This window comes from Neofelis nebulosa, chromosome 1, assembly GCF_028018385.1.
Source record: "Neofelis nebulosa isolate mNeoNeb1 chromosome 1, mNeoNeb1.pri, whole genome shotgun sequence".
NCBI lineage: Eukaryota > Metazoa > Chordata > Mammalia > Carnivora > Felidae > Neofelis > Neofelis nebulosa.
Window position 1 is genome coordinate 67,608,094 of NC_080782.1, and position 288,358 is coordinate 67,896,451.

The 288,358-nt window shown below is 38.7% G+C and overlaps 3 protein-coding genes and 1 long non-coding RNA gene across 14 annotated transcripts; 2 read left to right on the forward strand and 2 right to left on the reverse strand.

Moving 5' to 3' along the window:
* The first annotated feature begins 1,973 nt into the window (after positions 1 to 1,973).
* On the forward strand, positions 1,974 to 39,068 carry REEP5 (receptor accessory protein 5). The gene is made up of 5 exons (XM_058724921.1): positions 1,974 to 2,164; positions 2,890 to 2,983; positions 21,657 to 21,795; positions 33,755 to 33,923; positions 38,878 to 39,068. Exons 1-5 carry the CDS (start codon positions 2,047 to 2,049, stop codon positions 38,925 to 38,927), a joined length of 570 nt encoding a protein of 189 aa, XP_058580904.1. The 5' UTR covers positions 1,974 to 2,046; the 3' UTR covers positions 38,928 to 39,068.
* An 8,750-nt stretch (positions 39,069 to 47,818) lies between these two features.
* SRP19 (signal recognition particle 19) lies at positions 47,819 to 53,994 on the reverse strand. The gene is made up of 5 exons (XM_058725028.1): positions 53,852 to 53,994; positions 53,135 to 53,210; positions 50,402 to 50,473; positions 50,172 to 50,283; positions 47,819 to 48,353 (listed from the first exon to the last, which is right to left on the reverse strand). Exons 1-5 carry the CDS (start codon positions 53,890 to 53,892, stop codon positions 48,220 to 48,222), a joined length of 435 nt encoding a protein of 144 aa, XP_058581011.1. The 5' UTR covers positions 53,893 to 53,994; the 3' UTR covers positions 47,819 to 48,219.
* A 96-nt stretch (positions 53,995 to 54,090) lies between these two features.
* Positions 54,091 to 62,226, forward strand: LOC131509379 (uncharacterized). Its single transcript, XR_009260456.1, has 3 exons — positions 54,091 to 54,390; positions 54,523 to 54,631; positions 62,080 to 62,226. It is a non-coding gene; the product is annotated as an uncharacterized LOC131509379 (long non-coding RNA).
* Positions 62,227 to 65,390: 3,164 nt separating this feature from the next.
* Positions 65,391 to 215,823, reverse strand: APC (APC regulator of WNT signaling pathway). Of its 11 annotated transcripts, none has more exons than XM_058725005.1 (17): positions 215,527 to 215,661; positions 143,582 to 143,734; positions 133,511 to 133,595; positions 132,305 to 132,506; positions 125,646 to 125,754; positions 122,318 to 122,431; positions 106,797 to 106,880; positions 97,796 to 97,900; positions 90,254 to 90,352; positions 86,624 to 86,699; positions 84,552 to 84,647; positions 83,200 to 83,253; positions 79,386 to 79,525; positions 78,756 to 78,833; positions 77,253 to 77,369; positions 74,481 to 74,695; positions 65,391 to 72,990 (listed from the first exon to the last, which is right to left on the reverse strand). In XM_058725005.1, exons 2-17 carry the CDS (start codon positions 143,714 to 143,716, stop codon positions 66,411 to 66,413), a joined length of 8,289 nt encoding a protein of 2,762 aa, XP_058580988.1. In that variant the 5' UTR covers positions 143,717 to 143,734; positions 215,527 to 215,661; the 3' UTR covers positions 65,391 to 66,410. The 11 variants fall into 11 exon arrangements, with proteins under 11 accessions (XP_058580988.1, XP_058580937.1, XP_058580948.1 ...); XM_058724954.1 differs by having other exon boundaries at positions 86,624 to 87,002; XM_058724965.1 differs by lacking the exon at positions 215,527 to 215,661 and adding an exon at positions 160,291 to 160,401 and having other exon boundaries at positions 86,624 to 87,002.
* Between the last annotated feature and the right edge of the window lie 72,535 nt (positions 215,824 to 288,358).

Consider the following 288,358-nt stretch of genomic DNA (forward strand, 5'->3'; position numbering starts at 1 on the left):
AAAATCACCCCTAGTTGAGAACCATGGAGCTAGAAGAAGGGTGAAAGGCCTAAGGAAGGAATGCGTTCAGCCTGTTTGAGGCACAGCAGGGAGGCAGGCAGTAGATGAAATCAGAAGACAGCAGGATGAATTACATCACCTATGACAGATGGAAAGCTCCTGGAGGGTTCAGAGCAAAAAAGAACACACTTGACCCACATTTTAAAAAGATCCAATTGGCAGGGCATCTGGGTGGCTCAGTCGGTTAAGTGACTGACTCTTGGTTTCTGCTCAGGTAATGATCTCACGGTGGGATTGAGTCCTGGATCCAGCTCTGTGCTTGTGGCCTGGAACCTGCTTGGGATTCTCTCTCTCTCTCTCTCTCTCTCTCTCTCTCTCTCTCTCTGCCCCTGTCCCACTCATGCTGTCTCTCTCAAAATAATAAACTTAAAAAAAAATTTTTTTTAAAAGGTCCAATTGGCTGACACATTGAGAATTGACTGCAGGTGGAAAGACAGAAATGGGGGCGCCTGGGTGGCTCAGTCGGTTGAGCGTCCGACTTCAGCCAGGTCACGATCTCGCGGTCCGTGAGTTCGAGCCCCACGTCGGGCTCTGGGCTGATGGCTCAGAGCCTGGAGCCTGCTTCCAATTCTGTGTCTCCCTCTCTCTCTGCCCCTCCCCCGTTCATGCTCTGTCTCTCTCTGTCTCAAAAATAAATAAACGTTAAAAAAAATTAAAAAAAAAAAGAAATGGACAGTTCATTTGGGAGGCTATCACAATAATCCCATTAATTTTTTATTTGGTTTAATTTTGTTCACTGATGTGACTGGATGGTGGCGGGAGCACTGAGAGAATTGAGCTAAGAATTTCGAGGGAAGAAAAGAGGAAATAGAATTAGAGTAAAAGCAAAGGAAAAACCCAGGAGTGGGCAAGATAGCTTTTTTTTTTTTCAGAAATGGAAGGCAGTGCTGTAGCTAAGTCAATCTGAAAGAGCAGAGGGGTTGTGTTGGACAAAGAGGAAACGCTGGGGGGCAGTTTGTGTGCAGAGTCAGTGAGTGCTAGGTACTCAGGAACCGTAGGCTCTCGTCTGTAAGTAACTGGGAGCTTTGAAGCTTAATAAGCAATGATGAAAGCTCTACCCCAGTGTGCAGATCATAGGAGTCAGAATAATTTCAAAAGGAGTTTCCCGAAATAATATGGTGAGACATAACAAGAGCCAAAGTTCAGGTGGAGGAAGAGCAAGAGCTGGACATCCTGAAGGCCCCAAAGTGAGGCCCTGCCCTAAATCTTGGAATTACCTTCTCACGGTATTTTGCTTGTAGGCAACTGCAAACTACTGTCTCCCCTGGGACAGGGGGGTAAGGGAGTGGGGATGGAAACGTTTCCAGGATATCAGACATTAATCAAATTCTAGTCCACCACAAAAAGGTTTAAGTAGTGCAGTCCTTTCTTGGAAAGAGTGTCCCCCAGGGGAGGGTGTTTTAAGTCTCTTCAAGAGTCTTTCCAAAAAGGCTATTGAGAAAAACTATGCTGAGTTCTGGCATTGGGGGGAAAAGCATGTCTCCGACAGGAGTTCTTTCAGGGTGGTTGTACATTTCAATTTTTAGATTTCAAATGCTTTAGTAGGGTTAGCACAGTAGTACAGGCACATCAGACCAGTCCCACTACACTGAGGGTGGGGGCAACAAGGGCACCTGCCTCTCCCTTTCCACCTGCTTTTGCACTCATCGGATTTGCGAAAGGAGCTCACAAGAGTCTCACCCGACTCTACCCTCCGTGGATTAAGGCTGCTAGACGCGGGGTACGGTCGCCCCGCCGGGATCCGCTGCAGCTCGGGCCCCTTGCCACTGCCAGGGAGGCGCAAGTCGGGCCGCTGACCGGGTGTGGCGCTGGTGGCGGAGCGCGGGTGGGGCGGGCGGGGCGGGGCGAGGGGCCGCGCGGGGAGCTGGCCGCGTCAACTAGCGCCGGTCCCGCCCGCCTCCCGCCTCCGCCCCCGCCCCCGCCCCAGTCTTCGCGCTCAGCCCCGGCATTAGGAGCAGCCCGGGCGGCGGTGCGAACGGCCTCGCCATGTCTGCGGCCGCGCGCGAGAGATTCGACCGGTTTCTGAAGGAGAAGAACTGCATGACCGACCTTTTGGCCAAGCTCGAGGCCAAGACCGGCGTGAACAGGAGATACATCGCGCTCGGTGGGTGCGGGGTCGCCGCCGCCTGCTGGGCCCCGGGAGCAGCTGCTGCACCAGCTGCAGGGGAAGCGAGCGGGAAGGGGGTTCGGAGGTCTGTGACAGACGGGGCGAGAGGCATCCTAGGGGCCGTCTGGCCGCCCGGGAAGGCTTGGGGCCAGAGACCCCGCCGGGGCGCCCGGGATGCGGCGGCGAGGGGGGGGGGGGGCGCTGGCCTGTGTCCGCGGCCCGGTGGCGGAGCGCCCGGGGAGCGGGGAGGGCTGGCGCTGACGTGTCTGTCCCCGCGGCCGACTGCCGTGTCCCAGAGGCCTTGCGCAGGCTAGGCTCGGGATGGCAGGGGCCTCCTGCGGGAGGGCGCGCGGGCACGCTCCTAACACTGTCCGTGGAGCTCAGTACAGAGAAGGGTGTCCCCGGGAGGGGAGGGGCCGCGGGCAGGCGAAGGAGTCGGGGCCTCTCTGGATCCTCTGTGGAGCCGGGTTCCCTGGGCTACTGCGCGGTACGGCGGGGGAGCCCTGTGGAGGGAGAGCACGAGGAACGGCTCGAAGGTAGGGGCTGCCTGGTTATCCCCAGACTCACTGCAAAGCCCGCAAAGGCGCGGGCCCCACCTTACGGCGGTTTGTTTTTCTAGATCGCCTATACTCGGCCAAGCCTTGCGGTGTGGGCGGGGGCTGTCCGGCTTAGCGCTTCTTGTCCCACAAGACCCACTTCTCTCCTCATCCTCATGTCTCCAGGTGTCATTGGGCTGGTGGCTTTGTATCTGATGTTCGGTTATGGAGCTTCTCTCCTCTGCAACTTGATAGGATTTGGCTATCCGGCCTACGTCTCGTAAGTGGCTCCCCCTCAACCCTCCTTTCCTCCTCTTCCTCCCCATCCCCCATCCAGGGCTGCCCTAGTTACTAACACATACGCATTTTCCTGGGAGAGCGGTCAGTGCACCAGAAGGTAGTAACTGCTTAAGGTTACACATTTTAGAGCCTTAACTTGATGCCTGATCTCCTGATGACTAGCCGAAATGCTTATTTCATCAGATTATGTTGGCAGGGTGGGTGCCTTCTAATGGATGCACAAATGGAAAGCGTTACAACAAAGTCGTCCTGCCTTAACTGGTGGGGAGATCTTAACTGGGTACAGAAAGCTGATTCCTTCTCCTTAACAATTATTTAAATGGATATTTCTCCTTATATGTATGTGCACAGACAGTAAAACCCCATCAAATGGGACTTCCCTAATTCAGAATTAATGTTAATGCAGAAACTGGGGAGACTTTTGCTTTCATGATTTTGAAAAGACTGGCTACTTCTTACAGGCAAATGGAAAACACCCTAGGATAAAAATAAAAACAACCTTATAAAATGCATTCCTAATATAGATCCTTGGTTGTAGAAATGACTCATTTATATAATTAAGCTTAAAAACGTATCTGAATTTATTACTACTTGAGGTTTTCACCCTACAATGGTTATTTTGAAAATATTCTATCTACAATTTTATTTTTTCATTCATTCAAATAGGAATTCTTCCCCACAAATGAATTGTTTTACTCTACACCACTACCCGAGAAAGCTGGTGGGTTTTGCTTTCGTTGAATTGGTCTCTGCAACTTTTCTCGCCTATAGAGATAAAGGAAAACATTTAGTCTGGGAGGCTAAGACACAGATAAACACATGTATTACATCTTGAGTCTATTACAGGGCAGGCTAGAATTTAATATATGACTAGAAAGAAGGAAACATGTTTTGGAAGTTAGTTCTGATTTGAACAATTAAATTGAAGTGACATAAGTAGTTGCTGTATTAGTTGGGTGCATATCCTTAGTAGCACTCCGTGAAGTCTGGCCATATTAGGATACTACTTGCTTATGAATTTGGAGGTCCTGTTGTCATGTTGAGAAAAGCGTTTACCCTTATCCGGTATTACCTGCTAAAGCACCATTGAGGTTGCATATGTATACCAAAAGATTGTGAAGGGCAGACCAGGAAAACTGGTGTGACTTTCAGATCAGTGAGAAAAAGTATAAGAATAAAAGTTTTCCAAAAATGTAATCTACTGAGAATATGGTGTAGGTGTATATAGAAAGTTTGTAGGCAACACTGATTATAAAAATGGTTTGTGGGCACCTTGGTACCTCAGTCGGTTAAGCTTCTGTCTTGATTTTGGCTCAGGTCATGATCTCATGGCTTTTTGAGATCCAGCCCAGCGTTGGGCTCTATACTGAACTTGCAAAGCCTGCTTAGGATTCCCTCTCTGCCCCTACCCTGCTTATGCACACTGTTTCTCTCTAAATAAATAGATAAACTTTAAAAAAAGCCTTGTACCACATGTCTATGATAACAGACAAAGTAACATAAATGTATGTTCCTTCTGATTGTGTATTCTACTTGCAAGAGTTTTTTCTTTTAAATTTTTTCAATGTTTATTTTGAGAGAGAGAGAAAGAGAGAGGAACAAGTGGGGGAGGGGCAGAGAGAAGGAGAGACAGAATTCCAAGCAGGCTCCACACCATCAGTGCAGAACCTGATGTGGGGCTCGAACTCACAAACCCATGAGATCATGACCTAAGCCGAAATCAAGAGTCAGATAGATGCTCAATGGACTAAGCCGCCCATGTGCCCCAAGAGTTTCTTTAATAAAAAAGAGTTTGAAGCATTTTTCAGGTTTGTAGTTCAGAGGTTATTGATTATATTTTGAATAAATCTTGGGTGGCATTTTAGTAACTGTCTAGCTACTTGAATTATTTTGAACTAGCAAGGAATACAGACTTTTGGAAATACTGAAGGATAAAAAACTTTTCCACATCAGTACCATTTGGTACATAATCCTGTGAGAAACATAACCTTCTCTGTTGATGCGATGAGATCGCTGGTGTGGGCTTTAGTCAAGTAAAAATCTGTTTCTAGGTGGGCTATGTATATTCAGATATGTGCGGTACTCTACATGACTAAAGGTGCAGACAGAATTCAAGTATGTTTCTCCTTGACCTGAAGTGGATTAATTCCAGCAGGAACCTCATTTTCAGTCATATTTTAAAGCAAGTCAATTTCAGGTTTTTTAAAAAAATCATTTGTTTGTAGTCATTTATTCATTTTCTGCATAGTCAGCTGAATAGTATTGGCTCTTTTTACCTCCAAGAAACCAAATGCTCTTGTCTATTGCTCATAATTCTGTGAAATGATAGAGACAGTCATATTTCTGAGTGGGTCAGGTGGGTGGGTTTTATATATTTAGAATTAACTCTATTCACTGAGTATACTTTCCTTTCTATTTGAATATTCTGAGGTAAAGTGACATTTGTAGGACACCTTACTAGGGGTTGGAAAAGTGCTAAAAATCTAATAAAGGGAATTTCATGAAAAATTCAGGAAACAATGAGCATCTCTAGAGTGGTATTTATTCATAGGATGCTTCCTTTTTGTAGACGCAACTCTTTTACCTATAAAATAAAGATAAGATTCTCTGACCATAAGGAAATTAAGTGAATATTGCTCTCTGTGGGTATTTGGACTTTTCTCTAAAACAATGGTTCTCAGCCTTAGATGCCCATTGGAGTTATCTGAGGAGCCTTCAGAAGTGCTGAGGCCTAGTCCCAACCTCCAGAGATTCTGGTGTATTGGTCTGGGATGCAGCCTGGGTTTGGGGGATTCAGGCTCGTTGGTCTTTTACAATTTGTAAAGGATTCTAATGTCAGCCAATGTTGAGAACGTGTGATGTACAGCAGCAGCAATCTGTGCTTGTTACACTTGAAAATGGGGTACAAGGGAGAGAAAAATGGCCTGCTGACCCTGGGCCCCACCTGGCCTCTGCTTTGTCAAGGTGATGTGGAACTGTGTGCATAGTACAAAGCACACAGACCCCCCTGTGAGTAAAATTCAGGCAGTCAATGTTAAACATTAGTCTAATCAAGTTTGTTCATCGCTTAAGCAGTGTAATTGTGTAATTGCCAGAAACCCCTTGAAAATGGTGTTATTGGTGGCACCCAAATCAGTGTTAGTTAAAATGTGGGGCACCTGGGTGGCTCAATCGGTTAAGCTTCCTACTCTTGATTTTGGCTCAGGTCATGCTCTCATAGTTTCGTGAGTTCGAGCCCCATGTTGGGCTCTGTGCTGACCCTGAAGAGCCTGCTTGGGATTCTCTCTCTCCCTCTCTTTCTGCTCCTCCCCAGCTCATGCTCTGTCTCTCTCAAAATAAACTTAAAACAATTATTTTAAAAAATGTGATCTGTGATCCCTTTCCCTTTAATAGTTCTCCTTGCCTCTTATAATTCTCCCTGTGCTCCCCAGCCAGAGTTATTCTAAACAATATGGGTTCATCTATTTAGCAAAAGTCAAATCCAGCCACATGCCAGGCACTGTGGCAACACTTGAGATACACAATGGGCTGAGGTCTACATGCTCTCCATTCTCTTTGAATGAACGGTCTACCTACATGCACTACAATAAATAAAGTAGTGACACAGTGTGGTAAGTAAGCCCTGTGAAGAAAATTGACAGGGAGCTGGGGTAGGGGATTGCGGGATGGACCCCCTTTCCGTATTTATGTGAGATACCATCTGAGTTAAGGCTTGAGGAATGAGAAAGTGCCAGGCCAGCCAAGAGCAGAGCCAGGCCGAGGGAGCAGCGTGTGCCAGGAACGGCGCCTTGGACGCTCTGAGCGGGAAGAAAGGTGAGATCAACCCAGAGAGGTGCAGGTGCCATCAGGCAAGGCTGGTGGCCGGTTAATAAGTGTAGTTTTTATTCCTGGTAGTTTGTAAGGAGTTGGCAGGTTTTCTGATTGCCTTGGATGGGTTTTAAATAGGGGGTGACATGAGGGACGCCTGGGTGGCTCAGTCAGTTAAGCTTCCAACTCTTGATCTCTGCTCAGGTAATGACCTCACAGTTTGTGAGTTTGAGCCCCGCATCAGGCTCTGTGCTAATGGTGCAGAGTCCTCTTGGGATTCTGTCACTCCTCTCTGCTTATCCCCTGCTTATGCTCGCTCTCAAAATAAAGAAAGAAACATAAAACAAAACAATTTAGGGGGTGACATGATATGATTTACATTTTAAGGTCATTTTGGCTACTGTGATCTCTGGAAGGAATTAGCCATCCTACAAAACTCTTGCCAGTCTCCGCCTTTCTCACCTTCAGCTTTTGCTTCCACTATTTCCTCTCTTCTCCCTCCATCGTAGGGAGGCCCACAGATTGTATGTAATGGTCAGCACTGGGCTTAGAGGCTGCAGGGCACAGAAATAAAATTTGGAAAAGCTCATATGGCTTCATTGCTTATCCTGTGACTCACCACCTTGGGAAAGCTGTGGGTGGGACCCTGGCATTACCTGGCTTCAGGTGAGGTTGTGGCATGTTGGAACAGATAGCTGGAGGCCTGGCTCCTGGAGGGGCAGTTAGTGCCTTATGAGGTATCCCCTTCCTACCGGTTACTCTTTAAAAAAAAATTTTTTTTTAACGTTTATTTTTGAGAGAGAGTGGCAAAGCATGAGCAGGGGAGGAGGAGAGAGAGAGAGAGATAAAGAATCCGAAGCAGGCCCCAGGCTCCGAGCTGTTTGTCAGCACAGAGCCCGACGTGGGGCTCAAACCCACGAACTGCGAGACCATGACCTGAGCCGAAGTTGGACACTCAACCGGCTGAGCCATCCAGGCGCCCCCTACTGGTTACTCTTACTTTCTGGTACATCATTTCCGTATGTTTCCAGACTTTTTGACCACACTGTACAGGCACTTTGAAATCTAATTCCAGCCTTCTCATTGTCAAGAGCTATTGACAGAATTGCTGTCATCTCTTTATTCATTCTATTCCTGAGAAGAGAAGGCAGACCACTGCATTGTAGGAACTCTGTTATTAAGGTAGACCCACCCCCATGCCCATTTTTTTGCCAAGATATAATTCACATGCAGCCTTTTTAAAGTGTACAATTCAGTGTTTAGTATACTCATAAAGTTGTGCAATCCTCACTGCTATCTAATTCCAAGACATTTTCATCACCCTCAAAAAGAAACTGGATCCATTAGCATTCACACCCTATTTCTCCTCTGCCCCAGTCTCCAGAAACCACTTACAATTTTCTGTCTCTATGGATCTGCTTGTTCTGGACTTTTCATATAAATGGAATCCTGTAATATATGGCCTTTTGTTCCTGGTGCAGCCTTGCTTTTGTTTGGCGAGAGGGCAGAAGGAGGGATGAAGGGAGGGAGAAGGAGAGTAGTGGGGCAGGGGGAATCTTAAAGAAGCTCCATGCCTAGCACGGAGCCTGATGCAGAGCTTGATCTCATGACCAAGGAATCATGACCTGAGCCAAAGTCAAGAGTTGGATGTAACAGACTGAACCACCCGGGTGCCCCAGTACAGCCCTGCTTTTAGTGGCATTGCACAAATAAGAGTCTTTCTGAAAGATGCCCTATGAGCGTGTGCTATGCTGCACCCTCACATGCAGAGTCTGTTGCCAGAGACCTAAGGTAGCCCTCACCAGGGGTCCTCGAGTGGGTGCTAGTCTTGTCCCTGCTTCTTTGTTCAAATGGAATTATGAGGGAAAGTCTAATGACTTTCTTTCCTCTTTAAAAAAAAATTTTTTTTAACGTTTATTTTTGAGACAGAGGGAGACAGAGCGTGAGTGGGGCAGGGGCAAAGAGAGAGGGAGACACAGAATCTGAAACAGGGTCCAGGCTCTGAGCTGTCAGCACAGAGCCCAATGTGGGGCTCGAACCCACAAACTGTGAGATCATGACCTAAGCCTAAGTCGGATGCTCAACCGACTGAGCAGCCCAGGCGCCCCTAATGACTTTATTTTCTATTTTTGCTTTTGTCCTGCAGAGAAAGGAAAGGAGGAGAGTTTGCTTTCTATCCTACTCAGCAACTTAAAAAAAATTCCACAAAAATGTCTATTAACTTTTATTTTTATTTCATTTTTTCATAAAGATCAGGCTACCACCTTCCTGGGACTATCAGAGTTGGGCCTTAGAGATCAAGCATGTAATCTAATTCCTTTGGTTTTCTTTTCTTTCTTTTTTTTTTTAAACCCCAGCATAAGGCTTTGAACTCATGACTCTGAGATCAAGACCTGAGCTGAGATCAAGAGTCTGATGCCTAATGAGCTGAGCTACCTAGGTGCCCCTAATTCCTTTAGTTTTCAAATGATCCAGGCACAGAGAGGTAGAGTATGTTTCTGAAGTTCACACAGGGGCCAGTCTTGGTCTGGAACCCTCAGCTACTACGCAGGAATGTGAAAGCACCTTGAGGCATATTTTAGTACCAGACTCGAAAAGATTAAATATGTTTAGAGTCCAGCATTTTGATGACTGTATACAGTCTAATGTTTGGCAACACTTTTGAAATCTCATGCCCATTTCAGTGATGTGTGATTCTATCTCCTGTGTCCTCACCAGCACATTAAAAAAAATTTTTTTAATGTTTATTTTTGAGAGCGAGCGCAAGAGCACAGAGCAGGGGAGGGGGAGAGACAGAGAGAGAGTGAGACACAGAATCCGAAGCAGGCTCAGGCTGTGAGCTGTCCACACAGAGCCTGATGTGGGGCTCAAACCCACAAACTGTGAGATCATGACCTGACCTGAAGTCGGATGCTTAACTGACTGAGCCACCCAAGTACTCCATACCAGCCCATTTTAAACTGTGCCACCAATACAAACAATGTTACTGCTTTTAGCTCTTTGCATAGCTGAATACCTGTGTAGCACTTCATTTAATAGATACTTACATCCCTATTTAAGTGCCTTACAAATGTAGCTCATTTAATCCTTATGGCAACCCTCTGATGTAAATACTATGTTCCCATTTTACAGATAAGGAAACAGAGAAAGAAGTAACTTGATCAGGGTCTCACAATTAGTAGATGGTAAAGTGTATTTAAACCCAGGGAGCCTGGGTGGCTCAACCGTAGAGCATAAGACTCTTAATCTTGTGGGTCATGAGTTTAAGCCCCAGATTGGGCATAGAGCTTGCTTACTTACTTACTAACAACAAACCCAGAGCCCATGTTTTTAAGTTTTATGTTACAATGCTTTCCATGTGGCTCTTCAACTGTCTCAGATACATGCCATGCCCTATGCAGAGATGAAAATTGAACTGTTGATGTAAACTTTTTCTTTTCTCAGTTTGACATAGTCAATACACTGTCTTGATGCAGTGTATTTTTCCTCTCTCAAATAGGGGACTGCCCCCCCCCCACCCCCCAACCAAGTCATCTATCTGCACACATAGGCATTTGCAGTGTTTTGGGAACATGAGTTAGAATGTATTAGAAATAACTAACAAGTTATTTCTCTTGTTATGTATCATTGATTTACAACAGCAGTGACATAACTAGTTATTTGCAGAGACTTGCTCTCTTTTACCAGGGCAAGCCCCTATGAGGATGGCACACTGAATTGCATTTCCTGAGAGAATGTGGCCTTGCCTTTAGTTCTGTGTCAGGAGGCAGAGAATCTTTAGGAGGAGATGTTTGGGGGTGACTCCTATGCGGTAAGATCGAAAAGGGGATGGTGTGTAGGGGGGTGATATTTGGGAAAGACACTGTCAGAGTAACCACAAGAGTTGTAATACAGTTAACCAGAAGTAAAGAGGCTACTGCCTCTTCTTAGCTAATGATTCACAGCAGACAAAGTGCGGGAGCATAGTTTACAGAGGACTCAGATCAACTCATTCAAGATTTGCAGTGGCAGCCTCCTGTAACAGAGGTGTTCTCCGAAGGAGCATTGGAGGAAGTTGTCTTGGTATGACTGGCAGTTGAGCACCACTTTCTGTTTCGGAAAACAAAGTCCACTGACGCAAAGTGAGGCTTCCCTAATGGTGCTGGAGGATGTGTACTTGTGGTTCTCTTCTGAGACTCATTAGTAAGGGGGGTGTTTGTTTTCTTGGGTGCTTCCCCCCAAAAAAAAAACTTGTAATTATGGTTTGTTTCTTTTTTACTCTTGGGAACTTGGGGGCAGATACACTTTCTCCTAAGCTGCTTACGTTCCTATTACACTAGCTTTTCTCTCTACAACTGTAAGCTCTGTGCTGGAGTGCTGAAGAGCAGAGTGGCGAATGCCCACACTTTGACTCCTCTGGGTAGTGTGAAGCTCAGGTGGTGTTCTGGCCAACGGTGCACTTGGCTCCATTACTGGCATTGTGTGAATTTTGCCTTCAGCATCCTGAGATGTCAGATGTTTAAGTTTTATCAGCTTTTTATTGGTTGAGTTTTCACTTAGTATTACTGCTAATATTGCTGAGCTATTTTAAGATGGAATTGTGGAGAAACTAAAAATGTAATAAAATATCCTTATAATCGCATGTCACTATTTTTGTAGGCAATTACAGCCAGAATTTTAGATTAGGTTAGGTTAGGATTCCCCCCATCTCCCTTGCCTGTACCATAGAGAAAGGAAGGTCTTAAGGAGCAAATAAGATGAATGATTTAAATTACTTACTCATGATATACTTTCTGGGCTCTTAAGCAGTCGTGAGGAGAGATCTCATTCCTAATGTTCTGTTCTAGAATGCTCCCTGTGAATTTTAATGAAAATGTTTTCCTATTTTTGAGGGCCCTAGAGATGTGGTTTATTTGTCCTCTGCCTTCATCCAACTCATCTTGGAGTTCTCTTTTTCAAGACTGACTCTGAATGAGGAGTCCATTTCCAACTTCATTTCCTCTTATGGTATTTAAAACAACTAGAAATACATATGGGACATTCTAAGGTATTGGTGACTGTTGACAACATTACCAATTAGTTAATTTTGAGGAACAATGAATTAATTTAGAATTGGAAAGCAGTTTCAAAAAGTCACGAAATGGCTTTTTGTAGCAATTGAAATATAAGTGGGGCCTGTAGAAACCTCTTCTGACTTTGGTCTGTGGCTAGCACACTCTTCTGGTTCTTGGGAGTAGAGCTTATCAGTCCCTCTCAGTCACATGACCACTATATTTATCCTGCAGCCTCCGAGAGTTATGCCAGGTGATCTGGTGAAGGGATCACTTACATGTCAGAGGTAACTCGAGGCTGCTATCTGCCTATCTTGATGTGGCCTTCTTTTGTCTAGGAAAGGTCAGTTTAGATCATTCTTGTCCAGGTTGTGAGCGTACTTGAGCCTAAGTTAAACTTGATGATACTATACTTGACATAGACATTACATTTATAGAACCATTCATTTTATTGACAAAGGGTTGTTCCAGTAGGATTTGCATCTGCTGTTTTATTGCTTTAGGCATACATTTTTTTTAACTATCAAATAGTTTAGCACATTAAGCTTTTTTTTTCTTTTTTTTTTTTTTCCTTCAAGCAGGGAAAGAATGATCTTTTATTTTTTAATTTTTTTTCAATATATGAAATTTATTGTCAAATTGGTTTCCATACAACACCCAGTAGCACATTAAGCTTTGAGTAATAAAATGTTAGCTAGTTTAGGTCCTAGAGATCAAGCTGCTGGGGCAAGAGCTACCTTTTACAGATTTGGAAACTAAGGCCACAAACAAGTTACTGGACTTGGGTTATGGGTTTGTTGGGGCAAAGCCAGGGGTAGTCGTAGGGATGCCTGAATTCTCTGGCCTGCACACTTTAACATTCCTCATGTTTTATATTTGACTGTAACTGAATATTTCATTTTGCATTAAAAAACAAAATGGTGGGAAGTTGGTAAATAAGATCATTGTAATTAAACACCAAACTATTTGACGACTGAATGACTACTTTTGTTTATTATTTTATTATTAGTCTCCCTTGGAGATGTTTTATAGACTCATCTAAAATGTATTTGCCTGTGAATTTAGCCTATTTATGTATTTCATTAAGTCGGTCATTTTATATAGGAGAACAAACACCATATTAAAGAGTAAAGGAGTTTGATATATTTTCGTTGTTCTTGTACAGTAACCTTAGAAGATAGTTTCTACATATTTAGGATGCATACCTAGCTACCTATCATATCTTTTTTCTTTCTTTCTTTTTTTTTTTTCGAATAGGGGAGGAGGGCTGGCTTGATATAAATCGTAATAAGCAAATGGAGTTTTTCATGTGTTCTGTTTTCTTCCATTAGTTTCTCTAGCTCTGTACAGGAGCCTCTCTCTTGCTTTGAGAGCACAACTGCTCTACAGTGGAAAACAACTAACTCTGAGTGCCATGGCTTCTTACCTTCTTTTCTTCCATGAAGAAGAAAAATGTTTTTATTAGCATGGAAACAAACTAGTGTTTATGTCTTAAAATACGTAATTTTTCCTTCTAATTTGATGCACTGTATGTGTCAAATAAGATTTGCAGTGGCATTCTCCTCAACCAAGGTAATAAGAAATTAGTAAACCTTTTTGAGCTCTCAGGAGTTCCTAAATCACACTCTCTGATAAATTAACACAGCAGAAGTAGTCTCATGCATAGTGGGTGCTGTGTATGGTCACGTTATATGTTTGCCTTATCAAAAAGGATTATAAACATTATGGTCCGTATTCTTCATACTTAGGCTTCAAATAATCTACCTTGAACTCGGGAATATTTGCTATTAAATAAAATTTACCATGTTAGAGATAAAACAAACCAAGTGGAATCGAGGCAGATTTCTTTCTGTTCTTTACCAACAGCATATCTCAAGGCTGTTTATTTTATTATAGGTTGTTTTATTAACTGTTTTTTTTTTTGATTCACTGTCAGTCTGGTGATATAATTGACTCATTAAAATTAAACTTCCATGGATGGATACAATTGGTTTTAGTAGTAAAGCCAGTGCTTTGAAGAAATATATTATTTAATTTTATGTCATTTGGCTAATCTGAATTGTAGTGGCCAAGTTACATATGAACCATGTACCATTCAGGTGGTGTATACCTGAATTTCTTTGGTGTGAGTGATCAGAAGCATATGTATATAGACCTGATAATTACTAGCTGTATTAACTCTTGGGCAAATCAGATTAACTTTCATAAAGGTCAATTTTCTTGAGTAAAAGGGGTGGATAGTATATGTCAAACACTTGGCACAGAATCTAGCATTCAGTAAGTGCTTAATTAAGGGTGGTTACTTTTACTAATCTACAAAGAGGAAAACTAATCATTGTTGTGATGAACTCTAGGTCATTGAGCTTTTAAATGATTAAGGAAGGACCTCCTTTCATTAATTTTCATTAATTTTTTCCACTTAACTTTTTTGGGTCCTTAAGACATTATTATTCCAAGAGCAAAAAAGTACAATAAGAGTTTGTTCTTCCAGGTTTGTAAATATCTGGTATGGCTGATGGTTTTCTTCTGTTATGGTACAGTGGTGTGCATGTTCCTAAGCACTGGGTGTCATTTTAACAATTTTAAAATCTTAAATCCCATTTTTTACTTTTTGTTTCTGTTAAGATTTCCAGTTTCCCATAACTCTGCCTCCATAACCCTCCTTCATAAGACCCTTCCCCAATCACACATATGCTCCTTAATTAGCAGGGGAACTATTTTTTGACTGTTGGCTTTTGGTCCTTGAGTCTGTTTTGGCCCCAAGGGCTTTAATTACAATGTCAGTTGCATTCTTGGTGCTCAGTATATATACTTGCATCTGAATGAATCTGTCACTGATTTTCTGTGGTGGATTACCATATGAGGCAGGGAATATCTTAGGTTCTCTGAATAATGACTCAGATTTTGAGGGAGAGAATACTGGTAGCCCAAGATTACCTCTGTGCAAACTTTGTTTTCTTTACACATGTTTCTCTTTCTCTCTCTCTCTCTTTTTTTTTTTTTTTTGAGAGAGAGAAAGAGAGAGAGGGCACAAGTGAGCAAGAGGCAGAAAGAGAGAGAATCCCAGGAGGGGCAGAGAGAGAGAGAGAGAGAGAGAAGCAGGGCTCACCCAATGCGGGGCTTGTGCTCACCATGATGTGAGACTCGAACTCATGAACCGTGAGATCATGACCTGAGCTGAAGTCAGATGCTTGACTGAGCCACCCAGGGACCCTCTTTACACATGTTTAATGCTATCCTTTCACTATCCTTCATTCCTGCCCTTGCTTTTAGAAAACAGCAATAAAGGTGTAAACAAACTGATGGGACGTGGAAGGGTGAAGGCAGCCGGTACCAGTCACTGGAGGAGCCCAGTGGTCTGGCCAGTGGGTTCTGTGCATATCAGTACCAATCCAATACCAATGTAAAGAATTTTGGCCCATGAACCTTCACACCATGGGCCTGAAAAATGTTTTCACCAGTGTCTGAGTTTGTTCCCATTGACCTGCCAATGGGATTTGGGCATTTCAGCTCTTTACTCTCTATAGCATTGGGATTTGGAGAGTGAAGTGTAATTAAAATCCATGGGTAATTCTTTAATCTCCTTTTAGCCTTATTAACAATGCTGTTAACCCTCTACCAGCTGTACTTAGCCAGAAGGACTAAGCTTTTTTTACTCTCTTGCCTCCCAATAATAATAATAATAATAATATTAAATTATTACCACATTATAAGTACTATCTATTAAGGTTATATTTAATGAGAGCTTACTTGGTTCAAGTCACTGATTCCAAGTGCTTTGCATGTAATCATTTAATCTTCATAACAGCATGATCAGGTTTATCATTCCTTCTTGACAAATGAGGAAACTAAGGCCCAGAATAACTTGCTCAAGGTCATGTGCCTAGTAAGTGCTGGAACAGGGATACAAGGTGCATGCCAAGGGTGGTGAAGTGATGCAAAGCCAGATGAGCATTGGGAAGGAATGGAGGGAAAAGCCAGGCTATTCCATCATCCAGAGTAATAATTTTTCAAAATGTTGATATATTTTGAGAGACAGAAAGCACATGCACATGCGCGAGCAGAGGAGGAACAGAGAAAGAGAGAGAGAGAATCCCAAGCAGGCTCTGTGTTGTCAGTGGCAGAACCTGACATGGGACTCGAAATCATGACCTGAGCTGAAATCACAAGTCAGATGCTTAACCAACTGAGCCCCAGGCACCCTGTAATTAATAAATTTTTGATAGTTTGCTTTTTTGAAATAGAAAATTAGAATGAGTCCATTCCATGTGTTGGACTACAGGACTCTCTCCTGATCATTGTTAGAGAGCTTGTAAGAAAACCATGAGCTGTTTCCTCAAGAGAGAAATTAAATGAATATGCCTGATGTTCACTTCAGTGTTTAACAAAGCCCTAAAGAGACAGTTAGTCCCATAGGAGGAAGTAGTTCTAGAAAGCCTGGTGTTTATTTTTTTCTCCCACATAGAAATATTTTTCCTTTCTCTTGTTATAAAAATATTGTACAGGCTCATTACAAAGACCTTAAAAAAGTGAAATTCTGCAGTCCCAATGCCCAGGATTAACTTTACACAATTTGAAATGTATGCTTCTGGATACCATTCTTGGTCTATAAACACATAGAAATAGATGTCCATGTCTCTTTTTTTTCAAAACACAAAGTTATCTACTTTTTACATTCAACATTGTAGCTTGGACATCTTTCTTTGTTAATATCCTTTTTAAAGACTTCAGAATATTTCATTGTATGGATATACCAAAATGTATTTACACAGCCCATTGCTGCCCTTAAAAAACCTGTAGACACATACTTCATAATATTTTATTTTCATTGAAATTACTTTAATATCAGTCTTTTCTCTTTGAACTTCATATGTTGGTCTATATAATATAGAACATGAACAGTTTGTCTCTAAGACAGCTTCTAACTCAACATTCTACAATTTCTAATTCTGCTCTGTGAATTTTTAGAACTGCTAACCCCTCCCATGTATAGTATTGACAGCCATCTTCTGGACCTTAGCCCTGTTTCTGCTGCTCACCCAGGCCTTATTTCTTTTTTGCCCCTTGCTTGAGGTAGACCAAGCTCTGCCCCTGGAACATGGTAGGTGGCTGAGGAGAGAGAGAACAAAGAAGCCCGTAGAACCAAGCCCAAGTGACCAGGCTTTGGATCAGTGGTGGGAATATGGCAGTGAGTCTGCAGAGAGCAATCTAAGACCATGGTGTCTGTCTTTTGTGAATGTGTAGTTCTAAACCCAGGTTTAGTGTCTGTGGTATGGCTAACATAGCTCACTTAAGGGCAAGGGCACATTGAGAATAAATAAGACAATGGCCCAGGCCTGTGGGGAGAGTGGTTGGAATTGTTGCCAGCTGTCTTTGGGATAGTTCCAGAACTCCTCTGGGGTTTAGCTAGAGATCGAAAAGCCCCGGGGGAGGTTGATATTCTAGCCAACGTAATAGAGGACTTTTAGACTGGTTCTTAAAATTTTAGCAAAAGAGTTTTGTTTAGGAGATGTTTTTATCTTGAATTCTTTTACAAGTTTGAGAATGCTCAGGTGAGCGTTCTACATTATCTTAGAGTGACTCATCCTAATTGTAGCAAAGATATCATTCAGTTTGCCTTCTCTGTCTAACTCTTCTTCTCTCCTGGCCTCTTGTTTGTTGTGGGAAAGGGGTAACCTACCCTTTGGCTACAAATCCATCATTTGGGTTTTCTTTCCTGGAAAAGATATGCAGAGGTGGTGCTGAGACTGAAACTTTGACCAATAGTTCTGAAACTTGGCTCAGCCTTAGGATCACCTGCACAACTTTCTAAAGCTTAAAGCTCTACATGCCAGAGTCTGAATCACTAGGTCTGAAAAGAACCCAGGCGTGTATGTTTAACTAGTTCTGTAGGTGGTTATGGATCATCATCTAAGTTTGAGAAACAGTGGACTAGGGCACCAACTCAGAACATGTCCTGTTCACTTCTGATAGCCTCCCTTCCCTCCCCACCTCTGCCTGTCCCCCCTCAGGTAAGCAGGTTGGAGGGTGGAAGGGTTCTCTAAGGATCTGGGCCTTGCGACTGACTTCTCTTATTTGTCTTCTGTGACCAATTTACCCTTTTTGGGTCTTAGTTTTCTTCAGCACAAGACTAGATCATTCTGGTCCCTTCCAAAAGAAATATTATGAACTCTTTTTGTATTTATAGTAATGCAGTAAATATTTATTAAATGCCTACTTGGTACCAGACATTTTGCTAAGTGTTATGCAGCCTGGTGGTGAGTTGTTCTAAATAGGGAAACAGACTGGGATAGTGAAATAGGCACGGGCTTTGTTGGAGTTAATCTTGGGTGTAAATCCAACCTCTGCTACTTGTTCAATTTCTTTTTAAAGTAAGCTCTCCACCCAATATGGGGCTTGAACTCATGAACCCGAGATCAAGAGTCGCACACTCTACTGAGTGAGACAGCCAGGTGCCCCCAGTCTCTGCTGCTTGTAGCTAGGAGCCCTGCACATGTTGTTTTTCTTCCTTAAGCCCCAGTATTTCCTGAAAATAACAATCCTTACATCATAGGGCTATTATGAAATTAAAATAACTCTTAGGTAGAACACTATGAGGCACTGATGAAAGTAATTGAAGAGGACATAGATGGAAAGATATAACACACTTATGGAGTGAAAGCATTAATATTGTTAAAATGTCCATACTACTCAAGGCAATCTGCAGATTCCATGTAATCACTATCAAAATAGCAGTAGCACTTTTCACAGAACTAGAACAAATAATCTTAACATTTGTACGGAATCGTAAAAGACCCTGAATGGCAAAAGCAATCTCGAGAAAGAACAAAGCTGCAGGTATCACAATGCCAGACTTCAAGATCGATTACAAAGCCACAGTAAACAGTATGATACTGGCACATAAATAGACACACAGATCAATGAAACAGTATAGAGAGCCCAGAAATTAGCTCATGCTTTCATGGTCAATAATGCTTATATGGTTAATCTACAATAAAGGAGGCAAGAACATGAGGTGGGGAAAAGATATTCTTGTCAGTAAATGATGTTGGGGAGGAAAATTATTAGGTTCCTACCTCTTCCCATTCTTTAGCTGTGCCATTTTGGCTAGAATGGAAGGGTGTAGAGTGCTTAAGATTTTTGAATTCCTGTGTTGCCTGATAAGTTGCTACATCCTCATTCTGATATACTGTGTTGAAATATGATTCAGTAGAAGTACAAGGCTGTGGAGTGTATTGTTGAATAGTCACCTATGTCCATGCACTCGGACAAGGAAGTATATAAGTAAACAGCACTCAGGAAATGCCAGTTTTGAGCTCTTCTCTACTCTTCCCATAACTAGATTGGAGTGCTTCACCATTTTGATTCTAAGGTTCCACACCTATGGACTGTCACTTATGTTCTTTCTTATTGTGACTAGTTTATTTTACTTATTTTGAGAGAGAGAGAGAGAGAGAGAGGGAACACATGTGCCAGCAGGAAGGGGGAGCAGAGTGGGAGAGGGAGAGAGAGAAACCAAGCAGACTCCATGCTGTTAGCCCAGAGTCCAATGTAGGGCTCTATCCCACGAACCGTGAGAGCTTGACCTGAGATGAAATCAAGAATTGGACACTTAACCGACTCAACCACCAAGGTGCCCTTATGGTATTTTAAATTAAAACAGTAATTAAATGCTTCAATTATCTGAGAAATTCTATTAAAAATCTCTTCAGCTTAATAAGACTCTTGTTTTGTCCTGACCTCTTTCATGTGCCTTGGTTTTCTACAAAGTTGTGATCAACCTGTGTGTTGTTTGGAGCTCTTTTCTTCCTGCTTTCGATGTTACTACGTAGTTTTCCAAGTGTATTAACATGGAAGCCTTTGAATGCCTAGTGTTTATAAGTTATGGAAATTAACTATTTAAAAATTTATTCCTTGAAGCACAGAACTTGAACTGTTTGGGGTGGTTTTTCTGTTTTTGAATCTGTGGACCTTGACTAACCTCTTAAAAACAATGACATAGAATGGAATTGAAAATACCAGAATGTTTCCATGAAATGTATATTTCAGTTTATATTTATGTGTGGATACATTTGTTTACTGGATGTTTGTTTACTACATAGTCATGAATTGCTTTGGTTTCCAAAATGAATACCTTAAGTGAAATATAACTCCATATCCCCTCTGCCCAGGAGTGACATCTAAGAAACAAATCTTTATCAAACTAATAACTAATAACTTAAAAGATCCACTTAAATAGAAATGGATAGGAAAATGGCCTTATGTGTAAAGGGGATACCACTGTTAGTTCTTTGGTTAATGTGCTTGCCCACGCTTTTCCTTTGGCCTTTTGTTACATTTGCCAGCTTCTATCTGAGGAAAGCTGGAACACAGACATAGTCCACAAGTTACAAGCCATTATTTTATAATCTCTCATAAATTAATTTTATGATTCTTTTGTGTAAGTTGAAAAACTTTTGCGTTGTCTTGGCTTGCAGAGAGGTATTGATTTTATCTCTTCTTCCTCTTCTCTTCCTCATGTCATTAGCACTCATCTCAGTCAGCTAGAACTTTCCCGTCTTTGGTGGTTTTCTTACAACACCCAGGCATACAAGCAGACCTCAAGCCCACAGCTGCTTCTCATCACTTCAGAGGCTTTCTTAGAGAATGACTCAGCATGATTCAGCAGTCTAACGGTCCCTTTGGGGAACCCATCTTACCAAGTATTTTCAGCAGTTAGCCCATCTCATAAGCTAACAATATTATTCATAGACCTTCGAGTTTCCTGTGTTAGTCCAGCTCAGTTCTGATAAGTGTCCAGACATGTGTTAGGATAGGATTAAAAAATTAAGGAATTCAGCTTTAGAATGAAGAGATTCCCAGGCATGAAAGAAATTTCTGTGATTCAGAAGTAAAAGATTAATTAATTAAATGTTTATTTATTTTGAGAGAGAGAGTGAGAGAGAGTCTTAAGCAGGCTCCACTCATCCAGGTGCCCCAGAAGTAACAGATTATTTTAAACTTATTTCCATTCATTTGCAGAATGAAATTTGTTTAAGCAGTAGCTGGTACTGAGAAAGTCATGTTATTAACTGATGAGGGAAGGAAAGGCTACAGCCAAAAGATCACACAATGATAGAACCAAATGGACACCATGATACTTGTTTTCACCTGTTTGTTATGAAGTTATGTTACAGACTTTGGGCAGTATCTGACCTATGTCCCAGAAGTTCCTTTGTGGAAGTTTCTACTTACCCATAATATAGCTCAGTTATTAAAAGTACATAAAAACTAAGTTACCATGAGAGAATTCTTTTTTTTTTTTAAATGATTTTATTTTTAAATAATCTCTGTACCCAACATGGGACTCAGACTTACAACCTTGAGATCAAGAGTCACATACTCCACCGACCGACTGAGCCAGCCAGGCTCCCTGCCATAAGAGAATTCTTTTTCTTTTCTTTCTCCTTTTTCTTTTTTTCTTTTTCTTTTTTTTTTTTTTTTAAGAATCCTTGATAAAGCTCTGGAGGCAGGCCTGCACTTGGGAGTTCCCAGTCATTGGTGATATCTCCTGGTGCCTGGTTAAGACAGAGTGGAAATCCAGGGGACAGCTAGTGCTGGTTTCTCTGGTGACAAGAAGACTGGTAAGAGGTAGTCACAATGGCTTGTTATTTCCAGATTGCTTCTTACGTTGTATTCTTATCTCCATGACAAGGTGCATACATTTGCCTGAGTTTCCTCCCTGGTATGGGAGGGCAGGCTGTCAAAGTCTGCTGTTCAAAAGTGTTTCATTGAGATCACACTACATGATGTACTTGCTTTTGTATTGCCTTTCAGGATTAAAGCCATAGAGAGTCCCAACAAAGAAGATGATACCCAGTGGCTGACCTATTGGGTAGTGTATGGTGTGTTCAGCATTGCTGAATTCTTCTCTGACCTCTTCCTGTCATGGGTCCCCTTCTACTACATGCTGAAGGTATGTTGGATTTTTGTGAACTTCTGTGTTTCCTTCCATCTATGTATTTGCTTTGTGCCCTACCACTAAAATAAATTCTATCTTAGGACCTATATAACAGGAACAGATGCTTGAGTGTTGGACATCTGTGGCTCTGCCTCAGATTATAAATAGGAAAACAGAATTTGACACACCTCCCTTATTTTGTATACTGTCTTGGAAACAGCCAAAGCAATTGTGTATTCAAGATGTGTTTGGTAATAAAAGATGGAAATACTGTGACCTAGCACAAGCATTGTTGTTAGTTTACCAAGATCCTCCCTTCAGGCAGTGTTACCTAGGTTTGATGCAGAAGCACTGCACACTTTGGCAGGCCATTGATTATTTACAGTGGTGTGTGGGAGTCTTCTTTCTTTCTTTCTTCTTTCTTTCTTTCTTTCTTTCTTTCTTTCTTTCTTTCTTTCTTTCTTTCTCTTTCTTTCTTTCTCTTTTTTTTTTTTTTTTAAGTTTATGTATCGATTTTGAGAGAGAGTGTGAGCAGGGGTGGGGCAGAGAGAGAGGGGGAGACAGAATCCCAAGCAGGCTCTGTTCTGTCAGCAGACAACCCGACTCAGGGCTCGATCTCACTAACTGTGAGATCGTGACCTGAGCTAAGATCAAGAGTCTGACGCTTAACTGACTGAGCCACCCAGGCACCCTAGGAGTCATTAGAAGAAAAAAAAACACCTTATTTCTTATATAGGTTTGGAGAATGAAGATGTGAAGTGGGCTCTCTGAGGAAGTCATTTTGATAACTTTGACAGGTGCAATGGTCAGGGATCAGCCCTGCCACACCTCGTGTTTGGTAGAAATCTAGCCTTGGTCACCACCATGTGAGGACAAGGATTAGGAAGTTGAAACTCATTCCTAATGGGACCTGTATTGATTCTGACTGAGAATGAAAAAGTTAACATCTTTTAATAGATAGAGTGGTTCTTTCTTTCTAGATAGGACAAACTGTCTTCAGTTGGTTCCTTGAGTGTCTTCCGTGGAAGAGACCTGCTTCCCATTAGTTGCATAGAATGTAGATGGTACCTCAGGCTCATGGGGCCAGACTTGCCAAGCTGTAGAGAGTGGGGATTCCAGCCCTTATGAATTCTGAGTTCTCATCTTTCCCTTCATACTCTTAAGTATTCATTTTTTTAAAAGTCACCCGTGAAATGAAGACTCAAATACTTCTGTAAGATTTTTCAAGAAAAACAGCAAACCCTGCTGCCTATACTGCATTCCTTAAAAGCAACCATTATCCCTACATTTATGGCGGATTATTTTGTCATTTACCTCTGTGTTTCTAAATAACATTCTTGTTTAGCCACCTTTTAATTTTTCTATTTGACGGATTAGCTCTTGATTCCTACTGGTAGGATTTGGTTCCCTTTCCTGGCTTGTCCCTGGCATACACATGCAGTCCTCCTGTGTCCCCATCTTCCTCAGGTGTTTGTATCATAATTTTGGTTAGATACACATTCACCACTTACATTATTGTGACTTTGTAAATACGATTTAGTTATACCATGTAGTGTACATATCATGTACATGTAGTGTTCTTGCTGCTTTTTATTTTCCCTGGAACTAATCATCGTTTTCTTATTTACATATTCAGACCTATTTCGAGGGTCCTTGTTAGTTCAATTTGTCTTACTGTTCCTACATTTCTGTTTACTTTCTTTTAAATTTTTTGTCTAAAGAAATTTAGATAAAGGAAATTAGATGCAGGAAGCTCTCATTCTTTGGTCTCCCTCACCCCACCTACCAACATGTTGATGTTGTCTTCATTTTTAATTCTGGGCAGTTATGGATACATTTTTGCTTTATCTCTGGCCTTAGCTGTTTTTACAATCTATAGATGTTTTCTTGTGTAAATAATGTATTTATTCATAGATACATATTTTTCAATCTTCCCTTCCAGTTTTGAAGTTTACTCCATTCTGTTATATATGCCACACAGCGTATTCTTTATTTCAACTATTTTTTGTATCTAATGTTTTTGCTCGTCTCTTTCCTATATTTTCTCATTCTTGTTTCTTATTGCTCTGTTTCTTCTGACATAGTTAGCAATTTAGCTTAAGTCTTGGTTAGTTCTAATATTTCTATTGCTGATAGAATTTGGTAGTTGATCGTGTTGTCTTTCTTTTTGAAATGGTTGTGCTTTTCAAATCTCCTGTTATTTTGGCCTGTAAGCTCCTTTTCCTCTAACACTATCAGCTGTTCTGTTAGGCACTGGGATGGAGGAAGACCACATGCCAGTCCATGCTGGTCCCAGGAAGCTGTGGGTAGGAGCAGATGAGTCCTAGGGTAGGGAGTCCCAGCCAGCAGAGGAACTGTGGTTCATAACCCTTCTCCTACTACATAGCCCCTCAGGCCAAAGGAGCACCCTTTGCTCCCCCAGCAGCATTAGGAGGAGATGCTCAGAAGCTGTTACACACAACTCAAGGGGACAGAGCAGGAGGGGATGGGGAGGAGCTGCCCTGCTACTTAGTTCCACTCATTTTCCTCAGTGCCTCACAAGGACAGGACTTCTATGCCAAGACCTCTGTTCTAGGGGCGCCTGGGTGGCTTAGATGGTTTAGCGTCAGACTTCAGCTCAGGTCATGATCTCACGGTTCTTGAGTTCATTCTTGAGTTCGAGCCCCATATCAGGCTCTGTGTGACAGCTCAGAGTCTGGAGCCTGCTTCGAATTCTGTGTCTCCCTCTCTCTCTGCCCCTCCCCTGCTCCCACTCTCTTTCTTCTCCCTCTAAATGTGGAAAAAAATTTTTTTTTTAAATGGGCAGGAGAGGGGCTCCCTGGGAGAGGGGCTCAGTTGGTTCAGCATCCAATTTCAGCCCTGGTCATTATCTTGCAGTTTAAAAGTTCGATCCCCCCATTGGGCTTGCTGCTGTCAGTGTGCGGCCCACTTCTGATCCTCTGTCCCTCTCTCTCTCTCTGCCCATCTCCACTCTCTCCCTCTCTTAAAAATAAATAAGTATATATACATATTAAAAAATGGGCAGGAGACCTGAATAGACATTTTTCCAAAGAAGACATACACATGGCCAACAGACACATGAAAGCATGTGTCTTTTCAGCATTACTTATCATCAGGGAAATGCAAATCAAAACCACAGTGAGATGTCACCTCACACCAGTCAGAATGGCTAGTGTCAAAAAGGCAAGAAATAACAAGCATTGGCAAGGATATGGAGAAAAGGCAACCCTCATGTCCTGTTGGTGAGAATGTAAATTGGTGCAGCCACTGTGGAAAAGAATATGGAAGTTCATCAAAAAATTAAAATTCTATACCATGTGATCCAGTAATTCTATTACTGGGTATTTACCCAAAGAAAATGAAAACACTAATTGATTTTTTTTTTGCAGCATTATTTACAATAGCCAAGGTATGGAAACAATCTAAGTGTTGTCAATAAATGAACTAAATGAAATAAAGATGTGATGTGTACACACACACACAATGGAATATTATTCAGCCATAAAAAAGAATGAGATCTTGCCATTCACAGCAACATGGATGGACCTAGAGGGTCCATAGCTGTAACTATGCTAAGAATAGTAAGAGAAAGATACCATATGTGATTTGACTTATATGTAGAATTGAAAAAAATGAACAAACAAAAACCAGAAGCAGACTCATAAACATGGAGAACAAACTGGCGTTGCCAGGAAGGAGGAAGGTGAAGGGGCTTGACAGGTACAAACTTCCAGTTCTAAAATAAATAAGTCACACGGATGAAAGATACAGCACAGGGAATATAGTCAATAATATTGTAATAACTCTGAACAGTGACGGATGTAACTCTACTTGTGACGAGCATTGCATAGTGTATATAACTGTCAGATCACTGTGTTGTACACCTGGAATTAATATAATATTGTATGTCAACTATACTTCTATTAAAAAAAAAACTTGGAAAAAACTAGTACACCCATACAGTTAAATGGAATGAAATGATTCACATCTATAGAAATGTTTGCATAATTCATTAATTATAAAAAATTGGTAAACATTACATATAGTGGGACACCATTTATGGTAAAACACAAAAAAAGAACTACATAGTTAAAAAATTTAAATGAAAACATGCTCATTATAATTTCTTCATTTTGAATAACGTTACCACAGAATGCCTTGTAAGATGGCTGAAGAATTTTCAAGCAATTTTTTTTTAAAAAGCCTGTGGTAGCAATTAAGATTTCAAAGGTTGCTGGATTTTCTGTGTGTTTTTGTTATTCAAAGATGTTTAGCATTTATATTTTTATAATCTTATTTGGATGTCACATATTTTAAACTACAAACAACTTTGAAGTCCTTCATAAGATCCATCTAATAGTAGTGACATCACAGTGCAGTCTCTAAAGGAAAGAGACTTGGCTTTGCCTTGGGCCCACCTGCTTGCTGCAGGGAACAGTATCCTGACAGCAGAGCCACTCACAGCAGTAGCTGACCTCACACTTCGAAAACATGAGCAAGCCTGACTCCAGCCCGCTCCTGATCTCTTCTGCTAATGGAGGTCACACAAGGTAAAGAGAGGATCTGAAATACGAGATAATCACCAAATCATTTATAGTTGGTTTTGAAGTACATTACAAAAATTGCTTTGCAGCAAAATTTTCTTCCTTAATAGTAAAAGGAATGTGCATCCATTAGTAGTCTCAGGGCATCCATGAGAATTTACTGCATGTTCCAAATAGATAATATACTTGAGATTATTAAAAATGGATTATGCTGTCAATCAAAATACTTTCTTCTTGCTGTAGTGCATTTTCTGAGTGGCTTCAGAGAACACACTGAGAAGAAGCCTCTGAATTGCAGAGTGGGTAGGAGAATATCCTGTGTTAAGGACTAGCATAGACCATATGCCATGTTACAATCACATGGTGATTGTGTGGAGTATGACGAAGAGATCCAAGTAAGGACATGTTTAATATTTATCTTTTGCAAAAAAATGATCTTTTGCAGAATTAATATTATTGGCATTTCCCCCCATTTTTCTAAAGCAGCCTATGATTGGAGAAAATAAGAGGAACCAATGATTAGGCATCAAAGATTAGTAGAAAAGATAGTATGTAATCTGTCGCACTAGAAATAGTGGACCGTGCCTGCTCAGAGCTTTGCTCTGAGGTCTGCCTTTACCAGGAGGTTTTAAAAATAAATACAAAAGCCTTTTTTCTCCCTCTGATTATAAAAGTAGTGTATTTTCATTTCTTTATTCAGAAGACATTTATTTAGGACTTCTGTGTGCCAGAATCTGTTCTAGGTCAGAAGGATACTTTGGTGAATAAAACAAAGTCCCTGTTGTTGTATTGTTTATATTCATTTGTGTGTGTGTGTCGGGGGGGGGACATGTTTTATATAAGGAGGAAAATAGCATTTGTAATCGCACCACCGGTCACATGTTAGTCTTCCTATTTTTTTAATGTGCAAGTATATTGGTCCAAGTACATAAAGACACACAGAACCATGTATATATTATTGTTTTAACCATATATATATATATATATATGGTTGAGACCACATTTTATACATGATTCTGTATCTAGCTTGTTTCAATTAACATAATACTAGGAGTATTTTCTCATGTTATTCAATATTCTTTGGTAAACTGTCTAATCCATTATCGATAGCAATGTACTAATTCCCCAAATGATAGACATTTAGGACATTTATCTCACTTTATCACATTTTAATGAGTGACACAATGAATAGCTTTGTATCTTCTCTTTACGCTCATTTAGATCACTTTCTAGATTAGTTTTTTAAACAAAACTCTGGCGACTCTTAGTCCTGACTTAGACTGTCACCTGTACTACTGCACCTATGTTGGAAAGCAGAACATTTCTTAACTTCATAAGAGGCAAAGACCACAGGGAAGTCTTCCCCTTCACGTGTTCTTTTTTGAGCTTTTATTTGTGCATGTGGGGCAGTCTGTTTTAGCTTTCGCCTATCACTGTTCTTGTGGCTACATTGCAGAAGTTTCCCTATGGATTTTGTTTCTGATCAAGTGATGGTAGTGTATCAGCAGGTCGCTGATGTGTTGAAATGTGGGTGTTTTGTCTTTTTTGATATTAACTCAGTTCTGACCAGGCTGGTCCCAGAAACTGCATATAAAGTGTATCCCTACCTTGGAAATACCTCTTCTAGAAGAAAATTGGATGGCGACAGCCATTAGAACCACAGACAGAATTATCTGGCCTGCGGTAATCTGTAATTTAAGGATTTATCAAATGAGAGCTCATAGTGCCAGGAATTCAGCCAAAATAGCACAGACTCTGGACTGCAGGTAAGAGTGGGTTTTTGTTTGCTCGTGATTGTGCTGTCAGCGGGCACTGTGAGGATTTGTGTCGTTCAGGGTACTCCTGGGCTCTAGAATAGTTATGTAGGTTAAAGAAAGGGAGTTGTAAAAGCTGGTGACTGAATATAGCCATGAGAGTTGAACAGTAATTAACTTTATTTTTTAATACAAGAAAGCTATTTCATTTGAAAACTGGAAAACGCTAATGACATAGGTAGAGAGCAGTAATTATTTTACTGTCCCAAGATGATAGCTACAGTGCCCTGGAAAGAAAGGAGCAGACCAGAGTGAAGCCTGATCACATTGGAGAGGTATAAAAATATAGACACCTGGCTCTGGTTCTGCCTGGTAGTCTTGCCTTAATTCATTCAGAAAAGATGAATGAGTCAGCTTTTCTGGATTGCTGAGGGGCTGAGGTATTACTTGGGCAGATAATATTCCAGAGATTTACAACAACAGTAAAAACTCTAGGATTTGGTAATACCTCTACCGTCTTGTATACTTTCTTCAAGTACATTAATTTGTGACTTTCCTAAAATCTTACAGAAGAGAAAATGGACTCTCAGAGAGGTTGTTTATGACCTTCCCTAAAGTCATAAAATAAAGTAGATACCAATTCTTTGATTCCTAATCCAGTGAGTTCTTTCCATTTCACCTTGATGCCTATACTTATGCTGAGGGTTTCTAGGTCTGCATCAATAGTAATCCATTCCTGAAAATTAGATACTCTACCTGGAAATACCAGCCAGGAGACTATTTCCTACAATTTTAAATGGTAAAAATTAAGATATATACATCTAAAACTCCATACCAGTTTCCTAAATATTAGTAAAACACCGCAAAATACCTCTATATAAGTAACAAATGTGTTAGGGTGTTAGATGCTAACACCAACACTTCTTGTTTTCCAAATTGTTGACATAGTTAGTAAAAAATTATCACTTAGTATGTAGTAGTACATGGCACCTCTAGGATACTCTGCATACCATTGTTGTTGTTTTAGCTATTTATTTTGAGAGCGCATGTGTGCAAGTAAGGGAGGAGCAGAGAGCGAGGGAGGGAGAGAATCCCAAGTAGGCTCCACACTCAGTGTGGAACTCGATGGGGGCCTCTGCATAGGGAATTCTAATTTACTGTCAAGAATGTAGTTTTTCCTTTTTCTCACACATCATTTTGTTTCCATTGTTGTGTTGTGTTTTGGGTATATATGTATTAACATTACCTATATAAACAACCAGTGGAATACACTGTATGATGTTTGGATGTTACAAACCGGAAGTCTTCCACAAGGAAATGTTAAGTACAGAGATGGTCTATAGGGTCTGCCTGGCTCTAAGCAGAGGAAATGGAAGCTAAAGCCAGGGGAAAATGCAGTTACTTATTTCTGCATTTTGGGTTACTACAAATGGCAAATTATGAAATTTGCAATTAAGAAAATCAAGGTTTCTCTGGCAACATCTTCTTATAATTCATTAGGATAGCCAGCAAGCCCAGCAGGTGCTAGAGCAGAGTCTCTGAGAAAACTAGCAGGAAACATGAAACCACCCACACATACTGAGGTGCTGAGGGTATTTCAAGGAATTGGCTTCATTGAGAGGCCTGGACCTGTAGCAGAAGGTCTTACGATGCCATGTGTGTGTGAGGGCTTGGTGGAGTTTGGGTTGGTTGCACAGATGTGTGTGGTGAGACTAGGAGGTGGCTGGTCTGAATGTTTGCTCTTCCCCTTCCTTTTGCCATGCTTTTCCCCCACTGCTTCTCTCTTAACATTCCATCTTTCTGCTGTTATGTTCAGTAAATGAGCTGTGGAGTCTGTCACACATCAGGGGTAGGAGGCTTGAGGGAGGATTGGCTTAAAATCATAACTTGGAGATTATGACAGGGAATTGCATTTGGTTGAGTGCTTGGATATGGGAAGCAGCCTTTGTAGTCCCTCCAGTTCAGAAATTCTCAACCTTTTGGAAATATATGGAGGAAATTTTGTCACTGATTTTACTTAGTATTTTATGGTGTTGTCTAGTATGGTTTGGCTTGAACATTTACATGTTCAAGTGTTTATTTTTTGAGAGAGAGAGAGAGCACAAGCGGGAGTTGGGGGCAGACAGAGAGGGAAACAGAATCTGAAGCAGGCTCTAGGCTCTGAAGCTGTTAGCACAGAGCCCGATTCGGGGCTTGAACCCACGAACCATGAGATCATGATCTGAGCCAATGTCAGACGCTAACTGACTGGGCCATCCAGGTGCCCTAAAAATATATATTGTTTATGATAAATTACTTTCACTTTATTTTTCCTTTATATTAAAGTTAGAGAACTTCTTGATTTTGTTTTTTTGGTAATTATATGCGTAGGTGTATCATTATTTTAAGTTTTATTTCAGGTACTAAAAGTGTTAGAAACGAATTGTTTAAAAAGGGTATCTATTGGTTCTGAGATTTGATTGTAATTACCCCATTTAAAGCTAATCAGTTAGCCTGTTACTGTTTCATGGCTGTTGGTGGAAGACAGAATTGTTGGAAGAAAGTCCCAGCACTCCTAGATGTTCCAGATATTTTTTATTTTCTCACAAAAATCTATGTGAGGTAGATTTTTTTAAAATTTCAGTTAATATCTTTTTATAGAGTCTATACAGACTTAGGCAATTAAGTTACATACACAAGGTTTGCCTCACTAGCAGATGGCAGAACCAGGACTAGAGCCCAGTTTCTCTTGAGACCATTCTTTAACCTCTATCTACTATAATATATAACTCTTTTTTAAAATGCTTGTATATTTTTGAGAGAAAGAGAGAGAGACAGAGCTCAAGCAGGGAAGAGCAGAGAGAGAGGGGGACACAGAATCAGAAAAGCAGGCTCCAGGCTCCGAGCTGTCAGCACAGAGCCCGACGCGGGGCTCAAACTTATGAACCGCAAGATCATGACCTGAGCCTAAGTCGGACACTCAACCCACTGAGCCACCCAAGGTGCCCCTAACTTTCTTATTTGTTTTTTAATTTATTTTTGAGAGACAGAGTGAGACAGAGCACAAGCAGGGGAAGGGCAGAGAGAGAAGGAGACATAGAATCTGAAGCAGGCTCCAGGCTCTGAGCAAGTGTGTAGCACAGAGCCCAATGCAGGGGTTCGAACCCACAAACCGTGAGATCATGACCTGAGCCGAGGTCGATGACTTAACTGACTGAGCCGCGCAGGTGCCCCAGCCCCTGCCTCTCTTAAAATCAATTTGTTAGGTGGAGAGAGCTGCATATTTTTAGATCAAGATTTTTAATTTGGTATTCCTTGTTCTGTATTCTTACTAGTTTCTAGTTTGTTTGATATCTCAGTTTCTGGTGGAAGTGTTAAAAATCTATGAGTGTGGAATTTCTCCATTTATACAATTATGACTTTAATTTACATAATTCAAAGCTATATTTGGAAGCTATCTATAATCATATAATTATAAAAACAAATGGTATAATTATATAATTACATATATATATACATACAAAGTTATATATAATTTACATTTTCAAAGATATGTAGGTTTTATGTGAATCTACTTGGCAAATTGTTTTCCTTCTTTATCATTGCCTTCAATAATGTTTGTGTATGGTTAATATTACTTTATAAGCTATTTTGAGAGTTGGTATTTGTCTGATACATCTCTTTCAATCTATTTTTTTTTTAAGTTTATTTATTTTGAGAGAGAGCAAGTGGGGGAGGGTCAGAGAAAATGATCCCAAACAAGCTCTGTGCTGTCAGCATGGAGCCCAATACGGTGCTCAATCCCACAAACTGTGAGATCATGACCTGAACCAAAATCAAGAGTCTGGACGCTTAACCAGCTGAGCCACCAAGGCGCCCCTCTTTCAACTCTGTTATTTTCAGTGTTCCTAGTTGGTTTTGCCTTAGGTGTGTTTCTTACAAGAAACATATAGCTTTACTGTATTTTTTTTTAGTCTAGTCTGATAGCCCGTCTTTTGAAAGCTAGCCCCCTGCTCTCCTTTGTCCAACAAATTCTAGTTCATGAAAGTTACTTTTCCAGACTTCTATAGTTCAGATAATCTAGAGAGGGTAATTTGTTGAGAACCTGTGTTTTGCTTTGTATTTTGAGTGTAATACAAATGCAATACACATTTCTCAGAGCCAAAATGGTACTGATGGAGTGAGCTTTGGGGCACAAATATGTGCATTTTAAGCCCAAGGCTTTGTTACTGGTTTAGTCCTTTACCAAAAGCTTTTCATCTCTAGAGCAAACATAAACTTAAAAAAGCATTGTGGCTTCTCAGTTATTTGAATACATTGTTTGGTTTGGAATAATAAGGACTAAGGCCGTGGAGTTTAATGGACAGCAGAAGAGGTGCGAGGTTTTTTCTTTAAGGAGAAGTTGTAAAATGTACAGATTTGGAATCTCAAGAAAGGACTTCATTTTTTATATCACCTGGCTATGTTAGAATCTTTCACCCTAAGAAAATCCAGTAGGCTGGTTATTGAACTTTCTAGGGAAATGAGCAGGTCGCTGTGCATATCCCCTTTTTTGCTCAGTGTCTTAGATGAGAATAAGCGGCTGGGACAACTAAAAGGGCTAAGCTGTTGGCATTTGAATAAACAGTAAGGCTTTTGGGGGGGCATAAATATAAGGTGACAGTTCTTGTTAATAAAGTTTTTAGGGCATAATTCTGGTCTTTTTTATTTCAAAAAAAATTTTTAATGTTTATTTATTATTGAGAGACAGAGAGCATGAGCATGGGAGGGGCAGAGAGAGGGGGAGACACAGAATCCGAAACAGGCTCCAGGCTCTGAGCTGTCAGCACAGAGCCTGACACGGGGCCTGAACTCACGGACTGTGAGATCATGACCTGAGCCGAAGTCGGACACTCAACCGACTGAGCCACCCAGGTGCCCCTGGTCTCTTTTTTATTTCAATGGCAAAGTACAGCCATAAAAGAGTTGGGAAATGATATCTACATTCAAAGTAGAAGATGATGAACAGTTGATTGTAAAGATTCCTCACAGGCAAAAACTGAGATTCTGCTGAGTTTGTCTATAACAGGATGGATACATGTGACAGACCTACTGGGGTAAGCCAACTAAGAACAAGCTTCACGGATTTCTTTAGACAGTTTTGTTTTTTTTTTTAAATCTATTTATTTTGAGAGAGAGAGAGCACAAGTGGGGGGATGGGCAGAGAGACAGAATCCCAAGTAGGCTCCACATATGGTCAGCATGCAGAGCATAATGTGGGGCTCAAACCCAAGAAACCATGAGATTGTGATCTGAGCTAAAAGGAGTCAGTCACTTAACTGAGCCACCTATGTGCCCCTAGACAGTTTTCTTTATACGTGCAGTTAAGTACTATGTTTCTTAAACTGATTTTTAAGAGTTTTGATTAATAGAACTTCTTGCAGCCATAAACTAAAAAGTGATCCAAATTAGGAAGGAAGTTAGGCCGTCAGATTTGGTGTGTTTTACCTTTCTGTTTTCAGTCTCAGCATTACTAGGTCATGATTTGTCAGGTGTTTTTTCCATCCAAGAAAAGGGCACTTGTAGCCTGCAGAAAACACTGGAAATGCTATTGGAGAACATAGCCGAGGCAGCGGCATCCACAGAGCAGGGGTGGCAGTGTGTGTTGTCAGGATGCCCACTGCTGTCCCGTAACCTGCTGACTCTCATTCTGTGCAGTGCGGCTTCCTGTTGTGGTGCATGGCCCCAAGCCCTTCTAACGGGGCGGAACTGCTGTATAAGCGCGTCATCCATCCTTTCTTCCTGAAGCATCAGTCCCAGGTGGACACTATGGTGAATGACTTGAAGGACAAAGCCAAAGAAACTGTAGATACCATCACTAAAGAAGGTAAGGCCCAGGGGCAGCTGGGTTCAGCAGGTGAGAGGACATGGGAAGTACTGGGCCCAAATAACAAGCTGCTTCTCCCCTTTCCTATCAGCTTTCCTCAGCCAAATGCTGAGGCCACCCTGGGATTTCTTTACTAATACTTTGCCTGTCGCCCTTTACTTTTTCCAAGATTCTCCCACCATGCCACATTTAATGCACTGTTTAGTCAGCACATTAGGAAAAATGACTTTCCTGTGGTGGGCAGAGATTTTAGAGAATCATCTGTGTTTATATACCAGTACAATCTCTTTAATTCATTTCAGGTTGAACTGTTTCAAATTGCTTTTGTTAGAGGTCAAGAGAATGCCCTTTCAGGTATCCAGATTCATTCATTCATTCAACAAGTATTTATTTCTTGAGGTGCTTAATATGTGCCAAGCATGTTCATAGCACTGGGGATGAACCAAACAGACCATACTACTTGAACTCATGAAGCTTATACTCTTGTTGAGAGATACACAGTAAAAATTTAAAATTACATGATAGAGTATACAGAGAAAAATAAAGCAGATAGATAGGGAATACCAGGGCTGAAGGGAAAGGTACAATTTTAAATAGAGTGATTTAGGGTATCCTCACCAAGAAGACTATCCTGAATCAGACTTGAAAGAAACCATGGGGAAGAATGCTCTTGATAGAACTGCATGTTTAAACTGGAGGCAGGAGCAGTATGGCTGGAAGGGAATGATCTAGAGGAAGAGAAGAAGGAGATAAGGTCAGAGAGGTTGGAGAGTGGAGGCTGGAAGACCGATCAGGTAAGGCCTTATAGGCTTTTGTAGAGGCTTTGGCTTTAACTCTGTGAGGTGGGGTGTTGTTGGAGAGTTTTGAGCAGAGGAGCAACATATCCACCCTGTGTTTAACAGGCCACTGTATTAAGAATAGACTGAAGGGGGATGGGGAAGAAATCAGGAGACCAGTTGTAAGGTGTTTGCAGTGATCCGGCTGGAGAGGACGATGGTGGCTTGGCTCATAGTAGTAGCAGTAGGGGGTGAGAAGTCATTGGATTCTTGATATGTATATTTTAAGTGTTTATTTATTTATTTCTGAGAGTGTGGGGAAGGGGCAGAGAGAGAGGGAGAGAGAGAATCCCAGGCAGGCTCTGCACTGTCAGCATAGAGCCTGTTGTGGGGCACGACCCCACAAACCATGAAATCACAACCTGAGCCAAAATCAAGAGTCTGTTGCTTAACCGACTGAGTCACCAAGGAGCCCCAGGATTCTTGATATATTTTGAAGGTAGAACCAATAGGATTTGCTTATGGACCAGGCATGGAACATGAGAGAGGAGTCATGCATAAAGCCAAACTTTTCAGCCAGAACACATGGAAGGATAGAATTGTTGTAGAGATGGGGAAGACTAGATAGAGCAGGTTTAGAGGGGAAAATAAGGAATTCAGTTCGGGACATAACTTTGAGGTGTCTATTAGGTACCTACATGGAGTAGTCAGGCAGCTAGTTGGATATATATGTTGAGAATTCAGGAGACAGGTTTGGGCTAGAGATATACATTTGGGGGTCACCAGCAGGATAGTAATCATGGGACTAGGTGAGATTATTGAGTGAATGTAGTTAGAAAGATGAGGTCTGAGGCGGTGGCCCCCAATGTTTAGAGATTGGGGAGATGGGGAGCAACTGACAAAGTGGACTGATAAGGAGCAGTCAGTTGTGGTAGCAAGAAAACCATGTGACTGATGTCCTTGGGGCCAAGTAAAGAAAGTTTCAAAGTGGGGAGTGGTCCATTGTGTCACCTGCAAGTTAGGTAATGAGTGAAAACTGACCATTACACTTGGCAGTGAGGAAGGCACTAGTGATCTTGACAGAACAGTTTATGGAGTGGTCGGACCCAAATGCTGATTGGAATGGATTTGAGAGATGGGAAGCAAGGCTGAGAGAATGTAGGTCTTTTGGGAAATTTCCTGCAAAAAGGAGAAGACTGTGGCCGCACCTGGAAGAAGGAACTAGGGTCCTAAGGATGTGTTTTTTTTTCTTTTTCCTAAAGTAGAAGGAACAAAATATGTCTGAAAATTAGTGGGAATGATCCAGAAGAGAGCAAAAAGTGGGTATGAGTGAGGGAAGAGCTTCTGGAGCTCCATCCCCAGTTAGACCAGAAGAGGTGGGAACCAGAGTAGGAACAGGACTGGCCATGGGGCACAGAGGTTGAGAACACGAGTAGAGATGCTGGCAGGTGAGTGCCTGTGATGGTGGGTGCCTACAGAAGGGACTTTCCCACTGCTTCCCATTTCTCAGTGAAGTAGGAAGGTCAGCGGAGAGGATGGGGAAGATGGTGATAGAAAGAGATGGTATGAAATAGGTACCTAGGACTGGGGTCAGCAGACGTTTTCTGTGAAGGGTCAGATAATAAATGTTATTTTTTGTAGGCCATCAGCTCTTGCTTGGGACTCTCAGCTCTGCCACTCTAGTGTGAAAGCAGCCCAGATGAGTCACACAGTGAGTGTGACCATCGGTTGCTGGCCACTCCAGGACCATGGGAGAGTGGACAGACTGGGGCAGTGCCACATGACTGTCAGGAGTATTACAGGCTCATTTGAAGTTGTGTCACTGAACTTAGTGAGGCCAGTTGACACACACAGCTCCGCAGCTGCAGAGCAGGTGGGGCTCTGTGCCAAGGCCAACTGAGTAAAGAACCATGAAGTGAGAGAGGGACCAGGGAGTGTTTAGTGTCTGATGGTGGAACTTCAACTGGCCAAGGAGGGAAGGGACGGTGGAAAAGGTGGTGGGGGAGGACTCTGAATCAGTAGAACAGAGGGCGTGTGCTGCACAGCTGGGCATGGTGGGGGAGAGTGGGATGCTGGACACTGAGATTATAGAGGGACTTCGGTCACAGGTAGTGATGAGGATCATGGAATGAGTGCCTGGGGTTGGGAGAGAGGTGGGGGTTGGTAGGATGGAGCGTAAAGGTTATTGGAGGGGACAGCTGAGAGGCCAGGATACTGGCAAAATACTGAAATCACCAATAACTAAAATAAGTTTGGAGTTAAAATCTTAAAGAAATGAGGCAGCGTAACCCAAGAGTCTGAGATGACTGGAAAAAGAAAGGCTGGTATCAGATATAATCTGATGCCATGAGATTCTGAACGTGGCAATGGAGAACAAAGACAGCTTACCAAACCCTCCAGACCCACTTGTACTAGGGTCAAGGAAGAAAGAAAAATAGCCACCACCTGAGAAAGCAGTGTTCTCAAGAGACAGCCAGATTTCTGTAAAAGCAAGAAGGTGAAAGAAACATTCGGAGAGATGGATGGGGATAGAGGAGGTTTTGCTGATGAGTGGGTCTTGAGTTCCAGAGGGCACAGAAAGGGTTTTATAAATTGGACAAAAGTAGTGAGGGATGTAGACTTACCATTTTGTTTGGAGAGCTCTGTGGTAATTAGAAAGTGGGAGAGTACTGACCTGACCACTGGGCCAGTAAGATCCCCAAGACAGCTCTCCAGCAGTGTGGATATGTTCTCCCTATTGCCCTTCACACACTTCTCTCTCCACTGGACTTCTCCCCCAGGCATACAGCTCCAGTCTACTTGCATTCCTTTTTCTACAGTTTTAAGTGTTTTCTGACTTGTTGCCTTCATGTCCTCCCACCTGGGGATTGCCAGTTTCCTTTTAAGAAGTTTCCTTCCTGTTCCTTGCCTCAGCCAAAGCAGCAACCTCTGGCGATGTCACTTCTGTCTAGTTCACTCACATTGCTTAGACCCTTGGTTCTCTTAGATGTCAATACTCTAAAATCCAATTTTACTTTGATACATTGCTAAACAGGAGTGTAAGAATGAAAATAAATTAGGAGGGACTTGCATGCTGACCCATTTTAGACTTCAAAACTTCTGGATTCCTCAGGAAGTAAATTTTTACAATGGGCTAGTTAAGAGAGAGGCTGCAATTTCTTGTTAACTGTTCAGCAACTTTAAGTGAAGGGAGAACAGCCTTCGGGCAGCTGGTGAACAGGGAAGGACTGGCAGTGCTTCACCCTGGGCCCCATCAAAAACAGGTGCACTTTGTGGATTCTCCCAGGAGGCCCTGGAGGCTTCCATAACACCCCCATCCCCCATCTCACACTCCACACTAGTTCTTACAGCATATTCCATGTCGCTTGGTAATTAGGAAGAGGAAGGCTTAGTCTCCCACAGATACAAGAATATTTTCTTGATGAATGTAGTATCTTGCCACCAACTCAAACACTTAGAGGGAAATGGTGGCACAATGAAGAGAATATAAAGGTGTATAAATATTCCATCATTTCTGAGGTGTAGGAAGGAGGAATTTCTGTGATTTTTTTTTTTTTTTTTTTTTTTTTTTTGGGACAGAGAGAGACAGAGCATGAACGGGGGAGGGGCAGAGACAGAGGGAGACACAGAATCGGAAACAGGCTCCAGGCTCCGAGCCATCAGCCCAGAGCCTGACGCGGGGCTCGAACTCACGGACCGCGAGATCGTGACCTGGCTGAAGTCGGACGCTTAACCGACTGCGCCACCCAGGCGCCCCTGTGATTTTTTTTGTCACCATGGGATAGATGACCTAGTTGTCATCAGACTGAGACATAGTCAAATTAAACAGGTGAGCACCCAGACACAAACAAGAATTTCTTGCTTGTACAGAGGAGCACTACATGCCCAGGGAATCCCTGCTTCTTGTGACACCTGAAGGAGGACAGACGGCTTAGAGGAGACGGTTACTGTACAGGGTTAGGCTAGACGACCTTAAAGAAATATGCTAGGGTACTCAGGATCTGTGCTCTGAAGAGGTCTCTCTCTGGTCCACTTCCTGGAAACTCTCTCAGCCCTGCCACAAACCTCAGTGTGTTCTCATCTGGATATGAGTCATCCAAGTTGCTATCTAGTCACTACATTAGGCACAGAGCTGGCATTACAAATAGTCTTGACACAGTTTTCTTCCCTCCTAACAGCCAAGAAAGCAGCAGTGAACTTACTTGGTGAAGAAAAGAAGAGCACCTAACTGCTGACTGGATGAGACCTTTCTGCCCTCTCTGTACCTGCCTATTAGCGCTTGATGTTATATTAGGGACTGTGGTATAATCATTTTAATAATGTTGCCTTGGAAACATTTTTGATATATTAAAAAAAGGAATGTGTGTTTTTTTGGTTTCTTTTGCTTACTTTTACTGTCTATGTACATAGGGGGCATTTAAATTTAATGCAATGGGCAGCGTCCAAATTTTTGGAAAATAAATTTTGCCTCTGGGAAGGAAAAGACATGTGTTACCATCCTGTAGGAAATAGAAACTTGAAATTCTATATCCCACAGGCTTTGTACTTCAACAGGCTCTCTCTGCATGCATTTTCTCTGTACTTCTATTTTAGGATACTCTTTAAGGTTGTACTTCATGTAATGTACAATTTTGTATGGAATGTTTTTAATGTATTTGTGCATACATATGTGTAGGGAAATGTTACTGTCTGACTGTGACATGTATAATGCTCACAGGGAGCGCCTGCCAAAAGCTGAAGGTTCCAGTGTGCTGGTGTGATCTGTTAAATAATATCTCAGAAAATTAAAAAAACAAATACTGATATTTCCAGTGAATAGTTAAGTGATAAGTGAAGTTGGGTGGGGGTTGGCCTGGTTGTTTCGCTAACTTTGTAGCAGCTGAATACCAGAATAGATGTGTAAAGCAGTCACTTTGGTGATAGATGGGGAAATGTACACACACACACACACACCAATAATACACAGCTCCCAACTTCCTGTAGAACTAGTAATGTCTTGTGGCCTTTAAAAAAAAAGCTGATTATAAACTTTAGATTTGTCTGTTTTAAGATGCTATAACAGAAACCATTCCTGGTTTCTTCTACAAAGCTGAGTAATATGTTGGTTTAGTCTTGTTTCTTTACTAGTCTTTTTTTTTTGTTTTGTTTTTGAAACTAGCCTAAGGAACCTCTAGACTTTCCCACCTCTTTTTACAGGTATGTTGTTTCTGTCATTAGCAGCTACATGCTAATGATGACACCAGGCTCTTAGAGCAAGGCTGGGAGAATGAAAGGATGATCTAACCTATATAATCCAGTTGACAGTGAAGTCAAACTGCTTTCACCTTCTTTCTCTGGCCTTTAAAGTCAAACAAACAAGAGGCCTCCCTGGTTTAAATTTCAGTCATTTGTGGTCCATTTAAATGCCTTCATCTTTATACTCTGTTTTGATAAATTGCAGATAACCACATAGTTTAAGTACAGAATAAAAATTTAACATTAAGGTTTCTGGTTTGATCTGCCAACTTACAGGAACTTCAAAAACTGAGCATCCTTCTGAATTAGACTACACTGACCAAACAAAACCAAGTATAACAAAACAAGTTTAATTATCCCATCTGTAAAATACTTTTTAAGGCAAAAAGGAGATAATTAGCTCTCCTTTGGATAACGGGTAAGATCATAATGAAATCTCGTGCTGTAAAAAATACCAAAGATATCAAAAATTAGGGACAATATCAGCTAAATGTTATAATATGGATCACGTTATTTATTTTTTTCCTGTAAGACAGTGGTAATCATAAGGCATCTTATTAAACTTACCTTAAAGGAAAAAAAAACTTAGAAAATAAGCAATTAATTATCAGCAGAAAATCAAGCCTTAGATTAAAAAAAAAAAGTTCCTCCAGGAGTACTTAAGTTCCTTTCCCCATAATAAAGTACACTTTTCTTGGTGGCAGAAGGATGAAAATTAGCAACTTCTAGCATACAGAATATATAATCAGGTTGTCAGCATGTAGAATATATAACTTTCAGTATACAAAATACCAGGCAAGAGGGGGAAGCATACAAGTTACTATTGCTCATAACTACTTACAGGCTGATACCAGTTTAAAAACTGCTATAGTAAGAAAATATATTCTGAATGCAATTATTTTGTCCTTACAGCTTTTTCCTGCAGTGCATTCTGTAAGAAATTTAAGTTCCTGTTTTTGGCAAAGTGTACATACTAATGACAGAAGTTAATGAGTTGAGCAGATGTGTCTGTTTAAATTTCCCAGATAACATATCGCCATGGCTAGAGTATTTGAAAAACTAATTGAGCCTGTGTCTGGCTAGAAGACAAGCATTTATGTGTACATGAATTGTGTTTCATGGGTAAAATCAAAGAATCTCCCCAACAGTTCTTCCCTTACTTGAAAGCTTTCAGATCAACAGTTACTGCTACTCTGGGGAAAGTTTTCTATCCATAGCCTGAAGAAAATGAGCATAGCCATTAAATAAGTTATCACCCATCCTGAAGATGTGATATATTAAATGGAAATGGATGTAAATAAACTTCTCTCACTGAACTGTTATGTTTCATTTTATTTTCTGGGGCTTAAGAGAATCTAGGGGGCGCCTGGGTGGCGCAGTCGGTTAGGCGTCCGACTTCAGCCAGGTCACGATCTCACGGTCCGTGAGTTCGAGCCCCGCGTAGGGCTCCGGGCTGATGGCTCAGAGCCTGGAGCCTGCTTCCGATTCTGTGTCTTCCTCTCTCTCTGCCCCTCCCCCGTTCATGCTGTCTCAAAAATAAATAAACGTTAACAAAAAAAAAAAATTAAAAAAAAATGTCTGCTTCTGGAGGGCATGCTTTGGTCAGCTTTGTCTTCCACATCTGCTTTTACATGTCTGTATGTCTAGAATCATGGTGTCTAGAGTAAAAGTTCACATCCTGAGCCATCAGATGATATTGTTATACATAGTACAGTAGGAGAGTAATTATGTTTGAGAATGACCTTCATTAAATCTTTTTCTGGCTCTTTATTACAATATTAGCTTATAAAATCTATAATATACATCTCATAGAGTATTAAGAGCAATAAGAAGTTTCTTTGGTTAAATCAGTTGGTTTTCAAACTTCAGTGTGCATTGGAATTTCTCTGCAGGGGAGGGGATTGTTCTAACAGATTGCTGGTCCCATCCAGAGTTTGTGATTCAGTAGGTCTGGGGTGGATCTGAAAAATTTGCATTTCCAATAAATCCCCAGGTAATGCCGATGGTCCAGAAACCACACTTTGAGATAAAAACGTTGGGTTAGATAAACGCTACCTCTACACTTAGTTTACAGTGGTTTTTAGATCTGGCTGCATATTACAATCACCTGAGCAGCTTTCCAAAAATGCTGGTATCTCCCTTCACTACCAGACATTCTGGTATCTACTGTGATACCCAGGTGCCAGTATGCTTTTAAAACTCTAGGGTGATTCTAACATGTAGCCAGTGTTAAGAATTTGTAGAAACTACTGGGGTCAAGAATCCCAAGGTCTGCAGTTTACCTTCGCTCATATTGGTTCACCAGGTCTGTTTCCTAATGTTGCTATAACACATTGCCACAAATTTAGTGGCTTAAAACAGTATAAATTTAGTAGCTTACAGTTCTGGAGATCAGACATCCAAAAGGGTCTGCATTCCTTCTGGAGACTAGGGGAGAATCCATTTCCTTGCTTCTTTCGGCTAGAAGCTGCTTGCATTCATTGGCTTGGGACCCCTTAGCACTCTAGCTTCTACTTCCCTTTTATAAAGATCCTTCAGATTACAGTGGGCCCACCTGGATAACCACTACTTTCTCCAGCTGAAGATTCCTAATCACACCTGCAAGGCCTTTTGCCATATGAAGTAATATTCACAAGGGGTTTTTTTGGTGGGAGAACAACACATTATTCTGCCTACCACACCTAATCTCTTTGGTATAGACATTTCATTATAGGGTGCCTGCATGGCTCAGCTGGTTGAGCATGTGATTCTTGATTTTGGCTCAGGTCATGATCTCACAGTTCGTGAGCTCAAGCTCTGCATCCTGCTCTGCTCTGGGAGCACGGAGCCTGCTTGGGATTCTCTCCCTGCCTCTCTCTCTGCCCCTCTCCCACTCGGTCTCTCTCTCTCTCTCAAAATAAACATTAAAAATTTTTTCATTATAGGGGCACCTGGGTGGCTCAGTTGGTTAAGCATCCGAATCTTGGGTTTCAGCTCAGGTCATGATCTTGCGGCTTACAGGTCAGCCAGGCTCTGCGCTGACAGTGTAGATCCTGCTTGGGATTCTCTCTCTCTCTCCATCTCTCTCTGACCCTCCCCTGCTTTTACTCTCTCTCAAAATAAATAATAAACATTAAGAAAAAATTTTTTTCATTATAAAGTCACCCGCAATATCAAAATAACCACAAAGAACAATCTTAATGTTGGGAGGGAACTAAAAATTTTAAAAAAGGAATAGTGAAAAAACACCTTATCTTCTTTCAGGTGAAAGAGATTGTCCTCGGGGCGCCTGGGTGGCGCAGTCGGTTAAGCGTCCGACTTCAGCCAGGTCACGATCTCGCGGTCCGTGAGTTCGAGCCCCGCGTCAGGCTCTGGGCTGATGGCTCGGAGCCTGGAGCCTGTTTCCGGTTCTGTGTCTCCCTCTCTCTCTGCCCCTCCCCCGTTCATGCTATGTCTCTCTCTGTCCCAAAAATAAATAAAAAACGTTGAAAAAAAAAAATTATAAAAAAAAAAAAAGAAAGAGATTGTCCTCCAGAGATAGTAAAAGGATTTTTGGAGTGGGGAGGACACAGGCAGAGTCAAGGGACGGAAGTTGTAATAAGAACTGGATTGACTCAATGGTAAGACCCATTTCCCCCACTCCAACTTCTCCCACTGGATCCCCAGGTCTTTATCCTCCTGGGAGCTTGTTGGACTCTAGGGAACAGGTCAGTCTAAGAAAAAACACTTCTGATCTTGGAAATGTCCCCTAAAAGAACATCTCGCCCAGATATCCCTTTAGTAAAATTCAGTCTGCAAACCTTTCTTATGTGCTCAGAACTTCTAATCAGCTTTTTGGTTTGTCACTCAAAAAGCCATCAATCTATAACCAAAAAACCCTGGTCTAAGGAAAGCCACTTAATATGACAGGGATAAAAATAAAAACCACAACCACCACCAATGAAATGAAATCGAAAACAAAAGAATATAAAGCATACCCCCTGAGAACAAAATGCTAGAAAAAGGAAATATTCAGACAACAAGAAAGCTTGAAGAAGCTGAAAATATAAGAAAAATGAACAGTTCAATAGAGGGGTTGGAAGACAGAGCTGAGGAATTCTAGGAAATAGAATATAAAGACAAAGAAATGGAAATAAGAGGAAAAAAAGATGAGAAAATTTGTGAACTAGTCCAGCACATCTAATATCCAAATAAGGAGTTCCACGATCAGAAAGAGTTCCACTGATGAAATTTTCAAGAAAATTCCCAGAACTGAAAGACACAAGTTTCCAGATTGAAAGGCCCATTAGGTAGGTACCCAGCACAATAGACAAAAAAGTCCAAAGCCACACTATTGTGATATTTTAGAATATTGAGATGTTGTGAGTTTCAACAAGAAAAATGTGAGTCACAAAAGATCATTAACTAGAATGACTTGGACTTCCCTTCAGCTAAAACATTAGTCAGAAGACCACGATGCAATGTCCTTGAACTTCTGAAATAAAATGACTTTCGATTCTAATTCTATACTCAGCCAAACTGTGTGAGGGTAGAATGACATGCAACGCCTAAGAACATTTACCTCCCTTGCATTTTTCCCAGAAGATCCTGAAGATGGGCTACAAACAAGGACGTAACCCAAGACAGAATGCACAGGATTCCATAATACAAGATACCCAAAACAGCAAAGCAGTGAAGCAGGTCACTCTGGATGCAGAGTGAAGCTGTGCACTAAGCCTAAAGGGTAACCAGTAGAGATTAGAACCAGGTAAAATGCTCCAGAAAAGACTTCTTTAAAAAGATGAATTAAACGGACATGAACAAACTTTTTTTTTTTTTTAACGTTTATTTATTTTTGAGACAGAGAGAGACAGAGCATGAACAGGGGAGGGGCAGAGAGAGAGGGAGACACAGAATCGGAAACAGGCTCCAGGCTCTGAGCTGTCAGCACAGAGCCCGACGCGGGGCTCGAACTCACGGACCGTGAGATCATGACCTGAGCCGAAGTCGGACGCTCAACCGACCAAGCCACCCAGGCGCCCCTGAACAAATTCTTTAAAAGGATATTTTTTGACAGCTGATACTGTGTGGTTGAGTTAGTGATAAATATTTAAAAAACTAATAAAATAATTAGATCTATGGAAAACACAAATCCAGAAAACAAAAATAACAATAGCATACTTCAGTGTTTCTCACTGTAATGTGCATAAGAATCCCTTGGGGACCTTTTAAATTCTGGGCTGGGGCCAAAGATTTTGCATTTTTCACAATTTCCCAGGAGAGACCAGTGCTGCTGGACCACTGACCACACATTTGAGTAGCAAAGTATTGCATGGTTCAGCTATGAATGGAATACAGGATTGTAATGTGAACTCTGAATACTGATTAAAGTTATGAAATATAGCGGTAGGAGGGAGGGATAGGAAGCATACATTGGGGGATAAAGGAAGGAAAACTAAATCGTTTTCTTCAACAGATAGAAGTTAATGCCTAAAAAACAAACGGGCGCCTGGGTGGCTCAGTCAGTTAAGCATCCGACTTTGGCTCAGGTCATGATCTCATGGCTCATAGGTTCGAGCCCCACATCAGGCTCTGTGCTGACAGCTCAGAGCCTGGAGCCTGTTTCAGATTCTGTCTCCCTCTCCCTCTGCTCCTCCTCTGCTCATGCTCTGTCTCTGTCTCTCTCAAAAAGAAACATTAAAAAAATAAATTGAAAACACACAAAAACTAGCTCGCTCTTTACATTATCTATAATATTGATAACAATAAAGTCCTTAAAAAGTGGCCAAAGGATGTGAACATAACTCACTGAAATAAATACAAATGGCATTTCAACATAAAAATAAATGCTCAGTGTTGCTCATTAGAAAAGACTGTGTTTTTTACTTGATTGGCAAAGAAAAGTTCAATCATGCACTGACTGCAACAATGTGAAAAGTTCAATTATACACTGATTGCCGCATTACAGAAAGAGTCCCGAAACCTTTCTGACAATCCCTATTGCCCCATAACCCAAATAATTTTAGACTCTGGTCATCTTTCTGTGAGAAATCTTTTTTTTTTTTTTTTAAGTTTATTTTGAGAAAGACAGAGACAGTGTAAGCAGGGGAGGGGCAGAGAGGGAGAGAGAGAGCATTGCCAGCTGCAGAACCCGACGTGGGGTTCAAACCCCAAACTGTGAGCTCATGACCTGCGCCGAAACCAAGAGTCAACACTTAAACCGACTGAGCCACCCAGGCCCCCCGTGACAAATCTTTTAAGTTGACTGCCCCAATATCCAGTCTCCACTTTCTTCCTTGGCTGACTCCATTTTCATGACTCAAAAAGTTATACAGTCACTTTCCTAGCCTCCCTTGCAGTTCAAGATGGACATGAGCCACAGTTCTTGACAATGAGACTTAAATGAAAGTTGGCTGGGAGGGATTTTGAAAAATCTTTAGCTTTCCTAAAGCAGGAATAAAAGTGTCTGGCACAGCTAGGTTTTCATTCTGCCTTGAAATCTGATGTTCTATCAGCCCTTTTATAAGCTTGAGACAACAAGCTGTTAGAAACATGCCATGGATAGTGGAATGGGAAGATATGAGGGCATCGCTGAGCAGCTGAACCAACACCTGTAATACCTTTGGATTTTATGTTATTCCAAAAAAAGTAACTCCTGCTTAAGTTTCTCATTGTTTTGTTATATAAACACATTCCTAAGTAATAGATCGTCCCAGAGGGCTACTCTGAATCTTGTTTTGCATAGACTGCCCCCATATTTATTTGTAAATCAAATATATAAACTGCTATGCTATTATGTTCACTATAAAATGTATGAACAACAGAAATTATTAAAGAGAGAAAAAGAGTAAAAATTTGAATACTTCTTCCTACACACCCATGGATCACCTTCCTACAGCCTAGGTGTGTAAGTCCATTTAAAACTCTGAAACTCTGGATTCACTTATTTTGTCACCAAGTGGAATTTTTTATCTCAAGCAATAAAAACTTAATGAAAATGGGATTTACTGGAAGAATATAAAGTATAGTTTACAGAATTCACAGAAGAGCCAAACCAGGCCTCAAGAACAGGACTTAGGATAACTCAAATCTGTAGACCATCAACTATCTTAGCTTCCATCATCAACTATATGTCTGTGTTTCTACTCCAGATTTAAATTCCTGAAAAATAAACCATTGGTCTGGCTTGGGTCATACCCTGTGGTATGTCCTATAATTAATAGCCCTTCCAGAAGCATATGGAGTCAGAGAAGACAGTTCCCCAAATGATGCTCAGACAAAAACAAATGGCTGGATAGTGATTTTCTTAAATCTTATACAAAATTACCACTTTCAGAAATAGTGCTTTGGAATAAAGTCAGGATCACCAATCCAATTTAGTGTTTTGAGAAAAAGTATATCTCAAGGTGTTAAAGCATAGATAATAGCATAACTCCAATTAAAATAACGTTCTTGGGGCACCTGCGTGGCTTAGTCGGGTAAGCGTCTGACTTCAGCTCAGGTCATAGTCTCGTGGTCCATGAGTTCAAGCCCCGCATTGGGCTCTGTGCTGACAGCTCAGAGCCTGGAGCCTGCTTCAGAGTCTGTGTCTCCCTCTCTCTCTATCCCTCCCCCACTCACACTATTTCTGTCTCTCAAAAATGAATAAATGTAAAAAAAAATATTTTTAAATAAATAAATAACATTCTGAAGCCTATAAAACAAGCAAATCTAAAGCTTAAACTCCAGGATTTTCCATGTCAAAAAACTAGTAACTGAACACTCGATGACAAAAATTGATTAAAATGATCTGTAGATTAGCTGTTCATAAACGTCCAAGAGGATTTAGCCATTTTCTTCTAGTTTTAAGCTCACACTAAGACTCATTTTATTCTCTTTAATTACCTCTTCTATTAGCATTAGTTCATAGGCAAAAGCTATTAAAAGTCAGTTTCAAATTTTATTTCACTAACTTAAAAGTTGAAGAAAATGTGTATTTCAAATCTTTAATTAAACTCATTATCTGAAACATGTTTAAACACAGGATACAGAATTTCAAGTAACTGATGGTAGAATCCATTGTCCACTTAAAAATATGCTTCTTTCTTCCACAAAAACTCTGCATTGAAAGGCAAAGAAATTTTCTTTTATACTGTGTAAGAGCTAGATGCAAACTTCTGATGTAAATTTATTTCATTGTCAGCTCTGATGCTGAAGGTGGGAGGCACAAATGTCCATAGTTTGATTAAATGATGCAAACAAAAAGCTTCTGTTTCTCTTAGATATAAATTAGAAGCCTTCGTTCACGTCTCTCACAGTAGTACCACATACTTGATTCTCATCCCCGATCACTTCTTCTTTTTTCCTTTCCCTTTTTTACTTCCCTCTCCTTGCTGAAGACTTTGGTCACCACCTCCTGTTTTTTGTGTCCTTGTTTTTAGTTTAGGTATCATTTCCGCTGCATACAACATTACTGACTTACCTAGGAACCAGAAGTTAGGCTTAGTGTACAACTTAAGGAATAAGACATAAAAGCTCATTAACTTCAAATTAATCATAAAGGTCAAGAAATTGTCACATCAGGAGAATGACAAGGATTAAAAAAAAAAAAAAAAGAGTATGAAGACATGACTTGCTCAAGTGGGAGCCTTTCCTAGAGAAAAGGTTCTAAGAACTACAATGAAATATTTAAGTGAACAAAATAAAAATTTAAAACACAAATTTTGGTTTTGGCTCTAGTAACTGACTTCAAGATCAAAGGAGAATTAATCTAAATACAAAAACTGGGAAACAGAATGAAGACATCGTTATCTTAAGCTACAGAAACACAGACTGCTTAATTTTGTCAATGTCATCAAGCTACAAAAGATGTCATTCATATGCCCAGATGATTTATGCCTACAGGTACACTCTCTGTGCACCAAATAATTCTTCAGGCTCTAGTAGCTACTTTCAATACACTAAGCTCCTCATTTTTTCTCTTTTTACTTTCTAACTATTTTCTTGCTAGAAACAGGGAGAAAAATGTTTTCAATTTTTTACTTATATTTTACTTACTGGTGAAGTCAAAACTTTTTTGTTTTTTTTATCTTTTAAGAGATAGTAAAGGAAGATGTCAAACCGAAGAAGAAATACACTGGAATATACTACCTGTTACTCTGGAGTCACAATCTTCTTTCCAGAAATCTCTATTAACCTGGACAGGTTTTAGCATAGGAAAACCTACCTATGTTAACTAAACCAAAAACAATTTAGTTGTCAGCTTGGGATTATTGTGACAAGAAGGGAATAGCTCCATTTAAAAAATTATAGTTTTTAGGGGCGCCTGGGTGGCGCAGTCGGTTAAGCGTCCGACTTCAGCCAGGTCACGATCTCGCGGTCCGTGAGTTCGAGCCCCGCGTCAGGCTCTGGGCTGATGGCTCGGAGCCTGGAGCCTGTTTCCGATTCTGTGTCTCCCTCTCTCTCTCTGCCCCTCCCCCGTTCATGCTCTGTCTCTCTCTGTCCCAAAAATAAATAAAAAAAACGTTGAAAAAAAAAAAAATTTAAAAACAATTATAGTTTTTAGAAATGAAGAATTCAGAAAAGAATCATGTGTAAAAAAAAAAAAAAAATTCATCTTCCCCAAACTCAGAATATTTTGGGATACTGATATCTAATTGTGTTTGATTACTGTTGTTGTCTAAGAAATAAAATAAGACATAATGCTACAGTCTTCTCTGACCACCATCCCTGTGTCCCCAGGTTAATTACTATTTTAAGACTGGGTTTTCTTACAGCCCACTTAAAATACATTTACATATATAATAATCAATAAGCAATAAGACATATATATCAATAAACAGTAATATTTTGTATTTAAATGTACCTAGGTGGTACCACGCTATGCATTTCTCTTGCTTCTTTCACTTAGTATGGCTTTTTAGATTAGTTTTAGAAATTAAACTAATTTCTAAATTAGTTAGGCCCCAGAGCTTCTAGGATCTGAAATGGCATAAACATCTGACCATTCAATAATTCTACACTATTAACTTGGGAATAATGATGGACTTGCAGAGGTTCATAAAATGTTCACAAAACAAATTTTTTGGAGAAACAAACAGGCTTCATCACATTCTCAGAGGTCCTTAACTTAGGAGAAGTTAGAACCACTGTTTTCCTCTCTTCAGCAGTAGTCCTTTTCTAAACTAATCTGTAGAATGCCAATTATGATTTTTACCTTTCAAAAGGTCAGTTTTAGAACGTGTTTTGCAGAGTACAGGAATAAGCCGTCCCCAAACTTTGTTTATTCAGAAAAGCTTACGTGATGGAAACTGTACGAGACAGAGGCTGCCATCTTCCTGTCTGAGCTGGACCCGGACTCGGCCCCTGTACTGAACATCACGATTCCATTCTCTAGAGTACATTTTATTTTTCTAATGTGAAAAGGCAAAACAAAAACAAAACAAAAAACAAAAAAAAACAGGCTTTAAGAAAGTTATTACATCAATGAGATTGAGTAGGAAAAATAGTGAAGAAAGAAACACCTCTTACCTCAAGGAATACGTTAAGTCCAACTGCTGAGCACACATCTTGAATCTCAGTAGCTGTAGGATTTTCAACAGCCTGAACAGTTAAAACAAAAACACTAAACAGCTTACCGTAAGTGGCTACTGCTGTATTATTGGGTGAATCATTTCAAATACTACGATCACAATACCTATCAAAACCTTAGGTTTCCTTTTCATTAGGTACAGTTTTTTGCATTGTAATTTTAAAAACTCCTGGGAATAACACTGATTCATACTTGTGTGTCCATCCCCTTCCAACAGAACATGAACTTCACAAAGGCAAGTACTGTTTTATCACTATATTCCCAAGTTATCTGGTATGAGGCTTGGAGCATAGTAAGTGCTAAATGAATACTGATTAAACAACTATTATAGGTAACAACCGTTTTAGAAAATGGTTTGGTAGTGTCCACTAAAGCTAAACATATGCATTCTTCATGGATGGGCAATTCCACTTCTAGTATATATCCATGAAAAATGCAAAACATGTTCCCTAAAAGACAAGCTAAAGAATGTTGACAGTAGTAGTATGTGTAATAGTCCCAAACTAGAAGCAACCCAATTATCCATCAACAGTAGAATAGACTGTGGTATATTTATACAATTCAACACTACAGAGCAGTGGTTTTCAGTAAGGTAATTTTTCCCCTCTGATATTTACAATGCTAGGAGACATTTTTAATTGTCACAGGAGTCAGGCAAGGCACTGGTATCTGGTGGGTAGAGGCCAAACATGCTGCTAAAAAACCTAAAGTGCACAGAACAGCCCCCACACAAGAATGATCTGGCTCAAAATGTCAGTGGTGCTGTTGTTGAGAAACCCTGCTACAGGGCAGTGAAAATTAACAAACTATACTAAAAAATGTGAATAAATTTCTTAAGCTTAAAGTTCAGTGAAAAAAGACAGACACAAAAGTACATAGTGTATGTAATGCCATTTAAATGAAATTTAAAGGGACGCCTGGATGGCTTGGTTGGAGGAGCATGCGACTCTTGATCTTGGGGTTGTGAGTTGAAGCCCCACGCTGGGTGCAGAGATTACTTTAAAATAAAATTTAAAGGGGCGCCTGGGTGGGTCAGTCGGTTAAGCTTCCGACTTCAGCTCAGGTCATGACCTCGCAGTCGTGGGTTCAAGCCCCGCGTTGGGCTCTGTGCTGACAGCTCAGAGCCTGAAGCCTGCTTCAGATTCTGTGTCTCCCTCTCTCTCTGCCCCTCCTCTGCTCATGCTCTGTCTCTGTCTCAAAAATAAATAAAAACATTTAAAAAATAATAATAAATAAAATAAAATTTAAAAAATAAAATAAAGTTTAAAAACAAAATTAATATATTGTGCTGGAAGTCAGGACAGTGGTTATCCTTGTGAGTATGAGGAGGGGGCAGTGACTGTGAGGAGACAAAAGAATCTTCCTAGGTGCTGAAAATGCTTTCTTTTTTTAATTTGGGTGCTTGGTTACCCATGTGTGTACTCAGTCTGTGAAAATTAATCAAGATATACACTTAAGACTTATCTATATTTCTGTATGTATCCTATATGTCAATAAAGTTAAAAACCAGTTATTCTCCAAGTTATGTGAGAACTTGCTACCAGAGGCCTCTGTCACATTGGCTTGATGTCAGGCATTATCCTGAATCAGGGCTTTGGTATAGTCTCTTTTACTCTGGGGCAGCAAAGCAGACCTTCCTTTACACATATCTAAACAACAAAATGGGAAATATTAAATAACACAAAAATAATGCATCGCTTCAGGTTATTTCCTTGAATCTGTCATTAGATTACAAAACATAAACAGGGCTTTGGGGCGCCTGGCTCAGTTGATTAAGTGTCCCACACTTAATTTCGGCTCTGGTCATGGTTTCATGAGATCGAGCCCATCCTTGGGCTCTGCACTGACAACATGGAGCCTGCTTGGGATTCTCCCTCTCCCTGCTTCTCCACCCCTACCCCGCTTACTGTCTCAAAAATAAACAAACATGAAAAAGTAAAACCCAAACAAGGGAAAAATCCTATTTTTAAAAGCTGCAACACCCTACTTTTTAAAAGTATTACACTTTACCTCTAAAAAAAAAAAAAAAAAAAGATAATGGACATAAACTATAAAACTCAACACATCTAAATTCTCTACAAGTCTTTTTATTTTTTCTTAAAAAAAATTTTTTTTTAATGTTTATTTATTTTTGAGACAGAGAGACAGAGCATGAATGGGGAGGGTCAGAGAAACAGACACAGAATCTGAAACAGGCTCCAGGCTCTGAGCTGTCAGCTCAGAGCCCGACGTGGGGCTCGAACTCACAGACCGCGAGATCATGACCTGAGCCGAAGTCAGATGCTTAACCGACTGAGCCACCCAGGCGCCCCTCTGCAAGTCTTTTTTAAAAACGCAGTTGCATTCTGGACATATTATACAATAACGCAAGCTTGGTTTCCTTTATTAAGGGCAAGGTTTTCACAATCTTGGTTTAAAAACCAGTAACAACATGCAAACCCTACCCCCACCCATCCTCTTTCAAGCACAGGCTCATGAAGAACCATTTTAAAAATCCCCCCAGCTAGGAATTAGAGCCTTTCTGGTTTCACCACTGTTAAGAAAAGCGCCTCAATTTTTGGCAGCTGTTCACTTCAGGTCCTAAACAATACAGTCCAGTAAAAGAAGCCCTTGCAGCCCTAATAGTACAACCTCTCAGAGACCCTCAAGTACCGAGGTGGCAGCCCATTTACCTTGCTTATGGGGATTCGCCTCCCCTCCGCGATGGTCTTCTTGTTATTTAAATAAGCGGGATAGATACAAATGAATCTGTCACAGAAGGAAGCACAGCTAGTATCAGCAGAGCAGTATTTCCAAAAACTCATTCATTCTTTCATCACCAACAGTACTGCCAGCATACCTGTTAATTTGCTTAGTAGTTTTTCTTTAAATTGCCTCCCTTTTACTTAACTTACCTAAAAAGTAAACTTTCGTTTACTACCTTAGAAAACACCACTTGCCAGAGAAGGTTTAAAACCAAACTAAACCAATGCCTTCACTGTTCAGTTAGCTACAGCTGCCTAGAGAACTTCCCGAGGGTGGGGCCTGCTGTCACACAGAAACTACGGCATCAGAGGTTTTAAAAGACTGGGAAGAACCTGAACGAACCTTCCCGAACGTAACAAGAGAACAGATTTGTCACTTGTGAGTCTGTTACTCAATGTCTGCCCACGTCGCACCCAAGGTCCTTTGTCTCAGGTACAGGCAGACACTGAGCTACCCAGAGTCGGAATTTCGAGGACCTACAAAGAGCCTGGCGCTGCTGGCCTCCCAGAGGAACCGACACCCGGGGAGCGGCCCGGAGCCTGCGGCCGGAGCCCAGCTCCCCGCCGCTAGCCTTTCTCGGGGGTGGGGAGGGTGGCGCAGTACCCGCGGGCTGGCGGCAAGCCCGTCCCTTTCTCAGGACCCACCTGTCCTGGTCGGCCGGGGACCGTGCAGCAGCGCAAGCCATCTTCGCCCAGGCCCACACAGCGCCCGCCCACAACCTCCGGGCAGAAAGCCTGCCGGTATTCGCCTCTGAGATTTCCCAGGCGACTCCGTTTTCCGGCGGAAGTCCAGCCCACCTGCCCGCCTACGCTTCCGCAGATTTTCAGCTATCATTTGTTCCGGCATCTGTCGCTCTGCACCAACGTCTGTAGTTTCTGACGTGGCGTTAGCACCTCTCTTATCGCGAGAGGATCCACGAAAGCTTCGAATTCCTTCTCTTGTCAAAACCCGAAGTTTTAGAACCTTACGCTGTCGCTAAAATGGGGTTAATATTTTACGCTCCTTCACATCCAGTTTCACACTGAGTTTGAATGGTGTTAGCTACCCTCACCGTTAGGGAAGGGCTGTATACCGCGAGTGATCTGTCTACACAGATCCGAGTAGGCGAGGAAATGCCTCTTATGGTTTAATCTTGATCTGCTCCTGGGCCTCACAGCTTGCTTGTTTCCAACTTGGCAAATACGTATGTTTATAGTGGTGAAACAAGATAAATTACTGTTTCAATAAGACGTATAAATGTTAAGAATTTGACTATACACCTTTTTAAACTGAAAAACACCTACTTTACAATTTATTATATTTTTGCATACCTTAGGTTAATTGCAAAGCACTATTTCAGCATTTCCGTTCTTCAACTAAACACACCTTCATTCCTATTCTAGTAGCTGCTGTTTAGTCCACACCAACAAAGGCACTTTTCAAAGGTAAGTATTCTTTATTACAGATCAAACAAACAAACAAACAAAAATCCTCCCCAAAGCTTGAGTCTCATTGAAGTTAGTTAATGGCCATTCAGGCTAATGATGGCTGAGCATAATGCCCATCTGATCCTTCTGGAAGCCCCTGACTTTTCTCCACCCCCTCAATTCCTGCCTCTCAATCTTCCTTGTAGTTTCGTAGTACCGGATTAGTTTGGTGCTGATGTAAATACATCAGTCTTACTTCTTTCTTGAAGTGTACATGATTCCTGTAAAAAGAGCTTCATGCAATGTGACCAACAAAACACAACAAGGATGAAATGAATCCAAGCTTTAAAATATCTATTTTGCCTGTTTTAAGATTTATTTTCATACTTTAGTTGCATCATGAAAACTCAAATACTTTTCAGAAAGTCAATATTTTATATATCATATGGGAAAAATGGGACATGAACAAGGTAGCCTGAGGTTTAATACATACAGTAGCCTACTCACCATAGGGTTTTCTTAGACCTATGTAAATACTTGCAGACAAAAAGGCCCAATATTAAAATTGGTTATATTTCCTGGTTCCTAAACACTAAGGGAGTTAATGATGGAGCTGATATTTTTGAGTGCCATTCTGTGCTAGATCCATAACTTCTATTTAACTCTACACTATAGTTGAAATATCTTACAGGTACACAGAAAAGATGGTGGGAAGGGAGACAGCAATGTTGTTACTGCACTGATGCTTAAAGAAACAATAAGTGAACACAAAGTTTTAAAACATTAATGCTTGTGGAAAAGCAGGTTGGTTTAAAGGAGGATGAAGTTGGGGCGCCTGGGTGGCTTGGTCGGTTGAGTGTTCGACTTCAGCTCAGGTCATGATCTCACAGTCCGTGAGTTCGAGCTCCGCGTCGGGCTCTGTGCTGACAGCTCAGAGCCTGGAGACTGTTTCAGATTCTGTGTCTCCCTCTCTCTGTGACCCTCCCCTGTTCATGCCCTGTCTCTCTCTGTCTCAAAAATAAATAAAAACGTTTTAAAAAAAAAAAAAAAAAAAAAAGAGGATGAAGTTGCATGTGGAAAATTGTGAAAATGACGAAAGGGCTTTAGAGATTGATGGCCCTAGTTTTCAAATCTAATTTTTTAAATAAAGTTTATTTATTTCTAGAGGGAAAGGAAGCGTGAGTGGGAGAGGGGCAGAGGGAGAGGGAGAGAGAGAATCCCAAGCAGACTCTGCACTCCCAGTGAAGAGCCTGACATGGGGCTCAAACCTACGAACCCAGAGATCATGACCTGAGCCAAAGTCCAATGCTTAACCAACTGAACCATCCAGGCGCCTCTCAAATCTAATTCTTATCAAACTGTCTTTCTTTTCCTTATTTAGATGTGCCACTAAATTCAACCTGTCAACCTTGGTTGAGGCTACTGGGGAGGGATGGGATTCACAAAGGTGGAAAGAGAAGACCAAGATGGGCAAGAGAAATTTTCCTAAAATAGTTGGGAAGAATTGAAAGCAGAAGGAAGGGACTGAAGAAGAGATATGATATATATGTGTGCATGGGCAGGAGGGGACTGGTAGATATGTAAGATGATCTGTGAGCTTTGACAGAAATGTGATTAGGGGAAGAATTGGTGGATTACATGATATCTGTGCTACAAATCACTGGATGGCTTCTATTGCATTCAACAAGGACATTTTGAGAACCTACTATGTGCCAGCTACTTTAAGAAGTGTTAGGGATACAGATAAAAATAATAAAATAGCTCTTGCTCAAATTTCTCACAGCTCTAAGGGGTGAGACTGTTATGCATACAGGTATACCAAGGCCATCCCAGCCTGCACTGAGTCAATGAGAAAACTCAGGCCAGCCTGGCTAACTAATGGGTTGGTCTGTCTGTTTCACTTATCTATTACAATGTAACAAAACACTCTAAAAGTTAGTGCTTTAAGAGAACAGTGTATCCAGGGCACCTGGGTGGCTCAGTTGGTTCAGCGTCTAACCTGCTCAGGTCATGATCTTGCAGTTTGTGAGTTCGAGCCCCGAGTCAGACTCTGTGCTGACAGCTCGGAGCCTGGAACCTGCTTCAAATTCTGTGTTTCTTTCTCTCTCTGCCCCTCCCCTGCTCACGCTCTGTCTCTCTCTGTCTCTCAATAATAAATAAATGTTAAAAAAAAATTAAAAGAACAATGTATTTGCTCACAAAACTGTAGTTTGGGTAGAGCTTAGCTGGAACAGCTGATCTCTTTTCCACATGGCATCTGCTGGAGATAGAAAGTCCCAAATGACTTCTTTAGTCCTATATCTCTGCCTCGCTGGTATGGTTGAATCAGCTGAAGGGTTGCTGGTACCTTCCTTTTCCTGTGGTGTAGCATCTCCATATGGCTAGGCTGAAATTTGACAAAACCTCTCTCCTTGACCAAACTTCTTTAGATAGGCTCCTCTGAGCTCTTGTCTTGACTGGCCTTGACCTTGGCCCGTGTTCTTTTTTTTTTTTTTTTTTTTTGCCTGCCCATCCCAGTTTTAGCAAGAATGCTGCTAAGTTAAATGTATCAGTCAGGGTTCTCCCGAGAGACAGAACTGTAAGATATATAGAGATATATGAGATTATTATAGGAATTGGCTCACACCATGGAGGCTGAGATATGCCACAATATGCTATCTGCAAGCTTGGAGAACGAGGAAAGCTGATGGTATAAATCAGCCTGAATCCAAAAGCCTGAGAACCAGGAGAGCTGATGGTGTAAGTCCCAGTTAGAATATCTGAGAAACGAGATCAGATATGGGAGGACAGGAGATGGAAGTCCCAGTTCAAGAAAAGAGAGAGAAAATGTGCCATTCCTCCCCTTTTTTTGTTCTATTTGGACTCTCAACAGATTAGATGATGCCTGCCCATATTGGTGGAGGCAGATATTTTTTACTCATTCCTCTGATTTGAATGCTAATCTCTTCCGGAAACATATTCACAGACACACCCTGCAATGTTTTAACAGCTATGTGGGTATCCCTTAGCCCAGTTAATTTGTCACAGAAAATTAACCATCAAAGTAAGTATGTTGAGCACCCCCCTACACTTGTTATCTGATCACCCTCAATATCTGACCAAATTCCTCATTCCCATCTCTGATAGTCCTTGGCCTGTCTTCAACAAGAATTTACCCTTAGAAATTTTCCATCTACTGAGGCCCTTACTCTGCCCTTTGGTTATAAATCTCCAACTGTCTTTGTTGCATTTGGAGTTGAACTGCTATCTCTCCTCTAGTCCAGTATCCCTATTGCAGTAGCCTTGAAGTCTTCCTTACCATTTTTTTTTTAACGTTTATTTATTTTTGAGAGAGAGAGAGAGACAGAGCATGAACGGGGGAGGGGCAGAGAGAGAGGGAGACACAGAATCGGAAGCAGGCTCCAGGCTCTGAGCCATCAGCCCAGAGCCCGACGTGGGGCTCGAACTCACAGACCGCGAGATCGTGACCTGAGCCGAAGTTGGACGCTTAACCGACTGAGCCACCCAGGCGCCCTCTTCCTTACCATTTTAACAAGTGTCAGAGTAACTTTTTTCTTTAACAACTGCCTCATAGCATGGTAGTTTCAGGGCTTCTTACATAGTGGCTAGCTTCCTGCCGATGGCACAGTAGAAACTACCAGGCCTTTATAATGTCTGGTCTTGTAACTTCTTCCACATTTTATTGGTCAAAGCAGTCACAGGGCCAGCTCAGTAATAGATTCCCACATTGCAAAAAAGCATGTGGGATGGCAGATACTGCGCCATCTTTGAAAATATTATCTACCATAGTGTCAGAAGTTAATTTTTTTTTTTTTTTTTTTTTTTTAATTTTTTTTTTTCAACGTTTTTTATTTATTTTTGGGACAGAGAGAGACAGAGCATGAACGGGGGAGGGGCAGAGAGAGAGGGAGACACAGAATCGGAAACAGGCTCCAGGCTCCGAGCCATCAGCCCAGAGCCTGACGCGGGGCTCGAACTCACGGACCGTGAGATCGTGACCTGGCTGAAGTCGGACGCTTAACCGACTGCGCCACCCAGGCGCCCCAGAAGTTAATTTCTTTAAACAAAAATTTTTTTTAATGTTTATTTATTTTTGAGAGAGAGAAAGAGAGAGAGAGAGACACAGACAGAGTGCGAGCTGGGGAGGCGCAGCGAGAAAGAGGGAGATAGAATCTGAAGCAGGCTCCAGGTTGTGAGCTGTCAGCACAGAGCCCAATGCTGGGGTCAAACAGTGAGATCATGACTGAAGTCAGTTGCTTAACTGACTGAGCCACCCCAGAAATCAATTTCTAAAGAACACAGAATCTGCCCTAGGATAACTAAAAGTTAAGTTCACCAACCTGACCTAACGAAAGAGCTTTCAGTCAGGGGGAAAACACAGAGCACAACGTGGTGTTTATGAGTAAGATTTGCCTACATGCCACATCCAGTCTCTGTTGGATTCATATCTATATCTTGGGATGGGAGGGTAGACTAGAGGCAAAATCTTTTTTATAATAAAACTGTTTCATTAAAAATCCTTTATGGCATTTGAACACAAGCACTCTTATGGGAAAATGTTGATACTGAGTGGTAGATAGGTGCTCTTTTCATTTCTAGAGGAACATAATGCAATGTCTGGGCACGAGGAACTCCTGACAGTACAGTCCGCATGTAGGTGCCACTAAGAGTCTGACTGGTGTCTGATGGAGGGCCATTTTAGTAGATATGGTTGATCTGAAGTTGGTGTTCAAGCCATAGTATGGCTTCATCTCTGCCCCTGCAAAGTGAGAGAAAGGAGATGATGGGAAAGCAGCAATCAGGACCGAGATGACACGAGAACATGTATTGAACTGAAGACTGGAGATCAGTAAGATTCAATATTAAAAGACAGAGTTGTGGGAAAAAGACACGAAACTGGACTTATGCCAGTATAATTTCTTTATTTCAAGGATAACAACAAAACCCTACAATCACTAAGTTAGGAAATAAAAGTTATGTATAATGTAAACAAAACTCAGACTGATATTTGAACTTCTTAGCCACAGTAAACATTAGATTTTTTTTTGTTTTGCTTTTAATAAGTTTATTTATTTTGAGAGAAAGAGTGTGAGCAGGGGAGGGCCAGAGAGAGAGGAGGAGAGAGAATCCCAAGCAGGCTCCACACTGTCAGCACAGAGCCTGACATGGGGCTTGAACTCATGAACTGTGAGATCATGACCTGAGCCGAAATGAAGAGTTGGACTCTTAACTGACTGAGCCACCCAGGCACCCCAAACATAAGTTTTTTGAGGAAAAAGAATTGTGACCCAAATTATCCTTTGTGTGACAGCAAAAGAAAACAACTTTAAACGAGCAAGGATTTAGAAAGTATATCCTTAACTTAGCTTTTCTGGAAAAAAAAGTAACTATTTAAGGACATAGTGCAGTTAAGGCAAATCATATTAACATGAAGAATTGAAGATAGTGAAAGGCATGTAATACAGAGGAAACAGTGGTGAAAACTTACATCTAATTTATACTTAAATTCAAATAAATGTTGATAGTGTGATGGTGAAGCCAGTTGCAATTGTTATGAAAAGATTCTGAAAAATAAAAATCAATGAGTACATTAATACTGGAACAGAGATTTTTCAAAGAACTTAGGGTTCCAACTGAAATAACGTATCTCCGTTTCTAAAATCATTTTAACTGCTGTATCATCAAGGTTTTCATATGACCCTGACTTCTCATTTTGCTGACTCCTCTTTCCTTTTGTCCTCTCCTATCTCTACTCCTCAGCCCCCACCCCACCCCCCGCCATTGCCTGGGTACCCCGAGAATCCCAAGTTCTTGCCTCTCATAAGCAAATCTGTTAAATTTTCTCTAACCCTCCCTCCAGGCTTGGCTTTATAGATCCCAAACCCATGAAGGTCCTCAGCTATAGAAAAGGACCGCTGAGAGCCTTCCTTTAACAAGGCCCACCCTGTCTGGAAGGAAGTTGTGGTTTTAAATAAAAACAGCTCCTTTTGTTTTGTATAGACCACGTCATCTGTCAAACACTGAGTCTCACTTGTTTTCATCATTTTTTTATTTTCTATTTGTAATTTCAGACATTTGATACTAAATCATTTGAAATTTAAAGAAAGTCCTAAGTGATATTAATCTCCTTTTCATTATATTTTCTCCCTTTTATCCAGAACTATACTGTCTGACATAAATTTGCATTAACTACTTTCTTTACATTTGCCTGTGCAAGTGTGGTTGTACTTGTAGTTTTATCCACTCTGGATCATTTTAGTGTGTCTTTTATTAATGGCATATAGTTGGAGGACTTTTTTACTTGACTTCAACCTGAGAATAATTATTATATTTGTTTAATCCATTTATCATTTGGTACTATTCTGTCATTTTATGCTTCTTTGTGGCTAATTCTCCCCTATGTCTCCCATTCTTTGATCTTGTTCAAGTATTCTTAGTTGTTGTCTTTGGCTAGTGGTTTGGGCAGAAATTTTTATTTTTTAACATTGAGGTTACCATTAAACTAAAAAATTGACTTTGTATTTTTCTAAGTTAAAAGTAAAATAGGATCTATTGACACTGCCTACATAAAACTAGAAATTTAGCATGCTTTTATGTCTTCTCTACCTTGTAACTCGTTTCCCAATTTGGGTTAGAATAATCTGGAATTTAATGTTTAAATTATTAAACATTTCATCTTTTCAGTTTTATGTGGACATTAACACTGAGATTTATTATCAGAATTATTATCAGATTAACTACAATTATTAACACATTTATTCAGCTTGAAAAGTTTTACTGCTCAAATTTTGTTTCCTTAACACTTTTCCATTTGTTTTAATTGTTTGGGCAGCAGGAATACTATGGCAAAACATCTCATGGTTTCTAGTTGCCCAATGCTTTCAAAGTGCCCCTCGTGGATTTGGAGAGTTCATGTTTTATGAATCCAGCTTCCTCAATGGAGAAAACAAAACTTGAGCTCCCAGACTCTATACGTATACATGTGACGTAGCCTCTGCCAATCATGTCCACTCCAGCAAGACTTCAGTCCGCAAATGAGCAGCGTGAGGAAGATGTACCACATGTAATCTTGTTCTACAGTGGGTATGGTGTCAGATGGTTCTGGCGTTTAGGGGAAGCAAGTGGATCTTTACTGAAGCAGTTTCACAGATAGTTGGGTATCTTTTCTGCTGTGGGGCTTCTGAGAATGATTTTCTGGCCCTCATACAGATCCCGTGAGCTACCTAGCATTCGTTAAATGAACGTCTTATCTTTTAGAGGTCTTGTTAACAGCTGTAAGGATCCTAAGTGATACAAGTATTTCAGATAAATTAAATGTTAATTCGGCTGGTTTCAAAATTCTTAGGTAATATTCCCATTCCCTTCCAAATACTGCACATATTATTCTATTGTTTTTTTCTTTTTTGGCATTTAGCATTGTAGAGAAATATGTTACTAATCTAATTTTTTCTTTTTCTTTTTTGTAGGCAGCCTATTCCTCTCTCCTCACAAATGTTTTTTAGAAAGTTTTCTCTATCTTTGAAATTAAAAAAAAAACAAAACTAAGGTATGTCTAAATGTGGTTTTCTGTTATTTTCAAGTTAACTCAGCCTAATGCTACAAGATATTTCAGTTCTAGCACTCAATCACCAACCAGAAATTTCCTTTGTGACTCTTATTTCAAATTGATTGGCTCAGTTCCCCGCCCCTTAAGCCAGGCAAGTCTTTGGTCACTAGCTGGTTGATGATGAGTCTCTCCTGGGGCAAGTATCCACCTCTGGTACAAATAGCCATGGTCAGGGTACATGGGCTGCGTACATGATTCAGTGGTCAACAGTTGGGCTAAGTGCTTAGATTCCAAAAGGTGGTGTAGGTACCATTTAGCATCATTGTCAATAGTTACTTTTCACTAATGTTGCTTTATATTCAATGGTCACCTTCACTAGTATACACCATGATGAGTATTTTTAATTAAAAAAAGTAACAATCACATAACTTAAAATAAGTGAATAGTCACAAATGTAGAGAAAGAATAATCCTGAATATCAGAGGAAAGAAAGTGTATTTAGCACCAAGAACAATACAATACATGTAGAACATACAGGTTGAAAGAAGCATCAATGGTCTAACAAAAACCAGAATATAATTTTATAGACCACAGGACAGAGGAGAATGGCAGGAAAATGACGTGGTCTGTACAGGAGTTAAAGTCCATACTTTTTTAACACTACAAAGTAGTATTTTAAAGTCAACATAGTATGAGGGAATTAGACGTTAAAAAATAATTTATATTCTCTATTTCAGATACTTTTGAAAAATTATTTGGTAAATTTTAATAATATGACTACTCAAATATTCTTCAGCTCTTGGCAACTTACCTTTTGCATTTCTGGCACTCTGTTCTTTTCGTATTTTAGATACAAAAACACTACGTGATAACCTGAATTCAGATAACAGTGCAGCTGGCTCCCATCCTCAGCAAAAGCCTCATCCCTTGCATATTTTATGGGAAAACTTTTTTTTACTTACAGTGCTATTTGTTTCTTTTGGGCTTACCCTTCATTTCATTATTTCCCTCTCATTAACGTTCCATTTAGTACTCAGGTAATTTGGAAATTTTATTCTCAAATAGCAATTTGCCACAGTTAATTGGCTGTTAATCACTCCCACAGTATATTAGCAAGTCAGGCACATTATCTTTTCATCTAAAATAATTGTCAACTTCAAAGTTCCCTTTTCATAGTCTGTCCCAATCTTACTGCAAATCCAAACTATGTACTTGCTGAAATTTGCCTTTTCAGTAACTTTGTTCCAAAGGGAACATAAGCCAATTTCTCAGAAATAGTCATTGTGTTTAGAATTAATTCATGTCTGCTAAATTTGTCTATTATTGGGAGTGGAGATGGATGGGCTATATCAGATTTTATAGCTTAGCATTCATGCCTAAAGCAGGAGAAAGTTTATTTGTTGGAATACTTTGTCAGATTAAAAGGTCCGGTTGAGAGGAATAGCTAGAACTGAAGGCAATCACTCAAGGAGCTTCATCGTAACTTAGTCACTCGATCTCAAAGTATGGTTGCCAGACCAGCAGCATCAAGCAACACCTGACCCCTTCTTAGAATCGAAAATTCTTGGGCCCTGTTCAGAATGAACCATTTCGGGGTGTGGCTCTGCTGCGTCTTAATAAGCACTTCTGGTAACTCAGATGCAGTCCAGTTTGAAACCCACCGCCTTGGGAGTTGTTTGCTGCAGTGGGAAGCTAGATGGGGCACTGCCCCCTGCTTCTCTCAACAGGTATCATAACTCTTATTCTCTACACTGTGCTGTTACCATTTTCAACAAGCATATACTGGGACCATCTGGCCTGCTATCAGTTATGGCAGCACACTGCAAACTTCTAGAAGTAGAATTGAAGGTTGCCCCTTTCCTAATTCAGAGCTGTTCAAACTGAAGAGTCTCATATAGCAACTTTTTCCTCCACAGGCAATGTCGATTGACAGGACCATCTGACAGTAGGTGTTGCTTACAGTACTTCCTGAGCTTTCTGGCAGGTGGAAGACATCTTTTTTTTTCGTTCCCAGCGTTGATGGTTTTTTTTTTTTTAATTTTTCTTCCTTGAAAAAGGCAATTTTATTCTAATCGATTTACATCCCATCTCTTTCCATAAAAGTACTCGAAGTGCTCATAAAAACTGGCATGCAGTAGTTCAAAAAAATAGAAAATCAGGACTAAAAGAGCAAGGAAATATGACCTATATGTGCGTATCCCTGTTGGAGAAGGCAGCCTTTGAGAAATACATCAACTATTATTATTATTATTCACAATCGATCGATTCATTTAGATAAAATGACAAAAATTTAAATGTAGATATATTCCAAAGATCAGTAAATTGAAGTGTTTGCAAAGTGGGACAGTGGAAAGAGTATGGGCTTTAGAGGATTTACTGGCATTGATAAACACATGTAAGGGGTACATAATCACATGTGATTTCAGGGGCATCAAGCAGATGTGCTTACTCCTTCTCAACCACTTTTCCCAGTATCCCCACTGTACCTAAATATCTTTTCTCTTCCCCCAAAGCAGAATGCATGAATTTTATCACTAAAAGTAAATTTTCATTTATTCAGTATGTGAGCATTTATCATTTTCACCCTCTGATAATTCAGGACAAATTCTGGGAAAATAAAATATGTTAATATGTGTATTAGTTATCTTACTTCATGAAGGAGGCTCTCCCTGCTCTGTGAAGAAGGGGGCAATGGCACATGTACCCCATAACTCTACCCACCAGAAACAGTATTCCTTAACAGGCAGAGGTTTTTAAATTGTCTTTTGAATCTCATAGTGGTGTTAAACCTTTGAAGTTCCGTGTGATTTGCATTTTCTGAGCATGGCAAAATGCTGATTACAATCAGCTGCTGGAATTTTGCCCCAATATATAGGGTGATAAAAGGTGTTCATTCCAGACCCAGTAGCAACAGAGGGTAGATGAAGGGACAAGACAGTTACACTGCAAGACAGGCATGGAAGAGACTACTTATACCTAAGAATAATCAATACAATTTTCAAGTAAAGAGACTATTAAGAAAAAAGAAATACTCTATGTGGGCCTATTATGTTCAACGTCCAGTCCTGTGCTAGGTAGTGCACATTGCTATTCCATGAATCTGTTTTAAATCAACCCCAGTGGAGTAAGAAAAAATATTAAACACCAGGAGTGCTAAGCTAATCTCATATAAGAATAGTAAGTTTCAGGAATGGTTAAGTGCCAATGCATGGAATGGTTAAATGTCAACAGTTAGCTTCAATTGTTTTTATTACAGTAAGAGGAATTTTACTCTTAATGCATAGAATTTGAAGAAAAAATTTATATAAGCTTTTAAAAGAGGCCTTTTTAACAATTATTAATACAAACATGAAATAAGACCCTTCAAACAAATACCAATTTCAGTAACAGTTTACATACAGCAATAATTTATTCTGAAATGTTCATTTAGTTTCTGTTGAGACACGATTCATGTCTCATTAATAAAAGAGCAGCCATCTCACCTCAAATACCAGAATATACAACAAGTTACAGCATAGCAAAATTCTACCTACTTTCAGATAAAATCTAGTTCAGGTAAAATAATTTCATTCAATGTTTTACAGTTACACAGATTTTTTGATTTTTTTGTTTGTTTTGAGCACAAAATAGTGTAAATTGTTACACTGTAGCTATCTATATGCACATAATTTGACCACAGAACTGTTAATCATTACTTCTGAAATTGAACCATCAGTTTCACTCATGCAGTAAAGCAAAGCAGGCTGGGTAAACTTGTTCATCGGGAACCATATTACTGTGAATTTCACAGCCACATGATTAATTATAATGTTAGATGGATTCACAAGGACTAAAACAGAATGGTTTTTTGCATAAATACCAATTTCTCCCTGATGTAAGTTTAGTCAGTTTATAATCTAGAAATGATTGAGAACAGCAATATATCATATCCTCTATCTGTAGTGTTCATTATTTTAAGACAAGCAATAATTAAAGTATGATGGGATGGGATGCTACTTAAATACATGTAAAACATACTGTACAAATATACTTGGCTTTACCATTTTTTTCCTAACTATCAAGAGTGCCTCCCAAAATATGACCAGTGAAGACAAAGTATACTATCAAATATGGCTTCCAGAACAAAAACTCTCTAACAATCAAACCTATTTACAAAATTTTTCAGTCTTTTAAAGTTTCATCTGAAACAAGATTTCTACATAGCAGTTGTAATTAACACATAATTTTCTTAGTTTCATCATTCCAGCTCTTTTAAACAGATGTCACAAGGTAAGACCCAGAATGGCGCTTAGGACTTTGAGTTCCACTGGATTCTGTGCTGTCAGTTTTTGAATCTCGTTTCTTCGTGTTGTTGTTCACTGGTGTCGGGATCTGAGATGGCCGAGCTGAAGTGCTATCTGCGCTGCTTTTCCTAGGGCTTGGATTGTAGTTAAAAGGAGTCACTCTGGCAGCAACAGTCCCACTAGGTGAACTGTGCTTGCTTGAACTGCTAGAACTGAAAGGGGTACGCTCAGCTATGGAACTTTCATTAGTCTCTGACACAGGGACAGGGTTACTTTGTCCCGGTTTAGCCTCAGTTCCTTTTTGGTCTGGGGCATCTACCTGAATAAAGGAGTTCAGGCGGTTTTCCAAACCCATGGTGCGTATGGGAGCACTGCCATTACCCACGTTTTGTTTTCCCTGATTATCTTTTGAATCTTTAGCGTTTGGATTTCCCTTTTCTGAAACAGTGTCAATCACGGGGGGAGTATTTCCTGTTGGGGATCTTCCGGATCTAGGGTTGTTGATGGGACAGTCCTCAATTCTCACCCAAACATCCTCTGTTTTAGAAACAGCAGGTGCCATTTGATAAATCAGAGTCTTTGATTCAGCACCGTTTGCAGCACCTGAGGAAGTGGTCTGAGAGGTACTATTTGTGGGAGAAATCTCATTTTCTTTTATTTTTCTCCATGTTCCTTTTGTGGATACTTGGTTTTCTTTAGTTTGTTTGGTTCCTGAAATAGAGTTCACATGTTTTTCATCTTCACTTTTTGCTTTTTCACTGGATTCTGATGAAGCAGAAAGAATTGAGGATGAACTTCCAGTTCTTCTCCAAGTGCTTACTCGTGGAAGGGATGATGAATGTTTGCTGTGCTCACGTTTCCAGGTTCCTGACCTATTAATTGGAAGTCTAGAAGGACTTTCAGAATGGGAGCGTGCTATATCATGGCGCTTTGCTGGTCTTCCATCATTATACTCTATGGTGGGACTGAGATTAGGTGGGAGTTTTCGCCATCCACCAGACTGAACAGATGAATGTGTGGACAGAGACATATCAGGAAGGGAAGGACTTAAAACTGGAGTCTGTGCCTGGGACCTAGTGGGAGAATCTGGTCTAGAAGATGGAGAAAGAGATTCAAATGAAGCAGATTCCTCCAATTTTCTCCTTAGGGTTGGGCTTGGAGCTTCTTTGATGAAAGTTGACTGGCGTACTAATACAGGTCTCTCTGACCTATCAGATTCACTTCCACTTGATTTAGTTGAGGACATTCTAGAAAGTTCTACCTTTTTATTGGATCCATTCCCATTATTCATCTGATTTAGTCCTTTGGAGGCAGACTCACTTCTTGGGATACTACTGCCATTCTTGGATAAACCCGTTTGTTTGGTAAGGTTCTGCTGGCTCATCTGTCTGCCTGGAGATGTGTATGACATCTTCCCAGAACCTGAGGACTTAGTTGAAGCAGTACTAGGGGATGAAGTCCTTGGCAACTGGGATAATTTATTAGGAGGGCTTATTCCATTTCGACCAGGAGAAATTGAGTTCCGCCCCGGAGACTGCATAGGTCTACTTAATGGTTGTTGGGCAGGTCTTGAAGGAGTGGAATCTCTAGATCCTGATCTAGAAGACCCTTTATTTGCTCCAGCTGGTTGGGATGTCTGCCTGGTAACAGGGCTTAATTCTGACTTCACAGATGGCTTGGTTCCTCTAGGAGAAGTGGTGGCTGGCTGACCTTCACTAGGGCTTTTGGAGGCTGGAGTCTTAAGGGGTGGGCCTTTTTTAGAAACTGGACTTGTACTTGAAGAGCTATTTCGAACTCCTGGAATATGAATCATTGTCCTGCCCCGAGAGATTGAAGGCATGTTTGTTTGAAGAGGCTGTTTCATTTGATTTGAAATTTCCGAATTAGAACGAACTTTTCCGGTAATTAAACTTCTATAAACTTTTTTTCCTCCTTTGATTCCTTTATTTTCAGATTCTATCTTTTTAGTTTCCAATGTACTCTTCTCCCCAGGTTTTAGAATTCGTGGGCCCTTATTACTTGTAAAGGGTTTTTCCTCTTGATCAGGTGTAAGATGAAATGGTGATCCCAGGGAGATCCCTGATTTCAGTGAAAGGATGGAATCTGAGTCAGATGATGCCTGTCTAGATAAACATGCAGCAGCAGCAGCTTGATGTAAACTACTTACTATGGAATTTGCACCTTCCTGAATAGCTTTCCAATCAAAATTTTCTGAATCTGGGGATAAACCATGTTCTGAATCTGGTCTCTGTATATCTTTCAAATCAAGTGTCAAATCTTCTGCCAACATGCCACTCATATTTCTGGGACTATGCTTTTCATTATCACCCTTCAGTCTTGAAGGCTTTTTCTTTTTTGGCATTGCAGAACTTATACATTCCTGCAACAGGTCATCTTCAGAATCAATACTAAGAGAACTGAGAGAACTATTTCGTGAGAAACAAACAGGGGTATCTTCAACATGAAATGATTTAGGAGCATAACCTGATGCCTGAGGTTTACTGGGTTCTCCCTGTGAGTCAGGGGGCTCTGTCTCTTTGACAGGTTCACCTTCTTTGTTATTGTTGTTTTCTTGATCAATGTCACTAAGAGAACTTAAAGAGGAATTTCGAGAAAAGCACACCGGAGTATTTTCAATAGCAAAATTTTGTAATTTCTCATCAGTTGCTGCTCCCCTGTCTGGAATGTCTTTGGATGACTGCGGAAAAGTGGACTGCTTCTGCAGCATGGGTTTAGACTGACCTCGATTTATTGGATGTTTTGTAACAGCTTGTGTCTTATTAGCTGATTGTTGGCTAGAGGTTAGTTCTGTGTGGCTGGTAACTTTAGCTTCTGATTCTTTATTTTCTTTCCCCTTTCTTAATTCAGCCTTTTCTCTAGAAAGGTCAACATCATCATCATCAAAATCTAGAGAACTCAAAGAATCATTTCGTGAAAAACAGTATGGAGTTCCTTCAATGGGAGTGTAATGATGAGGTGAATCAAAAGTAAAACTTCCTCTGACTCGATCTTCATTATTTGGTAGCTTATCATTGAAGTCCTTGGAATTATTTTTCAAGTTCTGTTTCTTTGAATCTTTGTTGTCTGAGAAAGTTCTTTCAGCATTTAAATTATTTTTTGAGTCTGTATTTTTTCTTACACGTGTCCTATATTCAGTATTTTGTGGTATAGGTTTTACTGGTGAAGTAGGTTTCTTTTTCTTACCATCTAACTGATTTTTGTTAGCTCCAGATGAAGACATAGATGCTTGTTGGACCTGGTCCATTATCTTCTTCACACGGAAAGGCTTGTGACTTTTTCCTTTGGGCATGGCAGAGTTAATGCATTCTGCAAGAATATCACCTTCTTCTGTTTTATTGTCATCCAGTTCAGATATAGTTGCAGATGGGGTTTTTACTCTTTGAGCCTCATCTGTACTTCTGCCTTCTGTAGGAATGGTATCTCGTTTTTCAAATTCACCGGACTGTGCTCCTGCTCTAACCCCTTCTCCAGCAGCTAACTCATTTGGAGGAGATTCTATTGTTAGATCACTTAAAGATGTAGCTGTGGAAAAGTTTATAGGTGTCCCTTCTACACAATACACCCGTGGCATATCATCTCCTGGTGTAAAACTAACATGTTTTTGTGCCTGTAACCTGTTTTGTGATGGAAGAAGTTTATACACAGGGAGTTGACTTGGTTTCCTTGCCACAGGTGGAGGTAATTTTGGAGCAGTCTGGGCTGGTTTTTTGGCTTTACGTGAAGATTTTGTTGGCATGGCAGAAATAATACATTCTTCTAATATTTCAATATCATCATCATCTGAGTCATCTAACAGATCTTTTTCAGAATCAGTAGGTTTTTCTGCTTCTTTTACCTGGCTTTCATTTGCTTCTTCAGGCTGCTCAGATTCGGTTTCATTCCCATTGTCATTTTCCTGAACTGGAGGCATTATTCTTAATTCCACATCTTTCTGTATAAATGGCTCATCGAGGCTCAGAGCACTCAGGCTAGATGAACAAGAAAATCCATCTGGAGTACTTTCTGTGGCAAAATGTAAGAGAGTATCAGCATCTGGAAGCACCTGGACTCTCTGTACTGCAGCATTTACAGCAGCTTGCTTCGGTCCACTCTCTCTCTTTTCCGCAGTAGGGGCTTTGTTTTTAGGTACCTCTCGCTTACTCTGAACTGTCTGAGGAGGAGGAGGAGGAGGGGTTTTACTTCTGCTTGGTGGCATGGTTTGTCCAGGGCTATCTGGAAGGTCACTGGGGCTTATAATGCCACTTACCATTCCACTGCAGGGTTCACTCTGAACGGAGCTGGCAATCGAACGACTCTCAAAACTATCAAGTGAACTGACAGAAGTGCATCTGCTAAACATGAGTGGAGTCTCCTGAACGTAGTGCTCTGGTGGACTTTTAGGTGTCTGAGCACCACTTTTTGATGGAGATTTGGCCCCTGAAGAAAATTCAACAGCTTTATGCCTGGTCGATTCTGCAGATAAACCAGAAGCCTGAAGTCTGCTGGATTTGGTTCTAATGTGCTGTGACACTGTTGGAACTTCACTCACAGACTCTTCTGTTGATCTAGTCCCACTGTTTTCTTTTATTTCTGCTATTTGTAGAGTATTAGCAGAATCTGTTTCCTGTGTTGTCTGATCACATCCTATTTCATCTTCGGCCGATGACAAAGAGGATAGTGAACTGCAACGTGAAAAACATATTGGGGTATCCTCTACACAGTAAGTCTGTATTGTTTCTTGGTTGATAGAGGGAACTTTGCAGGAGGTGGCTTTTGGGGTCTGACCATTTCTGCTTTGTGTGGAACTTGGATGGTGCTGATTCTGCCTCTTGGCATTAGATGAAGGTGTGGATGTATTCTCACTGCTTGAAGAGATGTGTTCAGTTTTAGTGCTTTGTCCAGATGAACTCTTTGAGAATGAAAATGGTGGTTTCTGTGAGGCAGGAATGTCTGTGGCATATTTTAAACTATAATCGATAGGTTGATCCACATGATGTTTCTCTTCATTATACTTTATGCTATAATTTGTTGGTCTCTCTTCTTCTTCATGCTGCTCTTCCTCGGAGTAACGTTCACTATAGTTTGTTGGCTTATCATCTTCATAGTCATCTTCCTGACACAAAGACTGGTTTACATTTTGATTAATTCCATGATTGGAACTTACTCGATTTGTTTCTGAACCATTGGCTGCTCTTGACCTATATGGGGAAACACATTCCTGCTGTCCAAAATGTGGCTGAAACTTGAGATGTTTATCATCAGTGCTCTCAGTATATACGGGATAAGTTGTGCTTTGACTTCTTGATTGTCTTTGCTCACTCTGTTTTATTTCATCTTCTATTATATGTTTGGGTCTTGCCCATCTCTCATTCTGTGAAGGGCTTTGCCTTCCGGAGTTCAACTGCTCATCTGAATATTTAAGACTATAATTTATTGGTGTATCTAGTTCTCCATCATTATCATCCATATGATTTGCGCTATGTATTTTATGGGCTAGGTCAGCTGGATACTGACCATAGCTGCAAAATTTACTTTCATCATCTTCAGAATAGGATTCAATGGAAGGCTTCATCTGACCTCTTTTACCATAACCATCACTACTACTGACACTATTTAAACTATCATTTGAAGATCTCTTATATTCCAATTTGGCATAAGGCATAGGACATGTCCTATTTGAATTTTCTGACTTAGTGAAGTTGTAAGTGTTTGCATGTGTGTGGGCAGTGGAGCTTCTTCTTAGTGCATTCCTCTCATCTGTCCCACAATGTAACTCGCCAGTAGACCCAGAACTTCTATCTTCCTGGGAGGTATGAATGGCTGATACTTCTTCCATGACTTTGGCAATCTGGGCTGCAGTGGTGGAAATCTGCAAACCTCGCTTTGAAGAAGTGCCTGGATTTTCTGTTGCTGGGTGGTAGTTGCCTAGGCTAATTCCTCGTTCTCTCTCCAAACTTCTATCTTTTTCAGAACGAGAACTGTCTAAACTTCCTCTTGATGAAGAGGAGCTGGGCAACACTGTAGTATTTAAATACGGTGAAAGGACAGTCATGTTTCCAGTATTAAAATTGTCTGATCTATTATCATCATGTCGATTGGTGTCAAAAACATAGTCACCATAAAGATTTGGCTTGTGTCGTTGCTTACTACGATGAGATGCCTTGGGACTTAAATTGTCAATATTGTCAAAAGTTTCTGATAAATGCTGAGCATCTAATTCTGCTTCTAGGGCTTTTTGTTTCCTGACATGAAGAGATGGCAAGCTTGAACCAGGAGACATTATATTGGCATCCTTATACTTTGCAGGTCTATTTGCCATGAGATTCCTTAAAGCTGCAGCGCTTCCCATAGCAATCATTTTGTGCTTTGAATGAATGAGGTTCTTGAGCATGCTGACTGCCCCCATGTCCCATAATGCTTCCTGGTCTTTAGGATTTCTTGCTGAGAGATTCCACAAGGTTCCACATGCATTACTGACTATTGTCAAACTGTGAGATTTCAAGTGTTGTAATAAGGTTTGCAGGCAGTTGTTCTCTCTTAGGATTTGCCTGAAATAAAAAGAAGAGATCCCAAAATTAAGGTAAAAATCTGCTTATTATAACAATAAATAAAAGGTTAGAAAACAAATTTAAATCTAAAGATAACTACTAAAACTGATTAATAGGCACAATAAAACTGCACCAAATTATACTACAAATTTCAAGCGTTTCACATCTCCATTTGTTCCTAGTTCGTTTAATGTTTATTGTTTAAAAATACTCATCTGTCAGACTAAAAGAAGTGTTAATTTTAACACATTCTGTATTTCCTATTCTGACCCAATAGCCTTTAAAATTTTTGCCTGAGCAGACACATCTGCCTTGTTCATATGGTCATAGAGTTCCCCAATAAATATATCATGAAATCTTATGCTAAACAGGGACTTTGTGGTAACTTAATCTATGGATGGGTGCCACAATGTCGACTAATAAGACGTAGTGGAAGACGTGGAAGAATCGATCGATGGATCTTTATATAGTCATAAAGCTGTAAGCTTTATGTAAGCTCCTAGGCCGGCAAACTGACATTTTAGAATAACCTCTATGTCCCTGGATTGAGTCTGTGGTACTGCCATCCCCCTTACAAATGTGCTGTCAAACTGTGCACGTAGTTTGTTATTTCTAATGAAAGGTTTTGGAAATCTAAAGGTAACTTTAAAACAAAGGTTGAGAGTCCCAAAGGTTGAGAACTTTGGGACTTGAAAGAGCTATAGCTTGTTTAATGCACGGTAAACTGAAGTTTAATGACAGCATGTTCAACTTTAGAGGGCTTTAAAATTGATTGGCAAGGGTGTGCAGTGAGCCTTAACATGACAGTTCTCTCAGCAGTCCAGCAAACAGCTGAGTGCTTACTGAATTTAAGAGGTCTTCTTTGCATAGCAGAAAGGGCTATAAGGCTTGTTAGTCTGTGCATCAAAAACCTAAAGAGATGTTCACATTCTTTACAAGTACTGTTACTAAAAGCACCTTATGGACTTTCTGAAAATGGGAAGCAATACTGGATAATAAATAAATAAATATGCTGTGAAAGATACCCATATTTTTGTTGACAAAATACAGAGGCTAAGTTCTGAAAATGTGTGCCTTGTATCTCAGATACTTTCTTAGGTTTCACAGCCCTAGTTAGATAAATGGTTGTTGGTTAAATGACATTATGATTATTAAGACACCGTTAGAAAGAATATGAACTACTGTGTTCTCTGGATTATACACATAAGTTTTGTTCTTTATAAACCTTATACTCCTTTATGCCATACTAACATATACAATGAGATTTTGTTCTTTGTAGTATTTGTAACTTTTTATTCCCTACGTATGGGTTATACCTTTTAAGTGTCATTTATTTACTTGTACACATCTTTGTGATACTATAAACTTTTGTTAGAATAAATACAATTTGGCTTAGAACCTGCACAATTAAACAAAACACTACTTACAACTGGGTCTTTTTAAGGGTAAGAATTCTACACTAATTCATTTAAAAGTAATATAAAACTTACCTATGGTCCTCATTTGTAGCTATCAAGCTGGACACGTTCCGTAATATTCCACCTCCACTTTCAATAATGGCTAAAGTATTTGTCTGGCTTCGGTAAGTGAGAGTGCCAACCAGAAATGCAAGCGCACCATCTACAGCACATATATCAGCTTTATTCTCAGTGCAATGTGCTGACAAATTCCATAAGGCACTCAATACGCTTTTGAGGGTTGATTCCTATTAAGAAACAGAACATGCGTCATCTAATTAGAGTTGGAATGTGCCTCTTCCAACTTCTGTGTTTACTTCTATTGAGTAAGTTGTTAATTTTTTTAATTTAATTTTTTTAAAGAGAGAGAGAAAGTGTGAGCAGGGGACAGGGGCAGAGGAGAGAAAGAGAGAATCCCAAGCAGGCTCCACACTCAGTGCAGAGCCTGACGTGGGGCTTGATCCCCTGACCCTGGGATCATGACCTGAGCAGAAATCAAGAGTTGGACACTCAACCGATTGGGCCACCCCAGCACACCTTGAGTAAGTTGTTATTATTATTGCACAACTCCCCTGCTCCTTGCCCCTCATGGGCAAAGTATTAGGAGCTCTTCATTTAGGACAACTTTCATAAAATACCAAATGGAACTTAAGTGATATCCCCATAGAACAAGCAGAACACAATACTAAACTAATGACCTTTATGAACTTTATTCTATGTGTTTAGATGGTACACACATATCTTGCAAGAGCTCATATTAAATTTTTTAACGCTTATTTACTTTTGAGAGAGAGAGAGACAGAGAAACAGAGTGTGAGCAGGTGAGAGGCAGAGAGAAGGGGACACAGAATCTGAAGCAGGCTCCAGGCTCTGAGTTGACAGCACAGAGCCTGATGCAGGGCTCGAACTCATGGACTGTGAGATCATGACCTGAGCTGAAGTCGGATGCTTTACCAACTAAGTCACCCAGGCAACCCTGACAAGAGCTCATATTAGACTATGAGACGGAATTGGTGTGCATTCTGAAAAGATGACATTTCATGATAACAAAACCCAGAAAAAACCCTCTATATACTGACATGGAAAGATGTTTAAGATTTAATATTAAGTAAAAACAGCAAGTTGTGTATAACAAACATTTATATCAATGCTCTAAATTTCCTGGTATCTTACTGTAATCCACTGCCAGCCCCAAGCAACTACTGATCTGTTTCTGTCATTATAGATTACTGCATGTGTCAATAGTTCATTAAAAAACATTTTTTTAAATGTTTATTTTTGAGAGAGAGAGTGAGAGAGCACGAGCAGGGGAGGGACAGAGAGAGAAGGAGACACAGAATCTGAAGCAGGCTCCAGGCTCTGAGCTGTCAGCACAGAGCCCAGCGCGGGGCCCAAGAGGTCATGACCTGAGCCAAAGTCGGATGCTTAACCAAATGAGCCACCCAGGTACCCCAATAGTTCATTTTTTTAATAGCCAAATAGTATTCCATTGTAGACATTCCATAACTTCTTTACCCATTCACCTGTTGATATACTTTAGAGTTCTGTCTAGTTTTTGGCTATCAAAATTGCTGACATCTGTGTTTAAGATTTTGTGTGAACAGAGGTTTCTCTTTGGTAAACACTTAGAACTGGAATGGCTGGGTTGTATGGTTGGTATATGTTTAACTTTAAAACACTGCCAAATGTTTTTCAAAGTGGTATATACCATTTTACATTCCCACCAGCAGTGTATGAGAATTCCAGCTGCTTAACATCCTAGACAACACTTGGTTAATCTTTTACATTTTAACCAATATATGTAATGGTATCTCACTAGTTTTAATTTATATTTTCCTCATGACTAATGACGTTGAGTATCTTTTTAAGTGCTTCTTGGCCATTTGTATATGTTTTTCCCTGTAAGAAATACAAGTGTTCTGCTATTTCAAGAGCGTTTTAATGGTATTTTTTATGCAGACCCTAAGTATATTTGAATATTATTGTTATAACCAGTTTTTTAATTGAATACTTTTCTTATTTCTAATTATATTTCAGTTGATTTTCTTGGGTTTTCCTGGTATAAAATAATTTCACAAAAATACATATATAAATAAATAAACAAAACTCCCAAATTCTTTATCTTCTCAAAAAAGGACATTTTGAAGAAAAATAATGTAGGCTGTGGGTCCAGGGGGAATGGTTGGGTGAAAGGAAGCCTGCTTAGTCCCAGATTTCAAGTTTAAGCTTTTCTTTTTAAATTAGCTGTTTATGAAGTAGATATGCCATCTGGTGATATTTCCTTTTGTAAGCAAACTATTATTTGAGGAATTCCTTGCCCTTGGGTCTTATCACCTCTTGATAGGGTGACTGTCAAAACTGAGGACTCTGGAGAGCACAGAGTAACACTAACACTACGTACACAGTGATTCTCCACTGGGGATGATTCTTTCCCTTTGCCCCTCTGTGGCACATCTGGTAATATCTGGAGACATTTTTGACTGTCATGACTGAGGGGAAGTGTATTGGTATCTAATGGACAAAGGCCAAATATGCTGCAAAACACCATACAAGGCACAGGTCAGTCCCTTAAAACATACAATTATCAGGTCCAAGATGCCAACAGTGTCAAATCCGAAAAACCCTGACTTACCCTAGGACACTTTGTACAATCTTTTCCATCTTAATACTTTAGTAGGAGTTTAGAGCAGTCTAAGAATAAGAACTGATGAGATAAGCGGGTCACGAATTAAGGAATCTCAGGGATGGGAAAAAGTAGCCAAAGATGAAAATCCGAATGAGAATATTAAATGTTTTCAAAGGTACCTTTTTAACTTCCAAAGCACATTCCATTAATGCTTTCACACTTCCAACTTCGCGCAATGTCTTTTTACTATTTACATCTGCTCGCCAAGACAAATTCCTCAAAACACTTGCAATAACCTGCAAATGAAATCAATTTTAGAATAATTTGAATATAAAATAATTTATAGTTTTGTTCTCTTTTAGAGTGAGAGAGCAGGAGTGCCAGTGGGGGAGAGGGGCGGGAAGGGGGAGGGAAGAGAGGGAGAGAGGGAGAGAGAGAGGGAGAGAGGGAGAGGGGGAGAGGGGGAGAGGGGGAGAGGGGGAGAAGGGGAGAGGGAGAGGGAGAGGGGGAGGGAGGGAGAGAGAGGGAGAGAGAGAGGGAGAGAGAGGGAGAGAGAGAGAGAGAGAAAGAGAGAGAGAGAGAGAGAGAGAGAGAGAGAGAGAGAGAGAGAATCTTAAGCAGGCTCCATGCTCAGCTCAGAGCCCAACCTGGGGCTTGATCCATGACCCTCGAATCATGACCTGAGCTGAAATCAAGAGCCGGGATGTTCAACTGACTGAGCCACCCAGGTGCCTCTATAGTTGTTTTGTTTTTAATGCTTTTTTTTTGTTTGTTTTTAAAGTTTTTATTTATTTATTTTTATTTTATTTTATTTTTTTCAATATATGAAGTTTATTGTCAAATTGGTTTCATACAACACCCAGTGCTCATCCCAGAAGGTGCCTTCCTCAATACCCATCACCCACCCTCCCCTCCCTCCCACCCCCCATCAACCCTCAGTTTGTTCTCAGTTTTTTTTTTGTTTTTTTTTTCAACGTTTTTTATTTATTTTTGGGACAGAGAGAGACAGAGCATGAACGGGGGAGGGGCAGAGAGAGAGGGAGACACAGAATCGGAAACAGGCTCCAGGCTCCGAGCCATCAGCCCAGAGCCTGACGCGGGGCTCGAACTCACGGACCGCGAGATCGTGACCTGGCTGAAGTCGGACGCTTAACCGACTGCGCCACCCAGGCGCCCCTGTTCTCAGTTTTTAAGAGTCTCTTATGCTTTGGCTCTCTTCCACTCTAACCTCTTTTTTTTGTTTTTAAAGTTTTTAAAAATATTTATTTTTGAGAGAGAGACAGAATGCAAGTGGGGGAGGGGCAGAGAGAAAGGGAAGACACAGAATCTGAAGTAGGCTCCAGGCTCTGAGCTGTCAGCACAGGGTCCAATGCGGGGCTTGAACCCACAAACTGCAAGATCATGACCTGAGCCGAAGTCGGATGCTTAACCACCTGAGCCACCTAGGCGCTCCTTAATGCTACTGTTAAGAGTAGAAATCTACTAATAAAGAAATTCCTCCTAAATGCTAATATGGTGCCAAAAGGAATTCCTACAATATAATTATTTTCCTTTATTCTGGTATTAATGTAACCATAATTGAAACATAAGACACTAAATATTGAGCCAAAGCTTAAATTAATCTAAATCATGATATTAACCCACAAATACCCCCCAAAAACATTTGTGTTTCTAACTAGTACCTGCTGTAAGTCTTCACTTTCAGATTTTAGTTGGGCCACAAGTGCTCTCATGCAGCCTTTCATAGAGCAGAGTGTAGCCTGTAAAATTAGAAATGGAACAGAGGGTCAGTAACAAGGCAAAATGAAGCTGTGCTTTATTTTTGTCTAATAAACTTCAAATCCAGTTTTAACGGTTTCATTTTAATCATCCTAATATTTTATCCATAAAAGATGTAAAACCAGATTACATAAGTCTTTTGCTATCAGTTCTTCTCTTAGTATACTGGAGAAATAAAATGAATAAATGATAAGAAATAATAAGCAAAGGGTTTTAAAGTAAAGTCTCTTATTTGGACGGAACCAATATATGTGTATACTTGCATACGTCATCGGGATTTTCAGATTTTTGCTCTCATTCCTAGGAACAGTATTTTATTGCAATTATATAAATCCACTACTGTGTTCCATGTTTTGCCTTTGTTTAGGTGTAAGACAACGTAATGAGTAAGAATATGCAGTGGTATGTGAAGTTCAGGTTTTTTATTAGTGAATGTCTAATGAGGAAAGGAAAAAAAAAATTAGTGAAAGGTAGTTTGTATGAAACTAACTCATACCAGAGAGATCTTAAAAAACAGATCTTCTAAAACATACCTTGTTGGCTACATCTCCAAAAGTCAAGTTTGTCAAAGCCATTCCAGCATATCGTCTTAATGTAATACTGTAGTGGTCATTAGTTAGCCCATACATTTCACAGTCCACCTGTAATAATTCTGCAATGGCCTGTAGTCCCCCTAATTTCAAAAGGGCAAGAGGAAAAAGACAATAATCTAAAATAAAACAAGTAATACCAAATTTAAAAACTAATTACTAGGAAAAAATCTCAAAGAATGAGAATATATGGTTTAAGTATGTCTTTAGAACTACAAGCTACAAAAACCGTTATAAAGAACTTTTGTGAAATGCACTCATAAAGTACAAATGATAATTACTCCATTTTCTGCCAGTTTTCTCCACCCTTCAAACCCTTGCATTAGTGAAGTGAGCAATTATACTCTATTTACTACACACACACTGTATCTTCTCATTGATGAAGAAGGCTACTTTCTAACACTAGATCTTCCCGCATGAAGGCAGAAAAAGGTAACTTATTTTTATTATTAGAACTTTACATTCTTCAGTGTTATACACTATGGCCTAATTAATGTTTTTGGTTTGCCAAAGAATTATCCTTAGGAACCCTGAGATTTCTAAATAAAACGGCATGAAGCAAAGCTTTTTTTTTTTTTTTATGAAAAAGAATTATCTGTTCAACTTATTACTAAGTTCTATAAAACTACATATATATTTAAAAAAAATTCATATATATTTATATATTTAAAAAATTTTCTGATTTTTCTTTGATACTCTCAAGTGTCAAATACCAACTACACTAGAATTGAGTATTTTTTTCTCTGTGATTCCCACCACTGGGTATGCTCGACCCACAATGGTCAACACTAGGAAGGCAAGGAGAAAAATGAAGGAAAAGGAAAGGGAAAGACATAAAGGAAGGGGTAGTAACAAAACAGAACAAAATAAAAAAGGTAAAGCAAAATGGTGAGCAGGTGAATAAAAATAAAAATGCATATGGAGGCTATTCAAAATATTATTCATCATCAATGTTAATCATCATGGGACTAGGGATGTTGTTTTGTCACAGAGAAGTGGCTTAGAAAAAAGGAGGAATTCTTGGAAATTCTAAGTCTTAACAGTCAGGTTATTAATCTGAAAGAGGACTTGTACATTTAGTATTTTTGTAAATGATTTAGAAGGGTCAGTACGTAGAGGAATCTGCAAGTGTGTAAAAGTTCTAACTGGGGTCAAGAATTCCAAGCCAGGGGAATTAACTGTAGGAAGGCTGGTGCAAATCTTTATGACTAGCGGTAATGACAGATGAGTTTGAACATAGATAAGTGAAAATTAATTTGGTTAAGGAAAATCCAAACCATATTTAGGAAGGTTTTCCTCCAACCACCCATGATGATGGAAAAATACATAGCCAGTGAACAAAATACAGTCACTATCTTTATGGAGCTTCTAGATTATAGGAAAGGCAGACACTGAACAATTAATTAAGGTAAAATGGACTGTGAAGAAGCACAGGTCAAGGTAATAGGTGGATTTAACCTAGATTGGGAGGACCAAGAAAAAGGCTGAGGAAATAAAGTTTAAGACTTAAAGGATGAATGAGTATCTAAAATGGGTGGGACAGGAATAATACAAAAGCATTTTAGGCAGATGAAACAGTAAGTGCAAGAACCCCTGAACCTTAAATTAGCAACAAGGAGAAGGTCACAAGATGAGGCTATAAAAATGGGTGGAGACATCATGCAAGACTTTATATGTCACACCAAGGATTTCAGACAGGAGAAGGAGTAATTAAATGTGTGCTCTAAATAGACTCCTATGGTTGCAAGGTGCATAATGGATTACAATTGGACGTGTGGAGACAAATAAGACAAAGAACTGCAGAACAGAAGAGACGACAGTGGCTTGAACTGGAGATGAAAAGGAGAGCAGTGATGAGACAGATTTAAGAAGCAGAATGAAAGTACTCAGTTACTAAATGTAGGGGATAAGGAGGAGACAGTCATGGATGTCTCCCGAGGTTGTCTCCTGAGCAACTGGGTTGATTGGCATGCCATTTTCTGGGAAAAAGAACCCTGGAAGAGACAGAGATTTGGGGACAAAGGAGATAACAAATTCAGTTGGGGCAGTTGAGTTAAAAATGTGTGAAAAACCATCTAAATGAAGATGTCAGATGAATGATTTGATAATGTGTCTGAAACTCAGATTAAGACGTAAATCTGAAAAACACTGTAAATGAAGCCATGGACTGGAAGATACTGCCTAGGGAGAGACGAAGAAAACCTACAACAGAACTCTGAGGAATTTCTACCATTTAATACTTGAGTAAAGTATTAAGGAGCTTACTACTAGAAGGAGCCAGTAGAAGAAGTGAGAGTTCTGACTCATGAATGGAAATGGGAGTGACTGATGACTTGAAGACTGTGGCCCTATATACTGATAAGATCACCAAGATGTCGAGCTATTATAGAGCAGGCTATCAATACCAAAACAAAACATACTATGCTTTGTGACTATATGAAATCCTGCCTGCTATATCAGTATCTGTGACACTTTCTTAAGAAAGTGAAATGATCTAATAAAGAAGGTCTCAAGAAGGCACTAAATGAACAAAGAGTTTTTTTGAACGGAAAAATTAAAAAACTCAGGACTGGGTTCTGAAAACAATGATTAAAGAAGGATATTGTCAATATCAGCAACACCATGAAGAAAAAGGAACATTCAATAAATTTTAGGATATCAGATAAAAGAGAGAATCTTTTATGATTTCAGGCAAATGAAAAAAAATTTCTGTAAATTTTAAGGCAATGAATATATATGTGAAAACTATAAATGGATTCACAAAAATATGATGTGAATTTATGACTGATAGAATAAAAAATAGATGCCCTAAGAAAACTTAGGCTTTTTCAAGGTAATGCAAAGATGATAAGCATAATTTTTTTCACATTCTGCTCAGTGTCTGTGTTTTAAAAAAGGGGTCCAGATGGACCAAATATAATCCAATGTGGTACCTCATAACCTTAAAGCTAATAGAGGACCAATGGTTTCAAAAGAAACCATTCAACAGAATCCTTAATTTAGACTTATATTAAAAAAAGGTAATAGAAAGATGATTCTTAGTTTTAAAAGGTGTATTTTTTCCTTTTACTTGGGTTTTCGATATCACCATTAGCATAAAACGTCTCATTCTAAAATAAACATTAGGGACTCAACATAAATATTCTATATATTGGTGTTTCACAAAATTTCCTTATCATAAGAATCACCTGGGTCACTTATTAAATGATTCCTAGGTACCCCCTCTGGAGATACTGCTTTACTAAGCCTGCTACAGGGCCAGGGAATCTATATGGTTTGACAAATACCTCTGGTGATTATTATGATCTAGTTTTGGAAATACTAATACAAATAAGCCATGAGTTCCTTGAAAGTCAGAACCATATCTTCATCATTTTTACCTCCAGGGCCTGGCATGGTTTCTAGGACAGAGTGGGCATTTAATCAATGTATATATCACTGATACTATAGTCTAAAACCTGTGATACTAATTGATGCAAACCTAAATGACCTGGGTAAGTTGTAGAATCTTCTATGTACAAATAACAGTCCCAGCAGACTGGGCTTTGGAATGTCCCTTCATCTATTTGGGACTTCTTTCCTCCTTATCCCTCACTATCAGATACCTTGTGCTTAATTACTCCATCTCCGCACAATCCACAAACCTTGATCTTTCTTTTGCTTCGTACAAATTTAGAGGCTAGGAATGAGAAGAAGGTAACCCCCTGTGGCTCTGTGCCAACAGTCACACCCCCAGAGGCCCCATCCTGCTCCTCACCTGCAAGCCCCTGCCCTAGCTCCTGTGATGAAATGCCCCGGGTAGCCTTCCTACCTGAAGAAGGAAGAGGAACAAATACTGAGTCTAGGTTTTACTTTGAAATTCAGATGATCAATGTGTCAGTCCTAATCTACAGTTCATTGGAACACAGGGACATTTACAGGAAAACCTTTGTAGTAGCTTAAAATTGGATTAGTTTTCTTGTTTATTCATGATTTTTATCCCCTTCCCATAATTACTAGCATTAAAAAAACACTCAAATGTAAAATTTTCACAAATGCTGAGATTGTAGTAAGGAGGGGCAAACTCATAAGACCACACTCAGTTCCATGGGAGGCTGGGGGGTGGGGGAAGGAAAGAGAATCAGATGGGCCAACTGCAAGGGCCTGTGGGAAGAAAAGCACGGCTGGAGGACAGGCCTGAGCTCACAAAGTACACAGCCCCCCAAAGTGATGACTCTGAAGGAGACAACACTCATTTTTGGCCATTTAGGTTCTCTGTGTTTAAGAGTCTCATGACTTTGTGACTTTTAAGATAAATGATGAATGACAATGATGAGGGTGGTAGGAATACAAAGTGGGGGCTGGAGTGTAATGTAAAATAAACAGCATGAAAAGCAAGGGCACAGCTACACTAAGATGGGAACTCAGTGTACGGTTCTTGCTTGTGGCACGACTAGAGATCCAGTTCACATGAGATGGCTCAGCATGATGCAATTATAAATACCACATGTGCAAAATGAACCTAGAAATCAAAGAAAAACCGTTACATGAAAAATGGGGTGCACAAAAATGCAGGTTATAAAAGGTTTAGAGTGTGTGATAACACATACACAAAAGAGTAATCCTTCCAAAACTAGTGGAATATTTCTAACTTAAATTAGACCATAATGCTTTTCTTCATTAACCAGTTTCAGAGATATTATGCTGCTTACCATGAAAATCCAGCAAAGTGCTGATAACCACGAAGATAAATGAGAATTTTAATAATAATTTCTTCTGGTGTCCATGAGAAGTGACTGAGTTCAAGAACAATCACCTAGCTCCACATTTCAAAATTTAAATTACCCTCCTCATCAACTATCACATAGGGTCTACTATGGCAACAGGGGCAAGGAGTAGCCCAGTTAGTAGTTCTGCTAACTGCTGTCTAAGATTTTGAAAAGTCAAGTTAGTTTAAACAAGGTAGCAGTGCCTATCATTAAAAACCTTTTTTTTTCCCTCCGGAAACCAGAGTATAATCATTTCCTACAAGGAGGAAGCAGGTGGTAATAGAAACATGTGGCATTATACTCCAACGATGATGAAAAATGTTGGTTTCTTCTACGGCATTAAGAAACATTTTTGTCTTACCAAGTTCATTCATTGCATGTCTATGTTCTTCATCAAATGAAAGTTTCATTAGAACACACACAGCAGGACAGATCTGATGTTCAACAGGAGCTGGCACTGAAAAATAAAATTGATACAAAACATAATGCTTTGTTTTCTCAAAAGCAATAATGTTTATAATACTTAATAAAAAAAAACAAGGCTAATATCCCTAATGCATAGTAGTTTAGTAGATCAACAAATATTTGCTGAATAGATGAATAAATACGACAAACATGGAAAAGAAAATATGAGTAAAGGGTTTTTCTTGGTTCCAGAAAAATATTTACCACTTACCTGCCTTTAACCAAATCTGTTAGTATAAATCCCTTGCAGGTTTATGCTATAACTCAAATAATAATTTAAAATTATGTTGAATATATAAAAGAATAAAAACACTTTGGTATAAAGTTGTTTTGTTATAATTTCTATTTAAACTATTGTCATGAGTGTGGGTTAAAAACACTTAGCTGTGTACAAATGTAATAAAGAAATCCAGTATAGGGCGCCTGGGTGGCTCAGTTGGTTAAGTGGCTGGCTCTTGGTTTTGGCCCAGGTCATGAACCCACAGTTCTTGAGTTTGAGCCCTCCATCAGGCTCTGCACTGACAGTGTGGAGCCTGCTTGGGATTCTTTCTCTCTCTCTCTCTCTCCCTCCTTCCTTTCTCTTTCAAAATAAGTAAGTAAAAACTTTAAAAAAAAAAAAAAAGAAGAAATACAGTATGAACCTAGTAGAGAAAGCTTACTATATAGATAGAGAGTAAACAAAAATCTAAAGAGACGTCCAAGAAAATATACCTTCACATTTAATACCATGTACAAAGTTTCAAAACTCATTATGTGAAATCAAAATTTTAAAAGTCTATTTTTCAGAAGTAATAATATTTAATTTAACCATTTTGAGAACAATTCTTAAGATCACAAAATACAAGTTGTTACATGATTGTAGATACCCAGAGAAAACAATTCCATAAAGACAATATTCTCTCAGTAAAGTATCTTACCAGTTTTCCTCATCCCTAGGACAAACAGATATAAAGGACCATTTCTGCTATTTTCTCATTCTTGAAAATTTGTAAATTTAAAATACATTCACCTTTATACGTAAGCTAAAAAAAACCTGCTAAATCTTCCTAGATGGTGTTCTCACCATCACCCCTTGTCCCTAAATCAACAGGTTACTACAACAGTCCCCACCCTGTGTGCCTCTGTGTGTGTGTGTGTGTGTGTGTCTGTGTGTGTGTTTTCTTACCAGGTGAAAAGAAGATCTTACCTTATATACTTACTGCTTTTGGTTCTTGCTACAGGAATGAAGTAACTTATGTCCCCAAGGGTCCCAACTCCCATGTTCCCTGCTGATGGAGAGGGGTTGGTTGCCCAGGGTTTCTCCCTCAGCAAAGAGCTGGGTGGCTGATCACTCCCAGTAAGTGGGGCCCATGGCCTGAAGTAGGATGGTACAGTGGGAAGAGCACTGGGTTGAGAGTCAGAAGATCTGGCCTCTGTTCCTGACTCTACCACTTAGTAGCTATGAGGCTTCAGGCAAGTCTTTCAGCCACTCCGAGCCTCAGTTTCTTTATCTGTAAAATGGAGATAATACTTTCCCTTCCTACTTCACAAGGTTGTTGTGAGGGCCAAATAACATAACAGATATAACATATCTCTGCATCCACTGAACAGAATGTTATGCAAATGTAAAGATTATGGTGTGGTCACTAACTGCTGAAGAAACTTGTATAAAGTCACTTTCTTGAGCTTAATCTATAAAAGGAAAGGGATGGAAAAACATAATTGCTCAAGTTCTTTCTAAATATACTATGATGCTATGACTATCTATCTCTTGATTCCCTGTACTTTTTTGGTTTCCCTTTGCTCAATTTTTTCTAGAAAAATACAGACTTAAGCTTTAAACTATGTTAGCAGTGTAGATGGCTACTATGAACTTCCCATTCCTATATCCCACTCATATTCCACTCATAAAGATGACATACTAACTTAAAAAGTTTTCATTTACAAAACTTTACATTTGCTTTGTAACATGCACTACAGGGAACATACTTGGATTTTTGTCCTGGTCCATGCCTTGTTCATGGGCTTCCTGCCACTCCCAACAGGTTTCACAGTAAGCTCGTATCTGTTCCAAAAGATGAAGGACTCGGATTTCACGCCTGCCTCTCTTGTCATCAGGCTGTGAGTGAATGATGTTGTGAAGTGCTGCACTGGCCCTGGCCCGAGCCTCTTTACTGCCCCGGGAATTTCCCAACAACACAGAGTCTTTGTCATTGCCATGTAAAAGCTGGATGAGGAGAGGAAGACATCCAGACTGTCGCATGGATATACAGCTGTCTTGGGAGCTAGACATAGCTAGCAAAGTTCGCGACATATCATCCTTATCATGAGTACCAAGCATTGATAACAATGAATACACCATTTCCACCTGTGGGCCAAATGAGTTTAGAAACAAAATTATGACTTTAATATCCAAATGCTAACACCAATGAAGTGATGAATGGGATATTTATTGTAACTCATTAAAAAGAAAAACAAAACTCAAAACCCCTTTCCAGGATGAAGTAATGAGCATTATTTCAAAATCCATATAATCATCACCAATTTGTTTATATGAATAAACAGAAGCAGTGGTGACATACAGTGTTGAAAGAGAGAGTAGCTTCTTACATACTTAAACTGCCCTTTTTCTGGAATAGCTGGTAATAACCCATTGATTATAATGAATGACAATCAAATGATTTCACACACACACACACACACACACACACACACACACACACAATGAGGAATGTGGTTTATTTAAATGTACAATTTAAAATTTTACTGTACTTCTTTTAATTTATAACTATAATCAATAAATAGAAAACTTTTCAACAATTATTTACTACATACTAGTTTTCAACAATCACTAACCTTTACCAGATTATAATATTGTTAAAAGTATATAATTTCTCCCTTATACATATAAAAATATTCTGCCATAAAAGGAAGAATGCCATGATCATATAGGGAGTACAAGGCCAGGATTCTTTTTTTTTTTTTTTTTTTCCAAGTTTATTTATTTTGAAAAAGAGAGTGAGGGTGTGTGAGAGTAGGGGGAGAGGCACATAGAGGGAGAGAGAAAGAGAGAGAGAGAGATAGAGAGAGAGAAGGAGAAAGAGGGAGAGAGAGGGAGAATCTTAAGCAGGCTCCATGCTCAGGGCAGAGATTGACTCGGGGCTTGATCTCACGAATCATGAGTTCATGACCTGAGCCGAAATCAAAAGCTGGACGCTCAACCAACTAAGCCACCTAGGTGCTCCAAGGCCAGGTTTCTTTCTTTTTTTTTTTTATGTTTGTTTATTTTTGAGAGAGGGAGAGACAGAGTCCGAGCAGGGGAGGGGCAGACAAAGAGGGAGACAGAATCCGAAGCAGGTTGCAGGCTCTGAGCTGTCAGCACAGAGCCGGATGCAGGGCTTGAACTCACGAACCGCGAGATCATGATCTGAGCCAAAGTTGGGACACTTAACCAACTGAGCCACCCAGGCGCCCCTTTCAAGGCCAGATGTCGTAACCATTTTTTTTTTAAAGCAACCAGTAAACATCAATAACTCTCTGACAACAAATTCTAAGGGTTTGCTCAGAAGCAGATTAGACTGGAAACAGTACCCAGTTATCTTGCACCGTGGTTAGCCTCATTTCAATGTGAGAGCTATTACATAAAAATCGAGGCTATTATATAAAGAATGTATCATCTCTATAAATCAGTGGTTCTTAATCAGGGGTGATTTTGGCCCTCTTAGGACATGCTTTGCTTTGGAGACATTTTTTGGTGTCACAACTGCAAAAGAAAGTGTTACGGGCATTTAAAAGATAAAAGACCAGAGATACTGCTTAACATCTTATAATAAAGAATTATCCAGTCAACAATGCTGAGGCTAAGAAACTCTAAATACATAAACACACACTACTTTTAGATATTAAAGTTTTAGGAAGGGAGAACCGTGGAAAACTGGGCTTTCAAATTTTGGCCCCACTACTTAGGAATGAGCTGTGTGACACTACCAAGTTATTTGATTTCTGAGACCAGTTTTCTCAATTGCAAAATGGAGATATTAACCTAACGAGATTTCCTCTGTGAAGATTAAATGAAATAATACCTGTATAGGACAGTAGCTGGCATTAAAAAATGTAGTAAGGTCTTAATATGATCATTCACCAGTTACTTCAACAGGAAATGGTATTCTAGCTGCCGATTTTCATGCAGTAGTACTGCTGAATATTAGATTTTCTTTATAGTAAGAATTACATGTTGATGTTGGACAGATCTGGGGATGAATTCCAATTTAAATATGCAACAGCTGCCTGAATTTTTGCTTCAGTTTTCTTATTTAAAAAAGAGGGACAAGAATACCTCACGGTGTTTTTGAGATTAGAGAAAATGTACACATAACTTCTAGCACAGTTACTGGCATACGAGAGGTCTCAATTAGCAGCTGTGAGTTATTAAAAGTATTAAATCTCATATTAACAATTATCTCTGATTACTCTAAATTCATTTCTTAAATCAGCATTATTTCAGTAACACTTTTCCTAAGAGCCATTATATTGTCAAAGTAAAGAAAGATTATACATAGAGTATTCTGTGAAAACAGTTAATGAATTAGTGAGATTTAACTAAAAATATACTGTTTAGTTAAATTACAATTTCATCTTTGTCAATATAATATTAAAGACTCTGGCCAACTTATAGAGATGACAACAATACAATAATTATTTTCTTTTTAAAACATACCATTCTAAAGTCCTAAAATACTTGCTAATATCTGAAAGACTCTAAAAAACTAGCTTACCAACACTGGGTAACATTCCATTTTGATAATTTTTCTATTCACTGAATATTTATTAAACACCCTTATGTGCAGGTTCTGTGCTAGACGCTGCAAAAGATTAAGGAAAAAAGTCCCTATTTCCAAGAGAACTTCATGCAGGGGGATGTAGGTGGCTCAGTCTGCGTCTGACTCTTGATTTCAGCTCAGATCATAATCTCATGGTTCATGAGATGGAGCCCCTTATTGGGCCCTGTGGATGGCATGGAGCCAGCTTGGGATTCTCTCTCTCCCTTCCCCTGCTTGCACATGCTTTCTCTCTTTCTCTCTCAAAACAAACAAATAAACATTAAAAAAAAAAAGAAAAAAAAAAAAAGAAAGAGAGTACTTCATGCAAACTGCAGTGACCCCGAGGAGGTAGACAGACCACAAGGGGAGGTGAGAGGAACTTGGGAATCAGAAAATGTTCTGTAAAGAAGTAAAGCCCAAGAAGAGCTCTAAAGGCTGCCTCGGATTCTGACAGCCATTTTGTGGTGGTGTAGAAAGTGGATGTGTGTGCCATCATAGGCAAGTCATGGAGGCAGAAAAGTTACAGGTAGTGCGTGGGAAGCAGCAAGGAAGCCAGTGTGGCTGGAGCTTAGAGTACTTGCAGAGAAGTGCACGATAAAGCTGAAAAAGAATAAAAAACTAGCTAATTTGGCAGTTTTTATAATCCTTTTTCCTTTGTGCCCTCTTGTATAAAAAGATGTTTCTTTAAGAAGAGATGGAACCAGAATTGTCCTCTAGCTGAATTTAAAAGATGAGTGAAGAATGTTTTAGAGCAAAGTACTCATAGTATTAGTGACCAGAGTTTGTAATCTTCTGTTACCTTGGTTCCCAGATGACTTGTCAGCCTTCGAGGAGCAGAGTGTGTGCTACCAGAACTCAAAACACTGGCTGTTTCATGATCCATTCGCGCAGCTGAACCCTAGAAATTAAGCAAATTATGAATAGAATGATCTAGATTATAAACAAATAGAGCTAACTTCATGTTAAGGTGCACCAAATGAACTGTCTTTAAGGTAAAGAGCTAAATACACAATTAAAAGTGTGGACATTTTAACACTCAAGATGAGTATTTTTACCTGTGAACTTAAGTAGGTTTTAAGGCAAAAATGAAGAAAAGGAGATGTGCTGCAAAAGAAGTTAAACTACTGTGTGGAAGTAACCAAACACTGAAGCAATTCTAAGAGTGGTATTTTTCCACAGATCAAAACAGATGAAACCACATTTGGTCAAATAAACATTTATTGATAGAAAGCTTTATTGATTGATGAAATGCTCTAAATTACCACACAAAACTAACTAGGAATTTGGTTCAGTCTAACTTCTCCAGGAGCTCATAGTATAGAGAGGACTGCTTAAAACCTCATTGGAGAAAGAGATGAAAAAATAAATAACTGCACTGTGATATTACAAGCACCACAGCAGAAAAATGCATAAAATACTTAGGGAAAACAGGAAGAAACAATTACTTGCTAAGGAACTATTAAAGGCTGCATAAAGTAACATTTAAGGTAGGCCAGGAATCTTGGAGTAGGGAGACATATAGAACAGTCTGTGTAAAGGTAATAAATGAGAGCATGGAGTATTTGTTTAATGTGGACAGAGCACAAGGTGTATGGTGGGAGATAAAGATTGGGTTAAATTATTAAGTGTTTCATGAGTCATTTTAAACATGTTGCTTTCAAACCGTGGGCGTTGTGGAGCCACTAGACTTTAGGCAGGAGGATGGCACAACCAGAATTATACCTTTAAAAGAGTATGAAAAGACAGGATGCAGAGCTCAAAGATGGCAAATCAGGAAGAGGGTATTTTCAACAGCTGAGCAGTGAGCAGGACACAAAGTAAGGAAGTGAGAATACTCTATATTAAAAAAATTTTTTTAAAAAAATAATTAGAGTGCGAGAGAGAGAGAGAGAGAGAGAGAGAGAGAGAGAGAATATCTTAAGCAGGCTCCATGCTCAGCATAGAACTTGATACAGGTTCTCAACTGACTGAGTGCCCTGGGGATATGCATGTGTAGGGGACAGAATCAATTGGTTTGCTAACTGACTGGATGTGAGTAAAGAGACACTGGGAGCCAAGGACAACGTGGAGGCACTGAGCTTGGATAAATGCATGGATAATGCTGGTATTAAAAAATACATAAAACTCAGGAAGAGATAACAGGTTTCAGTGTGGGAAGTGAGATCACCATTCAATATACTGACACCCAGGAAAAATGGACATGTGAAAACCAGGATGCAACTCTGGACATATTTATCTGGGGCTGCAGATAAATATGTGGGACCTATTAAAATAGAGGCCATAGCTAACACAATTCATTAATGATTAAAAATAATGATTATAAGAATAACATCCACCTAGATAGCAATATTGGCAGGTATTCTGTTGCAGTTCTTAACCTTTCAAAAGGAAAAGATAGAATGTAAACTTTTTGAGGGCAGAAACAAATTGTATGTGGTAGTAATCAAAGAGTACATAAGAAGAAGTTTCTCTTTACAGAAGTATTCCAGCTAATTTTGCACCCCTAATGAATTAATGGAGCTGGGCATAAGGTATCAGTTACTGATAATATCACAAAAAGAGAGACAACCAGACATTATGTGCTACCTGACTAAAGATGAGAAGACCATAATGCCACTCTGAAAAAGACTTGCAAAAATAAAACAAAACAAAACAACTGAAAATCCAAGGCGAATTCTATCTCTAGATCCAAATACCAATTTATTGGAAATACAGAAGATAAAGAGAAATGTCAAACTACATACCATGGAGATGTTATCAGTAAAATCCAGACTTTGGAAAACTGTATAAAACAAATAGCTTTGGTTCTTTAAGAAATAAACATCCAGAAAACAAGAGACAAAAAAGGAAACTATAGATTAAAAGACTTTGCAGACTATAACCAAACCCAATCACGAACCTTACCTGAAAAGAGTCAAATAAATTGTGAAAAATTATGACATTTATGAAACAACTGCAAATTTGAATACTGACTGGATAATCTGATATATTACTATTAGTTCCTTTGGGAATATAATAATGGCAATATAGTTATATATTTTGAATTCTTTTTTTTTTTTTTTTTTTTTTAAGTAAGCTCTATGCCCAATGTGAGAGCTTGAAGTTGAGACCCTGAGATCAAGAGTTACATGCTACTGGCTGAGCCAGCCAGGTGCCCAAATAGTTGTATATTTTTAAAAAGTGTTCTTATCTTTTGGAAATACAGAGTGAAATATTTATGGAAGAAACGATGATGCCGGATCATCTTCAAAAATAAAATGGGAGGGCAAGGTAGACAGGGTACATGTGGGTTACTCTATTATTCTATCTGCCTCTGTATATGTTTGAAGTTTTGCATAGTAAAAAGTTTTAAAATGCTTATTAGCAGCAAAGTGTTCTCCTATCATTTCATTTCTTTCTCAGTCTTGGCTGATCTTCATCACTACTTACTGGCTCTCACTAGAGATCTGGTTCTAAACTTTAAATAGAAAAGCTAAGAACAAATTCATAAATGAATTACACATACAGTTATATACTAAGCAAGCAGGGATCTGACCTGTATAATTTACTTCTAACTTCGTCTTTCCATTTAACTTCCAGGGGAGATTAATCACAGATCAAGAAACACTATTTCTAGAAGGGATGCCAGATCTTCCTTCCAATTAACATATATTTACTGTTATCTACTATTTACCAGGGACTGTTAGGATATGAAAATGGACAAAACTAGATAAAATCTTTGCCCTTCTGGAGTTTAGTCTAGTGGGGGAAATCAATACTAATAAAATAATCACACAAATAAATGTAAACTGCAAATGTAGTCTTCTTCAAAGAATAAGAACGTCCTAGGATGGCCTAGCCTATAACAATGGGATTTGTATGTTCAAGCCTCTTGGGAAAGCCATGCTTAAACACGAAGACACGTGGACTGATGTTAATGGAGTAAAATGGGATGAGAAGAGCACTATATGGAAGGGGCATAGATTGTGCACAGGATGCCCAGGAAAAGGAAGCCCAATAAATATGAGCTACTAACAGGCCAGTGTGGCTGAAGTGGTAAGAGCAAAGTGTGACGTAAAGCTGACAAGTTTGATAAGAGCTAGATTATACAGGTCCTAATAAAGGGTTATCTTATTCTAAGAACCAAGGAAGCCAATAAAGGGTTTTATAATGAGGTGATTAAATCTTTGTAAAGATCATTCTGGCAGAAAGGATGTGGGCCAGAAACCGGTGAGAGAGGGTGTACAATGTACTTCACACAGTGATAGGGATAAGTCCGCAAGGATAGGAGCTTTGCTGCATCATGCTACTTTGATCCTGAGAGAGTCAGAGATCTGATTTTCATATTCAATTATTGTCAATGGTTTTTATTTCTGGAGCAAATAATAAAACAAAAAAAGAAATCCCAAGAGGTTGTCATGTATATAGATCCTATTAAGATAGTTAAAGGAATCTTGGTTAATTGAGTCACAGTCCCACAGATATAGATCACTCAGCTACATCAGGATTTGGAGTAGCTGTAGTATTGTTTTAAACAGTGACTAAAAGTAACCAAATAGATGACATTAGCAATATTAGTGCCACAGAAACACCGATTTGGTGGCAGAGTCTATGGCTAATATTGCCAAACAAATGTCTTATCATATTTACCACAGAATCTATGGCAATATCAAAATTCACCGTTTGAAGAATGAATACTTGCCACCGATTCAATGTTTTTAACAGATCTCAATTTCATCACAAAAAATTCACACAATACATAAAAATGTAAATATGAAAGTAAAAACAACATAATCCCAACACTAGAGATATCATTGGTAACATTTTGAATATTCCTTCATTTTTCTATGCATGTACACACATATACATATGTACAGTATGGAAGATTACTTATTTTAAGAAAAAATATTAAAATTATTTTTCTAAATTAATAGCATGTATTAATACTCGGTAAACATTAATTTTTTTTAATGTTTATTTATTTTTGAGACACAGAGCACGAACAGGAGAGGGGCAGACAGAGAGACACACAGAATCTGAAGCAAGCTCCAAGCTGTCAGCACAGAGCCCGACGCGGGGCTCAAACCCATGAACCATGAGATCATGACCTGAGCCAAAGTTGGATGCTTAACCAACTGTGCCATCCAGGTGCCCCAAACTCAGTAAGCATTTAAACATTTACTGTCTATCAAGTACTATGTTAGTTTGTTCGGTTACAATGGTGAGCAATGGCAATATAGTTCAGCTTAAAGGATTTTAAAAAGGAAGACAATTAAACCTATAATAAATTGTGCTAAATTCGGTGAGAACAGAAATAGAGAGTACCTGATAGAGCACTTAATCAGTTCTAGGGAGGCAGGAGCAAGGAAAATGTCCTGGAAGAGTGCCTGCCATTTAAACTGAGGGGAAGGATGAGTAGAACACATATTGGTGAACTGAAACAGAGGAGTGTTCCAGGCAGAGAGTGGAAGGACTGGACATACTCAAGGACCCGAAGAAGCTGAAGTTGAGGGAGTGTAGAGAAATGGGGGCATATAGCGATAATGTTGAAAAAGCAGGCAACAAAGAATTTGGATTTTATTCTTTGGGCAGTGGGTAGCCACTGAAAGGTTTAAATAAATAAGCAATATAAGCAGGTATTTTGGAAGGATCACTCTGATTATAATATGAAAAATATACTAGAAAAGGCAAGGCTGAAATAGAAGATCTCTATATAAACAGAGATCTAATTTATTGTTTCTAACATTTGTATGGATGTTTCATGTACCACGTAGGTTCTATGAGGCCTGGGACTGTTTGTCCTCTTCAATTCGATCTCTCCAGAGTCTACTATAACATCTGGCACATAATTTTACTTAAAAAATCATAATTATTAGTTATTAACAACAATAAGCTATTATGTCTAATGAGTGTCTATATCCATCAAGAACTGTATTAAGTACATATTGCATTTAGTTCTCACAACGATATCATCTTATTTTGCTAGAGGAAACACTGAAGCTCAGAGTTTACACTTGTTCAAGATCAGTCTCTCAGCTAGTTAGCGGAGGAATGGGATTAATCCCGGGACTGCTGACTCCAGAGCCATTTAACCACTTATCTCAGTCAAATGATAATTTACTCAGTTACCTATTGATTAATATACATTTATTTCTAATTTTTGTTATTATAAATAATATGATGAATCTCTTCAAACATGTCTGAACACTCTTGACTGAGTACCTCATAGCATAAAATGTTAGATATTGCAATGATGACCCACAAGGCAGGTACAGCTAGAAATTTAGATGCTTATTTACAAAACTGCTTTTCAGAAAGGTTGTTCCATTTCACACATGAGAATGCCTATAAACTTACCATTATCAACACTGAGTGTTAATGATCTTTGTCTACCCAATGGCATCCAAAAAAAAAAATCTTATTTTGGCTATAGTTGATATTTATATATCATTACTATGAAACTGATGACCTTTCCATATGTTTAAAAGTCATTTTATTTTTCTTTTTAGCTCCTGTTCATGTCATGTCATTTGTTCATGTTTTAATGATCTTTAATTAATTTATACTCTTTATGTATTTTGAAATGTAACTTTTTCTTGTTATAAATAATTGTAAATAATGAGATCTTAATTTTTGTCTTGTAACCATGCCATAATTTTATGGTATACTTGAGTTTTATGTTTTTATGTGAAAGCTACTGATTTTTTCCGTTTTCCCACCTCATGATTTCCCTCATGATTATAATCATTCTACCCACATTTTTCTAATCTTTATATGTATATATTTTCTAATCTTTTTATATTTTTAATTTTTATTTTTGACATGAAATCTAATCTACTTAGAATTAATTCTGATATAAAGTGTGGTAAGGATCCAATTATTATTATTTTTAAAGTTTATTTATGTTGAGAAAGAGCAAGAGAGTGCATGCTCATAAGCTGGGAAGGAGCGGAGAGAGAGGGAGAGAGAAAATCACAGGCAGGCTCCGAGCTGTCACCACAGAACCCAAATCGGTTCTTGAACTCATGAACTGTGAGATCATGACCTGAGCTGAAATCAAGAGTCAGATGCTTAACCAACTGAGCCACCCAGGCACCCCTCAGTTATTAGATTTTAAATGGGATAGACAACTTATTGATAAATGAGACTTTAAAATACGTAATAACTGGAACATGATCCAAAGCATTAATAGGTGGTCTAATCCGAGGCAAACAATTTTTTTCTGTCAAGAACATAAAAATTTTCTTCTTTCTAGATATGTGGAGGAAAATATAAACTTCCCGAATAATTCCCAAAATATAAAGAATAACTCAAATGTGTTAAATATAATTTCTTTTGCCCCAGTTTACCATTTATAGCTGAAGTTTTCCCCCAGTATAATGGTAATTAGTAATACTAAAAATGAAGTATCTCTTTTTTTAACTCAGTAAAATAAATTTACATAATTATGAGACATTTTAAGCTTTAAATTTTAATACATTTCTTTTTTAAAAATATAGTATCATCAAAAACAACCAGAGACACTAAAGGAGTATTTTACATCATGAGTAGGGAAATTATCTTTAAAAACTTAGTGAAATTCTATTTTAAAAAATCACTCATTTACAACAAAAAAATATTCATTGAAAAAAATGTGGAGAATACGTAACACCCCAAGGAAAATTCTGTCATATGAGGATGCATTCCAGTAAAACTCTAATAGAAAACTAATGGCAGGATAACAAGACAACCGTTTTACATTAAAAAAAAAAAAAAAATCAAGTTGACTTCCACAATTTTGCTAGCAATGATGTGATAATGGTTAAACATGACTAGGCTAGGTCTCTTTACTTTTTATGAGCATTAGTATCATTTTTTTCAATTATAAAATTTTGATTTCAGATTTATGTAATGTTAAAGTACAAAAGAAAAAAAGAATTATAACAAAGTCCTTATGATCATTTTTAAAAACATAAAAATGTCTTTGCAAATAATCCCTTTCAAAGAATGCCTTAGAGAAAGAGCAAATCTGTTCAATGCAAGCAATAACAACTAGGTCAAATCATATATATAAGCAAAATGCAGCTTAGCATTTATTTTTCAAAAAAACCCCTCTACTCATGCTAATCATTTCAGACTAAAACAGAAATACAGAATTTAGAGGTATAAAATATAGCTCTAAATTAGAAATTTTGAAACGTTATTGTTAGATGTAATAAAGAAAAATGATATAGCATTTTGGCACTAAATTCTTCTGGAGATATCCATTCAGGATTAAGGAAATCAGTAAGATTTACAGATCATTCTGAGGACTATCTCACCCCATATTCCTTTAGAAATATTTAAATAGTTAACTAAAAAGAAAACCAATAAATTTCTTTACCTGACCACTACCAGGAGTTGCCATGTTGATTTCTGCCACTCCTTGACCTTCATTCTGCCGCTCAGCTTCATGTGAGCCGGCTTCATGCTTGCTCTGAGATGACCTCTGTTAATATGGAGTTAATATCATTACATGCAAAAATGGTGTATGCTTTCTTAGCCCACAGTTTTTTTTCCTGTCCTGTATTAAAGCTCTGAATGTATCAATTATATAGGTTTACAAAAGCAAAGAACTGCACTTTATACTTCATAACCTCCAGCATGGTTGGCAGTCGACTATTTCAGCAGGAGGAAAGTGAAGTGTGTCCCTTGAGCATTAGAGCCGCACAAGACAAAGGATTTTCTGAGACTCACAGAAACACCATCCTCCACCAGCTGTGCTCGCATCACTATCAGGGATATAACCCCACTAGAATAAATAAGTGTCTCTTCCACAAGGTCACATGGTTCTGGCATTCAATGTAGCTGCAAATATAACAGTTAAACTATTACCTAAGCTTACAAATACCTTCCGTATAGGTATATTTATACACAGAATATATATACATCCTCTGCTAATAAAAGTCAGATGAAATCAACAAGCTCTTAGAATCTGATATGAATAAAACCAAAAACCTTTTTTAATGTAACCACCATCTGTTATATGAAATGAAAATGACAGATTATATCCAGTAAAAGCAGTCATTTCAGGATAGATTATATCCAGTACACAGCAGTCACTCTGTAAAAATACCACTGCAGAATCAAATAAGTAAAATAATTTTTCCATTATTTTTCATAGCAACAATTACAAATGTGCTTGCTTGCTCTAGGAAAATGATACTCTAAAATAAAAATCACCCTTTAAAAAACTTGGCATATTTAATAGTGATAATTAAATTACAAAATGGCTTCCACTAAAATTTCTTTACATACCAAGCTTTCCTAAACCATTTAAATTTTGACTGAAAAGTTACTTTACATGCAGTATTTCCATCAATAAGCCAGCATGAGTTATATGTAGGCAAGAATGAGGAAGCCCCAATAATTCAGAAAAAGAATTGTATCATCTGAAAATCACACTAGAAAATTCAACAAATTCAACAGAAGTAGAGACATACACAAAGTCAATTGAGAGATAAAATAAACCAAAAACCACTAAAAACACAAAGAGTTTATACTAACATAATTAAAGATGTCAATGCAAAAGTAATTATTGAGCATCTGCTCTGTTACTTGTACTAGGTGCTGGAGACTACAGGGCTGGCAAAACCAGACATTGCTCTATGTGCTCAAGCTTATTGTCTCATCAGGGATACTATCAAATAATGAGAGAGCTAACAATAAAGTTAAAACTTTGACAAGCACACTGAAATAAAGAGTACAAAGTGCTGTGAGAATGTATAGCAGAGGGATATCACAAGGCCTGAGTTTGGGAAAGAGTCCTCTTAGGAAAGTACTGTTAGAACTGAGACCTAAAAAATAAACAGGAATTCTGGGAAAAGGGACAGGGTTAGAGGAAGGTTTTAGATAAAAAGATCACGGACCTAGAGCAGGAGGGGGCATGGTTTGTTCTAGTACATCAAAAAATCATGTGCAGAGAACAGAACAAAAAAAAGGTAAAAACAATAAATCTTACTTTGTTGAATTTTAGTATAATTCTCATATGTCACTCCTGCCCTCACATAACCAATACTAGATTATTAATGGGAAAAGTTAGTATAAATTGATCTTTTAAGGTAAAATTTTAATTTTAAATTTAAATGGCCTAAGTAGATAGGAAACATAGAGACCAGTTTGGAGGCTAATATATCAATGTAAGTGTGAGATGATGGTACCTGACACTAGGCAAGCAGTGGTAAAGATAAAAGAAGTAGAGACAGAGAGGTAAATCTGAAGAACTTGATATGATTGGATATGGAGTAAAGGAAGAGATGTGGTGTCAAGAATAATTCCTTTGTTCCTTAGCTTACACAACTGAATAATAATGGTGTCATGTGCAGAGAAGGTAATAGTAAGGGCGTGAGGGTTTTTTGGAGGGGGTAGAGGCATGGTAAGAAGGACTTAGGAGAAGATCATTAATTATGTTTTGGATATATTGGATTTAAAGTATCTCTGAGACATCTTAGTGGAGATTCAGAGTAGGCAGACAGATTTAGGAGTCTGGAACTCAGGGCTAGAAAATGAATTTGAGAGCCAACAGTGTATAGAAGGTAAGTGAAGCTCTAAGCATTAATGAGATGGTCTAAGGGAGAGCTAATACAGACCAAAAAGAAGATTTAAGGAATGCCTATAAGTAATGTCCAGATAAAAGAACATGAGCCTATAAAAGCCAAAGAGGTAGGAAAACACCAAAAAACAGTTGTCATAGATGCCAAGAGAAGAATATTTCAAGAAACAGGAAGTGTTAAATAATGTAGAAAAGGTCAAGATTAAGATTGAAAATACCAATTTAATTAATAATACAGAAGTCGCTGATGATCCATTTGGGAGTAGAGACTAGATTGGTGTATTTTAAGAGTGGATGGTGGGAAGAAAATACAGACTTGGAGTCTAGAAACACCTTTAGAGTGGGGAAGTGGGAAAAGACAATGAGGGAGAGAAGGGGACAGATGAAGGAAGACAGCTGCAGGGAAAGGCAGAATTGAGGAAGGTTCATTTTATATTATGAAGACTTGAGTCTTGACTTGAGGATGGTTAAATGTCAATGCAAAGGTACCACTGAAGAAGAAGATAAATGTGAGAAAAGAAGTAAGAGTAAGAAGTCCCTGAAAAGGCAGGAGTTGAAAATCTAAAGCACAAGAAGGAAGGTAGAATGCTTCCTGATAGGAAGGGCAGGCAGTTCTGATTTCTCTAGGAAGGAGGAGGTGGAATTATTAAAGGGAGGGAGATAAGTCATTTCCAAGAGAAGAATGGAGATCCACAGAAACACAGTAGTCCTGAAGGATTACCAGGCCCATTTGATGATGGTGAGGATGATGAATATGATAAAGTTAAAAAAAAAGGCTAATGTTTACTATGCACTAATCACTTGGCATCTATTGATTCATTTAATCCTCATACCAGCTCTGTGACATAGGTATTATTATTATCTCCACTATACAGATAAAGAAACTGAGAAACAGATAATAAAAGTATCTGGCTTTAGGTCACATACTTAGTAAATGGCAGAGCCAGAGTGGGGATCACAAGTCTGACTCCGGGTCCTAAACTAATATTTAACACTTACTATCTTTATTTTCTTTCCTTTTTCTTCTTTCCTTATTTGTTATTTACTTCCCTTTATTCTTTTACTGATCCTAGGCTACAGGCCTGCCTTCACTCTTTATCACTGTCCAAAGATACTGCTAACACTGAAGGTAAAGAAACTATTGCTGATTCTTATGAAAGAATAATCCTGGGGTGCCTGGATGGCTCAGGGGGTTAAGCATCCCCCTCTTAGTTTCGGCTTAGGTCATGGTCTCACAGTTCGTGGGTTTGAGTCCCACATCAGGCTCCATGATGACATTGTAGAGACTGCTTGGGATTCTCTCTCCCTCTTCCTCTGCCCTTGCCCCGCTTGTGCTCACTCTCTCTCAAAATAAACAAACTTAAACAAACAAAAAAAAGAACAATCTAACTAGAGATCTCATTTCCAGCATTGCTGGACAACTTCCTCAAAGTTGTCTACCCTAAGGGCTGAAGAAATTAAAAAAAAATTGTTGAGGTATTTATATACCACAACATACACCCATTTTAAACAATTTTTCTGTAAGCTTACCAAGCATCACCATAATCCAGCTTTAGAACATTCTCACCATTCTAATAAGATTCCTTGTGCTCACTTACAGCCAATCCTCATTCCCATTCATGTCTCTGGCTTACCCACTTTCTGTCTTTATAAATTTGCCTTTTCTAGACATTTTTTATAAGTGAAATATATGGGCTTACATGTCTGGTTTCTTTTACTCAGTATAATGTTTTTGATGTTGATCCATGTTATAGTATGTATCACCAATTTACTCCTTTTTACAGCCAAACAGTACTCCATTGTAAGGATATACACATTGTGTTTATTTATTCACCAGTTGATATACATTTGCACTGTTTCTACTCTGGGGCTATTATGAGTAATACTGCTATAAACATTCAAGTTAAAGTCTTTCTGTGGCCACATGTTTTCACTTTCTTGGACGGGTATACCTAGAAGTGGAATTGCTGGGTCACATGGTGACTTTATGTTTAATATTTTAAGCAACTGCCAAACTGTTTTCAAGTGGTTATACTATTTTACATTCTCAACAGCAATGTATGATGGCTTGTATTTATCCACATCCTTGCCAATGTGTATTACCGTCTTTATGATTATAGCCATCCTAATGGGGTAAGGTGGGATATCACTCTAGTTTTGATCTGCACTTCCCTAATGACTAATGATGGTAAGCTTATTTTCATGTTTATCAGCCATTCCTGTATATTTTCTGGTGAAATGTCTATTCAAATCTTTTGCCCATTTTAAAATTGAGCTATCTCCCTATTAATGAGTTGTAAAAGTACTTTGCATAGGATTTTAATAAATATTTCTCACTGGCTATCTAGAGATTTTTTACAACCATGCTAAAATTCTCACAGCTCCTATCTTTTTGATCTCCCCAAACGTATTTGCTTGTCAGTAAATAACCCAACTGAAAAGATAAACAAGAAAGTGGTAGCACTGGCTGTCTCACATATCTTTTTGTAACTTTTGAGATTTGAATCATGTGCAATAATTACATCACTTGAATTATGTACAGCATTTAAACCCTAAATCAGAGTTGTCAGCAGGTAGGACAAAGACAGTGCTGTAAGAAATATGCTTCATTGTAGAGAAATTATTTGACAGAAATCTTCTCTTTCCCTGTATACACGGAATATGAACTAATTTAGGAGTGTCCAAACCCTGGTTTTCTCCATTTTCCAGCTTCTCCCACTTATCTATATTAGCAAAACAATGACAATGGAATAAAAAAAACTTCAAAAAGCAAAATTTAAAAAAAGATTTTGGTCCTTTCTTAAATGTGAGATGGCACCTTCCTTTAATGTACATTCACTGAACTAGTAGACTAAAATGTAACCACTGTAGGCTATGACTGACATAATCATTTTCATAACAAAAGAAAGCAAGAGAGACTGGATCACAATGGTAGACAGTTGTACCCAAATCCAATGATATGAATAAAAAGTTTTGAACAAATCCAAACAACATGAACAAGTCCCCAACCTGCAATAAACTTATACTAATGCTGAAAAATAAGGATTGCAATTAACAAATGACAATTTTTTAGGGCTTTCCAGAAGCCAGAAAGTTGGAAATTTTGGAAATACAGGGAGGGAATATGTTATAGTGGGAAAATGATAACAAAAAGCTAGTGTAGTAATATTAATAGCAAACAATGAAATTTAAGGTGAAGAGCATTAAATGTAATAAGGAGAGCTATTTCATACAAATAAAAAATTCAATCAACTAAAAAAACAAATGTGAATATTGATTTCAAAATATAAAAGAACTTGTTAGATGCAGACAAACAGTAATAATCAGAATATAAAAAGATGGAAGAGGGGCGCCTGGGTGGCGCAGTCGGTTAAGCGTCCGACTTCAGCCAGGTCACGATCTCGCAGTCCGTGAGTTCGAGCCCCGCGTCGGGCTCTGGGCTGATGGCTCGGAGCCTGGAGCCTGTTTCCGATTCTGTGTCTCCCTCTCTCTGCACCTCCCCCGTTCATGCTCTGTCTGTCTCTCTCTGTCCCAAAAATAAATAAAAAACGTTGGAAAAAAAAAAAATTTAAAAAAAAAAAAAAAAAAAAAAAAAAAAAAAAAGATGGAAGAAAAAAAATGTAACTAAAGAAGTGAGAAACTTGGCAGTGGAAACTCAAAGCAGAAAATGTCAGAAGAGAAAATATAAAATGCAGTGTTGCTCAATGAAAACAAAAGGCTGCCTCTTTAAAAATAATTTTAAAAATAGAGTGTAATAAGTGTAATCAAGGAAAAAAAAAAGATAAACTACACCGTAAAGTCAAAGAGGTTATAACAACCAGAATACTACCATGTAACAATACTAGTGAAACTGAAAAAGCAGAGACACCATTTTTTTTTCTAGTCTTTAAGAGTCAACACTGCAAAATGGACAACTTATTCCTTATATTATACATATATTATTTGGTTTTCATTGGCTTAGGACAGCCAAGTTAAAACTGCTTTTAGGAGTAGGACTTAATTGTACTTGTACTTAAACTGCCTATTTAGCAAACATGTTTCTACATATTTCAAATTCAGATGTACTGCAGCCTAAGTTCCTATGATACTAAGAGTCAGGCATAAAGAAACAGGTCACTAGAAGATTGGAACTTTGGGTCAGACAAGTCTCCAGGGAGGAGGAAGAGGGGGACTAGAAACTGAGGTCAATCATATAGTCACCTATGTAATCAAGCATGTCTACATAATGAAACCCCAATAAAACTGTGGACACTGAAGCTCAGTGGAGCCTCCTGGCTGATGAACATACTGATGTGTGGGGGAATGATGTATCCAGACTCTATGAGAGCACGGACGCTCTGCATTCTTTATCCTTCACTTTCCCCACATCTTGCCCTGTAAGTCTCCTCATTCGGCTGTTCCTGATCTGAATGCTCTAAAATAAAACTGTAATTGTATGTGTAGTATTTCCAATGAGTTCTGAGTCATTCCAGTGAATTACTGAACCTAGGCAGGTGTGGGAAGCCCCAATTTTGTAGCCAGTTGGGCAGAAGTATGGGTAGCTTGGCATGTGAAGTGGGGTTATTTTTGTGAAGGACTCTACCATTAACCTGTATGTGTTATGTTAACTCTAGGTAGTTACTGTCAGAAGTGAATTGTACTGGAACATCCCCACTTAGAGTAGGATTTACAGCAAGGTGAGCAAAGTAAAGTGCAGTTTGCTTGGGGATGCCTGACACTTGCAATTGGTGTCTGAAGTGATGGTAGTCTTGGGAATGACTTTACCCTTAAATATGGGGTCTACACTCTGGGTAGTTTCAGAACTGAGTAGAATTATAGGCCACCCAGTATGTCAGGGAACAGGTATTAGAACATAGCTGGAAATAATTTTCTTTCAGAAGTTTTAAGAAGTTGGTATTCGGGCGCCTGGGTGGCGCAATCGGTTAAGCGTCCGACTTCAGCCAGGTCACGATCTCGCGGTCCGTGAGTTCGAGCCCCGCGTCAGGCTCTGGGCTGATGGCCCGGAGCCTGGAGCCTGTTTCCGATTCTGTGTCTCCCTCTCTCTCTGCCCCTCCCCGTTCATGCTCTGTCTCTCTCTGTCCCAAAAATAAAATAAAAAACGTTGAAAAAAAAAAATTAAAAAAAAAAAAATTAAATAAATTAAAAGAAAAAAAAAAAAAAAAGAAGTTGGTATTCTACGTCCCAACTTCTAGTGTTGCTGTTTATGTATCTAAAGACATTTATATTTTTGTTTGTATGTGTGAAGTTGTTTTCCTTTCTCCAGAATGTTTTAGTTAGGACTTTCTTTTTATTTCTAGTGAGATGAAATGGCACCATGATGTGCCTGCTGTGGGATTATTTTCATCTGTGGTGTTAGATATTGGAGAGACCATTTTATTTGGAAAACTATGCCCCCCAGTTCTGGGATATTTTAATTTACTTCTGTGATCATTTGCTCCCTCTAGCTCCTCCATTCTCTTTCTGGAACTCCTCTTTATTTGAATATTGAACCCTCCAGGAATGATTCTCTGATTTTCTCATCTTTTCTGTTTTTCATCTCATATCTTTCTGTTCTATTTTCCGGAAACTTTATCTTCTACTCTGAGTTTTCATTTCTGCTACCACAATTTTAATTCCTAAGAACTCTTTCCTGAATTCTTTGAATATTCCTTTTGTGTACCATGGTTTCTTTGCACTATGGATGCATTATCATTTATCTGAGAATATTAATGTTCGTTTTATGTTTTAAAGTGTTCTTCTTTCTGCATAGTCCATCCCTACTTCGGAATGGGCTACCTATGAAAAGGTTAAGTGAAGCTCTATAGATGAGGGATAAAGACTGGCAACTACAGCTATTTTTTTGGGTGGTCCAGCTGGGTCGTTTTATTGGGGAATCCTCCAATGTCAGTACATTTAGGTCTGTTTTCTTGGGTTAATCACATTTCTTAAAGAAGTTGCTTCTAGCACCTTGTCTGTATTATAAGCCTGGATTCAGTGAGGGTTTCAGCATTCAGCAGGTAAATTTTCACTCAATTCAGTTTTTAGCATGTAATTTCAGTTACACTGGGCTTACTCCTATCTGAAGATCCTTTCTTCTTTCTAGAATAAGTCCTTCATCTTTTGCTGGGATTAGAAAGAACTCACCCAGCTACTGAGAGTTGAAGACAGGATCTAGAGGTGCCACCTGCTTCTTAACCATTTTCAACCATCCTCTAAAATTTTAGTCACTTTTTTAAATCTTCACATCCAGAGGTAACTGTTTGGGAACTCCACAGTATAAAATGAGTTGCTTCATGACTTTCTACTGCTGACTTAGGGGTTAATTCACTGCCATATGCTATAACAGTGCATTTATTTACCTGCTTTTCAGTTCCCCAAATTTTATGATGTTACCTCCCTTGTCTCTGCCTTTTTAATTTCATCCTTTTAGTGTCATTTTAATGAGGATTGTGGAGCAAGCATAAATAACTTTGTATGATGAATTTTAATCATGAATTACATATAAGTTATAGCTTATTTACTAGTTGATAAGAGCCAAATTAAGTTAGTTATCTGATTATATGTAATTTGATAACTGAAGTAAGGTATCTGTATTTATGGCTTGATAAATTTTAATTGCATAGGAGTTATTAAAAGATCAACATAGTTAAGGTTTTTGATAATTCATTTAATTTCATGAAAAAAACTTATGAAGTGTCTCCATTCTCTAGAAGAACATCTATATTTCAATGTCACATTAATTATACATATTTTCTTTTCTTAGAATAATTATCTATTTTTGTATCTGTAAATGAAAAAGAAACAATTTACCAACCTCTGCTTCTGTGGCTTGGGACTGTAAAAGCTGTCGTATACGAAGTATGTCCTTCTCTATTTGTTGAATTCTGGTTACTCTTCGCTAAAATAAAAAAGTGACCAAATTAGATCTAATTTTATTAAAAACATTAGTGTAAATAGTCATACTATGGCTATCATTTAGTAGCTCAGGGATATGCTACATCACTCTTCCATAAGAAGTTAGATAATGTGTACATAGTCACACACTGATGACATATGGGGCAGTTCAATTTTTTAATACATCTAACTTTACATGATAGATTTATTTAGGAAAATTGTACACATAAAGTCATGTATCAAATTGCATGGCACATGTGGTATAAAAATTCATATTTAAGTTATTCTCAAAAAATAGTCCAAAGACAAAATTACACCTGAGTTTGATCTTTATATTTATCCAGATGCTAGTATAATGTAACAGATTTAAAGAAAGCATGGTGTATGTGTTAAGGGAAAGAACATCTGATTTGTTTTTATAAATATTAGGGTTTAAACAGTAGGACTAACCTTTCCCAGAGTTATTCCTATTATAAGTCAGATGTACCTTTCAGATATAGTTTTCCCAAATACCTTCTGCAGCTAAACATTATTTTTATTCCCAACACTAGGATCACAATGTTAGAAGCTTTGTGCTTTCCCATTAAGACCAGTAAATGAACACAAAGAATTTACTATAGATCAAACGACATGGAATTGAAACAATGTGGGAAAAGTGCTTTTTACAAAAAGCTAAATTTTGCTTTAATTTTTATGAACACAAGTGGAAGCGAGAAAAACCAAATCACTTGTATATGAAAACCTTGCAAAGTGAAATGATTTTTAATTACCTTCATGACAACAAACACATAGGTTTTAGAAAAAAGTACTGCCCAGCACCCGCTTGGCTGTGCTGAGCTGCAGCCTGACCCACTGAAGAAACTGCTGCCGTTGCCATCTCAAACCAGCCAGCCCCACCAAATGCTGGCCAGCGAGCCCATCCCTTTTTTCCGACTTACAGCAGGTCTCCAGGATAGCTGCTTATGCCCACAGTGCACCTTCTCAGATCTGAGTGGATGCAAAAGAATTGCTGATTGCACGGTCTGGGATCCCATGAGGAGAGGGATCCTTGGACAGCTCTTCATCTCCTCTCTTCACCCGTCTCCACTCTGCCTCTCCTGGCCCCCAGACTCACTGTGGCTCACACAGTATCCTAACCTGCTACTAATCACAGGGAAGAGTGTGGAGAAGAGTGAGGGTAGAAGTGAGGGTGGAAGTGAGGCTGGAGCAAGGGAGGGTAGAACCATTTGGGATTGGCATTCGAAGGCCTGGCCAGGGCTGGGGTGAGGGTCAAAAGATTAGGGCCTAGTATGTCTTCACTGTCACTGGGAAGGTGGAGGTACCACTGTGAGGGTGATCCCTAGGGGCCTATGGGAGTCCCCTTCCCATTCTTTCTCTTGGCATCACTCCTGTCCCCCTCTCCCTGACTTGGTGCTCACATGTACCTCACTAGGGATTGCGACCAGGGTCTGGATGAGCTTGAGTTTAAATGAACTGAGTTTGTATTTCTAGCACCGTTGGTTTTTACATGTTCAGGCTTTTGTTTTGGTTTGTCACCCTTGATAAGGAAAGTGTATTAAAAAGAAAAAAAAAAGAAAGAAACAAGTACTATCAATGTTGTATCATCTTCTGAAATAATTCTATAGTGACATCCTAATATTGAGGCATGAAAAATTACGGGTAATTATTTTAATGGGCGAAAAATGTGTTAGAAGCTAGATGGAGTCATTTCTAAACTTTTTTTTGTGTGTGTGTGCCCTATCAGTAAAAGATTCCTGAGCATGCATATCCCAACAGATAAATAATAAAAGTACTAAAATAGCTTTAGCTATCTATACTATAAAACTTACACTGATCTAGTTTTAAATACAGTATCCTTATGATTTTACTACACAGTAAAAACATTTATTGCTGCTATTATTTAATGTTATGATAAATAACCACAGAAAAACTCAAAATTGTGCTCACCAAACAAAAAAACCCTCCCAAAACCAAATCCTTCCTTCCCTCCCTCTCCTCCTTTCCCTCATAACACTATAAGTATGCTCATACTCTATTGTAATTGTGAAAACAGTGAACTTAAGGTAAATAAATTTCTCTAACAAACCCTTCCTTATCTAATTTATATCATGAAAACATGGTGAAGGAAGGAAAAATGCCTATATTTTCAGTAGCTCTCTAAAGATACCGCAGATATCAGTGGTTACCTCTACAACCATATGATAAACAATTTCTGGCTTTACATGAAAACAACAAAACTATACACAATCAGCTTCAGAATACTGGTTTTCCTCTTTATGTAACAAGCTCCCTGCCACCAATAAAATATTTTTTAAAAATTTTCATTAAGTTTTTAATTTTAGTCCCAGTAAACATACAGTGCTACATTAATTTCAGGTATAAAGTGATTCAACAATTCTACATACTGTTCAGTGCTCATCATGTTAAGTACAGTCCTTAATCCCAGTCATCTATTTCACCTGTCTCCCTGCCCACCTCCCCTCTGGTAACCATCAGTTTGTTCTCTATAGTTAAGAGTCTGTTTCTTGGTTTGCTTCTCTATTTCTGCCCCCCACTTCATTAATTTGTTTTTCAAATTCCACATATGAGTGAAATCATATGGTATCTGTCTTTCCCTGACTTAGCATATTCTAGCTCCATCCATGTCATTACAAATGGAAAGATTTCATTCTTTTTTATGGCTGAATAATATTCCACTGCATATACACACCACTCTTCCTTATCCATTCATCAGTCAATGGACACTTGCTCTGTCTCCATAATTTGACTATTATAAATAATGCCACAACAAACACAGGGGTGCAGAGATCCTTTTGAATTAATGGTTTTGTATTCTTTGGGTAAATACTCAGTAGTGCAATTATTGGATTATATGGTAGTTCTATTTTTAACTTTTTGAGGAACCTTCATACTGTCTTCGACAGTGGCTGCACCAGTTTGCATTCCCAACAGCAGGGCATGAGTACTCCTTTTTCTCCACATCCTCACCAACAGTCCAGAGTCAGACGCTTAACTGATGGAGCCACTCAGGTGCCCCTTCTGTTCATTTTTTCGTTGGATTTATTGTTTGGTTTTGGGTGTTGAGTTGTATAAGTTCTTTATATATTTGGATACTAACCCTTTATCATATGTCATTTGCAAATAATATTTTCCCATTTAGTCAGTTGTCTTCGTTTGTTGATTGTTTCCTTCACTATTAAGAAGCTTTTTATTTTGATGTGGTCCTAAGTGTACTTTTGCTTTTGGTTTCCTTGCCTCAGGGGACCTACCTAGAAAAAGTTGCTATGGTTGATGACAGAGAAATTACTGCCTGCATTCCTTTCTAGGATTTTTATGGTTTCAGGTCTCACGTTTAGGTCTTTCATCCATTTTGATTTTATTTTTGTGGATGGTGTAAGAAAGTGGTCCCGTTTCATTCTTTTGTATGTTGTTGTCCAGTTTTCCCAACACTATTTGTTGAACAGACTGTCTTTTGTCTGTTGCATATTCTTTCCTGCTTTGTTGAAGATTAATTCACCATGTAACTGTGGATTCATTTCGGGCTTTTCTATTCTGTTCCACTGATCTATGTAGTTATTTTTGTGCCAGCACCATACTATTTTGATTACTACATCTTTGTAATATAACTTGGAAGTCGAAATTGTGATGCCTCCAGCTTTGCTCTTTTTCAAGATTGTTTTGGCTATTTGTGTTCTTCTGTGGTTCCATACAAATTTTAGGATTATGTGTTGTAGTTCTGTAAACAATGCTATTGATATTTGGACAGGAATTGCGTCAAATCTGTAGATTGCTTTGGTATGGATATTTTAACAACATTTGTTCTTCCAACCCATGAGCGTGGAATGTCTTTCTATTTTTGTGACATCTTTCATTTCTTTCATCAGTGTTTTATAGTTTTCAGAGTACAGGTCTTTCACCTCCATGGTTAAGTTTATTCCTAGATATTTTATTATTTTTGGTGCAGTTATAAATGGGATTGTTTTCTTAATTTCTCTTTCTGTGGTTTATTATTAGTGTATAAAAATGCTATGGATTTCTATACAGTGATTTTGTATCCTGGGACATTACTGCATTCCTTTATCAATTCTAGTAGGTTTTTTTTGGTGGAGCCTTTAGGGTTTTCAATATAGTATCACGTCATATGCAAATAGTGAAAGGTTTACTTCTTTCTTACCAATCCGGATGCCTTTTATTCCTTTTTCTTGTCTGAATGCTGTGGCTAGGACTTCCAGTATTATGTTGAATACAAGTGAGAGTGGACATCCATGTCTTGTTCTTGACTTTAAGGGAAAATCTCTCAGTTTTTCCCCAATGAGGATGATGTTAGCTCTGGGTTTTTCACATATGGTCTTTGTTATGTTGAAGTATGTTCCCTCTAAATCTACTTTGTGGAGGGTTTTTATCATGAATGGATGTTTTATTATGTCAAATGCTTTTTCTGTGTCTACTGAAATGATCACATGTCTTTAATCCTTTCTCTTATTGATGCAATGTATCATGTTGATTGACTTGTGAATATTGAGTAATCCTTGCATCCTGGAAATAAATCCCACTTGGTGGTGAATTTTTTTTTTTTAATGTATTGTTGGATCTGGTTTGCTAATATTATGTGAGGAATTCTGCATCTATGTTCATCAGAGATATTGGCCTGTAGTTTTTTTTTCTAGTGTCTTTGTTTTTTTGGAGCAAGGTAATGCATGTCTTGTAGAATGAATTTAGAAGTTTTCCTTCCTTTTCTATTTTTTTGGAGTAGTTTGAGAAAAACAGGTATTAACTCTTCTTTAAATGCTTGGTAGAATTCTGCAGTGAAGCCATCTGGTCTGGGCTTTTGTTTGCTGGCAATCTTTTTGATTTTATTTCTGGTAATTGGTCTTTTCCAATTTTCCATTTTTTCCTATTCAATTTTGGAAAGTTACAGGTTTCTAGGAATTTATACATTTCTTCTAAGTTGCCCAATTTTTTGGCATATGATTTTTCAAAATATTCCCATATAATCCTTTGTATTTTTGGTCAGTTATTTCTCCTCTTTCATTTCTGATTTTGAGACCTCTCTCTCTCTCTTTTTGATGAGTCTGGCTAACGGCTTATCAATTTTGTTGATCTTTTCAAAGAACCAGCTTCTGCTTTCGTTGACCTATTCTACTATTTTTTTTTAAGCTTCTACTTCATTTATTTCTGCTCTAATCTTTATTATTTATTTCTTTGGATTTTTTTTTATGTTGTTGTTCTTCTTTTTAGCTCCTTTAGGTGTAATGTTAGGTTGTTTACTTGAGATCTGTTGTCCTTCCTGAGGTAGGCCTGTATTGCTATAAAGTTCCCTTTTAGAATAGAATTCAAAAATTTTGGGGACCACCGTGTTTTCATTTTCATTTGTCTCCATGTATTTTCCGATTTCCTCTTTGACTTCTTGGTTGACTTCATTCATTACTTAGTAGCATGTTATTTAGCTTCCGGGTATTTGTTGTATTTCCAGATTTTTTCTTGTGGTTTATTTCTAATTTCACAGTGTTGTGGTCACAAAAGATGCAAGGTTTGCCTTTGATCTTTCTGAATTTGTTGAGACTTGTTTTGTGGCCTAATATGTGATCTATTCTGGAAAATGTTCCATGTGCCCTTGAAAAAAATGTATATTTTGCTGTTTTAAGATGCAATATTTTGCATGTATCTGTTAAATCCACCTGGTCCAGTGTGTCATTCAAAGCCACTGTTTCATTTTGATTTTGTTTGGATGATCTTAAGTGGGGTGTTAAAGTCCTCTACCATTATTGTATTACTCTCTATTATTTCCTCATGTTTGTTACTAACTGCTTTAAATATTTGGGTGTTCCCATGTTGGATACATAAATATTTACAACTGTTAGATCTCCTTGCATTGTCCCCTTAATGATCATATGGTGTCCTTCTTTGGCTCTTGTTATAGTCTTTGTTTAAAAGTCTATTTTGTCAGATATAAATATTGCTACCTTGGCTTTCTTTTCACACCCATACGCATGATAAATGCTTTTCCATCCCTTCACTTTCAATCTGCATGTGCCTTTAGGTCTGAAATGAGTCTCTTGTAGGCAGCATATAGAGTCTTGTTTTATTTACTCATTCCATCACCTTATGTCTTTTGATTGGAGTGGTTAGTTCATTTACATTCAAAGTAATTATTGATAGTATATATTTATTGCCATTTTGTTACTTCTTTTCTGGTTGTTTTTGTAGTTTTTCCCCATTTGTTTCTTCTCTTGCTCTTTTTTCTCAAGATTAGTTGGCTTTCTTTAGTGATATAGTTGGATTCCTCTATTTCTTGCATATTTATTACTTGTTTTTGATTTGTAGTTACCATTCAGCTTGTATGTAACATCTTCTGTTTGTTTGGGAAGACCTTTATCTCTCCTTCTATTCTAAATGACAGACTTGCTGGATAAAGGATTCTCGGCTGCATATTTTTTCTGTTCATCACATTGAAGATCTCGTGCCAATCCTTTCTGGCCTGCCAAGTTTCAAAAGAGAGATCAGTCACGAGTCTTATAGGTCTCCCTTTATAAGTCAGGGCACGTTTATCCCTTGCTGCTTTCAGAATTTTCTCTTTATCCTTGTATTTTGCTAGTTTGACTATGTTATGTCGTGCAGAAGATCGATTCAAGTTACGTCTGAAGGGAGTTCTCTGTGCCTCTTGGATTTCAATGCCTTTTTCCTTCCCCAGTTCAGGGAAGTTCTCAGCTATTATTTCTTCAAGTACACTTTCAGCACCTTTCCCTCTCTCTTCCTCCTCTGGGATACCAATTACGCGTATATTATTTCTTTTTAGTGTATCACTTAGTTCTCTAATTTTCCCCTCATACTCCTGGATTTTTTTTATCTTTTTCTCAGCTTCCTCTTTTTCCATAACTTTATCTTCTAGTTCACCTATTCTCTCCTCTGCCTCTTCAATCCGAGCCGTCGTCATTTCCATTTTATTTTGCATTTCGTTTAAAGCGTTTTTCAGCTCCTCCTGACTGTTCCTTAGTCCCTTGATCTCTGTAGCAAGAACTTCTCTGCTGTCCTCTATACTGTTTTCAAGCCCAGCGATTAATTTTATGACTATTATTCTAAATTCACTTTCTGTTATATTATTTAAATCCTTTTTGATCAGTTCATTGGCTGTTGTTATTTCCTGGAGATTCTTTTGAGGGGAATTCTTCCGTTTGGTCATTTTGGATAGTCCCTGGAGCGGTGGGGACCTGCAGGGCACTTCCCCTGTGCCTGGTGTATAACTGGAGTTGGTGGGCGGAGCCGGTCAGCCCTGATGTCTGCCCCCAGCCCACCACTGGGGCCACAGTCAGACTGGTGTCTTCCCCTCTCCTAGGGGTGGGGTTCACTGTGGGGTGGCGTGGCCCGTCTGGGCTACTTGCACACTGCCAGGCTTGTGGTGCTGGGGATCTGGCATATTAGCTGGGGTGGGTAGGCAAGGTGCACGGGGGCAGGAGGGGCAGGCTTAGCTCGCTTCTCCTTAGGTGATCCACTTCAGGAGGGGCCCTGTGGCAGTGGGAGGGAGTCAGACCCACTGCCGGAGGGTTGGCTCCGCAGAAGCACAGCGTTGGGTGTTTGTGCAGAGCAAGCAAGTTCCCTGGCAGGAACTGGTTCCCTTTGGGATTTTGGCTGGGGGATGGGCGAGGGAGATGGCGCTGGCGAGCGCCTTTGTACCCCAACAAACTGAGCTCTGTTGTCCGGGGGCTCAGCAACTCTCCCTCCCTTTGTCCTCCAGCCTTCCCGCTCTCCGAGCAGAGCTGTTAACTTATAACCTTCCAGATGTTAAGTCCCGCTTGCTGTCCGAACACACTCCGTCCGGCCCCTCCGCTTTTGCAAGCCAGACTCGGGGGCTCAGCTTGGCCGGCAGGCTGCCCCTCTGCCCCGGCTCCCTCCCGCCAGTCCGTGCAGCACGCACCGCCTCTCCGCCCTTCCTACCCTCTTCCGTGGGCCTCTCATCTGCGCTTGGCTCCGGAGACTCCATACTGCTAGTCTTCTGGTGGTTTTCTGGGTTAGTTAGGCAGGTGTAGGTGGAATCTAAGCGATCAGCAGGATGCGCGGTGAGCCCAGCGTCCTCCTAAGCCGCCATCTTCCCTCCTTCTGTAACATCTTCTGTATACAGCAGTCTATATTAGGATGATGGTCACTTAAGTTTGAACCCACTCCTTTCCTTTCTTCATTTTAGGTAGATGGTATCATACTTTACATGCTTTCATTTAGTGAGTCCCTTGACTGATTTTTATAGATATACTTATTTCTTTACTACTTCTGTGCTTCCTACTTTCCTTACTCTTGCTTATGGTCTTTCCTTTCCACTTGAAGAGTCTCCTTTAACTTTTCTTGTAGGGCTTGTTTAGTGGTCATGAATTCCTTTTTGTTTGGGAAACTCTTTATTTCTCCTATTCTGAATGCTAGCCTTGCTAGCTACCTGAATGATAGCCTCTTTATCACTACCTTTTGCCATCTTAATTACTATGTGTCTTGGTGTAGACCTTCTTGGACTGATTTTGTTGGGGAATCTCTATGCCTCCTGGATTTGGATTTGTTTCCTTCCCCAGATTCAGTAAGTTTTCAGTTATTATTTCTTCAAATAAATGTTTTTGCCTCCTTTTCTCCTTATGGGATCCCTATATGAGAATATTATTATTTTTGATGATGTTGCTGAGTTCCCTAAGCTTATTCTCATTTTGCATAATATTTTTTTTCTCTCATGTGCTCAGCTTGGTCACTTCCCATTACTCTGTCCTCCAAGTTGCTTATTTGTTCTTGTGCTTCTACTACTTATTCCCTCTAGTGTATTTTTAACTTCATTTATTGTGTTCATCTCTGATTGGGTCTTTCATATCTCATTAAGGGTCTCACTGATGTCCCCCACTCTTTTCTCAAGTCTAGTGAGTGTATTAATGATTGGTTCTTCGAATTCTCAGGCATATTGCATATCTCCGTTTTACTTAGGTCTCTTGTTGTGATTTTGTCCTTTTGTTTCATTTTGGACATAGTCCTCGGTCTCATTTTGTCCTACTCTCTATGTCTGCTTCTGTATGTTAGGAAAGACAGCTACATCTTCTGCATTTGAAAGTAATGGCCTTATGAAGAAGAGGTCCAGTAGTGCCCTGCTGTGCAGTGTCCCTAATTCACCAGAACCTGATGCTTCAGGGGTGTCTCCTATGTGTGATGCATGTGCTCTGCTGTTGCAGCTGAGATGCTTTTCTCGTCCAGTGCAGTCATCTGCAATGGCTGTCTTTGTCTTGTTGTGGGCAGAATCTGGTTCCTGTGGTATTAGTGGACTAGTCTGGGTATGCCTTAGGCTTGGGTTGAGTCAGACCAGATGTGTGCTAGAGATACAGTAGCACCAAACTGCTGGGTGTTTTCCCTGTGTTGTCCTGAGAAGGTTCTGTTGGTGGGCAGGACCTGTAGTCAGAGCACTTGTCTGCCTCCGGTCCACTTCTGGGGCCTCCTTTGACTGGTATGTGTGGTTATCTTCCCCTTTTTCCAGGGTAGGAGTCACTTTGGAGTGGTGCTTGCCACCATAGGAACTGCCTGCACACTGCCAAGTCCGTGGCACTGCCTTGCATGGGCTGTTGCCAAGACAGTATTGGAGAGGGCAGATCTCCTAAAGCACAGAGTTGGGGGGCAGTGCCCAGAGTGAAGCTGCCTGAGGGGCTCCATAGATGCAAAGCCCAGGGGTGGGGGGGTCCACCAGTAAAATCTTAAATTAAAAATTTTAATATTTAGAAGATGATAGTAGGAGATTGTAACTAGTATCTCTCTTGATTTCTGTATTGTCAATATGTCAGTAAATCTTGAAGTCAGTCTATGTCTTGATATCCACCGAGATAAAGGATTCCTTTCCTTTCCTTCCTACCTTCCTTCCTAATTTTATTTATTTTGAGGGAGAAAGAGAGAGCAGGAACAGAGGACGGGCAGAATGAGAGGGGGAGAGAGAGATAATTCCAAGCAGGCTCTGTGTTATCAGTGCAGAGCCCAATAGGTGGTTCAAACTCACAAACTGTGAGATCATGACCTGAGCTGAGATCAAGCGTCAGATGTTTAACTGAGCCACCCAAGTGACCCATGAAGTAGGGGATTTCTAGTAATACAACCCCTGTGCTTCTGTTTCTGAAAATGAAAATGGAAGAAGCCAGTAGTATTTCTTTCTTTTTTTTGTATGATACCCTCGAATATTTATGAAATTATGCTTACTAACAAGTACTTAACAATTCAAGGGAAGGTAGTTAGTATGACTTTTGAAAAACTGATTCTAAAAAATTATAACAGTAATAGAGTTCAAAACAGATTCAGGATAATTCTCAACAAATGAGTAATAGCAGGTAAATTCCTTAACTTGAGAAAGGGTAACTATCAAAAACTTTTGAGTACACAGTATCACTATTTCTTATTCAAAGACGTACTAGAGTTCTTATGCAATATAAAGAGAAAAAAAACTGCAAAGGACACACAAAATTATCATTATTTTGCAAACAATGTGACAGTTCATATGGAAAATGCAAGAAAAATGTAAGAAAGTCTTAAACTACTGAGACAATTTAATGAAAGAGTTCAAGAAGGTTGCTGGATAATTAAATTCCAGTCATAACAGTAACAAAAACTACATAATATCTAGGAATAAATTTTAAAAATGTATAAAATTTTTATAGAGAACACTACAAAACTTTATAACAAAAATAACACCTAAATGAATGGAGATATGAAATTAATAACACCTAATACATACTGCTTAGTGTTTAGCATGTGCCAGACTTTAAGTGCTCTTACATGTATTAACTCATTTAATTCTCACATTTCAGTTTTGCATTATACTTTATCAATGAGAAAACCGAGGCAGAGAATTTACCCAAAATCAGTGCAGGTAGGTAGCAGGTTTGGGATTAGAACCCAGGAGGTCTGGCTCCAGAGTCCATCCTTTTAACCAAGAACCAATCTTTGTATTGTAAAGATATGAATTCTCCTCAAATTAATTCATAAATTCAATGTGACTATAATAAAAAATGCACTAGGCATTTTTTCTTTGAATTAGACAACAAGCTGATACGAAATTTCAATGGAAGTGTAGTAAGACAGAATATAACCACATTTTTACAAAAATAGGACAACTCACTCTACCAGGTACCAAGATTTATAAAACTACAGCAAATAAAACAAATGTGGTATGAGTGCAGGCACAGAGAAATTAAAATAGATCAGTGGAACAGAATCTAGAAATATCCAGCAAATACAAACTTACCACATGCCAGAGATGGAATTCATTAGCAATCAATGGGGAACAGTGGAATATCAAATAGGTAATTTTGTTAAAAACATAAATATGCATGTATGTATATGTATCTGTATATATATTATATATAACTGATCATATAATATTAATAAAAACCAACATATTATTTAATATGTAAGTTATATATTGAATAATTACACACACATACATATAAAATCATATATACTTGTATTTATGTAAAATTAGATCCCAACCTCTAAAACATACACGATTATATTTTGGAGATGAATTAAAGACCTAATTGTAAAAATAAAACATTAGAACTATTAGAAATAATATGAAAGTAACTTTATGACTCCAGGATAGGAAAAGATGTACAAATAATTCACAGAAAGCACAAATATGGCAATATATAATTAATTAGCTCTATAACAAAAACTAAGTTTTGTTATCACAAATGTAAAACAGGTAATGGATTTTGCAGGGAGGAGATGTGGTGTATATTATCTGTAATAGATTGGTATCAAGAGGATATTAATACATCTCTCAAATATTTAAGAGTAAGACATTTAACATAATGGAAAATGGGAAAAAGATGAACAAGTAGCAGAAAGAAAGTCCACAGTCTAATAAAAATTAAATAACAAGCTGATGTTTCATTGCCCACTGACTATTATAAAGCGTGACTCACAGAGACCTCTACTAGTAGAAATGTAAATTGATAAAATCATTTTGAGTGCAATTTGGCAAACACTAGTTCAAAACACTCATATGTTATGGCCGGCAATATGTTAGCCTGTTGTGAATTAAGCCTGTTAGCCATCTTGTGAATTAAGTTTTACTGAAGCACAGCCATGCCTATTTGCTTACATACTAACATCTATGAGTTGAGAAGCTGTGACAGAGATCATATGGCCCACAAAGAATGAGATATTTTTTTTATGACCCTTTAAGAAAAAGTTTGCTGTTAACCAAGAGAAACTCTTGCACAACTCTTACAAGATATGAATAAGTATGTTTACCAGAGCTGTTTAAACAGTGAAAAATTACAACCTAAATGGCCATCAACCAGGAAACATACAAACTATATTAGCCACACAATTACAAAAAAATTATGGTAAAATGGAAGTGTGAGGAACTTTCAGCCTACCAATCTCCAGTCCCTAGAAGTTAGCTCCATTAACAACTTGATGTACATTTCCCCAGCCTTTGTGTACATGTGTATAGGAGAGTAGGGACCACCACCAATAGGTGGTAGGCACCATTAGCTGCCCAAATATGTAGTAAACAAATAAAAAGCAAAATAAATAACCAAACTGTTAACAGAGATAGTTGGAAACTGACAATCTCACAGTCATGAGCAAGAATGGATTTTATTTTGAATTTCCCTAAACTGCTTACCAGTCATTTGTATGTTTTTACTAATCACTTGCATTTTCTTTTCTTTTTTTTTTTTTTTTTTTTTATTTATTTTTGAGACAGAGAGAGACAGAACATGAACGGGGATGGGTCAGAGAGAGAGGGAGACACAAACTCTGAAACAGGCTCCTGGCTCTGAGCTGTCAGCACGGAGCCCGACGCGGGGCTCGAACCCATGGACCGTGAGGTCATGACCTGAGCCGAAGTCGGACGCTCAACCGACTGAGCCACCCAGGCGCCCCTGCATTTTCTTTTCAATAAAATGATTATATCCTTTACCCATTAAAAAAAAAAAAACCAACAGATGTCTTTTTTTTCCTTAGTTTGTAGGAATTCTTGCATTATAGGGATAGTGGCTTTTTTCCCTTTTATGTGTTAAAAATATTTTCCCTTAGTTTATCTTCTGCAGAATATTTTAAAATTTTATGAAAAATTACATTTGTTGTCCTGTATTTTCTTCCATTAGTTTTAGGTTTATTTTTCACACTAAGATATTCAATCCATTTGTAATTTTTTTCTTTTTTTAAAATTTTATTTATTTTTGAGAGAGACAGAGAGAGAGACAGAGCATAAGCAGGGAAGGGACAGAGAGAGAAGACAGAATCCAAAGCAGGCTCCAGACTCCCGAGCTGTCAGCACAGAGTCCGATATGGGGCTTAAACCCACGAGCCGTGAGATCATGACCTCAGCCGAAGTCAGATGCTTAACCGAATGAGCCACCCAGGCACTCCCATTTGTAATTTTTCGTATACAAGGTTTGAATTAGGGATCTAATTTAATTTCTCTTCTCCCAAATAAGTTGCTAGCTGTACCTATGTATTTACTGGGCTATTTACCATTTCCCCCCAAATTTATGTATTTTTATCTTATTTATTTTTTAATTTACATCCAAGTTAGTTAGCATATTGTGCAATGATGATTTTAGGAGTAGATTCCAGTGATTCATCCCCTATGTAGAATACCCAGTGCTCATCCCAACAAGTGTCTTCCTTAATGCCCCTTAGCAATTTAGCCCATCCCCCCACCCACAACCCTTCAAGCAACCCTCAGCTGTTCTCTGTATTTAAGAGTCTTTTATGTTTTGTCCCCCTCCTTGTTTTGTATTATTTTTGCTTCCCTTCCCCTATGTTCATCTGTTTTGTATCTTAAATTCCACATGAGTTAAGTGATAGGATATTTGTCTTTCTCTGACTAATTTCATTTAGCATAATACCCTCTAGTTTCATCCATGTAACTGCAAACCCAAAATTTATGTATTTTTAAGGTACCCGATAAATTCTGAATTTTAATACAATGAAACTTATCAGTTTTTTCTTTTACAAATAGTATTCTATATCTTGCTTAAGAAATCCTTTTTTACCCCAATATTAGAAAGATATTCATATATATTTTCTACTGAAAGGCTTATTTTTAAAGTTTTACTTTTTAAAAAAAAATTTTTTTTTAATGTTTATTTATTTTTGAGAGAGACAGAGAGAGGCAGAGCATGAACAGGGGAGGAACAGAGATAGGGAGACACAGAATCAGAAGCAAGCTCCAGGCTCTGGGCTGTCAGCACTGAGCCTGATGTAGGGCTCGAACTCACAAACCATGAGATCATGACCTGAGTCGAAGTCGGACACTTAACTGACTGAGCCACCCAGGAGCCCCTTAAAGTTTTACTTTTGGCATTTAAGATGTTAATTTGAACAGACAGGGGAGGTAGTGAGAGGAAATTAACAAAAGTTATTAAATGCATGTATCATAACATAAGCAATATAGATATATTAGTTGAGCCTCTAGCCTCATTGTGAAAATAACAGGTATGGACTACAAAATGTATCATGGTACTGGGGCTTAAGTATCTCCTTAGTCTACCACCATACTCTAGCATAAAGCAAATATACATTGTGTTTAGGAAACTACCATATAAAAGATAAAAACTACAGTTTGGGGATGTAAAATGTCTTGTATTAGTGATTTTAAAACCATAAACTTCTTGGAATAAAAAATGTATTTATACCATACATATAAATGTAGGCCCTCCCTTTTATTGACTATTCCCTTAAATAAAATCTTTAAAATAATGTTTTCCTCCCAGTTTGTTGTAAAAGTTTTCCTTTTTTTGTTTTTCTTTCTTAATGCCCATACTTGCTTTGAAACAGACAAGGCAAATGGTAAGGCCTTGTCAGGGCTTAAAACATTAGCGAGTAATACACTTGTGTAAATACAAAGTGCTAAATTCAATAATGTATGAAAATGCTTGACAAATAGCAAAGCTATTTAATATTCTTTTCTTGACATCAACTGAGGTAGAAATATGGGAATGTTCTCCATCCAACTCATTTCACCTCTCCCTGTGTCCTCTTTCTATATTTCCTTCCTACTTTCTTTAAGTGAGGTCTTCCCTTTTTTTGTGTACAACTTAAAGAGCAGTGAAATATTCTGAATGTCATTACACATACTTAGATTACAAGAAGCAAAAATCTCAAAGGAGATTTTTGAAGAAGAAGTGAACTATCAGCTACCAGGTGACCAGCATCTAACACTTTTTCTCTCTTACTATTCCAAGGCACAGCAGAACAGAATCAGTGAAATGAAATACGGTAGAGGCAGAATCACGTGAACATTGGTTATGATGCGCAGCAGCCATAATAAATTATTATTCTGAAACAGTGCCTAAGTGAAGGTAGACTTATAAATATCTTTAATAATAAAATTTAATCAATGTTAACAGAGCTATAATTCATCACATTCTTAATAGCTCTTCTCTAGCCTGTGCTGTTTTATAATTTAATAATAAGTTAAGTTACCTGTGCTCTTTTCTCCATATCCTGGCAAGTACCTAGTTGTTCTTCCATTGCAACTCTGATTTGCCTTGCTTCATATTCCAATTGTCTTCTGGTCATATCTGTTTGTAAGGAAAACTAAAACCACAAATTAAACTGAAATGCTAATATCTCATAAGTTTATCAGTAAAAACAAAAAAGCATATTAATGCCTAAAAAGAAAATGAATATCAAATATGTAAGTTACTACGTGTAACAAGATTATTTTGTTCTTCCAGGAGTCCTAAAATTTGATTATAGGTGCTGGGCTCAGTCTGGGTCCCTGATGTGAAATACTGAGTTTAAAACTTTTACTGCCCTGTAGCCACAAATGGCTTTACTTAAATTGTACTGATTCATTTAAAATATATAACTGGTCCAGTTAGGGTAAGCCTATCTTCAGTTCCCATATTATCCTCTGCACTGAGGGGGTACTACTTTAATTACTAAAAACTAGCATATTAATGTGGACAACATAGAAAAATCAAGAAACCATCCATCATCCTTAAGTTTGTATCTCAATTTAAGGATTGTTATAAACATGCAGATTAAACAAAGAAACTCTCCCCATTTGCAAAATGAAGAAAATGGGACAAGGAAAAGCTTTTACATAATATAGATAATCACATATTGCAAGACAACACAAACGTTTTGGTAATTCAAAAAAGCAAAGCTGAAATAAACAAAAAGAAGTTCTTCATACAGGAGGGTGTTAATTCATTAAAAAATCAATTAACCCTATAGTTAAAATCCCGGGCACTAAGATAACTGCTAGACATACAAAAGGATGAAAAGGACAAGGTAATGAAACTTATAAACACATGCCTGGGTGGCTCAGTCAGTTAAATGTCTGACTCCTGATTTCGGCTCACGTCTGATCTCACGGTTTGTGAGATCAAACGCCATGTCAGGCTATGCACTGACAGCTCAGAGCCTGCTTGGGATTCTCTCTCTGCCCCTCTCCTGCTTATGCTCTCTCTCTCTCTCTCAATCTCTCTCTAAGTAAATGAATGTAAAAAAACAAACACAACAAGTGGTAATAGCTAAAATATGATTAAATAAAATAATAATGGGCCATGAAGGAAATGAGGAAGAGCTATAGATTTTTTTATGCTCTATATGCCTAGCAAAGAGCTGTGTCAGACCTGTGTCTGACTCAGAACGACATTCTGTAGCTCCAAGGATTCCAAACTACTTTGTGAGTTAAGTTAGGGGAACTCTCACCCTTTTCCCTTTCAATAATGCAGATGACACTCTACGGAGAATGTATTTCTACAGGCATACCCAAGTTATGGGTTGCAACACAGATGAATTAGTCTGTATGTTATTTCTAATTCCCAATGAGCCAGTTCTAACTCCACTTACTTATCCTCCACTTCCCAAAGTGCCCTGCAAAAAAAATAAAAAGGTAAACATGACAAAGTATGTGGCAATAATGTGGTTTAGATCTGATGTCTTAAAAGCAATGTCTAATATCTTGGTATTTGCAAATGAATGTGTTCTTAACTTGCTTCCCAATATAAATGCAAAAACTGTGAAATTAAAAAAAAATTTATGATATACATGCAGTTTACATTTGCTAATGTTGCCAAATGGTCTATAGTGTCTTATATATGCCAATAAATAAATGGGTTATTTAATAAATATGGGGATAATTTATTTGACAACTCATCTTTGTTTCAGATATTAACCAGTTATTCTCTCAAGTTGTCCCATATATCTAAGCACTTTCTTAAACCTGATTACATGTAGACAACTGGACTCTAAATTTTTTTGTTCTAATTACCAAAGTGAATGGAGAGCAATATGCTTAGGTATTTTTTATTTTAGAGTAAAAATCCCACCAAACCTTCCTGAGTTCCTAATCCCTGAATCCAAGAACTTTCCATTAACTGTTCTTTCACTATCTGAGTCTCCTTAACTCCCCAGAAGATGTCAAGGACACTATCAGGAAAAGAGATCCTTTCTCTTCCTCTCAAAATCTTGTATGATTGTTCTAGGAGACAGTGCATTTAAGCTTCTGGTTCCAGCTCCTGCCAGACAATGCCCATGAGGAAACCTGGCTAAGTACATGTTTTGAAAAAAGCATTCCTTCTTCCTTTTTTAAAAATGTTTATTTTTGACAAAGTGAGCGAGTGGGGGAGGGGCAAAAACAGAGGGGGACAGAGGATCCAAAGCAGGCTCTGTACTGACAGCAGAGAGCCTGATGCGGGGCTCAAACTCATGAACCATGAAATCAGGACCTAAGCTGGAGTCAGAGGCTTAACTGACTGAGCCACCCAGGCACCCTGTGTTCCTTCTTTCTACTTTTGCTTTTTCATTTGTTATATTCTCTCAAAAATGTCATTAGAAATTGAAAAATCAAAGCTAAGAGAGAACAATATATTTTTTAAAAATATTTTCTAACGTTTATTTATTTTTGAGAGAGAGAGAGATAGACAGAATGAGTGGGGAAGGAGCAGAGAGAGAGGGAGACACAGAATCCAAAGCAGGCTCCAGTCTCTGAGCTGTCAGCACAGAGCCCAACACGGGGCTTGAACTCATGAACTGTGAGATCATGACCTGAGCTGAAGTCCAAGGCTTAACCCTCTGAGCCACCCAGGCGCCCCAAGGACAATATAATTTTAATTAACCTATGTTTTTTTAAAACTGTAAAAAGTATTTATGGATAACAGTAAAATATAATTTTGTTTAAGATTATTAATGTATTCCAGAACATTCTGAAATACTCTTACATGTGTCATCCCATGAATAAACTAGTTGACATGGAGAGCTTGTGTGGGGAAAGAAAAGCTGACAAGATTAAATTCTTTTTCACATAGTTATATTTGCAAACCAAATTTTAGTACTTATAAAAAGTCCTAAGATCCTTGCCAACAGCTTTTGTCATTTATAATAACTGGAATAGCAGTCAAATTCTTTTCAAAGACACTTTAATTGCAAAAACTATATGGCATGTACTATGGTTAAAAAAAAATAGATGGTAATAAACAATTCTACAGAGTACGTTTGGTAATTAAACAGACAGAATAAAAAACAAATTGCCTAGTTGAATCCTGAATCCTTTAAAATTCAAACTTAATAGATTTTCTTAATTAGGGGCTGAAAACAAATTATTTGCTTGAGCATAATGAAGTTTTATCACCTTTACAAACAAAAATTCATTAACTATTACACATTTGAGTTTAAAGTTAGATAAAACATAGTACAGTTTACAGAAAACTAAAAACGCAGTTATCCTGAATTTTTAATGAGTAACAGGTATTTTTAAAAGATCAAGTTACTAAAGTCTAAAATAAGCTAAGTTACTTACATTTTCAGTTAAAGGAAGACTATCTATTCTTTTAGTGAGATTCTGAAGTTGAGCATAATACCAGTCTTTTTCCTTTTCTTCTTTGTCAAGATCAGCAAGAAGTAATGATCTGTTTTTCAAAAAAAGGGGAAGTTTACAAAATGCTAACAGAATACATAAAAGTAATTCTTATCAGCTGTAATTGTAATGTTCTCTATTTAAACTAAAGTACTATTAATGAAGAAGCAGAAAACTTAGTGATTTTAGATTTTTGAAGGTGGGACTTAAAATTTTATAATCATTAAAATTTGAGTATTAAAGTTTTTTACTTTTCCACCTAAATAAGATGTTAAACATCCTAACTAGAATGTTCACATTTCAACCAAAGGTTTTCTTCACATTTAGCATAGTCTAAGAATATGATAGTTTACAGAAAAAAGTACACATATAACAAAACTCAAAGTGAATATAAGAATAAAAAGCATAATAGAGTAGTAAAAAAAAGCAATAATTATAAAAAAACAAACCTAGAGTATAGGAAGCCACTGCACTGGACAGACATGGCTTTCAGCTTCTCAGCAGCCAAAATAATAAGAACTATTTTGTCACTGTGTATTTCTCCAAAGAAGACATACAGATGGCCAACAGACACATGAAACAATGCTCAACATCACTCATCATCAGAGAAATGCAAATCAAAACTACAATGAGATATCACCTCAAACCTATCAAAATGGCTAAAATAAAAAACAAGAAACAACAAGTGTTGGTGAGGGAAAGGAATGCTCATGCACTGTTGGTGGGAATGTAAACGGGTGCAGTCACCCTGGAAAACAGTATGGAGGTTCCTCAAAAAATTAAAAATAGAACTATCCTCCAATCCAGCAATTGCACTACTGGGTATTTACCCAAAGAATGTGAAAACACTAATTTGAAAAGATACATGCACCCTGTGTTTAGTGTAGTATAATTTACAATAGCCAAATTATGGAAGCAACTCAAGTGTCCAATGATAGATGAACAGATTAAGAAGAATGGAGAGAAAAAAAAAAAACAAAACAATGGAGTACTACGTGGCAATGAGAAAGAATGAAATATGGCCCTTTGTAGCAACATGGATGGAACTGGAGAGTGTGATGCTAAGTGAAATAAGCCATACAGAGAAAGACAGATACCATATGGTTTCACTCTTATGTGGATCTTGAGAAACTTAACAGAAACCCATGGGGGAGGGGAAGAAAAAAAAAAAAAAGGTTAGAGTGGAAGAGAGCCAAAGCATAAGAGACTCTTAAAAACTGTGAACAAACTGAGGGTTGATGGGGGGTGGGAGGGAGGGGAGGGTGGGTGATGGGTATTGAGGAAGGCACATTTGGGATGAGCACTGGGTGTTGTATGGAAACCAATTTAATAATAAACTTTATATTAAAAAAAAAAGAAGAATGGAGGTGTGTGTGTGTGTGTGTGTGTGTGTATACACACATATATATACATACATACATACTATGGATTACTCAGCCATAAAAAAGAATGAAATCTTGCCATTCACAATGACATGGATAGATCTAGAGAGTATAATGCTAAGTGAAATAAGTCAGTCAAAAAAGACAAACACATACCACATGATTTCACTCATGTGGAATTTATGGAACAAAAATGAACAAAGCAAAAAGAGGCAAACCAAAAAACAGACTCTTAACTAGAGAGAACAAACTGATGATTACCAGAGAGGAGGTTGGGGGTGGGGGGGGAATGGGTGAAATACATGAAGGGTGATTTAAGAGTACACCTATCATGATGAGCACTGAGTAATGTACAGAACTGTTGAATCACTATTGTACACCTGAAAATAACATAACACTATATGTTAACTGTATTAGAATTAAAAAAATTAGTTGCAGAAACTTAATAACAAAAAAAGAAATATATTGTTACTGTACAACAATAATAAGTTATTCTCAGAGAAACTTTTTCTTAGTTTGGAATTTGAAGAATTTGTTATGTAATTCCTGGGCAACCCAATAAATGTCTTCAATAACAATATCAAGATACTCTATATCTGATCATTATAAACATGAATGCAAAATAAGAGTGTTAATTTGGGATAAAACTCAGTAGGTACAAAAAGTCTGTGATTTCCTATCATGTGGCTCTTTCCCAAAGTGACCTCTATTATCATTTCCTGGTGTATATTTCCCGGAGATATTCTATAAAAATGCAAGAATCTATGTGTACACTTACATGTACATTTAAAAAAAATTTTTAATGTTTTATTTTTATGTTTTGAGACAGAGAGAGACACAGCATGAACAGGGGAGGGTCAGAGAGAGGGAGACACAGAATCTGAAGCAGGCTCCAGGCTCTGAGCTGTCAGCACAGAGCCCGACACGGGGCTCAATCGAACTCACAGACCATGAGAAGCTGAGCCAAAGTCAGAAGCTCAACCAACTGAGCCACCCAAGCACCCCACATGTACATTTTTAAACATGAACAGTAGCATGTTATTCTATGTATTATCCTATTAACCTTTTTTTCACTAAAAATCTATCTTGGGAGATCATTCTATGTCAGAACATAAAAAGGTCCTACATCTTTTTTGCTAGCTGCAGAGTATTGATGAATCTATAATGGGATACCCTGTAACTAGTTTTGTTTTAGAAGGAACATAGGGCCTTTCAAAATTTTTGCTATTATAAACAATGCTGCACTGAATATCCTTATATATAACCCCATTTCACAAATGTGCAAGCATGTATTTAAGATAAATTCCTAGGGTATGTAAAATTTTAACTTACTGTTCTTATTACATTGTTATACCAACTTATACCCCTACCACTTTCACTTGATAATGTTTTATCAATCTTTATTTTTGCATATCCAGTTTTTTTAATGGTATATCAACTACAGTTTTAATTCGATTTCTCTTAGTAAGGTTAAGCACTTTCTTTATTTTTTTAATGTTTTTATTTTTATTTTTGAGAGAGAGAGACAGAGACAGAGACAGGGGCAGAGAGAAAGGGAGACACAGAGTCCAAAGCAGGCTCTAGGCTCTGAGCAGTGAACTTGTGAATCGCCAAGATCATGACCTGAGGCGAAGTTGGATGCTTAGCTGACTGAGCCACGCAGTCGCCCCAGGATAAGCAATTATTCAATTTGAAAACCATTTGTATTTCCTTGCCTGTAACTTTTTCTTACTTACTTATAGGACCTCATCCATATTAAGAATGATTGTACTTTGTTAGTTATATGGGTTGTAAATGTATTTTCTCTGTTTATCACTGGTCTTTAAACTTTGTTTATAATGCTTTTGTCATGTAGCAAATTTTGAATTTTTTTTGTAGTCAAATTTGTGGATATTTTCTATTATGGCTTCTGGGGTTTGCTCATTTACAGAGATGATGTCCACTTTAAAACTGTTACTTTAAAATTCTGTTTGATTATATTGTTTTGCAAAATATATATACATGTGAATGTGAAAGGTTCTATTCTTGCTAAAATTCCCTTTCCATTACTGAGAAACAATTTAAAAAATAAGAACTATGCCTTCATTTTTGATGTGGCAAGCTTAGTAGTGAGGGAATCCACGGAAAGACAGTAAGCCCCTGCTTATAAGACAGTAAGCCCCTGCTTATGATTGTAGCAATGTGGGGGGAGGTGCAGACTAATGAGAATCTACCTCATCCCTCCCATTTCTGACGACAGAAGCAGGAGAAAGCACAGGAGAAAACCTAAACTCCTTTCACAAGCTGGCATAAAGATGAGATCTGATTTTATTTTTCAGTGTTTCCTGGTGAGAACCCACAGGACCTACCAGGACTTAGAGGCATGAAGAGAGAGATAGATGGTGATGCTGCTATTTCCTCTGATTACTCTCCAATAAATGGGCTCATCATTAAGTAACAGCTGGATGTTAAAAGTGCTTAAATTGATAGGCCAATGTTAGTGATGACGGTGGAGGGGAGGCTAGGGAGAAGAGGGACAAGCTGTTATTGTTAAGGTTAAGGTCAAACTGTGATAAAATGCTCTGAGGAAGCCAAGGTCACAATGTCTTGAGCCAAAATGTTAACAAGTGGTTAAATGATAGTGGTTGACAACACTGTTTAAGGCTCAGAACTAAAACTAGGTCTAGACTCAGAGACAGATAGCTCTTTAGGTTTGGGCTTATTTAGTGATTATTAACAATTTTCTTTAAAAAGTAAATCTTGTGCCTTCTTAGTCTTCTAACTTAGGGTCATCTAAAAGAGCATGGCACGTATGTATTAGGTATTTAATAAATATTTGTTAAATGAGTGAATAGCTAACATGATGATAGCCTACATTTATTGAATGTTCTAAGGACCAGACACAGTTCTAAATATTTTTTAATTTCTTTTTTTTTAAGTTTATTTAGTGTGTGTGTGTGTGTGTGTGTGTGTGTGTGTGTGTGTGTGAGAGAGAGAGAGAGAGAGAGAGAGAGAGAGAGAGAGAGAAAGAGAGATGGGGTGGGGGAAGAGAATCCCAAGCAGGCTCCACACTGCCAACACAAAGCATGATATGGGGCTTGAACTCATGAACCACAAGATCATGACCTGAACTGAAAGCAAGAGTCAGACGCTCAACCGAGCCACCCAGAAGCCCTATTTTTAATTTCTTTTTCTCAAAAGTTTATTTATTTTGAGAGAGAGAGCAATTATTTTTTAAATCTAGTTTAACCCTCACAATACCCTTTGAGGTAGTTATTCTTAGGCTCACTCCTCAGATTGGAAAACTGAGGTTCAAAAAGATTACAGAGCTGTGTAGCTGGGTTTGAGTCCTGGCTTGACTACTTTCTAGCACTTACCTTGGGCAATAAAGAAAACAAGAAAAAAAGAGACAAAGAGAGTGAATCTATGATTTAACAGAGGGAAAGAAAGAATAAAAAAGAGAGAGGAGAAAGTCATCAAAGAAATCATGTAACAGAATTTTCAAAAGTTGAAGGAAATATATTTCTGGATCAAAAGGGCACAGTGATTATCCAGCATAATGAATGAAGAAAACATGTATACTGAGGCATTCTAAAAGCTTCAAAAGAGGGGAAAATGGCTACCTACAAAGGAATGAGAATCAGATTGGTATTAAATTTCTCATCAATGACATTGATAATGAAGAAGGAAAATGAGTCTGACCTTAGACCTATCTGAACTAGCAAATGAGTGTGACAGCAAAATAAAGATTCTGTCATACAATCAAGGACTCAATTTTTACCTCCCTCCAACACAGTGAGAACCAAGAGGGCACAAGATAAATCAGAACTACACACATACTCTCTTCTCTCTCTCTCTGCTAATAAACTCAGGGCTTTATCGATGTGATGCAAAGTTAGTTCCTAGGAAAGATGGTATGCTCACAAATCCTCTGTTTCTTAATAGAGTTCAAAGGGGACAGAGATGGAAGATGGTAGATGCTTGTTATTCACAACAGTGTTTCCTATAGGGTCAGACAGAAATATTCCTGGCTCGAGGTAAGAAGCAGAGACCCATGTAAACTCAAGATGAAAGAAAGCTTAACACTATTTCTGGTCCAGAAGATTAACCTATTTTTACAGATGGACACACCTGAAACCAGAGAGAGAGCAGCAAAAGGTCTTTTGCCTTTCAGTTAGATATGCTGGACATTTTTACACTAATAATCACTTTTTACAACTCTGCAAGGTAGAACCATGTTCCTCTTTTACAGGAGAAAACAATACCAAATTTAATGACATGATTGAGATGGCAGAGCTAATAAGTAATGTTTATACATTTTAATATTTCTTCAAGTTTAATAGAATTTTTAGGAATATAAAAATAAGATATTTATGCATTAAGGAATTCATAACCTTTTACAAAACATTTGAAAAAGCTCTTGGTGGGTGATAGATATTCTGGTATTTGTAGTGAGATGATTTTAACTTCAGTAAGAGAAGAAGTTAACACATTAGCTATGAGAAACCAGACTTATAATATATGTCAAGTAATGTTTTTTAAGACACTGAAACCGATAAGTTAAGAAGCGTTTCAGGGGCGTCTGGGTGGCTCAGGAGGTTAACGGTCCAACTCTTGATTTCGGCTCAGGTCATGATCTCACAGTTCTTGCATTCGAGCTCTGTGTCCTGCTTGGAATTCTCTCTCTTTCTCCATCCCCACCCCCCAATCTCCTCCCCTCCTCTCTCTGTCCCTCCCCAACCTGGGTGCCCCCATGCAATCACTCTCTCCCTCAAAATAAATAAACAAACAAAAAAATAAAGGAATGTTTCATTTGTGGCCACTTGTAATAGGCCATCCCTAATGGAAAGTTACCTTATACTGGCTCTGGAGTTATTGAATTTATTTCAAAAGGTACCAAGAAATTCAATTAAAAATCAGTTACGTATTTTAAATGATGTAACTATTATGATCATGTATACAGGGCACTTGAAGCATTTAAGTAACAAAATACAAATCTTAGAATCCCAGGAATTGCCTCTGTTACATTTTCAGATTTAATTTTGCCTCTTTACATTTTTAGATTTAATATAAGTATGATCAGTAACATACTATTTTTGAATTAATAAATGCAAATGTTCTCTTAAGTGTTAGTGATCATCTGCCATACATGCTTCGTAAATTCCTATCTTGTATTTACAAAATGACAAGATAATGGAAAAAATTGAACATTCAATTTACTATTTAATGAAGAAAAGTTACCTTTCTTTCTCAAGTTCTTCTAAATAACCAGTATTTTCTCTGCTTCCATTTACAAACCCTCTTTTTGGAAACGAACCCATAGGAACAGGACTGCACTCTCCTGAACGACTAGATACAGATCCTTCGCGGCTTCCATAAGAACGGAGGGACATTTTTGAGCGTAGTTTCACCCCAGGGAAATTACTGCTATCTAAATTAAGTTCTAAATAAAAGAGAGACAAGTTTTTATATAACAATTGCTTTAAGGTGGTCTAAAACATTGCTAATGCAATTAAATAAAATATTAGGTTCATGTTTTAGTCCTCAAATTTTAACCCATAATATAATTGCATATACATTATATTACATAATGCCTGTAGGAGTAGCAAATTTATGCAGGGAACAGAGAAAATCCTTGTCACAAACGCTGATGCTCATAGATATTCGCTGACTGCTAGTTCCAGATATAAATGCAATATATACAAATATCAAGTCTGAAAAAAAAAAAGTGTTCACTGCAACTCTAAATTTGTAACAGAGGAAGGCACAAATACACATGACTGAATAAACAATTATTAAGAAACTCAATGACTAAACTTCCCTCCAAAGTCAGCTTGAATCAGGGGGAAAAGGAGTGTGTTAAAGGAAAATCAGACAAAGTATCTTTCCTCAGATTCCTGCTAAATAATAATATATTTTAGGACCCAAAGGTAATTTCTCAGCCAAGTTTCAATTATCATTAAGCACTTTACCTGTTTTGGTATTTGAATTTTTAAGCAACAAAATGAGAAAGATATTCTTTTAAAATTCTACTAAAAATGGCATATAATCAGCTTCTATATGTGACAAGACAAAGCATTTCTATCCTGGATGGAACAGAGAAGGGCATTTATTCCTTCAAGTAAGGAAATAAGCCCAGTCTGTCCCATACAGCTTACTAAAGGCCTATTTAGAGACTGGCGTAATAGAAATGAGCTTTAAAAAGAGCTGAAAAATAATCAAATAAGAAATCTAAAATAATTTATTCAAAGCCAGTTAAATGTCTAACTGAAGGAATGACAAAGAGACATTTTATGTATTTGTATTTTAACAACTAACCCTAATAGATAAGGCTGTTATACCAACAAAACTGAAACCAATGCTCAAGGGAAGCTGTATTTGGATATACACACCTAAAGTTGACAACTGGAGCTTAAAAATTACTTTAAAATACTTAAAAAAATCTACCTTTGAGACGCTCTAATAAATCAATCTGTCCAGAAGAAGCCATAGCTTCATCTTCAATACTTCCTTGTAGCTGTTTAAGTACTTCCTGTAAAAAAGAACACAATATATTAACATGACAAAATTCTAAATAATTTCTTGAAGATATGCTTCTAAGTTTCCTGGTGTTTAGGTAGGCTAGGGAAAAAAGTTATTTCAGACCAATGTGAAAATGTATCTTAAGCTGTAAAGCACTCTACATATATTACCTATTATTAATTATGAATAATAAATTATATCTCAATAACAATAGTGATATTTGGAGTGATAATGGAGATTATGGGGAGTCTCTATGCAAGATACTATATGGAACAGTTAAGATACATTATCTCTAACTTTTAAAACAATACAAGGTGAATTATTTTCATTTTTCGGATGGGTCAAGCAAGACTCAAAAGTCCTGCCCAAGTTGTAAAAGCTAGTTATATGTTTAGAATCCATGTCTCTGAAGCCTGCAACATGACCATGAAAAACACCAAATTAACAATTATAATATGCTGTCTTATTTAACATCCTAACAAATATTCAAGTTTCTATATACCGTATTTAAATATATTCTAGCATACTAATTTACATTCACCCAATAATGAAATGACTATATTCTTGCTTACTGCCTCCTGACTTTTGAAGCAATTTCTTTCCCATCTAAGTTCTTCTCTTGATAAATTTTCCTCAAAGAATGCTGGAAACTGTCATTTTCTACCAATTTTTTCTGCATGTTCCTTAATAATTTATATTGTATTTTTCATATTCCGGGGCATTCCATTCAAGTTCCCAGCAAAGTCTTGTTGACCAATTAGGTTTCCAAACACAGGACAATGTTCTTGAACATGTATGACCTTGTAACTATGGGCAGTATTCTCCAAAATGAAAATGATCCATAAACAGAGTGGAAAGGAAATCTGTCAAAAAGTGAATGCAGCAAAAACAACTTTACTGGTTTACCTTGACAGTGACATTATCAACATTAAAAAAAGAATCCCTATGTTAACAAGAAATAGCCTGTGGACTTACAATCTGACCTTCAAATAACAGACCACATTGGTGGTTGAAAGGAACATGGAGGTGATAGATACTCACGTTCAAATTATTAAGGCCAAAATGTATCACATCTGTGGGACAGGAACAAATGTGTATAGTGATGTGATACTTGAATGAATACTCTAAAATGTCTGCTATAAACTTCAGGACACCATTCCTTCCATAAGGTTTGAGAACTATCATTCTAGGCTATCTGTGTTTCTCAGGATCCCGATTCTCTTTCCCTCCAGGGCTACTACTTGTAGTGCTTCAATGGCCCTTTAATAAGTATTTCTTATACTCCCCAGCCTCACAATTCAACAACTATCCTTCTGCAGGTAACTTCAAATCATATGTCTCTAATCAACTGCAAACTTCAGATTCACTTTCCCAATTTGACTGATAGACACCTTATATCTGGATGATATATATGTCCAGAACTATCATTTTGAGCTACTACAACCTGTTCTCTGCCTTGTATCCTCTTAATTAAATGTAAACGGCCTTTTCTTCCTTTTAGGCTTAGTCCTTAGCATCATCTCCTTCATATCACCAATCGGTTATCAAATTCTGTCTTCAACCTCTAGTATCTCTTAGAACCATCTCTTTTCTATTCTTACTGTCATTATCCTGGTTATTAACCCCCCCCAAAACTATTAAATAATCTCCTATGTAGTCCTACCATGCATAGAACTATCAGACTAAGCCTTTTATTTTTTTTTTTTTTAACGTTTATTTATTTTTGCGACAGAGAGAGACAGAGCATGAACGGGGGAGGGTCAGAGAGAGAGGGAAACACAGAATCTGAAACAGGCTCCAGGCTCTGAGCAGTCAGCACAGAGCCCGATGCGGGGCTTGAACCCACAAGCTGTGAGATCATGACCTGAGCCGAAGTCGGACGCTCAACCGACTGAGCCACCCAGGCGCCCCCAGACTAAGCCTTTTAAAGCATAGTTCTGATCAGGCCTCCATACAAGATTCTTCTCCACAGTCTACAGGTGTGGGTCTGAAATTTCAGTATGGATCAGAATCACCTGATAAGCCTATTGCACCACAGACTGCTCATTCAGTAAGCCTGGGATACAGGCTGTAAATCCTCATTTTCAACAAGTTCCCAGGTGATGGTGATGCTGAAAACAATTATCAAGATGTTAACAGTGGTATTCTAAGAAGCTGGAATTACAAGCAATTTTTTCTTTTTTTTTTTTTTTTGTAATTTTTAAACAATGAGTATTAGAAAAATACTGTTTTTAGAAAAGGTATAAAGATGAAAAAGTCCAAAAACAACAACTAAAAGAAATCCTTGGCATATCATAGGACATATGCCTAACTTTTCAAAATTAAAAATAATAAGCAAAAAACTTAAAATCAAAATCAAATTACAAGGCCATGTAAACTTGGATATCCAACAATAAAAATTAATTAAACTTACGGCAATTAGCCATATAATGGAATACTATGCAACTACAGTAATATTAAAACTATTGATATGAAGAGACTATGATGATACACAAAATTAAAAACAATTTTTTAAAAAATTCATTTTTGAGAGAGACAGAGTGTGAGCGGGGGAGGGGCAGAGAGAGGGGGAGAAACCGAATCCAAAGCAGGCTCTAAGCTCTGAGCTGTCAGCAAAGAGCTCGACATGGGGCTTGAACCCAAAAACCGCAAGATCATGACCTGAGCCGAAGTCGGACACTTAACCAACTGAGCCACTCAGGTGCCCCAGTACATACAATTTTTAAGAAGCATGCTGCAAAATATAATCCCATCAAATGCATGCCTGCATATAATGTGCAGAGAGAAAAATCTATACACTGTCAAAGGTTATCTGATTTAAAAAAGAATTTTTAATGGGTGATTTTGATATCTTTTTACTGGTCTCTATTTCTTAATTTTTAAAAATATTGAATATGCACAATTTGTAACAAGAGCTTTTTCAAAAAGTTTCTGTACATATGGTTAGAAATCTATTGAGGGGCACCTGGGTGGCTTAGTTGGTTAAGCGTCTGACCAGCTCAGGTCATGATCTCACAGTTCGTGAGTTCAAGTCCACATCAGGCTCTGTACTGACAGCACAGAGCCTGCTTCCAAGCTTCTGTCTCCCTCTTTCTCTCTCTCTGCCCCTCCCTTACTTGCTCACTCTCTCTCAAAAATAAAGAAACATTAAAAAAAAATCTATTGATAAAAACTGTAACCATAGAGGTAAATAAAATTGTTGAAATTTAAGGTTTAAAAAAGTTTTGAGACTTTCAATTAGTTTAGCATGTTTGTGCACTTCATATAAATGGACTCATACAACATATAATCTTTTGTGTCTCATGTTTTTTGCTCACCAAACATTTATGAGATTCATCCATGCTATTACATGTATCAATTCACAGTTTTTCAATGCTGTACAGTAGTCCATTGTATGAATAAACCCAAGTGGATTTATCCTTTATCCTCCTAGTGGGCATTTGGGTTGTTACTTGTTTGGAGGCTATTATGAAGAATGCTACTATGCACATTCTTGCATGTATCTTTTAGTGAACACATGCAGTCACTTCTCGAGTACATATCTGGGAGTTAAAATGCTAAGTCATAGGATTTAACTTTAAAAGAACTGTCTGTTTTCCAACCTGGCTGTACTATTTTATACTCCTACCAGCAATGTATGAGCATCCTGATGTTCCACTGTATGCATGACCAGTCTTTTTACTTTTAGTGATTTGAGTGGAGTGAAATGATATCTGCATTTCCCTGATGATAAGGGATGTTGAACCCCTTTTCATGTGCTTACTGGCCATTTATCTCTCTTTTTGAATTGTCTTTTCAAACTTTTGGCCATATTCTTTAAATTGGATTTTTTTTTTTTTTTTTGGTTAATGGTTTGCAAAAATTCTTTATCCATACTGAGTTCTTCATTAGATATATGTATTGTAAATATTTTCTTGTAATCCATGGCTTGCCTTTTCATTTTCTTAATGAAGTTTTTCGAAAAGATTTTAATTTTAGTTTTTAATTTGATGGAGTCTATTTTATACCTTTTTTTTTGTTTAGTCCTTTATGTGTCCTGAGAAATCTTGCCTATCCAACGTCAAAGATACTGTCCTATATTTTCTTCTAAAAACATTAACAGAAGTTCTTGGTTTTAAGGGATTATGTTTTTCTTTTATGGTTAGTGCTTTGTCATTCTATTTAAGAAATCTTTGCCTACTTTATTTAAAAAAATTTTTTTTTTACATTTATTTATTTTGAGAGACAGAGCACAAGTGGGGGAGGGGCAGAGATGGAAGAAGACACAGAATTCGAAGCAGGCTCCAGGCTCCAAGCTGTCAGCACAGAGCCCAAGCGGGGATCAAACTCAGGAACGGTGAGATCATGACCGGAGCCAAAGGTAGATGCTTAACCGACTGAGCCACCCAGGTGCCCCAAAATCTTTGTCTACTTTAAAAACATGAAGCTGTTCCCTATGTTTCCTTCTGGAAGCCACTATTTTGTCTTTCACAAAGACAAAGGTCTATAATTCAACTTGAATTAATTTTTGCATATGATAAGAGGTAGGGCTCTGAACTCTTTACTTTTTTCTTTAAACAAATATTTAATTGCCCCTGAACCACTTGTTGAAAAGATCACCCTTGCCCCAGTGAAGTGCAGGGATGCCTTGGTCATAAATCAAGTGACCAAATATGTATGGCTATTTTTCTCAACTCTATTTCTGCTAGTCTACTAGTCTAATCAATTATCACATGTCTTTGTAACTTTGCAACTTTACACTAATTCTCAGCAACTATCTCTTTAAATATTACTTTCACTCCATTCTCTTCCCCTGCCCCTTCTGGCTCCTCTTCAATTATATTTGGCTGTATCTATCTGTGTCCTTCATAACTCTTACATATAGTTTTTTATTCACATTTTTTTTTATTTTTCTGTGCTTTAATTTGGGTATTTTCTATTGACCTTTTTTACATGTTCACTAATTCTGTCTTCTCACTAGTTCATTAATTCTGTGTTTACATGCCCAATCCAGTAAGTTATTAGTAAAACTATTTCTCAGTTCTAGAATATCTTTTTAATTACAGATTACAATTCCTTGTCTAAATTTTCTGACTTTTCATCCACTTTACCCATCTTTTCTTTTTCTCAAGACATTTACAATAATTACATTAAAGTCTTTCCTAATTCCAACATCTGGATCATCTTTGGATTTGCTTCTATTAACTACCTGTTCTCTTCATTTATCATTTTCGTTTCCTGCATTTCTTGTAACTTTTAGCTGTATGCCAATCGTTATGTATACAAGAACAAGAGAGACTTAAGACATATTTTCTCTTAGCATTTGCGTTTTCCACTACTGGAGTCTGATCTCCATTCAATCAGGAACTAAAAATGGGCCACAGGTGCAGTTCAAGCAAAATTTACATCAATTTGATTTGCCAAGTTCTGTAAATGTGTCTCTCCCCTAAATTTAGACTGAAAATAATATAGGTTTCTGTCTCCTTAGCCCTTAGCCTCTTTCCCTATACAGTTCCCAAATCTGACATTTATCTTAAAAGAAAAACTAGCCATATTTGATACAGGGCCTACCTACCTTAAGTCTGTGTCTCTCAAGCATTTCAAGATTAAAGAATATTCACTTTGCTTTTCTAGCTCAGCCTTATTCTCAGGTGGTACCTGACTCCTTAGCTCTAAAAGTTCTATCCCTTGGACGCAGTGAGCTTAGGTCTTTAGTCTGCTCCACAAAGTAAAAATCTGGCAAATGTTTTGTGAAGGAGACCTCCTGTGTGAAAATAATGTGTCCTTCTCACAGCAGAACTTTGCCTCCCAATATTCAGCTTTCCTAGTCCATCCCCAGATACCTTCACAAGACTCAGCCAATGCCATTGGGGAAAACTAGCCATGCATTTGGAGCTCCTCTATATGTTAATACTTCACATCTGCCCACATTTGTCAAGAGTTGTGACAGTTTCTTTCCTCCAATGGAGTCCTGCTTGTGCCAGTAATTAACAGCAGTCTGTATTCAGAATCAGTAAATATCCATGGGGAAGAAAATCACCAGTGATCTCTGCTCTAGAAAGAGATCTTTCCTCTTATGAATTTTAGTTAATATACCCCTTGATGACTCCACAGTTCTCCAAGGTCTTTTAAAGTATGATTTTTGTATTTTATCCAGTGTTTCTTAGTTGTTGGAGTAGGAATGACTGCCTGGAGCTGAGTACTGCATACAGCCTTACAGAAGTAGTTCTCAATTTCAAAGACTTAAAAAACAAAACAAAACAAAAATGTAATACAACTGAAGAGCAATTCTAAATATTTCAGAAAATGTTTTGATAAATGGCAGTTTTTACAATTAATATGTATTTTGAAGGAGAGAATACTCATTTGCATTTATAAGTCTTGGAAATTTGGTTTTAAAATTATTTATATTATATAACCACACATTATTTTTAAAAACATTTTAAGATTTTGGAAACATTAAAGGATTATTTATTAGAGGTGAAATGTTCTATGGTGATATAAGTGAAAAGAAAATATTTATCAATGAGCAACTATGCCATTTCAGGGAGGTTGTTACTTGACCCACTTCTGTTTCTGTCACTATCTCAGTTATATATTCTTTTCATTAACCAAATATATTTAATAATTAAGTCTTCCAATTAAGTTATGAAATGTGTCAATCTGAGTTTTTATTTCTAATTCTTTCTTATACTCTGAAAATAAGATACTCTACATGTATGTGATTTTGAAGTTCTACAACAATTTATAAAATTTCATTCTGACAAAATACAACAAAGATATAAATGGTTCATTAATAATTTACCTACAGATAATTTTTCTATACCATGATATCTCTCAGTTTAAAGGCTTCACATCTCTACATGGCCATGTTTATCTTGCTGCTATGCTCAGCATTTTATTTTTTAAATTACTATTATTATTTTTTTTTAGAGTGAGAGACAGAAACTGTGAGCAGGGAAGAGACAGCAGGCTCCATGCTGTGTGGAGCCAGATGCAAGGCTTGATCCCACAACCCTGGGATCATGACCTGAGCCAAAATCAAGAGTCAGACGCTCAACTGACTGAGCCACCTAGCTACCCCTATGCTCAGCATTTTAAAGTAAATCAAGTTGACTGAGTTCCAACCCTGGAATAAAAAATACAGTACATAATTTCTTTTAAATTTAGCTACAATTTCTGTATTTATCTGTTTCCAGGTCATCTAAATCCCATGAAATATCTATTTTATTTTGTCATTTTATTTTATTTTATTTTATTACAGAAAATGTCAAATATCTACACAAGTATGGAGAACATTATAGCAAACTCCCATGTATCCTCACATTCTGCCTTGATAATTATAAACTTATGATCTTGTTTCATCTATATCCATACCCACTTCCTCTATTCCCCTCCCTGACTCAGGCATCATATTATTTCTTCTATAAATAATTCAGTACATATATTTAAACAGGGATTCTTTCTAAACCATAATGCCATCATTATACCTAAAAGATAAGCTTTTCTTTAATGTTTTCAAATATATAGTCAGGGTTCACATTTCTCTATTGTACACATATTTCCCTGTCACACACACACACACACACACACACACACACACACACACACACAAATATTTGTGTAGCTTATCTGTATCAATGCCTTGTAATCAACAGCAAATAGTATTCTTTTTTGCCACTAGATGGTACTACCGTGTAAATTTCAGAAATACTTAAATTATCTAGTTGAAGACTCACCTTGCCTTTCTTTGGGGTAACCAGGTTAATGAACAGGAAACATGATTCAAGATTATATATATAATCTATTCCAAAGAATAATAAGTGATTTTGAGATAAATAACTACTGTTTTGGATTAACTTTAACCCAATGTAGGAAGTGCCAGTGTTTCCAAGAGTCTTTTCACAAATCAATACTCCAAGACAAAACAAATGGTCATAGTTCATGCTTTTGAGCTTAAAGCGTTTTAAGGAGAGTTACATAAATAATTTCATTATAAGGTTGCAACTGCTTTGATACCATATGCCCAATCCTAAAGAAATATGTGGATGTCTTTGCAAAGATGTCTGCAGAAGCACTTGCTGAGTAATAATCAATTCATGGTTGAATTCAGACATACCTTAAGTGTTCATTATTCATGATGTATAATATTATACCGCATGGATAAGTGGTCAACCTGAAATTCCACTGTAGAAATTTAAGGGTCTGACTTGTATTGTTACTCTGAGACATTCCACTTCAGCATGGAGATGGGTGTAAGGGTAGGTTAAAATGTCTCCCAAAAATTAATCCTGAATTTGCTCAAATACTTAAGCAAAAAGTTAAAAGGGATGTCAAAATTATGTACTATAAAGGTCTAGATAGACCTGCCAAGAGGAGTTCTTTGCAAAATATACTTCCCAAAGTAGATGAAAGAGTAGTCCTGTAGGGAACTTTAATTTTGTATCTTCAAACTTTTAAAACCACATGCCATGTACAATAATTTTAGATATATTGTGTTGATCAGTGTTAAAATAGCAAACTATTCTTTTTTAACCCATTAGATAACTGATTTGGCTGTTTTTAAGGTCACAGTTCATGGTGAGGAAACATGTTTATTTAAAGTTTACCTTATGTCCAAAAGGACTGGAAGTAGGTATCTTACAGATCTATCATTGCTGAAGACAGTTTTAGCCACAGAAATAGGTAATTAAAATAAAAAAGATTTATGGATAGACAGAATTATACATATGAGTAAAAGGTTGAACTGTTATGATTTGACTATAAAGGGTAAGAGAGGAGCAAACTAGTTCAGTGATGTACAGAAGCTTGAAGAATAAGGGAGACCTCAAAATGCATAGAAAAAGAATTAGAAGAAAACAGGAAATGAATAAGAGTAGTGGACAGATAGGAAGAACAGGGTCAGGCACCCGGATGCTAAAATAGCCAAGAGGCAGAAACAACACAAAGCAGGAAGAGTTTTTTTTTTTTTTTTTTTTTCCAACGTTTTTAATTTTATTTTTGGGACAGAGAGAGACAGAGCATGAACGGGGGAGGGGCAGAGAGAGAGGGAGACACAGAATCGGAAACAGGCTCCAGGCTCCGAGCCATCAGCCCAGAGCCTGACGCGGGGCTCGAACTCACGGACTGCGAGATCGTGACCTGGCTGAAGTCGGACGCTTAACCGACTGCGCCACCCAGGAAGAGTTTTTAAAAGAGAAAGAGGTTAACAGTTTTGTTGATGATCTCCAAATTTATAAAGTTTTTAAGTTCAGTGAGAAGACAATCTGCCTAAGTAACTGGAAATTAAAATAGCTAAAATTTTAACCTCAATTATTCTGAAATTAGAACATATCTTCCCCACTACAAACTGAGTATTTTATAACTTTTCTTGGAGGTTATCACAACTTTTCAATGCTATTTGGCAAACCAATTTCAGGACTTGAAAGAGTCATGGAAAGCATCTAGGCTAGTGTGATGCCTGTACTTTCCAAATAAGGCACCTTAAGTCCAGAAGCGTTTCTAAAGGTGATACAACTTGACTTGTGGCAAAAAAAAGGAATAGGACCAGGTACTGACTCTCAGTTCTGGACTCTTCCCATTAGGGAATTCCATTTTTCTTGATCATTTATCACTATAGCACTTAAGTGGAGACAAGATCTGGACAGCTGGGGAGGAAGACTATCTTTAATAATTAAGGTACACTCTAAAGTTGTGAGACTAGTTTCTATGAATTACACAGAACACCCAGCCTCAGTATAGTGATGCTAAAGCTGGTCTCTTATTTTTAAGCTTAAAAACAACTAAGAACTAACTAGTAATTGGGGTTTTACGATTATTTTCTCTACATGATTCGCTGGATTAATTTAATACATTTTGGTCAAAACATACATGTTAACTTTTGCAGGAAGGAGTTTACATATTACTGCTGAACTTAAAATACACTTTTAAGTAAGCAAAGTATCTAACCCCAAGTTTACAGGAGGGAATACTGAATAAAAATGGATAAACTACAATTAAAAGTCACAGTCTTGATACCTTCATATTAGATGCCTCAGTTTCCAGTTTTGTAAGATGATTGGAATTATCTTCTAGCTCTTGTCGAAGATTTGAGTTCTCCATCTTCAGTGCCTCAACTTGCTTTAACAACTGATCATATGAAGCTGCAGCCATCCTTGGCTACCCTTGGACCTATAAGGTTAAAAAGGATTTTGAAATTCACTACTAAAAAAATCGTGGCTGCTTGTTTATAAAGAAAGGGATTAAGAAACAAAATTCTGGAGACATTTAATAAGAACTGTGTTAATTAGCAGTAATGGTTTCAAACCAATATTGTTCAAGCAGCATCTTTCTAAGAGGATGAAACACTGGAGTCTTAGCTGAAGACAAGGAGGAATAAAATAGAAGAGAACCTCAGTAGTGTTTGATTACATTTGCCTTTTCACAGGTGGATGAGATTTCTGTCAGGTTAGGACTTTCTTCAAGTTTTCAAAGATACTTTAACTGGTCTTACAGGCAAAACTTATGTAATGAAGTATAAGCATTGATAAGAAATTTATATTGGTAACGTTATTTATGGATTTTGTCCAATAGCTACATAACTTTAAAGTCATAGTGAATTAATGAGATTAGGTATTACATTTTGTCACTTTGATAGAAGGACAGTCTTAAGTATCATCCATGGGGAAGTAGTTAGTTCTGAACTTTCAAGAAGGCCTCATTAAAAAGGTAGCCATTTAACAGAATGAATACAAAGGACAGCCCTCGATTGAGAATTCAAATCTTTTCGATAGGAAGATGAAAAATAAGAATTACTAATACAAAGTTCTATTACATTTATTAAAAAAGATGAATATAATAGGCCATGCTATAGCATATGCGGTCTTTGGACCCACTGTGCTCAGAATGAGGCCAAAAGACATTTAAAGAAAACTGATGGTTTTGGAAGTAGAAATTGTCAAAGAGAAGTGAGGTAGACTCTGGCAATTAATTACATCACTGTGAAAGAAGAAGGAAGAAAAGAAAGACACAGAAGATAGCTAGGTAGTAAGAGATCCTTAGTATGAAGAATTAGAGATTGCTAAGAGTTAGATTAAGACTAACCAAGTTCAGAAGACCCAGATTCTCTTTTTAGTTTAATCCCAAACACAATTTAGAATAAATAAAATTCTGCCTACCTTAATTCTTTTAGAACTAAAAAGTATTACAAAAGTTTGTCTGTAAACGATACTTAAAGATCTTGACATAAGAAGATGCTTCTGTAATAAAATCCACTACACAAATCAAGGCAGCCAGGTTATAACACTAACTAGTCAAGGCAATATTGGAGTTCAGCAACTGGAAGGCCCTTAACAAGGAAAAACAAAGGACTCTGATATAGCCATTTCTTTGAGTTAATGATGTATTTGATGCAACCCACTGTCATCTGAGGAGGAAAGTGAGTCATGGGAGGTGGGCAATCACTGACAAAAATCTTTACGATTGAAAACAATGAGAACTAGATTTGTATTTGGAGACCCAGGTCTTAATTTCAGGCTTGGTCATGGTTTAATCTTTGTCCCTGCATTTTAATTCCTTTCACCATTTGTAAAATGGGTATCTACTACTATCTGCACAAATAACAGGGATACTGTTAGTGCTTTCTTCTGCAGCATGTATATTACAGGGATACTGTTAGAATTAAGTAAGAAAAGGCAGGTTGAAAATAAAAGTGCTATGTAAACATATGTTATAAAAAGACACATGTAACATATCTTCCTTAGAAAGACCCAATGTCAATCTGTTTTAAGCTTCTGTCCTGTGACCAAGGGACAAAGGGTAAAGAAGTAATTCAGCCACTTGAAAAGTACAGACACATATCAAAAATGAAAGAGAAACTAATGGGTATGATCATTAATCTGCTTTACATCATCCCATTAACAAGCGGGTCTGAAAATATACTAAAAACCATGTAGCAGAAGTGGGGAACTGACAGAATTTAATAATGCAAGCCCTGAAATTCTTTATTTCATATAACATTTTAACAGGCAACTTTGCACTAAAATAATAAAATATTAAAGGTAACTAACACTGGAAAGAAACAGGTATACACAGGTATGTGAAGACATGGAGACCTCACACAATCACAGAAAGAGCCAGATGGGCAAAATGAGCATAGACGAAGCGTTCTTTACTGAAGGGAAAAAAATTCAACCCTTCATATGGATAATTAAAACATTTGAACACTTTCCCCCCCTTCCAGAATCACAATCATAATTTGATGGGAACAAGAAGATGTTTCACGGAGTAATACTCCCTTGTATTCTTTTAAATTGTTGCAACCATTCTTCCCTAAGTTAAAACTGCTTGATGCAAAATTTGAGAAATCATAAATTTACTTTAGAACACCTTTTATACAATCATTAGAATTACATGCCAAATAGATCTTAATTGCAAGTCACTCAAGAACATTAAAAAACTGAAAATTTATCTCATGAAATTAATAAAACCTTGGAATCTTTCACTTTAATGAGAGTATGCAAATATCCCAATTTGTTTTTCTGTAGTCAAGATGCCATTAGAGAGATCCTCACCCCATAAGAGAAAGGTTAAGAGAAAAGAAAGCAATGGGACTGTTATTCAGACTTTTATCCAAATGTTCACTGAAAAACAAACTTAGAAGTATCCGAAGAAATTAATGCAAGGAGGAAGAAAAGTTGCAGGCTGGTAAGATATTCAATTAGAATTAAATTTGGAGTTATCATTATTACTAATGTATGAAGTCTGGGATCATTTTTTTTTTAAATCAGTGAAACTGTTTTTATTGTTTTGTTTTGATGGATTAAAAAATATGTATTTGCTAGCACTTTTAGGTGGCAATAAGAGGAAAATACTAACAGAAAGATAACAAAGCAAAAGAATCCTAAAAGACTACTTTGCTCAACTGTATGCAAATAAACTTGAAAACTTAAATAGGTAATTTTCTAGAAAATGTAATCAATCAAAACTAACAGCAAAGAGAAAGAAAATCTAAAATTTATAATAAAAATCACTATTAGAAAATCGACATCATTGAACATACTAATAGATCGACACAGAAAACAAAATATGATTCTGGCAAAGGTGATGAAAAGATGTTCTACAAATACAGTGCCGTTCTTGGTTGAGAATACTGAATGTAAAAGGACTCTTCTTCTTCTTTAACATGACATCAGCCCCAAAGCCAGCACCATATTTAATGTGAAAACAGTGGATCTATTTCCAAAGTCAGGGAAGCCCATTTTTACCCCTATATTACTCATTGCACTAGAGTAAAGAAGTTAAAAGGAATAAAATTGGCAGATGAAATAATTACATACCTAGAATATCCCAAAGAATCAACTAAATATTACTATAAGGTAACTGAGGTATTTAGCATAGTCCAAAACATACAGAAATCTTTCCTTTTTATGTGCAAAGAGAAATCAGAGAGAAGATGAAATGGAAGGAAAGGTCCCTATTTCTAATTTTTAGGGGTATAAAATACTTAGGCATAAACTGAACAAAGAATCCAAAACATATATGAGGAAATATAAACACACCTTGTTCATGTACATAAAGATTCAGTATCATGAAGATGTCATTTCCCCCAACTTAATTTATAAATCTTATACAGTCCCAGTAAAAATGCTACATAAGGTTTGTTTTCATTTTGTTTTCTGTAGCTAGACATTTGGAAAAACAAGCAAAAAAGGGAAAATATGAAAAGAGAAGAGAAGGACTAGAACTACCACATATTAAAATATTGTACAAAGCCTTTATAAATAAAACAAAGTATATAGTTAACTACATTGTACCAATATGTTCATTTTTTAGTCCTGATACTTGTACTGTGAATATGTAAGATGTTAACATTATGGGAAGCTGGGAAGTTGAGTGAAGGGTATACAGGAAATTACTATACTATTTTTCCAATTCTTTTTTAAGTCCAAAGTCATTTTTGGGGGTGCCTGGGTGGCTCAGTTGGTTAGGCGCCCGACTTTTGAGGTCATGGTCTCACAGGTTGGGGTTCAAGCCCTGTGTCAGGCTCCATGCTGACAGCTCAGAGCCTGCCTGCTTCAGATTCTGTGTCTCCCTCTCTCTCTCTCTCTCTCTCTCTCTCTCTCTGCCTCTCCCCAACTTGTGCTCTCTCTCAAAAATAAATAACCTTATTTTAAAAAGTTTTTAAAAAAGTTTTTAAAAGTTAGGATATTGTCATTTGAATAGGTCAACCATGGGAACACACACACACACACACACACACACACAAATCCATAAGTAAATACATGTAAATTTAGTCATAATGAAGGTAGCATTTCAAATACATGTGAAAAGTTGGGCTTTAAATATGGGCACTGGGCAAAAGGACAGCCATAAGAAAATAGATAAAATTGCATCTACTACTCATATTACACACTAATATGAATCGGAGAAGGAACAGAGATTTAAATGTCTAAGAACATTATATTGCACTTAAATTATGGAAACAGTTTTGTTTTTTAATTAAAGATATTTAAATGGAATACACCCTCTTTTGGAGTTCTCTGATGATGTCTGTAGAGTAGGAGTAAAAGATCAGGTATGTTACTTCAAGCAAGTGGGAGTTTTTATTTGGTACAAAAGCATAACTACTTTTAAATAAATAGGATACAACTGTGCAGTGGAATACTACACTGGCATTAAAAAGAATGAAGTTGATGTTAAGAAAAAAAAGGCAACCCCCCCCCCAAAAACCCCAAAAGAGTGCAGGTCATTGCATCTCATATGGTCCATCCTGTTATATTAAAAGGACTGTGTAAGCATAAAAAATGTCACCAAAAGGATATACAAAAATATAGTCACTGTCTCTAGAAAAAAAAAGGTCTGAGGTCTGCTGAGAAGCCTTCTTTGATACCTTTTAGTAGAGTTTGAAGATTAAAGCAAAAAGTTGGTTCTCTGAAAAGGCTAAATATGATTAGACAGAGAGAAGAGACCAAATACAGAATATGAACAAAATTTGGAAGGGGGTTGCTGATTTAAGAAGAAATAGAAAACCTTAATAGTTCTATAATTATTGAAAAATTGGAGCAGTAAATATTTTCTCCCTTCTCTTCCCAACACAAAAAAACACCAGATCCAAACAGTTTTACATACACTTTCTACCAAACATTTAAGAAACAAATCATTCCAACTTTATAAAACTTTCCCAGGAATAGAAATAATAGTTAACATGCATTCTATCAGGCCAATACAATTATGATATAAAAGTCAAAGGTAGTGCGAAAAATAATTATGGCTAATATTATCATGAATATTATACAAAAATCCTGAACAAAGTATCAGGAAGCAGGATATATTAGTATACAGTAAAGAAACTATAGCAGAATCAGGCTGGGTTATCCTATGAATCAAAGGATACTTTAACATTATATCATTTATGTGTCATTCACTACATTAAAATATTATATAAGAAAAATCAAAGTCATTAGCTATGCAAGAAAAAAACTCTTAATAAACTGGAAACATAATGGAAGCTGGCAAAAGCTAAACATTTTTAACAGTGAAATGTTAGGGGCATTCTTTTTAAAATGAAGAATAAGATAAGGATGTCTATTATTACCACTTTCATTCAACACAATCCTTGAAGTCCTACTTACTAATTAGCACAGTAAATTTTTTTGAAAGAATAATGATTGGAGAGGCATTAGCAAAGGATAAAAATTTTAAACTATGAAAATTTAAGAAGTTTGTCAGATACAAAAACCATTATACCAAAAAAAAGTTTTGTTTTTTTTTTAAATATGAAATTTATTGTCAAATTGGTTTCCATACAACATCCAGTGCTCATCCCAAAAGGTGCCCTTCTCAATACCCATCACCCACCCTCCCCTCCCTCCCACCAAAAAAAAAAAAAAAAAAAGTTTTAATTCCAAGCAGAGTCCTCACCTATTTTTTATTCTTCTTCTTAAAAAAATTTTTTTTTTAAATTTTAGACAGAGAGACAGAGAGAGAGAACACATGAGCAGGGAAGAGGAGCAGAGGAAGAGAGAGAATCTTAAGTAGGCTCCATGCTCAGTGCAGAACCGAGCGTGGGGCTCAATCCCACAACCCTGGGGTCATGACCTGAGCAGAAATAAAAAGTCGGACACTCAACCGGCTGTCACCCTGGCACCCAATTCTTTTCTCTTTATTTAACAACCAATCCAGGTCCTTATCTTCCATTCTACTTCTCTTCCTATTCTCTACTAAGACCCAATAGGTGATGATATTCAGTTTCCTATCTGCTATATTCTTTGCTCAATCCTTCCTTTCCTTGCATTCTGTAAATGGCTACTTACTTTGGCTGGACTCTATCCAAGCCTATTCCCAGTAAGGACAAGCTCCAAGATGGCCACCAAAATTCCCTGAATTGGCAAACATTTTCTGAAAAGGCTTTGTGAGCCCTAAGATTTCTGTCACAATCACCTTTGTTGTTTTAACACAAAAGCAGCCACAGATAATACCTAAATAAATGGGCATGACCATGTTCCAATAAAACTTATTTTACAAAGACAATGGCAGTTTGCTGACACCTGGCCCAGAACATGAATTTCCAATTCTGGTATTTAAACACCCCAAGGTAGCCCAGATAATTTCAGGTATTTAAACACCCCAAGGTAGCCCAGATAATTTCAGGTATTTAAACACCCCAAGGTAGCCCAGATAGTTTCAAAGGCTACTGAAAAATTCTCAAGATTAGTATTTCACTTTTAAATAACAGGAAACAACCTGCTACGCTGGAAACAACAGAGAATTAAGAAGTCTTAAGGTCCGTGATTAATTTTTAGCAATCATTTTTAATTTCCATGATTTCTTCATCTTCCAGAAATTTGCTGCAATCTCTATTTGGTTCCCTCTCACTCTATGGCATTATAAGTACATACCTTAAAAAAAAACTTTTTTTTACTATCACTTAAATGGGGTCTTAGGAGAAAGAGGTGATAAATGCCAGTGATTAATTTACTAGCTGGCATGAGAAACTCTATTTTTACTTTAAGGTTTTTAATTCATATAGAATTGCTGTTTTTATATATGGTATGAGTATAGTACTTTATTGTCTCCCATATGGAGAACCAATTATATCAGCACTATTTATTAAATAAAATATTTCCTTTCCACTGAACAGAAATGTTATTTATCATTTGCTAAACTCTCATGTATACTTAGAAGTGTTATTGCATTACATTTCTATTAATTTGAGGCAGATTACATTTCTATGATACTAAATCTAACTTCTCTCTGTCATGAATAATTCAAGTCCTTCAATCAAATTTTCTAGTTTTTTTTCAAGAAACATTCCTATGTCTTTTCCATCAAACTTATTTGTTTTTTTGTTGTTGTTTTATTTGCCGTGAATAAACACCATTCCATGCCAGATACTGCTAATACCGGTAAGAACTACTGATTTTATTTAATACATATCCCTTATGCACCCACCTTCTCAAATTATCCCATGAATTCTAATAGTTTTTCTTATGTATTTTCTGGGTATAATTATATAAGTTATAAGTAAAGATAACTTTTGTCTCTTCTTTCCCAGTATTTACACATTCCTTATCTTGTTAGCTTGAAACTTCAAAATAACGTTGAATAGTGATCTTATCCCTGATTTTAATAGGAATAGTTTAGTGTTTCACCATTTTATAGTCTTGCTCTTAAGATTTCAGTAAGTAATTTTTAGGCATTTTCCTTTTAAGTTTTTATTATTTGATTCATTAATAGTTCACCGGTAAATTATTTCTTCTAGCTTTTCAAGTGGATTACCACAGAGTTGTATATGTTCTCTCATTTAAAAATTTGCCACTTTTCTTATTTGTGCTCTTTTGGTCCTTTGTTTTCTTAATCAGACTTGGTAGTGTTTCATCTGTTTTATTGATCTTTACCAAAAAAATAAACTTTTGGTGTTATATATCCTTTCTACAACTTTATTACTTTACTCATTTCTGTATTTATCCTTAACTAATTACATTATTTCCAACTGATTTATTTTGTTCTTGTTATTTAAACTGAATATTAATTCATTTATTTCCTTACTCTATTTACATGTTCGTTTATCAATTTCTATCTTAAAAATATAAGTACTTAAGGGTATTAATTTTCTTCTCAGTGTAAGCTTGGCTATGTCCCATAGGTTTTCGTATAAAGTGTTTTCCTTTTTATTTCTTGACAATTCATAACTTCAATAGATTTCCTCTTTGATCTAGGGGGAAACTAGATCTTTCTCAATTATTAAGTGTATAAAATGACTTGAGTCATTTTTTTATTGCCACTAACTGATTATTTATTAGACTGGAGACTGTTGCCCTCAAAACTGCTACTATTCAGAATTTTTTAAGGTTTGCCTTGTGGCCAAGAACATGACTAATTTTCAGAAATAACCCACTGAAATTTTAAAAAAGGAAAAAGTGTAAAAAGTTCTATCACTTAAATCCTTTATATGTGCTTTTCTGTGTATTTGGTATGTGAAATTTATAAAGTCTACCATTTATTGCATACTTAAAACACACTATGTAGTACAAGTGCCCTACATATATATCTCATTTAATCTTCAAAACTGTAAGGTAGCTATCACTCACCATTTTAGAGTTAAGGGATGGGACTTCAAAATGCTAAATAATTTTCGTAAGAACACAAATCAAGTTGCTAAGCCAGATTTGAAACTCCTGTTTCTAATGCTCATGCTTTTAAAGACCATATAATACTATCTTTATGTGGTTTTCATGACCTGTTATATCGGTTAAGTCTACCTTCCAAACTTATGTTCTACTAGGTCTCAATATAACCCTTCTCAAATCCCTCCTCATTATCCCGTGTAGACTGTTTTGTACTTTTGTTCACAATTTGTCTCCTTTTTGAATGTCCCTTCCTTTTTTCCTCTGCTTTGCAGTATCTCCATCGTTTAAGGCATAGTTCTGTTGCCTTAACATAAAATCTTCCTGTCCTCTCCAGCCAATAATGAGTCTTTCTGCTGCTGCTGAATTTTTGATGAGTTTTGTTTTCTCCACCTTTAAGACAAAGTTTATTATTGAACACTTAGACAGATTTTGTTGTTTTTAGGAGAGAGAGAGAGACAGCATGAACGGGGGCAGAAGGAGAGTGGTAGAGAATCGTAAGCAGGCTCCATGCTCAGTTAAGAGCTTGATGCGGGGTTCAATCTCAGGACCACAAGATCACGACCTGAGCCAAAATAAGAGTCAGACATTCAACTGACTGAGCCACCCAGCCACCTCTCGAATACTTAGCTTTTGTTAATTCCCAAATACTTTATTCTGTGACAGCCACAAAAAGACAAATAACAAGCAGGAATAAACTGAAGCAGTGCTTTACCAGCCACGGAGAGCAAGGAAGAGAAAAAGAGGATACAAGTTCAAAGAATGTCTAAGATGACTTTTCCATTAAAACAGTAAGATGATGGGGGCGCCTGGGTGGCTCAGTTGGTTAGATGTCCAACTTTGGCTTGGGTCATGATCTCGCGGTTTGTGATGTCAAGCCCCCTGTTGGGTTCTGTGCTGACAGCTCAGAGCCTGGAGCCTGCTTTGGATTCTGTGTCTCCCTCGCTGTCTGCCCTTCCCCCACTCATGTGCACATGCGTTCTCTCTCTCTGTCTCTCTCTCTCAATAATATATAAACGTTAAAAAATTTTTTTTAGATAGTAAGATGATGGATTTCTCTCTATGGCTATACAATTGAAATCAACAAACATTTGACAATTTACTATTCACAAGACACCATACAAATATTATATAGAGATTTTGTTAGGTTGAAATGTGTTCTCCAAAAAGATACATTGAATCACAGGTAGCTAGCCCCTAGTATCTCTGAAAAGTGACCTTATTTGGAAGCAGGTCTTTGCACATGTAATCAAGTTAAGATAAGGTCTTAACAGATTAAGGTGGGCCCTGAATCCAATGACTGGTATCCTTAAAACAAGACCAAGTGAAGAGATGGAATCACCAAGACAGAGGGAAAATGCTATGTAACAATGGAGGCAAAAACTGGAGTTTGCTCCAGTGGAGGCAATGGAGGCAAAAACTGGCAGCTGCAAGCAAAGGAATGCCAAAGATTGCCAGCAACCACCAGGAGCTAGGGAGAGAGACACGGAATAGATTCTCCCTTAGTATCTCCAGGAAGGAACCAACCTTGATGACACCTTGATTTCGGATTTTTAGTTTCCAGAACTGTAAAGAAATAGATTTCTACAGTTTTAAGCTGCTAGTCTGTGGTACTCTATCACAAGAGCCTTATGAGACCAATGCAAGGGGAAAGATAAGTTGAAACATTCCTTATTCTTAAGTATCTTATTATCCAGCAAAGGAGTAATATTCTAGCAGCATGGGTAAATCAGGTGAGTATACAAATGTATCAGATGTTTGTGTACCACCTTACATTCTCTTGGTTGTCTAACTTCAGATGTAAACTGACTGTACATTAGCTATACCAGGTATCTTTTGCTTTCTGTCCTAGAGACACCCCAGCATGGGTCCCCGACATTCATGCATGTACAACTGATAAAAGAATGAATGTTTGATGGGGCAATCCTTGACTAAAGGGGAATGGAAGCTAGTATATATACTCTTTTTATCGTTGGATAATTAATTCTAAGTGGTTCCTCAGAAAGTCCTGACAGATCAAGCCACAGTTTTCCAAAGTGACAACTGACTTGAGAACCTATACTTATTCTGGCTGTCCCTTTTCACTTAACTCTTTCTAGCCCTCTATTCCTAGAATCACTTCCTAAAAAAAGTACTTCATCCAAGGCCTTGTCTCAAGATTCTGACTTACAGGGGAACCAGGCTAAGATGCAAACTATTTACAATCTGAGGGCAAATATAGGGCTCCTGTGTGGCTCAGGTGGTTGAGCATCTAACTCTTGATTTTGGCTCAGGTCATAACATCATGATCATGATATTGAGAACCTGCATCCAACTCCGTGCTGAGCATGGAGCCTGCGTAAGATTCTCTCTCCCTCTCCCTTTGCACCCCCCTTCCACGCCTTCTCTCTCTCAAAAAATAAAAAAAATAAAATAAAAAAAAATACAAATTTGTATTAAAAAACATTTGATAGAATGCTATGGAAGTAATACCTTGCTGAGAAAATTAGGAAAAACATTGAGAATGCAAAAGCCATTTAAGAAGGGACTTGAAAGATAGCATAAATAGTAACAAACATAAAGGTAAGAGGTTAGTATTTCAGAAAAACGAACAGCATGATCAAAGTTCAGAGGTTAGAAAAATGATGTATATTTGGGAAAATAGATGGCAATTTAATTTAGCTGAAATCCAGTGTAGAGGAATCAGGGAAAAGAGGGAAGTAAGAGCATAAATATGGTCTGGAACCACATTGTGGTTGGGTGACTTCATACTGTGAGGAAGAAGAGGTTTGGACAGAGTAGCTACAGAAATGGTATGATAACAAGCCTAAAAGGTAGGAGGCCATGTTGCTTTAACGTTTGTATTATAAACCATATCAGAAGTAGGTGATATACTGACATAGATTAAGTGATAATAAAACCAAAAATCTAAAAGTAGTTGGTGGAATATGATTTCAATACTCTTCAATGTTATGTTTATTTACCATATGAGTGACATTATACCCTATAGTATAAACAAATCTGGTACTCGAAAATCTGAATTTACCTAAAAAAGTAACCTTCATTCCCAAAAGTATAACTAACTTAAAAACAAAAACTACAAAACTTCAGCTTAAAAAAAATAAAGAACTGTGTGTATATATGCCTACAGTAGACAGAACAAGGGCCCCACGAAGATGTCCACATCCTAATCCCTTAAACCCATGAACGTGTTACTTTACATAGCTTAAGGGACTTTGATATGATTAAGTTAAGGATCTTGACATGGGGAGATTTTCCTGAATTATATAGGTGGACCTAAGGTAATCACAAGGGCTCTTCTAAGGGGACAGAAGGGTCAGGGTCAGAAAAGCATATGTGACAACAGAAACAAAGGGTCAGAGTCAGAGAGAGATTTAATATGCTGCTGACAATGAAGACAGAAGAAGGGGCTACAAGCCAATAGAGGTGGCCTCTAGAAGCTAGAAAAAAAGGAAATGGATTCTCCCCCGTAGCCTCTGGAAGAAATGCAGTACTGCTGCTATTTTAATTTTGAACCAGTGAAAACCATTTTAGACTTCTGTCCTCTAGGGCTGTAAGATAATAAATGTGTGGTCTCAAACCACCAAATTTGTGGTAATTTGTTACAACAGCAAAAGGAAAAAATGTCCTATGGTCCAGAGATCCCTCTCCTAGGAATAAATTCCACTGAAATTTCTCATTGGCCATGTAGTTTAAAACATATCTACAATTTCTTTGACCCTATTCCTTCAAAAGGTAGAGCTTAATTTATCTTCCCTTGTGTGAGCTAGACTTAATGACTCACTTCTAATAAAGAAAATATGGGGGCGCCTGGGTGGCGTAGTCGGTTAAGCGTCCAACTTCAGCCAGGTCACGATCTCGCAGTCCGTGAGTTCGAGCCCCGCGTCAGGCTCTGGGCTGATGGCTCGGAGCCTGGAGCCTGTTTCCGATTCTGTGTCTCCCTCTCTCTCTGCCCCTCCCCCGTTCATGCTCTGTCTCTCTCTGTCCCAAAAATAAATAAAAAACGTTGAAAAAAAAAAAAAAAAGAAAAAAAAAGAAAATATGGTAGCGGTGTGACTTTTGAAACTATGTCTTAGATGGATTACTTCTTGATCTTTCTTTCTGGGATCAAGGGAAAAAGCCAGCTGCCCTGTCAAGAAGATACTCAAGCTGCTCCATGGAGAGGCCTATGGCAAAGAACTGAGGCCTCTTGCCAAAAGTCAAGAGAAACAGGCTATGTGAGATCCATCTTGGAAGTGGATTCTCCAGTTGAGTCAAACCTTCAGATGACTGTAGCCCTGGCTGACATCTTGACCGCAACTTCATGAGATTGTAAGCCAGACTACACTTTGAATTTCTGCTCCACAGAAACTCTAAAATAATAAATATTTGCTGTTTAAGCCATTAAGATTTGCAGTAACTTTTTATGCAGTATGAAACGAACATAGTCTATAAAGAGTCATGTAGTAGGATGTACAATGTAGCAGTGTGTGTGGTAAAAAGAGATTTGGAAAAAACCTAGGACCCTCCCAGAGGACTAATGATAGATACTACATAACACTATACAGAAGAGTTAGCACAAAAAACTACACAGACATAAAATAAGATATGTAGATCTTAAAAACAGTATTGAATTAAAAATGTTCAAAAATTATGTAAATTAAAAAACAAATTTGGGTACATACCCCAAAGGAATGAAAGCAGGGACTCAGAGATTATTTGTACACCCACCTTCCCAGCAACATTATCCACAATACCTGAAGATGGAAGAAAACCGAGTCCACCCACAGATGAATGGATACACAAAATGTGGTATACATACAATATTATTCAGCCTTAAAAAGTTAGGGAGTTACGACACATGCTAACTATTTCACAAGAACTGATGCATGTTTAAGAACACATTTGAATGGGTGCGTAAAAAGGGAGTGGGTGTAGGGTGTGGGAATAAAGGGGATAAGGCTTGCCCTATATGGATTGATGATGTCATGATTTGATTTACAAAAAAATAATTTTTGAGAACGTATCTTTTACATAATATGTGAGAAGCCACCTATACCAAAATAAGAGCTGGTGTACCTTTCCTTCTAGAAGCTGACCCTACAGAAATCAAGAACCACAGATTATTGACTATTAGAACTAGAAGATCTAGAAATCATTTCATCCAACCTTCTCACTTTATAGTCAAGACACTTAATATTTGAAAGTAATTTACTTTTCAGAATCATCTGTGATTCCAATCAGATTTTATAAAGCATGGTGTTTCAAATCGCAAACTACCAATTTCTCTAAATTAGAAGATACTTTAGGTGATATAAGCCCTTAAAGATCCTAGGAGTAGCCAAAGCAGTCTTTAACTAGCAATGACATTTCACTTAGTTCTTTTTTGGAGGTAAGTTTCCATGTTTTATTTGATTCTCCAGCAGATTTTACAGGTCTGGCATTTTAATAGGTACTCAAATATGTAGTGAATGTACTCCCTTGAGTACTATTCATCTTCTCTATATCAAAGTGCTCTATCTCATCTTGTGGGCTAAGTAATATTCCACTCAGATTTGAAAGAAAGAAAGAAAGAAAGAAAGAAAGAAAGAAAGAAAGAAAGAAAGAAAGAAAGAAAGAAAGAAAGAGGAGCAGGAAGGGGGGAGGTCAAAATTAAGAAATTAAGGATAACATTTAATATAAAAAGACTGGTTACATTATGTGTAATTAATGACAGTAAAAAATAGAGAAAAATGATAGGACAAAAATCCACACGGCGTCAATAAATAGCTTTGATTCAGTTCTCGGGCATATTTATGAATATTTAACTTTTGAATTCCTTAAAGTTCAATTTCAAAGACCACAAAAATCAACAGTCCAATCTTATGTTAGGTATTTCACACCACAAGAGGAAAGAAATCAACTTTTCTTAATTTAGTTATTTAATTCCAGAAAGTACTAAAATTTAATGTTATTCTATTTAAAAGTGTGCATATGATTAATGAGATGCTCTTTAAAAAAAAAAAAGGATGTTATGAATGTCATTATGAAAACTGCTGTCTCTCCATTTGCTTAGCTAGCAGATATTTTACAAAGCATTCTTCTATCATGGTTAGAAACTCAAAACCAAGTAAGATTTATTTTTCATTTAATGAATAATTTGTCAATGACATATTACTTTTCAAATAATGTCTATGACATACTATTCTGTATATTATGTAGTAAGAGATATTATGAAATATTTTATAGACCTATGCCCTTTATATCCTTTTACAATACATGACCTTGGATAAAGTCACAACATAGTTAAGAATACTCTTAACACTTTAAAATGAAAATAATGCTACACAGACGTATTTAAATAGTAAAATAAGATAATCATAAACTCCCAAAGACTATGCTAACTGAGGTTCAAAGAAACGACTGGTATTAGCTAGTAAATTTCATTTGCAACTTTAATGTGACATCTTTAATTCTAGCTGCAGTTTCCATCAGATTTAAAAAAGAGATCTTAAGGACTATTAACCCTGATATACATGATCAAATAATTCTTAAAGTAGAAATAATTGTTTAAATAAAGAACAAAATTGCTTTAATTTATCAGTGAAAACTTTACATAGTCTAATTTATTCAAGTCCAATTCCTTAATATGTTGAAAAAAAATTACTAAAACAAAATTACAGGTTCTCAGAAGACTTTCTACCACATAAGCACTATTTAAGAGACACTGTCCCTGATCCTCGAGGGCTTTACAAAGCCAATGCCATCCAGTTCAGGGAGTAGGGAGGTGTGGCAGGCTGGCTGTCATAATATGCATAAAGATAAGGTATTTAAAATCATATTTAATCTGAAAACATGTTTTTAGCAAGAAAAAAATAACTGCAATGAAAACACTCTGTATCAAGAGTATATCTTATGAGTGTTTACTAAACAAATAAATCTAAAAGAAAAACCTTGGTGCTTTAATTTAAAATATCTGCCTTTGGAGTTTATTCAATAATATCTGAAAGTAACCAAAAGTAATATAAAATTACTTAATACAGATCTTAAATCTTAAGCCCATGAAAAATTTATTAATTTTTCATAAAGTAATTCATATTATAGTGATTTATTCTCGAACAACCTAGTTGATGGCATAAAGCTACACTAACAAAGGAAAAGAGCCACACTGCTTCATACATAATTTATTAACATTTCCTATAGGATTTACGTTAAAGGAAAGAATTTGAACATCTCTTGTATGATGTAGAATCAAGTGTCTGATACATCCCACTGCCAAAACATTCACAGCCTGGTATTTTTCCTACTTTAAAAAATTAAGTATTTTTTTTTCTCCTATTCAGTTTACAATTATAAACTATGGCTTCTTGTAAAAGGAGTTCTACCACCAGCATTGCTGCAAGGTTTCTTATTCCTCTGCAGTTGTCTTTTCAGTCTAACAGAGGGAGAAGAGCACTGCTGCAGTCATCTACAAAATGCCACTACCATTTCGACTTGTAACTAACAAAGACGCTGGTATCTTTTTGCCACCCTATTCAGAGACTACTGTTCATTTAGATGTGTTGCAAAAGCAGGCACTTTGGTGACCAAAATTTCTCCAATCAACCAAAACCATCACTCAAGCTCTGCAGTATCTGCCTCCTCCCCTTCCTCCTCTGAAGTAGCCCTGTCCACTAGATTCACATCAGCCATCAGCAGGAGCTTTGTATCCCCTCTCTTGGCTACCACTGCATATGTCCTTGTGGCCAGGGAGGAAAAAAAGCCTTTCAATGGGCTAGAGCTTTTGCTCCTCGCCATGAATATGTTCCATTCTTTGTTGTCCTCTACCCGTTTCCTTAGATACTGTTATTGCACTCTGTCAACAGGCATTATAAAAACAAAACCTCCTCTAGCTTCAAAAACAGCTTTCTCACCAGACTCCCCTTAAGACTCCTACCCCTCCCCCCTTCTTCCTCTTCTGTCAAAAACCCAGGATCAGAAGCACAGGAAATCCATCTCCTGTGCTGCAGTGGGGGGAAGGGGGGAGACGCCCCTGCCTCCTGGCTTGGCATGTGGCAATAGACCCTGTGCCAAGGAAAGGCCACCGGTTTCAGACAGTGCGAGGGAAAACCGCGTCCCCCTCCCCCCCGCAGCAAGCAGGGCTATCGTGGCTCCAGCACTTACCCCATTTCCGAGCCCAGCAGCACCTCCATTCCGTCTCCAGTGACACCCAGGCGGGCTGCGCCAATACAGCCACATGTCGGTCACGTGAGCCCACGCCCAGCCAATCAGCAGGTCCCCGACGGGAATGAGGAGCGCCCTGGTCCGCATCCAGAGGATTACACAGCTGCTTCACGCTCGGTTTCCAGACCCGCACTCCGCACTCCGCAGTAGGGCACCAAGCCCCGCCCCACTGCCCGGCAGCCGAGCCCTAGCCCGCACCTAGTGCTGGTGGGTGCGCCCATATCGCGCCTTTCCCCGGCAACCCACAGAAGCCAAGGAAGCTGACTAGCATAATAGGTTGGGGTGGGGGAGGTTCACAGGGCAGAAAGATTAACATGAGATGCTGGAGGTAGGTGGGTGAATAATAAATTACATCTCATTTGCTAAGATTTACATTACTTGCAGCACAGAGGAAAAGAATTCTATTAAATATATTACAATGAATCACTTCACATTACAAGTCACTTGTGATTTGTTAAAAATACAGTTACTACAAAAGCTATGATGGCAGCATAGAGTGGTTGAGATCAATCATGGAGTTACAGGGTCCGGAATGAATCTGCTCCTGCCACTTACTAAATGGGTGGACTATAGTCACTTAAAGGCTTAGTGTTTCAGTTTCCCCTACAAAATGGGAGAAGTATATACATGATGCAGTATTTACAGCAGTCCCTGACACAGTTAAGTGCTGTTAGCTTCTACTAACCTGAGTGGAAATTCTATATTTCATTTAGAAAAAAAAAAATTTTTTTTTTACATTTTTATGTATTTTTGAGAGACAGAGTACAAGTGGGGGAGGGGCAGAGGGAGAATGAGACACAGAATCCAAAGCAGGCTCCAGGCTCTGAGCTGTCAGCACAGAGCCCAATGCAGGGCTGAACCCAAAAACCTTGAGATCATGACCTGAGCCGAAGTAAGACGCTCAACCGACTGAGCCACCCAGGCGCCCCTTCTATATTTCATTTAAATCGAACCAAGTGAAGCTTAAATTACTTATTTTTAGAAGTTCAAAAGTTCGAAGGGCAAATTCAAATTGCCAAGAATTTAAAGTAGATTTAAATTTTGGTTTAAATGGGGGGAGGAGACCAATTTCCATGATATATTTCAAATTTAAAAGGATATTTAACTTCAGATTTTTATTTTTTTTTAAATTTTTTTTTCAACGTTTTTTATTTATTTTTGGGACAGAGAGAGACAGAGCATGAACGGGGGAGGGGCAGAGAGAGAGGGAGACACAGAATTGGAAACAGGCTCCAGGCTCCGAGCCATCAGCCCAGAGCCTGACGCGGGGCTCGAACTCACGGACCGCGAGATCGTGACCTGGCTGAAGTCGGACGCTTAACCGACTGCGCCACCCAGGCGCCCCTAACTTCAGATTTTTAAATGAAATATTATTTACTATCATCTTTTCTTAGTTTTTCAAATCAACAGCATCAAAAGCAGCAAGCTATTAAACAGCATATTTGGAGCATTTCCATTTTATTAAAAATTGTATGAATTAGAAAAATAATAAATACAGCAAAATGCTCATAGACACACAACCACTGTTCACAGTGGTCATCCTTGGAAAGTGGGATTATGGAGTTATTTCTTTTTCTTTTGTGCTTTTGAATATTTTTCTCTTTGTGTTTATCTTATAATACCATACATGTATATACATATGTATATATACATACATATATAGCAAATATATATATATATACACACCATATCTGTATATGCCATATATAATGCCATATATATTATATATATATTGAGAGGCAAATAATACCCTCTAAATATTGTTGGATGAACACATGAACACTGACCACATATTACTAGTAATTACAAAAATTATATATTAAAAGTTTAAATATATTTAGAAATAATTTCTCTTCATATTTGAAATAAAGGAAACATGTTAATCAATTTGATTCTATCTCAAATATCCCTTTCGTCAGGATGACTTAGTTTTACAAAAGGCTTTCAATCTCTTACCGAAAGTGCATGATTCACTGAACAAGACTTAATTATTTATACAGTCATTGAGTATTTGTGACAAATCCAGAATAGATAATTCCTCATAAGGCCTAAACTTCTGGAAAGAAAAAGTACCCTTCAAAACAAAGAATACATTTTAGAAGCTCCTAAAAATAACTTCTTAGTATCTTAAGAAACAATTCTATTACTCTTGACTCAGACTATGATTCAAGCTCTTATTGAGTAAATCAGTTTGTAGCCAAAACATTTGTCTAAATTTTTACTGTTATGTATTGCACAAGTCAGAGATTCAAATGACAAAATTCTGAAGAAAGTTCCGACCATTACATGTTCAGTACTCATGATAATTTAAATCTAAAAGCAAGCCAATGTAAAAACTTCACATTTTACAATAATGTCAGTGAAACATTAATTGGTGCTACCAGTTTGCATGTATCTCAGAATACAGCTCCTGCCATCCCTATTTAAATAAAAATGTTAGCATTTACAGTACATATATATGTTTGCACTAAAAATATTTTCTGATTAAAGTGAAAAACAACAAATTGTATGTTAAGGCTATTAACGTGCTTGTACTCACAAAACATGCCCTTGGTTTCAAATATCTGTTCATTTATGATCAAATTTGACTGTTTTTAGTAAACGTTAGTAAGTAAATACTATAAATATGAACACATATTTCAGAAAACCTTCTGAACCTTCTGCAGCTTAAAAAAACTAATGACTAAATACAATGAATAGGATTAAAAAAATTTTTTTTTAATGTTTTTATTTATTTTTGAGACAGAGAGAGACAGAGCATGAGCAGGGGAGGGGCAGAGAGAGAGAGGGAGACACAGAATCTGAAGCAGGTTCCAGGCTCTGAGCTGTCAGCACAGAGCCTGACACGGGGCTCGAACTCACGGACTGTGCAATCATGACCTGAGCTGAAGTTGGACGCTTAACCGACTGAGCCACCCAGGAGCCCCACGAATAGGATTTTTAATGTCTTAAATATTGCATTCCATTTTAACATAGACATGTTTGGGCTAATTTTAAGACTTGTGACTTCAAAAACTGATAAGAATATGGGCAACATTATTAACTAGTACAAAAGGAGTTAAAATTCGAGCTCCGTTCAGTTATCTTAATGGACTCTTATACTTTGTTAATATTTAACTTTCTTTTTACTGGGAGATTTCTATACTTTATAGTGAAATCGATTTATGCCTATGAAGATATCAAGTTTCTTTAAAAATAATAATTATGTATTGAAAAAGCACATGCTAGTGTAAATCTAAGTTCTCCAGATGATAAGCCATCAAATAAAGCTGATATTCATTTAGAAACCTCTGGTCTTTAGATTTATATTGGGTTATAGCAAGACAAAGTGAAAGAGAATAAAATGAGACCAATCTCATAGGCCATATTGGCTATGAAGATCACTTCTCCCATATTTTCTATATTTTTCACAGAATCTGGGAAGGAGCTGAACTGTTGCAATGGCAATGGGATTTTTAGTGATGTACAAACTAAATGGAAGATACAATCATAGTCTTCTACAAGCCAGACTTAATCTGCCTCAAGAGGCAAAAGTTTCCAAAAGAAATCTGCCTAGTACCAACATTATAAGCTTAAGTAGTTTTTCTACCTCCAGTCTTTCTTTTCTTTAACTGGCAAACACCAAAACAGTTTTTTATACCCCTGCTCAAAGAATATTTCATGGCTTTCTACCGCTGACAGTGGAACTGAGTCAGTTTGGAGTTTAATCATGGAGTGCCCTGAATGGCATATCAATTCATTAGTTTTCCTACACTGATAGTCTTCTACTTGTATTAAATTTCCTATGGCTGCCATAACAAATTACCACAAAGGCCATGGCTTAAAACAACAAAATTTATTATCTCACAGTTTTGCTGTTCAGAAGTCCGAAATGGGTCTCATTCTAAGCTAAAATCAAGGTATCTACAGGGCTGCATTCCTTTCTGGAAGCTCTAAGGGAGAATGTTTTCTTGTCCTTTCCAGCATCTAGAGACCAAATTCCTTCGTTCAAGGCCTCCTTCCTTCATCTTTTTTTTTTTTTAATTTTTTTTTTTTAACGTTTATTTATTTTTGAGACAGAGAGAGACAGAGCATGAACAGGGGAGGGGCAGAGAGAGAGGGGGAAACACAGAATCTGAAACAGGCTCCGGGCTCTGAGCGGTCAGCACAGAGCCCGACGCGGGGCTCGAACTCACGGGCCGTGAGATCATGAGCTGGGCGGAAGTCGGATGCTTAACCGACCGAGCCACCCAGGCTCCCCTCCTTCCTTCATCTTCAAAGCTAGCAACAGTGGAGTGTTCAATTTGCAGCACTCTGATCTTGCTTCTGTTGTCATCATCTCTTTCTTTGGCTCTTGTTCTACTTCCCTCTTACACTTTTATTATTATTTAAAAAAATTTTTTTTAAATCTTTATTTTTGAGAGAGAAAGAGAGAGGGAAAGGGAGAGGGAGGGAGGGAGAGAGGGAGAGAGGGGGAGAGGAGAGAGAGAGAGAGGGAGAGAGAGAGGGAGAGAGGGAGGGAGAGAGAGAGGGAGAGAGGGGGAGAGAGAGAGAGAGGGAGAGAGGGAGAGAGGGAGAGAGGGAGAGAGGGAGAGAGGGAGAGAGGGAGAGAGGGAGAGAGAGAATGAACAAGCCGGGGATGAACAGAGAGAGAGGGAGACACAGAATCTGAAGCAGGCTCCAGGCTCTGAGTGGTCAGCACAGAGCCCAAAGCGGGGCTCAAACTCATGAACTGTAAGACCATGACCTCAGCCAAAGATGGATGCTTCACTGACTGAGCCACCCAGGGGCCCATTCCCTCTTACACTTTTTTTTTTTTCAACTTTTTTTTTTTTTTTTAATTTTTTTATTTTTGGGACAGAGAGAGACAGAGCATGAACGGGGGAGGGGCAGAGAGAGAGGGAGACACAGAATCGGAAACAGGCTCCAGGCTCCGAGCCATCAGCCCAGAGCCTGACGCGGGGCTCGAACTCACGGACCGCGAGATCGTGACCTGGCTGAAGTCGGACGCTTAACCGGCTGCGCCACCCAGGCGCCCCCCTCTTACACTTTTAAAGATTCATCTCAAGGACCCTTAAATAGGTCCACCTCAGCAATCCAGGATAATCTCCCTATTTTCAGGTTACCTCATTATCAACTATTCCATCTGCAACCTTAATTCCCCTTTGTCACATCATTATTCTGCCTATCACACTACAGCTTAACTTTATTTCAGAACCTGCATCCTAATAATAGTCCAATTAAACTATTTTATAGAACCATTTGAGGATTAAATGGGCAATTTTGGACAGATTTTATAAACTACAAAATACTTTTTTAAAGTAAAGGATTACTAATTGCTCTATTGGTCCAAATCAAAGTTCATCTTCAACATACATTTCCATGAAGTAATCTACCATCCCATCTTGAATCAATTCACCCTCCTCTTCTCTCTATTGTTACTACCTCTTTTATGGCACAAACACATTTTGTACCTTTGTGTGCACGTTTCCTTTCCTATTCCTGACTATAATAATCTTAAAAAAAATTGTTTAATGTTTGTTTATTTTTGAGAGAGACAGAATGCAAGCAGGGGAGGGGCAGAGAAAGAGGGAGACCCAAAATCTGAAGCAGGCTCCAGTCTCTGAACTGTCAGCACAGAGCCCGACATGAGGCCTGAACCCACGAGATGTGAGATCATGACCTGAGCCGAAGTCGGCCGCTTAACTGATTGAGCCACCCAGGCGCCCCATGACTATAATAATCTTGAGGGAAGAGTCATACTTGATTTTATCTAGCATGTTTCATGGTGTGTAGCACAATATTTTGTGCATTATAGGTATTTATTAAATATTAGTATAAGGAATGATTCAAAATTAATCTCCAGGGGTGCCTGGGTGGCTCAGTTGGTTAAGCGTCCGACTCTTGATGTTGACTCAGGTCATGATCTCATGGTTTCGTGAGTTCAAGTCCCACATCAGGCTCTGTGCTGACAGCGTGAAGCCTGCCTGGGATTCTCTCTCTCCTCTCTCCCTCTGCCCCTCCCCTACTGGTGCTGTCTCTCTCTCTCTCTCTCTCAAAATAAATAAACATTTAAAAATAAATAAATAAGATTGATCTCCAAAGGTATCCAATGCAGATGCTCTCATAGAATAAAAGTAGAACAAATACTGAATAATGAATATTATTGCAAAATAACTTTCTAAGAGGAAACAGAATGCTTTAAATAAAAACCCTGGGCCCTGTAGATGGGAAAAATGCGATGCAGCCTTGGGACCAAATTTTTAAGGTTAGGTGGCTGCACACTAAGAATCACTTTAGGAGCTTCAAGAAGTTTTCAAACACCATTAAATCAGAATCTCTAAGAATGAAGCCCAGGCATTAGTATGTGCTGCCAGGATTAAGTACGAAGCAGTTTCCTAGCTTCAGCTGCCAAAGTTCCCACTGTACTACGGGAGGGAGGCCATTTTGAAATGCCTTTTCATTTAGAGTGCTATACAGCTTGAGGCATCTGCTTAGAGAAGAAAAAACTTCTTCCTGTCAAAAAGCTCTCTAGGCCTATATTAGCAGTTAAGATGAGAAAAAATATGTAGAACCAATAAATATACAGAAAATGTTCTACTACATTAAGGAAGCAAAGAAATAAAAGCAAGAATATCATTTTCACCTATCTTATTCAATAGGTGAAACTTAAAATAATATTGTGGGTCAGTAAGGATACATGAAAATAAGCAGCAGTTTCAAAAGTCCTTAAATACTATGTTTAAAATGCTCATACTGAAGTAAGCCCAGTTAAAAGAAATTATCCTACATACAGATACATGCACAAAGAATTATATTCAAAGACACTCAGTGTTGTTCACACTAGGGAAATGTTAACAAACAGCCTCAATGATTGAAACAAATGTTTGGTTCATTATACTTATGTTACAGTTAAAGAGAATTAAAATTATGTCGGATATACAAGTGCATAAAAAGGGATAAAATACTTAGGAATAAATTTAACCAAACAGATGAAAGATCTGTACACTGAAAACAATAAGATACTGATGAAAGATATTAAAGACACAAGTAAATGCAGACACTCCATGTTTATAGAATGGAAGAATTAATATTGTTAAAATGTCCACACTACCCAAAGCAATCTACAGATTTAACACAATCCCCATCAAAATTCCAGTGGCATTTTTCAAACAAACAGAACAAATAATCCTAATATTTGAGTAAAACCACAAAAGACCCTGAGTAGTCAAAGCAATCCTGAGACAGAACAAAGCTGGAGGCACCACACTTCCCGATTTCAAACTATGTTGCAAAGCTATAATAATGACAACAGTTTGCTTTTGGCATAAAAAAAGACACAGGGATGCCTGGCTGGCTCAGTCAGTAGAGCATACAACTCTTGATCTCAGGGTTGTGAGTTCTAGCCCCATGTTGGATATAGAGATTACCTTAAAAAAACAAAAAACAAAACAAAGAAAAGACACATAGATCAATGGAACAGAATAGAAAAAAATGTGTATATGGTCAGTTAATTTATAACAAAGGAGCCAAGAATATAAAATGGGAAAAGGACAGTACCTTTAACAAATGGTGCTGGCAAAACTGGACAGCCACATGCCAAAGAATGCCCTATTTTGCACCACACACAAAAGTCAACTCAAAATGGATTAAAGACTTAAATTAAGACCTGAAAGCATAAAACTCCTAGAAGGAAACATATAGGAGGTAGGTTACCTGACACCGGTCTTAACAATGACTTTCTGGATTTGAAACCAAAAGCAAAAAGAAACAACTGGGACTACATCACACTAACAAGCTTCTGCACAGCAAAAGCAACTATCAACAAAATGAGGGGTGTCTGCGGTGGCTCAGTCAGTTAAGTGTCCGACTCTGGTTCTGGTCATGATCTCACAGTTCATGAGTTTGATTCCCGCGTTGGGCTCTGTGCTGACAGTTCAGAGCCTGAAGCCTGCTTCGACTTCTGTGTCTCCCTTTCTCTGCCCCTCCCAGATTCGTGCTCTGTCTCTGTCTCTCTCAAAAATAAACATTTAAGGGGTGCCTGGGTGGCTCAGTCGGTTAAGCATCCAACTTCGGCTCAGGTCATGATCTTGCGGTCCGTGAGTTTGAGCCCGCGTTGGGCTCTGTGCTGACAGCTCAGAGCCTGGAGCCTGTTTCAGATTCTGTGTCTCCCTCTCTCTCTGACCCTCCCCCGTCATGCTGTCTCTCCCTGTCTCAAAAATAAACATTAAAAAAATTTTTTTTAAATAAAAAAAAATAAAAATAAACATTAAAAAATTAAAAAATATATATTATTCAACCATGAGAAAGAAGGAAATTTTGCCATTTGCAACAATATGGATGGACCTTGAGGGCATTATGCTAAGTGAAATAATCCAGACAGAGAAAGACAACTACTGCTTGGTATCACTTATAGGTGGAGTCTAAACAAAAAGCCAAACTCATAGAAAATAAAAAATAAAATGTCACAGAAGATAATTATGTAATATATAAACACATAATTTATATAATATTAGTGAAAGTGTAGAGTATTGTATGTTTAAGATGATACCAACTAGCTTTTTTTTTTTTTCTTTTTAAAGAAGAATGATATATGTGCACAGATAAACCAAAATATGTCTCCTCCCTGGGTATAGGATTTTAGAAATTCTAATTTTTCTGAATTTTGTAAAATTTCCATAATGTAACACACATTTCAATATATATTATCTGTAATTTCTTTTTAAAGTTAAATACTTCTAAGTTGAACACAATTTGAAATCACATTTGAAGGAGAAAGAAATTAAATTAACATTTATTACTCATCTAACCTGTGTCCAGAAGCAGATTCAGATTTTGTGGGGACCAGAAGCAATTTAAAGACTCATCCAAGTACACACAACACTGAAGTGGCAGTCTGACTCCTAAGCCAATGTTGATCAAACTGCTCACCTTTCAGGTCTCATGAACACTTCCCTACACTAAATCATATCTAAGTATGTTATCTCCCAGAGCAGCTTGTACTTCTCGTTTAGAACCTCATGTCTCATAAAAAGTTACTTGTTCAAGTATAATCCTGATGATTATTGCAGCACCTGGCTGTGCAGAAGGTGCTCAATAAATATTTATTATATGAATACATTTTTAATAATCAGAATAAGTGAAAATGAGAAGACTCAAAATAGTTTTGAAAATGTCTATTTGGAATCTACAATAAATCCCCTTCACCCATATCAGTGAGTAACCACAGATTTCTCTATTAGATACCTAGGACAAAATTTCTTTAAATGCAGAAGACATTTTTGTATTAATTTCATTAAATAAAGAGAAACATAGTTTGGAGTTGTTTTATGGGGGTATGGCAAATACAAGCAGTGCGTGGTAGTAGGCACATCAGTAAAGGCAAACAAACAAACAAACAAACCAAGAAAGAAAAACTATGAATAACTTAATCATGGTTACTCTGAGTTAATTCTGCTTCACTGTCCTTGTACCATTTAAAATATGTTAACTATGTATTAGGTTAAACATGCCCTGTTGTTACTCTAGTGAGTATGCTACATTACATGGTAAAAAGGACTTCGCAGATATAACTGAGGTTATTAATTGGCTGATTTTAAAATTGGGAGATGTAACTGGAATTAAAATAAAAACTGAAAAAAAATAGGGAGATTATCCTGGGTGGGTGCAACGTAAACAAATGATCCCTCAAAAGCTTCAATGTGGTTAATGACTTCGCAAAGAAATTAGAATAGAATTTCAAATTCCTTACCCTGGTTTATAAAACTGCATAATCTAGCTTTTGTCCTCATTCCCACTCTCCTCTTCTGCCTTGCCCTTTCGTCACTCTTCTTATGCTTTTGTACTGCCTTTCCTTTAGCCTCAAGAACTCTGCTTCCAAATCTTCAAATGACTGCTCCATCGTTATCATTCAGATCTTGGCATAAATGTCACATCTTCAAAGAGACCTTCCATGGTTACCTTATCAACATTGGTACTGTCCTTAAACTTTCTACCACATAATCCTGTTTTGTCCTCAAATCATTTTAAGATCTGAAAGGCTCTATCTATGTACCTATTTATCTATTTATTTTTGTCTCCCACATTGTTTACCAAAGTAGAATATAAATTCCATGAGGACAGGAACCTAGATTCTTGTGCACTGCTGTTTCCTTCACACCTGGAACAGTGCTTCGTGCACAGTATGCATCAATACATACTCCTGAATGTATGAATGTAGATGATATAAAGATGAATTAGGCATTAATTTAGAATCAAGTAGGGGACCTAAAACATTTACAACAAAAGTTTTAATACAAGGCAACATCTGTATCAAAGGATGAGAGATTAGATGATTTCTGGCTAGATGATCAAGAAAAATTTCAGACAGAAAATAGCAACAGAACTAGCCTTGAAAGGTATTTAGGAATTTTTCAAGACAAAGATTTTGATTTTGTCTGTTAGGTTAAAGAATTTAGACTTCATCTTATAGGTCAATGAAAATAAAGATGTTTCAAATAAGTTAGGATACACAATTAGAGACAAGATTCACAGAAGTTAATAGGACTAGTTTCTAGTTCCTACTCAAGAGAAGAAATAATCAGAAATTATATGCATGTTACTATTAGTTTATAGTTAAATGTAATGACCAAAGACTTTTTCAATTGGAAAATATAATGGTAGGGAAAAATATTAAATTTTATATTCTGCAAGAAACCTAAGTTTGCTTTATTTGGTGTTATTTTAGCAATTTTGACAACACAGTTATTTATTAATTTTATGTTGTTAATAAAACAACAACAAAAAAACCCACAAGGTCACCTTTGGCAACCATTTTATCCAACTAACAAAATATAAAAATATTTGCATGTAAGTAGGGGATATTTTGTTTTCTAAATTCTTAACATGCCCTAATCTGGTAAAGTGTGAGAATCAGGACATCCAATGTTTTAAACTATCCCCTTGGGGGAAAAAAATCCTGATCAATTTTTTAAAATGAAATGTTTAAAACAAGACCTTATGCTTGCCTTTTTTAAAAAAAAAAAAATTATGTCTTGCTTAATGTTAACTTTGATCTTCACTGAAAACCAGAAATAGCTATAAGATTGCTCCCTAAAATACAATTTACAATACAAACTTATAAACCCTATTCATTTTAACACTAACAGCTCAGGGACATAAGTCACCAAAACAGTACCAAGTGTTTATGGTATCACTGTGAACACAAGAAAAAGAAGCATGCAGAGTGAGTTTTTGAAAATAGTCTTTCTCTAAGAAAAACATAATTAAAAATTAAAATCACATTAACATTTAAATTATCATAGGGGTGCCTGGGTGGCTCAGTGGGTTAAGCATCCGACTTTGGCTCAGGTCATGATCTCGTGGTTCATGAGGTTGAGCCCCATATTGGGCTCTGTGCTGACAGGTCATAGCCTGGAGCCTGCTTTGGATTCTGTGTCTCCTTCTCTTTCTGTCCCTCCCCCACTCGCATTCTCTCTCTCTCTCTCTCTCTCTCTCTCTCAAAAAGAAACATTAAAAAAATTTTTTTTAATTAGCATAAACTACCTAGATTACCTGAGGAATCCTTTATCAACTTATAACATATACATTGGCCTTTGAAATACATAAGGATCAATAAGGAAAAAGCCAATTTTAATTGAGGTTAAAAACAAAATTTGGTGTACATAAGAAAATAAATTATAGCTTAATAATGGCACTTACTTTATTTATTAGAACCTTAAACCAAATCTTTGAGTCAAGACTTTTATTCTCATTCCAATATCCCCAAATCCTTTACCCTAGATGAGGAAATAATCACTTTTTCAACACCCTATATACCAATTGCATTTGATATTACCTAATACTGTATCATTTGCTTCCTTTTTGAAAGTGTTCCCTTCTTCTTGCTTTATGCTAAATTTTAAACATAGAAGGCAAAGTATAAACTAAAATTATTTCACTTCTAGGTACTTAAGGATAAATGTTTGCTAAATAATCCGAACTTATTATTAAGTAAAATGAAAAAAGAAAATCTACCTAGCATTACTGGACTGTGTCAATCAAATCAGAAACCTCTGGTCACTTGGACTATCCCCAGTAGTACCATATAGAGTCATTTTAAGATTTAAGATAATGAGTCACCTAATAAAAGAATTCAAAATGAATACTTAATATTATGCTCTAAGAGGAAGAGGGAAATGAAAATGAAGGCAAATGAATAAATGTAATTCCCTCCTTCAATATAATGTTTTTAAAACTGAACTTCACATTTACTTTGTAATGTCTTTTTAAACTTTCTTAAAAAAATTTTTTTTGACAATTATTCATTTTTGAGAGACAGAGAGAAACAGAGCGTGAGTGGGGGAGAGGCAGAGACAGGGAGACACAGAATCCAAAACAGGTTCCAGGCTCTGAGCTATCAGCACAGAGCCCAAGGCAGGGCTCGAACCCACAAACTGTGAAATCATGACCTGAGCCGAAGTTGGACACTTAACCGAATGAGCCACTCAGGCACTCCTTTTTAAACTTTCATTGTCAAATCCTCCAAGAATGAGTAGAATTACTTGAAGTGTCACATTGCTTTTATAGAAGCACAAAGTAAGATTTCTTAAGAATTGGACAAAAATTCATTTCACATTCTAATACCTTTCTCAGTAGACACCAACAATTAATCAATAAGCATCATGGTCCCAAAGCAGTCTATACCTAATACAATATGGAAAAGGCATTTTCTTAATCTTTTCACAAAGAAGGTCCAAAATTTAATTCAAACAAATAGTTATATCTGCTCAATGAAACACTTGAGACTTTCACAGAGAAGAGATCTTTGAGATATTTATTGTTTTACAAAAATAAACACAAAGTTCTTTACAAAAAAAAAAAAGTCTCCAATGAAGTGATAAGACAACTTGACTGGATTTATCAACCATTTATTTTACACAAAAAGTCTATATAAAATATTATCTGTCGAGAAGCTTGGAGGGTTGATTCCCACCCTCTTCCCATGGTCCCTGACCACTTGCTTTGAAATAGTTTGTCTAACACTCCTATAATATTAAGAACGCTATGCTGCTTGAAAGGTTTAAAAAATAAAACAAACTTAACAGTGGTTTCCTCTGGAGAGTAGAATTGAGTGGTGCTTTAATTTTTACTGCTTAAAAAAATTTTTTTTTAAAGTAAGCTCTACACTCAATGTGGAGCTTGAACTCACAATCCTAAAATCAAGAGTTGTATGTTCTACCAACTGAGCCATCCTGACACCACCTTTCCTTCTTAAATTTTTAACAGTGACCTGTATTACTTTTATATTAACAACAACAAAAATAGCACTAAGCTATACTTAACAAAAAAATAATCCTTAATTGCTGGCTTCTACAAACACCCTTCAAGATCAGTATTTTTCACCTTTCATAGAGTTCAATTGGTGACAAAATAAAAGTTCAAGCTCATTAGCAATACATGTAAGGTCCTTTATGATCTGAGCCCTTCATACCTCTAGGCTATGCAACTACTCCAGCTACATTCCAACCGTGATTCCTGTGCACTTACCACCAAGTCATACTATTTTGTCTCCTGGAAGGTTCTCACCCCCTACTTTTTCACCTACCTAATGCTGACCCATTTTTCGGACTCAGTTTAGATGGCATCTCCCAAAAGCCTTCTCTAACTTCTCTTGCCAGAGTCAGATCCCCTCTCCCTCAGTATGCTTCCCCAAGTCCCTGAATTTACCAACTACTTCTTTAACCATTCACTTGGGATTATTTACTTACTGATCTTTCTGACTCAACTCTTTCAGAACAAGACTCTCATCTTGTATTTCAACATTGTATTCTCAAGAGCTAGCACCCTAGTCAAAAGTAGTTGCTTGAATGCTTGGAATATGAATGAACTACCTCTTATACATCAAGATACAATTCTGTGAAGCTGTCTTTATTCCAAGTAGTCAGATGCTCTTACCTCTATGCTCCTGTAGTAAGTACTTAAATCATTTACCAACTGAAATTACACCTATTTCCCCCATTAGCTGCTTCTTTTTTAAAAATTTTTTTTCCAACGTTTTTTTTTTTTTATTTATTTATTTTTGGGACAGAGAGAGACAGAGCATGAACGGGGAAGGGGCAGAGAGAGAGGGAGACACACAGAATTGGAAACAGGCTCCAGGCTCCGAGCCATCAGCTCAGAGCCCGACGCGGGGCTCGAACTCACGGACCGCGAGATCGTGACCTGGCTGAAGTCGGACGCTCAACCGACTGCGCCACCCAGGCGCCCCTTAAAAATTTTTTTTTAATGTTTGTTTTTAAAAAAAAAATTTTAACCTTTATTTTTGAGACAGACAGAGACAGAGCATGAATGGGGGAGGGTCAGAGAGAGGGAGACACAGAATCTGAAGCCCGACGTGGGGCTTGAACTCACGGACTGCGAGATCATGACCTGAGTCAAAGTCGGACGCTTAATGGACTAAGCCACCCAGGTGCCCCAATGTTTGCTTATTTTTGAGAGAGATAAAGAGACAGAGTGAGAGCAGGGAAGGGGGAGAGAGAGAGAGAGAGAGAGAGAGAGAGAGAGAGAGAGAGAGAGAGAGAGAGAGAGAGAGAGAGAGATACAGAATCTAAAGCAGGCTCCAGGCTCTGAGCTGTCAGCACAGATCCCGACGCAGGGCTCAAACTCACAAACCGGAGATCATGATCTAAGTTGAAGTCAGACACTGAACCAACTGAGCCACCTGGCCACCCACCCCCCATTAGCTTCTGAACAAGGATCTCTGCCTTAATTTTCCTAACTATACAATCCCTGTCGCAGGTATCTAGTAGAAATTAAATTGTGTTGAGTAAATGAAACAAATATTTCTTAAAAAGTACAAGTGAAAAAGGAACAAGGATAGGATAGCCTGCTCATTTCTTATTTATTTGTCTATATTTACAATAGCAATATATCATAAAGTTCAAAAAACATTTTGTGCTTGTTTAGGATTAGGGACAGGCAGCCATTAAAAGAATGAACTATCCCGCAGACAGCTCCTTATCCCCTGACTTCCTAAAACTCTGCTCTCTTTTTCATCTAAATTATATTCTCGTTTTAAACAATTACTCCCTTGACCCAATCAAACGTGTATTTAATAAAACAGCAGAGAAATGTATGTAACACATATAATCAAACAATATATATTTTTAAATGTTATTTCTTGGGAGAGCGCAAGCAGGGGAAGGGCAGAGAGAGGGGGACAGAGGATCTAAAGCAGGCTCTGTGCTGACAGGTTGACAGCAGTGAGCCCAATGTGGGGCTCTAACTCACGAACAGCAAGATCATGACCTGGGCCAAAGTCGGACGCTCAACCCACTGAGCCCCCAGGTGCCCCAATCAAACAGAATATTTTAATATTACGGTATTAAAAATATGAAACTAATAAAACAATAAGTTAATCAAATACCTCCCGACCTTCAAGCTTTTCAATGAACATCCTCACCTATTTATCTTAGTTTAAATCTGATGACACCACTTTCTTTGCTACTTTCTCAAGGGAAGTCTCCTTTTCTCTCACATCCCCTTAGGCAGGGGTCGGTGTGGAGGTGGTGATGTTCAGATAATGGAGCTGGCTGGTTTCACTTTAAATGTACAACTATAAACACACACATATTCAACACTGCCTGGCAGCAATACTGTGTTTCCTAGGAAGCCTGCATTCCCAGTCTCTGAGTTAACTTCTTGGTACCTTTTTTCTCTTCTAAAACCTACAACCCACCTATTTTCCTACCTATGCCACTCTCAGGTGAAGACCTACTTCACTCCATTGGAGAGAAATTCTCTCATATCTCCCTGTCATGCTCACACTGCTTCCCTATTAAAATGCATAAAGCACTCCTGTTCCTATCAAAGACCAATATCCCCTTTCTTGGGCAATGGATTCCAACTACTCTTGGCTATCCAAGAAGTCATCTTTGAGCAGTCCCTCTCTCATGCATTGCCAATTTCTCCTTTGTACTTGATCATTCTCATGAACACACAAACAGGCTCTAGTATCTCTCATCTTTACAAATCCCTCTCTTGACCTTAGTGTCCCCCACCATACATACACAAGATATGACTCCTTTTCTCTGTTCTACTCACACCAGAATTTCTTGATTTAGTGGCCATCATTTCCAGTCTCTATTTTCTCACCTCTGATTCACTCTTTTTAAAAAATTTATATCCAAATTAGTTAGCATATAGTGCAACAATGATTTCAGGAGTAGATTCCTTAATGCTCCTTACCCATATAGCCCACCCCACCCCCCACAACCCTTCCAGTAACCCTCTGTTTGATCTCTATATTTAAGTCTCTTATATTTAGTCCCCCTCCCAGTTTTTACAATATTTTTGCTTCCCTTCCTGTATGTTCATTTGTTTTCTATCTTAAAGTCCTCATATGAGTGAAGTCATATGATATTTGTCTTTCTCTAATTTCACTTAGAACATCCTCTAGGTCCATCCATGTAGTTGCAAATGGCAAGATTTCATTCTTTTTGATTGCTGAGTAATACTCCATCATATATCTTCTTTATCAATTTATCCATCGATGGACATTTGGGCTCTTTCCATACTTTGGCTATTGTTGATAGCACTGCTATAAACATTGGGGTGCATGTGCCCCTTCAAAACAGCATACCTGTATCCCTTGGATAAATACCTAGTAGTGCAATTGCTGGGTCGCAGGGTAGTTCTATTTTTAATTTTTTGAGGAACCTCCAAACTGTTTTTCCAGAGTGGCTGCACCAGCTTGCACTCCCACCAGCAATGCAAAAGAGATCCTCTTTCTCCACATCCTTGCCAACATCTGTTGTTGCCTGAGTTGTTAACGTTAGCCATTGTGACAGCTGTGAGGTGGTATCTCATGTGGTTTTGATTTGTATTTCCCTGATGATGAGTGAACTTGAGCATCTTTTCATGTGTCGGTTGGCCATCTGTATGTCTTCTTTGGAGAAGTTTGTATTCATGTCTTTTGCCCATTTCTTCACTGGATTATTTGTTTTTTGGGTGTTGAGTCTGAGCAGTTCTTTATAGATTGTGGATACTAACCCTTTATCTGTTATGTTGCTTGCAAATATCTTCTCCCATTGTGTCGGTTGACTTTTACTTTTGCTGATTGTTTCCTTCACTGTGCAGAAGCTTTTTATTTTGACGAGGTCCCAACAGTTCATTTTTGCTTTGGTTTCCCTTGCCTCCAGAGACATGTTGAGTAAGAAGTTGCTGCGGCCAAGGTCAAAGAGGTTTTTGCCTGCTTTCTCCTCAAGCATTTTGATGGTTTCCTGTCTTGCATTTAGGTCTTTCATCCACTTTGAGTTTATTTTTGTGTATGGTATAAGAAAGTGGTCCAGGTTCATCTTTCTGCATATCGCTCTCCAGTTTTCCCAGCACCACTTGCTGAAGAGATTGTCTTTATTCCACTGGATATTCTTTCCCGCTTTGTCAAAGATTAGTTGACCATAAGCTTGTGGGTCCATTTCTAGGTTCTCTATTCTGTTCCATTGATCTGAGTGTCTGTTCTTCTGCCAGTACTATACTGTCTTGACGATTACAGCTTTGTAATACAGCTTGAAGTCTGGAATTGTGATGCCTATTTTGGTTTCTTTTTTCAAGATCTCTTTGGCTATTCGGGGTCTTTTCTGGTTCCATACAAATTTTAGGATTGTTTGTTCTAGCTCTGTGAAGAAGGCTGGTGTTATTTTGATAGGGATTGCATTGAATATGTAGGTTGCTTTGGGTAGAATTGACATTTTAACAGTATTTGTTCTTCCTATCCAGGAGCATGGAATCTTTTTCCGTTTTTTTTTTTTTTTTTTTTTTTTTTTTTTTTTTTTTGTGTGTGTGTGTGTGTGTGTCCTCTTCAATTTATTTCATAATCTTTCTACAGTATTCAGTGTATACATTTTTCACCTCTTTGGTGAGATTTATTCCTAGGTATTTTATGGTTTTTGGTGCTATTGTAAATGGGATCAATTCCTTGGTTTCTCTTTCTGTTGCTTCGTTATTGGTATATAAGAATGCAACCAATCTGTGCATTGATTTTATATCCTCCTGCTTTGCTGAATTCATGTATCAGTCTTAGCAGTTTTTTTGTGGAATCTTTTGGGTTCTCCATATAGAGTATTATGTCATCTGCAAAGAGTGAAAGTTTGACCTCCTCCTGGCCAATCTGGATGACTTTTATTTTTTGTGTTATCTGATTGCTGAGGCTAAGACTTCCAATACTATGGTGAATAACAGTGGTGAGACTGGACATCCCTGTCTTGTCCCTGACCTGAGGAGGAAAGCTCTCATTTTTTTCCCCATTGAGGAAGATATTAGCGTTGGGTCTTTCGTATATGGCTTTTATGATCTCGAGGTATGATCCTTCTACCCCTATTTTCTTGAGGGTTTTTATCAAGAAAGGATGCTGTATTTTGTCAAATGCTTTCTCTGCATCTATTGAGAGGACCATGTGGTTCTTGTCCTTTCTTGTATTGATGTGATGAATCACATTGATTGTTTTTGCAAATATTGAACCAACCCTGCATCCCAGGCATAAATCCCCTTGGTTGTGGTGAATAATTTTTTTTAATGTATTGTTAGATCTTGCTGGCTAATATCCTGTTGAGAATTTTTGCATCCATATTCATCTGGGAAATTGGTCTACAGTTCTCCTTTTGAGTGGGGTCTTTGGTTTTGGAATCAAGGTGATGCTGGCTTCATAGAAAGAGTTTGGACGTTTTCCTTTCATTTCTATTTTTTGGAAGAGCTTCAAGAGAATAGGTGTTAACTCTTCCTTAAATGTTTGGTAGAATTCCCTTGGAAAGCCATCTGGCCCCAGACTCTTGTTTTTTGGGAGATTTTTGATTACTAATTTGATTTCTTTACTGGTTATGGGTCTGTTCAAATTTTCTATCTCTTCCCATTTCAGTTTTGGTAGTTTCTATGTTTCTAGGAATTTGTCCATTTCTTCCAAATTGCCCACTTTATTGGCATATAATTGTACAAATTTTCTCTTATTTTGTTTTTATTTTTGCTGCATTGGTTGTGATCTCTCCTCTTTCATTCTTGATTTTAATGATTTGGGTCCCTTCCTTTTTCTTTTTGATTAAACTGGCTAGTGGTTTATCAATTTTGTTAATTCTTTCAAAGAACCAGCTTCTGGTTTCTTTGATCTGTTGGGTTTTTTTTGTTTGTTTGTTTTTTTTTGGTTTCAATACCATTGATTTCTGCTCTAATGTTTATTATTTCCTGTCTTTTGCTGGCTTTGGGTTTTATTTGCTGTTCTTTTTCCAGGTCTTTAAGGTGTAAGGTTAGGTTGTATATCTGAGACCTTTCTTCCTTCTTTAGGAAGGCTTGGATTGCTACATACTTCCCTCTTAAGACTGCGTTTGCTGCATCCCAGAGGTTTTGGGCTGTGGTGCTGTCATTTTCATTGGCTTCCATGTACTTTTTAATTTCCTCTTTAACTTCTTGGTTAGCACACTTATTCTTTAATAGGATGTTCTTTAGTCTCCAAGTATTTGTTATCTTTCCAAATTTTTCTTGTGGTTGATTTTGAGTTTCACAGCGTTGTGGTCTGAAAATATGCACAGTAAGATCTTGATCTTTTTGTACTTGTTGAGGGCTGATTTCTGTCCCAGTATGTAATCTATTCTGGAGAACGTTCCATGTGCACTGGAGAAGAATGTATATTCTGCTGCTTTAGGATGAAATGTTCTGAATATATCTGTTAAGTCCATCTGGTCCAGTGTGTCATTCAAAGCCATTGTTTCCTTGTTGATATTCTGTTTAGGTGATCTACCCATTGCTGTAAGTGGGGTGTTGAAGTCCCCTACTATTATGTTATTATTATCAATGAGTTTACGTTCATGATTGATTTATGTATGTGGGTGCTCCCACATTTGGAGCATAAATTTCTACAATTGTTAGGTCTTCTTGGTGGATAGACCCCTTAATTATGATATAATGCCCTTCTTCATCTCATTAGTCTTTACTTTAAAGTCTAGATTGTCTGATATAAGTATGGTTACTCCAGCTTTCTTTTGCTGACTACTAGCATGATAGATGGTTCTCCATCCCCTTACTTCCAATCTGAAGGTGTCTTTAGGTCTAAAGTGGGTCTCTTGTAAACAGCATATAGAAGGATCTTGTTTTCTTATCCATTCTATTCTCTATGTCTTTTGATTAGAGCATTTAGTCCATTGACATTTAGAGTGAGTACTGAAAGATATTAATTTATTGCCATTATGTTTCTTGTACAGTTGGGAGTTTCTGGGTGTGTTCCTTGGTCCTTTCTAGTCTTTGTTGCTTTTGGTATTTTTTTCTCATCTTTTCTCCCCTCAGAGAGTCTCACTTAAAATTTCTTGCAGGGCTGGTTTAGTGGTCATGAACTCCTTTAATTTTTGTTTGCAAAACTTTTAATCTCTTCTTCTATTTTGAATGACAACCTTGCTGGATAAATTTTTGGCTACGTATTTTTCTGATTCAGCACACTGAATATATCCTGCCACTCCTTTCTGACCTTCCAAGTTTCTGTAGATGGGTCTGCCGCAAACCTGATTTGTCTTCCCTTGTAGGTTAAGGACTGTTTTACCCTTGCTGCTTTCATGATTCTTTCCGTGCCTGAGTATTTTGTGAATTTGACTATGATAGGCCTTGTTGATGGTCAGTTTTTGTTGAATCTAACGGGAGTCTTCTGTGCTTCCTGGATTTTGATGTCTGTGTCTTTCCCCAGGTTAGGAAAGTTTTCCACTATGATTTGCTCACATAACCCTGTTACCCCTTTTTCTCTCTCTTCATCTTCTGTGATCCCTATGATTCTGATGTTGTCCCTTTTTAATGAGTCACTGATTTCTCTTAATTCTTAAATCGTGCTCTTTTGCCTATTCTCACTCTTTTTTTCTGCTTCATTATTCTCCATTAGTTTGTCCTCTATATTGCTGATTCACTGCTCTGCCTCATCCATCCTTGCTGCCATGGCATCCGTTTGAGATTGCAGCTCATTTATAGCATTTTTTATTTCATCCTGACTAGCTTATCTTTTATCTCCACAAAAAGGGATTCTAGTCTATTTTAGACACCAACTAATATTCTTATTATTGAGATTCTAAATTCTGATTCAGACATCTTGCTTGTATCTGTGTTGACTAAATGCCTGGTGGTGATTTCTTCCTGATCTTTCTTTTGGGGTGAATTTCGCTTTGTCATTTCGAAGGAAGAAAAGAATTAATAAGGTAAAAAAAACCCCTAAAATTAAAAAATTAAAAACAACACACATACACATACACAAATCAAATAAATGATGCTAGATCATAGGTGTGTTTTGGTCTGGTTGCTGAAAGGAGCTTGATAGATAAGAGAAAAAAGGGGGAGAAAAAAAATGAAAAAAGAAAAAAAGAAAATTTTTGGAAATTTGAAAAATGAATACAATGAAATGAAATGATGGAAGTAAAACAGAATTTGAAAAATTTACAAAAAGTAAATAATATAGTAGAAAACAAAGAACAATATTTTTAATAAAAATTGAAAATAAAATTAACTTTTTTCTTTCTGTATTCAAGAAAAAGAGAAAAAAAAGAAAACTGAATAGATGGACCAGCAAACAAACTAACATACAATTGAAATTACATCGTTTTCCTCTAGAAGTCAAACTGTGAAGCAATTTACAGTCTGTAAACTAAGCAGGTGAAGAGACTGGGTGTTCCTGAAGTGTGAGGCCAGCTCAGTTGGGCGGGGCTTAATGTAACAGCTCCGTTCTCCACTAGATGGTGTGGCACAGCTTACTGGGGTGGATTTTCATGGCGCCTGTAGGTGTGTATGCGCATGCGCAGGAGTGAAAATGGCATCACCCAGCTATCCATTCTCTCCTATTGGAACTCTGTTCTCCCTGATCAGCAATTCTGCACCTGTCCTTTGTCTCTGGCTTCCATCCACTCTCTGCTTTTACACTGTCCGTGACCAAGCTGTCAGGTTGCCAGGCAACACCCACCCCCCCCACCCCCCACCGAGTTTTATCTCAGATACAGCTGTATTTTCCAACCCCTCACTCCTGATGGACTGTGGCTTTGACCTGTTCTGCCCTTCTGCGGGAGGGTCTCACTGAGCAATGACCAGGTGCCGGCCACACCCAGGTATGTCTGCAGGACCACCCCCCCACCACCCCCCACCGAGTTTTATCTCAGATACAGCTGTATTTTCCAACCCCTCACTCCTGATGGACTGTGGCTTTGACCTGTTCTGCCCTTCTGCGGGAGGGTCTCACTGAGCAATGACCAGGTGCCGGCCACACCCAGGTATGTCTGCAGGACCCAGACACTGTGGCTGGGTGCAAGCCCACCCCAGAAAACGTTCATGTGATTATGTGGCAGCAGTGTTTCAGGGATTATGAAAAATCACAACATGCATCTGGCACCAGGGTGTACCCTTAATGACCCTATTCCAGCACAAGCAAATGTGGTTATTCTCCAGGGTCTGCTGGTACCTTAGAGTGGGGGGGAGGGCCACAGTACCTCTACCAAATGTCCTCCCAGCAGGGGAACTGCCTCTCCCCGTGTGGCCCAAGGAACCCCAGACCTCACTATGCTCCTGGGGATTCACCCTTCCCACCAGAGCACTGCCAGGTATCGACGTGCAGAGTTTCAGACTCCGCGCTCCCTGTTTATAGAGTCTTAATGGAATTTAAACCCTCTCCTTTCTCCCTTTTTAGTTCAGTCCATGCAGCTGTTTACACTTTTCCACTTTCTCTCCAGCTGATTTTGGGGGGTGTGCTTTTCCAGCACTCTCCCCCTTCCCCATCTCCATCTTCTCTCTGCAAGCAAAAACAGTTCCCTGCCCTCTGTGGCTTCTCCCTCCCCCAGTTCACCTCTCCACCCCACATTATCTGCTGAGTTCTGTGGTTCAGGTTGTGCAGATTGCTGTGTTAATCCTCAAATCAGTTTTCTAGGTGTGCAGGATGGTTTAGTGTTGATGTGGCTATATTTCATGGATGCGAGACACACAAAAAACTTCCATGCTGTTCCATCATCTTGGCTCTCCCCCCCCCCATTCATTCTTTAACCCACCTTAATCTTAAACAATTTCCTGAAACTCAACTGCCAAGGTCACCAATGACCACCATGTAGCCAAATTCCCACCTTATCTTAGTACAATAATTTCTCGGTAACATGAGACAAACCTGATCTCTTATACTTGAAATAGACATCTTTTCTTGGCCTGTATAACATATTCTCCTGTTTTTCCTCTTCCCTCTAATTTCCTTTAATTGTTCTGCCTTTTCACTAGTCTTCTCAAAGATGGGAGTGTCTCAGGGGCTCTTGGGTGGCTCAGTTGGTTAAGCGGCCGACTTCACCTCAGGTCATGATCTCCCGGTTTCAGTTTGAGCCCCGCACCGGGCTCTGTGCTGACAGCTCAGAGCATGGAACGTGCTTTGGATTCTGTGTCTCCCTCTCTCTCTGCCCCTCCCCTGCTCACACTCTGTCTCTGTCTCTCTCTCAAAAATAAACAAACATTAAAAAATAAGTAAATAAAAGATGGAGTGCCTCAGCAAGCGTTTTAGGACTACTTTTTCTCTTCGATGTTTTCTCACCCAGTCCCAAGGTGTTTTAACCAACATTCACATGATGTTACATCTCAAATTCATATCTCTATCCTAATCCTCTCCTCTGAATACCCAAGTATCTCATATGTCATCTGGATGTCTCAAACATTTAACCTAAACAGACACATGATCCACAAATCTCCCTGCCTCCACCCTGCCACACTTTAATCTTCAAATTCTTACTCCTCTAAAGATTACTCTCAAACATTACACATGGGGGATTTTTTTTCTGTTTTTTCTTACAGTGGCAGTCTTACTCTTCCATACTATTCCAGCAGCATAAATATGCCAGCACCTTTAATTTCTGCAGATTATAGTCAGAATTCATTATTTTTGTGAGTGAAAGACGCCCTATATCCATTCCAATTTCTGGATGACACCTGGATTCAAAGGCTAGATTATAATAGTAACTTCTACAGATGAGGTAGCAAAGACTTCAGCAATGTGTTAGGGCTAAAGGATATATCCTACAATTTCTAAGAGGAAGCTAGTGTTTGTTTCTTTAAACAGTCCCAGTTTACCTGAGTTTTCTTCTCATCAGACATCAAGCATAATAAAAAATAAATCACTGCAAAAAGCTTAGCAATCAAACATGCATTTTTTTTGAGCAGCACATAAATAATAGAAAGGTGTACACCATCCTGAAAGCCTTAGGCTTTTCTGCATAAATTCCCCTTAAGATTACCACAACATCAAATGTAAGAATGCAGATTCAATCCTTATTTAAATGGGGGTGAGGTGCTAAATTAGGAGGTACTTCAATCACACTCCAAGATTATCCCCAATAATCTTTAAAAAGTTGGTATTCAAGGGGTGCCTGAGTGGCTCAGTTGGTTAAGCGTGCAACTTCGGCTCAGGTCACAATCTCATGGTTCGTGTGTTTTTGAGTTCAAGCCCCATATGGGGCTTGCTGCTGTCAGGGCAGAGCCCCCTAAAGATCCTCTCCCTACCTCCCTCCTCCTCTCTCTCTCTGCCCCTATTCCACTCACATTCTCTCTCTCAAAAATAAATAAACATTAAAAAAAACTGGTATTCAAGTCTTTGGATGGTACTCTCCCATGCTTAATAGACTTGACCTATAGATCAGTAAGATAGTGCAGAAGTGACTTCTGAGGCTCGGTCACAAAAGACACTGTAGCTTCCATCTTGATCTCCTGGACTGCACACCTTCAAGTCAGCCACCATGTTATGAAGATACTCAGGTAACCCTATGGAAAGGCCAACATGGGGCCCAAACCAGCACCAACTTGTCAGCCAAATGAGTAAGTGACTGACCTTGGAAGCAGATTCTCTAGCCCCAGTCAAGTGAACAAATGTTGCTCATGTAAACAGGGAAAATGCAATACAGATAGATTCTCTCACCTACTGTAAGCCACAATGGATTCTCTCACCTACTGTAAGCATATTTATGCTGCTGGAATGGAAATTCCTCAGAACCACCTTTCCATCTTTTTGTGTGGCTAGTGAATGAGCTACTCTAGTCAGATTTTCCCAAATTAACTTTTAATCATGGAACTACTTTTGTTAAACTCCAAACAAGTAGGATTTTCACAATGAGGTATCGGATAATCAGATTTAAACAGAAAGTTGTTTATCCTCTTAAAGTATCTGTTTTATACTTTTTAAAGTAAAAAACTCTTCTGGAGCTTGAATAAGAGTTCTCATTATGATTTAAAATTCTTAAGTACATCATCATGTTCCAGAATGCTAATTTTTGATGAAAACACAAATCACTTTACCATATTAGCATATGTATTTGCCTTCCTGAAGAATACCCACAGATTTGTTTGTGAAATTTTGAGCTTCTGTGAACTATAGTATGAAAGGCTAAACATGAAAGTGGTAACAGAGTTTGCCTCTGTGGACAGGATGCAGGTGGCTGAAGGACAGTGCTACAAGATTTATTTTCGTTACATTCATACTCTCTTGGACTTTTGGAAATGTGTGCTACATGCATGTAATATCTGTTTATTAAAGGTATCTTAAAGTCTCTTTTCTTGACAAAGCTGTATTTTTTAAAATGAGAGATATGTAAAACAACCTTAGTACTTTTCAAAACCATGCTCATTACTTTTTTTTTATGTTTACTAAGTGTGACATTATCTCAGTATCTTATTAGTGCCTATATTTAAATTTGAAGTCAAGAAGTAAGTTATGTGTTTACAACTCTGGAAACAACCAAGATGATATGACAAGAAATAATCTGGCTTTGATAATATAAAAACAAAACATGATTTTTTTTAATTTCACATGTAGATAAGCTTATCAGCTTTAGACAGTTACCTGAGATAGTGGTTCCTTATACCACTTCAGAAAATTATTTGAAAAAAAAGGAGTTAAAACACAGTATGCACTCATTTTGTAGACATAAAAGTTAAATCACAGGAATGTTAAGTGATTTGTCTTGATCTAGCTGAAGACAGCCAAATATTTGACTCCAGGTTTCACTCTCCACTGAACCAAAGTTAATTATTTCTGATTTAGAAATCTAAATATATTTATTTTTAGCAAAGAAAGATTTTTCTCTACCACTGGTTGGTCCTTAACTGAAATAAAAAATGGACAAATATAAGGTGGATATATGTACTAGGTAAAAAATCATGGGGTGCCTGGGTGGCTCAGTCAGTTAAGCATCTGACTTTGGCTCAGGTCATGATCTCACAGTTTATGAGTTCAAGCCCCGCATCAGGCTCTGTCCTGACAGCTTGGAGCCTGGAGCCTGCTTCAGATTCTGTGTCTCCTTCTCTCTCTGCCCCTCCCCAACTTGTGCTCTGTCTCTGTCTCTCCAAAAATAAATGGAAAAAAAAATTTTTTTTAAATCAACAAAAACAGGTGAACACCAAGACATATCATAGTGAAATTTGCAAAATACAAAGATAAAAAGAGAATTCTTCTTAAAGCAGCCAGGGACAAAGGTCCTTAACCTACAAGGGTAGACATAAAAGGTCAGCAGCAGACATGTCCACAGAAACTTGGCAGGCCATAAGGGAGTGGCATTACATATTTACTGTGCTAAGTGGGAAAAATATACAGTTGAGAATACTTTAACTAGCAAGGTTGTCTTTCAGAAAAGAGGGAGAGATAGTTTCCAAGACAAAAATTAAAGGAGTTCAAAAACACTAAACCAGCTATGCAAGAAATAGTGAAGGGGAACCTGTGAGCAGAAAGAGAGACCAAAAGCAACAAAGACTAGAAAGAAACAGAGATTATCTACAGGAACAGCAACTTTACAGGTAACACAATGGCAATAAATTCATATCTATCAATAATTAGTCTGAATGTAAATGGACTAAATGCTCCAATCAAAATACACAGGGTATCAGAATGGATTTAAAAAACCACACCAATTGATATGCTACTTACAAGAGACTCATTTTAGAATGAAAGACACCTCCAGATTGAAAGTAAGGGGTGGAGAACCATTTATCATACTAATAGACATCAAAAGAAAACTGGAATAGCCATAATTATATCAAACAGATTTTATTCTTTTTTTTTTTTTTAATTTTTGAGAGAGACACAGTGAGAGCAGGGAAGGGGCAGAGAGAGAGAGGGAGACACAGAATCTGAAGCAGGCTCCAGGCTCTGAGCCATCAGCTCAGAGCCCGACATGGGACTTGAACTTACAGACTGCGAGATCATGACCTGAGCCAAAGTCGGACGCCCAACTGACTGAGCCACCCAGGTGCCCCTCAAACAGATTTTAAACCAAAGACTGTAATAAGAGATGAAGAAGAGCACTGTATCATAATAAAGAAGTCTATCCAATAAGAAGACCTAACAAGTGTAAATATGCCCCCAACTTGGAGGAAGCCAAATATATAAATCAATTAATAACAAATTTAAAGAAACTCATTGATAACAATACAAGAATAGTAGGGGACACCTCACTTACAACAATGAACAAACCACCTAAGCAGAAGATCAACAAGGAAACAATGGCTTTGAAGGACATACCGGACCAGATGGACTTAACATACATATTCAGAACATTTTATCCTAAAACAACAGAATACACATTCAAGTACACATGCAACATTCTCCAGAAGAGATCACATACCAGGTCACAAATCAGACCTTAACCAGTACAAAAAGACTGAGATCATACCATGCATATTTTCAGACCACAATGCTATCTATGAAACCTGAAGTCAACCACAAGAAAAAATTTGGAAAGGCCACACATACATGGGAGTTTAAAGAACATCCTACTAAAAAATGAATGGGTTAACAAAGAAATTGAAGAAGAAACTAAAAAATACATGGGAGCAAATGGAAAATGAAAACATGACAGTCCAAAATCTCTGGGATATAGCAAAAGCAGTCAAGAGAGGGAAGTATATAACAATACAGGCTAATCTTAAGAAGCAAGAAAAGTCTCAAATATACAACTTAACCATACGTTAGGGGAAAGGCTAAAAAAAAAAAAAAAAAAAAAAAAGTCTTTAGGAAAAAGTCTAAAACCAGCCAAAGGGAAGTAATAAAGATTAGAGCAGAAATAAATGATATAGGGGCACCTGGGTGATTCAGTCAGTTAAGCGTCCAACTTTTTTTGATCTCAGCTCAGTTCATGATCTCATGGTTGGTGAGATCGAACCCCACATTCAGCTCTGTGCTGACAGCGAGGGGGCCGCTTGGGATTCCCTCTCTCCCTCTCTTTCTGCCCCTCTCCTGTTCATGTTTTTTTTTTCTTTCTCTCTCTCAAAATAAATAAGCTTTACAAAAAACAACAACAACAACAACAAATGATACAGAAATCAAAGAAACAGTAGAACAAATCAATGGAACTAGGGGCTGGTTCTTTGAAAGAATTAACATAAACCCCTAACCAGACTTACCAAAAAGAAAAGAGAAAGGGCTCAAATAAATAAAATCACGAATGAAAGACGAGAGATCACAGCCAACACTGCAGAAATACAAATGATTATTAGAGAATACTATGAAAAATTATGTCAACAAACTGGACATTCTGGAAGAAATGGACAAATTCTGGAGTGCCTGGGTGGCTTAGTCAGTTAAGCATCCAACTTCGGCTCAGGTCACGATCTCATGGTCCGTGGGTTCGAGACAGCTCAGAGCCTGGAGCCTGCTTCAATTCTGTCTCCCTCTCTCTTTGCCTCCCCCCCAGTTCATATTCTGAATCTTTCAAAAATAAAATAAGCATAAAAAAAAAAGAAGAAATGGACGAATTCCTAGACACTGACACACTACCAACACTCAAATGGAAGAAGTAAAAAATCTGAACAAACCCATAACCAGCAAATAAATTGAATCAGTAATCAAAAATCTCCTAAGAAACAACAGACCAGGGCCAGGGGAATTCTACCAAACATTTAAAGAAAAGTTAATACCTATCCTTTTGAAATTGTTCCAAAAAATAGAAATGGAAGGAAAACTTCCAAACTTGTGCTACAAGGCCAGCATTACCTTGATTCCAAAACCAAAGACCCCACTAAAAAGGAGAATTAAAGGCCAATATCCCTGATGAACATGGATGCAAAAATTCTCAACAAGATACTAGCAAGTCAAATCCAACAGTACATTAAAAGAATTATTCACCATGATCAAGTAGGATTTATTCCTGGCCTGCAGGAGTGGTTCAATATCTGCAAATCAATCAGCATGATTCACCACATTAATAAAAGAAAGGATAAGAAACATATGATCCTCTCAATAGATGCAGAAAAACCATTTGACAAAATACAGCATCCTTTCTTGATAAAAACTCGCAAGAGAGTAAGAATAGCAGGAACATACCTCAACATCATAAAAGCCTACGTGGCTCAGTTGGCTAAATGTCCAATGTTGGCTCAGATCATGATCTCATGATTCGTGGACCTATGGAAGACCCACAGCTATATTATCCTCAATGGGAAAAAACTGAGAGCTTTCCCCCTAACATCAGGAACACAAGGTGTCCACCCTCACCACTGTTGTTCAACATATTACTGAAAGTCCTAGCCTCAGCAATCAGACAACACCAAAAAAATAGCATCCAAACCAGCAAAGAAGAAGTCAAATTGTCACCCTTTCTTTGCAAAGAACATGTTATTCTATGTAGAAAACCTGAGAGACTCCATCAAAAAATTGCGAGAATAGATACATGAATTCACCTAAAGTCACAGGAGATAAAGTCAATGTACAGAAACCTGTTCCATTTCTATACACTAATAATGAAGCAGCAGAAAGAAATATCAAGGAATCAGTCTCATTTACAATTGCACCAAAAACCATAAGATACCTAGGAATAAACCTAACCAAAGAGGTAAAAGATCTGTACTTTGAAAACCATAGACCACTTATGAAAAAAAAGACACAATGAAATGGAAAAACATCCCATGCTCATGGACTGGAAGAACAAATATTGTTAAACTGTCTATACTACCCAAAGCAATCTACATGTTCAATGCAATCACTATCAAAATACCAACAGCATTTTTTACAGAGTGAGAACAAACAAATCTAAAATTTGTATGGAACCAAAAAGACCCCAAATAGCCAAAGTAATATTGAAAAGCAGAGCAAAGCAGGAGGCTACACAATTCCAGACCTTAAGCTGTATTACAAAGCTCTAATTATCAAGGGAGTATGGTACTGGCACAAAAGCAAACACAAAGATGAATGGAACAGAATAGAAAATCCAGAAATGAACCCACAATTATATGGTGAATTAATCTTCACCAGAGCAGGAAAGAATATGTAGTGGTAAAAAGACAGTCTTATCAACAAATGGTGCTGGGAAAACTAGACAGAGACATGCAGAGAATGAAACTGGACCACTTTCTTACACCACACACAAAAATAAATTCAAAACGGATGAAAGATCTAAATGTGAGATAAGAAACCACCAAAATCCTAGAGGAGAAAACAGGCAGCAACCTCTTTGACCTTGGCCACAGCAACTTCTTACTAGGCATGTCTCTGAAGGCAAGGGAAATAAAAGCAAAACTGAACTACTGGGACTTCCTCAAGATAAAAAGCTTCTGCACAGCAAAGGAAACAGTCAACAAAACTAAAAGGCAATCTAGAGACTGGGAGAAGATATTTGCAAAGGATATATTGGGAAAAGGGCTAGTATCCAAAATCTATAAAGAACTTATAAAACTCAACACCCAAAAAATAAATAACGCAGTTAAGAAATGGGCAGAAGACATGAACAGACATTTCTCTAAAAAAACCCCAAAAACATACTAATGGCTAACAGACATATGAAAAAGTGCTCAACATCACTCATCATTAGGGAAATACAAATCAAAACCACAATGAGCTACCACCTCACACCTGTCAGAATGGCTAAAATTAACAACTCAGGGAACAACAGATGTTGGTGAGGCTGTAGAGAAAGGGGAGCCCTCTTAAACTGTTAGAGGAAATTGAAACTGATGCAGTCACTCAGTAAAATAGTGTGGCGGTTGATCAGAAAGTTAAAAATAGATGGGGTGCTTGGGTGGCTCAGTTGGTTGAACATCTGACTTCAGCTCAGGTCATGATCTCACGGTTCGTGAGTTTGAGCCCGCGTCAGTCTCTGTGCTGACAGCTCAGAGCCTAGAGCCTGCTTCAGATTCTGTGTCCCCCTCTTTCTCCGCCCCACCCCTGCTTGTGCTCTGTCTCTGTCTTTCAAAAATGAATAAACATTTAAAAAAATTTTAAAAAAAAGTTAAAGATAGAGCTACCCTATGACTCAGCAACTGCACCAATAGGTATTTATCCAAAGGATACAAAAATACCGATTCAAAGGGGCACATGCACCCCAATGCTTACAGCAGCACTATCAACAAGAGCCAAATTATGGAAAGAGCCCAAAGTCCATCAACTGATAAGTGGAAAAAGAAGATGTGGTGTATAAACACACACACACACACACACACACACACACACACACACACACAGGAATATTACTCATCCATCAAAAAGAACGAAATCTTGTCATTTGCAATAATGTGGATGGAATTAGAGTGGACTGTGCTAAGTGAAATAAACCAGAGAAAGACAAATACCGCATGATTTCACTCATACATGGAATTTCAGAAACAAAACAGGAGAACATAGGGGAAGGGAAGGAAAAATAAAGATAAAAACAGAGAGGGAGACAAACCATAAAAGACTCTTAACTATAGAGAACAAACAGGCTTGCTGTAGGGGAGGTAGGTGGGGTAATGGGCTAAATGGGTGAGGGGCATTAAGGAGGGCACTTTTTGGGATGCACACTGGGTGTTACATGAAAGTGATGAATCACTAAATTCTACTCTTGAAACTAAGACTACGCTGTATGTTAACTAACTTGAATTTAAATAAAAACTTGGAAAACAAAAAAATATATGTATCAACTGGGATTCTAACAAGATAGCTTTTGCTATAATTGATAACTTATATGAAAGATATAAAAAATAAGCTACGTTTGAAAAAAAGTAAGACCACAAGAAACTATCAACAGTAAGAGATGTGGACATTAGGTCATTATAACTTTAAGCAAATCAAGTCACCCAGACTTCCTCAGGCCTCTGTCTTCACACTTTTAAAATGGGAGAAGGAAGGAACAGAGGGCACATGAAAGACCTGTTATCTGGAGTCTCTTCCAATTTTAAAATTCTGTCACTTCATTTCCTTCTTTGGTTCTCTGAAGGGAAGTGAGCAATCCTAAAACAAAGAAGCTATATAAATCTGACACAGTAAGGAAGTTAAGGAACTGTAATTAACAAGAAACTTACTAGTTTCTTTTAGCAGAGAGAAAAAAAGAATCAAGTAAACAAATACAAGAATTCTAGGTTTCCTGAAAATAGAACTGCTTTTGTATTTTGTTGTTTTATCAACATAATCACAAAATGCCAGGTGGTATTTCATGGTAACACCTATGATTAATACCAAGTTAAATGTTTTTAAAATAAAAATATATTGGTATGTTACACAAAATTTTCAACACCCCTCCAACCACAGAATGTTAATTTATATAGATTACTACATTTTGCCTGGTAAGATTTCTAACCTGTATGTTCAACCTATTTAATAGATTTAATTTCTGAAATCAAATGCAAATTATACATATAATATTTTAAATAGATATGGGTAAAAAGGTTCAAAAATCATATTCTATCCCTGAGATATACCAAAAAATATTTTGGAAAATAAAAATAGACATCACAATATCCACATGGCAAACAGAAAACTGTTACAATTACTGAAAATGAATCCTACTTTCAACAAAAATACTAGAGGACAACTGTTTGCAGTCTTCCTTCAGCTCAGTGTATTCTCCTTCCCTCTTCACATATCTCTGCCTCAAAGGCATTCACATTATATCTCTTTGCTCACAGGAAGAATTCCTCTCCCAATGTAACTATCCGTATGTTACAAGTATTTCTGACTTCTGTCAAAGAAAATATGTCTGTCTCCTTCCCTTGAGGCTTTGCAAAGTAATGGAATAATATGGTAAATAACATATGCTGAAGTATTAAAGGGTAAACATACCTTAAATGTTTATCTTTTCCAGATATCTCATTTATAACATAAAAGAGCCCTTAACACGAAGAAATAACTACTGTAGAAATGTCAATTCCTCCTTGAACAAGTTGGTGAAAGAAGGAACCAGAAGGTGGCCCAGAAATTGGATTAAGATGGTATCATACTCCAAGGCACTTGGCAATAGCAAATGAAAATCTCTAGAGAAAATTAACTTCATCTTATGCGTCCAATTTTTTCCACAACAGACAACAGAATCAGACCCACAGAGTTGACATGTTGGAATTACAAGACACAGACTGAAAAATACTATGCACTCTAAGAGATAAAGTCAACCTTAACTATTTTTCCATGGAACTGAAAACTGTAAGAAGTGGCATGGTAGATATGAAAAAGAACCAAATAAAAATTGTAGTAACCAGTAAAAATAAAAAAAGGTAGTAACTTTGAAAAAATAAGGGGAAAATCTGGAATGATAAAAGAGCCAGCTTATCTAAATGGCAAGAAAAGGGGCGCCTGGGTGGCTCAGTCGGTTAAGCGTCCGACTTCGGCTCAGGTCGTGATCTCACGATCTGTGAGTTCAAGCCCCGCATTGGGCTCTGCGCTGACAGCGCAGAGTCTGGAGCCTGTTTCAGATTCTGTGTCTCCCTCTCTCTCCCTCTCTGACCCTCCCCCATTCATGCTCTCTCTCTCTCTGTCTCAAAATTAAACGTTAAAAAAAATTTTAAAAAGTAGAAAATAAATGTCAAGAAAGTAGAGAAAAAGGAACAAATAGGGCAAATGTAAAGTATATAGCAAGACGGGAGAGTAAAATCCAACCATGTCACACAGCAGACACCAAAAACAGAAAAAAAGGTTAGAGGTAAAAGAAGAGAAAAAGGTATACCACACAAACAATAATGAAAAGAAAGCTAGTGTTGCTATAGCAATCTCTGACAAACTAAACTTTAATGCAAAAAAAACATTATCCAAATAAAAGATGAAAACTTCATAACAGTCAGTAAGAATATGTAACTACTGGAGGAGTCAACATGGCGGAGAAGTAGAGGGACCTCAAGTTCCCTCCTCCCTCAAACACAAGAGTACTGAGGCCAGAAGACTGGGAATTCCAGGAATCTGGGCTATAGAGTGACAGAAACATCTCCAGGGGCCAATGGGGACAACTGGGCAGGCCAGAGGTGAATGATTGCAAACTGGGAGAGAAGAAACGGGCAGTGTAGGCATGGAAGGGGAGGGATCCCCTTGTGTTCGGAGAAACAAAAGGAAGGGGAAGAGAGGCTGTGGAGGTGTAGGACTGTATTTGGACAAGATAAAAACCACAGAGCGGGGCACAGAAAAACAGAGAAAGAACCAATTTCTACCTTATTCTAGGGTTGCGGGGCTTTCTCAAGACTGGGACAGCTCTGTGCATACACCTGGGGAGGAGGGGAGCCAGCCGTGGGCTTGGTAACCACCTCAGAGGTGCAGTGGGAGAGAGCAATCCTCTCCCTTGAGTGCTGTGGGAAGAAGGCAAATAGCCTCCAAAGACAAAAGACTCTGCAGGCTCCGACCAGCCAGAGGCCTTGTACAGGCTGGCTGGGTGGAGTGGCACTTTGCTGGAACCAGGGAGTGTGGAGCAGGATCTGGACTGCTTGCGCCGGGCAACACTATGAGGGGCCAGAGGCCCTGTGTCGGCTCCCAGGGTGGAGTGGTACTTCCCTGGAACCAGGGCACAAGGAGCAGGATCCTTTAAGACATCAGGGTTTGAATCCCAGCCGAGCACCTGGGAGGCAAGGGAGACTGTGGAGCGAAACAAACTGGTGCACTTGCACGGTACTGTGAGGATGGCCTGAACAGAGTGGTTTGGGACACTTGGTGGGGAGTGGGGAGAGACTGGGGTGTCACCATTATTCTCCCCATCACCAACAAGGTGAGGCTTCAGGGAACAGACAGTGGGCCCACAGCGGAGGCAGATCCATCTACACCAAACCATGCCCCTTGTACCTGGTAATTGCATATGTACCTGAGCAAGATTGACACTGACCAGACCAGACAGCCCCTCTTCCAGACCAGCACAGTCATCAGTTCCAAGGCACCATCAAATATCAGTCCAGCAGTTTTGCATTTTCTGATTTGGTTCTTGGTCAATTCTTATTTAATATGTATATATTTTTCTTCTTCCTCTTCTGCTTATTCCTTCCCTTCTCTATTCTCGTTATTATGGTTGCTGGTTTGTTTAAGCAGACATTTTTAATCCCTTCTTTTTACACCTCTTTTGTATCTCTTTCTTCATTTTCCTCTGTCTCTTTCTCTCTCTCTCCCCCTCTGGATCAAGCCGTATAGTTTCTCTGATTCTCTGCCTGGTCAAAATTTTTTTTTTCCTTTTTCCCCACCCCTGTCATTTCTCTCTGCATGGGATAAAGCTTCTTCCATCACCACCCCGCCTTGCTTTTTTAAAAATTTTTTCCAGAGTTACTTCAATGAACAAATCAAAGCACAACTGGTGGAAGGCCCAAACCACCAGTACCATCAGTATAAAGCAACCAGTCACAACAATAGAGGGCACACAACACACTCCAAAAACACCTCCTGAAGGACCAGGCCCTGGACAGTGTATGACCCGTTTTTAATATAATAGTGCTCACAGATAGAGGACACATAATAAGCTATGAAAACACAGAAGGGTCAGAAAACTAGTCAACCTGCCAAAATGGAAGAATTCTCCCCAAAAGAAATTCCAGGAAGAAATGACAGCTAGAAAATTGCTCAAAACAGAATATAAACAATATATGTGAGCAAGAATTTAGGATTAATAGTCATAATAATTAATAGCTGGGCTTGAAAAAAGCATAGAAGACAGCAGACAATCTATTGCTACAGAAATCAAGGAACTAAGGAATAGTCATGATGAATTAACAAATGTTGTAACTGAGGTTACAAAATAAACTAGATGCGGTGATATCAAGGATGGAGGAAGCAGAGGAGAGAATAAGTGACAAAAGAAGATAAACTTATGGAAAACAATGAAGCCGAGAAAAAGAGCGATAAGAAAATACTAGACCACGAGGAGAGAATTAGAGAACTAAGTGATTCAAGAAAACATAATAATATCTGTATCATAGGAGTTCCAGAAAAAGGAGAGAGAGAGACAGAGGTAGAAGGTTTACTTGAACAAATTATAGCTAAGAACTTCCCTAATTTGGGGAAGGAGGTAGATATCCACATCCAGGAGGCACAGAGAACTCCCCTCAGATTTAACAAGAATAGGTCTTCTCCACGGCAAATCATACTGAAACTGGCAAAATACAAAGATAGAGAATTTTGAACACAGCCAGGAACAAACAGGCCTTACCTACAAGGGTAGACACTTAAGGGCAGTAGCCAACCTGTCCACTGAAACTTGGCAGGCCAGAAGGTTGTGGCAGTAAATATTCAATGTGCTTAACAGGAAAAATATGCAGCCAAGAATCTTTTATTCACCAAAGCTGTCATTCAGAATAGATGTAGAGATAAACGCTTTCCCAGACAAAAACTGAAGGAATTCATGACCACTAAACCAGCCCTGCAAGAGATCCTAAGGGGGATTCTGAATGGAATGCTGCAAAGACCACAAAGGACCAGAGACATCACCACAAGCATGAAACCTACAGGTAACACAATGACACTAAATCTTTATCTTTCAATAACTCTGAATGTAAATGGACTAAATGCTCCAATCAAAAGACACAGAGTATCAGAATAGATTAAAAAAAAAATGACAACAAGATCCATATATATGCTGTCTACAAGAGACTCATTTTAGACCTGAGGACACCTTCAGATTGAAAATGAGGGGATGGAGAACAACATATCATGCTACTGAAAGTCAAAAGAAAGCTGGAATAGCCATACTTATATCAGACAAACTACATTTTAAACAAAAGGCTATAACAAGCAACGAAAAAGGTCATTATATCATAATTATGGGGTCTATGCATCAAGAAGAGCTAACAATTGTAAATGTTTATGCCCCCAGCTTGCAGCAGCCAAATATATAAATCAATCACAAACATAAGCAATCTTATTGGTAAGAATATGGTAATTGCAGGGGACTTTAATACTCCACTTACAACAATGAACAGATCATCTAGGCAGAAAATCAATAAAAACACAATGTCCTTGAATGATATACTGGACAGATATATCCAGGACTTTTCATCCAAAAGCAGAATACACATTCTTCTCGAGTGCACATGGAACATTCTCCAAGATAGATCCCATACTGGGTCACAAAACAGCCCTCAATAAATATAAAAGAACTGAGATCATACCATGTATATTTTCAGATCACAATGCTATGAAGCTTGAAATCAACCACAAGAAAAAATTTGGAAAGCTTCCAAATGCATGGAGGTTAAAGAACATCCTACTAAAGAATAAATGCATCAACCAGGCAATTAAAGAAGAAATTTAAAAATGTATGGAGGCAAACGAAATGAAAACACTACAGTCCAGACACTTTGGGATGCAGCAAAGGCAGTCCTAAGGGGAAAATACATTGCAACCCAGGCCTATCTCAAGAAACAAGAAAAACCTCAAACACAAAACCTAACTGCAAACCTAAAGGAACTGGAAACAGAACAGCAAAGAAACCCCAAAGCCAGCAGAAGAGAAATAATAAAGATTAGAGCAGAAATAAACAATATAGAATCAAAAAAAAAAAAAACACAAAACAAAACACAGAACAAATCAGTGAATCTAAGAGCTGTTTTTTTGAAAAAACAAACAAAACTGATCAACTAGACTTCTCAAAAAGAAAAGACAGAGAACCCAAATAGATAAAATCACGAATGAAATTGGATTTATCACAACCAACCCCTCAGAAATACAAACAATCATCAGAGAATACTATGAAAAATTATATGCCAACAAACTGGACAACCTGGAAGAAATGGACAGATTCCTAGACACCCACACACTTCTAAAACTCAAACAGGAAGAGAAAATTTGAACAGACCCATAACCAGTGAAGAAATTGAATCAGTTGTCAAAAATCTCTCAACAAATAAGAGCCCTGGGCCAGATGGCATCCCAGGGGAATTCTACCAGACATTTAAAGCAGAATTAATACCTCTCCTTCTCAAGCTGTTCCAAAAAAAATAGAAACAGAAGGAAAGCTTCTGGACTCATTCTATGAAGACATCATTACTTTGATTCCCAAACCAGACAGAGACCCCACTAAAAAGGAGAATTACAGGCCAATATCACTGATGAACATGGATGCAAAAGCTCTCAACAAGATACTAGCAAATCGAATTCAACAGTATATTAAAAAAAATATTCACCATGATCAAGTGGGATTCATTCATGGACTGCAGGGCTGGTTCAATACTTGCAAATCAATGTGATACATCACATTAATAGAAGAAAGTATAAGAACCATATGACCTGACAATAGATGCAGAAACAGCATTTGACAAAATACAACATCTTCTCTTAATAAAAACCCTCAAGAAAGTTGGGATGGAATAAACATACCTTAACATATAAAAGCCATATATGAAAAGCCCACAGGTAATATCATCCTCAATGGGGAAAAAAATGAGAGCTTTCCTCCTGAGATCAGGAACACAACAGGAATGTCCACTCTCACTGCTGTTATTTAACACAGTGTTGGAAGTCCTAGCCTCAGCAATCAGACAACAAAATGAAATAGAGTATCCAAATTAGCAAAGAAGCCAAACTTTCACTTTTCACAGATGACATGATACTCTCCATAGAAAACCAGAAAGATTCCACCAAAAAGCTGCTAGAAGTGACACATGAATTCAGCAAAGTCGCAGGATACAAAATTAACGTACAGAAATCGGTTGCATTTCTATACACCAATAATGAAGCAACGGAAAAAGAAATCAAGACATTGATCCCACTTACAATTGCACCAAGAACCATAAAATACCTAGGAATAAACCTAACCAATGATGTAAAAGATCTGTATGCTGAAAACTATAGAAAATTTATGAAATACATTGAAGACGACAAAAAGAAATGGAAAAACATTCCATGCTCATAGACTTGAAGAGCAAATATTGTTAAAATGTCAATACCACCCAAAATAATCTATACATTCGATGCAATCCCAATCAAAATTGCACCAGCATTCTTCTCAAAGCTAGAACAAACAATCCTAAAATTTATATGAAACCACATAAGACCCCAAAAGCCAAAATAATGATGAAAAAGAAAACCAAAGTAGGAGGCATCACAATTGTGGACTTTAGCCTCTACTACAAAGCTGTAATCAAGACAGTGTGGTATTGGCACAAAAACAGACACACAGACCAATGGAATAGAGACTCTAGAATTGGACCCACAAATGGATGGCCAACTAATCTTTGACAAAGCAGGAAAGAACATCCAATGAAAAGAGACAGTCTCTTTAGCAAATGGTGCCGGGAAAACTGGACAACAAAATGCAGAAGAATGAAACTGGACCACTTTCTTACACCATACACAAAAATAAACTCAAAATGGATGTGAGACAGGAAACCATCAAAACCCTATAGGAGAAAACACACAACAACCTCTCTGACTTCAGCTGCATCAACTTCTTACTCGACATGTCTCCGAAGACAAGGGAAATAAAAGCAAAAATGAACTACTGGGACCTCATCAAGATAAAAAGTTTCTGCACTTCAAAGGAAACAATCAAAACTAAAAGGCAATTGACAGAATGGGAGAAGATATTTGCAAATGACATATCAGATAAAGGGTTAGTATCCAAAATCTATAGAGAACTTATCAAACTCAGCACCCGAAAAACAAATAATCCAGTGAAGAAATGGGCAAAGGACATGAATAGACACTTTTCCAAAGAAGACATCCAGATGGCCAAACAGACACATGAAAAGATGGGTAACATCACTCACCATGAAGGAAATATAAATCAAAACCACACTGAGAGACCACCTCATGCCAAAGTGGCTAAAATGAACAAATCAGGAAACAACAGATGGTGGCAAGGTTGTGGAAAAATGGGAACCCTCTTACACTGTTGGTGGGAATGCAAACTGGTGCAGCCGCTCTGGAAAACAGTGTGGAGGTTCCTCAAAAAATTAAAAACAGAACTACCCTATGACCCAGCAATTGCACTATTAGGAATTTATCCAAAAGACACAGGAGTGCTGATTCACAGGGCACTTGTACCCCAATGTTGATAGCAGCACTTTCAACAATAGCCACATCACAGAAAGAGCCCAAATGTCTATTAACTGAAAATGGATAAAGATATGGTTTATATATACAATGGAATACTACTTGGCAATGAGAAAGAATGAAATCCTGCCATTTGCAACAACGTGGATGGAACTGGAGAGTATTATGCTAAGTGAAATAAGTCAGTCAGAGAAAGACAGATACCATGTTTTCACTCATATGTGGAACTTGAGAAACTTAACAGGATACCATGGGGGAGGGGAAGGGAAAGGAAAAAAACAGTTTCAAACAGAGAGGGAGGCAAACCGATAAGAGACTCTTAAATACAGAAAACAAACTGAGGGTTGATGGGGGGAGGGGCAGAGGGGAAAATGGGTGATGGGCACTGAGGAAGCCACTTGTTAAGATGAACACTGGGTGTTGTATGTAAGCGATGAATCATGGGAATCTACCCCTGAAACCAACAGCACACCGTATACAATGTATGTTAGCTAACTCAACAAGAAATTATATTAAAAAGAAAAAAAAGAATATGTAACTACTATACATTTCCATGCATATACTAGCACAGCCTCAAATACATAAAGCAAAAATTGAAAGAACTACAAAGGGAAACAAATCCATAATCATAACAGGATATTTTAACAGGATATTTCAACATATGCTTCTTCATAACTGATACAAGTAAAAAAAAAAATGATACTGAAGATATGAAATACAAGATTAACAAACATGACCTAATGAAAACATAAAGAACCTGCACTCAATAAATGTAGGGGAAAAAAAGCAATATATTGAGCCATAATACAGATCTCAAATTTTAAAGGTCTGAAATTAGAAACTGTTGAAACAGAATATATTCTCTAATTATCTTGTACAGTTGTTAGAAATAAAATTTAAATTTAAAAATAACCAGAGTATCTCCATGTATTTAGAAATTAAAAAATATAATACTTCCAGCTAATCCAAAAGTGAAACCAATAAAACCAATAAAAATTAGAAATAATTTTAAGTGAATTATAAAAATACTGCATATCATAATTTGAGTAATATAGCTAGCTAAAACAGCGCTTATACGAAATGCTTAGCCTTAAATGCATGTAATTAAAAGGAAAAAATGGTTAAAAGTAGTGAATTATAAGAAGTGAATAAAAGAACAAAAAAGTAACCCCCAAAAAACATAAGGAAAGAAATAAAGCAGGGGCACCTGAGTGGCTCAGTCGGTTAAGCTTCTGACTTCAGCTCAGGTCATGGTCTCACGGTTTACGGGTTTGAGCTCCGCGACAGGCTCTGTACTGGCAGCTCAGAGCCTGGAGCCTACTTGGGATTCTGTGTCTCCCTCTTTCTACCCCTCCCCTGCTCATTCTCTCTATCTCTCTATCTCTCCAAAACAAACAAACATGAAAAGACAAGAAAAGAGAAGAGAAGAAAAGAAAAAAGAAATCAGTTCAACAGAACACAAACATACAATAAAAAGGATCAGCAAGGGGTGCCTGGGTGGCTCAGTGGGTTAAGCTTCTGACTTCAGCTCAGGTCATGGTCTCAGGTCATGGTCTTGCAGTTCGCGGGTTTGAGCTCCGCAACAGACTCTGTGCTGGCAGCTCAGAGTCTGGAGCCTGCTTGGGATTCTGTGTCTCCCTCTCTCTACCCCTCCCCTGCTCATTCTATCTCTCTCTCTCTCCCCAAAAGAAATAAACATGAAAAGAAAAGAGAAGAAAAAAGATTAGAAAAGAGAAGAAAAGAAAAAAAAAGAAAAGAAAAGAAAAAAGAAATCAGTTCAGCAGAACACAAACACGCAATAAAAAGGATCAGCAAGGGGCGCCTGGGTGGCTCAGTCGGGTAAGCATCCGACTTCGGCTCAGGTCATGATCTTGCAGTCCGTCAGTTTGAGCCCCACGTCGGGCTCTGTGCTGACAGTTCAGAGCCTGGAGCCTGCTTCAATTCTGTGTCTCCCTCTCTCTCTGCCCCTACCCTGCTTGCGCTCTCTGTCTCTCATAAGTGAATAAATATTAAAAAATAAAAAAAAAATCTATCCACAAAGAAAATTCCCAGCCCAGATGGCTTCTCTGCCAGATTGTAGCAAAAATTTGAGGAAAGATAATTCCAATCAAACACAAACTTTTCTAGAATAGAAAATAAGGGTCAGTTCACTTTATGAGGCTAGCATAGCATAACATTGATTTCAAATCTTAAGAATATGGGCCATCTCATTTATGAACACTGATGTAAACTCCCAAACAAAATATTAATAAACTGAACCCAGCAGTAATTTAAAAAGATAATATAGTAAAACCAAATTAGGTTTATCCCAGGTATCAGATTAGGTTTAACAGTTAAATAAAATATAATTCAATATATTAAGTTCATATGGTAATGAAAAGCTACAAAAAAAAAGCATTAAATTCAAACAAACAGAACACAAAATTGTTAGTAAACAAGACACAACAGAGAACTTTTTTTAAGTTTTAATCACCCAGTGCTTATCTTGACAAATGCACTTCTTTTTTTTTTTTTTTTTCAACATTTTTTATTTATTTTTGGGACAGAGAGAGACAGAGCATGAACGGGGGAGGGGCAGAGAGAGAGGGAGACACAGAATCGGAAACAGGCTCCAGGCTCCGAGCCATCAGCCCAGAGCCTGACGCGGGGCTCGAACTCACCGACCGCGAGATGGTGACCTGGCTGAAGTCGGACGCTTAACCGACTGCGCCACCCAGGCGCCCCGACAAATGCACTTCTTAATCCCTGTCACCTATTTCATCTCCCTCCCACTCACCTCCCCTCTGGTAACCATCAGTTGGTTCTCTATAGGTAAGAGTCTGTTTCTTGGCTTATCTCTTTTTTCCCCTTTGCCCATTTGTTTTGTTTCTTAAATTCCACATGAGTGAAATTATATGGTTATTTGTCTTTCTCTGGCTTGTTTTACTTAGCATTATACTCTCTAGACCCATCCATGTCATTGCAAATGGCAAGATTTCATTCTTTATTTTATAATTTTTTTCATGTTTATTTATTTTGAGAGAGACATAGAGCGAGCAGGGGAGGGGGGAGAGCAAATCACAAGCAGGCTCTACACCATCAACACAGAGCCCAATGTGGGGCCCTAACTCACCAAATCATGAGATCATGATTTGAGTTGAAAATGAGAGTCGTATACATAGCCACCCAGGTGCCCCATATTTCATTCTTTTTAAAGGCTGAATAACATTTCATTGTATATATACTACTTTCTTATCCATCAGTGGGCTGTTTCCATATCTTGGCTATTTTAAATAATGCTGCTATAAACGTAGGGGTACATGTATCCCTTTGAATTAGTGTTTTTGTATTCTTTGAATAAATACCCAGCAGTGCAACTGGTGGATCGGAGGGTAGTTCTACTTTTAACTTTTTGAGGAACCTCCATACTGTCTTCCACAGTGGATACACCAGTTTGCTTTTCCACCAACAGTGCGGGAGGGTTCCTTTTTCTCTACATTCTCACCAACAGCTATTGTTTCTTGTGATTTAACTATTGTGACGGGTGTGAGGTGATATCCCATTGTAGTTTTGATTTGCATTTCCCTGATGGTAAGTGATGATGGGCATCTTTTCATGTTGGTTACCTGGATGTCTTCTTGGAGAAATATCTGTTCATGTCCTCTGCCCATTTTTTCATTGGATTATTTGGATGTTGAGTTGTATAAGTTCTTTATGTATATTGGATACTAATCCTTATCACATAGGTCATTTGCAAATATATTTTCCCATTCAGTCGGTTGTCTTTTAGTTTTGTTGATTCTTTCCTTCACTGTGCAGACACTTTTTATTTTGATATAGTCCCAATAGTTTATTTTTGCTTTTGTTTCCCTTGTGTCGGAAGACCTATCTAGAAAGAAGTTGCTATGGTTGATGGGAGAGAAATTAACTGCCTGTGCTCTTTTCTAGTATTTTATGGTTTCAGGTCTCACATTTAGGTCCTTCATCCATTTTGAATTTATTTTGTGGATGGTGTAAGAAAGTGGCTCCATTTCATTCTTTTGCATGTTGCTGTCCAGTTTTCCCAACACTATTTGTTGAACAGACTGTCTTTTGCCTGTTGCATATTCTTTCCTGTTTTGTTGAAGAGTAATTCACCATAAAATTGTGGCTTCATTTCTGGCTTTTCTATTCTGCTCCACTGATCTACATAGATATGCTTGTACCATACTATTTTGATTACTACAGCTTTGTAATATAACTTGGAAGTCCAAATTATGATGCCTACAGCTTTTCTTTTTCAAGATTGCTTTGGCTACTTGGGTTCTTCTGTAGTTCCATACAAATTTTAGGATTATGTGTTCTAGTTCTGTGAAAAATGCTATTGGTATTTGGATAGGGGCTGCATTAAATCTGTAAATTGTTTTGGCTTGTATAGACATTTTAACAATATTTGTTCTTCCAATCTATGAGCATGGAATATCTTTCCATTTCTTTTTTTTAATTTATACTATTTTATTTATTCAATATTTGAAAAAATAAAACATACAGGTATGTTATTTTGTTATATTTAAAAGCTCAATGAATATGATTGAACTGGAAAAATCATTATTTGTGGCTGTTATTGTTCCAGTCATTTATCCTTCTTTCCTCCTCCTTCTCTCTCCTCTTCCTCCTTTTTTTTTATGTATTTCTTTTTATTTTATTTTATTTTATTTTATTTTATTTTATTTTATTTTATTTTATTTTTTATTTTTCTAAAATTTACATCCAAATTAGTTAGCATATAGTGCAACACTGATTTCAGGAATAGATTCCTTAGTGCCCCTTACCCATTTAGCCCAACCCCCCCCCCCCACAACCCCTCCAATAACCTTCTGTTTGTTCTCCATATTTGAGTCTCTTCTGTTTTGTCCCCCTCCCTGTTTTTATATTATTTTTGTTTCCCTTCCCTTATGTTCATCTGTTTTGTCTCTTAAATTCCTCAGATGAATGAAGTCATATGATATTTGTCTTTCTCTGACTAATTTCACTTAGCATAATACTCTCCAGTTCCATCCACGTAGTTGCAAATGGCAAGATTTCATTCTTTTTGAGTGCCGAGTAATACTCCACTGTATATATATATATATATGCCACATCTTTATCCATTCATCCATTGATGGACATTGGGGCTCTTTCCATACTTTGGCTATCATTGATAGTGCTGCTATAAACATTGGGGTGCATGTGTCCCTTTGAAACAGCACACCTCTATCCCTTGGATAAATGCCTAGTAGTGCAATTGCTGGGTTGTAGGGGAGTTATATTTTTAGTTTTTTTGAGGAACCTCCATACTGTTTTCCAGAGTGGCTGCACCAGCTTGCATTCCCATGTCTTTTCATTTCTTTGTGTCGTCTTCAATTTCTTTCATCAGTGTTTTATAATTTTCAGTACAGGTCTTTCACCTCTTTGGTTAGGTTTATTCCTAGATGTCTTGTTATTTTTGATTCAATATAAATGGTATTGTTTTCTTAATTTCCCTTTCTGCTGCTTCATTATTGGTGTGTAGAAATGCAACAGATTTCTGAAGACTGATTTTGAGCAGGGAACTTCATTAGTATGATAGAAGTTTAAATAAAAACAAAATAACAAAAAACAAAGTTTCGGCCAATGCACTTGGGAGTGAAATGTTAAATGCTTTCTCTCTGAGATGAGGAACAAGACAGGGAGAGCAGCCCTAGGATGATGCAGCGTTTTATTTTTTGACCTGGGTAATAACTTTGTGTGTACAATAACACACTAAGTTCTTCATTTTATGTTTTATATATAATCTAGAATATATGTTATAGGAAAAAAAAACAAAGAAATACTTGGAGATGAACAAAAGGCTGATTTAAGACTGTCACTAAAGGTCAGGAACTCTGTAGGTCCTAATTTCCCTCCCATTATGATTAATTTCCAACCAATTAACATTTATTGGGCCTATAAGACATTGTACAAACTGGCAACATGCGTTATTAACCTTAAAGATGTTTGCAGCTTATCATCTAGTAACTCCATTATCTATGAACTCATCTTAAGGGAAATGGCCAAGATAAAAAGAAATCCATAATGTGCTAAGATGTTCACTGCACACATGAAAATAAAATGGAAAATGACTAAATAACTACAGGGAACAGTTAAGAAAAAGAATTCTTACAATGGGATTATTATGCAGTCAATAAAAATACAATTTACAAAATAGTCTAAGAAATGCAAATAACCTAATTTTTTAAAACTGGAAATATATACACACATACATTTGTACTATGACTAAACGGGGGGGTGGGGTGGGAATGTCATAGGCACAGAAAAAAAAAAATGAGAAGGAGGGAGAGAGGGGTTGGGGGAGACAAAAACTATACTGGTTTTCTTTATATGATGAACTTATGGATGTTATCTTTACTTTTTAGTTTACTTCCTGAATTTCCTTTAATGACTATATAAAGCTTTAATAATGTGGTACACAAGAACTGAAGAAAATAATCACAAACCTAATGTATCCTATTTTTTAATTACTTCAAAATGTAACTAAAATTTCAATTTTAATTTCAGTATGATATTAATCAGGTAAATTATTTTCTAACAGTTAAACTGTGCATGCCTATAATTTGCTATTTATAATAATTTCTAATTATAACTAGTGTTTTAAATCATATAACCTTAAAAATTAGATCGCCACAGATATATCATGTCCAATTTTCTGGCCATAATTCTAAACCAGTTTGCTCCTTGACAGCTAAAAAAGAAAATGATCTATTAACAGGCTTCAATCAGTCATTTCCATAAGAACAAAATAACTGTTAATCTCTGAATAAAAGATGGTCACGGCTCCTCATTTTCAACTTCAGTTTTGCCAATCCACTGGATTTTCTGACCAGTTGTGAGGTATGTCTCAAGTAATTTGTTATCAATCATAAAATATAAATGTTTAATGCTTATCATTAGAAATAATAATAAATTGAAGCAAACGTAAGGTTAACCCTGTATCACTTAACATAGTTTGCATTCCAGCATACTTTAACGAGAAGAAAAGAACACAGTAGATATAAATCCTTCATTTGGGAATTCCATATTCACTTTTTCAATATTTACTGAGCATCTATTAGAGGCCAGACACTAAAGGCACTGCACAAACAACAGAAACAGACTTGAAATCTGTTAGGGTTAAATATAACTGTCATTTTACAATTTAAGCTTTGAACTACCCAATCTTACTTTTCACTCTTTCCCAGAACAAACTTTTCTTCTCTAGTTCTCTGAATTTCTTTTAAAACACTTTAGGCTTCCTTGCTACCAAACCTCTGCTCCAGCTGCTCCTGAGCCTAAGTGCTTTTTGTTCATTCACCAGCACCTATAGAATGCTCACTACATGCTACTACAGTACTACAAGTACTGTACTTGGCATGAGAGAAGGAAAAAGCCTTTTCTACCCTATCCATTCTTTGAAGTCCAGGTCAAGTCCTGCCTCTTTCTCAGAGAATTTACTCATTATCCTTTCCAGACTCTGAATGTTATAACTATTACTATTCAACACAGTGGCTCCCAATCTTTGATATAAGAAACATTTTTAGTATTAAAAGGTTTCATAAATCTCATTCTCACTCCTTAGGTGATACCTGGTGCCAGGGCCCTAAATACCACCTATACACTGATAATTTCTACCTCTTCCTTAAACTCCTCATATACATGCCTATTCAATGTATTCACTTGAATACTATCTGATAGGTATCTCAAACATAGCCACATTCAAAACAAAATTGATTTACATCTCCAAACCTACCCCTACCCCTGCCCCATAGCTCCCACCTCAGTAAAATGTGCCACCTTTCCCCAGTTGGTCACGTTGAAAAACTTGGGAGTCATCCTTTACTTCTCTTTCCCTCATACTCCACATCTAATCCATCAGTAAATCCTAAATACTCTACTTTTTAAAAAAATTTTATTTGAGAGAGAGTACGCACATGTGCAAGCAGGGTAGAGGGGCAGAGGGGGGTGAGAGAATTCCAAACAGGCTCCATGCTCAGCACGGAACCCGACATGGGGCTCGAAACCATGACACTAGGATCACGACTTGAGCTGAAATCTAGAGTCAGACACCAACTAAATGAACCACCCAGCCCCCCTAATTACTCCACTTTCTAAGTGTATCAAATCTGAACATTTCTGGGGCGCCTGGGTGGCTCAGTTGGTTAAGCGTCCAACTTCAGCTCAGGTCACGATCTCGTGGTCCGCGAGTTCGAGCCCTGCGTCAGGCTCTGGGCTGATGGCTCAGAGCCTGGAGCCTGCTTCCGATTCTGTGTCTCCCTCTCTCTCTGCCCCTCCCCCGTTCATCCTCTGTCTCTCTCTGTCTCAAAAATAAATAAATGTTAAAAAAAAAAAATTAAAAAAAAAAATCTGAACATTTCTTTGCTCCTCTACCATTAAAGGGGCTGCTTCTCCAAGCAGCGTATTTCCAACCTAAATTATTTTCCTAACTGGTTTTCCTGCTTCCATTTTTGCCTCATACAATCAATTTTCACCATGTAGTCAGAGTAATCCTCCAAAATAACAAGTCAAATCTGGATATTCCCATGCTTAAACCCTTCTATGATTACCATTTCACCCAGAGTAAAATCCAGTCTTTCCATGACCTTCAATGCCCTACCTGATCTAGCCTCTGCCTGTCCTACCACTCTCCCCTTCACTGGCTCTATTCCAGCCACACTGCTGGAATGTTGTTCTTCCAATATGCCAAACACATTTCCATTCAGAAGGTGCTTGCTGCTCCCTCTAAACATTTTCCCTCAGTTAGCTCCAAGGCTTACTCCATCACTTCCTTCAGGTCTCTTAGCTCAAAGGCTTCTCAAAAAGCCCTTCTCTCACCAACCTATCTAAGGTAGCATCCTGTTACTCTTTAAAAAAATTTTTTATGTTTATTTATTTTTGAGAGAGAGAGAGCGAGTGCACACGTGAGAGTGAGCGCGGGGGAGGCTCAGAGAGAGAGGGAGACACAGAATCTGAAGCAGGCCCCTGGCTCTGAGCTGTCAGCACAGAGCCTGAGGCAGGGCTGGAACCCAAGAACCATGAGATCACGACCTAAGCTAAAGTCGGACACTTAACTGACTGAAATACCCAGGCGCCCCCTGTTACTCTATTATCCACTGAACCTTCTTTATTTATGTCAAAGCCTGTTAACTACCTCATGTGTCTGTGTGTTCACATGGATAATGTTTATTAACTGCATCCCTAACATTCACACTCAGAACACAGGTTAGGTTTTGTTCACCATTGTTACTACATTACATGCACATAGCAGACTTTCCAAAATATTTATTGGATGAATGATAGTTACTGCTTTTAGTTTTGTTGAGAAAATAATGAAAAAACACTACTAGAATTTAGTAAGGCTTTCAAATGATTTTACACACTATTAATCACAAGAGCATTATATACCTGCTTTGGTGGTAGAAGGAGTACAATGCACGTAATTCCAGATTCAATAACAACTAAGGGATGGGGCCTTCTTATAATTCTGTCTCTTCCCACATCCTTCCTTCCTATGTCATTCACTGATTCTTTCCATAAACGGTTATTGTATACCTCTAAGTGAGAATATTCTAGACATTAAGAATACAAAAATAATTAACACAAGGTAATGCATGAGACATAGAAAAACAATACTTATAGAATATGACATACAATAGAGATACAAATATAGATTAAAAAATTATAGCACAACATGGGGAATAATCAACTTTGGGGGGTTCTTTAGGGAAGGTTTTAGTAGTGATGATACTCAACAAATACTTGCAAAAAGTATTCTCCAACTTACTTTATATGTGAAATGAGGGTTTTAAGTCTGACAGTGCTCCAGTAATGTGCTGCCATGTGCTAGCCTGAGAATGAAACCAAAACAAGAGGAATGACAGAGCAGAACAAATCACAGAGAAACTGAGCCAAGTCCTTGATGGTTTCAGGCAGGATAAAGCCTTAGATAAAGTTTAATTACAAGATCTAATCATTCCCTTTATTGTTTAAGCAGTTTGAATGTGATTTTCTGTCACTTGCAATATAAGAATACAGATGAATGTTTACCAATTCTTTCAAAAAGCAAAGTATATTTCAAGGTATAAGGCCACTATTGGCATATATGAAGGGATGAATCCTGTTCTGTGGGCAAACATCACAGGACTTCTAGTATATCTGATCTCTATCCACTAATTGTCAGTAGAAGTTCAAAATCATTGTGACAACCAAAAATGTCCCCATGTATTTCCAAATGCTTCCCCCCCCCCAAGGGGAAATACAAACCTATTTCCTAAGAGTTCTATATGTACCCATTTCTCACAGTGGTTCCACCATCTATGCATAAATGTACTTAACATCAACCTTAGAATAACTGGGATATACCACTCAAATACCTTAATTTTACATAATCAGATTTTAATCAGTTATTTATGACTATCCTACATATAGCTTATATCAACCCTTGCAGTGCTATAAGTTTGCTCCTACTATCGGAAAATTCTTATTTATTTAAACTTACTTCTCCATAAAATATTATCAAGATATGTCACCGATCTTGTTGGTTACCTTCCTAACTTCCTCTTAGACTGAAATGCCAGATAATGTATTTCCAGCCCCCTTGCAAGTAGGGTCTAAATGTGCCAAGATGACATCTGACATAGGGTTTCTGTGAAAGGTTTACTTGCCTAATCAAGAGAGGACAAACTTCCTCCTATCTTTGGTGGCTGTGTGAGAATGTGATGTGTGGAGCAGCAAGAGTAATGTACAACAATGAGAGGACAAGGGCACAATGAGCACAAAGATGAGCACGCTAAGGATAAAAATGAAAACTACCTGGATCCCGGATATAACATCACTGTACAGCTACAGTGACTAACCAGGAATCCTCCCACTCTGGGCTTTTTATGTGAAATACTGCTTACTATTGGTCGGGTATTATGTAACCTGAGGCCAAACTAATACAAGATATATTTAAGATATGACAGATGCTGAAAGTGGGAGAAGAACCAAGGTTAGAGTGGGTTGCTGGGAGAAAGGTGTTTAGAAGAGAGAAATTAGAAGGAAGAGAAATACATACACACACATGCACACGTAAACACACTAGGTGAGGATAGGTACATGAAAATCAAATTCCATTTGATTCCAACTGGTTTGAGTTAAGCTTACAGTAGTACATTTAAGAGAAATATAGCTAACAATGTAGGTGAGAAGTCAAGTTGCAGAACTGGGAAACATTCCACACAAAAATGATTTGTGTCATTAAAAATAGGATGGGGCACCTGGGTGGCTCAGTTGGTCGAGCGTCCGACTTCAGCTCAGGTCATGATCTCACTGCTCCAGAGTTCGAGCCCAGCATTGAGCTCTGTGCTAACAGCTCAGAGACTGGAGCTGGCTTCGGATTCTGCGTCTCTCTTTCTCTGCCCCTCCCCTGCTTACGCTCTGTCTCTGTCTCTCTCAAAAATAAATAAACGTTAAAAAAAAAAAAAGGTTTCAAAAACAGGATATAACCACCAAGAAAACACAGTGAAAAGCACAAAGACCCCTGAGTACACTGGTTATCTCTCCCTCATTTTAGATAAGGCTCATCCATGAGTTAGGCCAATTAGAATAATTCCACCCCTCTTGACAAAGACATTGTGACAGACTTGGCAGCATGATCCTTCTAATTTGTTCAATCAGAACAGAGCTTAGGACTTTTGGGAAAAGGCTAGTCGAAAAGAGAATCCTTCTCTTTACCTTTGGAAATAAATAAAGAAGGCTATCACATGAACATTGCTGATAGCCATTTATTTATTTTTTACTAGGAGGGAAGCCAGTCCGAGCATAAAGCCCAAACAGTAGGACAAAATTGAGATAATAGCAGAAAAATGGAGTTTCAGCCCCAATGACATAAGCCCGTGAACAAACTACTCTTGAAGCCAATTCTATCTATGCACTTGCCAATCACATGAGCCAATACACTCTTTTTTGCTTTTAAATCCAGTTTGCATCCTAATATATGAATCACTATGTTTTGGGGGAAGAACGATGCAGGAATGTGAAAAAAAACTTTCAGATATCTAAGAGAATCAGGACATACAATGCAGAAGAACCAAGAAATCAGATAATCTTATTCCTGTGGTGTATATGGTTTTAGGAAACCAAGGATGACTGAAGGAAAGCCAATAGATGCGGTGATTAGGAGGTCATAGGGGACTTTTAAAATAGCAATTTCAGTGCTGAAATGGTAAAGGAAGTTAGAGTGCAAAGGAGAATATTTTATATTTATTAGGAACTCCATAATGTACCAAACACTTGGATGGATATCTAACATCTGCTAAACTCCTTCAATTATGACTCTAAGTTTAACACTCTTTTATAGATAAAGAATAGAGTCTGAGTAGTAACTTGCCCACAGCCACATAGCCACTAAGTGTTTTTAACAGACTTCAAACCCAGATTCACCTGGGTCAAAAGTCAAATATTCTTGCTACTACACTAGGCTCCTGGGACTAAAGAATAAAAATACAGTGGCACAGCAGGCTCAAAATTCAGACTGGCTTTACTGAGTTACACAGCACTGTATTTGGCAGCCTTGAGAAAGATATAAGCATGTACATAGGCTAGAGAGGGAGACACTGAAGAAGGAATGATAATGGACAGTTCTACAGAAAGAAGGATGGGGAGGGATGATTGTGGACACATCAGGAGGGGAGAATATTTCCTTTTGTGAGATAGGAGTAAATAAGGAAATAATACAGAGGATAGAAAAGAATATACCTCAGACAGTTGAGATTTTTCTCAAGAAAGGAAGGTATCAAGTTATTTGCTATAAAAACCTTCCGGAAATGAGACAGAAAGGTACACGACCAGCACTTAAAACCCAGGAGAGAACAGGGCACCAACTTGTATGGAAATGAACCTATATCCTCATACAAGGGTCTCTTGCATCCTTTAGGATGTCAGGAATCAAACCGAAAGAGCTAGTGATAATGCTTATTCTGGACTGGGCACTAGAAAGGTAAACCTACAGAAAATAAGGCATTCTAGGGCATCAGTGAGAGATTAGTAAAAACTGATGACAGTGAGATCCTGGTTATGTAGGGAGGCAAATGAAATCAGCAGTAGGCTAATGGGTTGGATGAATAGAGAGACAAAGAGGGGTTCATAAAGACAGTGTGAGAGACAGAAAACAGGTACCATAAGAGTGGAAGAGTGAGAGATTTTAATGACAGTTTGTGATCAGAGATGTGTTTTGACACAACCCTTCGAATTATTTTGCCAGAGGCAGGGAGGCACTGACTGGAGTTAGTCCTACTATCTCTTCAGCCAGAAGCACAGAATTGAGACATAACCCCCTTTAAAAACATGCAGTCCTTAGTTGTAGAAAAAAATGAAGGCCTAAAACAAACAAATGAATGAACTAGCCCATACAGGAATCAAACATAAAAATATCTCCTCTTTTTTTGAACTAAACAATTCTATCTCCAAATTTAGGAAATTAAAAAAATAAAAATAAAAATAAATTAATTTAAAAGGAAATTCATTAAGGTCAGAGTCTACAGCAAAGGGAAAAACAGATTATGTGTCATGAGGCAGAATGAAAAGTAAACAAATCTGTCAGGCCAATTATATAACCCACATATTAAAGACTGTTAGTATAGAATTCCAACAGGGCAAGGATAGTTTGTGCTTTCATAACCTGGGAGAGCACCTAGCATAGTTTCAACAAATGATATTATGCAATTTAATGTTAATAAAAAAGGTCCACCTATTTGTAATCTCAAAGGAGAAGCTATCATTTGCATCTATAATCTCAGTTTTACAATTTGGGGGCTCTTGAGAAATTATCCAATTAGTTCTCCGCATGGAAGTAAATTAAGAAGGCTATCACATGAATACTGCTGATAGCCATCTTTTTTTGCTAGGAGGGAAGACACTTTGAGCAGGAAGCCCAAACAGGAGGACAGAGCTGAGATAACAGCAAAAAGATGGAAAATATGGGAGAAACAGCCATGGCAACTTCCTCCACTACTACTTCAATCCTGTGGTTTGCACTTACAAACTCTGGCAAGGTACCATGTTATTCAGGACAGTTTCTTACACCATTAATTCTGAGTACCCTTGCCCCAGTAATAAAGAAAGAACTGAGACTGGCACAGCCTAAATTTTGCAAAAAATATCAGGTCTTACAGGGACTGTTAAGTAGTAACAACAATTGAGAATCCAAGAAATTTGAGAAGTTTTTAGTTTAAAAAGCTTTTCTCCATTTTAGCCCTTTCTAAATAAAACAAAGGGCTTGTACAATACGGTATTCTAAAGCTTCACTGGGCAATTTAAGCGAACATTGGATAAAAGAATAAATCACTTAACCTTTCTTGTGCCATTACATATCTTACATTCACAAAGCCTTCCTTTTAAAAACGAACACTTCCCAATTCTTTCACTAGACCTAGAAAACTTAAGCCTCCGAACTTTTGAGGCAGAGGCTTAAGGAGACCAAAGATTTAGAGATTAATTTCCATGAACAATCATTTGCATCACAGGCACCATTCTCTCCTTTGCAGTTCAATGGGCCAAGGAATCCAACTCTTCAAACCACCTCTCCTGGGGACAGGACTCCCTCATCAAGGTGAAGCTTTTTCTTTGTAACTCTCTCTATATGAGAGGCTACCGGGTAATCTTCCCAGACAGTTAAACTTTTAAAGGAAGCCAAGAGAGTCGAAACCAGGAAGATGGGGAGGCGACTAAAATAGGAGGGGCGACGACCCACCCACCTAACGCGAAAGAGAGACCGCTTGGACGCGAGAAGCTTCACCAGGAGTCGGGGAAGATGCGGAGGGCGGCAGGCGTCGCGACCCCCACCCACTGTGTGAGAATGGAGGGCTTGCAAAGCCAGGGGCCAACTGGAGGCCTGAAAGAGGGCGCGGGGCGGGGAGAGGGTGGGACGTGGAGACAAGAGAACGGCAGACTCGGGCCGAGCACCGCTAGGGTCTGGAGCAACGGTGGGGCAAAGACGCCAATGCTCACGCTTCACTCACCTGCCAGACGTTCGCCCCGCGGCCAGAAGTACGGACGCCGCCTGGGCGCTTCCTCTCCTGCGGGACACGGCCGCCGCCGCCGGAGCCGGAGCTCCAGGACCCGAGAGTAGAGGGTGGTGCAGAAGCAGGCAAAACGGCGACCGGACCCGAGCCCAGACAGGCGTACATAGGGGGCGCCGGGCGTCCGGGAAGGCAACTGTGCTTCACCTTCCTCACCAGTAACCAACAACACTTCCCGGGAACAGCATCGTGCCAGCCTCGGCCCGCTGCTCCCCGGCCTTCTCCCGCAGCTCCCCCCAGCAGCGGCCGGGTTTCCGGCGGCCACACTCCGCCCCCTCGCTACTTGGCCTCCGCCATCTTGCTGGAGGCGGGAAGAATGTAGCGCGCTTGCGTGCGCCGAGATTGCCGGCGCTCTTCTACCCAGCAAGGAGGGGCTGAAATGCGCAGTCGCGTTGTGCGGCGCTCAGACCCTCGCTTCTTCACGGTCCAGTATGATGTGCGTTTGCTACTTGGGAAGCCGAATCTCCGTTCACCGGACTTACTTGCCTTTCCTGAACTGTGCTGCAGCCGATTTAGTAGAACCCGTCTGCACACCCATAGTCAAGTTATTCTGCAAACACCTAGGTAGTGCCTACAATGTGATAGGTTCTAGGCCAGGTGCTGAGGGTAGATTAATAAAACCTATCTGTAGCCCAAAAGGAGCTCATAATCTAGTGAAAAAGACAGATGAACGAGTAATTCCCCAAATTCTTGTTTTGTAGCTGCGCACCACCTCCTCTCCCTTGCTCCCACTATTTTGATTCAAAGCATACTTCTTGGGAAGTCCTCCTAGTTTGTCTTACACAAACTTTATCTTTCATTACCTCTCTAGCTTAATTTCATTCAACATTAATTCAACAAATAATATTTGAGTTTCTATTATATACTTAATATTGTCCTAGGCTCCAGATTTATAGCAGTAAGAAATACATTCATGGAATTTACATTCTGGTGGGAAAGAATGGGCAATAAAGACAAATCACAGAATTAATGTTTGATAGCGATAAGGGATGGGAATGATGGGATTTGGGGGTGATGGTGGGGTTTGGAGCTGAAGGTCAAGAAAGAATTCTTGATGACATCTTTGGTGCAAAATGTGAATTTACTTAAGCATGGGGACAGGACCCTAGGGCAGAAAGAGCTGCACTGGGGTGGTGATAGATAACTGATTAAATACCTTCAGGTTGGAGGGGGGTTGGGGATAGAGTAAGTCTCTAAGGTATTTTGGAAGCAAGGTTTCCAGGACCTTGAGGGCCAGCTGCTGTTAGAAAAAAAAACTCAGTCATGAGACCCTTCACATGTAGATCAGGGGGCCATAAGCTTGGGGTATGATTGCCAGCATATACCTTGGGGGAGTTGAGATAAAGGAAGTTTCCAAAGCAATTTTTATATGTTAAAGTAGACTTAGAGGATCCTGAGGGGTCAGGATAACGTTAAGCCAAGGTTCCCTTTTGCCCCTAGCAAAGTGTCATCATCGAGGCAGCTGAGGTCCTAGAAGGATGTCACTCTGCCTGTTTCAAGGACTTGTCAATGGGCAGTAGGCAATAAGGGAATTTAATTTTTCATTTGCCTTTGTTTCCCACATCACCACAGCAAGCACTTAAACCCCTGTCCTTTGCTCTTGGGTAGCCAGGGGTGTCCAAAGAATGTCACACATATCCCACCTGGCAGGGGGAGGGGGTGCTGTTAGCCTGTACTTTGCTCTCACCTTGCCCAACATTCCCTCATCAGGAGGAGAGCAAACCACCAAAAGATGATGGCACGAAGGACCGTAATTAGCAATCTCTCTCCAGAGATGACATTTGATCTGAGGCCTGAATGAAAACAGGGGCCAGGAGCCAAGAGAAGATCTGGGGCGGAGACTTCCAGGCAGAGGAAACAGCTAAAGCAGAGGCCTGAGGTGGGAATGAGACTTGCAGGTAAGAGGGACAAAGAGAATAAGTGGCATGGACAGTGGGAGGAGATGAGGTCAGGGAGAGGCAGGGGTCAAGTTAGCAAGGGCATTGAGGGCATGGTAAGAGTTGGATTTTACTACAAGGGTCCTGTGTAGCTTGTTGACACTGCCCCAACTGGTTTTCAAATACTAATATTTCCTGACAGCCTCATTGCTTTGCACATGCTGATCCCACTATCTTGAAGACCTTACTATTGTTTTTTATGTGTGTAGCTTGTCATCTTCCAGGTTTCAGTTGAAGTGTCACTTCAGAAAGGCCATCCTTCCTCAGCTATGTCTCCCTTCTGCTCTCTAATTTGTTTTCAGTATTGCATCTATCATTTCTTCCATGGCCCTCAACATTTTTGTTTTTCTATTTCACCTATCTCCCCACCCACCTCTCCTCTGTCACCCTAGTTTGTTCTCTGTATTTAAGAATCTGTTTGTTTGTATCTTTTCTTTATTTGTTCATTTGTTTCTTAATTCCATAAGAGTGAAATCATATAGTATTTGTCTCTGTCTGACTTTGTCATTTAGCATTATACCTTCTAGGTCCATCCGTGTTGTTGCAAATAGCAAGGTCTCATTCTTTTTTATGGCCAAGTAATATTCCATTATCTATATCTATATCTATCTATCTATCTATCTATCTATTTATCACATCTTTATCCATTCATCTATGGATGTACATTTGGGCTGCTTGCATGTCTTGGCTATTGTAAATAATACTGCCATATACATAGGGGTGCATATATCTTTTCAAAATAGTGTTTTGCTTTCTTGAGGTAAGTAACCAGTAGTGGAATTACTGGATCACGTGATAGTTCTATTTTTAATTTTGCGAGGAACCTCCATACTGCTTTCCAGAGTGGGTGCACCAGTTTGCATTCCGACCAACAGTGCAGGAGGGTTTCTATTTCTCCACATCCTTACCAACACTATTATCTCTTGTCCTTTTGATTTTAGCCATTCTGACAGTGTGAAGTGCTATCTCATTGTAGTTTTGATTTATATTTCCCTGATGATTAGTGATGTTGAGCATCTTTTCATGTGTCTTTTGGGCATCTGTAGGGCTACTATGGAAAAATGTCTATTCAAGTCCTCTGCCCATTTTTAATTAGATTGTTTGGGGTTTTTTGATATTGTGAAGTGTAGAAATTCTTTATATATTTTGGATATTAGCTCCTTATTGGATATATCATTTGCAAATATTTTCTCTCACTCACTAGGTTGCTTTGTCATTTTGTTGATGGTTTCCTTCACTGTGAAAAGCAGTAGTCCCAATAGTTTAATTTTGTTTTTGTTTCCCTTGCCTGAGGAGACATATCTAGAAAAATGTTTTTATAACCCGTGTCAAAGAAAGCACTGCCTATGTTTCCTTCTAGGATTTTTATGGTTTTAGGTCTCACATTTAGGTCTTTAATACATTTTGAGTTTATTTGTGTGTATGGTATAAGAAAGTGATCTAATTTCATTCTTGTGCATGTAGCTGTCCAGTTTTCCCAACACCATTCATTGAAGAGACTGTCTTTCTGCATTGTATATTCTTGCCTCCTTTGTTGTATATTAATTGACCGTATATGGGTTTATTTCTGGGCTCTCGCTTTTGTTCCATTGATCCATGTGTCTGTTTTTGTGCTAGTACCATACTGTTTTGATTATTGCAGCTTTGTAGTACATCTTGAAATTTGGAATTGTGATACCTCCAGTTTGTTGTTCTTTCCCAGCATTGTTTTGGCTATTCAGGCAGGGTCTTTTGTGGTCTTAGGATTCTTTGTTCCACTTCTGTGAAAAATGTTGTTGGTATTTTGATAAAGATTGCATGAAATCTGTAGATTGCTTTGGATAGTATGGACATTTTAACAATACTGGTTCTTCCAATCAATGAGCATGGAATATCTTTCCATATGTTTGTGTCATTTTCAGTTTCTTTTATCAGTGTCTTATGGTTTTGGGGGTACAGATCTTTCACCTCCTTGGTTAAGTTTATTCTTAGGTATTTTATTATTTTTGGTGCAATTGTAAAGGGATTGTTTTCTTAATTTTTCTTTTGCTACTTCATTATTAGTGTATAGAAGTGCAACAGATTTCTGTATATTAATTTTTCATCCCGTGACTTTACTGAATTCGTTTATCAATTTAAGTACTTTTTTGGTGGAGTCTTCAGAGTTTTCTGTATATACTATCATGTCATCTGCAATAGTGAAAGTTTACTTCTTGTTTACCAATGTGGATACCTTTTATTTTTTGTTGTTGCTGTCTAATTGCTGTGGCTAGGACTTCCTGTACTAGGTTGAATAGAAGTGGTGAAAGTAGACTTCTTGAAACATATAACCTTCTAAAACTGAATCAGGAAGAAATTGAAAATTTGAACAGATGAACTACCAGCAATGAAATTGAATCAATAATCAAAAATCTCCCAACAAACAGGACCAGATGGCTTCACAGGTAAATTCTACCAAACATAAAAGAAGAATTAATAGCTATTCTTGTCAAACTATTCCAAAAAATACAAGAGGAAGGAAAACTTCCAAATTCATTCTACAAGGCTAGCATTACCCTGATATCAAAATCAGATAAAGGCTCTGAAAAACAACAACAACAACAACAACAACAACAGCTAACAGGCCAACATCTCTGATGAACATAGATCCCGAAGTCCTCAACAAAATATTAGCAAACCAAATCCAACAGTACATTAAAAAAGTCATTCATTACGATCAAGTGGGATTTAGTCTAGGGATGTAAAGGTGGTTCAATATTCACAAATCAATCAATATAATACATCACATTAACAAGAGAGAGAATAAAAGCCATGTGATCATCTCCATACGTGCAGAAAAAGCATCTGACAGAATACAATATTCATTCATGATGAAAACCCTCAACAAAGTAGGTCTAGAGGGAACATACCTCAACATAAAAAAGGCCATATATGAAAAACCCATAGCTAACCTCTTCTCAATGGTGAAAAACAGAGAGCTTTTCCTCTAAGATCAAGAACAAGAAAATGATATCCATTTTCACCACTTCTATTTGACATATTTTTAAATTATATATTTATCGTTTCTTTTCTGTCCCATAAATTGTGAACTCCACAAGGAGTGAAGATGTTCTGTTTATCAATGAACACCCTGTGCCTAGTACCATGCCTGGCATGGCTGGTTACTTAATATTTGTTGAATTAATGAATGTGGAAGTGTGTCAGCACCTAAAGCAATCAGTGACATACACCATTGTTTTTCACTTGTTAGTTTTTTAAATTAAATGCAAGTCATTTCCTATTTATATGTCTCCTCAACTAGGTTACAAATAGGAACTTTAGAAAGAGAGAGGGGGAGAAAGAATAAGATAGAGAAGAGTAGGTAATGGTGGGGCAGTGGGCAGATTATATTGCATATGTTTGCAGGGCTGGGAGAAAGCTTCAATTTAATGGAGCACCTATTATATGTGCTGTGCACTATGCTAAGTACTTAATCCTTACCATAACCCTGCTAGGCAGTTGTCCTTATTTTTACACATAGAAAAATTCAGAGAGATTAAGTCATTTGCCCAAGGTCACATATTAAGAGATAGTGCTGACCTGGGGCACCTGGGTGGCTCAGTCAGTTAAGCATCCAACTCTAGATTTTGGCTCAGGTCATGATATCGGGGTCATGAGATTGAGCCCTGTGTCAGGCTCCACCCTAGATATGGCTCCTGCTTAAGATTCTCTCTCTCTCTCTCTCTCTCTCTCTCTCCCCCACTACCTCCACCTCCATGTATTCTCTCTCTCTCTCAAAAAAAAAAAAAGATAGTGCTGCCCCTAAAGACCATGCTCTTCCATCTAGAGAAACTGGATTTGGAGGTGGGCCTATTTGGTGATTTGACTCTGTATCATTAGCATGCTTTTGTTGGAGACTTCAGCTACAGTCATTTACAAATCCCAGTCATATTGCTATTCTTGTGTAGGCTTTCAACAAAGGGCCTGATTGGAAATTGCTGTCATTCTTTTCTTTTGGATTGGAGCAGAGCTCATTTTACCATTTTCCTTTCATGTTTTTTAAAAATGTGTATTTCTTTTTATTAATAGGTTCTATATGTTTCATCAAAGGAAAAGAAGAGATGGCGGAAAAATGGGTGTGTATCTTAAATGCTAGCTGCACCCCTTGGTTAGGCTTGTTCCTGTACAGCTAGCTCTCTCATCTAGATCCCAAATAATGCTTTATACATCAAAGACAGTTCTCTGGCAAAGAGTGACAGGCTTACCATAACAATCACTTATCCCATTTCCTCATCAGAATTACACACCATCATTTCCCTCTAAACAGGAGAGCTGCCTCAGAATAGTTAGGGAGAACTATGAGAAAGGATGCAGCTACTATCTTATATCTGCGGCCATTCAGTCTTTATATGAGGGCAGGAATACACTATATCTCATGATAATATACACTTTCAACTTAACCCAGGTAGTCCATGTGCAAGCCCAGTAGTAGGTGGGAATACATACTTTAGAAGTCTCACCTTCTACCCTGCTGTAGTGTAATTCTTCCTTGGAATAAATCCTGGATACAAGATGATGTTTTCAGTTTCTATGGTATTCTCTCCTCTTTCTTTTTAATGTTTTTTAACGTTTATTCATTTTTCAGAGACAGAGTGCAAGTGGGGAAGGGGCAGAGAGAGAGGGAGACACAGAATCTGAAGCAGGCTCCAGGCTCTGAGCTATCAGCACTCAGACTCACAAACTGTGAGATCATGAATGACCTGAGCCACCCAGGCGCCCTGGTATTCTCTCCTCTTATGGTGATCATCTGTTATAGGCTGAACATGCTCCCACGCCCCCTTCCCCCCCCCCCCCCAAATAAAAGATATGTTGAAGTCCTAATCTCCAATACTAAAGAATATGAACTTATTTGGGAATAGGGTCATTGCATATATAATTAAGTTGAAACAAGGTCATACTGGAGTAGGATGGAGGCCTAATCCAATAGCTAGTGTCCTCATGAGACAGCCACATGAGAGAAGAGACACACAGAGTTGGAGTTATACAGTTACAAGCCAGGGAACACCAAAGATTACTGGCAAACCATGAGAACTCCCTACAGGTTTCAGAGGGAGCATGGCCCTGCCACCTTGATTTCAGACTAATAGCCTCCAGATCTGTAAGACAATACATTCCCATTGTTTTAAGTCATTGGTTTGTGGCACTTTGTTATACCAGCCCTAGAAATGAATATACCATCTTATGTATATTGCAGGGCCTGAAATACAAGAAAGGGTTGGGGATGGGCAGTGAGGAGGTCTGGGCTACTGTCTCAATTTGGCAGCACACTGGCTATGAGACCTTAGGCTAGTCACTCTACCCCACTGAGCAAGCTTCCTCCTCTGTATGAAGGGATAATGACAGCCGCTCTGCCTACCTCAGAGATCTGCAGTGATAACTAACAAGTATTCCTCTAGAAATGCTGTGACCAAGATGGCCTGACAGCTACTGAGAAACAATTATGTAAAAGTCAGGATTCCTGCCATGGGGAATTTCATTTCAGAGTCTGACTGAAAGGCACCTTCCTATAACATAATTTACACAGGCCAAGTGTGTGGTTTGGATCTGATAAACTATTGATGTTGAAAGGAGGAAGGATCACTGTGGACTAGGATGGAGAAGAAAACCTTCATGAAGGATCTGAGCTGAAAAGTGTTTATTAGAAGACTACTGGATACCTGCAGGATGTTCAGGGACAGTACTCAACATTAGGCCTAGAAGTGGTCTCAAGAAGCCTCCCCGGCACCCACTGCTGGGTACAGACACCAAAACTAGGACCACCAATACCACTTGCCTTGACACTGGCTGACGCCACTTCTACGTGGAAACAAGATAGAGTCTCTATTGCTGCCACTACTCTCACTAGAAAAGAGGGTCACCATGACTTCACTGCACTTGCTTTCAGTCAGAAGCTTGGGGGCAAATGATTCACAGAGCCCAGTCATATGTTAGCCCTCTAGCTCAAGGCTGACCAATAGAAATATAATGCAAGCCACGGGCGCCTGGGTGGCGCAGTCGGTTAAGCGTCCGACTTCAGCCAGGTCACGATCTCGCGGTCCGTGAGTTCGAGCCCCGCGTCAGGCTCTGGGCTGATGGCTCAGAGCCTGGAGCCTGTTTCCGATTCTGTGTCTCCCTCTCTCTCTGCCCCTCCCCCGTACATGCTCTGTCTCTCTCTGTCCCAAAAATAAATTAAAAACGTTGAAAAAAAATTAAAAAAAAAAAAAAGAAATATAATGCAAGCCACAAACATAATTCTAAATTTTCTAGTAGCTACATCAAGAAAATCATAGAAAAAAGTGAAATTAATTTTAATACTATATTTTATTTAACCCAGTGTATCCAAAATATTATCATTTCAACATGTGACGTTAGCTGCATTTCAAGTATTCAATAGCTATGTGGCCAATGGCTGTCAGATTTCCCAGCCCATCTCATTATGCAAATTTAGACAATGATTTCTGATAAATTTTACTTTTGTGCTCATAATTTTTCTTTAATCAATAAGAATTTTTTTAATACATTGCCTTATGGTCACAAACATAAAATCTAATAGATTAAATTCAATTTGTTTCTAGCAGAGATGTATGATAAGATTATTAATAAGAGACTTACAGACACTCACTTCTGGTTAAGTTGGAGTAACAAGTACCACATACACACCATGCTTTAAAACACCCCCAAACTGGGCACAATATGTGAAGCAATGTTTTTTGAGGCCCTGGACACTGGGCAATAAAGAACAGTGAGTCCTAAGAGACAGGAAACAAATGTCTTAGATGCTTCTCTTGCTCATTTGTTCTGAGGAAGCCAGCTCCCATGTTGTGAGCTGCTCTATGGAGAAGCCCATGTGGCATGGAACTGAGAATGTCTCTGGCCAAAAGCCAGTGAGGTACTGAGGTTTTCATTCTAACAGTTCGCAAGGAATGCAATACTGCCAACAATCATGTGAGCGAACCTGGAAGCGGATCCTCCTCCAGTCAAGCATTTAGAGGACACCACAGTCTCAGCTAACACCTTCATGGGAGATCTTGAGCCACAGGCAGCCACATAGACCATGCTCAACTCCCTGACATATAGACTGTGAAATAATAGCTGTTTCTTGTTTTAAGCTAAGTCTTACAATGATTTGCTATTTAGCAATAGATGAATATAGGAAGACAGACATGCAGTATGAATTCCATTTCTAACACTACTGGAATTGGTCAAAGAGCAGGCTTGAAAATCTCTCATTGCATGACCAGTTACACATTTTCATTCTTTTCCTTCTATTTCTTGTACCTGCTTTAACTTTTCATTCATAATAGAATAAAATGCCCTTCCTCTAAGCTCCACCTATTCCTTAAATCTTTCCAACTAAAGTGACTGAATGTAATAAAGTAAGTAGCCAGAGATGCTGTGCTTTTCCATCTAATGACAGAAAAAAAGCAAACACTCCATCTGGGTGAAAATTGATAATTAACCATATCCAATTCCTGGACATCTGGCTTTTAAATGAAACAACATAGTAATGTCTGTTTCCCAGGGCATTCTTTTACCGAAAATGCTATTTATTCTTCTAGTCTTTGAAAGGACAGCACCAATGTAATTTTAAATATTAAGTTACCAAGGATTTGTCTCAATTTTTTTTCATACTACCTTAGTGCTATATATTTATTGCAGAAAATTTGTAAACTACAGAAAATCACAAGAAGAAGGAAAAAATTTTCACCATCTAAGATAATTGTTAACATTTTGATGACTATCTTTTCAGATTTGAGTACAAAAATAAAAGGCATTTTGGAATAACAATTTTTCTCCCTCAACAAATCCTCTTTAAAAAAAAAACCCAACAGATAATTTTAATGAGTGAAATTTGCTGAAGAACACCAAATCATTTTTTCCACTGAAATTCACCTGCATTTCCTCATGTGGTTTATGGTGTGGCTGATGACACTGATATTTCAGCCCTGATAACCAATCTGAATAGCTCAGGGAAGGATCCCATACAGTCAAAGCAGTTCTGGCAGCATATTGAGAGTAGTGGGGTCCAGGGAAACAACATATGTTTGCACTCTCCCTTCGTGTTGCCACTGCTGCCCCAGAATTTGTGGTGGAGGAGGGATTCATAAATGTGCATCCGGATCCTTAATGGGCTAGAGCCAGCTCAAAGAAGTGCTAGAGACCTGACTGTTAAATTTTAGGAATTTCCTAAACTGATTATTAAACACAGTCATTAAAAATTAAATGATATAAACTTACAATTAAATTACATTCAAAACAAAGGCAATAAATACTCAAAACTCATTGCTTTTTAATCATTTTACTACATTTGACTATTACCTATGTGCCTGGCATTGTTTCTATCAATTTATTCTGTGTGGTGGAGATACTATTTAATGGTTTGACGGGGCACATCTCTTTGTTATGTGTATCAGTAATTCATTTATTTTTATTGCAGTATTGGATTGCAGTATATAATGCTATAGTTTGTTACCATTCATGGGCCGAAGAACATTTGGGTTGCTTTTAGTTTGGAATGATTATGAACAATTACACTTGGTTTGTTTGTTTGTTTGTTTGTTTAAATACTTTCTTTAAGATTTTATTTTTGGGGCACCTGGGTGGCTCAGTCGGTTGGGTGTCTGACTTCGGCTCAGGTCATGATCCTACAGTTCGTGGGTTTGAGCCCCATGTTGGGCTCTGTGCTGACAGCCTAGAGCCTGGAGCCTGCTTCAGATTCTGTGTCTCCCTCTCTCTTTCTGCCCCTACCCCACTCTCACTCTGTCTCTCTGTCTCTCAAAAATAAATAAACCTTAAAAAAAATTGTAAAGATTTTATTTTTAAGTATCTCTGCACCCAGTATGGGGCTTGAACCTGCAACCCTGAGATCAAGAGTTTCATGCTCCACCAACTGAGCCAGGCAGGCACCACCTAAAGACTCTTTTTATTTATTTATTTATTTATTTATTTATTTATTTATTTATTTTTGGGACAGAGAGAGACAGAGCATGAACAGGGGAGGGGCAGAGAGAGAGGGAGACACAGAATCAGAAACAGGCTCCAGGCTCCGAGCCATCAGCCCAGAGCCTGACGCAGGGCTCGAACTCACGGACCGCGAGATCGTGACCTGGCTGAAGTCGGACGCTTAACCGACTGCGCCACCCAGGCGCCCCTAAAGACTCTTTTTTAAGAGCAGTTTTAGGCTTACCACCAAATTGAGAGTGAGGTACAGAGATTTCCCATATACTCGCTGCCCCACCATACATGATCATATTATTATTATCAACATCAATCGCCAGAGTGGTACGTTTGTTATCAGGTATGAACCTACAGTGTCATGTCACAATCTCTCAAAGTCTATAGTTTACTTTAGGGTTCACTGTTGGTGTTGTACATTCTATGGGTTTGGATAAATGCATAATAACATACATCCATATTATAATACCATACAGAGTATTTTCACTGCCCTAAAAATCTTGTATGTTCTGCCTATTCATCCCTATACCCCAAGCCACTGCCACCCCACTCCTGGCAATCACTGATGTTTTATTGTCTCCATAGGTTTGCCTTTTCTAGAATTGTCATATAACTGGGATCATATAGAATGTAACATTTTCAGATTGACTACTTTCACTTAGTAATATGCATTTAAGTTTTCTCCATGTCTTTTCATGGCTTGATAACTCATTTCAAGTTCTAAATAATTATCTGTCTGTGTTATAGTTTATTCATCCATTTACCTACTGATGTATATTTGGTTGCTTCCAAGTTTTGGCAATTATGAATAAGCTGCTGTAAACATTTGTGTGCAGGTTTTTGTGTGGATGTAAGTTTTCAATTCCTTTGAGTAAATCCAAATTGTATGATGAGAGTATGTTTAGTTTTGTGAGAAATTGCCAAAATGTCTTCCAAAGTGGCAGTGTCATTTGCATTCACATCAGCAGGAATGAGAATTCCTGTTACTCCACATCCTCGTCAGTGTTTAATGTTGTTAGTGTTTTGGATGTTAGTCTTTCTAAGATCTAAGAAATCTTGCCTAACTCAAGGGCACAAAATTCTGCTCCTATGATACCTTCTAGAAGTTTTACAGTTACAATTTTAATATTTGTCTCTATGATCTATTTTTGCATTTGATACAAAAGAGGTTCTCTCTCTCTTTTCCTTCCTTTCCCCTTCCTTCCTTCCTTCCTTCCTTCCTTCCTTCCTTCCTTCCTTCCTTCCTCTCCCTCTCTCTTTTTCTTTCTTTTTCTTTTTCTTTTTGTTTTTCTTTTGCATCTGTATGTCCAGTTGCTCCAGCATCATTTATTGAAAAGATTATTGTTTCTTCGTGGAATTGTCTTTGCATCTTTGTTGAAAAGTCAGTCGACCATATGCATGTATATGGGTTATGTTAGAATTTTTAAATAAGACCTTCTCTGTCAGAGACTATGAATGACTGTTTTCTGGGGGAGGAAAGGGGTAACTCAGAAGGCCATAGACACTATTCTCACCCTCCCAGGTTTTAGTAAATTCTTGAAGCAGGAAAGTTGGAGGAAGTCTCAGGCCTAGGCTTCCTTTACTGTGAACTGGAGGAGACAGGCAAGTTTTTGGTTGATTACTAAATGCCCTGCTTATTATATATCTTATATGCCTGAATACAAGGGCAATCCTAAATATAAGGAGACTCCTCATTTTTTTCAATAAGATACTTTTAATTTTTATTTATTTTTTAGAGAGAGAGAGAGCACGAGTGGAACAGAGGGGCAGAGGGAGAGGGAGAGAGAATCTTAAGCAGGCTCCATGCTCAGTGCAGAGCCTGATGTGAGGCTCCCTCTCATGACTGTGAGATTATGACCTGAGCCAAAATAAAAAGTCTGAGGCTTAAATGACTGAGCCACCCCAATAAAATAATTTTTAAAGAAGTTCTTTAGGCCAACTTGAATGTAATATATACTTCTAGAGATACAGAAAAAAACAGTCAAATGTCTCTTTTTGAAAACTTTGTTATAATTAACAATTATTTAAAAAATCTATATTGTATAGTGTGATATATAAATTTAGGAATGTTGCTTTTTTTACTCTCAGTTATCAGGACATAGTTTCACTTAAGTTTTTTACATGTATATTTATCAGACTCTTTGCCAATACTATAACTAGTTCTTGTGTCATCTAACCTAGTTTTTTCCGGAGCATGTCAGCAGCTCTGTTATGTGAAACACCATACTATGTGAATCTCTGCATGAAGCTGTCTTCAGCAATTTTATCACAAGCCACAAGCACCTATTTGCATAACATTAGAGTAGTTGACATTTTTATTCATTCTATACTCATGCATTTGTGATTTCTACCTCATAATTATTTACAGTGGGTATCTTTTTAAAGAAAATATATCTAGGAATTTTATTGTGCCTCTTCCAGTCTCCCTATCAAGAAGGATGGCAATAGAAAGGGGGAGCAAGCTAAGGCACTAAAAACCCTAAGACTCACAGTGCAGGGATTGTGCAAATGGGGAACTGAGGAACAGGGATTGATAAATGGGGTTGAATCAACTCCTAGGAATGCCTTCATGGGGCAGGAGAAAGGTGAAGCATTCTTGGCTGCAGGGTGATAAGGAGAGTTTGGAGTTCCTGGGGGCTTTGCTCCTTACCTGATGGGGCAAAGCTGGATTCAGAATTAAGAGTCTCACCAGTATTCCCCAGCAGTAGAACTTGTCAAAGGGCTTATGTTTTGATGGCTCATTTGTAAGTCCTGGGATTTATTCCTGAGCTCTGACTTGGAGACCTTTAGATAGCCTTATGAAATGGAAAGCTGTGAGTGTCTGGCTGTTTGCTTATGAATCCATGGATGGCAACTTAGTACCTCTGTTCACGTTCCTAGAGAGAACAAGAAAAGGTTTCTTGTGGACTAAAGTCACTTTGCCTTCTGAAGTTCTTCATATTTCCCTTTGGAAAATCACTTTTTTGTAAAGCTGAGCTCACATGGGTCCCCTCAGTGTCTTGTGTCCGGATTCTTGCCCTGTTCCATCTTCCCTGTGTCCTGTAGGAATGTGTCTCTGTGTGTGTCTGTGTGTGTCTATGTGTGTGAATGTGTTTTCCCCACTAAATCATGAGCCCCTAGATGACGAGGCCCTTCCACAGACAGACTAAACATCATGCTAGCTGGCAGAGGAGAAATATTTAGCGTCCATCTCCACTATCACAGAGTAGATGATGACTGTGAATTCAGAGCTGAGAGTGGATAAATTGGTAACTAGCACAGCATCTCATGCCTGAAAAGTTCAGGCTTCCTTCTCTACCTTCTCAACCGAAGTCAATCTTCCTGGAGACAGGGAATTTTTTCAGTGTTCCCAGACCTCACTGTATATACTGGGGTAGAGCCCTGTCCTAGGGCACGGGGTTGTGTGTTGGGGACAACAAAGAAAGTCCCGTCACTAAAAAAAGGGAGTAGCAGTAGCATCACTAGATGCTGTGTTCTTGGTGGAGGTTGGGTGCTGGTGTGGATTCTGTTGCTGTTTGCAGACAAAAGCTCTTTCTGCAAAGAGATACGGGGCCACCTCCTAGTTCTACTTTGTATGTAATGAATTCAGTCAGGTGGATGTTGAAAATTTTGTTCTTGAGCTGCTCAGCTGAGAATCATTGAGGTCACATGTAGCGGCCTCTCTCTTAGGCATGTCCAGTGATGCCACAGACATGACGGTAAAGTCTTGAGATACTGTGCATATAAGCAGACCGGTGGTAAGGCAGGTGTCATTGCTATTACCAGTCATCTGCATAACATTACCCAGTGCTGGGTGGGGGATAGGTGGGCAGTGGTGAAGGTGGGAGGAAGCCCCAAGTGTTCTGTGCCTCCAGCTATGGAGACCAAAGATACTTCATGAGGCTCCCACAGAACTGCCAGTAAGTAGGTGTAGGCTGTCCCAGGATAACCACTCCAGGAAACATAGCTCCCGTGACACTTGAGGGTCTTCCAGACTATACCTCTATTCCTCTAGCCTAGCTAGCTTATTCACTTTTGAGCAAAGGGGATCCTCCAGGCCTCAGTGCCCCTTGCTAGCCCCCATTCTCACATACTAAAAGCACCCAGGCCTAGTTCCCAGATCATAATTTTCTATTCCAAGAGCACCTTGGGGAGAAATTGCTTGGAAAGTGATGGGTCAGAGGTGCTGAAATTATTAATGCTCAAAGACGTGTCTGTTGCTGCCCTTTTGCCCATAGAAAAGAAGCTGAGATCAGCGAGAACAAATTGCTGCATGAGTCATCAGATACTGGCGAAAATGATAGAATTTGAAGCTTCAAAGATCTGCAAGCCCAATTAAAAACACACAAGATTTCACTAGGAATACTTTTAGAATTTAGATTTTAACTATTATTACTAAGAATAAGAATAGTATTTTAAAATATGGTACTTGAGTGCAATTAGATTTTTTGTTTTATTTGTAAGCCTGCTTACAAACCTATCTGCTGCTTGTGTTTGAAGGAGTAGTTCGAAAGTTACTCGATTTTGAAATAAAGAGCAGGCTGGGTTAAGATAATATACCTTTTTAATATCTCCAAATAGTAGAAAAGAGTCAATGAAAGAATCTGGAAAGAAGAGAGCAAAAGAGGGGCACCTGGGTGGCTCAGTTGGTTAAGTGTCTGACTTCAGCTCAGGTCATGACTCACACTTAGTGGGTTGGAGCACTATGTTGTGCTCTGTTGACAGCACAGAGCCTGGAGCCTGCTTCAAGTTCTATGTCTCCCTCTCTCTCTGCCCCTCTCCTGCTGTTCTGTCTCTGTCTCTCTCAAAAATAAAATAAAACATTAAAAAAAAAAAAAGGAAGAGAGCAAGAGAGTTTAGCTGAGACTGTTTGCTGCCCCCCACCCCCCAGGCTTTCTTCCCACCTTCCCCCACCCCCTTCTCCTGCCGACACCTCTCCCTTTTCTCTGTAGGGGGTAGAGACTGGTAGATAAGCTTAGTAACCCTAAAGCAGAGGGTTTGACCCTCTTTGGAACCCAGAGTGGAAATGGGAGTGTGGCAGGGGAAGCAGAGAGAAGGCTGGAAACAGTGCTCGGAGCCTGAACGTGGAGCTCTCCATGGAGTTTCCAGCAAGAGGGCAGGGGTCCTCTTGCCTTGGGCAAGGTGACCCTATAGTGCAGGATCTTGGGAGGGTAGCCCAAAGGATCACGATGAGGTCCAGTCTCCAAGCTTCACTACAGACAGGAGGCACTGAATGGTGGTGGGGGTGGTAGACTTTATTACATTAAGACAACAGACTACAAATTATTCAGCTGCAAAACTGTGAAGCAAAGACAGGGGCATCTGGGGCACAATCAGACCCTTCCTTGCTGTTCTCCCCCTGCACCCAGACACAGCTTGGGGGGTAAGAAGAGAATCCTTGTGAATGGAAAACACCTCTGATGTTGAATGTGAGCTCCAAATGGATTGAGCTCAAGTCTTTTATTTGACTGAATATTTACTCCAAGAGGCTAACTTTGAAACTGCAATGAGAGTGACAAGATTGAGTCTCTCCCCCTCATTGAAACTGGAGATTTTAGAGTTAAATCTAATTCATTTATAGAGAAATAAGCTAACTTGAGTTGAGTTGTTTGTTGACTGTGAATTTGAAATCCATTGCACTATCATAGTCTCCCTTTGAAGTCCTAAGCCACGCACCTGGTATGAACAGGTATATGACTCAGGTGTGAGCTCAGTAAAACAGTATGGGCAGTGTCTGTGGGTTCTGTAGTCCACACTTGGAGCCCTTGGGCACATTTCACCCATCTGAGCATCTGGCTCAGAGGCTCCAGAACTTTTCAACTTGCCCCAGATGACAATAGCCCAATGATGACCTAGCTTCTTCAGAGGCTAGGATACATTACACTTCCCACCAATTATCTTTATATGACAAAAAAATGAATAACACTCATTACGCACTTATGGTATGCTAAGTGCCAGTCTGTAAATAATATGTTGGAAGACAGGAACTTCCTTCAGGAAGCTCAATGAGGGAAACAAGGAGATAAGACATCAGACTTGTAAACGCATCCTAATAAAAGCATTTGCTAAATAATCCAGGCCAAATCTCTCAAATAACAAACTGCTTTTCCCTCTCCTTTGGTGACTAAGAGGACAGTGACAAAGAGCAGCAAAGGGGCAGGGTGTAAAATCAGGGGCAAGATGGGGCAATGAGTAAAGTTGGAGGCGTCAAAGCAGGAATGTCATAACTGTAAAGATGAAGAAACAGCTGTATCAGCATTCTCCCTAGCAAGCTACTTGTCTGATTCCCCTTCTCCATCTGGTTTCCTCCTCTACCATCAGCCAAACTCACAGCATTGCCAATGAGAATTCTCCCCTGCTTCAAGTCTCATTTGACCTGCGGGAGAGTCCAATGGGGTGAAAGCTGTAAGGGAGAGGGGCCTGCAGGTGTAGGGCAGTGTCAATGTGGCTTAGGAGGGCAGCAGTAAGAGGTGGGAGGGGCTCCTTGAGTGGATGGGAAGGCAGGGAGGTGCTGAGAAAGAAAGGCATTATTTCCTTTCTAGTGGAAGGAACAATAGGCCTTAAGAAAATTATTATTTAAGGTAGAAGTGTCTTCTATTACAGGGCTCTGTCTTTTCTCCTGCATTAGTTCCCCACTCCCCCTCCCCCCAACCTAGAGAGACTAATCTACTATTCTGAGGAGGAAGAGTTCAGTTATCTTCCTAAAAATACTTTATGCTGGGACATGCAATGGAGGTCATTGTAAAATACAATAGCCTCATCTCTTCATTTGTATGCAATTTCCTTTCTTGAGTAATAGGTCTTTTCAAATAGAGTTTGCTTTGGTCTAATCCTTTAAAATGTCCCTGCCACTAAGCAATAATGTGAGTACAAAGGTGAGTACCCATTAATTCTAAAATTGATTCTATTTATTAAATGTTTTACTTTTTTTTTTCAAATGCTTACTGTGGTAATACTTATGTTTCAAACCCCTGTACTGACTCAGGCTGTCTCAGTAAGACAGGAATAGCATAGCATTAAATTAATTTCCACAGCAACTAATATCATAAACACCAGATTATGGCTTTGTTACAAAATGTAGCAGATGGGAGAAAGAGCTGAGAAAAACAAAGCTCCCTTCAAAACATGATATTTTTAAAACAGTTTTTTAAAACTGATAGTGAAAGGAATACCAAATAGTAGCTTCAAAGTTGCATAACATTTACCTAAATTTCTTATTTACTTCCAAGAATTGTGGTTAGGACTCAAATCTTATTTCACAAATGAGCTCATAGAGGTTGTGCAAGATTGACATAGAACTTTTTGGTAAAATCTCCCCATAGGGAGTTATTCAGATGTATCGTTTCTAGGTGTATTACCCCCGGATCTGTTACAGATTGTCTTTTTAGGTGTCAGATAAAGATGCTGGACTTGCCTTTAGTAAGGGAACCAAATGGCCCGTTTGGGTACCAGAGTTTAATTTGTCTGAGGCTGAGTTTGGAGAGATGTGATGCCCACCATTTGCTGCTGGAGGAAGGCAGAAAGGAGCAGGAGGTGGGGGGCGGGGAGGGGCTTAGATGGGGCGAGGGCTATGTTACTTAGAACAACCAAATCCTGACACTAGGAATTTAAGAAAGGCAGCCCTGGAGAGCACAGAACTCCTCTGTGCTTTCTGAAACAAAGGAGAGAAGCCAGCTCTCCAATGGCCTCTTGTCCTGGACTTAAAACTTGCAGAGAGAGGGCTGCATGGAGGACAGTGGGATGGGTGGGTTTAATCTCCCAGTTCTGCCACCAGCTCCTCAGCTGGAAGCTTTTTCTTTGGATTTAGGGTCCCCAGAGTGGGGTCATCCAGAGCAGCTCTTGGCTGAAACTACAGAGCATCAGCTGGATCAAAGTGATTTTGAAAATTGAGGCAAATGGTCTAAATAGTTCTATCAAAATTGTCCTTTTGCTCAAACATACAGCTGGCTGAAGCAAAAGTGGTCTTTTTGGCTTATCTTAGGTAACAATAAAAATTATTTGCATCATTGGTAGGTATAGATGAGAGTTAAGATAATTCTTTTGGAAAAGTATATTAATATAGATGAAGCTGCTAGAATACATTTAACCATAATGTTTACTAAGAGCGAAAGACAATGTCCAAGCTGTCCAAAAGACAGCTTCTGATGGTAAAATTATAGAGCGAAGTGTGAAATGTGCACATATCTCAACCTCAAGGGTAAGAGTCATAATAGTGACTTACTCCCCTGGGTTGACAGGAGGCATGTGATATCCCGGATAAAAGGGAAGGTCTTTGAGCCAATCAGTGCCTCCAACTTACTCAGAATCTCATAGCATCTTTTTTTTTTTTTTTCTTCAAGTTTTCTATCTTGGTTTATTTGGCTTAAAGCTAATGTCAAACAAGGTATATTCTAATCTGTAGCAAAAGAGTCAAACTCTGGACCTATGGAGTCCATGCTAATGCAAATTACTCACATTCACATCTTGCCCTTCCATTAAGTACTAGAGTGACAAAGCCTGACATAGTTGGCAAGACAATGAAGGGCCTGCCCAAAAGAATGTCCTGCTTCAGGCTCCACCAAGGACAATTCTTCAGTGGAGCATACCAGCTGCCACAGGAGAGCAGAAGCAGAGTCTGTACCAGTGAGTCTAGAATCCACACTTTCCAATTTGAAAGTACATTGGTCTTTGTTGAGAGGTCACTGTAAAACTGTTTATTGTGAAGTTCTCATGGTAAAAGAAAAATAGAATCTCTTTTCACCAGAAAAAAAAAATGTTCATAATAAATAGGATACACTTAGAAATGGTTTTTATTGTGGAAGATTGAGCAGTTTAAGGTTAGCATTATCTTAATTTAAATATCTATAAAATGAGCTTCATCATTTGTACATTCAATGACTAGCTGATTTTCCCAAAATACATCACATAGGCCAACATTCCCACCATGCTAAGAATAGGAACAAGCTGTTAGTAACAGAGAGGGGTTGCTGAGAACCGGAGCTGCCAAGACTGAATGATTAAAAATGATCCTGAGTTGAAAAAAGCAGAGATCTCCCCCACTCAGTTATATGATAACATCTACAACAGTAGCACAAACGCTTCTATGATTTACAATTAAAATGGCAGAGTTTCGGGGCGCCTGGGTGGCGCAGTCGGTTAAGCGTCCGACTTCAGCCAGGTCACGATCTCGCGGTCCGTGAGTTCGAGCCCCGCGTCAGGCTCTGGGCTGATGGCTCGGAGCCTGGAGCCTGTTTCCGATTCTGTGTCTCCCTCTCTCTCTGCCCCTCCCCTGTTCATGCTCTGTCTCTCTCTGTCCCAAAAATAAATAATAAATAAATAAATAAATAATCCCACGCTCTTCCAGCATCTCCACACCCAACATCAATATCAACTTTAAGAATCTGAAAGGTCATTAGACTGAGTACTCAACACATGTGCTTAGTGAACAGAAGGGTCCCCAGCTACCAAAGAGATGAGGTCGGGAGAGGGGGTTAGAAATATTTTTTGGGGGCGCCTGGGTGGCGCAGTCGGTTAAGCGTCCGACTTCAGCCAGGTCACGATCTCGCGGTCCGTGAGTTCGAGCCCCGCGTCAGGCCCTGGGCTGATGGCTCGGAGCCTGGAGCCTGTTTCCGATTCTGTGTCTCCCTCTCTCTCTGCCCCTCCCCCGTTCATGCTCTGTCTCTCTCTGTCCCAAAAATAAATTAAAAAATGTTGAAAAAAAAAATTTAAAAAAAAAAAAAAAAAAAAAAAAAGAAAAAAAAAAAAATAAAATGGCAGAGTTTCTTAGGCCCGGAGACTTACAAAATAAATTCTCCTCCCATACTGGAGCCATAGTGGGACAGGTGCAGCTCTCTTGCCCTATGGCTTTTTCAAAAGCAGCTAATTGATTGTTTAAATATGCCATGTATTTCTTGTTTCTAATAAAGTAAAAGGAAACCTTATTATAAAGAGAATGTTGATTAGCTGTTCCTCATCTCTGGTGTAAATAGGAAGATGGGAATAGGGTTCAACTTCATTAGAAGGGGTTCAGAGTAGGAAGAATGTCTTGAATCCAGGAGCTGTGCAGCACAGAGCAGATCCTGATGAATACGCTTTTCCTGTCCCTGGAGAACTCACAGGGATGATGGGGATACATCTGAGGGTAGAACCCGCAGGCACAATATGGCATACATTTGGGGGAAGGGAGGAGGGGGTGATAAGTGTAGTAATGGACTCAGGAATGCAAAATATTAGCTATGGAATAACAGGTTGTTCAGTTGCTAAGGAATCCTAAAAATAGGGATGAGTGACCAGCTGAGAGCAGTGGGGACGAGTGAATACTTCTGTGGGTCTCACTGGGCAGCCGAGGCCTGAGCAAGGCAGTTCAGAAATGCAGCAATGAGCATGGCAGCCAAGTGTGAATCCCAGTTATCTTGTAGAGGTATTCCTGGCAGTCGCCCTGCTTCCTTGCAACTCTGGCCAGACCCAAGTACGTACAACTCTTGGACTCACAGTAAGGGTTGGAGGCTCAGTTCCCAAGGGGAAGAACAGGGGTCTACATTTGCACAGCCCTACTCCCACCCTCATCTACCTTCCAAACTAGTTCTCCTGCTTGGGAAGATGTTGGATAACAGACTCAACCTATCTTCCCACAGTGTGCAAATCTGACCATCAGGGAATGGATGAGAGGAAGCTAAGTGGAGAGGAGCAGGATGGATGATGTTATTTGGGAGCAATGCAGTTTTTGTTTTCATTCTGAATAGGTTGACCTTTCTGGTCTGATGATTTTTAGTCTGATGATACCCTCAAAATGTTTTAAATAAATTTCACTGCATAGCAAATAAATGGAGAAACTCTCTAGGGAATAACATGCCGGAAATTTGCCTGCACATTTTCTGCGTCCTCATGCTGATAGGCTATCAGTGCTGTGCTACTTGTTTTCTCTAAGAGAAGTGCCATTAGAGATTGTGGTTTTCATCTGTTGTTTCCTTGCTTGGTGAGGTTTAAAAAATGTTCTTATGTTGTTATAACAAAGGCTTTGCTCACCAGTTTATTTTTCTTTTATTGATGATAAAACATGGTACAAATGATATTTGGTTGCTGTGTTGACACCAGGCAGATGGTGGGAAAATGGAGAGAAGGGAGGGGGAGGGCATCAGCTGAGAAATGGAAACCTAGCTCTCCTCTTCTGAGTAGGTGTGGCTATAGGACACAGCAGGTTGTATTCATGTTCTCTCAATCCCTCTGATGCCTTTTTTTTTTTTTTTTTTTTTTTAAACTGGCTCTCAGGAAGAGAGCTCAGGACTGTTTACACAGATTCCTACTTTATTATTATTAGTTTGTGGGCCTGGACACTAAGTAAGTGACTTTCTGTTAATAGAGTTTAATCACAAAGGACATTCTAATGAAAAAATAATCTTTCTCTAAACTTTCATTAAGATTCAGTCTTTAGCTAAGTCAGTATCTTATCTTCTCCTGGAAGTTCTGTTAAATTCAAAAAGCAATAAAAGAAATACTTGGTAGGGAAGAGCTATTTTATATCATTATTAGACATTATTACCTTATAATATGATGACTAGTTGATAGGGTAGAGGACATGGAATAGGATATTTTTAATCTTAAAATTTAAGTATAATTTAAATGTTATCTCTTTTAGTGTAAAGTTCTGTAAGTATTGACAAATACAAATAGTCATGTAACCATCACTATAATCAGAATATAAAATAATTCCATCACACCAAAAAATTCCTTCACATCCCTTTGTGTCAAACTTTTCTCTGTTCCTTAACAGTTATTGATCCGTTTTCTGTTTCTGTATGTTTGCTTTTTCCAGAACATCATATAAATAGGCTCATATAGTAATATAGCCTTTTAAATCTGGTTTTAGTTGCTTAGCATAATGCATTCGAGATTCATCCACGGTATTTTATACTTCAATAATTTGTCCCTTTTTATTTCTGAGTAGTATCTCATTGTATGGATGTAATAGATTTTCTTTCTTTATTCCCTAGTTAAAGGACTGCTACAGACTGAATTGCGTCCTTCCAAAAGTCATATGTTAAAACTCTAACCCCCAATGAAACAGTATTTAGAGACAGAGCCTTTAGGAGATAATTAAGGTTACTGAGATCATAAGGGTGGGGCCCTAATCTGATAGGGCTGTGCCTTTACAAGAATAGGAAGAGACAGACACCAGAGCTCTCTCTCTCTCTCTGAGCACACGCATTGAGGAAAAGCATATGATCACATAGACATGAGGCTGTCTGCAAACCAAGAACAGAGCTCTCACCAGAAACTGAATTGATTGGTACCTTGATCTTAGACTTTCTAGATAACACAACTATGAAAAAATAAATTTCTGTTGTTTAAGCCACCAAGTCTGTGGTATTTTGTTATAGCAGCCTGAGCAAACTAATACAGGGACCCTTGGTTACTTTTATTTTTGTGATTATGAATAAGCTGTTATAAGCCAGACTTAGTAAGCTTTTAATTTTTTACTTTAATTTTTAAGAACAGCTAACACAAGGACACCTGGGTAACTCAGTCAGTTGAACATCCGACTCTTGGTTTCAGTGCAGGTCATGATCCCAGGGTCGTGGGATCGAGCCCTGCCTTGGGCTCCATGCTGAGCGTGGAGCCTGTTTGAGATTCTCTTTCTCTTTCCTGCTCTCTCTGTCTCTCAAAAAAAAAAAATAAATAAAAACATAAGAATAAAAAAATAGTTAATGCATTTTTGTGCTTCAAAATTTAAAAAGTAATATTGTAGTAAATCCAATAGATGGGCTTGTTCAGCCTGTACGCCAACTTTCTATAAGGTACAGGCTGAAAAGTGAAAACTATATTTAAATAGATCCTTCAAACTACAGTTTCATATACGAGTTAGATTTACCAATCAGACCGACTTTTATAAAATTTGAATTTGGAAATAAATTATTTGGGGCAAGAAATGGCATGTCAGTCATCCATTTAGCTGATGAGAGTGGTATCAGCTAAATTGTAGCTAAGCCCAAGTTCTCCTCTAGTCAGCTGTAGTGGCTCTGACTCTGCCTTCTGATCTGTGGAATGAAACTTAGCTGGATGAACCTGGAACCAGAAGTCAAGTCCATAAATTTCTCTCCCTCACTGCCCTCACCCCAGTTTCCTGAGAGTGGAAGAGTCAGCAGTTTCCTTGAGCATTTGGTGTTTCTCTGGGAGCATTTTTTTTTTTTTTGGCAGGGGGTGGGGGAGCTATTCTAAAGTCTGCTCTTCCAGCATTTCCAGTGAGTTTTGTAAGAATCTAAATTTTTGTCTTAAAGGCACTTCTGTTAAAACTAGCCAGGGGGTTTCTTTTAGTTGTAACTGAATCCTGACTGATTAAGATATACAGTGGAAAGACATCTTTTCCCAGCCACTCAGTTCCTCTTTCTGAAGGCAGTCACTATTATTAATTTCTCATGTATCTTTATTGATGCATTTTATATAAATATAATCAAATGTAAATTTGTCCTCCCCTTTTTTAAAAAGAGGAATTGCAACATATAGCATACACTCTTCTGTATCAACTTGAAAAACGTTATATCCTAGAAATCTTTTCCATATCTGCACATAGAGTTTCCTAATTCTCTTTTATAGTTGCAGAGTATTGCATTATATATATGGATGTACCATAATTTATTTAGCAAATCCTTTTTGGTGGAAATTTGTTACTTCCAATAGTTTTCCATTACCAACAATATTGCAGTGAATCTCATTTGTATACACTTGCATGTGTACTGGTGTATCTGTAAATTCCTAGAAATGGACTTGCAAGGAACATACACATTTCTAATTTTGGTAGTATTGTCGAATTTCTCTTCATAGAGATTGTCCCAATTCTTTCTCCATGCCACCAATATAGTGTATTATGACATTTTTATGTTGCGCCAATTGAAAAGGTGAAGAATATTATGTTATTGTAATTTTAGTAGGCTGTTCTTGAGTAAAATTGAAAATCTTTTCATATGTTTAAGAAACATCTGTATTTTCTTTTCTGGTGAACAGTTTTTTGTCTGTTTTTCTGTTGGGCTTTGGTTTTTCACTTAGCATTTTATTTATAACAGTTGTATTAGGTTAATTAGCTCTGTGTTTCTGATATGACTTGTAAATTCTCCTCCCCAGTTTGTTTCTTGACTTTGTTTTGGTGATTTTAGCATGCACTTAAAATTATGTTATAATATTTTTGCATCATAGTTTAGTAAGGTCTCTGCCATTTTGAGTATTCTTTCTTTCTATGGTTCTTTTATTGTTTCCTTTTTAAAAAGACTTTATTTTTAAGTAATTTCTACATCCAACATGGGGCTCAAACTCACAACCCTAAGATCAAGATTCCCATGCTCTGCCGACTGAGCCAGCCAGGCACCGTCCTTTTCTTGGTAAACGTTTAAGTTTTCGAACCATTTTGGATTTATCTTGGTAGATGAGGAAAGGTGTGGATCTGTTGCGAGTCAGTTGTCCATGGAGCTCTCAAATATCTGTGCATCTTACGACAACTTTCGTTCTGAACTCTCTTTGCAGGGATGCTTATGTAGTGATCAGCCTTGGGAGACAGACGTAATATTTCTCTCCAGGACAAAGGGCAGATTTCTTTGCTGTCAGGATAAAAAAGATGTTTCCCTCTAGGTTAGATAGGTTTGCTAGCAGTCCCCTTATGAGATGGAAAGTTTCCTAAACTCAAAATTCCTCACCCTGTGACACAACCTACTGTGTGGGGCATCCCCCGGGCCAATCTCTGCACCACTCTCAGGGTACTTAAGGAGCAAGGGGAACTGATGCTATTATGGAGCTCATGCGTCTTTTGTCTTTGACCCAGGAGTCTCTCTTCTGAGAGCATCTCTGAAACCCTAGCAGGCTAACTTGTTGGGTACGATCTCAGGCTTGTCACAATTCTTGACAGGATCTATTTCTATTTTCTCATAGATGGCTATATTATTACCACATCACCGTCTAAAAAAATTTAATAGTTCCACCTTTCCCAGCTGATACCAATGACAACTTTTTTGTACCCTAAATTCTTGTGTGTGTGTGTGTGTGTGTGTGTGTGTGTGTGTAGGCTCATTTCTAGGTTTATATTCTATTCAGTTAATCTGTCTATGTGTGTGCTAGTATATACTTTTGAAAGACAGACTTTATAATGTTTAATATCTGCTGGAATAAATGGTCACTTACTCTCTTCTTTTCCAGAATTTCCCTGGAACTTCCTGAATGATTGTTTTTGCATATGAAACTTAGAATCAGCTTATCTAGTTAAAAATATTCCCTGCATTTTATTAATGATAGTGACAGACTTACAAATTAACTGAGGGGGGATTAACATCTTTATGATGCTGAGTCTTCTTCTTTAGGAACATGCTATGCCTTTTTTAAAATTAAAGTTTCAGGACACCTGGGAGGCTCAGTTGGTTAATCATCTGACTCTTGATTTTGGCTCAGGTCAGATCTTACAGTTGTTGGGATCTGCACTGGGTGTGGAGCCTGCTTAATATTCTCTCTCTCCCTTTCCTTCTGCTCCTCCCCTGCTTGCTCTCTCTTTCAAAAAAAAAAAATGAATAGGGGCGCCTGGGTGGCGCAGTCGGTTAAGCGTCCGACTTCAGCCAGGTCACGATCTCGCGGTCCGTGAGTTCGAGCCCCGCGTCAGGCTCTGGGCTGATGGCTCGGAGTCTGGAGCCTGTTTCCGGTTCTGTGTCTCCCTCTCTCTCTGCCCCTCCCCCGTTCATGCTATGTCTCTCTCTGTCCCAAAAATAAATAAAAAACGTTGAAAAAAAAAATTAAAAAAAAAATGAATAAAGTTTAAAATTTAATTTTTATTCATATACATGGTGTCTATTGATTTCTGAATGTGAATTTTATACTCTACTATTTATAGAACTTTCGTATTGGTTTTTGGTAGTTTTTCAGGAGATTCTCTTAGATTTCCCAGTTTTATAATTACAGTAACTGAAAATGTAGATAATTTGATCTTTCCTTTTAATACCTCTAAATTCCCTTCTCCTATCTGTTCGGTTTGTCTACTTGTCTAGTACCTCAAAAAATAGTGCTAAATAATAATGATAGTAAAAAGTTATTGAGTATTTATATGCCTTGTAGTGTATAAGTACTTTATACTTGTCAATCTATTTACACCTCTTAGCAAGCAGCCTTAAGAAGTAAGTCTCATCATTATCTACATTTACAGAAAGGGAAATTCAGCACAGAAATAGTAAGTAAATTTCCCACAGTCTCATAGGTCCTAGGTGGCATTTGAACTTCGGTGGTTCAATACCAAAATCCATGAAATTTATCATTTTCCTATAGTGACTTATGAGAGTTAAGAGTAAATAAATATCCTTTGTTTATCCGACTTTGGTGAAAATGTTTCTAGTAGCCCCCCATTAGGTATGATGAAAGCTCTGGGGCTAAGACAGATCTACTCAATCACGTTGAGGACTGAGAGTTTTTCTGAAGAACAGATGTACATTTTTTTCAAGAGCATTTTTAGCATCAGTGGAAATGATCTTAGATGACTCTTCTCAGATTTATTAAAATGAATTAAGTTAATAGAGTTCCTAAAATTGATTTACTTTTGCAGCTCTAGAATGAAGCTCACTTGGCCTGAGTGTGTTATTCCTTTGATGTGCAGCTAGATTCTGTTTGGTAACAATAAAAATTGATTTCTGCATTGATATTGATACATGAATAGTTAAAGCTTTATAGGAGAACACATTCTGATATACAGGAAGGAGGAGAAAATTTTAACATTTATTTATTTTTGAGACAGAGAGAGAGAGAGCATAAACAGGGGAGGGTCCGAGAAAGAGGGAGACACAGAATCCGCAACAGGCTCCAGGCTCTGAGCTGTCAGCACAGAGCTGACGCGGGGCTTGAACCCACAGACCGTGAGATCATGACCTGAGCTGAAGTCGGATGCTTAACCGACTGAGCCACCCAGGCGCCCCAAGAAAATTTTAGCTAGAGGCCCCTTTTGAGGGGCACCCGGGTGGTAGCAAACAGAGAAACACTTAGGTCTTCTCAAGAAGAAATGGATGAGAAGGTGGGGAGTTCCAAGTCCGTAAGAAAAGCATTGAAGAGGAGCTCCACCTATTTTATCCAAGTTTCTTAAGATGTGGTTTCAAACAGAGAATGCCCCTACACCTCCTATATATTTCCTATTATATGCTTTCTCTTCAAAGTGTCTAGTGGTCAGAAGGGAAAAGCTAGCTAGAGTTCTAGTCCCTCACTACTAGTTACTAATAAAGGAATAATCATATGATAATTGAACTGTTGCCTAAACATAGCAGCCACGGTGGATAGCTTTCTGCTCTTTAGTGAAAAATAGTAAAATAATAACTGAGATCTAGAGCTGGAGCCAACAATTCATTTCTTCTTGGAGAAAAATTGAAGAAATACCAGAATGAGAAAAGAAGATGACTAAGTTGACATATGTCAAAATAATGCTACTAACTGCTCTTAATTCTTTTTTATGAGTAGTTCTGCCTAAAATCCTGAAGGAGTGTAGATGCTCATTTCATCCTTCCCCAAGGGGGAGAAGAGAGCTCAGGTCCTCTGAGGGGCACTTTGAGGGGGTGCTCTGCTTGCTCCTCAGGCAGCGTGCCTCAGATGAGAGGTGATGGGATCACCTGCATCAAAATTTTGTTGTTTGCGAAAAAGCATGTTCCCAGGCCCCGCCTGGGATGAGAATCTGAAATCTGAATTAAAAAAAAAATTGAACACTTGTTCATTTTTGAGAGACAGAGAGAGAGAGAGAGAGAGAGACAGTGTGTGAGCAGGGAAGGGGCAGAGAGAGAGGGGGAGACACAGGATCTGAAGCAGGGTCCAGGCTCTAAGCTGTCAACACAGAGCCCAACCTGGGGCTCGAACTCATGGACCATGAGATCATGACCTGAGCTGAAATTGGACGATTAACCATCTGAGCTACCGAGGGACCCTGAGAATGTGGTAATTTATTTCAGCTTTTTTTGTGTGTGCAGAGAAAACTAGACAAGTTGATATTACTGAAACAAATTCATCTAGAGGTAGACAACTGACCTTCCAGGATCCATAGGCTTCCGTGCCTAAAATTCTCCAGTCAAATCCTAGATGTCAGTGCTGCTAAATGATGCATATCCTTTCACACTTTTTAGCGTGTTGAATGCTGAAGGGAGAAAGTTCCTGTGGGCATTACCATGGGGCATCAGAGGAAGACAGCTGTCTCCGGCTCCCAGTCAACAATCTGCAATGAAAAATGAATGTTTCAGTACTTCTGAATAGTCTGCTTAATAATTTGGAAAGCAGAACCCATCTCTCTGATGCTCACTAAGCATTTTTGGCAAGTAATTTGGACACATTTATCTTCTCTGACATTGCCTAATGGAGCTATCTACTTCCCTGGCATATGTTGAAAGTGACTAGCTAAAATGTGTGCATTCTGCACTCTACAATAAGGTGTGTGTGCCCTACAGATGGAAGCAGCCCACCTTGGGCACCCAGCCTAAAAAGTTAAACTAACCAGTTCTCCAGTAGCTGTTCACTGGGTATTTATTATTTTAACCTCTTAAGTAAGGTCTCAGATCTTTCAGGGCTGGTCTCTGGGAGTTAAGTTTTAATCCAGGACTGCAAAAATATATTCCCGTATAAAAAATATTTAATTTTAAACTGAGTGGGGAAGCAAACATTAGAAGTTAATTAAAAGGAACATTATACGTGTTTTACCAATGTTCCAATTCTTGAACCTAGAGAAAGTGGTCACAGTAGAAAAATGTGACTTAATAGGATATTTATATAAGAAGCTTTAAAATTGCCATAAGAATTGAAGAAGAGGAAGGAGAAGGAGAAGGAGAAGAAGGAGGAGAAGGAGACCTATGGGGATTTTTGTTCATAATATCTTTTGTAAGTCTGACCAGAAATTAAGAAAAAAAAGAGGGAGTAGCAGGCAGCTAGAGAAAGGAAGACTCTAAGACGCATGCTTACATTTCAGCAGTCCTCAAATTCATCCAAGAAATGGCATACACTTGTAAAAGAAGAGGTGAAGCTGTGGGTTTTCATTGGTAGAGTCAAGTGTGTACAGGCTTCTTCTAACTACTTGAGGAGAGAGAATTCTAGGAGACAGATGGCTTTCACTGAAGGGGCAAGTTCATACTCTGATTATAAACTTTGGCATGGCAAGCCTTCCAAAACCTGTCTTTACAAATTCATACCTCACAATTCAACGCTCATCACCATCAACTTAGTTTTTCATTCCAAGAAAGGTGATAAAATCAGATATCACTAAAATTGCTTTTCATATAAAAAAACTTATTTGCATTCTATGCAGTTTCATAGAATTCCTAAGCAGCTATTGAAAACTGAGTAACTAAAAGTTACAGATGGATATGAATATTTCAATCATCTGCCATTATAAGTGTAGCAAATAAATGCTCTTGATGCTTTGGGTCTCTTGTCTTTCAAGATGGATTCCAAATGTTAAATGCTACATGTTAGAACTAGGATTAGAAAATATTCAGAGGAGGCACTAGTGAAGTCAGCCAATACCTTTTCTTGAATTGTGACTATTCTCATTTAACCACCAAAATAGTTTTTTGGAGCAATCTTTAAAACTCTTGTTTTTGTTGTGCTTAGTAAGTATTTATTTCCACTACTTGGTGGAAGTTAAAAAAAAAAAAAAAGAGGATTTCCATTTCTACTCCTATTCTAAGCCTCAGGCCACTGATTATACTTCATCCTCTGGATAGAATCCACTGTTGGTACAGCACCCTCAGCTGTTGAAGTCACTATATGACTGCATGGAAAATGAGTAGAATATAATAATTATAGAAAACAAGGTTCAAAATTGGATTCATGTGATGATTTATGATTATGTTGAAATGATATATACATGCAGATAAGACTAGAAGAATACATGGGAAAAGTTAGGCCAAATGATCTATTGGGAAGTGAGATTTGAAATGAATAAAATTCTATTTTTAAATTTCTAAAACTGTTGTTATTGTATTGTTTGCAAAATAATTTCTTTAAAAAAAAGAATTTGGTTGACTTATACACTGAAAACTGGAAAACCTTGATGAAATAATTAAAGAAGACACAAATCAATGGAAGGAAACCAGTGGTGATAGATGGGAAGATGTAATATTGTTAAGATGTCATTGGGGTGCCTGGGTGGCTTGGTTGGTTAAGCGTCCGACTTTGGCTCAGGTCATGATCTCACGGTCCGTGGGTTTGAGCCCTGCGTCAGGCTCTGTGCTGACAGCTCAGAGCCTGGAGCCTGTTTCAGATTCTGTGTCTCCCTCTCTCTGTGACCCTCCCCCGTTCATGCTCTGTCTCTGTCTCAAAAATAAATAAATTAAAAAAAAAAAAAGATGTCATTACTACCCAAGGTGATCTATAGATTCAATGCAATCTCTATCAAATCCCAACAACATCATTTGCATAAATAGAAAAATCCATGCTAAAATTCATGTGGCATCTCAAGGGACCCCAAGTAGCCAAACAATATTGAAAAAGAAGAAAAAAATTGGACATCTCATACTTTCTGATTTCAAAACTTACTACAAAACCACAGTAATCAAAACAGTATGGCACTAGCCTACAGACAGACATATAAGCCAATGAAATAGAATAGGGAGCTCAGAAATAAACCCTCTCATATTTCCACTCTCATATATGGTCAAATGATTTTCAACAAGGATGCCAAGACTATGGAATGAAGGAAGGACAGTCTTTTCAATTAATGGTGTTGGGAAAACTGGATATCCACATGTAAAAGATTGAAGTTAGGCCATTACTTTACACCATATACAAAAATTCAGTCAATATGGATCAAAACCTAAATGTAAGAGCAAAAACTGCAAACTCTTGGAAGAAAACATAGAAGAAAATCTTCATGATGTTGGATTTGGCAATAATTTTTTTGGATATGATACTAAAACACAAGCAACAAAAGAAAAAAATAGCTAAATTGCACTACATCAAAATTAAAACATGTGTGCATCAAAGGACACTATTAACGGAGTGAAATGGTAACCCAAGGAATGTGAGAAAATATTTGCAAATCATATAGCTGATAAAAAAGATTGATATTTATAATGTATATAGAAATCCTATAACTCAACAGCAACAAAACAAACAACTGCTTTAAAAAAAAACTGGGTAGGGGCGCCTGGGTGGCTCAGTTGGTTGAGCATCCGACTTCGGCTCAGGTCATGATCTCACAGTTCGTGAGTTTGAGCCCCACATCGGGATCTGTGCTGACAGCTTGGAGCCTGGAGCCTGCTTCAGATTCTGTGTCTCCCTCTCCCTCTGCCTCTTCCTGCTCATGCTCTGTCTCTCTCTGTCTCTTAAAAATGAATAAACGTTAAAAAAAAACTAAACAAACTGGGTAAAGGACTTGAATGGACACTTCTCCAAAGAAGAAACACAGATGACCAATTGCACATACAGAGATGCTCAACATCACTAGTCATTAAGGAAATGCAGATCAAAACCCCAATAGGATACCAGTTCACACTCATTAGGATAGTTGTTATTAAAACTCCCCAAAACAGAAGATAAAATGTGTTATCAAAGATGTGGGGAAATTGGAATCCTCATGCACTGTTGGTGGGAATATCAAATGGTACGGCTGCTGTGGAAAATAGTTGGTAATCTCTCAAAAAATTTGAAAATAGAATTACCAAATGATCCAGCAACTCCACTTCTGGGCATGTACCCAAAAGAAGTAAAAGCAGAGATTTGAAGAGATTTATGCACTCATGTTCACAGAGGCATTGTTCACAATAACCAAAGGTGCAAGCAACCCAAATGTCCATCGACAATGAATGGATAAACAAAATGTGGTATATACATAGAGGGGAATATTATTCTGCCTTAAAAAAGAAGGAAATTCTGACACATGCTACAACATGGATGAACTTTGAAGACATTACACTAAGTTAAGTAACCCAGTCACAAAAGGGCAAATACTGTATGAGTCCTCTTATATGAGGTTCTTAGAATAGTCAAATTTATAGAGACAGAAAATAGAATGGTGGTTCCCAGGGGTTGGAGGAAGCGGAAAATGGGGAATTATTGTTTAATGGGTATAGGGTTTCACTTTTATAAAATTAAAAGTGTTCTGGAGATAGACAGTGGTGATGATTACACAATAAAATGAATGTATTTAATATCATTGAACTGTACACTTAAAATAGTTAAAATGAGGAAGGCATGGGTGGCTCATTCAGTAGAGTGTGTGACTCTTGACCTCAGGGTTGTGAGTTCAAGCCCCACATTTATTACTTAAAAATAAAAAAAATCATAAAAAAATATTTAAAAGATAAATTTTGTTATGTATATCCTACCACAATAGAAAAAAGTCTGATTAAGTGCACATTCTAACTTTCTCATTCTAGACAGTACTTCCTGTGGTCCTGTCCCTTTCTTTCTCTACATTCTCATTTCTCTTAGTGTTGTTCTTTTTTTTTAAATTAAAAAAATTTTTAAATTAAAAAAATTTTTACGTTTATTTATTTCGAGAGAGCGAGAGGCAGTGGGGGAGGAGCAGAGAGACAGAGAAAGAGAGTGAAAGAATCCTAAGCAGGCTCTGTGCTGATGAGCCTGACATGGGGCTCCATCCCACAAACCGTGAGATCATGACCTGAGCTGAAATCTAGAGTCAGACGTGTAACCAGCTGACCCATCCAAGCACCCCCTCTTAGCTTTGTTCTTAATGAGATTGTTGCAGATAAAGCTTATTTATTTATTTTGAAAGAGAGAGAGATAGCATGCACGTGTGATCAGGGGAGGGGCAGAAAGGGAGAGAGAAGATCCCAAGCAGGCTCTGTGCTGTCAGCACAGAGCCCAATGTAGGGCTCAAACTCATGAGCTGTGAGATCATGACCTGAGCTGAAATCAAGAGCTGGATGCTTAAGTGACTGAGCCTCCCAGGCGCCCCTGCAACTCTGCAGTAGATCTCCTCTGACCACTTCAACTGCCAATTTCTTGGCTAATGGGATCATCTTCTGAGTTACAAGTATTTACTAACTGGGTAACATATGGAGGGCCATGTATTATTTGGTGCTATGGACAATAAAGTAGAATATAGGCTTAGTGACTTATAGCAATACCCTGACAAGGTAGGGCACATGGGACATAGAGCACTATCTCCACAGGAAAATGACACTTGATACACCCCCTGGGAGAGGTGCTTTAAGACCAAAAGTGCTTTAAGAATTTGATTAGGAGAGGCAGAGTTGAAGAAGTTTTGGAGAATGGGGAGGATTTGATTACATGTAGAGGAGAGGCATTGAACTGACAGGGCAACTAATGAGTCAACTACTAATATGTGCATTGTTTCTCAACCTTGGTACCACTGACATTTGTACTGTAATACTTCTGTTGTGGGGAGCTGTCCTGTACATTGTAGGATACTTAGCAGCATCCTTGACTCATGTACACTAGATGACAGTAGCTCCCTTCTCCACCCCATTGATTGGGACAATCAAAAATATCTCCAGACATTTCCAGAGTCCCAAATCATTGACATAGGGAGCTTGTCCCTAAGCCAGGAAAGACACCAATTTGACCAGAGTAGAAAGTACAGTCATGAAAGTGTCTTTCATCCAAGCATTCCAATGTCTCTTTTGGCCCCTGACACATAAGGAATGGTTTATAAGCCTTCTCATTCATTCTTTTGTAGTGGTTCTGTAAGAAAGTTGATCTGAAACTTTTAAAAGAGTTTGGATAAGGAGAGCCTACAAGTAGATGGACCATTTAGGAAATGTTTTGTGATAATTCAGAAAAGAGATATAAAGATTTGAACTAAGGCTGTGATAAGTGGAATAGAAAGGTATACGAATTTGTGTGAAGGAAGAATAAACAGAATGTGGGGGCAGCAGGCAATACGTCTGGGTAAGCTGGGTAGAAGAAAGGGGGGGCCTGGTCTTTATTGAGAAGCAAGAAAGTCAGTGTAGATGTAAGCAGAAGTCTCTAGAGATATGAAGGTTGAATGTGAACAGTTATTGATTATTTCAAACCATGAAAATAATTTTTATAGCAAGGAGTCAAGCCAATGTGGAGTCACTCTGCAGGTAAAGGAGGCAGGCAAATTTAGACTTTCTTTAATCTTCCCACAAAAAGGAAAAAGAAATGTAAGAAGAAGGACAAGGGGAAGAGAAAAGCAGCGCAAAATTGGTTTTTCTTTGTCGTTGTTGTTTTTTTTTTTGCTCAGTAATATCAGTTGGAGATGTAAAGATGAATAATCTCTGATTTGGGATACTAAAAATCCACATTCAAATCTCAGCACGTCCCTTTAAAAGCCCGGAAAGAATTAAAAAAAAAACAACTTTGTGCCTTTTTAATATTCTAAGCCATTTCCCCATTTTCACGGAGGAAATACAGACAAAGCAAGGGCAAAATTTCAGCATGAGGGCCTCCCCCTGGCTCCCAGCCTTGGACGTTGCTAAGCTGGTGAGCATCCTATTGTCATTTGAGAAAGCCAGCTGCACAGCTAGATAGAGTGAGCCTGTCTCTGCAACTCCAAGACTGTAATTATGCTAAAATGGGATCTTGCAGCAGTGAATATAAAGAGAAGCCTTGGAATATCTCTCCTACACTAAACAACTTTATGGTTGAAAGGAAGCAATTACTGAGAACAAGATGAGACTAAGAAAAAACAGCATAGCTTTCCAACTTTTCCAACTTGGATATTGACAGTATTGTGCTGACCTCAAATAGTCTTTGCTTTTTTTCTCCCTGAAGTCATAATAATTCCAGTTTTCTAGGCTGCAAACTAGAATTAAGTGGAAATAATTTTTAAAAACCATCTCTCACTCAATTTAAAACAACTTTCTAGATTAGCTTAAGAACACCAGTAATTCTACCAAAATCTTCATGTTTGGTTATCTTTCCCACCACGACTTGGAGAGACACTAGCTATACTAGTAAGTTCTTTGCTACTCACTGCAGCGGCTCTGCCTTCCTAAATGACCACTGTCCAGCCAGGAGCCGAGTTGCCTGGAGAGAACATGGTTGTGAAATAGCAGAACTGGAGGGTTCCTAATTCTTTTTCTTCTCTTGTGGTAGAAGGTGGCAGAAATAGGAAATTGGGGAATAGGACAAGATTATGTCTGAGGCTGGGAGTTACAAATTAGTACTACCTACCATAGTGTGTCCACCACCTCCCCATTCTGCCTTTGCTGCTTGCAGTTAAAAATGTCCACCTTGGGGCGCCTGTGTGGCTCAGTTGGTTAAGTGACCAACTCTTGATTTCAGCTCAGGTCATGATCTCACAGTTCATGAGATGGAGCCCTATATCAGGCTCTGTGCTGACAGTGCAGAGTCTGTTTGGGTTTTTTTTTTTTTTTTCTCCCTCTTTCTCTGCCCCTTCCTGGCTCTCACTCTTTCTGTCTCTCTCTCAAAATAAATAAACATTTAAAAAAATGTCCGCCTTGAGGGGCACCTGAGTGGCTCAGTTGGTTAAGCATCCAACTCTTGATCTTGGCTCAGGTCATGATCTCATGGTTTGTGAGATTGAGCCTCACATTGGGCTCTGCACTGATGGCATGGAGCCTGCTTGAGACTCTCTCTCACTCCCTCTCTCTCTGCCCCTACTCAGCTGGCGCTCTCTCTCTTTCAAAAAATAAACAAAAAAAAAAAATGTCCACCTTGAATTCTCCATCTCTAAGATACATTGTCAGATTGAGAGAAAGCAAGGTGGTACTTGAGAACAAGCCCACTCAGGCCAGGTCTACATAGGTTAATTAGATAACCATCTTTCTAAATAGTTCTAGAACCCAAAAGATCAACTTTTACCTAAATTACATAGCTGGACATGCTCAGTGATACTTATTCTTCTGGGGGTCTTAGCCAAAGCATAAGACAACAGGAAGAAAAGGGATGAGAAGTATTGAGAAGATACAAAAGTGTCATGATCTCTAAATGATATGATTGTCTTCCTAGGAATTTTAAGACAATCAAGGGGCGCCTGGGTGGCGCAGTCGGTTAAGCGTCCGACTTCAACCAGGTCACGATCTCGCGGTCCGTGAGTTCGAGCCCCGCGTCAGGCTCTGGGCTGATGGCTCGGAGCCTGGAGCCTGTTTCCGATTCTGTGTCTCCCTCTCTCTCTGCCCCTCCCCCGTTCATGCTCTGTCTCTCTCTGTCCCAAAAATAAATAAAAAACGTTGAAAAAAAAAAATTAAAAAAAAAAAAAAAAAAGACAATCAAAAGAAAAGCAATTAGGTCCAATGAGAGGTAGGAATAAGGAAGCCAGATATAACTATAAGCATGTCAAATCAGTAGATTTCTTATATAATCAGCAATAATCATCAGTTATAAAATGTAACATAAGAAAGATTAAATGATAATTCTTTAAATAAATCAACATATGTCCATCCAATGTAATTTATATAGCCATTACAAAGATGAAGTGTCCATGTCTTCTTATAGAAAGATGGCTATGATACTTGGTAGAAGGTAATAGAGTGACCCAAAACAGAATGTAAAGGATTAAAGCAAATAAAATTACATATATGTGTGTGTGTGTGCGTGTGTGTATGTGTGCATGTAACACATGTATTTCATACATGGAAATATAATCCAAAAGAACATAATCTAGTCCTTTAAAATGGTTTTCTTGGGGTTGGGGGAGTGGCTAATTTTCTCTTTCTATATTTTATATTTTTCTTAATATTCTTATATGAAAATTATGTATTATATTTGAAATCCCGAAAAAGCAACAACTGTTTAAAATTTAAGAAGAAAGAATCTTCTTGAGCTCTCCATTTGTTACAGCTAGACAGTACTTAGGGTTCATCAGCTAGCCAAACACAAAACACTTGAAAGCTCATCTCCTTAAACCTGAAATAGGAAATGAACAGCTGCCAAAATGGAATCAAAAGTTCTTGGGTTCAGTTCATAAATAAGAATAACTGTGTACTGATATTGCTAAATCAGAACATATTTTAAAAGATCGACCTAGCATAGGGAAATTTTGCATTTCCCCTGGTGTTTAAATAAATTTTTTCAACATTATATATTCTTTTTATTATGTCAGTAATTTATGTTTATTCCAGAAATTTAGAAAATACCAAAAAGTATAAATAAAAATAACCTATAATACTATTTTTCAGAGAAAATAAAGATTATGTGTGTGTATGTACACACACACACACACACACACACACACATATATATATTTTTAAGTAGGCTCCACCTGCAATGTGGGGCTTGAACTCACAACCCTGAGATTAAGAGGTGACATATTCTACCAACTGAGCCAGCCAGGTGCCCCATAAAGATTAATATTCTTGTGTATATATTTCCCTTTACTCTTTTTTATCAATACATGTGTATATTTTTAAGAAGGGATCATGGCTATTTTCCTCTGACAACACATGGTGAATAGCTTCCCATGCCATTCTCTGAATATCACTGAGAATTTCCTATGGTATTTATCATAAATAATACTATAATGAATATACTGATATAAAATTTTTGAGTAAAAAAGATAAGCTCCATGAGCACAATGACTTTTTCTGTGTTGTTTATAGATTTACAGATGTGTCCCCAGTGCATAGAATTGAGCCTGATTCTTAATAGGGACTCAGTAAGCATTAATGAATGAATCTCATTTGCTCAGGCCAGTAGGGCTTAAGCTTTAGTGTATATAAGAATTATCAGGAGATCTTGTTATAGCCAAATTCTCATATCTCAGTCCGAATCAGAGATATTGATTCAGACATCTTTAGAGGGGCCCATGTGATTCTGATGCTGGGACCCAGTGTTGGGAAACACTGCCTTAGGCTATATATGTAGAAGCAGAATTACCAGATCAAAAGCATAGATATTTTTAAAGCCTCTGATTTATATTGTTAATTTACCTTCCTGAAAGGTTTTACCAACTTACCAATTTACAGCTTTCCAGTATCCTCCTCCCTGCTCTGTAATATATACAACTTATTTTGCTGCCTTTCATCAACACTGTATTTTCAATTTAAAAACACATTACTGATTTGGTAGAGATGAGGAAGAGAAAATCATTTCTCACTAAAAATATAAAAAGTCATGGAAGAAAATGTATACTTACACCATCTAGAATGAACTACTCTGGTTCACCTCCTAGCGTATTTGTCTGTAGTCTTTGTTTTTTAAAGAATAAAAATCATTATTGTTTTTGTAAAAATGGAAGATGCTTATTTTATAGAATGTGTACCCTGTAGAAAAGGACAAAAGTAAGGGTTAAAAACACCTCAGGTTGCACCATCTAGAGATAATTAAACTTAACATTAGAAAAGCATGATTTTAGACATCTTTTTATGCATCTCTATAGATAGGGGAATAAGAGATGGATAGTAGATGGCTGGTTGGGTGGATGGGGAGCAAGAGAAGAGTACTTTTATAAAATGGAATCATACTACAGATAATGATGAATATGTTCTCTTTGACACTACCTGGGTTCTACTCTTTCTTTTGGGATTTTATTAATTGTTCTATGCCACAGTTCATACTTTTCATCTGAGTGTATATTCTATTCTTTTCAGTGGTTCATGGTTTGTGGGTTGGGTTTCCACAAAAGCTCAACCCAAGGCAAGGAAATGAGTAGAAGTGGTTTGTTTGGGAGACGACCCCAGGAAGCACTGGTAAGGGAGTGGAAAAGTGAGGAAGGGAAGGAAAGGAAGCCAGTAAGTGGAGGAAGCCAGAGCATGCTATAGAGTAGGGCACTCGGGGGGGCCATCAGGAGCTCAATTTCACCGGGGAACTCTGGTAGACTGCATAGAACACATAACAGAGTTAGCATAATAAGGAGTGGAGGAATTGGATATTTATACCACCTGTTGTCAAGTCACTGGTTGAACTTTGCTGGGAGGAGTCATTAATTCTCAAGTACTTCCTGCCTGCCTTACAAGAGGCTAAGTAAGCCTTGCTGGTCAGAAAAGCCCCCAGAGAGTTGTAGATGCTTGGAACTGGAAGCCTGAAAAGCAAACATAGTAATTGTGAATGCTGGGGGTGGGGTGTGAGTGGAGCACCAACAGTGTTGATAGATACCCTTGGGTTTGGGGTTGTTTCTCCAATTCAGTCTAGAACCCTGGAGGCTTTCATACTTTCCAGAGAGAGAGTCAGTAATGTTGTTGTTGTTTTCTGGATTTTTCCTCTCCATATCCATTCCTATTATTTCTCAGTCAGAAGATCAAAGAGAGATACATACATGTTCCCTATAGATCTCTCTTCAGATTTGGGAGTATTAGTGAGAATGGTCAGAATTTTGTTGACTCTTCAGTTTCTGGGGGTGGCAATGAAGTTGGGCGCAGAGCTTTCTTGTGTATCCAGCTTCTCCGCTATTCTAGAAGATGGTGTCCCTACTATATCCCCAATTCCTCAGTTTTAAAAGCTTATTGTACAGTGGTTTAAAAAGGTATCCATAAAATCTTTGACAGCCTCTTCCTAAAAGGCAGAGGTGAAGTCCCCTCACTTTGAGCATGGACTGGACTCAATGACTGTCTTCTAATAAGTATAATACTGTAGAAGTGAAGGTATTTGTCCAGGTCATGAAAGTCATCCTAATTTTCTTCTTGTGCTCTTTCTCAGATCATTTACTCTGAAGGAAGCCAACTGCCCTATTGTGAGGACACAAAGCAGTCCGATGGAAGCCTCCATCTTATGATTCTGTGAACAGCCAGTGAGGAGTTAGACAATGGGTATGAGGCTAATGGGTGAGTTTGGAAGAGGATCCTCCAGCCCCAGTCAAGTCTTCAGAAGGAAAGTCCTGAGCCAGAACCACCCAACTAAGCTGCTACCAGGTTCTTGACTCACAAAAACCATGGAAATAAATATTGTTTTAAGTCACCAAGTTTTGGGGTCATTTGTTAAGCACAGTAGACAATGATACAATAGCATTAGTGTTTTCTACTTCCTAGTTTGGTTTGTTTTTTGGTAAATTTGGGGCTGGTTTCTATACTGTTTTTTGCTCTCCTTTTTAGATATGCAGTTTGGAGAGGCTGGGTGATTGAGTCAGTTAAGTGTCTGTCTCTTGGTTTCAGCTCAGGTCACAATCTCATGGCTCGTGGATTTGAGTCCTGTGTCAGGCTCCCTGGTTGGGATTCTCTCTCCCCCTCTCTCTCCCCCGCACCCCCCCCCCACGCGTATGTGTGTGCTTTCTCTCTCTCTCTCTCAAAATAAATAAACTTAAAAAAAAAGAACCCCAGCCATCTTAAAAACAATAAAAGTAAGTAAATAAATAAATGCACAGTTTTAATTCACCATATTAAACAATTTTGATCGTAAGTGTCTTGTCTTGAACACAGCATAATACTTAAAGCTTGCCTCTTTACTCCTTTCTGTTATGCAGAAGTCCCAGGGGACCTAGAGCATCACTTGTCATATTATTTCTTGGACAACAGTGAAGAGTAACTTGTTCAGTATTTCCTTTTTCCTACATATTTTATCTGTAAAGAGAATAAGGTGGGGAGGTTAATGCTTTTAACTGATAGAGGTAGTTTAACAAGATCTAGGCAAGAGACAGCTTTCCTGCTGTCTCCAAAAACCTCTTTATTTTATCCCTGTGCTTCTAAAAATCTCCTTGGATTCTTTGGATTGTGAAATCCCTTAGTCACCAACACCACTGCTGACTTTCCCTCTGGTTCAAGATAATTGGAATTGATTGTTCTTCTGTACCATTGGCGTCATAGTTTCAATTTTCTCTGTTTGAAATCTATTAAGAAACATTTTTCTCCTATAAAGTTCACATTGGCATTTCATTTTTAGAAATACTGCATGAAGGACATAGAGCAAAGGGCAATAGCAGACAACGAGGGAGATTATGACTCCATGAAGTTTCAGTAGCATCTTTTAAGCCAGAAACGAAATAAAGCAGATATTCCACTTGAAGCAATACTGGCAGCTCATTTTTATAATAATTTAATCACTTTAAAATAAAAATTTTCGGGGCTCCTGGGTGGCTCAGTCGGTTGAGCGTCTGACTCTTGATTCAGTTCATGTCATGACTCCAGAGTTGTGGGATCGAGCCCTGAGTTGGGCTGCCTGCTGATGGTGTGGAGCCTGTTTGGGATTCTCTCTCTCTTTCTCTGCCCCTCCCTGTTCATGCTGTCTCTCTCTCAGAAAAAAAAAATGTAGAACACAAAATTGTGCATATTCAGTGAAAGAAACATGTAAAAAGTGTGTGTGTGTGTGTGTGTGTGTGTGTGTGTGTGTGTGTGTAAAGATTAGGAGCACTAAAGGAATGTAAATAGTTATTTCATTTAGGCCTAGGCATGACAGGTATATTTTTTGAAACCATAAAAATAAAAATCTTTCTAGAAGAAAGAAATATAACTATGTATGCCTGAGTGGATTTCTGTAAACATACCAGGCTACAGAATTTTTAAAAGTAAATTGGGCCAGCATTACAAGGGAGAGAGAAAGAGAGACTGTTCTTTCATTCTGGCTGAAGCAGGCTTCTGAGTTAAGACTTCCCTTGTGTTGGTGAAGAAAAGTTCCCTCACTTCTTTCCCTTTTCTACTTGGCTCCATTTTGCTCATAGTCTGCTTTTCTTCTCTCTTGATAGAAAGTCTTCAAATTATTTTATGTTGAGTGTTTTGCCTGAATAAAAATAATGATAACAAAACTTCTAAAAAGTGAACTGTGGTAAGCCCCAATTTAAAACAATTTTTTCATGTTTATTTATTTTTGAGAGACAGAGACAGAGTATCAGTGGGGGAGAGGCAGAGAGAGAGAGACAATCCAAAGCAGAATTCAAAGCAGGCTCCAGGCACTAAACTGTTAGCACTGATTCCGACGTGAGGCTTGAACCCATGAACCGTGAGATCATGACCTGAACTGAAGTTGGATGCTTAACCACTCACCCACCCAGGCATCCCAGTCCCAATTTTTTAAAAGTTTTATTTATTTAAATAATCTCTACACCCCACATGGGGCTCAAACTCACAACCCCAAGATCAAGAGTGGAGTCTTATGCTCTTTCAACTGAGCCAGCCAGGTGCCCCTGTGGTAAGCCCAATTTTAAAATTAGACTGACTGAGAGCTGAGCCTGCTTTCACTTTGGCTTCTAAGAGAGGCTTGCCTCTCTCTCCTATGTTCATGGCTCTTGTGAGTGTGGAAGTGACCTAAGGGAGGCCAGCAAAAGAGCCTGCAGAGCAGTCTTGCGACTGGAAAAAATAAGTAGGCCTGCTTATTAGGTCTCTCTATAAAACTCTGATCTGTTACGCCCCGCTCATTAAATAACATAATAAGCACCACAGGTTATATTACAGATGTGCATGTGGTTAACTTTAAAAACGTGACTATCTCCAGAAGGAATTACGTTTGGAGAAGGGCCAGTTGCAGGGTAATGTCAAACTGTTTCCATCTGCCTAGGGAACTGTCGGACACTGATCATTTATGCCAGCTCTTAGCATGGGGGTCAACAAGGCCTATGTCCTTCATTGGCAGGCAGAGAGAGGGTGGAGGTGCACATCAAGCCAGTGGTAGTAGATCTCCACACAGAGGGCCCCAGGCCTGACTTTGGTGCCTGAGTAGAGGTGAACTTGCAGAAAACTAGGTGTGTTTTTTTGTTTGTATGTATGTATGTATGTATTTATTTAGAGAGAGTGCAAATGAGTGAGGAGCAGAGAGAGAGAGAGAAGTGGGGCATGAGCTCACCAGATATGGGACTCAAACTCATGAACTAAGAGATCATGACCTCAGCCAAAGTCAGATGCTTAACCGACTGAGCCACCCCCAGGCACCCCAGAAAACTGTTTGGTTTTTTTTTTTTTGATTGTTGTTTGTGTTTCATTTTTTAGCTATTTATTATCAGTTTATGTCCCTCATCCAAAATGTAGGGGAGTAGAGGGTGTTTTCTGTTTTGTTCATGCTATATCCCCAGCACGAGTGTCCTATAAAATGGTTTGGCCAATGTAGCCAGGCTGGGTCACATGCCACTGGAGAAAAGGGGGCTTGAGGTCTGGATTGAAGAAATTGGATGATGTTTTCCCAAGACTGTCAGGGCCTCAAGTCAGGAATCATCATCGAGAGAAGATGATCACATAGCTGAGGATCTTGTTAAAATGCAGATGATGTTGGTGTTGCCGGTACAGGGACCACACTTTGAGTAGAAAGGTTCTGAATTCAGCTCTCCTATCAATGCCAATGGAAACCTGCCTGAAGCAGCCTGGGCACACTGGAACAGAAGTGAGACAAGAGTGAAGTGCTGGGCAGGGGGAAGGCCAGGAATGGTCTGCAGTGGCTAGCCCAGGGAGTGGCTGGTGCACAGTCTGAGCTGTGGCATTATTAACCGCTGGCTTAGTATCTTTGGGAGAGGTCTTTTGTCTGTTTAGAAATCATTTGTGGCTTAGTTTCTTAGGTTCCATTTCATCCTGTGACTGACCTCCTCTTACAAGGGTCAACATCTCTGTCTTTAAAAATGAAAGTATTTTAGGGTGCCTGTGTGGCTCAGTCAGTTGAGTGTCTGATTTGGCTCAGGTCATGATCTCACAATTTGTGGGTTCAAGCCCCACATCAGGCTCTGTGTTGACAGCTCAGAGCCTGGAGCCTGCTTCGGATTCGGTGTCTCCCTCTCTCTCTGCCCCTCTCCCATTGCACTCTGTCTCTCTCTCTCAAAAGTAAGTAAACATTAAAAAAAATGTTTAAAAATGGAAGTATTAACTACTGGAACTCACTTAAACTATAAACCCATATCATTTTTCATCTACACTTCATTTTTTCCATTTCATTCTTACAAGTATCAGTATCTGTATTTTATTATTTGTGTCTTTCCCAGATTTTAATTCCACGTTTTATGACTCTTACCCCATTAGCACTAGATACTTTATTTCTTATCTCAAATGTCTCCCCACTGCAGTGTCTGTGGACATATGATCTATCCCTTCTGAAACATTGTCCAGACATTCTACAGTAGGAATCAGACTCTTGCTACCTGCAGACCAGACCTCACCTCTGTGGTCACATACCGTGAAAGACACTGGCTGCTTTTCCTGTCAACCTCAAAAAGGGAGAGATTTGAGGGCAAGACCATGGTAGGTGGCTTTTATTTTCTTTGTACTTTCAAAATTTCCCTAAATGTTCAATAATAGGTGTTTATTACTTTTATTTACAATTTTTAAAAAAGTTTTATTTATTTATTTTTAGAGAGAGAGAGGGAGAGAGAGCAAGCATGAGTGGGGGAGGGGCAGAGAGAGGGAGAGAGAGAATCCCAAGCAGGCTCCACACTGTCAGTGCAGAGCCCAATGTGGGACTTGAACTCACAATCCATCAGATCATGACCTGAGCTGAAATCAAGAGTCGGATGCGTAACTGACTGAGGCACCCAGGTGCCCCTACAATTAAAAAAAATTATTTTATTAAAAAAATTTTTTTAACGTTTATTTATTTTTGAGACAGAGTGAGACAAAGCATGAACAGGGGAGGGTCAGAGTGAGAGGGAGACACAGAATCTGAAACAGGCTCCAGGCTCTGAGCTGTCAGCACAGAGCCCGATGCAGGGCTCGAACCCATGGACCGCGAGATCATGACCTGAGCTGAAGTTGGATGCTTAACCGACTGAGCCACACAGGCACCCCCAAAATTATTTTATTTTAGAGAGAGAGAGCATACAGTGTTGATGGGCAGAGGGAGAGAGAGAGAATCCAAAGAAGGCTCCACACTCAGCGCAGAGCCCAATGCAGGGCTTGATCCCATGACTCTGGGATCATGACCTGAGCTGAAATCAAGAGTTGAACACTCAACTGACTGAGCCCCCAGGTACCCCTATTTACAATTTTTAAAAATGGGATATTTATCACAAATATCCTTGGCTTCCTTTCATAAGCCACTGTGGATCTATTATTTTATCTAAATCTTTTTGAACTTAAATATTTTATCTTTTTAACTTCTGAGCTAAAGACTTTGTAAAGAAAAAAGCCCTGTAAGTCTTTGATTTATTAATGAAAACTTTCTAAGTTTATCATTTTAGAGAATCATGTATGCTATGCCTCTTTAGTCAAACATTAAATATTAAGTTATGATCCTCATAAAATTTGCAAGTAAACATAAAATATCTAAACGCTATTCTACTTTAATTTTTGTTTCTCAGTGTAAGTGGTAAGATGAGTTATAGCAGAGAGATTGATATCCGTTTGGTGACAGCTGAGGGGCTGTCTGACTTGGTGGTTAGGAGTGCAGGCCTTATAGTCAGTGAGACCCAGATTTGTGTTCTCACCACTTCCTATGTCACCTTATGCAAAATTTCCATCATTCTGGGCCATGTTTTTCTCATCTGCCAATTGTCAATGATAGCAGTACCTACCTTGTAAGATTAATCATATGATTGTTATGAGGATTACATAATACAATTGACAAAATCCAGTAGTGAGGAAACTCTGTGAGATGAGCTCAGTGACCCAGTTTCTTCAATAAATAAATGGAAAGAAAAGTAAAGAAAGATGTTTTGCTTTGGGGGAGAAAAATAAGGTGAAGTTGGGGAGAGACTGAGTACAGGTCCTGGCAATGAAAATGTTAGCTATTATTATTTGTCTTCCAAATTAAACTATACAGCAGTTTTCTTAAATTAAGTAAATATTTATGACATCCTAGTAAGTGCACTTCTAGGTCCTACTGTAACTCCATGAACATCATATTGGTCTACCAGCTCATTAAGGGGTTACAAAGAAGGATAATGATAGACCTCGCTCTTGGTCCTGGCTTTGATGATTATTAGATGCGACATGTAGGACAAATCATTTCTCCATTTCTCTATTTCCTTAGCTGTAAAATCTGGAAGAAAATAATGATACCTGTCTCATAAGGCTGTTGCAAAGATTCATGACACCTGGTATGGAAAGCGTTTAGCACCACACCTACCACTCAGTATGTATTCAACAAAAAGTGCTTTCCATTATCGTTACCACCACAGTAAATATTTTTCCTGCTCTCGGTAAGCTCATGCTCCAATAGGGGAAATAAGACATGTCCACAGAGAACCATACCCAAGGCCCAAGGTGAGGAATGTTGCAAGAGCTGGCAAAGTGCTGTGGGAGCACAAGAGAGAGAGATGGAGGGGACTCCTGAACTCCTTCCTCTATGGCCTCACTCACTTTTGCTTTCGGAGTAGGAGGCTGGCCAGCAGGAACACAAAATCAAGATGTTTGTGTCTGGACTGTGGACATTTCTTGAAGGATCTGCCCTCAGGGCCCTCAGGCTGCAGGAGCTGCAGTGTCTGGGTGTCGAGTCCTCTCTCCAGAGAGCCACAGGGGAAGCTGCTGGGGGTGCAAACTCCATATCTCCCCAGATGGTACTTTTCGTGCACTAGGTGTATTGGGGCCTGACACCATTAATGCTGTCGCTGTCAGTACTTTCAGGTTCCTGTTGCACAGCAACTAGTCGGTGGAAGCCTGGCAGGAGAAGGGAGCCCTGCCTGAGGTGAAGGGGGAGGGAAATCAAGGAAGTAAAGCTCACTTAGGCACCAAGAGCACTAGCATGCGGGAAAAGGTGGATGCCTATGCAGAGTGGCCAAGGGACCTGGTCAGAAACAGGGGCTTGAAGCCCCTAGACAGTTCTCTGTTTTCCCACCCTCCTTGCGCCCATATTTTCCTTCTCAGGCAGCCTGGTATCCTGTGTGCAGTGCTTTGGACACTAGGGCTGAGATGGAGTGAGGTGAGGCAGAGGAGTCTTGGACTTGGGTCAAGAGGTCAGGTTGAGTCCTGGATCCACTCTTTACAGAGTTGCTTTGGATAAGTTGCATAACAGCACTGGCTTGCAATTTCCTCAACTATAAAACAGGTTTAGTAAGACCTGCCCTGAGTATCTCTTGGGAGTATTGGGAGGATTGAGTGAGTTAATGTGTATGAAAGGTGAATTATTACATCAGTGACTTTGCTCCCTTTGCCCTTGACTTTGGATATGTCTTGAGCCTCCTGAAATGAACATATCACTCAAGTAAGTATTTCTACTACTGGCCTTGGCTGTACATATAAACAGCAGGCTTCTTTCTGTAAAGGTCATTTACATTTGGCATGTTTTAAATTTTTTTTTTCATTTATATCTTCCCTCAGGGAAATCTCTGTTCTCTGCATGATAGAATCCTTACTCATCTCTTTCTAATTCAACATAAATACTGTAATCGCTTTAAACTCACTGGTAGAAAAAGCAGGTTTCTTCAAGACTCCATCATTTTCTATAAAGGGTAAAAGATGACCTTGTCTGAAATATAGGATATAATTATTTCTGGTTTTGCAAAAACTGTTCTTTGAACAGTCCATGCCTCTCCTTTGCATGTTTCTTTTAAAAGAACTGTAACTAGTGAGAAAGATGCCACAAAAATAGAATTGCCAATCTTTCAAGATCTCAAGGCACTTTCAAAATGATAAATAATTAATTCACAGCATCCCTGATATGATTTATCTTATTTTAGAGATGAAGCAAGGGAGGCCAACAGAAGTTAGCCCAAGGTTATAGGCAGCCAAACCTGGAATAGAAGCCAGGCTGGAACTTCCAACACCCAGGTGCTCAGTGTAGTACATTTACTGAGCATGATCTCTGTCCTAGGTACTGTGGGGTCTTATTGTCTAGGACTCATGATCTGGTGGGGAATGCACACACACACACACACACGCACACCCCTAATAGAAAGCAAACAGCAATGAATACAATAATAAGATACAAGATATAAAAAAGAGGAGAGGAGAGATTAATTATGCCCCAGGCAGAGGGGAAATCTGGAAATATTTTTTACAGATGAGCTGAGGCTTGGAGAGTGGCTTAGACATTGAAAAGAGAGGACAGGATGGGGAAACAAAAGGACATTACTGCAGGCAGACTATTCTGAGTCAATAACCAGGGTTTGGAAGGCATAGGAGACACCCTTATCAAACAGCAAAGGACTGAGGTGTGCACAGAGTAGGGATCAGATTGCCAAGGATTTTGAATTTGAAATGAGGCTGGATTTTGTTGCTATCAGTGGCTTTTGGGTAGGGAAGATATAAGATATCTGTTCTAATAGGAAGGTTACTATGGCATTGCTATGTAGGATAAATCAGAAGGAGAAAGAGCAAACAGGAAAGCAGTAATTTATTAATTCTTTCAATCATCTGCATTTTCCTGGGACCGTCTGTATATATATCCCTGATGAATTACTGTGTAGCAGGCCAACAGTGCAACAAGTTTAAACTAAAGTGATCATAGCAAAGGCTCAACAAAGAACCAAGGAAAGCTCAAAGGTCACATGAAAGAGGAAGCAATGAGTAGAAGAAAGAAAATCAGGAGGCAGAATTTAGAATTTGAGTAATTGTATAGATCTGAGACCCGGACATCCAGGAAGGGTAGGCCTATGGCAGTAAGATTCTTAAATTGTGGCTAGGATCTGGAAGGAAAAAATACTTGTTATGAGATTCATTGTGTCCTCCCCAAATTCATATGTTGAGGTCAGAATGCCCAGTACCTCAGAATTTCACTATTTTTGGAAACAGGGCCTTTAAAGATGTCATTAAGGTTAAATGAGGTCATCAGGGTGGACTATAGTCCAATATGACTGGTGTCCTTGCAAGAAGCAATTAGGACATAGATACACTCACAGAGGAAGACCATGTGGGAACACAGGGAGAAGAAAGCCATCTACAAGCCAAGGAGAGAGGCCTCAGAATGAAACCAGCCTGCTGACACCTGGGCTGGGACTTCCAGCCTCCAGAGTAGTGATTTAAATTTCTAAGTAACCCAGTCTGTGGTATGTGTTATGGCAGCCCTGAAACATGAATACATTACCCTAGAAAACTAATATAATAAGTAGCTTTCTTGGGGCTAGAAGAAAATCAAGGACTTGGACTGGAGCCAGAAGTACAGTCAACAAGAAAGGGAACATAAATTTAGAGAAGTATGAAAAGAGAGACTGAGGTAAATGGAGGCACTCAGACCTAAGGATTGCTAAGTAAGATGTCTCCTAAACCAGACAAAATATTTAGTTACTGCCTCTAGTCATCTGCTTGCTTTCAGGAGTAGCTTTGTTGAACTTGAGACCCCTGGCCTGAGGCTGTGTACCTCTGTGATTTAATGCTGGTGGGGAGCAATGAGAGATGATGATAGTTCTGTGTCCTCAAATTATTGCACCTCTGAGCATCATTCCAAACAGTTGACCACCCCTTCCTTCTTGAACCCCTCTCTTTTCTTGGATTGTGTGGTATCATAAGCTTCCTCTATTTCTGGCAGGTCCTTTTTAATTTCATCTACTGCCTCTTCTTTCCCTACCTAATTTTCAAATGTTGGCGTTCCTCAGAGTTCCATCACAGACCCTGTTCTCTTCTCTGACTATCCAGTCTCTCCAGGTGAATTCATCCAGATTAAACAGATGGCCCCCAAGTCCGCAGTTCTGGCCACTCCCTTGAGCTCCTGCCTCATGTATCCAAGTCTGTACTTGATACTTTCCACTTGTATGTCACACAGACATCTCAGGTTTTAGGAATACAAAATCACACTCTGAGTTTTCCGCCCAATCTTGTTCCTTCCCTATCCTTCCATTCTCAGTTAAATATTACCACCATCCACCTAGCTGTGAAGATGAGGTACCCACTGTCAAGGCAGGGTGGGGTGGCGGGGGTTGGGGGAGATGGTGTCATGGCAGTCACAGGGACTTACAATTGGCAAAGTGATTGGAAAACAGTAAAGCCCTGGGCAATGTGAGGCCTACCTGGTTTCTAAGGAGGCTTCCAGCCTTTTGAGCTGAGGCATTCATAATCGGGGGGGGGGGGGGTAGGACCAGGGAGGGTGTGAAGATCTGAGGGAGATTCTCAAACTCTTTAAATGCAAGAGGTGCTTAAAAATAGTGTTGCTTACAACTCTCAAGTTCTGCCCAGCACTTAGGAAGATGGTTTCAGATTTAGAATGCAGCTGTGATTCTCAAGTTGGGGGGAGAATGTTGGTTCCATGCCGCTTTCTCTGTGGTAACGAGTCGTTACATAGGATTAAGTTGGACATACTTTCTTTGGTCTACACGTTCATGATTTAATCAGTTTTTCTTTGTAGTAATAGCCAAAAATGAGTCGTAACATGGAGTAAAATTTGGTGTAACTTACCTCTGGACTTGCGACTCAAAAAGTACATTTTTTACGTTAAAGATATTCTGTGGCAACATTTGCTTGAACTACAGAATCTACTAGTGCAGTATCTGAGTGTTCAAACACCCTGAGAAACAAACATCCCTCGCTCCACATCTATGAGAGACTCTCCCACACTGCTTAGTGCAGACTCTTCATTCACATCTCAAGTCTTCTTTAGAACTTCTCAGGAATTCAAAGAGACAACATTCTGAAGGCAGTGGTATGTCACTGAGGGTAGGGGCATGAGCAAGGGTGTGGGAATTGGGAGGCTGGTGTCTGGTGCCACTCTGCCACGAGCTGGCTGTGCAACAGTGAGCACAAACCCTGTGGTCCACTTGCCCAGCTGTGTTTCCTGGTTTCTCAGATCTAGTTGTGCACAGAAAACACAGAGAGGCAGTACAGCATGCTTGGTTAAGAGCTTGGGTTCTGGAGTTAGACTGTCTGGATTCAAATCTGGACTCTACCATTTCCTAGTCGTATGACTTGGGGCAAATTACTGCCTTTTTTCTCATCGGTAAAATGGAGTAATGATAGTTTCTATGTCATAGAATAGTTGTGAGGATTGACTGACTTCGTACACCTGAAAAACACTTTCTAAGCACTTTATCATTTTTTGCTAGTATTGCTCATCTTAGCTTTGTTTATAACAGAAAAACCTGGATGTAACCTAAATGCCCATCACTTGGGGACCAGTTAGATAGACTGTCAAACAAAGAAGGAGGTCAGCCTCTCTATGTTCTTATTGAAGATCTCCAATTGAAAAAAGCTAGGCAGAGAGCAGGGAAGAGCCTGGTCTTGGGTGTGTGAGTTCATTTTTAAAAGGCACAGATAGATTGAACTGTGCGAGTATGGGCACTGTAATTTCTGAAAAGTCACATGGAAAAACCCCAAGAGTAGTTATAACTCAGGAGACTTGGGGGCGAAGCAGGTTAAGAGGGACTTAATTTTCAATTTATGCCCTTGAATTTGTTACTGTATATATGAATGTATTTTTCTTTTTTTTTTTTTTTTTTTAAATTTTTTAACGTTTATTTATTTTTGAGACAGAGGGAGACAGAGCATGAACAGGGGAGGGTCAAAGAGAGGGAGACACAGAATCTGAAACAGGCTCCAGGCTCTGAGCTGTCAGCACAGAGCCCGACGCGGGGCTCGAACTCACGGACGCGAGATCATGACCTGAGCTGAAGTCAGACGCTCAACCGACTGAGCCACCCAGGCGCCCCTATGAATGTATTTTTCAAGAAATCAGCTAGTTAAAAACAAAACCAAAAATGATAATGCTTGCTGTGTCTGCCTCAGATCATTTTGAGAAGTGAATATAAGATAATGAATCTAAAAGCATTTTTAGGGGTGCCTGGGTGGCTCAGTTGGTTAAGCTTCCTACTCTTGATTTCAGCTCAGGTCATGATCCCATGGTTCGTGAGTTTGAGCCCTGCATTGGGCTCCACACTGAGAGTGGAGGGCCTGCTAGAGATTCTTTATCTCTCTGCCCCTCCCCTGCTTGTGCTTGCTCTCTCTCAGAAATATGTAAACATTAAAAAAAGAGCACTTTTAAAAACTGGAAAATCCTATGTCTTTGTAATGCATCATTAAAATGAGAGTGTTTGGCTGCAAAAATCTAGAAGTCCTGAATGTGCATGGTTGCTGAAATAAATAAGTGTGGCTCTAGAGTATTTACATACCGGTTAATAGAAACTTTACCAATAGTATTTTTTTTTTAATTTTTTTTAACGTTTTTTATTTATTTTTGAGACAGAGAGAGACAGAGCATGAACGGGGGAGGGGCAGAGAGAGAGGGAGACACAGAATCGGAAGCAGGCTCCAGGCTCTGAGCCATCAGCCCAGAGCCCGACGCGGGGCCCGAACCCACGGACTGCGAGATCGTGACCTGAGCTGAAGTCGGACGCTCAACCGACTGAGCCACCCAGGCGCCCCACTTTACCAATAGTATTAACCATACTGTTGACTGTTGACTATTGACAGAAAGAACAATTGGGGTACGAACATGAGTATTAAAGTTGTATTAGTGGCACCCAGGGGTCCCAAGAAAATCAAAGCTTCTCTTCTAGAAATCAATGTTTTTTTCCATTTAAATAAAGGGTAGGAGTCCCTCCCCAAGAGTTTTTGCTTTGGAGTCCTCATTATTTTGCAGTTTTGGGGAAAAAAATCCAATACTAAAATTTCCAGTGTTTTAAATATTTTTTCCTTCCTTTGAAGAGGTATACCTAATTAAGATGTTTCCAAATTAAATCTCCTGCATCCTTCATTAGACACTATGTCAGTGAAAAATATTTTTCTAAATGAACACTTTAAAAAGATTGAACTCCATAAGACATTAAAGAGCAGGCTAATTTCAAAGGTGAAGATTATATAAATGTTTTGATATTGGGCCCAGAGAAGACAAACCTAGTAGGGAGGAAGGTGAGAACAAAGTCTCTCCTCTTCCTTATTTCTCACAAATAGGGAAATTTAGAGTGAACCTTAAGGGAACAGAGTTCCTGCCTTATGGCTCAATTCTGAAGACGGAAGTCCTGGACATGTGTAAAAACTTCGATTCCATGCCACACACACCAGAATGATCCTTGAGACTTGCCTGCTGCAGGGATTGTGAGCCTAGACACTCAGCTGCAAGTTACCTGCTTTCCAGGCACAGTGACCTCAGTAGCTCAGCCTCAAAACATGGCCTAGAATGCCAAACCCCAGTGGGTTTGCAGGTCCATATACAATTCTGCACATTGGCTATCTCAGCTTTGTTTGCTCTCTCCTTGCACTTCCAGTTTCTGGTTGCTAAGCTCCCCCTGGGGCCCCTGACAGATTGGTTTCCATCTCTGCAGTCACAGCCCCTCCTTTGCCCAGAAAGCCGCAGCAGAGCTCTGTGTCCACTGCTGGCCCCAACCATCTGCTTAGTTTCGAGCCTCAGAGGCCGCCACTTGGAAACGTGGAGTTCTGCCTCTTTCCTACTTCTTGCATCCTAAACAGAAGAGCATCTAGGATGGCTTCTCCATCTTCCTCCCCGCTCCCAACCCTCTAATCTGGGTTGCAAAGAGCTGCTTTCCCTCAGCAGGGGATTCTGCCTGTCATCCTGATTTCTCTGGTTGTCTGGAGACAAAATACAGAAATGTTGACAGTGCATCCATTCTTTCCTGTTTCTCCCAGAAAGGCCCTCTTCCAAGCAGTGGGGGCTGGGTGCAGTGACCCTGGCCTCTCAGCTGCTCTGGGCAGCTTCTCACCTCTTCTCTCTGCCTAGGTTCTAACCATTTCTGCTTGCTGAACTGCATGTCGCAGAAACGTCATCTCTCAACTGATTTGGAGAGAAAGATTCAGATGCTTGTGGTAAACTTATAAAGCATTCCTTTTTCCAGTGACACAGAAATTCCACCACTTGACTCCTGTCAGGGTTTGGGAAAGGCAGCTGTAAGAGAGGAGAGCCCTTAGATAATGTTGTGTTTCTAGGCACAGATGCCTCCCTGGAGATTCAAGGGAACAAATGCCTTAGGCCACATTGCCTAACAGCCAAGAATGATGACAAAAAAAATCTCTGCCCTGGAATAACAACTGGCCATTGAACTCTGATTTTGACTGGGGTTCCCCCCACCCTTTTTGCCATACCCCTGCAACACCACTCTGTATCCCTAATCCTGAGCAGACATTCTCGCAGCCTGGATAACTGGGGGAGGACACTGCCCATGAACAGGGACAGGCAGCAGCTGATAGAGGTCTAAAGCTGAGTCACTTTGTCCACTTTTGGGGTAAAAATTGTGGATCAATTATAAAAATGTATAGCAAAGTCCATATTTAGGTTTTGAGGTCATTGTGATAATAATAGCTACTTTATAGTGCCCTCTGTGTATCAGACACTGTCTTAAGAGCTCTACCTACAGTCAGTCATTTAATCATTATAATAACCCTTTGACGTGGTTGGTTTCATTATTAGCCTCGTTGTAAAACTGAGGAAACTAAAACTTGGAAAGGTTAAGCAACTTACCTAGGATTACACATTCAGTAAGTCATCCAACCATAGCTCAAATCCGAGCAATCTGCTCATGCTGCACCACCTTTCCCAGGAGTGGCCGGTTGAGGGTTCCCTAAGGTTCCCAATCTATGTTCTTTTAAATTTTTTTTTTTTCAACGTTTTTTTAAATTTATTTTTGGGACAGAGAGAGACAGAGCATGAACGGGGGAGGGGCAGAGAGAGAGGGAGACACAGAATCGGAAACAGGCTCCAGGCTCCGAGCCATCAGCCCAGAGCCTGACGCGGGGCTCGAACTCATGGACCGCGAGATCGTGACCTGGCTGAAGTCGGACGCTTAACCGACTGCGCCACCCAGGCGCCCCTAATCTATGTTCTTTTAAATGTTTTTATTCATTCTTGAAACAGACAAAGAGAGAGCATGAGCAGGGGAGGGGCAGAGAGAGAGGGAGACACAGAATCTGAAGCAGGCTCCAGGCTCTGAGCTGTCAGCACAGAGCCTGACACGGGGCTCAAACCCACGGACTGTGAGATCATGACCTGAGCTGAAGTCAGATGCTTAACCGACTGAGCCACCCAGGAGCCCTGCCCAATCTATGTTTTACAGAAAGACACATGAGCAGTTTGGAGACAAAGGAAGCCACCCAGCTCAATGAAGGGTTGATGACCACCACAAGAACCCAATATGTGGAAGTGTTGAGATGAAGCTTGTTTTGGTCTGAAAATGAAATGAAATGGAGGGAAACCAGGAAACAATGAGTAGGGAAGGAAGATGACAAGAGAGAAAACAGGAGAAAGATAATTAACTACAGTCATTTATTTATGTAGGTAATAAATGAGTGTCTCCTATGCATCAGGCTATGTGCTAGACATTAGAAACCAATAGCTAGCCAAAAAAAAAAAAAAAAAAAAAAGACAAAATCTTTGCCATTGGGGAACTTGTAGTTCAGTGGGGGAGAGTGACCTTCATCAGATAAACCACGTATGTAAATTTCAAATGCTAACTCCTATTCAGTGCTGTGCAGGAAAACATCATGGGGCTTAAAATCACATGAGAGGAGAGACTTTGCCTAGTTTACCTCCTGGTTAAAATGTGGAGGGCAGAGGTTTAACACATTGCCTCTCTCAGGGAAAAGGCATATTGATTCTGGTATCCTTGACTAAATGGATCTTGCAAACATAATGGTCATCTTAGTTTTTCATCAGAGGAGGGTTTTTTTTTTAATTTTTTAAATATTTATTTATTTTTGACACACACACACACACACACACACACACACACACACACACACACAGTGTGAACGGGGAAGGGCAGAGACAGAGGAAAACACAGAATCTGAAGCAGCTCTAGGCTCTGAGCTGTCAGCACAGAGCCCAATGCTGGGCTTGAACTCACAGACTGGCTTGCGAGATTATGACATTTAACCAATTAACCCAGGCACCCCTCATGAAAGAAGGTTTGAAAAGGAAATGTAATGGGTGTGATTTTTGCCCATAAACTACCCATGACCTGTTATAATCTTAACTTTATTTCTCCTGGTTCTGTATTCCTTTCCCTAAATCCCTGTGCCTCTAAATCACTATCAATTCCTCTTCTGTATTAGTTTCTCATTGGGCAATTGTCCACTGAAGGACTCATTCGTCTGTGATTCTGCTGTAACACCCTCGGTTTGGCAAAAACATCTGGGAGCCAATTGGCTGACTTCAATTTCCCTTCAATGTTTATTCCTGTTTATTCCTAGATGGTTTACCTTAACCAAAATGCTGTAATAATCTTCATTGTTTATTAGACTCACTTTCTCTTTGGCATTATCTTTTACCATATACAGAATGTATAGTTTCTTACCAAGAGAAAAGTACACAGTAAATCCTGTTTCTTCTATTCTCCCTTCACTCCATAACAGCAAAAGTTAGAACACTCAAAATAATAAGACAATGATGAAAAACAACTAATTGTATACCAGTCCAGAATAACTTATGTCCTAGGTAATATGGATTTTATTTATCAAATGCAATATTGATTTTCAAAAATGTTTTGCATGTCCAAAAAAAATCTGATTAGCTCATAGTGCTTTAGCCATAAGGAGTTATATTTATTTGAGAATTGTGAGAAGGATCATTATTTTTACTGCTATGCTGTAAGTGCTCTTTGCCAAGAATGTTTTTCATGTGGACATTGAGTCTAACATGGAGGGTCATTGCCACCCGACAGGGGCTTCTTGTGTTAGAATTTTGGAATTTACAACCTCCATAGGCATGAGCAGGTACCAGGGAAAAAACACATATACTCAAAACATATTCTCATTTCCCACCTTCTTATTAAAACTACAACACACAACCAGGGTATAGAAATAGACAGGAAAAGCTGAGGGTCAGTATTTCCTATTTCCTTTCAGGACACACTGGAAATGCTGGCAAGACCCTTTCAACTAAGGGTGCAGAAACCAGTTTCCTCTCCAAGACACTACAGGGCATCAAATGCCTAGTTTTTGAAGGGATGTGTCTTTCTCATTCTGAAAATGTTTCCTAGTTGGAGGTGGGCTGTGAGACTCTTTAGAGAATTTCCTGTTCTAGGCACTTGAAAGGGATCTTGGCTGACTCTCCTGACCCCTTTAAACTGAGCTTTCCCTTCCTCTAATTGCCCAGCCCGCTGGTACTATCTCCCAGGATAGTCTTGTAGGAAGTTCACTATCAAAAGTGTCAAGTGGAAACTATTGTTTAGCTAGAAAATGATACTTTCCAAAGGTTGTAAGTCAAAGTAAGTAACACATATTCTGTCATTCATTCAGGCAATATCAACTGAGGGGCACCATTCACAGTCCTGGCCTGGGCATAGGGTGGTGAGCAGATAGCCCTGGGCCCTGTCCTGGTAGAACACACTACCTACCAGGGAAGAGAGAGAGAGTGCTCAAAATAATTTCACAGATTACAGCTGTGAGATGTGCTGAGTGAAAAGGTAGGAAGCCAGGAAAGTAAAAGTGGGTCAGGTGGGTTCTTGATGAACTGAGACATGAAGGACATCACCCTGCTTATGCTTTGCATTTGGCTGGCTCCTGCTGGTGTCCATGCAGTCCGCTCTGGAACATGGACACCGACTGGGTGGGGCCTTCATGGGAAGTAACTAATTCATGGTGGCCAGAACAGAGTCTTTGTTCAGCATTTGGCAGATGGTACGTGGTCCACTCTTGTATCTTCTGGAACCAAAGCCTGGGCTCTCAAAATAAGAGGGATATTCTTACAGATCTTTCTCTGCAGCATTTAAATTATTTCAGTAAGGGATTTGAATAGGATAGTCTACTATCCAAGAGATAGTAGATTTAACAAAGCATTTTAACCACATCATCTCATCTGGTCCTCATGCCAGCCTTGGAGATAGACATTCTTTTTATCATCCCCATTTTTATAGGTGGGGAAATAAGACAGGTTGATATTTCAGCTATTCATCCCTTTATCTTCCTTATCATAACACTAATCCACCCTATTGTCATGACTTATTTGATGTCAGAAGACGTTAAGCTTTATGAAGGCATCTATTATCACCACCATGTCCCAAGCACCAAGCAAGTGTCAGTATATAAAAATAATTATTTGTTGAGAGAATAAATAAGTGAATGAATGGTTACAAAGAAAAGCTGTGTTCTGGAGGAAGAAAAAGACATTGAACTAATTTTCCAGTGGGATGTAACCAAACAAAACTACTTTGTCCCAGATGGGCTGGAATTCAAAGCAACAATAAACGTAAGGGCCAACCCAATTTTTCACATGCCTGAACTGAAAATCTGTAAGACATGTGAAAACACACAACACTCCTCTTAAGCCTCTCTTGCAAAATTACTACCTCCACCTCTGACTGTTGTTAGCCCAGCTGCCAAGAAACACAGTGAGAACCCCCTCCCTCACTTCACTTTCCTGCCTCTGCCTCAGCATAGTCTCCGAGTATAGCCATTTTACCTGTGGGAGCTGACACCAGAAGTCCTGCGTGGCTGTGTTAGAAACATGACTTCATCAGGACAGAGGTACAGGTGACTCCAGATTAGCCATGCTGTGCACTGTGCCCCTCCACACACGCCTTCTCCTTTCTCTACCATCTCCCCTCACCCTTTCAAAACCCAGGTGCTGTGTTAGAATCCAATGCCCCCCGTTTGTTAGAGTGCTCTCCCCTGGGTTTTCCACTGGTAGGGGAAAGACATTCCCCTACCATCTCATTCAGGCAGAAGAATGTAGCAAATAGGAAGACTTCAGGGGTCATTTGGTTATACTAATTAGACTGGGGGGATGGGTATCTCCGAGTTTCATGCTGAATCCAGGCGTTCGCTATTCTAGGCTTTTGCCCCTGGATCCAAATCAGAGCACTGGTAATTGGAGAGCTGAACCCTGACCAGCTTGTGGCCAGCAGCGCAATTACCCCAGCTGTTACACCACCACCTCTGTTGTCACTATTCTGGGGTGTTGAGTTTCCCGCCCTAACAACTGTTCAAAGACCTTCATTCGAGTAAATTGTATGAAACTATTTTATAGTGGCTAAGGCAGAGAAGACTTGGAGTTAGGCCTGGGCATGATGGGCTCAACGGTGCAGTAAGACCCAGTGAGGGTAGAGATCCAGGCCCCACCTGGAGCCCTCAAACATTGTTTTTATTTGAATGGAAGAGTTGTCAGGATAAGGCTAATGAAGCAGAGATCCACACAAAATTTACTATGAATACCTAGGGAAGAAAAGCTGAAGGTCAGCACACAGGAGGTCTTGAAAGGGAAAAATAGCAAAATGAAAATGAGTTTTTAAAGTTCATCTTCTCCAGATTATTCACTATAAAAAATTACATTGCATTAGAAGCCATGAAAGTGCCATAAGAGTATTTATAAATACAGTTTCAGTGATACTGAGCCTCTGAATAGTCAGTCAGGAAAGTTATTACTAGTCTCACTTCTAGCCTTTAACTATGTGTGTAACTTCAGGTAAATCACTTCCCTCTTTCTTTTTTTAAAAAAATTTTAATGTTTTTATTCATTTTTGAGAAAGACAGAGACAGAGACAGAGACAGAATGTGAGTGGAGGGAGGGGCAGAGAGAGAGACACACACACACAGAATCCAAAGCAGGCTCCAGGCTTTGAGTTGTCAGCACAGAGCCCGATGTGGGGCTCGAACTCATGAACTGTGAGATCATGACCTAAGCCTACGTTGGATGCTTAATCAACTGAGCCACCCAGGTGCCCCAATCACTTCCCTCTTTTAAACCTAAATTTCCTCAATACAAATCAAAACCACACTGAGATACCACCTCACGCCAGTCAGAGTGGCTAAAATGAACAAATCAGAAAACTATAGATGCTGGCAAGGATGTGGAGAAATGGGAGCCCTCTTGCACTGTTGGTGGAAATGCAAACTGGTGCAGCCATTCTGGAAAACAGTGTGGAGGTTCCTCAAAAAATTAAAAATAGAACTACCCTATGACCCAGCAATAACACTGCTAGGAATTTACCCAAGGGATACAGGAGTGCTGATGCATAGGGACACATGTACCCCAATGTTTATAGCAGCACTCTCGACAATAGCCAAATTATGGAAAAAGCCTAAATGTCCATCAACTGACGAATGGATAAAGAAAATGTGGTTTATATATACAATGGAATACTACTTGGCAATGAGAAGGAATGAAATCTGGCCATTTGCAGCAACGTGGATGGAACTGGAATGTATTATGCTAAGTGAAATAAGTCAGTCAGAGAAAGATACTGTATGTTTTCACTCTTAGGTGGATCTTGAGAAACTTAACAGAAGACCATGGGGGGAGGGGGAGGGGAAAAAAGTTACAGAGAGGGAGGGAGGCAAACCATAAGAGACTCTTGGATACTGAGAACAAACTGGGGGTTGATGGAGAGTGGGGGATAGGGGAAAGTGGGTGATGGGCACTGAGGAGGGCACTTGTTGGGATGAGCACTGGGTGTGGTATGGAAATCAATTTTTCAATAAATTATATTAAAAAATAAAAAATAAAACAGAAAATTTAGTAAAAGTAAAAAAAGTAAACCTAAATTTTCTCATTTGCAAAATTATGGGGCTGGGTTGGATAATTTCTAGGGTGCTCTTTGCATGTAAAAGAATTTTGTGGCTCATTGAAATATTGTAAATATCTAAAGGAAGCCAGTATACTCTTGTTGTTTTCGGTGAAGTGAAATTAGCCTCTGAGATCTCACTTAGAAGGAATTTCTTAAGCCAGAAACCAGTAAGTGGCAATTTCAGTGAAACAATCTGTAACCGAATTTAGGTTACATTAAAAAAAAAAAAGCCCAATCCTTTTGGAGTATGTCTGAGAATGTTGAATTGCACTGAGTATTTCAACCTGACATGGGAAAAACAATAAAATCAGTGGTAATATTAAATATTACAATATTAAAAAGAGAGATAACTCTAGCAGCATTAACTGCACCACAAAGAAAATACAAAACAATACGACCCCTGTTATTAGTCGCTGTAGGGTTCAGTTATTGCCTTCTGCCATTGCAAAGCACGTGTAGCCGGGAAAAGAACGTCTACTTCAAACCCTATGAGAAGAATTAAGGCAATTGGAATGTTGAAAATACTGTCTCCAGGACTCAGAAAGAAAGGTTCTTCTATAATTTTATATAAAAGAGTATTTCTCAAGTGAGGTCCCTGGTGTGTCTGTGTCAGAATCCCCTGTGGTGTGAAAGTACATACCCCCCAGGCCCCACTCAGACCTATGGAATTAGAACTCTAGAAGCCAGGTGTTTTAACAAGCACCCCTATGCAAGAAAAGACTTGAGAACTAAAGGTCTAGAAATGTACTTGGGGGATAAAAATCTTCTTTATAGAAAATACCACAATGGCTCTCAGAAGGAAAAGAATCTTCTAGGTCCTTACAAATAAGAAAAGATGCTTTGTGTTCATTTGTCAGCATCCAGTTAGGAATAAGATTCATTAGATCCCTTTCTTAGAATGAAAAGGGGCACAGGCCTGGGCATTTGCTGTGAACTTGGCGTGGTAGAAGCAGCAAAGTATGGTGTTAAGAGTGCCGGCTTGCAAGATGGCCATGCCTGGGCTTGCCTCTGTTTCTGCTTAACTCCAGGCAAGAATGCAAGCTAGAATATTGGTGCAAGCACTTAATTTTGTCACAATTGTATACCCCAGAACTGCATGATAGGATCTTGATAAATATTTATTAATGTTTGTATTAGTTCCGTATTGCTGCTGTAACAAGTTACCACAAACTTAGTATAAAAAACAACACAATTTCAAAAATGAATTATTGGGACCTCATCAAAATAAAAAGCTTCTGCACAGTGAAGGAAACAATCACCAAAGCTATAAGGCAACCGATGGAATGGGAGAAGATATTTGCAAACAACATATCAGATAAAGGGTTAGTATCCAAAATCTATAAAGAACATATCAAACTCAACATGCAAAAAACAAATAATCCAGTGAAGAAATGGGCAAAAGACATGAATAGACACTTCTCCAAAGAAGACATCCAGATGGCCAACCGACACATGAAAAAATGCTCAACATCACTCGTCACCAGGGAAATACAAATCAAAAACACAATGAGATACCACCTCACACCTGTCAGAATGTCTAACATTAACAACTCAGGCAACAACAGATGTTGGCAAGGATGTGGAGAAAGAGGATCTCTTTTGCACTGCTGGTGGGAATGCAAGCTGGTGCAGCTGCTCTGAAAAACAGTATGGAGGTTCCTCAAAAATTAAAAATAGAACTACTGTACAACCCAGCAATTGCCCTACTAGGTATTTATCCAAGGGATACAGGTATGCTGTTTCGAAGGGACACATGCACCCCAATGTTTCTAGCAGCACTATCAACAATAGCCAAAGTATGGAAAGAGCCCAAATGTCCATCAATGGATGAATGGGTAAAGAAGATGTGGTATATATACACAATGGAGTATTACTCGGCAATCAAAAAGAATGAAATCTTGCCATTTGCAACTATGTGGATGGAACTGGAGGGTATTATGCTAAGTGAAATTAGTCAGAGAAAGACAAAAATCATATGACTTCACTCATATGAGGACTTTAAGACACAGAACAGATGAACACAAGGGAAGGGAAAAAAAATAATATAAAAACGGGGTGGGAGGGGCGCCTGGGTGGCGCAGTCGGTTAAGCGGCCGACTTCAGCCAGGTCACGATCTCGCGGTCCGTGAGTTCGGGCCCCGCGTCGGGCTCTGTGCTGACAGCTCGGAGCCTGGAGCCTGTTTCGGATTCTGTGTCTCCCTCTCTCTCTGCCCCTCCCCCGTTCATGCTTTGTCTCTCTCTGTCCCAAAAATAAATAAAAAACGTTGAAAAAAAAAAAATTAAAAAAAAAAAAAAAAAAAAAAAACGGGGTGGGAATGAAACATAAGAGACTCTTAAATATGGAGAACAAACAGGGTTACTTGAGGGGTTGTGGGAGGGGGTATGGGCTAAATGGGTAAGGGGCATTAAGGGATCTACCCCTCAAATCATTGTTGCACTATATGCTAACTTGGATATAAATTTAAAAAATAAAAATAAAATAAAATATGTTTTTAGGACATTGAAAAATTAAATTTATCACTTACAGAGCCCTTCATGAAGGTTTGCTTTTTAAATACATTTTTGATGCACTTAAAAAAACAACAACAACAACACAATTTATGCTCTTACTGTTCTAGAGGTCAGAAGTCTAAAATGGGTCAACAGGACTGCATCCCTTTTTTTTTTTAAATTTTTTAAATGTTTATTTATTTTTGAGAGAGAGAGTGTGTGAGCAGGAGTGGGGGAGGGGCAGAAAGCGAGGGAGACACAGAATCTGAAATAGGCTCCGCTTTCTGAGCTGTCAGCACAGAGCTGGACACGGGGCTCAAACTCACTCACCGGGAGATCATGACCTGAGCCGAAGTCAGATGCTTAACCGACTGAGCCACCTAGGCACCCCAGGACTGCATCCCTTTTGGAGGCTCTAGGGGAGAATCCATTTCCTTGTTTTTCCAGGTGTTAGAGGCCACCTGCAGTCCTTAGCTCACGGCCCCACCCTCCATCTTTGAAGCCAGCAGTGTGGTATCCTCAAACCTCTCCCTCTCTGATCTCTGATTTGGTTGTCACTTGTCCTTCTACTTTGGCCTCCTGCCTCCCTCTTATCAAGACCCTTGTGATGACATTGGACCCACCTGGATAACTCAGGACACTCTCCCCATCTCAACAGCTTTTATCTAATCACACCCGCAAAGCTCCTTTTGTCAGGTAAGGCAGCATAGTAATCAGGTTCTGGGGATTAGGATGGAGGCATCTATTAGCGGACGCCATTGTTCTGTCTACTCCAATACTGTCAAACAAAAGTTCCTTAACTTCTCTAACCCTTGGGGAGCACCAGGGTGGCTCAGTCAGTTAAGCCCCTGACTCTTGGTTTCAGCTCAAGTCATGATCTCACAGTTCATAGGTTTGAGCCCCACATCAGGCTCTGGGCTGACGGCACTGAGCCTGCTTGGGATTCTGTCTCTCCCTCTCTATCTGTTCCTCCCTGACTCACACACATTTGTGTGCTCGCTCACACTCTCTCTAAATAAATTAATTAAAAAATATTTTTAACTTCTCTAACCCTTGGGGTTCTCTTCTGTAAAATGGAGTTTTCTATAAGGATTAAATAGAGTAATGACTATAAATGCATAATAAAGGTAAGCTATTACTATGCCTTCTAATTATTCTAGAATAAATTACTTATGAAAACGTGACTTAAATATACTAAACATTTATTTCCTTCTTGCTAGTACTTCATTCCTGGGGGAAAAATTTAAATTCAGAGGACCTCAAAAACTTTTAAGGCTCTCCTGTATCAGTCAGGGTTTAGTACAGGAAACAGAACAACTTAGGTATTTTATTTTTTTTTAATGTTTATTTTTGAAAGAAAGAGAGACAGAGTGTGAGCCAGTGAGGGGCATAGAGAAAGGGAGACATAGAATCCAAAGCAGGCTCCAGGCTCTGAGCTGTCAGCACAGAGCCCAACGTGGGACTCAAACTCAAGGGCCATGAGATTATGACCTGAACCAAAGTCTGATGCTCAACTGACTGAGCCATCCAGGTATCCCAACTTTAGGTATTTTATTTTATTTTATTTATTAAAAAAATATTTTTAAATGTTTATTTATTTTTGAGACAATGTGAGAGATAGAGTGCAAGCAGCGGAGGGGCAGACAGAGGGAGACACAGAATCTGAAGTGGGCTCCAGACTCTGAGCTATCAGCCCAGAGCTGGACGCAGGGCTCAAGCTTACGAACCGTGAGATCATGACGTGAGCCGAAGTCAGACGCTTAGCCAACTGAGCCACTCAGGCGCCCCCCAACTTTAGGTATTTTAAATAGAAAAGTAACTTAATACAGGGCATTAGATAGTTCTAAAACCATTGGATGGAAAAGCAGGGATCAGCTGTGGCTACTGGCAATATTGAGTTTAAGAACACACAGCTATAGAGGTAATATAGGGACCAAGAAGCCACCACTGTAGTGAACACTGCGTCTTCACCTCTGTAAGACCTCTCTACCCTCTTAAAGCTGGAGACTAGATATTGGAAGTCTGAGTCCAGCCACCACCTGCTGCTTGACACTGAGACCTTGTTTGTCAGTAGAAAAAGTCACAGGAAGATGTTCTTGGTTTCATTCCCATAATCTAAATCAAATGTAAGTGCAATCCCATTGCCAGAGCCCATGTGACATCCAGAACTCTGGCATCAAGGGAGACTAGAAAATGTAGATTTTACTGTATCAGGCTCTGCTGCATGGAAGCACAGAGAATGAGACTGAATGGATGGTGAGCAACAGTCAGCCATACCCAAGACAGCCCCACTCTAGCACATTCTATTTGTTATTTGAAATATGTAGCTTGGGAGGAAGTCCCCTTCTTACGATGTGTTGCACTCTACAGGGCTTGAGAACATTCTAAAACACTTTCGACTGGAGATCTAGATCTCAGAAGAAATTATTCTTCTAAGAAATTAAAACTTCTCCTTTGGTGAAATTCCCAACTTCTCTTTGTCTAAGTGCTGTAGATTATGCAATACATTTTTAAAATTGAATATTTAGAGGGGCACCTGGGTGGCTCAGTCAGTTAAATGTCCAACTTTGGCCCAAGTCATGATCTCATGGTTCGTGAGTTTGTGCCCAGTTGACAGCTCAGAGCCTGGAGCCTGCTGCGGATTCTGTGTCTGTGTCTCCCTCTCTCTCTCTGTCCCTCCCCTGCTTGCACTGTGTCTCTCTCTGTCTCAAAAATAAATGAACATTAAAAAAATTTAAACTGAATATTTAGAAAAATCTATTATGTAAATTAATATGGATTCAAAATACAGAAAAGCTAAGATGGGCTAGAAATTGTCAACAGCATTCTTTTTTTATTTTATTTTTTAACATTTATTTATTTTTGAGACAGAGACAGTGTGCAAGTGGGGGAGGAGCAGAGAGAGAGGGAGACATAGAATCTGAAGCAGGCTCCAGGCTCCGAGCCGTCAGCACAGAACCCGGCATGGGTCTCGAACCCATGGACCATGCTATCATGACCTGAGCCAAAGTTGGTCACTTAACCAACTGAGTCACCTAGGCGCCCTTCAACAGCATTCTTAACACAAATCTGAAACATAGTAGGTACTCAATAAATATGTTTCCTTTCCTAAAAGGGGAGGTGGCCAGCCTACAGATTTTCCATATTGTAACTGTTAAGAGTTTGATTAATGAATTAAAATATATATGGCTAATTTAAATAGTGAGGCATAGTTCTTAAAGCAGGGTATGGTGGGGATTGATTATGATCAAATATACACCTTGCATCAAGTGGGTTCTCAACAAGAACCCTTTTCTTCTATTCCCTATATAACTTCTGCCTACCAGGGCAAAAATGCAGGGAGCCTTTGATTTGGGGCTGCCCCAAGCCCATTTAGCCATACTTCAGTTCCAATGAACCTCCCAACTCTACTATGCCACCTGGCCTCAGCCACACTAGCTACTCTCTTGGTATAACCTTGAACATTGTGCACAATTTCTAAACCCTCTAAGAATCTTGGAAAGCATCAACACAAAACAGAACAATAACAAAAGAGCACACCACATAGGTCCCTTGCATTTATTTGTTTTTCAGGGGAAGAAGGATAATTTTGAACTATAACACTGGAATTATATGATGGGAATTGGGAAATGACTACTCTTTACAGAACCTGAAATTGCTTTTTTGGCACCTAAACACACAACCCATCAATTTGGTAGCCTACTGACAACCAAAAGAAGGTCTATTTTTTATTTTATAAGAACATGACAATCTCTTCATTACACTAGTTTACATAGATTGATGTCATCTTTAATACTATGTAAAGTGTAATTTCTATTTAATTATTTACACTGCTCCATTTCTTTATATAGGTAAAGATATCTTAACCTCAGATGTTAGAAAGATATCACACTAAACACAAAGCACTGGTTTTTATGTATGAAGTGAAGTATGAGTTTACAGCACTGCAGCAGACTGGCAGGGACCCCAGTAGAACACCTTGGGCTGGTTGGTCCGTGATGTGAACAGCCTTCGTGGCTTCTCCCCCACAGTGGTGTGTTTGAAAGGCCTAGCAAATCTGGCTCTGTGCCAAGCAATTGAGGGGCACATTTTTTCCTGGGATTCGAATGAAACACCCCTAGGCAGACCCACCCATGGAAGGCCCCAGGAACAGCTGGGTGGAATTAAATGGCATTTATTCCTATATTGGTTATGGCCAGGAGCCAGGAATCCTACACCCAAGATGCATACAGCCTCCAGCACACATGAGCCTCACTATTGATTGTGGCTGGAGCTCCACTCTCACGGTGGACAGGATGTAAATGATTGATTTTTCTATTAAAAAATTCCTGAAGGATATGGAGGGACTGTTTATTTTTTACTCTGGGTCTGGTTTCCCTGATACCCATGTAATTCTCATGTGCCTACACAAGAAAGGGGAGAATTGTGTAATTATGCCATAGATTCAGATGACTCACACAAACTAATCTAGTCAGAAATGTCCACAAGGATTTGGTCTCAGGTTCACTAAGTAATTATCTAGTGATTTCATGTGACATTTTGAAGACTGGACTTAGGGTCAGAAGAACTTGATAGTATAAAAATATCATTTTCCTCAAATTATCCTGTATGTTCTTCTGGAAGATTAAATATTCTAAAATAGCTAAGCATGTTTTGTAAAGAAAAAAAAAAAGCACTATGAGGTGGTGACCAGCCTCATCAGCTGAAAAGTATCTATAAAGCTATAGTAACCTAAATGTGTATTAGGTGAGAAGAGATATTCAGATATATAGAATAGAATAGATAAGACCTATTACCTATGGGAATTTAGAATATAATATACTTTATAATTTAAAACAATTAAGAAGGTATAGATTGTTCAGGAAGTTCTATTAGGACATTTGGGAAAATAATTAAATTACAGTCTAACCTCTCAGGATAAATCACCTTATTTCTACCCCCAACCAAATCTAAATGGGCTAAAGATTTACACATTTAAAGATATATGAAAGACTAAAAGAAAATATAGGGGAGTTTGTGTGTGTGTGTGTGTGTGTGTGTGTGTGTACATGTTTGTGTGTAACATGTGGAAGTAGAGAAGTCTTTCTTTTTAAAAAAATTTTTTTAATGTTTATTTTTGAGAGAAAGAGACACAGAGTGTGAGTGGGGGAGGGGGACTCGTGAACTATGAGATCATGACCTGAGCCAAAGTCGGACCCTTAACCGACGGAGCCACCCAGGTGCCCCAATACAGAAGCCTTTCTAAACACAACTCTAAACCCTGGAGTCATAATAGAAAAGATGGCTTCATTTGACTCTACCAAACTAAAATAGATGGTTCATAGAAAAAGAAATACAAATTTGTATAAAAACATGCTAATTCTCATAATTAAGGAAATGTGAATTAAGCATAAAAAGAATACTTTTTGCCTATCAGGCAACTTTTTAAAGTTTCAAAATCAATATTGGTGACAGAGTGCAGAAGGAAGGAGTTGTTTCATATACTTGTTGAAAGCATAGCCTGATACACCCTTTGCGAAGGCAATTTGACACTATCAATCATGTATATATATATTTTTAATTTTTTTTCTTAATGTTTTTATTTATTTTTGAGACAGAGAAAGACAGAGCATGAGCAGGGAAGGGGCAGAGAGAGAGGGAGACACAGAATCGGAAGCAGGCTCCAGGTTCTGAGCCATCAGCACTGAGCCCAATGCGGGGCTCAAACTCACAGACTGTGAGATCATGACCTGAGCTGAAGTCGGATGCTCAACTGACTGAGCCACCCAGGCTCCCCTATATTTTTAAAGTTTATTTATTTATTTTGAGAGAGAAAGTGCATGCACAAGCAGGGGAGGGGCAGAGAGAGAGGGAGGGAGGGAAAGAGAATCTCAAGCGGGCTCTGCACTGACAATGCAGATGCGGGGCTCGAACTCATGAACCATGAGATCGTGACCTGAGCTGAAATCAAGAGTGGGATGCTTAACTGACTGAACCACCCAGGAACCCCATATCAATCATATTAAAAAATTTTTTTTAATGTTTAGTTTTGAGAGAGAGAGAGAAGAGACAGAGCACAAGCAGGGGAGGGACAAGGAGAGAGAGACACACACAATCCAAGGCAGGCTCCAGGCTCTGAGCTGTCAGCACAGAGCCTGATGCGAGGCTCTAACTCACGAACTGTAAGATCATGACCTAAGCTGAAGTCAGACTCTTAACTGACTGAGCCACCCAGGCAACCCTCAGTCATATTTTTAAATGCACATAACATTTGTCTAACAATTACATTTTGATATTATGGTAAAAACATGCCAAGGTGTTTATTATACCATCACTTGTGGAACAACTATAATAGAAACAACATAAATGTCCAGCAAGGGAAAAAGTAAGTTAAAATATGATATATCCCTGTGACAGAATATTATCTAACCATTAAAAAGCCCATATGTACTGATATATAAAAATCACAAGATATATAAATAAAAGGGAAAAGTTCATGATATGGAAAATTCTTAAAAATATGTAATACATAAAAAGATGATCACCTAGGTAAATTTTTTGAAAAGCAATGTGCATACAATATAAATGTAGGCATAAGCACATTATATTTTTTCTGAAATGAAAACTATTAACAGTAATTATCTTTAGGGAGAGGTTCCAGGGATAGCAGTGGTTGTGTATGTGTGTATCATGCATGGAGGGTAGGAGTGGGGAGCTTAGTAGGAATCAACTGTGGAAAGACTGATTCGAGCTAAATTGTAATTTTCCTTGAATGCTACGTTAAAGATTTGGAACATGAATGTAGGCAACAGTGAAGAAATGCAGATTTTTGGGTCAGCCAGGAATAAAAGAAGTAAAAAAGTACATGGAAACAAATGGATATGAAAATCTAATGGTTCAAAACCTCTGGGATGCAGTAAAAGCAATTCTAAGAGGGAATTTTATAGCAATACAGGCCAACCTCAAGAAGCAAGAAAAATATCAACTAAACAACCTATCTCACACATAAAGGAGCTAGAAAAAGAACAACAAACCAAACCTAAAACCAGCAGAAGGAATGAAATAATAAAGATTAGAGCAGAAATAAATAATATAGAAACTAAACAAACAATAGAGTAGATTAATGAAACCAGGAGCTGGTTCTTTGAAATAAATCAATGAAATTGATAAGCCTCCAGTCAGACTTATTAATAAAAAAAGACTCAAATAAATAAAACCATAAGTGAGAGAGGAGAAATAACAACAAACACCACAGAGATACAAACAATTATAAGAGAATATTATGAAGACTTATATGACAGCAAATTGGACAACCTTGAAGAAATGGATAAATTCGTAGAAACATATAACCTAACAAAACTGACATAGGAAGAAACAAAAGATTTTAACAGACTGATAACCAGCAAAGAAATTGAATCAGTAATCTAAAAACTCCCAACAAACAAAAGTCCAGGATGAGATGGCTTCACAGGTGAATTATACCAAAAATTTAAAGAAGATTGAATATCTGTTCTTCTCAAACTATTCAAAAAAATTAGAAAAGAAAGAAAAACTTCCAGATTCATTCTATGAGGTCAGTATTACCCTGATACTGACACCAAATAAAGACAACACACAAAAAAAGAGCACTACAGGCCAATTATTCTGATGAACATCGATGCCAAAATCCTTAACAAAATACTAGCAAACTGAATCCAACAATATATTAAAAAATCATTAACCATGATCAAGTGGGATTTATTCCTGGATTGCAAGTGTGGTTCAAGATTCACAAATTAACCAACATAATACATTACATCAATAAGAGAAAGGATAAGAACCATATCATCATTTCAATACACAAAAAAATATTTGACAAAGTACATCCATTCATGATAAAAACCCTTCACAAAGTAGATTTAGAGGGAACATACCTCAACATAATAAAGGCCATATATGAAAAATCCATGGCTAACATCATCCTCAATGGGGCAAAACTGAGAGCTTTTCCCCTAAGGTCAAGAACAAGACAAAAATGTCCACTCTCACCATTTTTTATTCAACATAGCGCTGGAAGTCTTAGCCACAGCAGTCAGATAACAAAAAGAAATAAAAGGAATCCAAATTGGTAAGGAAGAGTAAAACTTTCATTATATATATATTATTTGCAGATGACATGATACCATATATAGAAAACCCTTAAGAGTCCACCAAAAAACTGCTAGAACTGAAAAATGAATTCAGTAAAGTCACAGGATACAAAATCACTGTACAGAAATTTATTATTTATTTATTTATATATATATTTTAAAATTTTTTTTAACGTTTATTTATTTTTGAGACAGAGAGAGACACAGCATGAACGGGGGAGGGGTAGAGAGAGAGGGAGACACAGAATCGGAAGCAGGCTCCAGGCTCTGAGCCATCAGCCCAGAGCCTGACGCGGGGCTCAAACTCGCAGACCGCGAGATCGTGACCTAAGCTGAAGTCGGACGCTTAACCGAGTGAGCCACCCAGGCGCCCCTATTTATTTATATTTTTAATTTTAGAGAGAGAGTGCATGAGTTGGGAGAGGGGCAGAGGTAGAGAGAGACAGAATCTTAAGCAGACTCCACACTCAGTGTGGAGCCCGATGCAGGGCTCGATCTCATGACCCTGGGATCATAACCTGAGCCGAAATGAAGAGTCAGATGTTCAACCGACTTAGCCACCCAGGCACCCGTCAGGATAGCTTTAATATTTAATTTTCTTAATAAGAAATCAGGTGAAAATGAACATTTCATGGGTGCCTGGGTGGCTCAGTCAATTAGGCCTCCAACTTTGGCTCCGGTCATGTTCTCACGGTTCGTGAATTTGAGCCCTATATCCGACTCTCTGCTGTCAGCACGGAGCCTGCTTTGGATCCTCTGTCTTCCTCTCTTTCTGCCCCTCCCCTGCTCGTGCTGTCTCTCTCTCTCTCTCTCTCTCTCTCTCTCTCTCTCTCTCTCAAATAAATAAAAACTTAAAGAAAAAAAAGAAAGTGAACACTTCATATGTTTTTTCCCTTGTGAATTGGATATTTATATCTTTTGCCTCTTATTCTATGTTATTCTATATGTTGCTGTTTTTTTTGTCCCTTGCTGATTTCTAGGAGCTTTTATGCAATAGGGAGATTAGGTTATTATCTATGATATGAGTCACAGTCTGCCCCACCCCCAGTTAATCAATTATCTTTTGGCTTTGTTTCTGGTGTTTTTGTTCCATGCTGAAATTTTTTTCTTTATGGCTTCTTGATTTTTAAGTAATAATTAGAAAGTTTTCTCCTACTCCAAGATTATAATAGAGTTCTCCAATGTGTTCATTTAATAGTAGTAAAGTTGTCTCATTTAATTCTATGATCTACTAAAAAAAAAAAAAAATTCTATGATCTACTTGGAATTTCTCCTGCTGCCAGCTG

Bases quoted from the DNA above. Each gene is read 5' to 3' on its own strand.
- REEP5 (XM_058724921.1), top strand. From the start codon at position 2,047: ATGTCTGCGGCCGCGCGCGAGAGATTCGACCGGTTTCTGAAGGAGAAG. The intron at 2,984-21,656 runs GTAAGTGGCTCC...ATTGCCTTTCAG, and splicing joins GGCTATCCGGCCTACGTCTC to GATTAAAGCCATAGAGAGTC. The intron at 33,924-38,877 runs GTAAGGCCCAGG...CCCTCCTAACAG, and splicing joins AGATACCATCACTAAAGAAG to CCAAGAAAGCAGCAGTGAAC.
- SRP19 (XM_058725028.1), bottom strand. From the start codon at position 53,892: ATGGCTTGCGCTGCTGCACGGTCCCCGGCCGACCAGGACAG. The intron at 50,474-53,134 runs GTAAATGGGCTG...TTAACTGTTCAG, and splicing joins GGCGAATCCCCATAAGCAAG to GCTGTTGAAAATCCTACAGC. The intron at 48,354-50,171 runs GTAAGCTTTTCT...TCTGGTTCCTAG, and splicing joins TCTCGTACAGTTTCCATCAC to GTAAGTCAGTAATGTTGTAT.
- APC (XM_058724933.1), bottom strand. From the start codon at position 215,694: ATGTACGCCTGTCTGGGCTCGGGTCCGGTCGCCGTTTTGCCTGCTTCT. The intron at 122,432-125,645 runs GTAAGTAACTTA...TTGTGGTTTTAG, and splicing joins GTCTTCCTTTAACTGAAAAT to TTTTCCTTACAAACAGATAT. The intron at 87,003-90,253 runs GTAACAGAAGAT...TTTGGCCCACAG, and splicing joins CAAGTCATCTGGGAACCAAG to GTGGAAATGGTGTATTCATT.